The 276,769-nt window shown below is 37.8% G+C and overlaps 10 protein-coding genes across 21 annotated transcripts; 4 read left to right on the top strand and 6 right to left on the bottom strand.

Annotated features, from left to right (window-relative positions):
* Window positions 1–75,429: 75,429 nt before the first annotated feature.
* slc17a6b (solute carrier family 17 member 6b) lies at window positions 75,430–89,014 on the bottom strand. Its single transcript, XM_039656964.2, has 12 exons — window positions 88,403–89,014; window positions 86,719–86,974; window positions 85,903–86,021; window positions 83,720–83,834; window positions 83,179–83,266; window positions 82,802–82,888; window positions 82,282–82,424; window positions 80,359–80,508; window positions 79,664–79,796; window positions 79,132–79,242; window positions 78,241–78,368; window positions 75,430–77,977 (listed from the first exon to the last, which is right to left on the bottom strand). The coding sequence occupies exons 1-12, from the start codon at window positions 88,486–88,488 to the stop codon at window positions 77,636–77,638; spliced, it is 1,758 nt and encodes a 585-aa protein (XP_039512898.2). The 5' UTR covers window positions 88,489–89,014; the 3' UTR covers window positions 75,430–77,635.
* Window positions 89,015–89,744: 730 nt separating this feature from the next.
* ano5b (anoctamin 5b) lies at window positions 89,745–125,846 on the bottom strand. 3 transcript variants are annotated; one of them, XM_039656978.2, is made up of 20 exons: window positions 125,529–125,846; window positions 117,456–117,500; window positions 113,437–113,498; window positions 108,420–108,521; window positions 106,799–106,867; window positions 104,723–105,127; window positions 103,208–103,323; window positions 102,901–103,035; window positions 102,157–102,262; window positions 102,018–102,078; window positions 101,348–101,499; window positions 97,553–97,627; window positions 97,229–97,457; window positions 96,428–96,606; window positions 96,229–96,326; window positions 95,910–96,040; window positions 95,243–95,448; window positions 94,844–95,046; window positions 94,647–94,752; window positions 89,745–91,911 (listed from the first exon to the last, which is right to left on the bottom strand). In XM_039656978.2, the coding sequence occupies exons 1-20, from the start codon at window positions 125,602–125,604 to the stop codon at window positions 91,681–91,683; spliced, it is 2,787 nt and encodes a 928-aa protein (XP_039512912.2). In that variant the 5' UTR covers window positions 125,605–125,846; the 3' UTR covers window positions 89,745–91,680. The 3 variants fall into 3 exon arrangements, with proteins under 3 accessions (XP_039512912.2, XP_039512920.2, XP_039512926.2); XM_039656986.2 differs by lacking the exon at window positions 117,456–117,500 and having other exon boundaries at window positions 125,529–125,845; XM_039656992.2 differs by lacking the exons at window positions 113,437–113,498; window positions 117,456–117,500; window positions 125,529–125,846 and adding an exon at window positions 108,743–108,891.
* A 907-nt stretch (window positions 125,847–126,753) lies between these two features.
* Window positions 126,754–129,553, top strand: tssc4 (tumor suppressing subtransferable candidate 4). 4 transcript variants are annotated; one of them, XM_039657013.2, is made up of 4 exons: window positions 126,754–126,861; window positions 127,174–127,274; window positions 127,571–127,589; window positions 127,821–129,553. In XM_039657013.2, the coding sequence occupies exon 4, from the start codon at window positions 127,900–127,902 to the stop codon at window positions 128,779–128,781; it is 882 nt and encodes a 293-aa protein (XP_039512947.1). In that variant the 5' UTR covers window positions 126,754–126,861; window positions 127,174–127,274; window positions 127,571–127,589; window positions 127,821–127,899; the 3' UTR covers window positions 128,782–129,553. The 4 variants fall into 4 exon arrangements, with proteins under 4 accessions (XP_039512947.1, XP_039512955.1, XP_039512930.1 ...); XM_039657021.2 differs by having other exon boundaries at window positions 127,571–127,634; XM_039656996.2 differs by having other exon boundaries at window positions 127,174–127,291.
* Window positions 129,554–130,731: 1,178 nt separating this feature from the next.
* ano9b (anoctamin 9b) lies at window positions 130,732–140,902 on the top strand. The gene is made up of 24 exons (XM_039657046.2): window positions 130,732–130,971; window positions 132,751–132,807; window positions 133,192–133,323; window positions 133,410–133,555; window positions 133,668–133,717; window positions 134,598–134,656; window positions 134,747–134,832; window positions 134,918–135,052; window positions 135,188–135,281; window positions 135,920–135,980; window positions 136,067–136,149; window positions 137,041–137,145; window positions 137,278–137,442; window positions 137,538–137,574; window positions 137,669–137,780; window positions 137,860–137,917; window positions 138,040–138,137; window positions 138,269–138,465; window positions 138,644–138,796; window positions 138,915–139,062; window positions 139,214–139,330; window positions 139,467–139,560; window positions 139,673–139,785; window positions 139,913–140,902. Exons 1-24 carry the CDS (start codon window positions 130,951–130,953, stop codon window positions 139,953–139,955), a joined length of 2,364 nt encoding a protein of 787 aa, XP_039512980.2. The 5' UTR covers window positions 130,732–130,950; the 3' UTR covers window positions 139,956–140,902.
* Window positions 140,903–142,372: 1,470 nt separating this feature from the next.
* Window positions 142,373–164,872, bottom strand: pkp3b (plakophilin 3b). 2 transcript variants are annotated; one of them, XM_039657040.2, is made up of 14 exons: window positions 164,718–164,872; window positions 163,901–164,048; window positions 159,942–160,036; window positions 155,664–156,295; window positions 154,560–154,683; window positions 152,223–152,427; window positions 149,771–149,945; window positions 149,100–149,217; window positions 148,726–148,890; window positions 147,734–147,913; window positions 147,311–147,464; window positions 146,675–146,870; window positions 144,712–144,799; window positions 142,373–143,479 (listed from the first exon to the last, which is right to left on the bottom strand). In XM_039657040.2, exons 1-14 carry the CDS (start codon window positions 164,742–164,744, stop codon window positions 143,438–143,440), a joined length of 2,349 nt encoding a protein of 782 aa, XP_039512974.2. In that variant the 5' UTR covers window positions 164,745–164,872; the 3' UTR covers window positions 142,373–143,437. The 2 variants fall into 2 exon arrangements, with proteins under 2 accessions (XP_039512974.2, XP_039512969.2); XM_039657035.2 differs by lacking the exon at window positions 164,718–164,872 and having other exon boundaries at window positions 163,901–164,347.
* Window positions 164,873–170,380: 5,508 nt separating this feature from the next.
* cd81a (CD81 molecule a) lies at window positions 170,381–200,658 on the bottom strand. Its single transcript, XM_039657048.2, has 8 exons — window positions 200,468–200,658; window positions 194,319–194,433; window positions 171,470–171,567; window positions 171,162–171,236; window positions 170,955–171,074; window positions 170,750–170,839; window positions 170,578–170,661; window positions 170,381–170,461 (listed from the first exon to the last, which is right to left on the bottom strand). The coding sequence occupies exons 1-8, from the start codon at window positions 200,537–200,539 to the stop codon at window positions 170,399–170,401; spliced, it is 717 nt and encodes a 238-aa protein (XP_039512982.2). The 5' UTR covers window positions 200,540–200,658; the 3' UTR covers window positions 170,381–170,398.
* A 2,010-nt stretch (window positions 200,659–202,668) lies between these two features.
* On the top strand, window positions 202,669–243,534 carry kcnc1a (potassium voltage-gated channel, Shaw-related subfamily, member 1a). Of its 4 annotated transcripts, none has more exons than XM_039657051.2 (4): window positions 202,669–204,172; window positions 224,250–225,180; window positions 231,564–231,749; window positions 238,055–243,534. In XM_039657051.2, the coding sequence occupies exons 1-4, from the start codon at window positions 203,603–203,605 to the stop codon at window positions 238,162–238,164; spliced, it is 1,797 nt and encodes a 598-aa protein (XP_039512985.1). In that variant the 5' UTR covers window positions 202,669–203,602; the 3' UTR covers window positions 238,165–243,534. The 4 variants fall into 4 exon arrangements, with proteins under 4 accessions (XP_039512985.1, XP_039512987.1, XP_039512984.1 ...); XM_039657053.2 differs by lacking the exon at window positions 238,055–243,534 and adding an exon at window positions 235,489–237,161 and having other exon boundaries at window positions 202,671–204,172; XM_039657050.2 differs by lacking the exon at window positions 238,055–243,534 and adding an exon at window positions 233,362–234,863 and having other exon boundaries at window positions 202,672–204,172.
* A 7,001-nt stretch (window positions 243,535–250,535) lies between these two features.
* Window positions 250,536–258,925, bottom strand: tph1b (tryptophan hydroxylase 1b). Its single transcript, XM_039657055.2, has 11 exons — window positions 258,780–258,925; window positions 257,115–257,249; window positions 256,598–256,781; window positions 256,371–256,471; window positions 256,173–256,240; window positions 255,878–256,074; window positions 254,063–254,198; window positions 253,383–253,509; window positions 253,184–253,279; window positions 252,598–252,731; window positions 250,536–252,491 (listed from the first exon to the last, which is right to left on the bottom strand). Exons 1-11 carry the CDS (start codon window positions 258,867–258,869, stop codon window positions 252,317–252,319), a joined length of 1,443 nt encoding a protein of 480 aa, XP_039512989.1. The 5' UTR covers window positions 258,870–258,925; the 3' UTR covers window positions 250,536–252,316.
* A 3,176-nt stretch (window positions 258,926–262,101) lies between these two features.
* On the bottom strand, window positions 262,102–267,512 carry mns1 (meiosis-specific nuclear structural 1). 3 transcript variants are annotated; one of them, XM_039657057.2, is made up of 11 exons: window positions 267,395–267,512; window positions 266,312–266,510; window positions 266,016–266,240; window positions 265,553–265,680; window positions 265,359–265,461; window positions 265,047–265,276; window positions 264,698–264,914; window positions 264,503–264,610; window positions 263,818–264,075; window positions 263,564–263,689; window positions 262,102–263,469 (listed from the first exon to the last, which is right to left on the bottom strand). In XM_039657057.2, the coding sequence occupies exons 3-11, from the start codon at window positions 266,232–266,234 to the stop codon at window positions 263,362–263,364; spliced, it is 1,497 nt and encodes a 498-aa protein (XP_039512991.2). In that variant the 5' UTR covers window positions 266,235–266,240; window positions 266,312–266,510; window positions 267,395–267,512; the 3' UTR covers window positions 262,102–263,361. The 3 variants fall into 3 exon arrangements, with proteins under 3 accessions (XP_039512991.2, XP_088985665.1, XP_039512990.2); XM_089129539.1 differs by having other exon boundaries at window positions 266,392–266,510; window positions 267,395–267,511; XM_039657056.2 differs by lacking the exon at window positions 267,395–267,512 and having other exon boundaries at window positions 266,392–266,686.
* A 264-nt stretch (window positions 267,513–267,776) lies between these two features.
* LOC120468472 (intelectin) lies at window positions 267,777–271,703 on the top strand. Its single transcript, XM_039657058.2, has 8 exons — window positions 267,777–268,793; window positions 269,113–269,188; window positions 269,371–269,523; window positions 269,600–269,847; window positions 270,439–270,597; window positions 270,681–270,801; window positions 271,020–271,123; window positions 271,342–271,703. Exons 1-8 carry the CDS (start codon window positions 268,785–268,787, stop codon window positions 271,492–271,494), a joined length of 1,023 nt encoding a protein of 340 aa, XP_039512992.2. The 5' UTR covers window positions 267,777–268,784; the 3' UTR covers window positions 271,495–271,703.
* Window positions 271,704–276,769: the final 5,066 nt, after the last annotated feature.

Raw genomic sequence — 276,769 nt, 5'->3', positions numbered from 1 at the left:
AATGATGATTTTTATCAAACTTGTATATTTGAGTTCAGTAATTTCACTTAAATAACAATGAATAGGTAATTTTCATTGTCATTTAAGTGAAATTACTGAACTTAAATATACAAGTTTGATAAAAATCATCATTAAAGAAGAAAATTTCAAATGGCATTTAGAGGCTTTTGCATCTGAACTCTTCATACACTTCCTCTACTATAGTTTGTTTATCCACGTGTGATTAACATCAGTCTCTGATCATCAGTTTGTTCTCTAACGTCTAACGGGTTAGTTTTAACTTTTATCAGTAGAAAATTCCAATTCTATTCCATTTCGTTCAGATATCCTACACACATTGCATACATCTCCTGGAGTGTATTCCAGAAAGCAAGTTTATCTTACTGTCAAACATAGGCTTACCAAACCTGCAGCAATTAAAAATGAATGAATGATTAAATAACTAAATAAATAAATGAACAAGCAAACAAATAAATATGTGAATAAATGTAAAACAAAACAAACATAAAAGACTATTTATACTTTTATTTCCTTATTTTTGTATACTAAATATAGGTATTTATTTCACTTTTTTCATTTAGGCCTAGGGTATAATCATTTATTTCTACTTTTATTTATTTTCACATTTCACATGTTTATATGTATTCATGTCTATGTTTATTTATTTATACATTTCTTTATACATGTATTGCTCTGTATGCTAATGAGGGGGGCGTGTTTTACCCAGGTTTTACCTCAGACATAGCAATCGAGCTCAGAGTGGCAGTGCTGAAGTAATGATTGACCTCACAAGACGGTGGCGTGGCACCACCTACTGGCTGTTTTCCTTTCATTTTTAAACTTATAATTTCCTCGATTCTATCATATCAATAGTGGATAATTTGACACGCTTCCGTGTCAATGTGTCTGTTATCAGCAGATTCTGTTTATGTGTGCCCCCAGACATTTGAGAAATTCGCTGCTAATGGGTGCAGAATTTAGTTGGGACACTAGGACGTCGGACGTGTCCCTACCAATATCCAGTGACACTGATATATCCCTTGCAATAATTTTGATCAAAACTTAAAATATATTTAAATAGGTAATGTTATTGTTGTCCCTGTCCCCCCAATTTCAAAATCAAACCTACCCCACTTATGGCCATGTCCGGATTTAAGGCCTATGTATGGTAAACCTATACATAAAAGTTACGACATAAACCACAATATAAGACACCACAAGGTGTCACTGTGGCCTTAAAGCTTCAGCATTGCCACTCTGAGCTCGATTACTATGTCTAAGGTAAAACCTGCGTAAACACACACCCCTCAATAGCATGAGTTATAAATGGTAAATAAACGTATGAAAAATAAATGTATAAATAAATAAATGAAAACATAAATAAATGTGGAAAACTACATAGCCTAAATAAGGAAATAAAAGAAATAGTTTCGCATATTTATTTGTTTCTCTTCGTCGATTAAATACAGACAGTGCTTATTGTTTTTGCACGTATAAGCAGATTTTAAATAATGTTTAATTTGACATGTGTGTTGTGGAAGTGCTGATTTTGTGAATTTGCGAGGGCTTTATTTTTAAAGGCCCATACATTCCGAATTAAGTCTGTTTTGAAATGAAACCATTAATTATAGTTAATCCATTAAATAGGACCCAGGTTTTAAAGGTGTTTCTGTTTTAGACCTGAAAGGGCGTGTCAAAGATGTCTGTTTTCCGCCCACTCTGTAGTTAATGGCGGGTAATAGATAAATGTGTGTTCTCCCTGGTTAGAGTGCCGCAGTTACACGACAGGGATCACTGCGCAGAAGCGTGACAGATGGAGGGATTGAGCGTTTCCTGGACAACCAAGGAACGCGTCTGGTGCTTGGATAGACACGCGGGAACCCAGCGGACACCACCAGGCACGTGCCTGCCCAAATTGGTCCCTGGGGTGTGTGGGGCCCAGCATCAGATGGGCCCATCGCTAATTTGAGTTCTTTCTTTGTCCCACAGCATTAGTCTTTATGCTCGATATAGATGCGTGATGTGTCACGCTCTCAACTGAACTATATCTAAATATGAATTATTCAGTTCCATAATTCAGTCATTTCCTCCATTTGTGCTTTGGAGAACAGAAACTGCCTTAAAACAAGGATGAAAACAGAACGAAGAGAGAAAAATTACACATCACACAGACAGTCGCGCAGGTAAGTGATGTCTTAATTTACTCAAAAAGGCACAGATTTAATTATAATATTGCTTCTTTGCAGTCACTGTTCATAAAGTGTCAACAACATCCGGGTCAATGGCCTCAGGCTGAGACTGCAGTAATTACTGTAATGCAGCTGTCAGACTTCACTGCTGTAGAGGACGTGAAGTTAATAGAGTGACTGCTGTAAAATGTTACTAGTGCACTTATTTGGTTCACATCATATTTTGTTGTTTTGTTTACAGTTTGTTCCACATATTTGCCACTTGATTTTTTTGTTTCGCGTGTTATCAAGTAGTAGTAAGCTTCTGCTTTGTATTTTGAGAAAACAATTCATGAACTTTTATAGGATATAAGAATTTTTTGTTTAATTCTCTTTAGGGCAGACTGAAATTACAGTAGACGTAGGGCTATATCAAGCAGTTGTACAGAAGACAAGCCTCACGCGACTTATTCATAAAGTCGTCACTAGGTGGTGCTGCAGTATTCCTGTGGCTTTCAAGATCATTGATAGGCGAATCCATATTGTATGTTTCAGTGGCTTGAATGGTAATAATTATGATATCTGATATATCTATTTTTTTGTGTGTGTGCTAGATAGATCTGCATTAGAAACTACAAGCCAGAAACACGGAAACATATTCTTATCCCTCGACTTTCTCTCTATTTCCCTCTCGCTCTCGCTCTGTATGTGTACAACAGGCTAATAAGATTAGTTGTGAGCGAGGATGATATCAAGTGTAGCTACTGTAATGTAATTATTTCATGATGGAGAACTATCTATCAGTGCGTGATCAGCTTTCACTCATCCACATCATCAGGTCTGTAACAATGTCCAAACGCTGGAGCTGGTCAATGTTTTAATATAACAAACACTCAAGCTAAACAAAACAAATGCTTGCATATTGTAATTATTGATTTGAACAGAATATTCTCTCTGCCTATACTTGCTTTCTTTCTTTCTGTCTTGTCATAGTCGCCTCACGTTTGTGTTCTTGCAGTTTCAATAATTCATTGATTTTCTCCTATTTTACAAAATATTCCATGACAACCACATTCATTCTTTACTACTATAAGCATCTCTGTCACTATGGCAACCTTCTCTCCTCTCTAAAGATTCAGAGAGAAAAGAATGCGATGGAGAGAGCCAAGGCCAGACAGCTGTTCTGTTTGGAAATGGCATACAGCATCTCAAACAATGACAAATGGAAATTATCTATCTATCTATCTATCTATCTATCTATCTATCTATCTATCTATCTATCTATCTATCTATCTATCTATCTATCTATCTATCTGTCTATCTGTCTATCTGTCTGTCTGTCTGTCTGTCTGTCTGTCTGTCTCTGTCCCGCTCTTTATCTATCTGTCTGTCTCTCTTTCTCTCCATATCTCTCTCTCCCTCTCTATCTATCTATCTATCTATCTATCTATCTATCTATCTATCTATCTATCTATCTATCTATCTATCTATCTATCTATCTATCTATCTATGCAGGTTTTTGGAATAGATGTTAGTGGTACGATATAGTCATGCTCGGTGTAGCTGCAGCCATTCCGTGGTGCGTGTTGATGGGACCACATTTAGGAAGAGAGAGAGAGCATATAGAATTTCATTGGTTCAGGTAGAGTTGGTGGGTGGGGCTATAATGCCCCAGTGACGACTGCGTCACAACGTGCGTCAAAATCTCACATTTCAGAATAGTAACCTTGAGGGAGGGTGTAAATGGAGGAACTATTTCTCTCCTGCATGAATTTGATATAACACTACTCAAAGTTTAACACACACAAACCCACGCGCACACACATCCATGCTCAAACTGTCAGTATTGTAGCAGCTGTATACTTCTCTTCCAGTCCATGCATGCAAGTGTGTGAGTTCTACTACAGCTCTCTATCTGACCTTGACTTGTTCATTGAATCTGCTGGGGACGGCGACATCTCTTGGGTGCTGTAGCTGAGGAAACAGGTGTAAGTGTCTCCAGGTTCAGGATGACTCAACACATGGACATACAGAGACATCTCTTCCTTTTTTGAAATATTCAAATACATGATCTTGTTCATTCAAACCTTTTATGTCTTCTTAAAAAGACTTTTTAACATCCAAAAGGATGTTAAAATGATTCACAATCATTTGACTACTTTCAGAAGTGTGTCTGTTCTGTCCTGGGAATCATAAGACCAACAGGATCGCACACAAAGACACAAACATGCACCTGTAAAGACTTATCCTGTCTTGTCAGTCTAAGTCTCAATAGTATCCAGGCCTGTGTGTTGTGTTGGACAGCTACTGATCAGTTAAGCAGCTCTTCTGCTCATCTCTCTTCCAGTCTTTCTGCATCACTCATTCTGTATCTTGTCTGTTGCTCTGCCCACTTGAGTGACAGTTAGCTGCTTCGTCCAGACTGCTGTATACTGAAATAATTGGCTAGAAAGCTCAGTTTGGACCAAAGAAATGATAGACAGACAGTATGGCAGAGTGCTGTGAACATTTGTGCACACAAAATTGGAATGGAAAGATGATTATCCTATGATCAAAACAATAGAAGGTAGAAACGGGAACGGAGGTGTAGAGCAGTATATTAAACGCTAGCCAGAAAAACAGTGTACTGAGGGAGATGTGTGTGCTAATGAGTCACCAGCCGCATCACCTCGGTCACACCATGCTGTGGTGTGTGAGTCACCTATAGGTAAAATGACGAATGGATAAATGCGTATGCGATAAGTGTATGTCAAAAATGACTTCAAGATTTCTCTGTCTGGATTCATTTAGGACAGACAACCCTTTTTTTAAAGGGACCTATATTATGCCCTTTTTGAAAGTTTTGATTTCGTTTTTTTGGGTCTACTGGAATAGGTTTTCATGCTTGAATGAAAAATTAACATTATTTTTCACATTATTTAAATTGTTGCGTCACCTCTCGTCCCTGTCTTTCAGTAACACGCCGTTTATTAGTTATTTATCCTTTATTTTACCAGGATAGTCCCATTTAGATAAAAATCTCTTCTTTCAGGGAGTCCTGGCCAAAATGGCAGCACAAAAAGTCTCTCATATACAATACAAACATAAAACTCAAAATCTTACTGTACATAAAATTTTACCCAGCACTCATGAAATGACAACAAAAGTTACTTTACAAAACATGCGCACGTTTCCTTTACAATTTGGTCGATAAGAGATCTTTAAAAGAGGGGATCTTTTAAAGAACGTTTAAAGAGGGGAGAGTTTTTATCATTATTATAATCTGCAGCTCATTCCATAACCAGGGAGCATATAGGACAGAAGGTAGTTTAAGCTCTGAACATACTCTAGGAACCTTTAAAAGCAGTTTTGCACTAGATCTAGTGCTATAATTACAGATGAGATCATAGACGACCTTGCCTTAGCAATAAATATCAACATGTGTATTTTTCTCCTTTGAAACAAAGAAGTCCAACCCACCAATCTATACAAGGTACACAAAGCATATAAGGCAGCATACACAATCAAATTTTTTTTAGCGACGATGAACCTGCTTTCATATACATCAGATCTTTCGGTCTCTAAAGCCCTTCCTTCCAAAAAAGTGCAATGTGATCTGATTGGTTGGCTGGGGTGTGTGATCGAATGGTCGCTTGGACTGGAAAAATGTTGTCTGGTCTGATGAGTCTCGATTTCTGTTGAGACATTCAGATGGTAGAGTCAGAATTTGGCGTAAACAAAATGAGAACGTGGATCCATCAGGCCTTGTTAGCATTGTGCAGGCTGGTGGTGGTGGTGTAATGGTGTGAGGGATGTTTTCTTGGCACACTTTAGCCCCCTTGGTGTCAATTGGACAATGAGTTCACTGTACTAAAATGGCCCCCACAGTCACCAGACCTCAACCCAATAGAGCATCTTTGGGATGTGGTGGATGGGAGCTTCGTGCCCTGGATGTGCATCCCACAAATCTCCATCAAGTGCAAGATGCTATCCTATTAATATGGGCCAAGATTTCTAAAGAATGCTTTCAGCACCTTGTTGAATCAATGCCAGTTAGAATTAAGGCAGTTCTGAAGACGAAAGAGGGTCAAACAGTGTATGGCTAGTATGGTGTTCCTAATAATCCTTTAGATGAGTGTATGTTCCCAGAAGAAAAATGCATTTTCATGGTTTATTTTAAAGCATCAATGTGGAGCCAGAAATTAATTTGGAAATGATGGGCCAAGTCCAAAACAGTCATGTCCAATTAAACCTATTTAAAATGTTCTTAGATTAAATATTTGTCATGCAGTGCAAGGCAAAACAAACACAGCCCACAACTCTTCACTTACTCCAGGTCTTATTCGTTTACTTTATTGTAATGTCTAAACATAGCTGGATGAATTTTCTTTATTCCATGTGACTGTTAACTAAAAGAGGAGTGTCAAGGACAAGCACTCTCCCGAGAGCTTTCTAAGATATGTGTTCACACATAGAATATATTTTATTTTCACTTTAGGCGTTTTACAGTGTGTGATTTAACACTCTTTCACTGTGAAACCTGCATAAGCACAAACACACGGGGAAATGTGATGTAAAAAATATTTAATGTGTGTGTTTTTATCACAGCAGTTAAAAGACACATTAGTAAGAAAGCAGTTAGTCAGTTCATCAGTGCATTAGACAGCAAGGTGCCACAAAGAAATTAATGATGACATCAAATCCGAAAAACCAGCAGGTATCATAATGTGATCTCTCACTTCCCACAAAACATTTAGTATTAAAGCTTTGAATGTATTACAACAGCATTCTCAAATGAAGAAAAATGTGGTTAAGCACAAAAATAATCTCAGATTATCATTATTTCAACATATTACTCCATAATTAGACACAAGCACATCAGAAGTTTGCACCTTTTTTCCTGTTTCTACACCATTTTTAAGCTGTCTTCTCATCTTCTCTCGTTCTCTCTGTCATCACTCTCTCTAATCTAAGAGCTTTACTTCCTCTCTGTCACCTCTGAGTGACTAATCAAATCTACAGAGGAGGTGTCTACACAACAGGAGTGAAATCAATAATCAGGCCCATGAGGTGCATTGGGGAGTCAGGCCACCGTGTGTGTGTGTGTGTGTGTGTGTGTGTGTGTGTTTTTTTTATTGTATATTTATGCAACAGTGGGGAAAAGCAGAAAAAAACATGATTGGTATAACTATATATACAATGTAATTGTATGTCTATAATCTAATATAACTATTTAATATTTAGATTATATATATATATATATATATATATATATATGTATATAGATTTTTAGCACAACTACAACATTTACAAATCTTCATTTAGGTATTTATTTAATTATTTATTCATTCTTTCATAATGTTCTGCTCTCTCTTGGAGATCATTTTCTGTTTTGTTCTTAATAAAAATCACTCTCTTTTCTGCACATGCATGTTGACAGGAGTCCACGGCGCTTTATGACTCAAGTCTGTGTGTCGACGTCTTAATGGGATCTCAAGCCCTCTTGAGGCCTGTCTCTCTCTCTCTTTCTTTTAATGAGATTTTACAGCCAGCCTGTGTCACCCTGCCATGCTGCAATAGGGGTCTGATGAGGAACAAAGGAGCCCTCATGGCTCTGAGTATGGGGCACACACCTCCCACTTCTCTCTTTCCCTCTGTTTCCTCTCTCTCCGTGTCTCTTTTCCTCTCTCTTTCCCCCCTCACTCTGTTGGTTCCCATCTGGTGAAGGGGTATTGTGAGAGCTGAGTAAATAAAGCCCAGTCTGGCAGCATTGACACACACACACACACACACACACACACACACACCCACCACCACACACAAAGAATGACTTCACTAATTGATTGGTAATTCTTTCCCTCTGTCGTTCAAATTTGTAATTCTGTAATGAGGAAAAGTTATCATGTTTTGAATAGGACTATAGCTATAAAAATGTATATTTGCTTGAGTAGGGAAAATATTTGTTGAGCATTTTGCAGTTTTACAGCACTTCAAAACTGTAAGAATTCCACAAAATACATAAGGTGTTAGTATTGCATTATAGTGTACTGATATACACAATGCCCATTTTCTAAGCGCTGTCTCCACTGTCTTGCACCTCTGTGGGACACATGTCTCATTGTGGACTGGTAGCCAGCTCTGTTTAAAGGTCAGGCTTTTCCCCTGAGTCCCTCAGTCGCTCTTTCTCCTCTCTGTCATTCAGATGATGGTGAGGAGCACCGCTGCGTATAGAGATGCACAACGATTGAAATTTGATATTTAATTGTGCATGTTCATTTCCTCTATTTGTACATTTATATTACTGTACATTTGCGGTCACCTAATACGCACTTAAATTAATCTTTAAAAACATGCAATCTTTAATAAATGTCAAAATGAATATTCTTTTTTAAAACTGTACATTGTTACGATGCCTAAATTTGCTCATTGCATTTAAAACAATTAATTTTAGTGATTTATTTGGGAAAAAAATAGTCTCTTATCAGTTTCAGCCATAATATTAAAATATTTATCATCTTATCATTATTGCCCAGAAAAATCCTATTTTTTATTTCTTGATTATGCACTTTTCTTGATTATGCATAATAGAGTTATTAGAAACAGGATCTTTTATGATCGTTCCATCTTGCTAATGCTACAAGACTCCTCATGCGATGCATTAAAATGATTAAAAAATAGTGATAAAATGTTGATAATTCTGTAACGGGATTCATCAGATGTATCTGTTGAATTATGCAAAGCAGCAGATATTCATGTCCATGATCTGCTGAATTCCTTCAGCAACTGTAATGGCTTCCCTTTCTGTATCAAGACTTCCCCCGCCCACAAGATTTCCTCTTCCTGCACCTGAACATGATGTGAATCTTGATCACAGGAAATGAATATGAGGCAAAAACCCACCCAAGGCTATAGAAAAACACACACACACACACACACGCACACACACACACATACACACACTCCTGTAGTCAGGTGGTTTCTAAAGGGGGAACTGAGGGAGAAAGCCCAGATTCTCCCTCATGTACAGTGGTGGAATGTAACGAAGTACAAATATTTGTTACTTTACTTAAGTACATTTTTTCACATATCTTTACTTTACTTAAGTAGAATAAGTAGCGCATACTTTTTACTTTTACTTCGTTACATTTTGCAGCAATTATTATACTTTCTACTCCACTACATTTCTACAACTTCTGTTACATTTTCATTACATTTTCTGATCAGTTTTTCCCCTGCCAAAACGTAATCTGGCCGTCCGTCCATTGCACCTTTGTCTCACCAGTGACGTTTGGTTGCCATAGAGCCTCCATTTTTGCACTCAAAAATGGAGGCTCTATACCCTTCCAGAGTAGCATTTATGCCTACCACGTAGCATTTATGCCATTATAAATATCTCAATATCTCAGCTTTGGAAGGGTCTAGAGCCTCCATTTTTGCACTCGGGCCTAAGTCCCATGGCCCTCTATCAGAATCCAGAGTTTCAAGAAGATCAGAGCAACTCAAAATTTTGACCTGAAAAAAAAAAGACAGTGGTACCCCTGTCGTTTTTTGTTTTTTTTTTGGTGCGAAAAAATACGTTTCTCCAATGTTTTTGAAACTCTGGATTCTGACAGAGGGCCATGGGACTTAGGCCTGAGTGCAAAAATGGAGGCTCTAGACCCATCCAAAGCTGAGATATTGAGATATTTATAATGGCATAAATGCTATGTGGGATCTCAATATCTCAGCTCTGGAAGGGTCTAGAGCCTCCATTTTTGCACTCAGGTCTAAGTCCCATGGCCCTCTATCAGAATCCAGAGTTTCAAGAAGATCAGAGCAACTCAAAATTTTGACCCGAAAAAAAAAAAACGACAGTGGTATGTACCCCTGTCTTTTTTTTTTTTTTTTTTTTTGTGCGAAAAAATAAGTTTCTCCAATGTTCTTGAAACTCTGGATTCTGACAGAGGGCCATGGGACTTAGGCCTGAGTGCAAAAATGGAGGTTCTAGACCCTTCCAAAGCTAAGATATTGAGATATTGAGATATTTATAATGGCATAAATGCTATGTGGGATCTCAATATCTCAGCTCTGGAAGGGTCTAGAGCCTCCATTTTTGCACTCAGGCCTAAGTCCCATGGCCCTCTGTCAGAATCCAGAGTTTCAAGAAGATCAGAGCAACTCAAAATTTTGACCCGAAAAAAAAAAAACGACAGTGGTACCCTTGTCGTTTTTTTTTTTTTTTTTTTGATGCGAAAAAATAAGTTTCTCCAATCTTCTTGAAACGCTGGATTCTGATAGAGGGCCATAGGATTTAGGCCTGAGTGCAAAAATGGAGGCTCTAGACCCTTCCAAAGCTGAGATATTGAGATCCCACGTAACATTTATGCCATTATAAATATCTCAATATCTCAGCTTTGGAAGGGTCTAGAGCCTCCATTTTTGCACTCAGGTCTAAGTCCCATGGCCCTCTATCAGAATCCAGAGTTTCAAGAAGATTGGAGAAACGTATTTTATTGCACAAAAAAAAACCCAAAAAAACGACAGGGGGTAACACTGTCGTTTTTTTTTTTTGGTCGAAATTTTGAGTTTCTCTGATCTTCTTGAAACTCTGGATTCTGATAGTGGGACTTAGGCCTGAGTGCAAAAATGGAGGCTCTAGACCCTTCCAAAGCTGAGATATTGAGATCCCACGTAGCATTTATGCCATTATAAATATCTCAATATCTCAGCTTTGGAAGGGTCTAGAGCCTTTCGTTTTTTTTCGTTTTTGGGCGAAAAATTAAGTTTCTCCAATCTTCTCAAAACTCAGGATTCTGATAGAGGGCCACCAGACTTTGACCTGAGTGCAAAAATGGAGGCTCTAGACCCTTCCAGAGCTGAGATATCGAAATTCAAAATTTCGACCTGAAAAAAAACCGACAGTGTACCCCTTTCGTTTTTTTTCGTTTTCGGGTGAAAAATTAAGTTTCTCCAATCTTCTCAAAACTCTGTATTCTGATAAAGGGCCACGAGACTTTGACCTGAGTGCAAAAATGGAGGATCTAGACCCTTCCAGAGCTGAGATATCAAAAATCAAAATTTCGACCCGAAAAAAAAAACGACAGTGTTACCCCTTTCGTTTTTTTTCATTTTCGGGCGAAAAATTAAGTTTCTCCAATCTTCTTAAAACTCTGGATTGTGATAGAGGGCTGTAAGACTTTGACCTGAGTGCAAAAATGGAGGCTCTAGACCCTTCCAGAGCTGAGCTATCGAAATTCAAAATTTTGACCCGAAAAAAAAAAAACGACAGTGTTACCCCTTTCGTTTTTTTTTTTCATTTTCGGACGAAAAATTAAGTTTCTCCAATCTTCTCAAAACTCTGGATTCTGATAGAGGGCTGTGAGACTTTGACCTGAGTGCAAAAATGGAGGCTCTAGACCCTTCCATTGCTGAGATATCAAAATTCAAAATTTCGACCCGAAAAAAAAAAACGACAGTGTTACCCCTTTCGTTTTTTTTCGTTTTCGGGCAAAAAATTACGCTTCTCCAATCTTCTCAAAACTCTGGTTTATGATAGAGGGCCACGAGACTTTGACCTGAGTGCAAAAATGGAGGATCTAGACCCTTCCAGAGCTGAGATATCGAAATTCAAAATTTCGACCCGAAAAAAAAAAACGACAGTGTTACCCCTTTCGTTTTTTTTTTTGTTTTCGGGCGAAAAATTAAGTTTCTCCAATCTTCTCAAAACTCTGGATTATGATAGAGGGCTGTGACACTTTGACCTGAGTGCAAAAATTGAGGATCTAGACCCTTCCAGAGCTGAGATATCAAAATTCAAAATTTTGACCCGAAAACAAAAACGACAGTGTTACCCCTTTCGTTTTTTTCATTTTCGGGCGAAAAATTAAGTTTCTCCAATCTTCTCAAAACTCTGGATTGTGATAGAGGGCTGTGAGACTTTGACCTGAGTGCAAAAATGGAGGCTCTAGACCCTTCCATTGCTGAGATATAAAAATTCAAAATTTCGACCCGAAAAAAAAACCGACAGTGTTACCCCTTTCGTTTTTTTTCGTTTTCGGGCGAAAAATTAAGTTTCTCCAATCTTCTCAAAACTCTGGATTGTGATAGAGGGCCACGATACTTTGACCTGAGTGCAAAAATGGAGGATCTAGACCCTTCCAGAGCTGAGATATCAAAATTCAAAATTTCGACCCGAAAAAAAAAACGACAGTGTTACCCCTTTCGTTTTTTTTTTGTTTTCGGGCGAAAAATTAAGTTTCTCCAATCTTCTCAAAACTCTGGATTATGATAGAGGGCTGTGACACTTTGACCTGAGTGCAAAAATTGAGGATCTAGACCCTTCCAGAGCTGAGATATCAAAATTCAAAATTTTGACCCGAAAACAAAAACGACAGTGTTACCCCTTTCGTTTTTTTCATTTTCGGGCGAAAAGTTAAGTTTCTCCAATCTTCTCAAAACTCTGGATTGTGATAGAGGGCTGTGAGACTTTGACCTAAGTGCAAAAATGGAGGCTCTAGACCCTTCCATTGCTGAGATATCAAAATTCAAAATTTCGACCCGAAAAAAAAAACGACAGTGTTACCCCTTTCGTTTTTTTTCGTTTTCGGGCAAAAAATTACGCTTCTCCAATCTTCTCAAAACTCTGGATTATGATAGAGGGCCACGAGACTTTGACCTGAGTGCAAAAATTGAGGATCTAGACCCTTCCAGAGCTGAGATATCAAAATTCAAAATTTTGACCCGAAAAAAAAACGACAGTGTTACCCCTTTCGTTTTTTTTCATTTTCGGGCGAAAAATTAAGTTTCTCCAATCTTCTTAAAACTCTGGATTGTGATAGAGGGCTGTGAGACTTTGACCTGAGTGCAAAAATGGAGGCTCTAGACCCTTCCAGAGCTGAGATATCGAAATTCAAAATTTTGACCCGAAAAAAAAAACGACAGTGTAACTCCTTTCGTTTTTTTTTTCATTTTCGGGCGAAAAATTAAGTTTCTCCAATCTTCTCAAAACTCTGGATTGTGATAGAGGGCCACGAGACTTTGACCTGAGTGCAAAAATGGAGGATCTAGACCCTTCCAGAGCTGAGATATCAAAATTCAAAATTTCGACCTGAAAAAAAAAACGACAGTGTTGCCCCTTTCGTTTTTTTTTTTTGTTTTCGGGCGAAAAATTAAGTTTCTCCAATCTTCTCAAAACTCTGGATTATGATAGAGGGCCACGAGACTTTGACCTGAGTGCAAAAATGGAGGCTCTAGACCCTTCCATTGCTGAGATATTAAAATTTCGACCCGAAAAAAAAAAATGACAGTGTTACCCCTTTCGTTTTTTTTTCGTTTTCGGGCAAAAAATTAAGTTTCTCCAATCTTCTCAAAACTCTGGATTATGATAGAGGGCTGTGACACTTTGACCTGAGTGCAAAATTGAGGATCTAGACCCTTCCAGAGCTGAGATATCAAAATTCAAAATTTTGACCCGAAAACAAAAACGACAGTGTTACCCCTTTCGTTTTTTTCATTTTCGGGCGAAAAATTAAGTTTCTCCAATCTTCTCAAAACTCTGGATTGTGATAGAGGGCTGTGAGACTTTGACCTGAGTGCAAAAATGGAGGTTCTAGACCCTTCCAGAGCTGAGATATCAAAATTCAAAATTTTGACCCGAAAAAAAAACGACAGTGTTACCCCTTTCGTTTTTTTTTTTTTTTCGGGCGAAAAATTAAGTTTCTCCAATCTTCTTAAAACTCTGGATTGTGATAGAGGGCTGTGAGACTTTGACCTGAGTGCAAAAATGGAGGATCTAGACCCTTCCAGAGCTGAGATATCAAAATTCAAAATTTCGACCCGAAAAAAAAAACGAAAGTGTTACCCCTTTCGTTTTTTTTCGTTTTCGGGCAAAAAATTACGCTTCTCCAATCTTCTCAAAACTCTGGATTATGATAGAGGGCCACGAGACTTTGACCTGAGTGCAAAAATTGAGGATCTAGACCCTTCCAGAGCTGAGATATCAAAATTCAAAATTTTGACCCGAAAAAAAAAACGACAGTGTTACCCCTTTCGTTTTTTTTCATTTTCGGGCGAAAAATGAAGTTTCTGCAATCTTCTTAAAACTCTGGATTGTGATAGAGGGCTGTGAGACTTTGACCTGAGTGCAAAAATGGAGGATCTAGACCCTTCCAGAGCTGAGATATCAAAATTCAAAATTTCGACCCGAAAAAAAAAACGAAAGTGTTACCCCTTTTTTTTTTTCGTTTTCGGGCAAAAAATTACGCTTCTCCAATCTTCTCAAAACTCTGGATTATGATAGAGGGCCACGAGACTTTGACCTGAGTGCAAAAATTGAGGATCTAGACCCTTCCAGAGCTGAGATATCAAAATTCAAAATTTTGACCCGAAAAAAAAAACGACAGTGTTACCCCTTTCGTTTTTTTTCATTTTCGGGCGAAAAATGAAGTTTCTCCAATCTTCTTAAAACTCTGGATTGTGATAGAGGGCTGTGAGACTTTGACCTGAGTGCAAAAATGGAGGATCTAGACCCTTCCAGAGCTGAGATATCAAAATTCAAAATTTCGACCCGAAAAAAAAAACGACAGTGTTACCCCTTTCGTTTTTTTTCGTTTTCGGGCAAAAAATTACGCTTCTCCAATCTTCTCAAAACTCTGGATTATGATAGAGGGCCACGAGACTTTGACCTGAGTGCAAAAATTGAGGATCTAGACCCTTCCAGAGCTGAGATATCAAAATTCAAAATTTTGACCCGAAAAAAAAAAACGACAGTGTTACCCCTTTCGTTTTTTTTCATTTTCGGGCGAAAAATTAAGTTTCTCCAATCTTCTTAAAACTCTGGATTGTGATAGAGGGCTGTGAGACTTTGACCTGAGTGCAAAAATGGAGGATCTAGACCCTTCCAGAGCTGAGATATCAAAATTCAATATTTCGACCCGAAAAAAAAAAACGACAGTGTTACCCCTTTCGTTTTTTTTCGTTTTCGGGCAAAAAATTACTCTTCTCCAATCTTCTCAAAACTCTGGATTATGATAGAGGGCCACGAGACTTTGACCTGAGTGCAAAAATTGAGGATCTAGACCCTTCCAGAGCTGAGATATCAAAATTCAAAATTTTGAACCGAAAAAAAAAACGACAGTGTTACCCCTTTCGTTTTTTTTCATTTTCGGGCGAAAAATTAAGTTTCTCCAATCTTCTTAAAACTCTGGATTGTGATAGAGGGCTTGAGACTTTGACCTGAGTGCAAAAATGGAGTCTCTAGACCCTTCCAGAGCTGAGATATCGAAATTAAAAATTTTGACCCGAAAAAAAAAAACGACAGTGTTACCCCTTTCGTTTTTTTTCATTTTCGGGCGAAAAATTAAGTTTCTCCAATCTTCTCAAAACTCTGGATTCTGATAGAGGGCTGTGAGACTTTGACCTGAGTGCAAAAATGGAGGCTCTAGACCCTTCCATTGCTGAGATATCAAAATTCAAAATTTCGACCCGAAAAAAAAAAACGACAGTGTTACCCCTTTCGTTTTTTTTCGTTTTCGGGCAAAAAATTACGCTTCTCCAATCTTCTCAAAACGCTGGATTATGATAGAGGGCCACGAGACTTTGACCTGAGTGCAAAAATTGAGGATCTAGACCCTTCCAGAGCTGAGATATCAAAATTCAAAATTTTGACCCGAAAAAAAAAACGACAGTGTTACCCCTTTCGTTTTTTTTTTCATTTTCGGGCGAAAAATTAAGTTTCTCCAATCTTCTTAAAACTCTGGATTGTGATAGAGGGCTGTGAGACTTTGACCTGAGTGCAAAAATGGAGGCTCTAGACCCTTCCAGAGCTGAGATATCGAAATTCAAAATTTTGACCAGAAAAAAAAAACGACAGTGTTACCCCTTTCGTTTTTTTTCATTTTCGGGCGAAAAATTAAGTTTCTCCAATCTTCTCAAAACTCTGGATTCTGATAGAGGGCTGTGAGACTTTGACCTGAGTGCAAAAATGGAGGCTCTAGACCGTTCCATTGCTGAGATATCAAAATTCAAAATTTCGACCCGAAAAAAAAAACGACAGTGTTACCCCTTTCGTTTTTTTTCGTTTTCGGGCAAAAAATTACGCTTCTCCAATCTTCTCAAAACTCTGGATTATGATAGAGGGCCACGAGACTTTGACCTGAGTGCAAAAATGGAGGATCTAGACCCTTCCAGAGCTGAGATATCAAAATTCAAAATTTCGACCCGAAAAAAAAACGACAGTGTTACCCCTTTCGTTTTTTTTTTTTTCGGGCGAAAAATTAAGTTTCTCCAATCTTCTTAAAATTCTGGATTGTGATAGAGGGCTGTGAGACTTTGACCTGAGTGCAAAAATGGAGGTTCTAGACCCTTCCAGAGCTGAGATATCAAAATTAAAAATTTTGACCCGAAAAAAAAAAACGACAGTGTTACCCCTTTCGTTTTTTTTCATTTTCGGGCAAAAAATTAAGTTTCTCCAATCTTCTCAAAACTCTGGATTCTGATAGAGGGCCACGAGACTTTGACCTGAGTGCAAAAATTGAGGATCTAGACCCTTCCAGAGCTGAGATATCAAAATTCAAAATTTCGACCCGAAAACAAAAACGACAGTGTTACCCCTTTCGTTTTTTTCATTTTCGGGCGAAAAATTAAGTTTCTCCAATCTTCTCAAAACTCTGGATTGTGATAGAGGGCTGTGAGACTTTGACCTGAGTGCAAAAATTGAGGTTCTAGACCCTTCCAGAGCTGAGATATCAAAATTCAAAATTTTGACCCGAAAAAAAAACGACAGTGTTACCCCTTTCGTTTTTTTTTTTTCATTTGCGGGCGAAAAAATAAGATTCTCCAATCTTCTTAAAACTCTGGATTGTGATATAGGACTGTGAGACTTTGACCTGAGTGCAAAAATGGAGGATCTAGACCCTTCCAGAGCTGAGATATCGAAATTAAAAATTTTGACCCGAAAAAAAAAAAACGACAGTGTTACCCCTTTCGTTTTTTTTCATTTTCGGGCGAAAAATGAAGTTTCTCCAATCTTCTCAAAACTCTGGATTCTGATAGAGGGCTGTGAGACTTTGACCTGAGTGCAAAAATGGAGGCTCTAGACCCTTCCATTGCTGAGATATCAAAATTCTAAATTTCGACCCGAAAAAAAAAACGACAGTGTTACCCCTTTCGTTTTTTTTCGTTTTCGGGCAAAAAATTACGCTTCTCCAATCTTCTCAAAACTCTGGATTATGATAGAGGGCCACGAGACTTTGACCTGAGTGCAAAAATTGAGGATCTAGACCCTTCCAGAGCTGAGATATCAAAATTCAAAATTTTGACCCGAAAACAAAAACGACAGTGTTACCCCTTTCGTTTTTTTCATTTTCGGGCGAAAAATTAAGTTTCTCCAATCTTCTCAAAACTCTGGATTGTGATAGAGGGCTGTGAGACTTTGACCTGAGTGCAAAAATGGAGGTTCTAGACCCTTCCAGAGCTGAGATATCAAAATTCAAAATTTTGACCCGAAAAAAAAACGACAGTGTTACCCCTTTCGTTTTTTTTTTCATTTTCGGGCGAAAAATTAAGTTTCTCCAATCTTCTCAAAACTCTGGATTGTGATAGAGGGCTGTGAGACTTTGACCTGAGTGCAAAAATTGAGGATCTAGACCCTTCCAGAGCTGAGATATCAAAATTCAAAATTTTGAACCGAAAAAAAAAACGACAGTGTTACCCCTTTCGTTTTTTTTCATTTTCGGGCGAAAAATTAAGTTTCTCCAATCTTCTTAAAACTCTGGATTGTGATAGAGGGCTTGAGACTTTGACCTGAGTGCAAAAATGGAGTCTCTAGACCCTTCCAGAGCTGAGATATCGAAATTAAAAATTTTGACCCGAAAAAAAAAAAACGACAGTGTTACCCCTTTCGTTTTTTTTCATTTTCGGGCGAAAAATTAAGTTTCTCCAATCTTCTCAAAACTCTGGATTCTGATAGAGGGCTGTGAGACTTTGACCTGAGTGCAAAAATGGAGGCTCTAGACCCTTCCATTGCTGAGATATCAAAATTCAAAATTTCGACCCGAAAAAAAAAAACGACAGTGTTACCCCTTTCGTTTTTTTTCGTTTTCGGGCAAAAAATTACGCTTCTCCAATCTTCTCAAAACGCTGGATTATGATAGAGGGCCACGAGACTTTGACCTGAGTGCAAAAATTGAGGATCTAGACCCTTCCAGAGCTGAGATATCAAAATTCAAAATTTTGACCCGAAAAAAAAAACGACAGTGTTACCCCTTTCGTTTTTTTTTTCATTTTCGGGCGAAAAATTAAGTTTCTCCAATCTTCTTAAAACTCTGGATTGTGATAGAGGGCTGTGAGACTTTGACCTGAGTGCAAAAATGGAGGCTCTAGACCCTTCCAGAGCTGAGATATCGAAATTCAAAATTTTGACCAGAAAAAAAAAAACGACAGTGTTACCCCTTTCGTTTTTTTTCATTTTCGGGCGAAAAATTAAGTTTCTCCAATCTTCTCAAAACTCTGGATTCTGATAGAGGGCTGTGAGACTTTGACCTGAGTGCAAAAATGGAGGCTCTAGACCGTTCCATTGCTGAGATATCAAAATTCAAAATTTCGACCCGAAAAAAAAAACGACAGTGTTACCCCTTTCGTTTTTTTTCGTTTTCGGGCAAAAAATTACGCTTCTCCAATCTTCTCAAAACTCTGGATTATGATAGAGGGCCACGAGACTTTGACCTGAGTGCAAAAATGGAGGATCTAGACCCTTCCAGAGCTGAGATATCAAAATTCAAAATTTCGACCCGAAAAAAAAACGACAGTGTTACCCCTTTCGTTTTTTTTTTTTTTCGGGCGAAAAATTAAGTTTCTCCAATCTTCTTAAAATTCTGGATTGTGATAGAGGGCTGTGAGACTTTGACCTGAGTGCAAAAATGGAGGTTCTAGACCCTTCCAGAGCTGAGATATCAAAATTAAAAATTTTGACCCGAAAAAAAAAAAACGACAGTGTTACCCCTTTCGTTTTTTTTCATTTTCGGGCAAAAAATTAAGTTTCTCCAATCTTCTCAAAACTCTGGATTCTGATAGAGGGCCACGAGACTTTGACCTGAGTGCAAAAATTGAGGATCTAGACCCTTCCAGAGCTGAGATATCAAAATTCAAAATTTCGACCCGAAAACAAAAACGACAGTGTTACCCCTTTCGTTTTTTTCATTTTCGGGCGAAAAATTAAGTTTCTCCAATCTTCTCAAAACTCTGGATTGTGATAGAGGGCTGTGAGACTTTGACCTGAGTGCAAAAATTGAGGTTCTAGACCCTTCCAGAGCTGAGATATCAAAATTCAAAATTTTGACCCGAAAAAAAAACGACAGTGTTACCCCTTTCGTTTTTTTTTTTTCATTTGCGGGCGAAAAAATAAGATTCTCCAATCTTCTTAAAACTCTGGATTGTGATATAGGACTGTGAGACTTTGACCTGAGTGCAAAAATGGAGGATCTAGACCCTTCCAGAGCTGAGATATCGAAATTAAAAATTTTGACCCGAAAAAAAAAAACGACAGTGTTACCCCTTTCGTTTTTTTTCATTTTCGGGCGAAAAATGAAGTTTCTCCAATCTTCTCAAAACTCTGGATTCTGATAGAGGGCTGTGAGACTTTGACCTGAGTGCAAAAATGGAGGCTCTAGACCCTTCCATTGCTGAGATATCAAAATTCTAAATTTCGACCCGAAAAAAAAAACGACAGTGTTACCCCTTTCGTTTTTTTTCGTTTTCGGGCAAAAAAATTACGCTTCTCCAATCTTCTCAAAACTCTGGATTATGATAGAGGGCCACGAGACTTTGACCTGAGTGCAAAAATTGAGGATCTAGACCCTTCCAGAGCTGAGATATCAAAATTCAAAATTTTGACCCGAAAACAAAAACGACAGTGTTACCCCTTTCGTTTTTTTCATTTTCGGGCGAAAAATTAAGTTTCTCCAATCTTCTCAAAACTCTGGATTGTGATAGAGGGCTGTGAGACTTTGACCTGAGTGCAAAAATGGAGGTTCTAGACCCTTCCAGAGCTGAGATATCAAAATTCAAAATTTTGACCCGAAAAAAAAACGACAGTGTTACCCCTTTCGTTTTTTTTTTCATTTTCGGGCGAAAAATTAAGTTTCTCCAATCTTCTCAAAACTCTGGATTATGATAGAGGGCTGTGAGACTTTGACCTGAGTGCAAAAATGGAGGCTCTAGACCCTTCCAGAGCTGAGATATCAAAATTCAAAATTTTGACCCGAAAAAAAAAACGACAGTGTTACCCCTTTCGTTTTTTTTCATTTTCGGGCGAAAAATTAAGTTTCTCCAATCTTCTCAAAACTCTGGATTGTGATAGAGGGCCACGAGACTTTGACCTGAGTGCAAAAATGGAGGATCTAGACCCTTCCAGAGCTGAGATATCAAAATTCAAAATTTTGACCCGAAAACAAAAACGACAGTGTTACCCCTTTCGTTTTTTTCATTTTCAGGCGAAAAATTAAGTTTCTCCAATCTTCTCAAAACTCTGGATTGTGATAGAGGGCTGTGAGACTTTGACCTGAGTGCAAAAATGGAGGTTCTAGACCCTTCCAGAGCTGAGATATCAAAATTCAAAATTTTGACCCGAAAAAAAAACGACAGTGTTACCCCTTTCGTTTTTTTTTTTCATTTTCGGGCGAAAAATTAAGTTTCTCCAATCTTCTTAAAACTCTGGATTGTGATAGAGGGCTGTGAGACTTTGACCTGAGTGCAAAAATGGAGGATCTAGACCCTTCCAGAGCTGAGATATCAAAATTCAAAATTTCGACCCGAAAAAAAAACGACAGTGTTACCCCTTTCGTTTTTTTTCGTTTTCGGGCAAAAAATTACGCTTCTCCAATCTTCTCAAAACTCTGGATTATGATAGAGGGCCACGAGACTTTGACCTGAGTGCAAAAATTGAGGATCTAGACCCTTCCAGAGCTGAGATATCAAAATTCAAAATTTTGACCCGAAAAAAAAAACGACAGTGTTACCCCTTTCGTTTTTTTTCATTTTCGGGCGAAAAATTAAGTTTCTCCAATCTTCTCAAAACTCTGGATTATGATAGAGGGCCACGAGACTTTGACCTGAGTGCAAAAATGGAGGATCTAGACCCTTCCAGAGCTGAGATATCAAAATTCAAAATTTCGACCCGAAAAAAAAACGACAGTGTTACCCCTTTCGTTTTTTTTTTTTTTTTCGGGCGAAAAATTAAGTTTCTCCAATCTTCTTAAAATTCTGGATTGTGATAGAGGGCTGTGAGACTTTGACCTGAGTGCAAAAATGGAGGTTCTAGACCCTTCCAGAGCTGAGATATCAAAATTAAAAATTTTGACCCGAAAAAAAAAAAACGACAGTGTTACCCCTTTCGTTTTTTTTCATTTTCGGGCAAAAAATTAAGTTTCTCCAATCTTCTCAAAACTCTGGATTCTGATAGAGGGCCACGAGACTTTGACCTGAGTGCAAAAATTGAGGATCTAGACCCTTCCAGAGCTGAGATATCAAAATTCAAAATTTCGACCCGAAAACAAAAACGACAGTGTTACCCCTTTCGTTTTTTTCATTTTCGGGCGAAAAATTAAGTTTCTCCAATCTTCTCAAAACTCTGGATTGTGATAGAGGGCTGTGAGACTTTGACCTGAGTGCAAAAATTGAGGTTCTAGACCCTTCCAGAGCTGAGATATCAAAATTCAAAATTTTGACCCGAAAAAAAAACGACAGTGTTACCCCTTTCGTTTTTTTTTTTTCATTTGCGGGCGAAAAAATAAGATTCTCCAATCTTCTTAAAACTCTGGATTGTGATATAGGACTGTGAGACTTTGACCTGAGTGCAAAAATGGAGGATCTAGACCCTTCCAGAGCTGAGATATCGAAATTAAAAATTTTGACCCGAAAAAAAAAACGACAGTGTTACCCCTTTCGTTTTTTTTCATTTTCGGGCGAAAAATGAAGTTTCTCCAATCTTCTCAAAACTCTGGATTCTGATAGAGGGCTGTGAGACTTTGACCTGAGTGCAAAAATGGAGACTCTAGACCCTTCCATTGCTGAGATATCAAAATTCTAAATTTCGACCCGAAAAAAAAAACGACAGTGTTACCCCTTTCGTTTTTTTTCGTTTTCGGGCAAAAAATTACGCTTCTCCAATCTTCTCAAAACTCTGGATTATGATAGAGGGCCACGAGACTTTGACCTGAGTGCAAAAATTGAGGATCTAGACCCTTCCAGAGCTGAGATATCAAAATTCAAAATTTTGACCCGAAAACAAAAACGACAGTGTTACCCCTTTCGTTTTTTTCATTTTCGGGCGAAAAATTAAGTTTCTCCAATCTTCTCAAAACTCTGGATTGTGATAGAGGGCTGTGAGACTTTGACCTGAGTGCAAAAATGGAGGTTCTAGACCCTTCCAGAGCTGAGATATCAAAATTAAAAATTTTGACCCAAAAAAAAAAACGACAGTGTTACCCCTTTCGTTTTTTTTCATTTTCAGGCGAAAAATTAAGTTTCTCCAATCTTCTTAACCCTCTGAGACCTAAGGGTATTTTTACAATAAATTTTCCGTCTGGTGTCATTTACTAAAAAAGCTTGTAAAATATCAACCCTTTGGTGCACAGACAATTGACACACCTCTTTTTTTTCAGGACAAATTGAACTTTCAGCATATTTGTGTTACATTGATGTCACCTGAATGTAAAATAAGTTATGGGACCATAAAGACAAATGAAAAAATAAATCGGAAATGGAATCACTCAATTATTTATTGAAATCACACACAAATAAATAAAAGCTAAGCAATTTTCCTCTGGAAAATAGTTTGTTCATGTCTTTGGAGTCCTGGAGCACAGGAATAAACATTATAACTTGTACAGAACAAAAAAATATTGACATTTTTCCAAAAGAAGTCCAGGCGTTTGGGGCCTCATGAAATTCACTGGTGCCAAGCCTCAAAACAGTTCCTATCAGCAATCACACAGAGGGCCACATCACAGGTTTTGCATTTCTATTTTATTTATTCTTTTATTTATTATGTTCTTTTTATTCTTTTATAATACATTTATACTACTATAATACTTTTTTACAGTAAATAAATAAATGGCACTTCAGCTGGGTCTATCCTGGTAATCTAGTTCCTCATCTGTCAAAAAGCTCTGTTCTCCTGAAAATCCTTCATCCTGCAATGCACCAAAATAGACCAGCGCTTTATTTACGTCCATTTCGCTGTGCTTCTCTGTGAATCGCGCGTCTCCGTGAGTCTCTCTATCTCTCTACACTATATCAGCGCTTGGTTCATGCGTAATGACGCACACCAATGTTTACAACGGATCAGCCTGTAATTGGTCAAAAACCATCACGTGAAAACATCACGTGATATCCAGCATGTCCGCTAGCATCAAGCTAGCGGCAAAAATGACCGAATATTTATGAATTATGGGCTTCAAGATTATCAAAGTTTGACATAAAGCGTTTGGATTTATTGCTGAAAACCTCTGAAAGGAAGCACAAGTTCCAGGCTGGATAGAAAACCTTCTGTAAAGGCTAGAAAGACCCGAAAGACACCCCCGTGATGGCTAGCTCGTTAGCTTTCTGCTGGAAAAAACGGTAAGAAAATCGATAAATCTGTCATCGAGTTATGTAAACATTTATCGGAGGTGACGTGTGGCATCGTCGACGACGCCGTCGGGCTCAGGGGGTTAAAACTCTGGATTGTGATAGAGGGCTGTGAGACTTTGACCTGAGTGCAAAAATGGAGGATCTAGACCCTTCCAGAGCTGAGATATCAAAATTCAAAATTTCGACCCGAAAAAAAAAACGACAGTGTTACCCCTTTCGTTTTTTTTCGTTTTCGGGCAAAAAATTACGCTTCTCCAATCTTCTCAAAACTCTGGATTGTGATAGAGGGCCACGAGACTTTGACCTGAGTGCAAAAATGGAGGATCTAGACCCTTCCAGAGCTGAGATATCAAAATTCAAAATTTTGACCCGAAAACAAAAACGACAGTGTTACCCCTTTCGTTTTTTTTTCATTTTCGGGCGAAAAATTAAGTTTCTCCAATCTTCTCAAAACTCTGGATTGTGATAGAGGGCTGTGAGACTTTGACCTGAGTGCAAAAATGGAGGTTCTAGACCCTTCCAGAGCTGAGATATCAAAATTCAAAATTTTGACCCGAAAAAAAAACGACAGTGTTACCCCTTTCGTTTTTTTTTTCATTTTCGGGCGAAAAATTAAGTTTCTCCAATCTTCTCAAAACTCTGGATTATGATAGAGGGCTGTGAGACTTTGACCTGAGTGCAAAAATGGAGGCTCTAGACCCTTCCAGAGCTGAGATATCAAAATTCAAAATTTTGACCCGAAAAAAAAACGACAGTGTTACCCCTTTCGTTTTTTTTCATTTTCGGGCGAAAAATTAAGTTTCTCCAATCTTCTCAAAACTCTGGATTGTGATAGAGGGCCACGAGACTTTGACCTGAGTGCAAAAATGGAGGATCTAGACCCTTCCAGAGCTGAGATATCAAAATTCAAAATTTTGACCCGAAAACAAAAACGACAGTGTTACCCCTTTCGTTTTTTTCATTTTCAGGCGAAAAATTAAGTTTCTCCAATCTTCTCAAAACTCTGGATTGTGATAGAGGGCTGTGAGACTTTGACCTGAGTGCAAAAATGGAGGTTCTAGACCCTTCCAGAGCTGAGATATCAAAATTCAAAATTTTGACCCGAAAAAAAAACGACAGTGTTACCCCTTTCGTTTTTTTTTTTCATTTTCGGGCGAAAAATTAAGTTTCTCCAATCTTCTTAAAACTCTGGATTGTGATAGAGGGCTGTGAGACTTTGACCTGAGTGCAAAAATGGAGGATCTAGACCCTTCCAGAGCTGAGATATCAAAATTCAAAATTTCGACCCGAAAAAAAAACGACAGTGTTACCCCTTTCGTTTTTTTTCGTTTTCGGGCAAAAAATTACGCTTCTCCAATCTTCTCAAAACTCTGGATTATGATAGAGGGCCACGAGACTTTGACCTGAGTGCAAAAATTGAGGATCTAGACCCTTCCAGAGCTGAGATATCAAAATTCAAAATTTTGACCCGAAAAAAAAAACGACAGTGTTACCCCTTTCGTTTTTTTTTCATTTTCGGGCGAAAAATTAAGTTTCTCCAATCTTCTCAAAACTCTGGATTATGATAGAGGGCCACGAGACTTTGACCTGAGTGCAAAAATGGAGGATCTAGACCCTTCCAGAGCTGAGATATCAAAATTCAAAATTTCGACCCGAAAAAAAAACGACAGTGTTACCCCTTTCGTTTTTTTTTTTTTTTTCGGGCGAAAAATTAAGTTTCTCCAATCTTCTTAAAATTCTGGATTGTGATAGAGGGCTGTGAGACTTTGACCTGAGTGCAAAAATGGAGGTTCTAGACCCTTCCAGAGCTGAGATATCAAAATTAAAAATTTTGACCCGAAAAAAAAAAACGACAGTGTTACCCCTTTCGTTTTTTTTCATTTTCGGGCAAAAAATTAAGTTTCTCCAATCTTCTCAAAACTCTGGATTCTGATAGAGGGCCACGAGACTTTGACCTGAGTGCAAAAATTGAGGATCTAGACCCTTCCAGAGCTGAGATATCAAAATTCAAAATTTCGACCCGAAAACAAAAACGGCAGTGTTACCCCTTTCGTTTTTTTCATTTTCGGGCGAAAAATTAAGTTTCTCCAATCTTCTCAAAACTCTGGATTGTGATAGAGGGCTGTGAGACTTTGACCTGAGTGCAAAAATTGAGGTTCTAGACCCTTCCAGAGCTGAGATATCAAAATTCAAAATTTTGACCCGAAAAAAAAACGACAGTGTTACCCCTTTCGTTTTTTTTTTTTTCATTTGCGGGCGAAAAAATAAGATTCTCCAATCTTCTTAAAACTCTGGATTGTGATATAGGACTGTGAGACTTTGACCTGAGTGCAAAAATGGAGGATCTAGACCCTTCCAGAGCTGAGATATCGAAATTCAAAATTTTGACCCGAAAAAAAAAACGACAGTGTTACCCCTTTCGTTTTTTTTCATTTTCGGGCGAAAAATTAAGTTTCTCCAATCTTCTCAAAACTCTGGATTCTGATAGAGGGCCACGAGACTTTGACCTGAGTGCAAAAATGGAGGATCTAGACCCTTCCAGAGCTGAGATATCAAAATTCAAAATTTTGACCCGAAAACAAAAACGACAGTGTTACCCCTTTCGTTTTTTTCATTTTCAGGCGAAAAATTAAGTTTCTCCAATCTTCTCAAAACTCTGGATTGTGATAGAGGGCTGTGAGACTTTGACCTGAGTGCAAAAATGGAGGTTCTAGACCCTTCCAGAGCTGAGATATCAAAATTCAAAATTTTGACCCGAAAAAAAAACGACAGTGTTACCCCTTTCGTTTTTTTTTTTCATTTTCGGGCGAAAAATTAAGTTTCTCCAATCTTCTTAAAACTCTGGATTGTGATAGAGGGCTGTGAGACTTTGACCTGAGTGCAAAAATGGAGGATCTAGACCCTTCCAGAGCTGAGATATCAAAATTCAAAATTTCGACCCGAAAAAAAAACGACAGTGTTACCCCTTTCGTTTTTTTTCGTTTTCGGGCAAAAAATTACGCTTCTCCAATCTTCTCAAAACTCTGGATTATGATAGAGGGCCACGAGACTTTGACCTGAGTGCAAAAATTGAGGATCTAGACCCTTCCAGAGCTGAGATATCAAAATTCAAAATTTTGACCCGAAAAAAAAAACGACAGTGTTACCCCTTTCGTTTTTTTTTCATTTTCGGGCGAAAAATTAAGTTTCTCCAATCTTCTCAAAACTCTGGATTATGATAGAGGGCCACGAGACTTTGACCTGAGTGCAAAAATGGAGGATCTAGACCCTTCCAGAGCTGAGATATCAAAATTCAAAATTTCGACCCGAAAAAAAAACGACAGTGTTACCCCTTTCGTTTTTTTTTTTTTTTTCGGGCGAAAAATTAAGTTTCTCCAATCTTCTTAAAATTCTGGATTGTGATAGAGGGCTGTGAGACTTTGACCTGAGTGCAAAAATGGAGGTTCTAGACCCTTCCAGAGCTGAGATATCAAAATTAAAAATTTTGACCCGAAAAAAAAAAAACGACAGTGTTACCCCTTTCGTTTTTTTTCATTTTCGGGCAAAAAATTAAGTTTCTCCAATCTTCTCAAAACTCTGGATTCTGATAGAGGGCCACGAGACTTTGACCTGAGTGCAAAAATTGAGGATCTAGACCCTTCCAGAGCTGAGATATCAAAATTCAAAATTTCGACCCGAAAACAAAAACGGCAGTGTTACCCCTTTCGTTTTTTTCATTTTCGGGCGAAAAATTAAGTTTCTCCAATCTTCTCAAAACTCTGGATTGTGATAGAGGGCTGTGAGACTTTGACCTGAGTGCAAAAATTGAGGTTCTAGACCCTTCCAGAGCTGAGATATCAAAATTCAAAATTTTGACCCGAAAAAAAAACGACAGTGTTACCCCTTTCGTTTTTTTTTTTTCATTTGCGGGCGAAAAAATAAGATTCTCCAATCTTCTTAAAACTCTGGATTGTGATATAGGACTGTGAGACTTTGACCTGAGTGCAAAAATGGAGGATCTAGACCCTTCCAGAGCTGAGATATCGAAATTAAAAATTTTGACCCGAAAAAAAAAACGACAGTGTTACCCCTTTCGTTTTTTTTTCATTTTCGGGCGAAAAATGAAGTTTCTCCAATCTTCTCAAAACTCTGGATTCTGATAGAGGGCTGTGAGACTTTGACCTGAGTGCAAAAATGGAGGCTCTAGACCCTTCCATTGCTGAGATATCAAAATTCTAAATTTCGACCCGAAAAAAAAAACGACAGTGTTACCCCTTTCGTTTTTTTTCGTTTTCGGGCAAAAAATTACGCTTCTCCAATCTTCTCAAAACTCTGGATTATGATAGAGGGCCACGAGACTTTGACCTGAGTGCAAAAATTGAGGATCTAGACCCTTCCAGAGCTGAGATATCAAAATTCAAAATTTTGACCCGAAAACAAAAACGACAGTGTTACCCCTTTCGTTTTTTTCATTTTCGGGCGAAAAATTAAGTTTCTCCAATCTTCTCAAAACTCTGGATTGTGATAGAGGGCTGTGAGACTTTGACCTGAGTGCAAAAATGGAGGTTCTAGACCCTTCCAGAGCTGAGATATCAAAATTCAAAATTTTGACCCAAAAAAAAAAACGACAGTGTTACCCCTTTCGTTTTTTTTCATTTTCAGGCGAAAAATTAAGTTTCTCCAATCTTCTTAAAACTCTGGATTGTGATAGAGGGCTGTGAGACTTTGACCTGAGTGCAAAAATGGAGGATCTAGACCCTTCCAGAGCTGAGATATCAAAATTCAAAATTTCGACCCGAAAAAAAAAACGACAGTGTTACCCCTTTCGTTTTTTTTCGTTTTCGGGCAAAAAATTACGCTTCTCCAATCTTCTCAAAACTCTGGATTATGATAGAGGGCCACGAGACTTTGACCTGAGTGCAAAAATGGAGGCTCTAGACCCTTCCAGAGCTGAGATGTCGAAATTCAAAATTTTGACCCGAAAAAAAAACGACAGTGTTACCCCTTTCGTTTTTTTTCATTTTCGGGCGAAAAATTAAGTTTCTCCAATCTTCTCAAAACTCTGGATTGTGATAGAGGGCCACGAGACTTTGACCTGAGTGCAAAAATGGAGGATCTAGACCCTTCCAGAGCTGAGATATCAAAATTCAAAATTTTGACCCGAAAAAAAAAACGACAGTGTTACCCCTTTCGTTTTTTTTTTCATTTTCGGGCGAAAAATTAAGTTTCTCCAATCTTCTTAAAACTCTGGATTGTGATAGAGGGCTGTGAGACTTTGACCTGAGTGCAAAAATGGAGGCTCTAGACCCTTCCAGAGCTGAGATATCGAAATTCAAAATTTTGACCCGAAAAAAAAAAAACGACAGTGTTACCCCTTTCGTTTTATTTCATTTTCGGGCGAAAAATTAAGTTTCTCCAATCTTCTCAAAACTCTGGATTATGATAGAGGGCTGTGAGACTTTGACCTGAGTGAAAAAAAAAAGGGGGGACCTAGACCCTTCCATTGCTGAGATATCAAAATTCAAAATTTCGACCCGAAAAAAAAAAACGACAGTGTTACCCCTTTCGTTTTTTTTCGTTTTCGGGCAAAAAATTACGCTTCTCCAATCTTCTCAAAACTCTGGATTATGATAGAGGGCCACGAGACTTTGACCTGAGTGCAAAAATTGAGGATCTAGACCCTTCCAGAGCTGAGATATCAAAATTCAAAATTTTGACCCGAAAAAAAAAAACGACAGTGTTACCCCTTTCGTTTTTTTTCATTTTCGGGCGAAAAATTAAGTTTCTCCAATCTTCTTAAAACTCTGGATTGTGATAGAGGGCTGTGAGACTTTGACCTGAGTGCAAAAATGGAGGCTCTAGACCCTTCCAGAGCTGAGATATCGAAATTCAAAATTTTGACCCGAAAAAAAAAACGACAGTGTTACCCCTTTCGTTTTTTTTCATTTTCGGGCGAAAAATTAAGTTTCTCCAATCTTCTCAAAACTCTGGATTGTGATAGAGGGCCACGAGACTTTGACCTGAGTGCAAAAATGGAGGATCTAGACCCTTCCAGAGCTGAGATATCAAAATTCAAAATTTTGACCCGAAAAAAAAAACAACAGTGTTACCCCTTTCGTTTTTTTTCATTTTCGGGCGAAAAATTAAGTTTCTCCAATCTTCTTAAAACTCTGGATTGTGATAGAGGGCTGTGAGACTTTGACCTGAGTGCAAAAATGGAGGCTCTAGACCCTTCCAGAGCTGAGATATCGAAATTCAAAATTTTGACCCGAAAAAAAAAAAACGACAGTGTTACCCCTTTCGTTTTTTTTTCATTTTCGGGTGAAAAATTAAGTTTCTCCAATCTTCTCAAAACTCTGGATTATGATAGAGGGCCACGAGACTTTGACCTGAGTGCAAAAATGGAGGCTCTAGACCCTTCCATTGCTGAGATATCAAAATTCAAAATTTCGACCCGAAAAAAAAAACGACAGTGTTACCCCTTTCGTTTTTTTTCGTTTTCGGGCAAAAAATTACGCTTCTCCAATCTTCTCAAAACTCTGGATTATGATAGAGGGCCACGAGACTTTGACCTGAGTGCAAAAATTGAGGATCTAGACCCTTCCAGAGCTGAGATATCAAAATTCAAAATTTTGACCCGAAAAAAAAAACGACAGTGTTACCCCTTTCGTTTTTTTTCATTTTCGGGCGAAAAATTAAGTTTCTCCAATCTTCTTAAAACTCTGGATTGTGATAGAGGGCTGTGAGACTTTGACCTGAGTGCAAAAATGGAGGCTCTAGACCCTTCCATTGCTGAGATATCAAAATTCTAAATTTCGACCCGAAAAAAAAAACGACAGTGTTACCCCTTTCGTTTTTTTTCGTTTTCGGGCAAAAAATTACGCTTCTCCAATCTTCTCAAAACTCTGGATTATGATAGAGGGCCACGAGACTTTGACCTGAGTGCAAAAATTGAGGATCTAGACCCTTCCAGAGCTGAGATATCAAAATTCAAAATTTTGACCCGAAAACAAAAACGACAGTGTTACCCCTTTCGTTTTTTTCATTTTCGGGCGAAAAATTAAGTTTCTCCAATCTTCTCAAAACTCTGGATTGTGATAGAGGGCTGTGAGACTTTGACCTGAGTGCAAAAATGGAGGTTCTAGACCCTTCCAGAGCTGAGATATCAAAATTCAAAATTTTGACCCAAAAAAAAAAACGACAGTGTTACCCCTTTCGTTTTTTTTCATTTTCAGGCGAAAAATTAAGTTTCTCCAATCTTCTTAAAACTCTGGATTGTGATAGAGGGCTGTGAGACTTTGACCTGAGTGCAAAAATGGAGGATCTAGACCCTTCCAGAGCTGAGATATCAAAATTCAAAATTTCGACCCGAAAAAAAAAACGACAGTGTTACCCCTTTCGTTTTTTTTCGTTTTCGGGCAAAAAATTACGCTTCTCCAATCTTCTCAAAACTCTGGATTATGATAGAGGGCCACGAGACTTTGACCTGAGTGCAAAAATGGAGGCTCTAGACCCTTCCAGAGCTGAGATGTCGAAATTCAAAATTTTGACCCGAAAAAAAAACGACAGTGTTACCCCTTTCGTTTTTTTTCATTTTCGGGCGAAAAATTAAGTTTCTCCAATCTTCTCAAAACTCTGGATTGTGATAGAGGGCCACGAGACTTTGACCTGAGTGCAAAAATGGAGGATCTAGACCCTTCCAGAGCTGAGATATCAAAATTCAAAATTTTGACCCGAAAAAAAAAACGACAGTGTTACCCCTTTCGTTTTTTTTTTCATTTTCGGGCGAAAAATTAAGTTTCTCCAATCTTCTTAAAACTCTGGATTGTGATAGAGGGCTGTGAGACTTTGACCTGAGTGCAAAAATGGAGGCTCTAGACCCTTCCAGAGCTGAGATATCGAAATTCAAAATTTTGACCCGAAAAAAAAAAAACGACAGTGTTACCCCTTTCGTTTTATTTCATTTTCGGGCGAAAAATTAAGTTTCTCCAATCTTCTCAAAACTCTGGATTATGATAGAGGGCTGTGAGACTTTGACCTGAGTGAAAAAAAAAAGGGGGGACCTAGACCCTTCCATTGCTGAGATATCAAAATTCAAAATTTCGACCCGAAAAAAAAAAACGACAGTGTTACCCCTTTCGTTTTTTTTCGTTTTCGGGCAAAAAATTACGCTTCTCCAATCTTCTCAAAACTCTGGATTATGATAGAGGGCCACGAGACTTTGACCTGAGTGCAAAAATTGAGGATCTAGACCCTTCCAGAGCTGAGATATCAAAATTCAAAATTTTGACCCGAAAAAAAAAAACGACAGTGTTACCCCTTTCGTTTTTTTTCATTTTCGGGCGAAAAATTAAGTTTCTCCAATCTTCTTAAAACTCTGGATTGTGATAGAGGGCTGTGAGACTTTGACCTGAGTGCAAAAATGGAGGCTCTAGACCCTTCCAGAGCTGAGATATCGAAATTCAAAATTTTGACCCGAAAAAAAAAACGACAGTGTTACCCCTTTCGTTTTTTTTCATTTTCGGGCGAAAAATTAAGTTTCTCCAATCTTCTCAAAACTCTGGATTGTGATAGAGGGCCACGAGACTTTGACCTGAGTGCAAAAATGGAGGATCTAGACCCTTCCAGAGCTGAGATATCAAAATTCAAAATTTTGACCCGAAAAAAAAAACAACAGTGTTACCCCTTTCGTTTTTTTTCATTTTCGGGCGAAAAATTAAGTTTCTCCAATCTTCTTAAAACTCTGGATTGTGATAGAGGGCTGTGAGACTTTGACCTGAGTGCAAAAATGGAGGCTCTAGACCCTTCCAGAGCTGAGATATCGAAATTCAAAATTTTGACCCGAAAAAAAAAAACGACAGTGTTACCCCTTTCGTTTTTTTTTCATTTTCGGGTGAAAAATTAAGTTTCTCCAATCTTCTCAAAACTCTGGATTATGATAGAGGGCCACGAGACTTTGACCTGAGTGCAAAAATGGAGGCTCTAGACCCTTCCATTGCTGAGATATCAAAATTCAAAATTTCGACCCGAAAAAAAAAACGACAGTGTTACCCCTTTCGTTTTTTTTCGTTTTCGGGCAAAAAATTACGCTTCTCCAATCTTCTCAAAACTCTGGATTATGATAGAGGGCCACGAGACTTTGACCTGAGTGCAAAAATTGAGGATCTAGACCCTTCCAGAGCTGAGATATCAAAATTCAAAATTTTGACCCGAAAAAAAAAACGACAGTGTTACCCCTTTCGTTTTTTTTCATTTTCGGGCGAAAAATTAAGTTTCTCCAATCTTCTTAAAACTCTGGATTGTGATAGAGGGCTGTGAGACTTTGACCTGAGTGCAAAAATGGAGGCTCTAGACCCTTCCAGAGCTGAGATATCAAAATTCTAAATTTTGACCCGAAAAAAAAAAAACGACAGTGTTACCCCTTTCGTTTTTTTTTCATTTTCGGGCGAAAAATTAAGTTTCTCCAATCTTCTCAAAACTCTGGATTGTGATAGAGGGCCACGAGACTTTGACCTGAGTGCAAAAATGGAGGATCTAGACCCTTCCAGAGCTGAGATATCAAAATTCAAAATTTTGACCCGAAAACAAAAACGACAGTGTTACTTACCCCTTTCGTTTTTTTTTTCATTTTCGGGCGAAAAATTAAGTTTCTCCAATCTTCTCAAAACTCTGGATTGTGATAGAGGGCTGTGAGACTTTGACCTGAGTGCAAAAATGGAGGTTCTAGACCCTTCCAGAGCTGAGATATCAAAATTCAAAATTTTGACCCGAAAAAAAAACGACAGTGTTACCCCTTTCGTTTTTTTTTTCATTTTCGGGCGAAAAATTAAGTTTCTCCAATCTTCTCAAAACTCTGGATTATGATAGAGGGCTGTGAGACTTTGACCTGAGTGCAAAAATGGAGGCTCTAGACCCTTCCAGAGCTGAGATATCAAAATTCAAAATTTTGACCCGAAAAAAAAAAACGACAGTGTTACCCCTTTCGTTTTTTTTCATTTTCGGGCGAAAAATTAAGTTTCTCCAATCTTCTCAAAACTCTGGATTGTGATAGAGGGCCACGAGACTTTGACCTGAGTGCAAAAATGGAGGATCTAGACCCTTCCAGAGCTGAGATATCAAAATTCAAAATTTTGACCCGAAAACAAAAACGACAGTGTTACCCCTTTCGTTTTTTTCATTTTCAGGCGAAAAATTAAGTTTCTCCAATCTTCTCAAAACTCTGGATTGTGATAGAGGGCTGTGAGACTTTGACCTGAGTGCAAAAATGGAGGTTCTAGACCCTTCCAGAGCTGAGATATCAAAATTCAAAATTTTGACCCGAAAAAAAAACGACAGTGTTACCCCTTTCGTTTTTTTTTTTCATTTTCGGGCGAAAAATTAAGTTTCTCCAATCTTCTTAAAACTCTGGATTGTGATAGAGGGCTGTGAGACTTTGACCTGAGTGCAAAAATGGAGGATCTAGACCCTTCCAGAGCTGAGATATCAAAATTCAAAATTTCGACCCTAAAAAAAAACGACAGTGTTACCCCTTTCGTTTTTTTTCGTTTTCGGGCAAAAAATTACGCTTCTCCAATCTTCTCAAAACTCTGGATTATGATAGATGGCCACGAGACTTTGACCTGAGTGCAAAAATTGAGGATCTAGACCCTTCCAGAGCTGAGATATCAAAATTCAAAATTTTGACCCGAAAAAAAAAACGACAGTGTTACTTACCCCTTTCGTTTTTTTTCATTTTCGGGCGAAAAATTAAGTTTCTCCAATCTTCTTAAAACTCTGGATTGTGATAGAGGGCTGTGAGACTTTGACCTGAGTGCAAAAATGGAGGCTCTAGACCCTTCCAGAGCTGAGATATCGAAATTCAAAATTTTGACCCGAAAAAAAAAACGACAGTGTTACCCCTTTCGTTTTTTTTTCGTTTTCGGGCAAAAAATTACGCTTCTCCAATCTTCTCAAAACTCTGGATTATGATAGAGGGCCACGAGACTTTGACCTGAGTGCAAAAATTGAGGATCTAGACCCTTCCAGAGCTGAGATATCAAAATTCAAAATTTTGACCCGAAAAAAAAAAACGACAGTGTTACCCCTTTCGTTTTTTTTCATTTTCGGGCGAAAAATTAAGTTTCTCCAATCTTCTTAAAACTCTGGATTGTGATAGAGGGCTGTGAGACTTTGACCTGAGTGCAAAAATGGAGGCTCTAGACCCTTCCAGAGCTGAGATATCGAAATTCAAAATTTTGACCCGAAAAAAAAAAAACGACAGTGTTACCCCTTTCGTTTTTTTTCATTTTCGGGCGAAAAATTAAGTTTCTCCAATCTTCTCAAAACTCTGGATTGTGATAGAGGGCCACGAGACTTTGACCTGAGTGCAAAAATGGAGGATCTAGACCCTTCCAGAGCTGAGATATCAAAATTCAAAATTTCGACCCGAAAAAAAAAACGACAGTGTTACCCCTTTCGTTTTTTTTCATTTTCGGGCGAAAAATTAAGTTTCTCCAATCTTCTTAAAACTCTGGATTGTGATAGAGGGCTGTGAGACTTTGACCTGAGTGCAAAAATTGAGGATCTAGACCCTTCCAGAGCTGAGATATCAAAATTCAAAATTTTGACCCGAAAACAAAAACGACAGTGTTACCCCTTTCGTTTTTTTCATTTTCGGGCGAAAAATTAAGTTTCTCCAATCTTCTCAAAACTCTGGATTGTGATAGAGGGCTGTGAGACTTTGACCTGAGTGCAAAAATGGAGGTTCTAGACCCTTCCAGAGCTGAGATATCAAAATTCAAAATTTTGACCCAAAAAAAAAAACGACAGTGTTACCCCTTTCGTTTTTTTTCATTTTCGGGCGAAAAATTAAGTTTCTCCAATCTTCTTAAAACTCTGGATTGTGATAGAGGGCTGTGAGACTTTGACCTGAGTGCAAAAATGTAGGATCTAGACCCTTCCAGAGCTGAGATATCAAAATTCAAAATTTCGACCCAAAAAAAAAAAACGACAGTGTTACCCCTTTCGTTTTTTTTCATTTTCGGGCAAAAAATTACGCTTCTCCAATCTTCTCAAAACTCTGGATTATGATAGAGGGCCACGGGACTTTGACCTGAGTGCAAAAATTGAGGATCTAGACCCTTCCAGAGCTGAGATATCAAAATTCAAAATTTTGACCCGATTTTCGGGCGAAAAATTAAGTTTCTCCAATCTTCTTAAAACTCTGGATTGTGATAGAGGGCTGTGAGACTTTGACCTGAGTGCAAAAATGGAGGCTCTAGACCCTTCCAGAGCTGAGATATCGAAATTCAAAATTTTGACCCGAAAAAAAAAAAACGACAGTGTTACCCCTTTCGTTTTTTTTCATTTTCGGGCGAAAAATTAAGTTTCTCCAATCTTCTTAAAACTCTGGATTGTGATAGAGGGCTGTGAGACTTTGACCTGAGTGCAAAAATTGAGGATCTAGACCCTTCCAGAGCTGAGATATCAAAATTCAAAATTTTGACCCGAAAACAAAAACGACAGTGTTACCCCTTTCGTTTTTTTCATTTTCGGGCGAAAAATTAAGTTTCTCCAATCTTCTCAAAACTCTGGATTGTGATAGAGGGCTGTGAGACTTTGACCTGAGTGCAAAAATGGAGGTTCTAGACCCTTCCAGAGCTGAGATATCAAAATTCAAAATTTTGACCCAAAAAAAAAAACGACAGTGTTACCCCTTTCGTTTTTTTTCATTTTCGGGCGAAAAATTAAGTTTCTCCAATCTTCTTAAAACTCTGGATTGTGATAGAGGGCTGTGAGACTTTGACCTGAGTGCAAAAATGTAGGATCTAGACCCTTCCAGAGCTGAGATATCAAAATTCAAAATTTCGACCCAAAAAAAAAAAACGACAGTGTTACCCCTTTCGTTTTTTTTCATTTTCGGGCAAAAAATTACGCTTCTCCAATCTTCTCAAAACTCTGGATTATGATAGAGGGCCACGGGACTTTGACCTGAGTGCAAAAATTGAGGATCTAGACCCTTCCAGAGCTGAGATATCAAAATTCAAAATTTTGACCCGATTTTCGGGCGAAAAATTAAGTTTCTCCAATCTTCTTAAAACTCTGGATTGTGATAGAGGGCTGTGAGACTTTGACCTGAGTGCAAAAATGGAGGCTCTAGACCCTTCCAGAGCTGAGATATCGAAATTCAAAATTTTGACCCGAAAAAAAAAAAACGACAGTGTTACCCCTTTCGTTTTTTTTCATTTTCGGGCGAAAAATTAAGTTTCTCCAATCTTCTCAAAACTCTGGATTGTGATAGAGGGCCACGAGACTTTGACCTGAGTGCAAAAATGGAGGATCTAGACCCTTCCAGAGCTGAGATATCAAAATTCAAAATTTCGACCCGAAAAAAAAAACGACAGTGTTACCCCTTTCGTTTTTTTTCATTTTCGGGCGAAAAATTAAGTTTCTCCAATCTTCTTAAAACTCTGGATTGTGATAGACGGCTGTGAGACTTTGACCTGAGTGCAAAAATGGAGGCTCTAGACCCTTCCATTGCTGAGATATCAAAATTCAAAATTTCGACCCGAAAAAAAAAAACGACAGTGTTACCCCTTTCGTTTTTTTTCGTTTTCGGGCAAAAAATTACGCTTCTCCAATCTTCTCAAAACTCTGGATTATGATAGAGGGCTGTGAGACTTTGACCTGAGTGCAAAAATGGAGGCTCTAGACCCTTCCTGAGCTGAGATATCGAAATTCAAAATTTTGACCCGAAAAAAAAAAACGACAGTGTTACCCCTTTCGTTTTTTTTCATTTTCGGGCGAAAAATTAAGTTTCTTCAATCTTCTCAAAACTCTGGATTGTGATAGAGGGCCACGAGACTTTGACCTGAGTGCAAAAATGGAGGATCTAGACCCTTCCAGAGCTGAGATATCAAAATTCAAAATTTCGACCCGAAAAAAAAACGACAGTGTTACCCCTTTCGTTTTTTTTTTGTTTTCGGGCGAAAAATTAAGTTTCTCCAATCTTCTCAAAACTCTGGATTATGATAGAGGGCTGTGAGACTTTGACCTGAGTGCAAAAATTGAGGATCTAGACCCTTCCAGAGCTGAGATATCAAAATTCAAAATTTTGACCCGAAAAAAAAAACGACAGTGTTACCCCTTTCGTTTTTTTTCATTTTCGGGCGAAAAATTAAGTTTCTCCAATCTTCTTAAAACTCTGGATTGTGATAGAGGGCTGTGAGACTTTGACCTGAGTGCAAAAATGGAGGCTCTAGACCCTTCCAGAGCTGAGATATCGAAATTCAAAATTTTGACCCGAAAAAAAAAACGACAGTGTTACCCCTTTCGTTTTTTTTCATTTTCGGGCGAAAAATTAAGTTTCTCCAATCTTCTCAAAACTCTGGATTCTGATAGAGGGCCGTGAGACTTTGACCTGAGTGCAAAAATGGAGGCTCTAGACCCTTCCATTGCTGAGATATCAAAATTCAAAATTTCGACCCGAAAAAAAAAACGACAGTGTTACCCCTTTCGTTTTTTTTCATTTTCGGGCGAAAAATTAAGTTTCTCCAATCTTCTTAAAACTCTGGATTGTGATAGAGGGCTGTGAGACTTTAACCTGAGTGCAAAAATGGAGGCTCTAGACCCTTCCAGAGCTGAGATATCGAAATTCAAAATTTTGACCCGAAAAAAAAAAACGACAGTGTTACCCCTTTCGTTTTTTTTCATTTTCGGGTGAAAAATTAAGTTTCTCCAATCTTCTCAAAACTCTGGATTATGATAGAGGGCCACGAGACTTTGACCTGAGTGCAAAAATGGAGGCTCTAGACCCTTCCATTGCTGAGATATCAAAATTCAAAATTTTGACCCGATTTTCGGGCGAAAAATTAAGTTTCTCCAATCTTCTTAAAACTCTGGATTGTGATAGAGGGCTGTGAGACTTTGACCTGAGTGCAAAAATGGAGGCTCTAGACCCTTCCAGAGCTGAGATATCGAAATTCAAAATTTTGACCCGAAAAAAAAAACGACAGTGTTACCCCTTTCGTTTTTTTTCATTTTCGGGCGAAAAATTAAGTTTCTCCAATCTTCTCAAAACTCTGGATTCTGATAGAGGGCCGTGAGACTTTGACCTGAGTGCAAAAATGGAGGCTCTAGACCCTTCCATTGCTGAGATATCGAAATTCAAAATTTTGACCCGAAAAAAAAAACGACAGTGTTACCCCTTTCGTTTTTTTTCATTTTCGGGCGAAAAATTAAGTTTCTCCAATCTTCTCAAAACTCTGGATTCTGATAGAGGGCCGTGAGACTTTGACCTGAGTGCAAAAATGGAGGCTCTAGACCCTTCCATTGCTGAGATATCAAAATTCAAAATTTCGACCCGAAAAAAAAAACGACAGTGTTACCCCTTTCGTTTTTTTTCATTTTCGGGCGAAAAATTAAGTTTCTCCAATCTTCTTAAAACTCTGGATTGTGATAGAGGGCTGTGAGACTTTGACCTGAGTGCAAAAATGGAGGCTCTAGACCCTTCCAGAGCTGAGATATCGAAATTCAAAATTTTGACCCGAAAAAAAAAAAACGACAGTGTTACCCCTTTCGTTTTTTTTCATTTTCGGGTGAAAAATTAAGTTTCTCCAATCTTCTCAAAACTCTGGATTATGATAGAGGGCCACGAGACTTTGACCTGAGTGCAAAAATGGAGGCTCTAGACCCTTCCATTGCTGAGATATCAAAATTCAAAATTTTGACCCGATTTTCGGGCGAAAAATTAAGTTTCTCCAATCTTCTTAAAACTCTGGATTGTGATAGAGGGCTGTGAGACTTTGACCTGAGTGCAAAAATGGAGGCTCTAGACCCTTCCAGAGCTGAGATATCGAAATTCAAAATTTTGACCCGAAAAAAAAAAAACGACAGTGTTACCCCTTTCGTTTTTTTTCATTTTCGGGCGAAAAATTAAGTTTCTCCAATCTTCTCAAAACTCTGGATTGTGATAGAGGGCCACGAGACTTTGACCTGAGTGCAAAAATGGAGGATCTAGACCCTTCCAGAGCTGAGATATCAAAATTCAAAATTTCGACCCGAAAAAAAAAACGACAGTGTTACCCCTTTCGTTTTTTTTCATTTTCGGGCGAAAAATTAAGTTTCTCCAATCTTCTTAAAACTCTGGATTGTGATAGACGGCTGTGAGACTTTGACCTGAGTGCAAAAATGGAGGCTCTAGACCCTTCCATTGCTGAGATATCAAAATTCAAAATTTCGACCCGAAAAAAAAAAACGACAGTGTTACCCCTTTCGTTTTTTTTCGTTTTCGGGCAAAAAATTACGCTTCTCCAATCTTCTCAAAACTCTGGATTATGATAGAGGGCTGTGAGACTTTGACCTGAGTGCAAAAATGGAGGCTCTAGACCCTTCCTGAGCTGAGATATCGAAATTCAAAATTTTGACCCGAAAAAAAAAAAACGACAGTGTTACCCCTTTCGTTTTTTTTCATTTTCGGGCGAAAAATTAAGTTTCTTCAATCTTCTCAAAACTCTGGATTGTGATAGAGGGCCACGAGACTTTGACCTGAGTGCAAAAATGGAGGATCTAGACCCTTCCAGAGCTGAGATATCAAAATTCAAAATTTCGACCCGAAAAAAAAACGACAGTGTTACCCCTTTCGTTTTTTTTTTGTTTTCGGGCGAAAAATTAAGTTTCTCCAATCTTCTCAAAACTCTGGATTATGATAGAGGGCTGTGAGACTTTGACCTGAGTGCAAAAATTGAGGATCTAGACCCTTCCAGAGCTGAGATATCAAAATTCAAAATTTTGACCCGAAAAAAAAAACGACAGTGTTACCCCTTTCGTTTTTTTTCATTTTCGGGCGAAAAATTAAGTTTCTCCAATCTTCTTAAAACTCTGGATTGTGATAGAGGGCTGTGAGACTTTGACCTGAGTGCAAAAATGGAGGCTCTAGACCCTTCCAGAGCTGAGATATCGAAATTCAAAATTTTGACCCGAAAAAAAAAACGACAGTGTTACCCCTTTCGTTTTTTTTCATTTTCGGGCGAAAAATTAAGTTTCTCCAATCTTCTCAAAACTCTGGATTCTGATAGAGGGCCGTGAGACTTTGACCTGAGTGCAAAAATGGAGGCTCTAGACCCTTCCATTGCTGAGATATCAAAATTCAAAATTTCGACCCGAAAAAAAAAACGACAGTGTTACCCCTTTCGTTTTTTTTCATTTTCGGGCGAAAAATTAAGTTTCTCCAATCTTCTTAAAACTCTGGATTGTGATAGAGGGCTGTGAGACTTTGACCTGAGTGCAAAAATGGAGGCTCTAGACCCTTCCAGAGCTGAGATATCGAAATTCAAAATTTTGACCCGAAAAAAAAAAAACGACAGTGTTACCCCTTTCGTTTTTTTTCATTTTCGGGTGAAAAATTAAGTTTCTCCAATCTTCTCAAAACTCTGGATTATGATAGAGGGCCACGAGACTTTGACCTGAGTGCAAAAATGGAGGCTCTAGACCCTTCCATTGCTGAGATATCAAAATTCAAAATTTCGACCCGAAAAAAAAAACGACAGTGTTACCCCTTTCGTTTTTTTTCGTTTTCGGGCAAAAAATTACGCTTCTCCAATCTTCTAAAAACTCTGGATTATGATAGAGGGCCACGAGACTTTGACCTGAGTGCAAAAATTGAGGATCTAGACCCTTCCAGAGCTGAGATATCAAAATTCAAAATTTTGACCCGAAAAAAAAAACGACAGTGTTACCCCTTTCGTTTTTTTTTCATTTTCGGGCGAAAAATTAAGTTTCTCCAATCTTCTTAAAACTCTGGATTGTGATAGAGGGCTGTGAGACTTTGACCTGAGTGCAAAAATGGAGGATCTAGACCCTTCCAGAGCTGAGATATCAAAATTCAAAATTTCGACCCGAAAAAAAAACGACAGTGTTACCCCTTTCGTTTTTTTTCGTTTTCGGGAAAAAAATTACGCTTCTCCAATCTTCTCAAAACTCTGGATTATGATAGAGGGCCACGAGACTTTGACCTGAGTGCAAAAATTGAGGATCTAGACCCTTCCAGAGCTGAAATATCAAAATTCAAAATTTTGACCCGAAAAAAAAAACGACAGTGTTACCCCTTTCGTTTTTTTTCATTTTCGGGCGAAAAATTAAGTTTCTCCAATCTTCTTAAAACTCTGGATTGTGATAGAGGGCTGTGAGACTTTGACCTGAGTGCAAAAATGGAGGCTCTAGACCCTTCCAGAGCTGAGATATCGAAATTCAAAATTTTGACCCGAAAAAAAAAAAACGACAGTGTTACCCCTTTCGTTTTTTTTTCATTTTCGAGCGAAAAATTAAGTTTCTCCAATCTTCTCAAAACTCTGGATTCTGATAGAGGGCTGTGAGACTTTGACCTGAGTGCAAAAATGGAGGCTCTAGACCCTTCCATTGCTGAGATATCAAAATTCAAAATTTCGACCCGAAAAAAAAAACGACAGTGTTACCCCTTTCGTTTTTTTTCGTTTTCGGGCAAAAAATTACGCTTCTCCAATCTTCTCAAAACTCTGGATTATGATAGAGGGCCACGAGACTTTGACCTGAGTGCAAAAATTGAGGATCTAGACCCTTCCAGAGCTGAGATATCAAAATTCAAAATTTTGACCCGAAAAAAAAAACGACAGTGTTACCCCTTTCGTTTTTTTTCATTTTCGGGCGAAAAATTAAGTTTCTCCAATCTTCTTAAAACTCTGGATTGTGATAGAGGGCTGTGAGACTTTGACCTGAGTGCAAAAATGGAGGCTCTAGACCCTTCCAGAGCTGAGATATCGAAATTCAAAATTTTGACCCGAAAAAAAAAATGACAGTGTTACCCCTTTCGTTTTTTTTTCATTTTCGGGCGAAAAATTAAGTTTCTCCAATCTTCTCAAAACTCTGGATTGTGATAGAGGGCCACGAGACTTTGACCTGAGTGCAAAAATGGAGGATCTAGACCCTTCGAGAGCTGAGATATCAAAATTCAAAATTTTGACCCGAAAAAAAAACGACAGTGTTACCCCTTTCGTTTTTTTTTTTCATTTTCGGGCGAAAAATTAAGTTTCTCCAATCTTCTTAAAACTCTGGATTGTGATAGAGGGCTGTGAGACTTTGACCTGAGTGCAAAAATGGACGCTCTAGACCCTTCCAGAGCTGAGATATCGAAATTCAAAATTTTGACCCGAAAAAAAAAAACGACAGTGTTACCCCTTTCGTTTTTTTTTCATTTTCGGGCGAAAAATTAAGTTTCTCCAATCTTCTCAAAACTCTGGATTGTGATAGAGGGCCACGAGACTTTGACCTGAGTGCAAAAATGGAGGATCTAGACCCTTCCAGAGCTGAGATATCAAAATTCAAAATTTCGACCCGAAAAAAAAACGACAGTGTTACCCCTTTCGTTTTTTTTTGTTTTCGGGCGAAAAATTAAGTTTCTCCAATCTTCTCAAAACTCTGGATTATGATAGAGGGCGGTGAGACTTTGACCTGAGTGCAAAAATTGAGGATCTAGACCCTTCCAGAGCTGAGATATCGAAATTCAAAATTTTGACCCGAAAAAAAAAAAACGACAGTGTTACCCCTTTCGTTTTTTTTTCATTTTCGGGTGAAAAATTAAGTTTCTCCAATCTTCTCAAAACTCTGGATTATGATAGAGGGCCACGAGACTTTGACCTGAGTGCAAAAATGGAGGCTCTAGACCCTTCCATTGCTGAGATATCAAAATTCAAAATTTCGACCCGAAAAAAAAAACGACAGTGTTACCCCTTTCGTTTTTTTTCGTTTTCGGGCAAAAAATTACGCTTCTCCAATCTTCTCAAAACTCTGGATTATGATAGAGGGCCACGAGACTTTGACCTGAGTGCAAAAATTGAGGATCTAGACCCTTCCAGAGCTGAGATATCAAAATTCAAAATTTTGACCCGAAAAAAAAAACGACAGTGTTACCCCTTTCGTTTTTTTTCATTTTCGGGCGAAAAATTAAGTTTCTCCAATCTTCTTAAAACTCTGGATTGTGATAGAGGGCTGTGAGACTTTGACCTGAGTGCAAAAATGGAGGATCTAGACCCTTCCAGAGCTGAAATATCAAAATTCAAAATTTCGACCCGAAAAAAAAACGACAGTGTTACCCCTTTCGTTTTTTTTCGTTTTCGGGCAAAAAATTACGCTTCTCCAATCTTCTCAAAACTCTGGATTGTGATAGAGGGCCACGAGACTTTGACCTGAGTGCAAAAATGGAGGATCTAGACCCTTCCAGAGCTGAGATATCAAAATTCAAAATTTTGACCCGATTTTCGGGCGAAAAATTAAGTTTCTCCAATCTTCTTAAAACTCTGGATTGTGATAGAGGGCTGTGAGACTTTGACCTGAGTGCAAAAATGGAGGCTCTAGACCCTTCCAGAGCTGAGATATCGAAATTCAAAATTTTGACCCGAAAAAAAAAAAACGACAGTGTTACCCCTTTCGTTTTTTTTCATTATCGGGCGAAAAATTAAGTTTCTCCAATCTTCTCAAAACTCTGGATTGTGATAGAGGGCCACGAGACTTTGACCTGAGTGCAAAAATGGAGGATCTAGACCCTTCCAGAGCTGAGATATCAAAATTCAAAATTTCGACCCGAAAAAAAAAACGACAGTGTTACCCCTTTCGTTTTTTTTCATTTTCGGGCGAAAAATTAAGTTTCTCCAATCTTCTTAAAACTCTGGATTGTGATAGACGGCTGTGAGACTTTGACCTGAGTGCAAAAATGGAGGCTCTAGACCCTTCCATTGCTGAGATATCAAAATTCAAAATTTCGACCCGAAAAAAAAAAACGACAGTGTTACCCCTTTCGTTTTTTTTCGTTTTCGGGCAAAAAATTACGCTTCTCCAATCTTCTCAAAACTCTGGATTATGATAGAGGGCTGTGAGACTTTGACCTGAGTGCAAAAATGGAGGCTCTAGACCCTTCCTGAGCTGAGATATCGAAATTCAAAATTTTGACCCGAAAAAAAAAAACGACAGTGTTACCCCTTTCGTTTTTTTTCATTTTCGGGCGAAAAATTAAGTTTCTTCAATCTTCTCAAAACTCTGGATTGTGATAGAGGGCCACGAGACTTTGACCTGAGTGCAAAAATGGAGGATCTAGACCCTTCCAGAGCTGAGATATCAAAATTCAAAATTTCGACCCGAAAAAAAAACGACAGTGTTACCCCTTTCGTTTTTTTTTTGTTTTCGGGCGAAAAATTAAGTTTCTCCAATCTTCTCAAAACTCTGGATTATGATAGAGGGCTGTGAGACTTTGACCTGAGTGCAAAAATTGAGGATCTAGACCCTTCCAGAGCTGAGATATCAAAATTCAAAATTTTGACCCGAAAAAAAAAACGACAGTGTTACCCCTTTCGTTTTTTTTCATTTTCGGGCGAAAAATTAAGTTTCTCCAATCTTCTTAAAACTCTGGATTGTGATAGAGGGCTGTGAGACTTTGACCTGAGTGCAAAAATGGAGGCTCTAGACCCTTCCAGAGCTGAGATATCGAAATTCAAAATTTTGACCCGAAAAAAAAAACGACAGTGTTACCCCTTTCGTTTTTTTTCATTTTCGGGCGAAAAATTAAGTTTCTCCAATCTTCTCAAAACTCTGGATTCTGATAGAGGGCCGTGAGACTTTGACCTGAGTGCAAAAATGGAGGCTCTAGACCCTTCCATTGCTGAGATATCAAAATTCAAAATTTCGACCCGAAAAAAAAAACGACAGTGTTACCCCTTTCGTTTTTTTTCATTTTCGGGCGAAAAATTAAGTTTCTCCAATCTTCTTAAAACTCTGGATTGTGATAGAGGGCTGTGAGACTTTAACCTGAGTGCAAAAATGGAGGCTCTAGACCCTTCCAGAGCTGAGATATCGAAATTCAAAATTTTGACCCGAAAAAAAAAAAACGACAGTGTTACCCCTTTCGTTTTTTTTCATTTTCGGGTGAAAAATTAAGTTTCTCCAATCTTCTCAAAACTCTGGATTATGATAGAGGGCCACGAGACTTTGACCTGAGTGCAAAAATGGAGGCTCTAGACCCTTCCATTGCTGAGATATCAAAATTCAAAATTTTGACCCGATTTTCGGGCGAAAAATTAAGTTTCTCCAATCTTCTTAAAACTCTGGATTGTGATAGAGGGCTGTGAGACTTTGACCTGAGTGCAAAAATGGAGGCTCTAGACCCTTCCAGAGCTGAGATATCGAAATTCAAAATTTTGACCCGAAAAAAAAAACGACAGTGTTACCCCTTTCGTTTTTTTTCATTTTCGGGCGAAAAATTAAGTTTCTCCAATCTTCTCAAAACTCTGGATTCTGATAGAGGGCCGTGAGACTTTGACCTGAGTGCAAAAATGGAGGCTCTAGACCCTTCCATTGCTGAGATATCAAAATTCAAAATTTCGACCCGAAAAAAAAAACGACAGTGTTACCCCTTTCGTTTTTTTTCATTTTCGGGCGAAAAATTAAGTTTCTCCAATCTTCTTAAAACTCTGGATTGTGATAGAGGGCTGTGAGACTTTGACCTGAGTGCAAAAATGGAGGCTCTAGACCCTTCCAGAGCTGAGATATCGAAATTCAAAATTTTGACCCGAAAAAAAAAAAACGACAGTGTTACCCCTTTCGTTTTTTTTCATTTTCGGGTGAAAAATTAAGTTTCTCCAATCTTCTCAAAACTCTGGATTATGATAGAGGGCCACGAGACTTTGACCTGAGTGCAAAAATGGAGGCTCTAGACCCTTCCATTGCTGAGATATCAAAATTCAAAATTTTGACCCGATTTTCGGGCGAAAAATTAAGTTTCTCCAATCTTCTTAAAACTCTGGATTGTGATAGAGGGCTGTGAGACTTTGACCTGAGTGCAAAAATGGAGGCTCTAGACCCTTCCAGAGCTGAGATATCGAAATTCAAAATTTTGACCCGAAAAAAAAAAAACGACAGTGTTACCCCTTTCGTTTTTTTTCATTTTCGGGCGAAAAATTAAGTTTCTCCAATCTTCTCAAAACTCTGGATTGTGATAGAGGGCCACGAGACTTTGACCTGAGTGCAAAAATGGAGGATCTAGACCCTTCCAGAGCTGAGATATCAAAATTCAAAATTTCGACCCGAAAAAAAAAACGACAGTGTTACCCCTTTCGTTTTTTTTCATTTTCGGGCGAAAAATTAAGTTTCTCCAATCTTCTTAAAACTCTGGATTGTGATAGACGGCTGTGAGACTTTGACCTGAGTGCAAAAATGGAGGCTCTAGACCCTTCCATTGCTGAGATATCAAAATTCAAAATTTCGACCCGAAAAAAAAAAAACGACAGTGTTACCCCTTTCGTTTTTTTTCGTTTTCGGGCAAAAAATTACGCTTCTCCAATCTTCTCAAAACTCTGGATTATGATAGAGGGCTGTGAGACTTTGACCTGAGTGCAAAAATGGAGGCTCTAGACCCTTCCTGAGCTGAGATATCGAAATTCAAAATTTTGACCCGAAAAAAAAAAAACGACAGTGTTACCCCTTTCGTTTTTTTTCATTTTCGGGCGAAAAATTAAGTTTCTTCAATCTTCTCAAAACTCTGGATTGTGATAGAGGGCCACGAGACTTTGACCTGAGTGCAAAAATGGAGGATCTAGACCCTTCCAGAGCTGAGATATCAAAATTCAAAATTTCGACCCGAAAAAAAAACGACAGTGTTACCCCTTTCGTTTTTTTTTTGTTTTCGGGCGAAAAATTAAGTTTCTCCAATCTTCTCAAAACTCTGGATTATGATAGAGGGCTGTGAGACTTTGACCTGAGTGCAAAAATTGAGGATCTAGACCCTTCCAGAGCTGAGATATCAAAATTCAAAATTTTGACCCGAAAAAAAAAACGACAGTGTTACCCCTTTCGTTTTTTTTCATTTTCGGGCGAAAAATTAAGTTTCTCCAATCTTCTTAAAACTCTGGATTGTGATAGAGGGCTGTGAGACTTTGACCTGAGTGCAAAAATGGAGGCTCTAGACCCTTCCAGAGCTGAGATATCGAAATTCAAAATTTTGACCCGAAAAAAAAAACGACAGTGTTACCCCTTTCGTTTTTTTTCATTTTCGGGCGAAAAATTAAGTTTCTCCAATCTTCTCAAAACTCTGGATTCTGATAGAGGGCCGTGAGACTTTGACCTGAGTGCAAAAATGGAGGCTCTAGACCCTTCCATTGCTGAGATATCAAAATTCAAAATTTCGACCCGAAAAAAAAAACGACAGTGTTACCCCTTTCGTTTTTTTTCATTTTCGGGCGAAAAATTAAGTTTCTCCAATCTTCTTAAAACTCTGGATTGTGATAGAGGGCTGTGAGACTTTGACCTGAGTGCAAAAATGGAGGCTCTAGACCCTTCCAGAGCTGAGATATCGAAATTCAAAATTTTGACCCGAAAAAAAAAAAACGACAGTGTTACCCCTTTCGTTTTTTTTCATTTTCGGGTGAAAAATTAAGTTTCTCCAATCTTCTCAAAACTCTGGATTATGATAGAGGGCCACGAGACTTTGACCTGAGTGCAAAAATGGAGGCTCTAGACCCTTCCATTGCTGAGATATCAAAATTCAAAATTTCGACCCGAAAAAAAAAACGACAGTGTTACCCCTTTCGTTTTTTTTCGTTTTCGGGCAAAAAATTACGCTTCTCCAATCTTCTAAAAACTCTGGATTATGATAGAGGGCCACGAGACTTTGACCTGAGTGCAAAAATTGAGGATCTAGACCCTTCCAGAGCTGAGATATCAAAATTCAAAATTTTGACCCGAAAAAAAAAACGACAGTGTTACCCCTTTCGTTTTTTTTTCATTTTCGGGCGAAAAATTAAGTTTCTCCAATCTTCTTAAAACTCTGGATTGTGATAGAGGGCTGTGAGACTTTGACCTGAGTGCAAAAATGGAGGATCTAGACCCTTCCAGAGCTGAGATATCAAAATTCAAAATTTCGACCCGAAAAAAAAACGACAGTGTTACCCCTTTCGTTTTTTTTCGTTTTCGGGAAAAAAATTACGCTTCTCCAATCTTCTCAAAACTCTGGATTATGATAGAGGGCCACGAGACTTTGACCTGAGTGCAAAAATTGAGGATCTAGACCCTTCCAGAGCTGAAATATCAAAATTCAAAATTTTGACCCGAAAAAAAAAACGACAGTGTTACCCCTTTCGTTTTTTTTCATTTTCGGGCGAAAAATTAAGTTTCTCCAATCTTCTTAAAACTCTGGATTGTGATAGAGGGCTGTGAGACTTTGACCTGAGTGCAAAAATGGAGGCTCTAGACCCTTCCAGAGCTGAGATATCGAAATTCAAAATTTTGACCCGAAAAAAAAAAAACGACAGTGTTACCCCTTTCGTTTTTTTTTCATTTTCGAGCGAAAAATTAAGTTTCTCCAATCTTCTCAAAACTCTGGATTCTGATAGAGGGCTGTGAGACTTTGACCTGAGTGCAAAAATGGAGGCTCTAGACCCTTCCATTGCTGAGATATCAAAATTCAAAATTTCGACCCGAAAAAAAAAACGACAGTGTTACCCCTTTCGTTTTTTTTCGTTTTCGGGCAAAAAATTACGCTTCTCCAATCTTCTCAAAACTCTGGATTATGATAGAGGGCCACGAGACTTTGACCTGAGTGCAAAAATTGAGGATCTAGACCCTTCCAGAGCTGAGATATCAAAATTCAAAATTTTGACCCGAAAAAAAAAACGACAGTGTTACCCCTTTCGTTTTTTTTCATTTTCGGGCGAAAAATTAAGTTTCTCCAATCTTCTTAAAACTCTGGATTGTGATAGAGGGCTGTGAGACTTTGACCTGAGTGCAAAAATGGAGGCTCTAGACCCTTCCAGAGCTGAGATATCGAAATTCAAAATTTTGACCCGAAAAAAAAAATGACAGTGTTACCCCTTTCGTTTTTTTTTCATTTTCGGGCGAAAAATTAAGTTTCTCCAATCTTCTCAAAACTCTGGATTGTGATAGAGGGCCACGAGACTTTGACCTGAGTGCAAAAATGGAGGATCTAGACCCTTCGAGAGCTGAGATATCAAAATTCAAAATTTTGACCCGAAAAAAAAACGACAGTGTTACCCCTTTCGTTTTTTTTTTTCATTTTCGGGCGAAAAATTAAGTTTCTCCAATCTTCTTAAAACTCTGGATTGTGATAGAGGGCTGTGAGACTTTGACCTGAGTGCAAAAATGGACGCTCTAGACCCTTCCAGAGCTGAGATATCGAAATTCAAAATTTTGACCCGAAAAAAAAAAACGACAGTGTTACCCCTTTCGTTTTTTTTCATTTTCGGGCGAAAAATTAAGTTTCTCCAATCTTCTCAAAACTCTGGATTGTGATAGAGGGCCACGAGACTTTGACCTGAGTGCAAAAATGGAGGATCTAGACCCTTCCAGAGCTGAGATATCAAAATTCAAAATTTCGACCCGAAAAAAAAACGACAGTGTTACCCCTTTCGTTTTTTTTTGTTTTCGGGCGAAAAATTAAGTTTCTCCAATCTTCTCAAAACTCTGGATTATGATAGAGGGCGGTGAGACTTTGACCTGAGTGCAAAAATTGAGGATCTAGACCCTTCCAGAGCTGAGATATCGAAATTCAAAATTTTGACCCGAAAAAAAAAAAAAACGACAGTGTTACCCCTTTCGTTTTTTTTTCATTTTCGGGTGAAAAATTAAGTTTCTCCAATCTTCTCAAAACTCTGGATTATGATAGAGGGCCACGAGACTTTGACCTGAGTGCAAAAATGGAGGCTCTAGACCCTTCCATTGCTGAGATATCAAAATTCAAAATTTCGACCCGAAAAAAAAAACGACAGTGTTACCCCTTTCGTTTTTTTTCGTTTTCGGGCAAAAAATTACGCTTCTCCAATCTTCTCAAAACTCTGGATTATGATAGAGGGCCACGAGACTTTGACCTGAGTGCAAAAATTGAGGATCTAGACCCTTCCAGAGCTGAGATATCAAAATTCAAAATTTTGACCCGAAAAAAAAAACGACAGTGTTACCCCTTTCGTTTTTTTTCATTTTCGGGCGAAAAATTAAGTTTCTCCAATCTTCTTAAAACTCTGGATTGTGATAGAGGGCTGTGAGACTTTGACCTGAGTGCAAAAATGGAGGATCTAGACCCTTCCAGAGCTGAAATATCAAAATTCAAAATTTCGACCCGAAAAAAAAACGACAGTGTTACCCCTTTCGTTTTTTTTCGTTTTCGGGCAAAAAATTACGCTTCTCCAATCTTCTCAAAACTCTGGATTATGATAGAGGGCCACGAGACTTTGACCTGAGTGCAAAAATTGAGGATCTAGACCCTTCCAGAGCTGAGATATCAAAATTCAAAATTTTGACCCGAAAAAAAAAAACGACAGTGTTACCCCTTTCGTTTTTTTTCATTTTCGGGCGAAAAATTAAGTTTCTCCAATCTTCTTAAAACTCTGGATTGTGATAGAGGGCTGTGAGACTTTGACCTGAGTGCAAAAATGGAGGCTCTAGACCCTTCCAGAGCTGAGATATCGAAATTCAAAATTTTGACCCGAAAAAAAAAAAACGACAGTGTTACCCCTTTCGTTTTTTTTCATTTTCGGGCGAAAAATTAAGTTTCTCCAATCTTCTCAAAACTCTGGATTATGATAGAGGGCTGTGAGACTTTGACCTGAGTGCAAAAATTGAGGATCTAGACCCTTCCAGAGCTGAGATATCAAAATTCAAAATTTTGACCCGAAATAAAAAAACGACAGTGTTACCCCTTTCGTTTTTTTTTCATTTTCGGGCGAAAAATTAAGTTTCTCCAATCTTCTTAAAACTCTGGATTGTGATAGAGGGCTGTGAGACTTTGACCTGAGTGCAAAAATGGAGGCTCTAGACCCTTCCAGAGCTGAGATATCGAAATTCAAAATTTTGACCCGAAAAAAAAAAACGACAGTGTTACCCCTTTCGTTTTTTTTTCATTTTCGGGTGAAAAATTAAGTTTCTCCAATCTTCTCAAAACTCTGGATTATGATAGAGGGCCACGAGACTTTGACCTGAGTGCAAAAATGGAGGCTCTAGACCCTTCCATTGCTGAGATATCAAAATTCAAAATTTCGACCCGAAAAAAAAAACGACAGTGTTACCCCTTTCGTTTTTTTTCGTTTTCGGGCAAAAAATTACGCTTCTCCAATCTTCTCAAAACTCTGGATTATGATAGAGGGCCACGAGACTTTGACCTGAGTGCAAAAATTGAGGATCTAGACCCTTCCAGAGCTGAGATATCAAAATTCAAAATTTTGACCCGAAAAAAAAAACGACAGTGTTACCCCTTTCGTTTTTTTTCATTTTCGGGCGAAAAATTAAGTTTCTCCAATCTTCTTAAAACTCTGGATTGTGATAGAGGGCTGTGAGACTTTGACCTGAGTGCAAAAATGGAGGCTCTAGACCCTTCCAGAGCTGAGATATCAAAATTCTAAATTTTGACCCGAAAAAAAAAAACGACAGTGTTACCCCTTTCGTTTTTTTTTCATTTTCGGGCGAAAAATTAAGTTTCTCCAATCTTCTCAAAACTCTGGATTGTGATAGAGGGCCACGAGACTTTGACCTGAGTGCAAAAATGGAGGATCTAGACCCTTCCAGAGCTGAGATATCAAAATTCAAAATTTTGACCCGAAAACAAAAACGACAGTGTTACTTACCCCTTTCGTTTTTTTTTCATTTTCGGGCGAAAAATTAAGTTTCTCCAATCTTCTCAAAACTCTGGATTGTGATAGAGGGCTGTGAGACTTTGACCTGAGTGCAAAAATGGAGGTTCTAGACCCTTCCAGAGCTGAGATATCAAAATTCAAAATTTTGACCCGAAAAAAAAACGACAGTGTTACCCCTTTCGTTTTTTTTTTCATTTTCGGGCGAAAAATTAAGTTTCTCCAATCTTCTCAAAACTCTGGATTATGATAGAGGGCTGTGAGACTTTGACCTGAGTGCAAAAATGGAGGCTCTAGACCCTTCCAGAGCTGAGATATCAAAATTCAAAATTTTGACCCGAAAAAAAAAAACGACAGTGTTACCCCTTTCGTTTTTTTTCATTTTCGGGCGAAAAATTAAGTTTCTCCAATCTTCTCAAAACTCTGGATTGTGATAGAGGGCCACGAGACTTTGACCTGAGTGCAAAAATGGAGGATCTAGACCCTTCCAGAGCTGAGATATCAAAATTCAAAATTTTGACCCGAAAACAAAAACGACAGTGTTACCCCTTTCGTTTTTTTCATTTTCAGGCGAAAAATTAAGTTTCTCCAATCTTCTCAAAACTCTGGATTGTGATAGAGGGCTGTGAGACTTTGACCTGAGTGCAAAAATGGAGGTTCTAGACCCTTCCAGAGCTGAGATATCAAAATTCAAAATTTTGACCCGAAAAAAAAACGACAGTGTTACCCCTTTCGTTTTTTTTTTTCATTTTCGGGCGAAAAATTAAGTTTCTCCAATCTTCTTAAAACTCTGGATTGTGATAGAGGGCTGTGAGACTTTGACCTGAGTGCAAAAATGGAGGATCTAGACCCTTCCAGAGCTGAGATATCAAAATTCAAAATTTCGACCCTAAAAAAAAACGACAGTGTTACCCCTTTCGTTTTTTTTCGTTTTCGGGCAAAAAATTACGCTTCTCCAATCTTCTCAAAACTCTGGATTATGATAGAGGGCCACGAGACTTTGACCTGAGTGCAAAAATTGAGGATCTAGACCCTTCCAGAGCTGAGATATCAAAATTCAAAATTTTGACCCGAAAAAAAAAACGACAGTGTTACTTACCCCTTTCGTTTTTTTTCATTTTCGGGCGAAAAATTAAGTTTCTCCAATCTTCTTAAAACTCTGGATTGTGATAGAGGGCTGTGAGACTTTGACCTGAGTGCAAAAATGGAGGCTCTAGACCCTTCCAGAGCTGAGATATCGAAATTCAAAATTTTGACCCGAAAAAAAAAACGACAGTGTTACCCCTTTCGTTTTTTTTCGTTTTCGGGCAAAAAATTACGCTTCTCCAATCTTCTCAAAACTCTGGATTATGATAGAGGGCCACGAGACTTTGACCTGAGTGCAAAAATTGAGGATCTAGACCCTTCCAGAGCTGAGATATCAAAATTCAAAATTTTGACCCGAAAAAAAAAACGACAGTGTTACCCCTTTCGTTTTTTTTCATTTTCGGGCGAAAAATTAAGTTTCTCCAATCTTCTTAAAACTCTGGATTGTGATAGAGGGCTGTGAGACTTTGACCTGAGTGCAAAAATGGAGGCTCTAGACCCTTCCAGAGCTGAGATATCGAAATTCAAAATTTTGACCCGAAAAAAAAAAACGACAGTGTTACCCCTTTCGTTTTTTTTCATTTTCGGGCGAAAAATTAAGTTTCTCCAATCTTCTCAAAACTCTGGATTGTGATAGAGGGCCACGAGACTTTGACCTGAGTGCAAAAATGGAGGATCTAGACCCTTCCAGAGCTGAGATATCAAAATTCAAAATTTCGACCCGAAAAAAAAAACGACAGTGTTACCCCTTTCGTTTTTTTTCATTTTCGGGCGAAAAATTAAGTTTCTCCAATCTTCTTAAAACTCTGGATTGTGATAGAGGGCTGTGAGACTTTGACCTGAGTGCAAAAATTGAGGATCTAGACCCTTCCAGAGCTGAGATATCAAAATTCAAAATTTTGACCCGAAAACAAAAACGACAGTGTTACCCCTTTCGTTTTTTTCATTTTCGGGCGAAAAATTAAGTTTCTCCAATCTTCTCAAAACTCTGGATTGTGATAGAGGGCTGTGAGACTTTGACCTGAGTGCAAAAATGGAGGCTCTAGACCCTTCCAGAGCTGAGATATCGAAATTCAAAATTTTGACCCGAAAAAAAAAAAACGACAGTGTTACCCCTTTCGTTTTTTTTCATTTTCGGGCGAAAAATTAAGTTTCTCCAATCTTCTCAAAACTCTGGATTGTGATAGAGGGCCACGAGACTTTGACCTGAGTGCAAAAATGGAGGATCTAGACCCTTCCAGAGCTGAGATATCAAAATTCAAAATTTCGACCCGAAAAAAAAAACGACAGTGTTACCCCTTTCGTTTTTTTTCATTTTCGGGCGAAAAATTAAGTTTCTCCAATCTTCTTAAAACTCTGGATTGTGATAGAGGGCTGTGAGACTTTGACCTGAGTGCAAAAATTGAGGATCTAGACCCTTCCAGAGCTGAGATATCAAAATTCAAAATTTTGACCCGAAAACAAAAACGACAGTGTTACCCCTTTCGTTTTTTTCATTTTCGGGCGAAAAATTAAGTTTCTCCAATCTTCTCAAAACTCTGGATTGTGATAGAGGGCTGTGAGACTTTGACCTGAGTGCAAAAATGGAGGTTCTAGACCCTTCCAGAGCTGAGATATCAAAATTCAAAATTTTGACCCAAAAAAAAAACGACAGTGTTACCCCTTTCGTTTTTTTTCATTTTCGGGCGAAAAATTAAGTTTCTCCAATCTTCTTAAAACTCTGGATTGTGATAGAGGGCTGTGAGACTTTGACCTGAGTGCAAAAATGGAGGATCTAGACCCTTCCAGAGCTGAGATATCAAAATTCAAAATTTCGACCCAAAAAAAAAAAACGACAGTGTTACCCCTTTCGTTTTTTTTTCATTTTCGGGCAAAAAATTACGCTTCTCCAATCTTCTCAAAACTCTGGATTATGATAGAGGGCCACGGGACTTTGACCTGAGTGCAAAAATTGAGGATCTAGACCCTTCCAGAGCTGAGATATCAAAATTCAAAATTTTGACCCGATTTTCGGGCGAAAAATTAAGTTTCTCCAATCTTCTTAAAACTCTGGATTGTGATAGAGGGCTGTGAGACTTTGACCTGAGTGCAAAAATGGAGGCTCTAGACCCTTCCAGAGCTGAGATATCGAAATTCAAAATTTTGACCCGAAAAAAAAAAAACGACAGTGTTACCCCTTTCGTTTTTTTTCATTTTCGGGCGAAAAATTAAGTTTCTCCAATCTTCTCAAAACTCTGGATTGTGATAGAGGGCCACGAGACTTTGACCTGAGTGCAAAAATGGAGGATCTAGACCCTTCCAGAGCTGAGATATCAAAATTCAAAATTTCGACCCGAAAAAAAAAAACGACAGTGTTACCCCTTTCGTTTTTTTTCATTTTCGGGCGAAAAATTAAGTTTCTCCAATCTTCTTAAAACTCTGGACTGTGATAGACGGCTGTGAGACTTTGACCTGAGTGCAAAAATGGAGGCTCTAGACCCTTCCATTGCTGAGATATCAAAATTCAAAATTTCGACCCGAAAAAAAAAAAACGACAGTGTTACCCCTTTCGTTTTTTTTCGTTTTCGGGCAAAAAATTACGCTTCTCCAATCTTCTCAAAACTCTGGATTATGATAGAGGGCTGTGAGACTTTGACCTGAGTGCAAAAATGGAGGCTCTAGACCCTTCCTGAGCTGAGATATCGAAATTCAAAATTTTGACCCGAAAAAAAAAAAACGACAGTGTTACCCCTTTCGTTTTTTTTCATTTTCGGGCGAAAAATTAAGTTTCTTCAATCTTCTCAAAACTCTGGATTGTGATAGAGGGCCACGAGACTTTGACCTGAGTGCAAAAATGGAGGATCTAGACCCTTCCAGAGCTGAGATATCAAAATTCAAAATTTCGACCCGAAAAAAAAACGACAGTGTTACCCCTTTCGTTTTTTTTTTGTTTTCGGGCGAAAAATTAAGTTTCTCCAATCTTCTCAAAACTCTGGATTATGATAGAGGGCTGTGAGACTTTGACCTGAGTGCAAAAATTGAGGATCTAGACCCTTCCAGAGCTGAGATATCAAAATTCAAAATTTTGACCCGAAAAAAAAAACGACAGTGTTACCCCTTTCGTTTTTTTTCATTTTCGGGCGAAAAATTAAGTTTCTCCAATCTTCTTAAAACTCTGGATTGTGATAGAGGGCTGTGAGACTTTGACCTGAGTGCAAAAATGGAGGCTCTAGACCCTTCCAGAGCTGAGATATCGAAATTCAAAATTTTGACCCGAAAAAAAAAACGACAGTGTTACCCCTTTCGTTTTTTTTCATTTTCGGGCGAAAAATTAAGTTTCTCCAATCTTCTCAAAACTCTGGATTCTGATAGAGGGCCGTGAGACTTTGACCTGAGTGCAAAAATGGAGGCTCTAGACCCTTCCATTGCTGAGATATCAAAATTCAAAATTTCGACCCGAAAAAAAAAACGACAGTGTTACCCCTTTCGTTTTTTTTCATTTTCGGGCGAAAAATTAAGTTTCTCCAATCTTCTTAAAACTCTGGATTGTGATAGAGGGCTGTGAGACTTTGACCTGAGTGCAAAAATGGAGGCTCTAGACCCTTCCAGAGCTGAGATATCGAAATTCAAAATTTTGACCCGAAAAAAAAAAAACGACAGTGTTACCCCTTTCGTTTTTTTTCATTTTCGGGTGAAAAATTAAGTTTCTCCAATCTTCTCAAAACTCTGGATTATGATAGAGGGCCACGAGACTTTGACCTGAGTGCAAAAATGGAGGCTCTAGACCCTTCCATTGCTGAGATATCAAAATTCAAAATTTTGACCCGATTTTCGGGCGAAAAATTAAGTTTCTCCAATCTTCTTAAAACTCTGGATTGTGATAGAGGGCTGTGAGACTTTGACCTGAGTGCAAAAATGGAGGCTCTAGACCCTTCCAGAGCTGAGATATCGAAATTCAAAATTTTGACCCGAAAAAAAAAACGACAGTGTTACCCCTTTCGTTTTTTTTCATTTTCGGGCGAAAAATTAAGTTTCTCCAATCTTCTCAAAACTCTGGATTCTGATAGAGGGCCGTGAGACTTTGACCTGAGTGCAAAAATGGAGGCTCTAGACCCTTCCATTGCTGAGATATCAAAATTCAAAATTTCGACCCGAAAAAAAAAACGACAGTGTTACCCCTTTCGTTTTTTTTCATTTTCGGGCGAAAAATTAAGTTTCTCCAATCTTCTTAAAACTCTGGATTGTGATAGAGGGCTGTGAGACTTTGACCTGAGTGCAAAAATGGAGGCTCTAGACCCTTCCAGAGCTGAGATATCGAAATTCAAAATTTTGACCCGAAAAAAAAAAAACGACAGTGTTACCCCTTTCGTTTTTTTTCATTTTCGGGTGAAAAATTAAGTTTCTCCAATCTTCTCAAAACTCTGGATTATGATAGAGGGCCACGAGACTTTGACCTGAGTGCAAAAATGGAGGCTCTAGACCCTTCCATTGCTGAGATATCAAAATTCAAAATTTTGACCCGATTTTCGGGCGAAAAATTAAGTTTCTCCAATCTTCTTAAAACTCTGGATTGTGATAGAGGGCTGTGAGACTTTGACCTGAGTGCAAAAATGGAGGCTCTAGACCCTTCCAGAGCTGAGATATCGAAATTCAAAATTTTGACCCGAAAAAAAAAAACGACAGTGTTACCCCTTTCGTTTTTTTTCATTTTCGGGCGAAAAATTAAGTTTCTCCAATCTTCTCAAAACTCTGGATTGTGATAGAGGGCCACGAGACTTTGACCTGAGTGCAAAAATGGAGGATCTAGACCCTTCCAGAGCTGAGATATCAAAATTCAAAATTTCGACCCGAAAAAAAAAACGACAGTGTTACCCCTTTCGTTTTTTTTCATTTTCGGGCGAAAAATTAAGTTTCTCCAATCTTCTTAAAACTCTGGATTGTGATAGACGGCTGTGAGACTTTGACCTGAGTGCAAAAATGGAGGCTCTAGACCCTTCCATTGCTGAGATATCAAAATTCAAAATTTCGACCCGAAAAAAAAAAAACGACAGTGTTACCCCTTTCGTTTTTTTTCGTTTTCGGGCAAAAAATTACGCTTCTCCAATCTTCTCAAAACTCTGGATTATGATAGAGGGCTGTGAGACTTTGACCTGAGTGCAAAAATGGAGGCTCTAGACCCTTCCTGAGCTGAGATATCGAAATTCAAAATTTTGACCCGAAAAAAAAAAAACGACAGTGTTACCCCTTTCGTTTTTTTTCATTTTCGGGCGAAAAATTAAGTTTCTTCAATCTTCTCAAAACTCTGGATTGTGATAGAGGGCCACGAGACTTTGACCTGAGTGCAAAAATGGAGGATCTAGACCCTTCCAGAGCTGAGATATCAAAATTCAAAATTTCGACCCGAAAAAAAAACGACAGTGTTACCCCTTTCGTTTTTTTTTTGTTTTCGGGCGAAAAATTAAGTTTCTCCAATCTTCTCAAAACTCTGGATTATGATAGAGGGCTGTGAGACTTTGACCTGAGTGCAAAAATTGAGGATCTAGACCCTTCCAGAGCTGAGATATCAAAATTCAAAATTTTGACCCGAAAAAAAAAACGACAGTGTTACCCCTTTCGTTTTTTTTCATTTTCGGGCGAAAAATTAAGTTTCTCCAATCTTCTTAAAACTCTGGATTGTGATAGAGGGCTGTGAGACTTTGACCTGAGTGCAAAAATGGAGGCTCTAGACCCTTCCAGAGCTGAGATATCGAAATTCAAAATTTTGACCCGAAAAAAAAAACGACAGTGTTACCCCTTTCGTTTTTTTCATTTTCGGGCGAAAAATTAAGTTTCTCCAATCTTCTCAAAACTCTGGATTCTGATAGAGGGCCGTGAGACTTTGACCTGAGTGCAAAAATGGAGGCTCTAGACCCTTCCATTGCTGAGATATCAAAATTCAAAATTTCGACCCGAAAAAAAAAACGACAGTGTTACCCCTTTCGTTTTTTTTCATTTTCGGGCGAAAAATTAAGTTTCTCCAATCTTCTTAAAACTCTGGATTGTGATAGAGGGCTGTGAGACTTTGACCTGAGTGCAAAAATGGAGGCTCTAGACCCTTCCAGAGCTGAGATATCGAAATTCAAAATTTTGACCCGAAAAAAAAAAAACGACAGTGTTACCCCTTTCGTTTTTTTTTCATTTTCGGGTGAAAAATTAAGTTTCTCCAATCTTCTCAAAACTCTGGATTATGATAGAGGGCCACGAGACTTTGACCTGAGTGCAAAAATTGAGGCTCTAGACCCTTCCATTGCTGAGATATCAAAATTCAAAATTTCGACCCGAAAAAAAAAACGACAGTGTTACCCCTTTCGTTTTTTTTCGTTTTCGGGCAAAAAATTACGCTTCTCCAATCTTCTAAAAACTCTGGATTATGATAGAGGGCCACGAGACTTTGACCTGAGTGCAAAAATTGAGGATCTAGACCCTTCCAGAGCTGAGATATCAAAATTCAAAATTTTGACCCGAAAAAAAAACCGACAGTGTTACCCCTTTCGTTTTTTTTTCATTTTCGGGCGAAAAATTAAGTTTCTCCAATCTTCTTAAAACTCTGGATTGTGATAGAGGGCTGTGAGACTTTGACCTGAGTGCAAAAATGGAGGATCTAGACCCTTCCAGAGCTGAGATATCAAAATTCAAAATTTCGACCCGAAAAAAAAACGACAGTGTTACCCCTTTCGTTTTTTTTCGTTTTCGGGAAAAAAATTACGCTTCTCCAATCTTCTCAAAACTCTGGATTATGATAGAGGGCCACGAGACTTTGACCTGAGTGCAAAAATTGAGGATCTAGACCCTTCCAGAGCTGAAATATCAAAATTCAAAATTTTGACCCGAAAAAAAAAACGACAGTGTTACCCCTTTCGTTTTTTTTCATTTTCGGGCGAAAAATTAAGTTTCTCCAATCTTCTTAAAACTCTGGATTGTGATAGAGGGCTGTGAGACTTTGACCTGAGTGCAAAAATGGAGGCTCTAGACCCTTCCAGAGCTGAGATATCGAAATTCAAAATTTTGACCCGAAAAAAAAAAAAACGACAGTGTTACCCCTTTCGTTTTTTTTTCATTTTCGAGCGAAAAATTAAGTTTCTCCAATCTTCTCAAAACTCTGGATTCTGATAGAGGGCTGTGAGACTTTGACCTGAGTGCAAAAATGGAGGCTCTAGACCCTTCCATTGCTGAGATATCAAAATTCAAAATTTCGACCCGAAAAAAAAAACGACAGTGTTACCCCTTTCGTTTTTTTTCGTTTTCGGGCAAAAAATTACGCTTCTCCAATCTTCTCAAAACTCTGGATTATGATAGAGGGCCACGAGACTTTGACCTGAGTGCAAAAATTGAGGATCTAGACCCTTCCAGAGCTGAGATATCAAAATTCAAAATTTTGACCCGAAAAAAAAAACGACAGTGTTACCCCTTTCGTTTTTTTTCATTTTCGGGCGAAAAATTAAGTTTCTCCAATCTTCTTAAAACTCTGGATTGTGATAGAGGGCTGTGAGACTTTGACCTGAGTGCAAAAATGGAGGCTCTAGACCCTTCCAGAGCTGAGATATCGAAATTCAAAATTTTGACCCGAAAAAAAAAATGACAGTGTTACCCCTTTCGTTTTTTTTTCATTTTCGGGCGAAAAATTAAGTTTCTCCAATCTTCTCAAAACTCTGGATTGTGATAGAGGGCCACGAGACTTTGACCTGAGTGCAAAAATGGAGGATCTAGACCCTTCGAGAGCTGAGATATCAAAATTCAAAATTTTGACCCGAAAAAAAAACGACAGTGTTACCCCTTTCGTTTTTTTTTTTCATTTTCGGGCGAAAAATTAAGTTTCTCCAATCTTCTTAAAACTCTGGATTGTGATAGAGGGCTGTGAGACTTTGACCTGAGTGCAAAAATGGACGCTCTAGACCCTTCCAGAGCTGAGATATCGAAATTCAAAATTTTGACCCGAAAAAAAAAAACGACAGTGTTACCCCTTTCGTTTTTTTTCATTTTCGGGCGAAAAATTAAGTTTCTCCAATCTTCTCAAAACTCTGGATTGTGATAGAGGGCCACGAGACTTTGACCTGAGTGCAAAAATGGAGGATCTAGACCCTTCCAGAGCTGAGATATCAAAATTCAAAATTTCGACCCGAAAAAAAAACGACAGTGTTACCCCTTTCGTTTTTTTTTGTTTTCGGGCGAAAAATTAAGTTTCTCCAATCTTCTCAAAACTCTGGATTATGATAGAGGGCGGTGAGACTTTGACCTGAGTGCAAAAATTGAGGATCTAGACCCTTCCAGAGCTGAGATATCGAAATTCAAAATTTTGACCCGAAAAAAAAAAACGACAGTGTTACCCCTTTCGTTTTTTTTTCATTTTCGGGTGAAAAATTAAGTTTCTCCAATCTTCTCAAAACTCTGGATTATGATAGAGGGCCACGAGACTTTGACCTGAGTGCAAAAATGGAGGCTCTAGACCCTTCCATTGCTGAGATATCAAAATTCAAAATTTCGACCCGAAAAAAAAAACGACAGTGTTACCCCTTTCGTTTTTTTTCGTTTTCGGGCAAAAAATTACGCTTCTCCAATCTTCTCAAAACTCTGGATTATGATAGAGGGCCACGAGACTTTGACCTGAGTGCAAAAATTGAGGATCTAGACCCTTCCAGAGCTGAGATATCAAAATTCAAAATTTTGACCCGAAAAAAAAAACGACAGTGTTACCCCTTTCGTTTTTTTTCATTTTCGGGCGAAAAATTAAGTTTCTCCAATCTTCTTAAAACTCTGGATTGTGATAGAGGGCTGTGAGACTTTGACCTGAGTGCAAAAATGGAGGATCTAGACCCTTCCAGAGCTGAAATATCAAAATTCAAAATTTCGACCCGAAAAAAAAACGACAGTGTTACCCCTTTCGTTTTTTTTCGTTTTCGGGCAAAAAATTACGCTTCTCCAATCTTCTCAAAACTCTGGATTATGATAGAGGGCCACGAGACTTTGACCTGAGTGCAAAAATTGAGGATCTAGACCCTTCCAGAGCTGAGATATCAAAATTCAAAATTTTGACCCGAAAAAAAAAAACGACAGTGTTACCCCTTTCGTTTTTTTTCATTTTCGGGCGAAAAATTAAGTTTCTCCAATCTTCTTAAAACTCTGGATTGTGATAGAGGGCTGTGAGACTTTGACCTGAGTGCAAAAATGGAGGCTCTAGACCCTTCCAGAGCTGAGATATCGAAATTCAAAATTTTGACCCGAAAAAAAAAAAAACGACAGTGTTACCCCTTTCGTTTTTTTTCATTTTCGGGCGAAAAATTAAGTTTCTCCAATCTTCTCAAAACTCTGGATTATGATAGAGGGCTGTGAGACTTTGACCTGAGTGCAAAAATTGAGGATCTAGACCCTTCCAGAGCTGAGATATCAAAATTCAAAATTTTGACCCGAAATAAAAAAACGACAGTGTTACCCCTTTCGTTTTTTTTCATTTTCGGGCGAAAAATTAAGTTTCTCCAATCTTCTTAAAACTCTGGATTGTGATAGAGGGCTGTGAGACTTTGACCTGAGTGCAAAAATGGAGGCTCTAGACCCTTCCAGAGCTGAGATATCGAAATTCAAAATTTTGACCCGAAAAAAAAAAACGACAGTGTTACCCCTTTCGTTTTTTTTCATTTTCGGGTGAAAAATTAAGTTTCTCCAATCTTCTCAAAACTCTGGATTATGATAGAGGGCCACGAGACTTTGACCTGAGTGCAAAAATGGAGGCTCTAGACCCTTCCATTGCTGAGATATCAAAATTCAAAATTTCGACCCGAAAAAAAAAACGACAGTGTTACCCCTTTCGTTTTTTTTTCGTTTTCGGGCAAAAAATTACGCTTCTCCAATCTTCTCAAAACTCTGGATTGTGATAGAGGGCCACGAGACTTTGACCTGAGTGCAAAAATGGAGGCTCTAGACCCTTCCAGAGCTGAGATATCGAAATTCAAAATTTTGACCCGAAAAAAAAAAACGACAGTGTTACCCCTTTCGTTTTTTTTTCATTTTCGGGCGAAAAATGAAGTTTCTCCAATCTTCTCAAAACTCTGGATTCTGATAGAGGGCTGTGAGACTTTGACCTGAGTGCAAAAATGGAGGCTCTAGACCCTTCCATTGCTGAGATATCAAAATTCAAAATTTCGACCCGAAAAAAAAAACGACAGTGTTACCCCTTTCGTTTTTTTTCGTTTTCGGGCAAAAAATTACGCTTCTCCAATCTTCTCAAAACTCTGGATTATGATAGAGGGCCACGAGACTTTGACCTGAGTGCAAAAATGGAGGCTCTAGACCCTTCCAGAGCTGAGATATCGAAATTCAAAATTTTGACCCGAAAAAAAAAAACGACAGTGTTACCCCTTTCGTTTTTTTTTCATTTTCGGGCGAAAAATGAAGTTTCTCCAATCTTCTCAAAACTCTGGATTCTGATAGAGGGCTGTGAGACTTTGACCTGAGTGCAAAAATGGAGGCTCTAGACCCTTCCATTGCTGAGATATCAAAATTCAAAATTTCGACCCGAAAAAAAAAACGACAGTGTTACCCCTTTCGTTTTTTTTCGTTTTCGGGCAAAAAATTACGCTTCTCCAATCTTCTCAAAACTCTGGATTATGATAGAGGGCCACGAGACTTTGACCTGAGTGCAAAAATTGAGGATCTAGACCCTTCCAGAGCTGAGATATCAAAATTCAAAATTTTGACCCGAAAAAAAAACGACAGTGTTACCCCTTTCGTTTTTTTTCATTTTCGGGCGAAAAATTAAGTTTCTCCAATCTTCTTAAAACTCTGGATTGTGATAGAGGGCTGTGAGACTTTGACCTGAGTGCAAAAATGGAGGCTCTAGACCCTTCCAGAGCTGAGATATCGAAATTCAAAATTTTGACCCGAAAAAAAAAAACGACAGTGTTACCCCTTTCGTTTTTTTTCATTTTCGGGCGAAAAGTTAAGTTTCTCCAATCTTCTCAAAACTCTGGATTGTGATAGAGGGCCACGAGACTTTGACCTGAGTGCAAAAATGGAGGATCTAGACCCTTCCAGAGCTGAGATATCAAAATTCAAAATTTTGACCCGAAAAAAAAAACGACAGTGTTACCCCTTTCGTTTTTTTTTCATTTTCGGGCGAAAAATTAAGTTTCTCCAATCTTCTTAAAACTCTGGATTGTGATAGAGGGCTGTGAGACTTTGACCTGAGTGCAAAAATGGAGGCTCTAGACCCTTCCAGAGCTGAGATATCGAAATTCAAAATTTTGACCCGAAAAAAAAAAACGACAGTGTTACCCCTTTCGTTTTTTTTCATTTTCGGGCGAAAAATTAAGTTTCTCCAATCTTCTCAAAACTCTGGATTGTGATAGAGGGCCACGAGACTTTGACCTGAGTGCAAAAATGGAGGATCTAGACCCTTCCAGAGCTGAGATATCAAAATTCAAAATTTCGACCCGAAAAAAAAACGACAGTGTTACCCCTTTCGTTTTTTTCATTTTCGGGCGAAAAATTAAGTTTCTCCAATCTTCTCAAAACTCTGGATTATGATAGAGGGCTGTGAGACTTTGGCCTGAGTGCAAAAATTGAGGATCTAGACCCTTCCAGAGCTGAGATATCAAAATTCAAAATTTTGACCCGAAAAAAAAAACGACAGTGTTACCCCTTTCGTTTTTTTTCATTTTCGGGCGAAAAATTAAGTTTCTCCAATCTTCTTAAAACTCTGGATTGTGATAGAGGGCTGTGAGACTTTGACCTGAGTGCAAAAATGGAGGCTCTAGACCCTTCCAGAGCTGAGATATCGAAATTCAAAATTTTGACCCGAAAAAAAAAACGACAGTGTTACCCCTTTCGTTTTTTTTTCATTTTCGGGTGAAAAATTAAGTTTCTCCAATCTTCTCAAAACTCTGGATTATGATAGAGGGCCACGAGACTTTGACCTGAGTGCAAAAATGGAGGCTCTAGACCCTTCCATTGCTGAGATATCAAAATTCAAAATTTCGACCCGAAAAAAAAAACGACAGTGTTACCCCTTTCGTTTTTTTTCGTTTTCGGGCAAAAAATTACGCTTCTCCAATCTTCTCAAAACTCTGGATTATGATAGAGGGCCACGAGACTTTGACCTGAGTGCAAAAATTGAGGATCTAGACCCTTCCAGAGCTGAGATATCAAAATTCAAAATTTTGACCCGAAAAAAAAAACGACAGTGGTACCCCTTTCGTTTTTTTTTCATTTTCGGGCGAAAAATTAAGTTTCTCCAATCTTGTTAAAACTCTGGATTGTGATAGAGGGCTGTGAGACTTTGACCTGAGTGCAAAAATGGAGGATCTAGACCCTTCCAGAGCTGAGATATCAAAATTCAAAATTTCGACCCGAAAAAAAAACGACAGTGTTACCCCTTTCGTTTTTTTTCGTTTTCGGGCAAAAAATTACGCTTCTCCAATCTTCTCAAAACTCTGGATTATGATAGAGGGCTGTGAGACTTTGACCTGAGTGCAAAAATTGAGGATCTAGACCCTTCCAGAGCTGAGATATCAAAATTCAAAATTTTGACCCGAAAACAAAAACGACAGTGTTACCCCTTTCGTTTTTTTCATTTTCGGGCGAAAAATTAAGTTTCTCCAATCTTCTCAAAACTCTGGATTGTGATAGAGGGCTGTGAGACTTTCACCTGAGTGCAAAAATGGAGGTTCTAGACCCTTCCAGAGCTGAGATATCAAAATTCAAAATTTTGACCCAAAAAAAAAAACGACAGTGTTACCCCTTTCGTTTTTTTTCATTTTCGGGCGAAAAATTAAGTTTCTCCAATCTTCTCAAAACTCTGGATTATGATAGAGGGCCACGAGACTTTGACCTGAGTGCAAAAATGGAGGCTCTAGACCCTTCCATTGCTGAGATATCAAAATTCAAAATTTCGACCCGAAAAAAAAAACGACAGTGTTACCCCTTTCGTTTTTTTTCGTTTTCGGGCAAAAAATTACGCTTCTCCAATCTTCTCAAAACTCTGGATTATGATAGAGGGCCACGAGACTTTGACCTGAGTGCAAAAATTGAGGATCTAGACCCTTCCAGAGCTGAGATATCAAAATTCAAAATTTTGACCCGAAAAAAAAAACGACAGTGTTACCCCTTTCGTTTTTTTTCATTTTCGGGCGAAAAATTAAGTTTCTCCAATCTTCTTAAAACTCTGGATTGTGATAGAGGGCTGTGAGACTTTGACCTGAGTGCAAAAATGGAGGATCTAGACCCTTCCAGAGCTGAGATATCAAAATTCAAAATTTCGACCCGAAAAAAAAAACGACAGTGTTACCCCTTTCGTTTTTTTTCGTTTTCGGGCAAAAAATTACGCTTCTCCAATCTTCTCAAAACTCTGGATTATGATAGAGGGCCACGAGACTTTGACCTGAGTTCAAAAATTGAGGATCTAGACCCTTCCAGAGCTGAGATATCAAAATTCAAAATTTTGACCCGAAAAAAAAAACGACAGTGTTACCCCTTTCGTTTTTTTTCATTTTCGGGCGAAAAATTAAGTTTCTCCAATCTTCTTAAAACTCTGGATTGTGATAGAGGGCTGTGAGACTTTGACCTGAGTGCAAAAATGGAGGCTCTAGACCCTTCCAGAGCTGAGATATCGAAATTCAAAATTTTGACCCGAAAAAAAAAAAAACGACAGTGTTACCCCTTTCGTTTTTTTTTCATTTTCGGGCGAAAAATTAAGTTTCTCCAATCTTCTCAAAACTCTGGATTGTGATAGAGGGCCACGAGACTTTGACCTGAGTGCAAAAATGGAGGATCTAGACCCTTCCAGAGCTGAGATATCAAAATTCAAAATTTCGACCCGAAAAAAAAAACGACAGTGTTACCCCTTTCGTTTTTTTTCATTTTCGGGCGAAAAATTAAGTTTCTCCAATCTTCTTAAAACTCTGGATTGTGATAGAGGGCTGTGAGACTTTGACCTGAGTGCAAAAATTGAGGATCTAGACCCTTCCAGAGCTGAGATATCAAAATTCAAAATTTTGACCCGAAAACAAAAACGACAGTGTTACCCCTTTCGTTTTTTTCATTTTCGGGCGAAAAATTAAGTTTCTCCAATCTTCTCAAAACTCTGGATTGTGATAGAGGGCTGTGAGACTTTGACCTGAGTGCAAAAATGGAGGTTCTAGACCCTTCCAGAGCTGAGATATCAAAATTCAAAATTTTGACCCAAAAAAAAAAACGACAGTGTTACCCCTTTCGTTTTTTTTTCATTTTCGGGCGAAAAATTAAGTTTCTCCAATCTTCTCAAAACTCTGGATTATGATAGAGGGCCACGAGACTTTGACCTGAGTGCAAAAATGGAGGCTCTAGACCCTTCCCTTGCTGAGATATCAAAATTCAAAATTTCGACCCGAAAAAAAAACGACAGTGTTACCCCTTTCGTTTTTTTTCGTTTTCGGGCAAAAAATTACGCTTCTCCAATCTTCTAAAAACTCTGGATTATGATAGAGGGCCACGAGACTTTGACCTGAGTGCAAAAATTGAGGATCTAGACCCTTCCAGAGCTGAGATATCAAAATTCAAAATTTTGACCCGAAAAAAAAAACGACAGTGTTACCCCTTTCGTTTTTTTTCATTTTCGGGCGAAAAATTAAGTTTCTCCAATCTTCTTAAAACTCTGGATTGTGATAGAGGGCTGTGAGACTTTGACCTGAGTGCAAAAATGGAGGCTCTAGACCCTTCCCTTGCTGAGATATCAAAATTCAAAATTTCGACCCGAAAAAAAAACGACAGTGTTACCCCTTTCGTTTTTTTTCGTTTTCGGGCAAAAAATTACGCTTCTCCAATCTTCTCAAAACTCTGGATTATGATAGAGGGCAACGAGACTTTGACCTGAGTGCAAAAATTGAGGATCTAGACCCTTCCAGAGCTGAGATATCAAAATTCAAAATTTTGACCCGAAAAAAAAAACGACAGTGTTACCCCTTTCGTTTTTTTTTTCATTTTCGGGCGAAAAATTAAGTTTCTCCAATCTTCTTAAAACTCTGGATTGTGATAGAGGGCTGTGAGACTTTGACCTGAGTGCAAAAATGGAGGCTCTAGACCCTTCCAGAGCTGAGATATCGAAATTAAAAATTTTGACCCGAAAAAAAAAAAACGACAGTGTTACCCCTTTCGTTTTTTTTCATTTTCGGGCGAAAAATTAAGTTTCTCCAATCTTCTCAAAACTCTGGATTGTGATAGAGGGCCACGAGACTTTGACCTGAGTGCAAAAATGGAGGATCTAGACCCTTCCAGAGCTGAGATATCAAAATTCAAAATTTCGACCCGAAAAAAAAAACGACAGTGTTACCCCTTTCGTTTTTTTTCATTTTCGGGCGAAAAATTAAGTTTCTCCAATCTTCTTAAAACTCTGGATTGTGATAGAGGGCTGTGAGACTTTGACCTGAGTGCAAAAATTGAGGATCTAGACCCTTCCAGAGCTGAGATATCAAAATTCAAAATTTTGACCCGAAAACAAAAACGACAGTGTTACCCCTTTCGTTTTTTTCATTTTCGGGCGAAAAATTAAGTTTCTCCAATCTTCTCAAAACTCTGGATTGTGATAGAGGGCTGTGAGACTTTGACCTGAGTGCAAAAATGGAGGTTCTAGACCCTTCCAGAGCTGAGATATCAAAATTCAAAATTTTGACCCGAAAACAAAAACGACAGTGTTACCCCTTTCGTTTTTTTTCGTTTTCGGGCAAAAAATTACGCTTCTCCAATCTTCTCAAAACTCTGGATTATGATAGAGGGCCACGGGACTTTGACCTGAGTGCAAAAATTGAGGATCTAGACCCTTCCAGAGCTGAGATATCAAAATTAAAAATTTTGACCCGAAAAAAAAAACGACAGTGTTACCCCTTTCGTTTTTTTTCATTTTCGGGCGAAAAATTAAGTTTCTCCAATCTTCTTAAAACTCTGGATTGTGATAGAGGGCTGTGAGACTTTGACCTGAGTGCAAAAATGGAGGCTCTAGACCCTTCCAGAGCTGAGATATCGAAATTCAAAATTTTGACCCGAAAAAAAAAAACGACAGTGTTACCCCTTTTGTTTTTTTTCATTTTTGGGCGAAAAATTAAGTTTCTCCAATCTTCTCAAAACTCTGGATTCTGATAGAGGGCTGTGAGACTTTGACCTGAGTGCAAAAATGGAGGCTCTAGACCCTTCCATTGCTGAGATATCAAAATTCAAAATTTCGACCCGAAAAAAAAAACGACAGTGTTACCCCTTTCGTTTTTTTCCGTTTTCGGGCAAAAAATTACGCTTCTCCAATCTTCTCAAAACTCTGGATTATGATAGAGGGCCACGAGACTTTGACCTGAGTGCAAAAATTGAGGATCTAGACCCTTCCAGAGCTGAGATATCAAAATGTAAAATTTTGACCCGAAAAAAAAACGACAGTGTTACCCCTTTCGTTTTTTTTCATTTTCGGGCGAAAAATTAAGTTTCTCCAATCTTCTCAAAACTCTGGATTGTGATAGAGGGCCACGAGACTTTGACCTGAGTGCAAAAATGGAGGATCTAGACCCTTCCAGAGCTGAGATATCAAAATTCAAAATTTTGACCCGAAAAAAAAACGACAGTGTTACCCCTTTCGTTTTTTTTCATTTTCGGGCGAAAAATTAAGTTTCTCCAATCTTCTTAAAACTCTGGATTGTGATAGAGGGCTTTGAGACTTTGACCTGAGTGCAAAAATGGAGGCTCTAGACCCTTCCATTGCTGAGATATCAAAATTCAAAATTTCGACCCGAAAAAAAAACCGACAGTGTTACCCCTTTCGTTTTTTTCGTTTTCGGGCAAAAAATTACGCTTCTCCAATCTTCTCAAAACTCTGGATTATGATAGAGGGCCACGAGACTTTGACCTGAGTGCAAAAATTGAGGATCTAGACCCTTCCAGAGCTGAGATATCAAAATTCAAAATTTTGACCCGAAAAAAAAAAACGACAGTGTTACCCCTTTCGTTTTTTTTTTTCATTTTCGGGCGAAAAATTAAGTTTCTCCAATCTTCTTAAAACTCTGGATTGTGATAGAGGGCTGTGAGACTTTGACCTGAGTGCAAAAATGGAGGCTCTAGACCCTTCCAGAGCTGAGATATCAAAATTCAAAATTTTGACCCGAAAAAAAAAAACGACAGTGTTACCCCTTTCGTTTTTTTTTCATTTTCGGGCGAAAAATTAAGTTTCTCCAATCTTCTCAAAACTCTGGATTGTGATAGAGGGCCACGAGACTTTGACCTGAGTGCAAAAATTGAGGATCTAGACCCTTCCAGAGCTGAGATATCAAAATTCAAAATTTTGACCCGAAAACAAAAACGACAGTGTTACCCCTTTCGTTTTTTTCATTTTCGGGCGAAAAATTAAGTTTCTCCAATCTTCTCAAAACTCTGGATTGTGATAGAGGGCTGTGAGACTTTGACCTGAGTGCAAAAATGGAGGTTCTAGACCCTTCCAGAGCTGAGATATCAAAATTCAAAATTTTGACCCGAAAAAAAAACGACAGTGTTACCCCTTTCGTTTTTTTTTTTCATTTTCGGGCGAAAAATTAAGTTTCTCCAATCTTTTTAAAACTCTGGATTGTGATAGAGGGCTGTGAGACTTTGACCTGAGTGCAAAAATGGAGGATCTAGACCCTTCCAGAGCTGAGATATCAAAATTCAAAATTTCGACCCGAAAAAAAAACGACAGTGTTACCCCTTTCGTTTTTTTTTCGTTTTCGGGCAAAAAATTACGCTTCTCCAATCTTCTCAAAACTCTGGATTATGATAGAGGGCCACGAGACTTTGACCTGAGTGCAAAAATTGAGGATCTAGACCCTTCCAGAGCTGAGATATCAAAATTCAAAATTTTGACCCGAAAAAAAAAAACGACAGTGTTACCCCTTTCGTTTTTTTTTTTCATTTTCGGGCGAAAAATTAAGTTTCTCCAATCTTCTTAAAACTCTGGATTGTGATAGAGGGCTGTGAGACTTTGACCTGAGTGCAAAAATGGAGGCTCTAGACCCTTCCAGAGCTGAGATATCGAAATTCAAAATTTTGACCCGAAAAAAAAAACGACAGTGTTACCCCTTTCGTTTTTTTTCATTTTCGGGCGAAAAATTAAGTTTCTCCAATCTTCTCAAAACTCTGGATTGTGATAGAGGGCCACGAGACTTTGACCTGAGTGCAAAAATGGAGGATCTAGACCCTTCCAGAGCTGAGATATCAAAATTCAAAATTTCGACCCGAAAAAAAAAACGACAGTGTTACCCCTTTCGTTTTTTTTTCATTTTCGGGCGAAAAATTAAGTTTCTCCAATCTTCTTAAAACTCTGGATTGTGATAGAGGGCTGTGAGACTTTGACCTGAGTGCAAAAATGGAGGATCTAGACCCTTCCAGAGCTGAGATATCAAAATTCAAAATTTCGACCCGAAAAAAAAAACGACAGTGTTACCCCTTTCGTTTTTTTTTCGTTTTCGGGCAAAAAATTACGCTTCTCCAATCTTCTCAAAACTCTGGATTATGATAGAGGGCCACGGGACTTTGACCTGAGTGCAAAAATTGAGGATCTAGACCCTTCCAGAGCTGAGATATCAAAATTCAAAATTTTGACCCGAAAAAAAAAACGACAGTGTTACCCCTTTCGTTTTTTTTCATTTTCGGGCGAAAAATTAAGTTTCTCCAATCTTCTCAAAACTCTGGATTCCGATAGAGGGCCGTGAGACTTTGACCTGAGTGCAAAAACTGAGGATCTAGACCCTTCCAGAGCTGAGATATCGAAAGTCAAAATTTCGACCCGAAAAAAAAAACGACAGTGTTACCCCTTTCGTTATTTTTCGTTTTCGGGCGAAAAAATAAGTTTCTCCAATCTTCTTGAAACTCTGGATTCTGATAGAGGGCCATGGGACTTAGGCCTGAGTGCAAAAATGGAGGCTCTTGACCCTTCCAAAGCTGAGATATTGAGATATTTATAATGGCATAAATGTTACGTGGGATCTCAATATATCAGCTTTGGAAGGGTCTAGAGCCTCCATTTTTGCACTCAGGTCTAAGTCCCATGGCCCTCTATCAGAATCCAGAGTTTCAAGAAGATTGGAGAAACGTATTTTTTCGCACAAAAATAACCCCAAAAAACGACAGGGGTAACACTGTCGTTTTTTTTTTTGGTCGAAATTTTGAGTTTCTCTGATCTTCTTGAAACTCTGGATTCTGATAGAGGGCCATGGGACTTAGGCCTGAGTGCAAAAATGGAGGCTCTAGATATATCAACCCGGTTACACTAAATGCATCTCGCACGCAGTGCGTTCATAGTGCAATTTATTCGCGAAAATTTGTTTTTACATGCATAGGAAACGCACTGTGTGTAATATACATTTGGTTAGGATTATGGCAAGCCAAGAGGTTCAGAATTACACCATAAACGAATCGTGTTTACTGACATAGTTATTAACATATAGTAAGGATAAGCATGATGTGTATATTGCCTAATTGCAAGCTTGTTTCAGAAATGGTGCCATTTTTTTTCCATCATTATTCAACATCATTATAGGAGTATTAGGTTGAATGAGTTAGAATTATTTTTTTTTATTAATCATTAGAAAATAGACATTAAGAAAATAAATTATGCAAGTATTTTTACTTTTAATACTTAAAGTACATTTAAAATCAGGTACTTTTTACTTAAGTATGGTTGTCATTGTGTTACTTCTACTTTTACTAAAGTAAATATTTATCTGGTTATTTGTACTTTTTTACTTAAGTACTGAGATTCAGTACTTCCTCCACCACTGCTCATGTATATGTTGAGTTGAAAGGTTACACTTGTCTATATGGTTTGAGATAGTGGTACACATCACCACATATCACTTGCCACTTAAACAACAACTACATAAAAATTCCTTTCCATTTGCTTATATGCTTCTCTGCTGGGATAGATGAGATTTTAATGACTGTGGAATAATTGATGAGGATCCCGAGAGCTGGACTAGTGGGGGAAGGGACTTATTCGGTTTTAATATGAGAGCTCATTCATTTACTGTTTTTCCCCTTCACACATGAGATGGATTACATAGACATCTACCCTCACCTCTCCCTCCTTCTCCCAGTGGAAAACGAAACACTGTATGCGCCAACCAGTCGCCTGCCCCATGTCCATGAGGGGATCAGGGGATATTTATGGGTTGAGGCGAGTCTTCTGGGTCCTCATACAGGCACCTGTCATCAAAGAGTGATTCCAGTCTCACTACACCACCCCTCCACGTCCCAAGAGACCACTGTAACACCTGCCCCCCAATTGTGGATGCACGCCCACCCCCACCCACCAACAAAAACACACACACACACACAAGCAAAAACCCACATGGGTTCATGTTTACTTCTAAACTAAATAAGTATTTACGCATGCAAATATTAGGTTATTATCCCAGTATAGTCTGTGCACGTTCTTGTATTTATTCTAAGTGTGACGTTAGAACAGAGAAGCTTGAATGAACACTAAGTGAGGAGGGCGTGGACTGTGATCTGTGCTGGACATCCATGACGGTTACGGCTGAGAGAACCAGAGTAAACACATGTAATAGGGTCATGTCTCATTGTGGTTGTCTAATTAGCAAAAGCAATAGCTCGACATGAAACCTGCTTACAAAATGAGTTGTCAAAAGGGAGACTACTTTATTCTTGTTTATGGTTTTTCATTCATATTTTAAATTTTTTTATTATGATTCATTAAACCACTTTAAAGTATTAATTTTATAGAAGTATTCAAATGAATGAACAGTGTATTGTAAAAGTTACTAAATATTGCTATTGCGCTATTATTAAAGTCTTCACCGTTGCGTGCTTTAAATCAATATTTCAGTGAAAATTTGTTTTGGGGCATTTGTGCAAAAACTCACTCTGAGCAATTACACATCCACACTCAATTGACAAGCTTTCAATTACGTTCACCAGCGCGTGAATGTGTTTCTTCAGTCAATCTGATATTGTAAATCAGCTGCTAAAAGAAAGGTTATCCAATTAGTAACTGATTTACACAATGTATGTGAAAGGGCAAAGCTGGACAGACTGTGAGGGTTTCCTTGCCTTTCACTGCTGTAGTGAACCTTGTAAGTCTACAAATAAGCTTTTTCCTTTGCTGCATACTTAATAACTACAGTAAATAATTATCTCCCCATTGCAAACCATTGACTATATAGATAGATAGATAGATAGATAGATAGATAGATAGATAGATAGATAGATAGATAGATAGATAGATAGATAGATAGATAGATAGATAGATAGATAGATAGATAGATAGATAGATAGATAGATAGATAGATAGATAGATAGATAGAATATCCTACACCATGATGACAAAAATACTGCTAAGGTCACAACATCTAAAGCAAGTGTGAAGGACATTGTCTGGCAGACGAGTGTCTCATTTGCACCTCTCTTACTGTGTGGTGTCCTGCAGGGATGCGGATGTGTCTGAATCAGATGACTGAGGCTGAAAGTACTGGCATAGGCTCAAACAGACTTAAACTGACCATATCTGTGCTCTGAAGCCTAATCTTAGACCATATACTTTTGTTAAAGTTCAAATGTTTGAACTTGGCACTGGATGCTCCAAATGATGAAATTCTAGACTTAATGAATTAACAACAAAAGCTTTTTTATCTGTTTGCTAATGATACACAACATTGTATTTCGGAGGGCAGTAGGTTTTGTGAACACATCCTCTAAGTGCAGCCCCTCCTTCCAGCCTCCATTAGGAGGTTTGTGTGCTCAAAAGGTTTTGCTGATCTCGAGGGGCCCTTACATTGATTTTACTAGAGCAGGGAAAGGACACAGATGCTATATGGGCGACGGATAACCAATGTTGGGGCTTAAAAACTCAGATATGATTTACCAATTTGCAGACACACAACAGGTGGACAAAGTAGGCTACATTGTGCTTGACGATTGTGCATTTTCTTTGGGCTCCAAAGCTTATTGGAATGTAAAACAACACAGGCGAGTACAATTTTGTTATAATTTTATATAAAAAAGGCTATATAGAGCATTTCAATTTCACATCAACAAACCTCTCCATTTACAGTAACACAGCAAAAGGAAGCCATATATCCACACTTTACTCATAGGCAGGAAACAAGAATAAGGTACCTCAAAATCATCAGGCAAATTACTGTCATTTTTGAAGATATTTGAATACCTTTACACACAATCCTTGTGTCACTGAATATTGCAACAGGAGTGGGAAAATGCAAGGAGGAAGAGGAAAGAAGGGGAGCAAGGGAGCGCTTCTCTAGCCACAGACAAAACACAGACCAGAAACAATGGGGAAGGACAAAAAGAGAGGATTAACGTAAAAGATACCCGACAACAACATACTCTCAAAAAGCAACCACTGGCAACCATACAGGACGACTACAGAGGTGCGGTCACCTGCGGAGCTGAGGACCCCGGTGAGACCTTCGTCCGGCCGGGAAGCAGCTGCAGGTGACACTTAAGAATCATTCTCTTCTGGTGAGTGGGTCCAGCACACAGACTCTCAATGAGAGTTGCACTGGACTCTTACTAAATCTAAATATATTTTCATATGTATATTTATATATACTTTAACAGCAAGTAATTGTTTAATCTTTTCTTCTTTTTTTTTTAATTGTCATCACAAAACATTTAAACCAAAATGATTACAGATAAATGTGCTAACTTGTTACATATTTTTGGGTGACGTGACCGCTAAGTAACTGTTACCATGGCTTTATTGCTTTGTCCATTGAATATGGTCATTACCTGCTGCTAGGACTGTGTCAGCCCTTGGACAGACGTGTTTTCCCAATGGACACTTTTCCCCCATCCCAGCTAAAACCCCACACTACAGGTTACCTTTGGTTAATTGTGCAAAGAAATTGACACGGCAGTAACAGTTTTGTAAAGTAAAAGAACGTAGTAATAGTCAAATGAAAAACAACATTTACAAAAACTATTTTAACCCATGCATAACTAACATTCACAGATGTCAAAATGGCATGGAGTTAAAAGAATGGAATGGAATTTAAAGAGTCTTGGAGTTTTGACACCCTGTGCTTTTGCTATTTTGTAGCTTTTGCGATAATGTTCCCAGACATTTCCAATGATTTAAACCCAAGTTTCATCTATTACACCAGACACCAAATAGAACAACACCATCCAATTGAAACAACCTGCTGAGCTTGAGAAACATTGTTTTTGTTGCTTTTACGTCATCTGAACAACTGTGCTTTTTTTCTCTGCAGTGTCAAAGACCAAAGTGCTCTTTAATCTCTCAGAAATATGAATTATACGATGGACAAGTAACACATAATAAGATATAAACACTCACTTAGTGTGCTGTTAAATAACATTGTCCAGCTCCCTTAGTGCAATCAGAAAAAGACAGTGTAAACCTGTTGCTTGGTTGGAATTCTCCATAGCGGTTTTTCTCCATGGATGAGATTCATTATCCGAGCCTTAGTTCTGGAAGCCAGTTGCCTGACAAACTCTAAAGGCTTTTCTATGTTGTAAAGGCTCAGAATAATGGGGTGGAAAAACTTGTGATGCACGATTGCACTTGAAATGAAGTTACTCTACTTTTTAATACATAGAACATTTACAGTCAGCCAATTTTGATATGGAATTCCCTCTTTGTATAATTGACACATTTAAATGTAGGATTTCATCACTTCAATTTGTGCAAACATATCAATTCTTAGGGTTTTGTACATTTTAATCGATAATCTTTTTTTTTTAGGGCTTACAGACCCTATAAAATCTATCATATATTTTTATACTGTAGAGTGGCTCAAAAAGTATCTGGATGTTTAAGTCATAGTTAAAATGTATAAATGTCATTACATTAGCTCATTTTTTTTTAAAGCTAAACATCTTACAAAAACAAGTTTGTCAGATTGGATGATATAATTATATATCATATACATTATTCATATATAACTACATATATATTTTTATGAAGAGACTTCAAATGGACACTTCATACAGCCACTAAAGAAAAGCTGATTTGTTACAGATTGCACTTGGTTTGATATCTTGTTATTTAATGCGATGGAATTTACACGTTTTCAACTGTGACTTGTGAAGTTTTTTTGAATACTTTGTTTGCGCCACTGTAGGTATTTCTGTCTGTCTGTGTGTGTGTGTGTGTGTGTGTGTGTGTGCGTGTCTGTGTGTGTGTGTTTGCAAGGTCTAGGAGTAATCCCCACCCTGCCTGTATCCGTAACCCTCTTCTTCCACACCATCCTGTACAAACACCTCTCGTTTATCCCATCCTTCTGCCCATCCTCCGTTCAACTGCGTGGTGGCCCCGTAGGTCTTGGCTGGACCTCCCATGGCACTGTAGCTCTGGTTGATGTCCCCTGTTTCCTCAGCCAGCTCATCTTCATCAATGAAACCACACTTCTCGTCACTGGTCTGCTCCGGATCTGCCCACGGCTGCTTCTCCCCCGAGGCGAAGATGCCATAGAAGATAACGCCGCCATAATGCACCATGGAAGCGATAAGGAACACATACTGCCACTCTTCTCGGGTCTGAAAGGATAAAGGAGTTGTCAAGTATTCATTGACATAAAGAAACCCATCCTGGGAGCTGCAAGAATAACGCATGAAATAAACATGCAGTACAATCTGAGCACTTTTGACAATAAATATGGAGAAAGCTATAACAAAATATGATAGATGACAAAAACTCAACCTTCTATAGCAACATTAGTCATTCAAGGCTTCCAGTCCAAACACATAGTACTAAACACCTATTTTCAGAGGAAAGTCCTGACAATTCAAAGTGGTCTTACCTTGTGTTTGGTCATGGCACCCACTATAAGAGGACACACCATTCCTGACAGAGTTCCCACTCCATTAGAGATTCCCATGAGGATACTGGCATAGCGAGGAGCGATGTCTAAATGATTGACATTGAAACCTGATGGAAAATAAAGGTTTAAATTTTATTAACATCTTACAAAAAGTGAAATAACTAAATAATTATATTTTTTCCACTGTGTTAATACCAACAAACCAGGGATATTATCATTAAAACTAAAACTATTAAAAAATATTTTCATTATATTAAAATAAACATTAACTGAAATCAAATTAAATAAAAACATTCACTTTATTTCAGCTAGTACTAAAATAACTCAAATTAAATAAAGCTACAGTATATAGACATTGAAAAAATATGAACAAAAACTATAATAGGTTAGAATAGTGATACTAAAATAACACTGCAACAAACAACATTACAGAAAGATGTTTTCAAACACTCCGTTTCAGTTCTATACTGTTCTGTATCACGAGTGCACATTTTTTCCAGTATGACTAACATGATGTTGGAGATACAGACTAAAAATAGAAAGACACGCCATCTTGTAGAGCGGAGGCCCTCCCTCATTGAGTGCTCTGTCTGGATGTGCTGCCTGTGCTCTCAGGGGACAGTGTGTATGAATTATTTAAAAAGTCCAGCAAAACCACTTATTCCTTCCAAGCTGCAGTGGAGGAAGAGTGTGTTTGAGTGTAAAAAGGAGAACAATGGTATTTTGTTACAAACGAGGCATTATTTGCAGTCTTCCCTGGCTGCATATGGTTGCTTTTTATTGCTGCTTTTTCTTGTCATTGTTGTGTATAAACGGCAGGTTGGCATGGGAATGTATTAAATCAGACATATTGTTTCCCCAAGGACTTGCCTGATATTGCAAATCCACTGAAGCCGACAGCCAACACAAGGAATGAAATGGCCATCCCTTTACTGTGCGAGTAACCAACAACCAATAAGAGAGTGGCCTCCATCCCAAAGCCTGTGAAAGATAAAAACATGTGGATAAACAATTCACTAAGCTAAAATAGACAAATAAAATGACAATAAAAATATATTTAGAGGAAATGCCGAAAGGGTAAAAGTGTGAAATATTTAGGTCATCCTAGCAAACAAATTTAGGTTCTGGGAACATTAGTTTTTGGTTCCCAGAACGTTCCTAGAACTTTCCCTTAAGGTTTAGGGAATGTTCCCGGAACATTCTCCTTCTGTTATAAAAATGAAACCTAAAAATAACCTACATGGAACGTTCCTAAAACCTTGTTTGGTTCCCAAAAAAATAACCTCATGGGACCATTCAGGAACGTTAGGGGAACGTTCTGTGTTTGCTGGGATTTAACATTTCAAATGGTTTTCTAGAGCTATATATAGCTGTGTGTGTATCTGCAATAGGCTCCACTCACCTCCGCAGTTCATGATCTTCCGAACTGTTGTAGTTGACAGGATGTTTTTGGCGCGAAGGTAATCAGCTAACTGTCCTCCAATGGGTACTACAATGGTCATCACCAGATGGGGCAAGGCGGACAGCATGCCAACCTGAATAAAACAGTCCTTATTACCAATTGACCAAAAATGTGGTTCCACCACAGAAAAGAGAGAAAAGTCCGAAGTTCAATCTACAATAAGACTAGATTTTCGCAACTAGTTAATTACATGTTACACAATTACACATACTGGATAAAAAACAATAAATAAATTGACATGCAACATTACTGTAATATGAAAGGCATCACTATGAATTAGTATGTTAATTAAACAAATAGATGCAAAGACATGATTTCAGGTTTAACTGTAGCAGGTGAGGAAACGGGAGCAAAATGAGATGCAAGCACAGACTTAAATCACCAATAAATGATTAATGAATAATTCATCATGAACTACTCACAATGAATAATTTATCAACCTATTCCAGACCTTAGGGAATGACAAAGGTCACCCATTTACGGATATACAATAGAATTATAGTCGAAAATCATGCAACTTAGATACCAAGACTAGCCATTTTGATCCGATTGCTCATTTTTTAATCAATCATGAATTTTGTATAAATCAAATACCAATTTAAATACATGCAATATAAAAGGTAAACTGAAATTACCTTGCTAATCTCAAAGCCAAACACCTCCTCAAAGTATGCAGGCTGGCTGATGAGCAGCAAGTAGAAGGTCCAACTCCTGCAGAAGTTGGCCACAATGATTGCATAGACAGGCATGGACGTGAAAAATTTCTTCCAAGGTGTCTTGAATTTCTGTCGGAGAAATTAGTATTGCAGTTTATAGCCATATTGATAATGATTTTTTCTGTCGTGTCTTGAACATTTTAGATTTTTTGTCAGTACTGATGTTCTCTAGGATTGAATGGCATTTACACCAAAGAAATCAAAGTATTAGCTGACTGACATTTTATAGCATCAAAACAACTAATGTGCAAGACTTCTCTAATACTATATGTCTTTGGTATGTTACAGAATTTAATTAAATATCCTCATATGGTGACACTGATTATATCGGGCCTCTACCTCAAAATCTGTAAGACCACAATAGATTAATAAAATAAGTTTATACTTTAAAGGCAACATGTTTTGGTAGTCACACATTTATCTCTTCATGTTTTTCAACACATCCAGACTTATATGCTATTTAAAATATTACCTTTTATGTAAAAAGGTTTTATGTAAAAGGTCTGCAAAGTTTTAAAGATCAAAGTGCAAAATCCATAAAATGATTGTCTCAATCAAAAGTTGATTCTGAACTGCTGAAATGAGTCGTCAGCAATTCCAGGGTATTATAATCATAACACATTTGCCTCTTTATTGATGCGAACAATGTCTACTTAGTACTTTGGCCCACCCTCAAATAATGCAGTTGTAGCAGAGAATTTCGACATGTCGAGAAGACACTGCACGTTTTTTTTTTTTTTTTTGCTCAGTAAATCCACTTTGCATGCTCTTCCAAAGGATTAGGACTTAAAACCAATGCCATTGTTACTGTTTATATATGCAAGTGCTGAGAAAGTCTCTGGAGCTAAAAATCAAATATGGTCATGGATGAACATGTGTAAGCAGTAGACCAATCACAACAGACTGGGCCATCTGACCAATCAGAGCAGAAGGTCTCGGAAAGGAGGGGTTAAGAGAGTGAATCCTTTATCAAGAAATTTAAAATACTAAAATACTGTGAAAAAAGTGCAATGAATATGATGAGAAAATTAAAGTGTTTTTTTGACCATGGATGTATGTAAACCTATTGTAGGAGACCTTCAAAATAAAATTAGGAATCTTTAAAAAAAAACATATTACTGGAAATTGAAATAGTTGTATGGTTTCATTGACCCTCTATCAAATTGCAAATAACTCAAAACAAGTTTTAAACTACAGCAATGTCATAATAATTTTGTTCACAGTAACTGTAAACAGGGGTTTCTCTCTCCATCAAAGCTCCCAATCTTAAACAAGGTCAAAATCTTAAAAGAAAACATATCCTCTTCTTTTGCCAATTATTAACCTTATGTGAAAATAAATAGACAATAGCAAATTATGCTGTTAAGGCCTAGCATACGGAGTCAGAAATTTCGTATGCGTTTTTTTCGTATTCGTGATTCGGTGGCTCTGAATTGTCAAAACACCATTCAAAAACCATTCAAACTGCTTGCTACTGATATGAAAAAACACAGAAAATCAAACCTGATCCGATTTTTTTTTAAGACGGACGAAAGTTTGCAAGTGTGATTTAAACGTGTGGTCGTATTTATGTTTTTAACGTGTGAAAATTGCGGATGCGAATTTTGGACTCAGTGTGCAAGGGCCATTAATCTCTACAATCTTTCAAAGCACAACCATATGAATTTGATTTTTTTCAAGCAACAACTGAGTATTATAATTACAGATAATTATAAGAGTGATGCTTATAGGTTTGAATGAGGGGAGATGTTATTCCATTAGTCAAACCATCTCTTTTTAGGACTTGAGTCCTTTAGTCCATATCCAGAAGTTTGGAGTATGATTATGTATGGGGTCACTCACTTCTGCAGGTCCTAGCAGCTTAGCGCTCTCTCCGATACTCTCCTCAATGAAGCAGCGTTCTTCAGCAGTGATGGTGGGATGTACAGCTGGGCTCTCATATGACACCAAGATCCAGAACAAATACCAGAACATCCCAAAACACCCTAAAGAGAAACAAAGAGTTCTTAGATGTTGATCTTAAAGCAAAGCATCATAAAATTATGTCAGATAAGAAACAGACAGGAAGATCAGCTGACTGAAAACTCCTCATTTAACTGAATGAATTACAGTTCATTGCTTTCCAGACAGAGTGTGCTAATTCTTGGCACAGGAACAGGCAGATTCAGTGTCAGAGCAGAGGATAGACACATGGCAGCATCAGAGGAAAAATCAATACTCAGTATCAGTGCTACACAGTTGATCCATACTACACACTTACTAAAATACACTCATCAAGACCGTTAAGCACTCTTATACAATTATGCCATATACACTATAACCATGGCTCATACAGTGGTGCACACACACAAACCACTCTTACCATATACGTAGAAAACAGATGACCAGCCAGTGTACTGCACCAGGATCCCAGCTAGAGGCATGGCAATGACAGCTCCAGCATAGGAACCTACAGAACGGGAGAGGATGAGGGCCACGTGAGAGCTCAAATGGAACCAAAAACAGCTTCAACTCTGGCAGCTTCAAATCAAAATCGCTGAATACAAGCATTAAAACAACACAGGAAAATACAGTCCATGCATAAATAATGTTTCCTAGAATTCTTGAGGACAAACAACAAATGTATCTTTAAATTTTAATATGCACACAATAATGAGGCAACTAAACAAAATATAATGGCACATGATTTTTTTTTACGAACAACCAATTTACTTGAAAGAGAATAAAGATGTAAATTACCACAGAAAGAGGTTGTGGCTAGACGGCTTCTTTCCAGTGGAGGAGCCCATTTACTCCAGATCCCATGACAGGCTGGGTAGGTCACACCCTAGATAACAATAATACTACAAATCAGGTTTACAAAGACATGTGCTTATAGACAGATTTTCAGATTATTCATTTTGGTTTTAAATTATAAAACATGTGACATTACAATGTGATGTATGATGGCATATATATATATATATATATATATATATATATATATATATATATATATATACTTTGTTGTCATAGGCACATGCGCCTCTACAGATCAATACAGGCAGCTGTACTAAAGACAAAGCCTGGGTTACTATTCTCTCGGAATATCCTCAGGCCATAATAACTAATTGTTACAGGACCATGGGCTTAGGAAGAATTCCCACAAATGGCTTTTTGAGAAAATATCCACCAAAGGCAGGAGTCCAAATTTTAGATATGAATACATAGAGAAGGTATGATATTAGATCGTTATTAGCAAACAAGTAATCAGAATGACATGAGAGAAAATCGTACTTACCTCTACAAGCCCTTGTAATATCCTGACGAATATGACGCAACCATAGTGAGCACGTGCAGCTGTGGGGATGAACATATTCAGTGTGGACGTGAGGAAAATGGCTGCGCCGAATACCCTGAATAACAGATGGAAACAAGGTTTCATTATAGACCACTGGATTATAGAATGCAAAAAATGCATTTGATATGTAACATTTTGGTTTCTTTAAGATCTACTTTAACCCCCCAAAAATGGACGTATATTATAGCCTACATTCAAATCTTTCTGTGTAGAAGAAAATAATAATAGCCTAATAATAATAAAACGGGGATATTGGTCGCACAGGCTGAAGTCCCTACTGCCAGAGAAGAAATACGGGTTTCCATTTATTTCCAATTTTCCTGGCGTCCTGCAGAGCTCAAGACCCTTTCTCTCACCTCTCCCACCGGCACTCGCTAATCGGATTGAGGGAGTTCTCCGGCACGAGATTCGCTGATTCTATTAGACCTCAATCACGTCAACCAATAGCCGAAATATGAACTGAGAACTGATGTATAATTTCTGCGACCTCAATTATGTCAAAGATTTGACGTAGCTGAGTTAATAGAACTACAATTGCACAGCATTTCAATCGGCTATGTCGATCCTTGACATTGTTGGCAAACCACCAAAACAGATGTTTTAGCGAGAACCAATTGTGTCCAATGTTCCAAATATTTCCAGCTACCGACATGGCAGTTTTATTTTTGATAAATTTGTTGTGTGATATATGAGGCACTGCCAAACCCTCTGGCAGCATGTCCGGGGCTGGTTGCCATGCCCCCCTCATTGAACAGATTAGACACGGTTCCCCCCGGGACCTCATTAACAGGTGGAGAATGCCCCATAGACAGAGTCTAATCCTACAACTCACACGACGGGTCAGCCTTCAGTCTGCCACTCACGCAACACCGAAACACGAGCACACACGTCAACCATAGCAATGAACTCTCTCTGCCTGTCTGAAGCCTTGATTTATTCGTTTGTTTATTTGATTTCATTTCCCCTTGAAAACGTGAATAAAAAAAATGGTATTGATAAGGTTTATATAATAATAATACAATTAGATGTAGAACAGCGATGTAGGCTATTATGCCTTCTTTAATATTAACCATGGCCTTCTTCAAATGGAAACGTTGAGACGTTTTCCAAAATATCTAATAAAAATTTCGTTAGAGATCTTTCTCCTTTCTTCGTTTTCTGTAACAAAATTGAATCACTGGACTATAATAATGCATACAGTTAAGTGTGTTGCATAGAGTATAACTAAATTAATTTCACACAAAATGCATGTCCTCCTTAAGTATTTACACAATCAACCAATCAATAAAACAAATTGGAGGCTGAGTCGCACTTGTGCTACATCAGCTCCTCCCATCATCCTCTATTTCTTCCGATGACAGTATATCCAGTATGCGCTATGAATAACCAAGGTATCTTAAATAATACAGTCATCACGAGTAGGCTTATTAGCTATAGCTAATGAATAAAACGAAGAACGCACCACGGGAGTAGGCATAAAACCAATCTTTGTAGCTCGATTTTGCTAATGCGAATTCGGCTATTGCTTATTTCAAATATTTATTTCAATTATGTTTTATATAGTCTTATATTACTGAAGCCTATAAATATAATTATTTATACTATTACATTCAACAATGTTTAATAAATTTCAAATACATTTGTGATTGCTACATTTAACGAAATTCGTTGTTTGGCATTATTTTCGCACTGCTTTCGTCTTGGGTTGACAAACACCTGGAGATGCGACACTGGCTGCATTTGAACTTGCCAGCTCCTGTTATGTGCAGAAGCTCTGTGCACGATCTGCTGGTTTGGAAAACGTGGGCAACACCATCTTTGAGTAGGCTAACAGGCGTAACATGCAACATTAGGGACAAACATCTGTGATCCGTTTAAAAATTATAGAATTTATCAATAAAATAAAGTATTATTCTAGAATATTTATTGTTAGTAAATGTTTTAACAATTAATTAGAATGTACTTTCGTTACCATTAGGCTTTTTCCTAGCCTACTGCAATGTGGAAAATAGGCCTATATCAACCAAATGCGACTTAAAAGCATTACTGAAATAATTCTACTATAAATAATAATCTGAATGAATTAACAAATACACATCCAGTCTATGTTTCAAAAGCTTTACCTGTTTGCCGCCAGTCTAGAACAAATGTATCCTCCGGGAATTTGTGTCACAATATATCCCCAGAAAAACGAGCCATGGATCATTCCAACTGTTTCCGGGTCCCAGTTGAACTTTGCCTTCTATGGAAGAGAAATACCAGAAAATAACAGATTACAAATCCTGTCTGTAAAAGGCGAGACAACTAAAAACATAAAAAAAAATCTACAGCAAATTTATACACGTTTTCACACACCTCTAATAACATGGTAAATAGCCTAGCCTAAAAGATATCATTCGTTATGGGAAAAGATGCACTTTTATTTTTTTTTTAAATATAGCACAAAATGTGTAGGCCTATTGATTATTGTGCACAATAAATGAAATGACAAGAGCGAAAGATTAGTTTCCAGCTGAAGAGTTAATCAATTTGAGGCTGATATAACCAAGGTCATTTTTCTTTTTTTCTTTTTTTTTTTTTTTTTGCATGAGTGGCCTAGTTGTTTTCAATATTTTCCAAGCTAGTAGTGGGACATTCACTAACAAACTCTTTCCAACAAACCATTGTGCTTTCGAATTATTCCCTTTATTATTTTTTTTGGTATTTTCATAAATTGATTTCAGACACCCTCACCCTCTCTCTCTCTCTCTCTCTCTCTCTCTCTCTCTCTCTCTCTCTCTCTCTCTCTCTCTCTCTCTCTCTCTCTCTCTCTCTCTCTCTCTCTCTCTCTCTCTCTGTGTGTGTGTGTGTGTGTGTGTGTGAGAGCTTGTGGGCTGTGAGTGGGGGTAACACGAAGCTGACGTGAACATATAAAATCCAAGCGTGCCACGCGCACAAACCTCTTTGATGACGATCTTTCCGTTCAGGTGAAGGGTGCTGTTGTTCACCATGCTCACTATTGCCACGCCTAAGTTGCACCGAATACCGAAGGAGATGCAGAACCCGAGGCCGCTCATGACGGCGATGATGTAGCGGCGCGGAAGTCCAAAGCACGTGCAGTCGCACAAAGGTGGCTTTTTCTCACTTGTCTGGGAAGGCCGTCCATCCTCGGTCAATTCAATGTTGTCGCCAGGTTTTTGCCTCTTTTCTAGCACTCTGCATATGTCAAAAGAGAGTTGTCAGACTCCTTGAAATGATCCCGAATCAACCAATAGGAATTGCATCACTTTTTATTATTGAAGCAACCAAATTGAAGCAGCAAAAAAGAAAAATATATATCCTATATATATATATATATATATATATATATATATATATATATATATATATATATATATATATATATATATATCCTTTTGGCATTAAGTTAATTGAAATATATATATATTTTCAAGTAGGCCTGCACGGACAGATTTAGACAATAGTTATTGAAATGGCCTGCAGGAATAGTTTGCTTATTTCTTTTTTTTCACAGATATTTTTTTGTAAACATCACAGGCTTCGTGCTGCTGTAAAGCGCACTGTATACCGCATTGCAGTATTCCCTTCACCTTCACCTTATTTACATTCACACGGGCTTAGGTCCACTCATATTCACTATAGCAGGATATTCGTTTTCATTACACCAAATAGCCATGGGTATCCAAAAAGAGTTATTTACTTACAGGTATTTACTATTTCATTATTATTAATGAAAACATAGTAGGCTATGTGCAGATATATTCAATAAATGTGCAAACACGTCAATATATTTGTTTAAAAACTTTCGATTCATTCATATGATTTAATTAGCAGACGTGACGGATGCAATTTATTGTGTAATATTTTGAACGTGGAAACTGCATAAAATGCACACAAACTGCATTATGAATGTCAATTCATTTATTTTAATTTCAATAGACACATAAAAGTCAATGTCCCTGTGTTTTGGAAAATACCCTTTTTCCCAGACTACAAAATATATATAAGTAAACGAAAAAAAAAACTGAAATATTATGAGACACATGTATGAAATGTAGTGGAAATGTATTTTCAGTTGCGAATGAACAATTCGTTCCTGGTTGAGGTGCTCGATCTTTTTTCTCCTTTCATAAATTACACACACAAAAAAGGTTTTTTTTAAAGGCACGTACGCGCACAAAAATGACTCAATTTCAAGGAGCAACGATAAATGATTATCAACCGATTTTCTCATTATCATTTCAATCGTGTTTTTTGCAAGTAGCCTATATGTCAAAGATCTCTTAAAAAAGAGAAGAGACACTCAAGGGGATTGAACGATTACTATGCATAAAAGAAATGCATTTTAATCGCAGGGTTACAATGACAACCTTTCAATTTAGAAAAACTTGCATGCTTCCATCACCTCCTCCCAAGATTATGCAGAATTACATAATTTTCTGCACGTCTCCGTGAGCCGTGACGCCAAACCCGACCGGGGAAACTCGTTATTGAACAGACCAAACTAGCCACAAATTCGCGCATTTTTTGTTCCGTTATAGAGTTCATATGAATTCATAGCACACATCTTGGCCTATTTATTTAAAATGACTGAATCATGTGGAAAATGTTAAAATATCTTACTTGTACACGCGCCCCAGTGTCTTCCCCGCTAGTTGCTTCAGCCCCTCTTTGCTGGGCACAAAACCAGGTTCCCTCGGAGTCTCCATGTCCAAATGTGATAATCCCTCGTTTTTTCCCCGGTAATGTTAAAGTACCATGTCACTGTGTGAGATGACAGAGCATACCGGACCGATACCCAGCGGATCAATGATTCAGTAAGACAGATGAGGAAAATTCACGAGCGAAGGAAAAAAAAAAAAAAAAAATCCGCCTACACAAGAGAGATATCAGAAGTGCCCTGGCTCTGTCTACTCATAATTTTATACTCATAAACTGCCCTGCGCGCGATAAGGGCACGCGATGCCATCTCAGATTGCAGTCAATAAATTATTCTTAGCTTCAAACTGAGTTGGAAATAAAATCGTGTAACAGCAAATAAAAAACGAGGTATGATCAAATAAGAACTGGTCCAGTTCCTTTTCTCGCACTGTCACTTTTTTAGGTGCAAAGTGACAGTTAAGGGAGGTGAAAGCGTTCAGCACCAAGGTCAGCGACAGTCTCGCGATCAGAGCGGCGCGAGCTCCCGCCGCCACTCCTTTGCCAACTAGCAGTGTGTGCTGCGCGCAAGGCGGATCAATCCCTCAGTGTGCCAGCAGCGGTTCATTGCTTTGGGAGGGGTTGGAGAGGGCGGACAATGTTCACATTCCATTCACATTTTCTCTGATTTTGTCCTCAGATGATCTGATTGTGTTCCACGTAGGGGAAAATGATAGTTTTTCGATGCGTAGGCTACATGAAAGGCACGTGACGTGACATTCGAAGTTTCTGCATTTGTGCTTTAATGCCTATTGCTTGTTTTCCATCAAAGGCCGTGCAAGCCTCCTGGGGGCGGTGCTATGGAAACCGAATGAGGGGTGTTTCCCCCCTCCAAGTGTGTGTGCTGGTGTGAAGGAAAAGCGTATTAATAATTCATACATATCTAGCAGTCGCCCTACCTCTCTCTGTTTCTCTGTCATCCACAGCTAAAATAAAAAAAATGCAACTGAATGTGCGCGTGTGTCAAATTCGAGGCCAATACAGACCATTTTGAAATTTAAGTCTGTTTTTAATGGCCGGGAATAATGCGGGATATGCTGGTGGGGCATTTTCACAAGTTATTAGTAATTTATTATTTTGATATCTTGATAAATCACGGAGCTCTTCGTGGGAAAGTAACTGCGCTGTTGCGACGCTGTGCGCGTCCTTGAAAGAGGCACACAACAGGTTGACGATGGCGCGCTTAGTGAAGCGCAGACGCCATCTTGTGTTCATTTCCATAATGCAGACAGTGTAGAGGACGCAAAAGAAGTGCTAACACGTCACGTGTGATATACTTCATTGACTTTATTTTGGCACATTCTCGTCATTTGACTGCAAACAATGATTTCTTTTAAAACCTTGATTCATTAATATTCACAATTCTTCTTTTTTTCACACGGCTTTCATACAACTCATTCTGTAAACATTTGTAGGCCAAATAAAAAATACACATACATCATTGTCAAAGAAAATAATTAAGGCAAAGGCATGGGTGACGTTCTCATCTAAACACAAAGAAATCCTAACTAAGCGCATTTTTTTTTTTTTGTTGTTGACATTTTTCAAATGTCCCTGTAACATTTTTTAAATATTGTCATTGGGCACATAGATTGTTTTGTTTTGAATAAAACATTTTTTTTTACAAGTATAGCAACACACAATACAATAATAATTCTGTAAACAGTAATTGTATTATCCATAAAAGATCTATGAAAGACAGCATAGATCACTCGACGAGCTAAAAAAAAATATATAGAGAGAATTTAAACACATTTGTGTGAAATTAACATGTATGGCTCACAAAATGTTCTGTACAAGGAAGTCGTGTGTAGTTAAATTGATAAGACACTTTCACACACCTGGGACATAATATTAACATGCTTGCTTGTTTTCAAGTCTCTGTAGAGGATGGTTGGCACTGAGTGAATAGTGTTCATCAACAGTGCTACAGAATGTAGTAACCCAAACATCTGGAATCTAGATGGGGCAGCTGAAAAATGTTCTCTGACAGCCTGTTTCCCTGAATTAATTCACCCTATCACTGCTGTAATATCAAATATCAGTTATCAGGGTGATTATCAAAGTAACTAATGCATGGAGAACTGATGGCAAAAATCTAAACTGATCCTGTTTAGTGCTATTGTGCAGAACTCAATTACAGTGAAATAATATAATGAAAAAAAGACTAGTGTTCTGCTTGTCATGATTAAAGATAACAGCTACTGTTCATTATCCTCAGATATACGATATGTGCAAACATAGACAGAATGAGGTTATGCATAATGGCTTGAATTTCTGATTTCTGAAGCATCAGAAAATACATATCAAGTCATTATAGAGCTTAAAACACAATCCTTCCAACCAGATAATAAATCAGTTATATGATTATTCTAAAGCAATAAATACATCCTCGAAGAAAGCTAACAATAATAATCATAAGAAAAATATCTTTTAATATTACATTGAACAGAATGTGTGGGTAGCATTTTTTTCTACAAGGTACTGTATTAATTAAAAGAATATCAACAATAAAAATATAAATATTCTGAGAAACATGATAATGCAAGTACTACAGACATGATGATGCTATTATGTGTTATAAAAGGGGAAAGAAAACTGCAGCTGGACAAAAACAAATATTAACTGTTAAATTTTTTAAAAATCTTAAAAAAATTAAAAAAAACCTGACAGATCAGAAAAAGAAGCAAAAAACAAACAAAAAACGACTACAAGTACCTCTTTCACAGTCATACGCACAGGGAAAAAGATCACATCTTCAAAAGAAAAAGGTTATGGCAACAAGCTGGACAGACGTAAAAGCTTTATTGCCTTCGAAAAACATTTTCTTAAGTCTTCTAATGAGCATATCTGAACTTGCTCTCGAGGCAACATGAGCACCGGGCTCTGCGTTCAAGAGGGTTTGCGGTTAAAATCACTGTGATGTGTCTCCAAGCCTTTCTCCATTGAAAGAGTTTAGTTATACAAGTGCACTCCAGACATGTAAAAAAAACAAAACTGTATTGTTCTCCGCAAGCAGGAAAAAAACTGCAGGTTTGTATCATTGTTAGGCGGGTCGTTCTTTGTAAAAGTTCTGGCAGTTGTCTGGATACGGGCAGGCAGTTTTTTTTGCAATAAATATTTGAAGGGGGTCCCGAAGATTTGATTCCTCCATGCTTTGCATTGTACAGTACATTTGATTAGTCCTGAGGGCTCATGGATATTCAAATACATTCAGAGAGCACCTGGTGTTTATTAGGACTAGAGGGCAGCAGTGAGGCCGTTTCTGTGGACAAGCAGAAACTCTGACTCAGCTGCATTTTGAGTTTCTCCACTTCATAGTTGTGGAGGTATTCCTGAACCAGAAAGCGCTCCCGCTTTATACGCGCTTTCACGTCTGACGGCACATCTGGAATCAGCCACGCCACAAAGAATTTCACCACAAATACAATGTGCTGAGAAACGAGGGGAAACAGAGGAACAGTCATCATACTGTACAACCAAGTTTAGACAGCTAAGGCCTGGTTTCACAGACAGGGTTTTGGCCTTAGTTCAATCAGGACAATTAAGTGGCTTTTATAAACGTGCCTTAGGAAAAAAAACATTACTGGTGTTGCATCTTGAGATGGCAGTGGCACTAACATTTTTAGTCTTAAGCCTTATCTGTGAAACCAGGGTACACTTGTGTGTCAAATGGTAAGTAAATGCTTAGCAAATATTAATGTTCATACAGTACGTCTTTTCATCACTGTATTGAGCTCAGTTCATTTTCTTAATAAAAATTCAAAAAAATGTTCATGTTAAAGCAAGACCAGAGTACTGCTGTACTAATTCTTATGGCCAAAAATCATCACACACAGTTCTAATCCTCCATTTTCAATTTCTGCACTATTTTTCTTCTTCTTTAAGTTTCAACCAATCACGTTTTGAAACTAATAGACAGACTTATTATTTATTATATACCAGGGTTATTATTATTATTATCTAAAATTAAAGCTATTAAAAACATTTCTGTTCATTAAAATGAAACTAAAGTAAAATATAAATGTTAGTTGTAAATCTCAAACTCAATGAAAATTTGAAATTTCAGTTTATTTCCAAAGCAACATAAGTTGACCCACTAAAATTATGAACTGGTAATAAATAAAAACATCTCGGTTCCCCGAGGAGGGAACGGAGAAGTGCGTCAAAAGTGATTCTGACGAATGGGGATCGCGTGCGAGAGCCTATCTACTTCAAATGAAACTAAACAAGCCAATGCACATTGGCATGCGCTAATTGCACCAGCACAAGCATATAATAAACAGCAGGTGCGTTTGCATCCTTGTATTTCCGCTGAGGAGCCAGACCTGTGACTCGGCCGTACAGCGGAAGCTCAGCAACTGAGGCGACAGGACTCAAGTCTCGGGGAACGAGGGTTACCATACGCAACAGGACGTTCCCCTTCGTCAGATCACTACAACATGAGTCAGAAGTGATTCTGACGAATGGGGATATCTACCAAAACGCCACGGCTGCTGGCCCTTCCAACGCTCTGCTTGAGCCTCCTGGCCTGACCGAGTGCTGGGAAGGCCAGTCACTGCTGTTCCGCAAGACTCACTCAGTGTGACTTATTGGGAAATGCTGGGAAAGCTTGAAAGATCACCAGCAGAGACAGCAGAGCGAGCTCTGTCAAGGGAAAGAGGAGTTGATCGTGGAGGAATACACATATGGGTCACCACAGGGACCACTACATAGACACCTAGCCTAACACAGGTTCCCCAAGAATACGAGTGTAGGCCTGGCATCAGTCGCTCTGCAACACTGCCAGAGGGGTGATCTCACAGGGTTAGCCATTTCTGGGGAACACTACTGGAGCAAAAAGACGCATGTATCCGGCCCATGGGGGCGGGAGTGGCATTGCAAGCTGACACTAAGAACGGGTCCCTAACACTACTGGCAATAGGTGCTGTCAGCGAGGTGCCTTGAGCCAGGGCCCAGGAGGAAGCAACACTTATAGTTGAGTCTGCTCGCAACCCAAAAGGGCAAGGCACACCTTGGGCTTCGTAAGCCAAGCAGATGGCATCCAGTATCCGTGGGCCATCCTCGCTTGGAGACAGCCTTTTCCTTCTGCAGGCCTCCGTAACAGACGAAGAGCTGATCTGAGGTCCTGAAGCTTTGCGTTCTGTCCACATATAACTGAAAGTGGCCTCCGAAGTAGGCACTTATAGGTTCACTTCCTGTTCCCTAAAGGGAGTGTTAGGAACTTTTGGCACATATCCAAGCCAGCGTCTCAGGATGCGAGAGTTAGATGGCCCAAATTCATGGCATGATTTGTCGATGATTGGCACGATTAGGACCTTTAACTCAGCTTGATCCAAAAATAAGTCTAATTTGCTGATTTGGTGTTTAAGAAACATTTATTATTTTTATTATTAATGTTAATAACGGTTGTGCTGCTTTTTTCTTCTGGAAACCATGATTAAAAAAAAATCAAAAAAAAAAAAAAAGGACATTACGTAGAGCTCACAAGATAACTGCTGATACCTCTCACCCTGCACACAACCTCTTCCAGTTACTGCCCTCTGGGAGGCGTTATAGGACGATCGCTGCTAAGACAACTCGTTTTAAAAACAGCTTCTTTCCGAAAGCAATCAACATTCTGAACTCTGAACGCTGAGGACTGGATTAAGCGTGACCCGTTACCCCTTTATGCCTGTGTATGTTTTGTGTTTTGTCTGTATGTATATGTATGGTATTGTATTATATATGTTTAATGTTCATTGTTAATGTATTTTCTGGAACCTGCACCCAAGAAATGAGCTGTACTGAAAACAAATTCCACCAGCCTGGCTGTGTGGTCATTAAAGTAAATCAATCAATGATTATTTGATGAATATAAAGTTCAAAACAACAGCATTTATTTGAAATTGATCAAAACTGACAGGAAAAAAACTTTTACATTGTTAATTAAATGAATACAAATCTTACTGACTGAAACTTTTGAGCTGTAGTGTAAGCTACTGAACTTAACGATTGCTAACTTTCTCTTACTTGCTTTCCCAATTCTCTACTTCACTTTCCTTTTATTGGCTCTATAAACCCAATAAAAAAATAAAAGTTATTATAAATTCTCCTGCATATTCCACCATATTAACTCTAGGTTTCCTAAAATGAAATGAACAGTACTTTGAATCATGCTGTTGCTTACTTCCATGATGATGATGAAGGCTAGCTTAGCAGCCAAGATGTGCCAGAACTGCATTGTGTGTGTGTATTGCTTTTCATGGCCGGGTGGGTATCTATAGTCCCGATACCTGGAAACAATTTTTTTCATTATGCTGTTAATTTAGTATACAGAAGTGTAGATCTAATTCAAACTATAGTTCCCACTAGGCAGTCACAAACCTGCATGTCGTGATGGTAGAGCTGTTAAACCAGGATGGGTTTTCTCCAGGTTCGGGTAGGTTATCTTCAGGGATCTGAGAGATGTTGTAAAAGGAGAGGCTGTTGGTGATGTAACCTCTCATAGAGGCCTCGCTGCCTTGGTGGTAGGCGTACAGATAGACCAGACGAGGAATCATATCTGAGGTGAATGCCATGATGAAGGCCTCAAGTGCAAATGAGAGGAGAAAATAAACCACAATAGATTTTAAGTATGGAGGAAATAATGCTTAATTTCACTAAAATCAGTAAACTATATTTAGAATGAGCACGTTAAGCAAGCCAAATCCAATTTTACACAAGACTGTAAAATTATGGGATAAGTCAATTAAATATAAAGCAGAAAAAACAGTTTGCATTTACATTTGTGACTACGGACAAGATGGCCACCACATTAAGGATCTCTTCCCATGCTCCTATGTTGCGTGCCTTTGCTGCCACTGGCCTTCTGAACTGTGTGGTAAACTTCCAAGCATCGACTCGCACCTCCAGGATGTTGTTGAACAGAGCAAGAAGAGGGGCCAGTGGAAAAGAGGCTACGAAAAGTGTTATGAAGCCAAACTGGATCACTGTTTAAAACACACAGGAAACATCTGGTTTAATTGATGAAGGAATGAAAATGCTCACAGAAACCCCTTAGCAGATTTGAAGATACAGATCCTTACTTTAAACTTCTTTTATTGGAACTTAAAGATAACAAATATCTTTTTTATGTATACATGTATTATAATGATAAAGAAAAGTGTATATATATATATATATATATATATATATATATATATATATATATATATATATATATTAAAAAATATATTATATATAGTCTACATTTAATACATAATACTGTTCACACATTTGGGGTCAGTAAGATTTTTTTAATCCTTTCAAAATAAGTATCTTATGCTCACCAAGGCTGCATTTATTTGATTAGAAATACAGTAAATAAGCAAAATATGAAATATTGTAGTAATTCTTTTACACTGATTCTAATTCACTTTATTTTGGTATATCAACACAAAATAACTCGTACCCATCTCCAGATACTCATAGAAGAGTCCAAACTGGCTGAAGTTCTGCAGATCGTGGTCCTGCTCCCATCTACTGTATGTACTTTCTGGATGGCTCCGCCCTTTCCTGCTGCCCCACCAGTTTCTGAGAAGTCTGAGACACAGACACAAAGGGTCCATTATGTGTTTTCTTGGACTTGAAAATTGCCTAGAGGACAACTACATCCTGACCTTCTAAAAATATATATACGACATAAATATGCAAGTATAAAACAGTAAGTATAAATAAGTAAAAAAACAAAAACAAAGTCAGTGTTAGAGGTCAAAGTTAATAAAGCTTACGGAAGCAGAGCCTCCTGGACGTTCCCAACCATTTGTTTTCCAGCCATGACGATGAGCAGCTGTGTGGTCAGCTCAATCAAACAGCCCCCGGGGGCACACTAAATATTAAAATGCATAATTCATGTTAGAACTACTTATTTTGAGATTCACCAGAAGAACATTAGGTTCTTTGGAGAACTGATACTTCAGACTGTCTCACCTTTTCATTTCTCAGACTGGTCCACTTTCCAAACATATAACTGTAGTTTCCCGGATAACCCACAAACTTCCCTTTAAAAAAGGCCACGTAGAAACAGGAAGAGTAGTAGTTCACAAACTGGAACATAAACATCTTCATGGTCAGCTTGTTCTCATACTCCAGATGGGTCTTGGGAATCTCTGAGAGTTAAAAATAGAGGAAGTTCATTATTTTTTCATACAGCTCATCTGTACAGATGAGCAAATATGTGAAGGATAAATGTACAGTCAAATGGCCATTATCAGAAAATAAACGCACACTGTATTGTTATTTTGTAATAATCACAAGCAGGGTTCCATTACAGATTTGCACAAAAATTTAGCAATAATTTTCTAAATGTTGATAAAAAAATTGTGAAATTGCATTTCCATTAACCATTGTTATATGTAAAATAAAATGTAAATTTTTTTCTTTTGCGGTATGTCATTCCGAAAATCAATGTTTACATATCTCAAATACACCGCACAAGCCAATATTTTTAGTCGAGGATACGTGGGCATGTTATCCAAGCATTATTGGCAAGGAAAGCCCCTTATAAGTTGTTTCTGGGTGTTTCTCCCTCATATCTTCTTCAAGGTCTTGATAAATTGTGGCATTTCTTTGTTGTTTAGAATCAAGTATTCTCATTATTCTTTTGTATTTTATGGGTTTAATAAAGAAGTGTCTCGTCTTCTGTCCAAACATACTGTGTCATCTACATAACTCCACATAACTATAAAATCAAATCTTCATGCGCATGTGACCCATGCGGTTTTCGCTCACCCATATCAGTGATCCAGATGGCCACTTGCTCATAGAGGAAGTTGAGGATGAGGATAATGACAAAGTTGATGCATGAAGCGGTGACAGAGGTGGCAAGTTGAGGAGTGATGAGAGAACCCACAAGCTGGATCTTACTGGTGGGGTTGTCCTTCATGACACTGGCGAATGCTGCATAAACCGCTAATCTGTAAGCGATCACCCCCATTATACAGGCCACTATCAGAAACGTCTGACAAAACAAAGAGATGAAGGGACTTTTAAACAGATTGAACTTTCTTTAAATTAGCAAGCTAGAACAGTGTAGGAAATTGGTAGAAAACTCACCCAGAAAAGAACAGTTGCTCCAGACAGGCAGAATCGAGCACACTTGCTGGGGAAAGAAAGATAAGGCTCCATTTCCTGTTAAAATAAAGAGAGTGTCAGCAAGCCAATAAGTACTACAAGTGTTTAGTACTACAGAAAGTTAACCTGGTGTACCTCAGGGGTCTGTTCTTGCACCTACTCTTTTTTCCTCTCCATTTACTTCCCTTGGGGTCCATCTTAAGGAAACACTTAATTCTTTCCACTGTTACGCTGATATGCAAATCTGCCTTTGACCATGGAAAAACAGCATGTTCTTAAAAGTTTATCAGCGGGTCTGGATGACGTAAAATCATGGCTCTCAACAAAAAAAAAATTTCCTAAACTCAGATTAATCAGAAGTTATTGTCTTTGGCTCACCTAAAACTAGAATCCAAAACATATATTTGATCTCAAGTGCGAAATCTTGGTATGGAAATCGACAACGGTTTGAAATTTGACAAGCAAATTGCCTCTGTAGTGGGCTCTAGTTTCTTTTATCTTCCCTCTCTCTCTCTAAAATTAAAACTTTTCTTTCTAAAGCCTCTTTAGAGGTTGTTATCCATGCCTTTATTACATCTCAGCAGGATTACTGTCTATATTCTCTCTATATTATAGTTTTACAAAGACTCAAATTTCCCATCTACAAGTTGTTCAAAATGAAGCTGCTAGATTCCTGAAGGGATGTAAAAAATTTGATCGTCACACCCCTTCTGAGATCTCTACATTGGTTACCTGTTCAGTATACAAGTGAATATAAAATTCTATCACTAATCTTTAAATAATCTTGCACAATCTTATTTGATGGACTTTCTTCACCCGTACACTCCTAAGCAAGGACTTAGATCGGGAAACAAACTCCTCCTTCACATTTCCAGAACCCGCCTTTGAAGCCTAGAGGCCTAGAACCTTTGAAGTTGCTGGCCCCACTCTGTGGAATAATCTCCCGACCCAAATTAAACCGGCTTGCACTTTATCTGAGTTTAAAGCTGCCCTCAAAACTTTATTTTGGGGTTTTAACGTGTAATTTATCCTTTTTTATGTTTCTAAGTGATTATTGATTGTTCTTTATTGTGTATCTCTTTTGTAATTATTGTACAGCTCTTTGGTTGGCCGGCAGTAAATGTGCTTTAGAAATAAGCGGAACTTGTTTAAATGCAACTGCAGTCATGGTACAACATGTAAAAGTATTTTGTGTAAATAAAAATGACAGTTAAACAACATTTAAAAAATATATGAGATGATAAATAAATTAATTTCAATCGAATTTTAGAATTCTCAAAGTTAACAGGGAATCCAAAATAACCCCATTTACATAATTAATAAACGTTTATAGGTTGGTGTTACAGGGAATCTCGGGATTAGCTCAGATACAGGGAATATAATTTTAACAACTAATCATGAAACATGATCGGGAATCACCTACAAATTATAAAATTACCCGTGAGGGAATAAGTTGCCAATGGTCTATATGAAGGATTGAATGCAACGAGCAATTGTACTATCAATAATCAATCACAAGTATTATAATTAAATATTAATAAGTCAATTGTCTTATTAGATCAATTTTCAGGATAATCTTTAAGGGGATTCATTTATGATCGAATCATCTGCTTGTCCAGCAAGCCTGATCACTCGATCTCCATCAAACCTCACAAAATTATCCTCTTTTACAGACTTTCAAGAGAAGCTGTTCCTCTGCCCATGAGGATTAACTTTCCTATTCTATAACAATACCTTTTTAAGTATCAATAAATTTGTAAAGCACGTAGCTTTGATCGCAACATTAAAGGGACTTTGAAATGTGCACAAGACAGTCAATCAAATTAATATTATGTATTTAATAAAGGAATACACTATGTATAAATGGAATAAATGTATATACACAAACAGACAACACAACACTGAACGTGAAAAAAACAGGAAGCGAGAGAGAGATCCCGAAAGGGAGTGGCAAATTACAAACAGTGAACCCTTGAGAGACAACACGGAAAACGCGATCTTAATGCTCTGAAAGCTCGATAAACAAAACGAAAGCCGAGTCGTACCGCGCAGTGGAAAGGCAAATCGAGCCGAATCGTGCCGCGCCGAATCGTACCGAGCCGTACCAGCAGTGGAAAAGCGCCATTAATGTCTCCTGTAGGACCCAGCCAGTGGATAGGCTTCATTTGTGTGTGTGTGTGTGTGTGTTTGTGTGACGCTAGCTCTTCACTGGTTTTATGGGTGTTTTTGATTTAACTCACGTTCGCTATGAAAGGGTCAATGAACGCCATTAGAAACAGACTTTCTGGCACTCGCTGGTGAGTTACTAGACGCGAGTCAAATGTTAAAAGCTTTTCCCCAAACTTAGAATGGTTCTGTCATGTGAGCCTGTTCAGATACCCTACAGTGTATAACAGGACTCTTCTACAGCAGACTTCAGTTTCAACCCTAATTAAACACACTAGTCTGTGATTTAAAAGCTATCCTGAACACAGTGGTTGGCTTGTTTTGGGTGTTTGTTAAATTCAGGAAAAACACTGGCCCTCCAGGACTGGATTTGAAGAGCCCAAAGCAAAAGTATATTCAACGTTTTTTTTTAGTACATTTACACTAACATTCAAAGGTTTGGTGTCTGGAAATTTCTTTCTGTTTTTTATATTAATTTCTCCAGGATTCTTTGATTAATAGGTGATTAATAAGTTCAAAAGAACAGCATTTATTTTTATTTTTTGCAATGTAATGTAATGTAATGCAATGTGAAAGTTTACTGTCATGGTTGATGACTTCAAACAATTATTTTCATAAAAAAATCTTACTGAGCACAAACTTTTGAATGGTAGTATTAGTGGCAAATCATCACCAAGACAACATGTAGAGTTTTGAATGGTTGAGAAAGAAAAACTCTGACATAAATTAGAATGTAAATGGAGTATTTGTGACATGGAACAATAACTAAAATGGCTGATTTCGCAGCAGAAGAATTGCCTTTGCCATGTTTATGATAATGTGTTAAATGATGTGTCAAAAACCAGTTTGGGCAGAAGACAAATGCAAATATTGACTAGGATCATGTAAATTATTTAAAACATATAAGGCAGATTCTGTCACAAATCAACATTGTGACAAAGACTATTAAGATAGTGTTATCAGCATGCATTTGAAACCTGACAAAGCAACATGCTTGAAAAAAAACTGTTAACAGAAGCTCTTTGAAGTGTTCAGTTTTCATTCTTCACCCTGCTTAGGATTTTTTGTGTCTCCTGTTATATTCTCACGTTCACTAGAGCGCCACAACACATACGCGAGAACTGAGAAGATGGTAAGGATTGGTCTCGATGCAGTGCTTTAATTGGTTCTAAAGTGTGCATTTCCTGGATGTCTGAATCGTGAGAAACCAACGAGAAAACGTAAAAGTGCCTTACCAATGCCCCAACAGCTTACCTTTCACAATTTCCCATCAAATGATTGTGAGGGTCATCTTCTCAGTTCTCGCACAAGCGATGTGGCGCACCCGCACAGAATAAGTAGTTGAATAAAGTTGTTATTTTTATTTTATTTCTTGTGCACAAAGTATTCTTCTCGCTTGATAAACGTAAGGTTGAGCCACTTACTGGCAGAATGGAATTGCCTAGAAGCTTATGAAGGAGTGAGCCAGCTCTCAGATTTCATAAAAAATATCTTAATTTGTGTTCCAAAGATGAAAGAAAGTCGTACGGGGTTGGAACAACATGAGGGTGAGTAATTACTGATTTTTGAGTGAACTAAACCTTTAAATCACACTGTAGTGTTTGCAGGTACCTGAGTGAAGCGGTTGAGTCTGCGGCCAGTGCACTTCAACTCATACTCTGGCCTGATCTGTAGCTGCTGCTGCTCCTCTTCAAAGTCCACAAGGTCCCACTCATATTCCAGACGGGCCTGCCGCCGTTTCCAGAACTCTAGGAACAGGGTCACTGCAAATCACCGAGAGAAAGAAAGAGACAAATAGAGCAGAAGAAAGAGAAAATACATTTTAGGAGTATATCCTCAAACTTACTATCAAAAACCAGCTTCACACATAGTGTTACACAGTGTTTCCCTCCTTATTAAAATAATTGTACTTCGAGTTAATCTAACAAAAGTTTCGAAACTAAATAAACATTTTTAAAATGGGTGCAGGAATATACACACAGTGCTGATTAATAAAATCACTGCATAAGCAGAGCTCATTTTGAGCCCTGTGTGAAATTAATTCAGTGTTCAGCAATGGATAATCAGCATGCATCACTACCCTAAAGTGATTACAGACATATTATCAAAAAGCATACACAAATTATGCTCCTTCATTGTAGATTTATTTAGTGAACAAATGATGTGACAATTTAAACACTTTGAAATGCTTCATGCACAGTTACTCCTAATCTCTCATTAGATATTGAGATATCCTGATGACCTCTAGATGGAGCTATTTAAACAATATAAGTGCGCTCACCCCAAATGCCCATGAACATGGCGAAGAACACAGTACCCTCATTATCAAATAGATGGGATTGCTGAGAAAAAAGGATCACATATGAGGAAAATCTGTCTATGATGAAGGGACAGTGCATCTAAAACTTTTTTTTTCTCACCCAGGAGGACAGACATGTTGAGTTGAGTTTCCAGTAGCTACACTTTTTATCACAGAGAGGACACATGACAATCATCCCTCCAATTTCTGGGTCACAGATCTCCTTGCTAAAAAGACGGAGAGGAGATGGAGAGATGGGGAGACATATCACTGTAAGGCAGAAGTGAACAACTTCTTTCAATTCTGGAAGTGAACAATCCAAAATCTCTGTGACAACACTTTCTACTACCGCTATTCCTGACGTAATGCAATTACCACAACATGGAAAATTGGACACAAATAAACCAGGCTTAACGACAAATATCACATTCAATGAGCATGTTCCATAAACATCTGTAGCTCTAAAAACAAGAAAAACACATGTACAGGCCTCTAGAGTCCTCTGTTCTCACATCATTTGTATGGCAAGTCCATTTCATATGCCATTTGATAAAACATTCTTTAGACAATGAGAAACATTTGAAAGAAAATATATACAGTAGCTGCTATAGAAGTTATGGTCTACAAAAGGATACAGATATATTGTTTCTCAGTCAATAAAACAACATTTAGAGTGCAACTGCAAAAACACACTGACTGTACACAATTTAGAAACAAAACAAGCTCCTAAAGGATAAGTTTTAACAGTTATCAGCCACTATTAGTTACAAATAGCAATGTAACCACACAGTATGGGACTCAGGAGGCTCAGGTAAAGATGTGTGTTTATATGACCAACATACTGTATACTGCCAGTGCCACTAACCTTGTGATGTTGTCATCGTAGCTGAGCACGCCATAAACAAAACAGATCACGCCCATGACTGCAGCAAAAAACAGCATTTCTGTGTAAAAGCCCAGCCAGGCAAAGTAGATACCAATCTTCTCACCATAGTACTTCCTATGACAAAATACAAACAGGAAATGTAATGCTGGTTTGATACGCTGCTCTAGAAAAGTGAGGCGTTTTGCCTCACTAAGTTGGACACTTGCAACCAGCAGTCTAATGATAAAGCATCTAACTGGCTGTCCAGATTTGGTTATTTCAGATGTCATGTCTGCAGTGTCCTCACTTGATCAGATTGAGTGGCTGCTCCTTGTAGAAGCAGAAGAATCGAGCCCAGTGGCTATACAGGTAATACCTTTCACTCTCACACTGCATGTCTGGTGCTTTCTTCCAATACCGACACTGAGGAACAAACAGCAGATAGATGTCAACCAAAAGATATACACAAACGTTTAAAGGGTCCATGAGCTGCATTTTTTTTTTGTAAATGTTCTCTGAGGTCCACTTATGTTATCAAGATTTTTACATTAAAAAAAAAAATCCTAATTTAGAAGTAATAAGTTATTTACTCTCTTGTTTTTGACCCTCTCTTTAAAACAAGTAAGGGGAGGTTGCAGACCTAGAGCCGGCATATATACATCCCTGGCAGTTTTAAGCCCCTGTTGTTCCTGATACGTACAGTAGGGGGCGTAATTTTGTATTGCAAATGAAAGGATACAAGACATTGACAGTTTGAAGATGAAAAAAAACAAGAGGGACATTTACATTTATTCATTTAGCTGACGCTTTTACGCTTTTAAAAGCGACTTACAATTGCTATGTATGTCAGAGGTCACATGCCTCTGGAGCAACTAGGTAAAAAAAATAAAAATAAAAGAAAGATCGCTTGTTGGGCTTGCACGTTAGAATTTGAGGTAGTGGGGGAAGTGATGTATGCTGTAAAGCAGTCGAATTTTGTAGTTTTTTTTTTTTTTTTTTGGGATCCTATCCGAAACCCGAAGTTACATAGTGCCAGTAAAAGCGATACAGACACCGTCAGGCTATGGCAGAACTGAAATATATTATAAAGTTTGAAAAAGTCACACAGTGCTGCTTTAAACAATATATATTTTTTGTGTATTGAATGTTCAGCTGCTCTTTTTAAGTTGACTCATTTTCAGATCATCATTCATGCTCATTAAACACTATCTGTCACAGACACGAAGAAGCATCTTTAATTTCCCCAATCTGATTGCTCAATAAAAAGCCTGTCGTCATGTTTTCAGGCCGTTTCAAGATTGATTTTAATGTGACAAAGCAGTGAGTGATATCTAAGTGGCTTTACCTGGAGGTGTCGCTGTTACTTTAGAAAAACAAGTGAATTGTACACTTTTTAATGTCACATTTTTTTACATTTGCGTTGTTTTATTTTAGTAATATGGATTATTTTTTCATCCTGTTTGTGGAAGCACTGTCTCCCTTGCATCCTCGGAGGCAATGCTCCTGCAATGCTTCAAGTAATCGATTACGTCGACATGTCGTTCCAACCCTACCGAAAAGACTGTGTCAAACTGTGTCTTATTTGTTTCAAAATGAATCCGTACTAAAATCCGTACCGTGTCTTTCTGATACTTTGTTAAAATTGAAGTTCATACTACTACCCTATTTTCATTATTATGGAATATGTATTCAATATCCACTGGAATCCACAAACAACTTCTGCTAGATAACATTAAAATGAATGGAGCTCTAGATTGAGCTATACTAAATTAGAAACAAGTCACAGTACAAAAATGCAAAAGTGCATAAATCTCACACTCACATCATGAAGAGGATAAGCTGAGGTGTAGGTGCCGTTGTTCAGCAGTCGTTTGATTCCAGTCTTATCTTTCTCTTTACGGTCTTCCTTGTAGTACGGGCAGCGGGTCAGGATGTAGTACACAATCCTGTTGCGTGTGGAGGGAGGAAAAAATGTATCCTTATCATCAATGAGGAAGAAGTCAACCTTGCTCTTGTCAAAAGGTGCAGTGAAGTAGTCCGGCTCTGGCCTCATGATGCCATCTGGAAGCCGAAAGGGGTGAGTGAGCCACTCCAGAGGAACTTCTCGAGCTTTGGGAATATCGCTCGCTTTAAAGGGCACCTTGATCTTTAGCACATCCGCATAGGTGGCCAACACTTCCCATGGAGCGTGGATCTTCAGATAATATGTCTTACGATCATCTGACTCCTGCAGGGGGAGATTTTTTTGAGAGGGGAATATATTGAGAGGGGTTATATTGGAAAATGCATAACAAGATATCTGTATGCATAACAAAACAGCATTTGTACAAAAATTCACCAAAATTCAGTGCATCTCCTTAAAAAATATAATAATAATAAAATAAAAAAATAAAGAAAATGTAGCAAAACTTTAACATGGCACTATTTTACATGCAAATATATTTTAGTACGCAAAATATAAATTGCATTGTACACGCATAATGGATGTGAATAAAACTCGAAATATTCAATCAATAAAAAACAAATATTCCATAACAGAATGGAACAATGCGTGAACTGCGTTTTACGGAGAAATTTTCATCTCGCAGATAAGAAAATATTTAGAGCAAACGAAAGTCAATTTTACATTCGCATGTGCAAGTTTCACTTTCTTGTTACTCTCAAGCCAGCCAATCAGAATTTAGCATCATTATCTCTGATTGGCTGGAATTATGGAATTTTGTAACGCAGGGTTGTGTTGAGCAAGCAGGCCGTCTGCGCTTAGAGAGCGCTCAGGGCTGGTATGAGAGGAGCAAGAAAGTGAAACTTTGCACTTGCGAAAGAGAACGTCTGTGTACATATTTTAATGTACACATCGCTCGCTCTCGCAACGCGCGCTTTTATGTGCACACTTCACTAGTTATCTGCTGCAAGGAGGTCAAAATTATGTTAACAGAGGTAAGAACATTGTTTGAGATAAAGCTTGTGAGTGTAGGCTACTTGCTGACTAGCGGAGGTGGCAGAGTGATCTGAAACGTTTAACATGAACGTCACATCTGCAGACAGTGCGGGAAAAGTCCGACCCGACAGAAAATAGGAAAAATAGGATACAGGCTTATAGGTGCACCCACTGTGAGCGGACAAGGTGTCAGTATGCTCATCAGGAGATGTTTTAGTCATAAATGGTAAAATGAAAAGGGCATTGTTACCTTTATTTTGGGGAAAAAGCTGCATATGGCCTCTTTAAACACAAAAAATCTACAGACTGCAGGTATAAGTTTTATAACTCTATATTTAGGCTATATTTCACTTAAATCCTGGACTAGAGTCCTGCTTGTACATTTGAATGAATTATTTGCTTATGTTTATTTGCTTTAGTCTTTTATAATGGCTATTATTGTTCATTTAAATATTTTTGTACAATACATATTTTATATAAATAATATGCCGTAATTGGTATTGAGAAAGGATCGTGATATGGACTTCAATTAAAAGTTACATTATTACGCCATTAGAAAGACTTTATGAGTGAGCCAGAACAAGGAAGTTATTTTAGAGCTGTCATGGGAAGAACAATGATGAACATATCGCTTTCTTCGGCGGTCATTTTTGGAAATAATCGATCTCTCTCTCATAATACCATAACTGTTAATACCTCAAATTTTAATGAAGCGACTCAACATTCCTTTGTTACTAGTTCTAAAGTGACATTTTAGAATTAGTAACGGAGGCTCAACAGTCAACTTGAGATTTGAATCCGTGGCGGAAGGAAGTGGGTTTTTAAAGACACTCCGCTGTTGTTTCTAATTTGTTTACTCCGTCTCGGTTACTCGTGTGATATTGCTTTTTTCAATAAAAAAATAAAAGAACCATAATAGAAGCGCAACCAAGTGGGGGCATCTGAGACTCAGAACCTCACCGATTTATCTTCAGTCTCCAGCTCAAGACCAGACTTCTCCAGGTTGGCTTCAAACTCTCTTCTTCTCTCCTGGAATAAGTGCCACACAAAAACATGAGTTTCTTTCAACTTTAACATTGTACTGTATCATTCATGGTCTCTTCATCTTTTTTTATCATTAGTTTTAAGGAATCTATTGATTCAGCTTTGTATATGAGGCTATTTTAAATGTGATATTTAAAGTCCTGAGTGTTGTAAACAAGCTTTAGACTACGTCTTTAGAGAAAACTCGTATTTCCCAAAAGCACCGGTGACCTATGGCTACAACATCTTATCTTGAAACACCACCTTAAATGGCTGACTCAAGGGATATGACATTCATTAAGCAGAGAGCCTGACCACATCAACCTCTGCATACAGGAGAAAACAGAGGATCAAACTGGATCACCAGCAAACCCTTCAGTGTTCTCAGCGATTTAACTAAATGATGGGTCAGGCTAAAGAGAAGTGGTTGACCCCCTGCTCTCATTTTATGCAATCACTGTTTGTCCTTCAGTTTATTGTGCAACAGCTTCTATCTGACTCTGACTCACTGTTTCTCCCTGTGCCTTATGACCCAACAGACATCTCACCCCATCTCACCACCACTGCACGCCTACAGTCTCCATCACACTATTTTTGTTCACAGTGAACAATATTAAGCTTCAGCTTTTGTTTGATTGCTTAACAAGCCCAAGTACAGAACATTTTGGAGAGAACACGCACTAATTAGAATTCCTGCATCAATAGTAATTACAGATGAATACCAGAATTTTATGCATGACAGAGATCAGGACTGTGGAAAACAAACAATTAATGAGGGGAGCAGAAAATCTGTGCACGAGATTGTGTCAGTGTCAAAGTGTGCATGAAAATAAAATTATTTTTGTTCTCTTTGTATTTTTATTTATGTTGATTTCCTATGGTTTTGAAAATTAATTTTAAAAAGTATTTTTTTTTTCGAACACCTCGAATCTGTGTGTAACAGCACTATTTTCAATAATGTTCTTCAATATATATGTGTGTGTGTGTGTGTGTGTGTATATATATATATATATATAGATATATACATACTTTTTTTTTCAAATTTAACAAATTAATAATTTATTAATATAAGTTTTATAAATATAAGTTTTGGCTTTAAAAACTATCATATAGGAAGTATTATTCAAATCATTTAAATGCATCTTTGAATGAATTAACAGATGGGACTAATAAGTGACTTGCTCTGTCCGAAATCTAAATAAATTTTTTTAAATAAATCAATTACATTATATTGAGTTTATTTCTACAAAATTTAAAAACTAAAAGTGATTTCTGGCTGTTTCTGTTATAATGCGCTACCCCACACATGATTATAACTTATTTTTACGATCAGCGCAATACATGATGGTATGTAGGGCTTGGGTAAGTGACCATCGGTTGTACACTACTTTTCAAAATGCATCCTGGGATACATTGAGTGGACTATATAGGGTATAATAATCATCATGGCGAGCTCACTATATAGTGAGTAGTGGGAGATTTCGGACACAGCAACTGTCTTGTCTAAAGTGTTTTCTTAATAATATTACTATGAAAGTCCTGTATATTAGTGTCATACCGCTTTTTTGTCTCCATCCTTGTCGTCAACGTAGGACAGGACGAAGTCAATGCGCCGTACACCATCCTTAAAGAACACAGAGCTCCTGTTCTCATCAAACATCTAAAAAAGAAAAATTCAGATGATTCATATCAACAGCATTTCCCACTTATACATAACACATCTACATGACCATATAGCCTTTCAGAGCTACCTCCTGTCTGTCAGTGTGACAATAAACAAGTGTGTTATGATGCACGTGATGTCTATTAACTGTGCTTATTTTTTTAGTTGACAAAACCCCAGCAGACCCATTACATCAGTGCAGGTGATGCTCAACATACCGCATAAATCACTTTAGGGTAGTGAAAGCAGAAATGTACTGCTGAGTAAAACATCATCCCACTAACACAGCAGAAATAGTATCATGACAGCATGAGAGGCTCCAGGAAGAGAGCTGCAGCAAGATGTGCTGAGAAAACCACAGGTGCAGTATGAAGAGAGCGGTTACTTCTGCAGACATGTAGAGTGTAAGATCAACACACACACACACCCACACACCAGTGATGCGCGGGTTGATCCGAAATGAGCGGGTGCCTGCGGTCACCCGCGGTTACCCGCAGTTACGGGTCATCCAAAAATGTTTTTAATGATATTCGGGTCGCGGTCGGTCGGGTCGTTTGAAAAAAGATGCCAATTAAACATTTGTATTAGTACTAGACACAATTTTTGATGAAATATACAGCCCTACACATTATTGGCTGAATAACTGGCACGAAGATAACACACAAGCTCAGTCTAAACTGTTCTCGGTTCTATATTAGTGATTCGAGAACCGCTGTCCCTGTGCGTTCGGTATACGCAGTATCTATGCGCAGTATCAGCTGCTCGTGCTCATCACTTCTCTCAACAGTGGCACCAACATGTCTCGGTTCAGTGCACTGTTGGAGTTACTGGAGTAAATAGAATTCAGGATATTGATTTATTTCGATTCGGAGGCGACTGTCAGGCATGTCTGAAAGTAAGTAACTAACTTGTGGATCAGCACTGACGCAAGATGCGAACTGTTTCGAACGATTCAGTTCGATTTAGTGTAGGTTCGACCGGTTCACTAAAAAGAACCGTTCAAAAGAACGATTCGTTCACGAACCGGCCATGTCTATTGTCTATGATCACTACAGTCTGCAGAGATGGAGGCGGCAAGAGAAAAGGTGAAGACTGGGGAGTGGAAGCTCCGCAAATACACAAATAGAAAGAGTAAAAGTGTGGGAGACATTTGCTGAAATAATGAAATATGATGACCAAAGTGCTGGCTTTGCCTTTGTTATGTGTAGGCCAGGCCTACGTCTTCTTGCGATGCTGTGTTGTTACACGTCTATGGCCCAATAACGCTCCGATGAGCATTTACTACTTTTAAAAAATGCGGTCAGGAAGCGGGTCGGGTACAATATTTTTTTTACTTTTTTTTGCGGCCCGAGTTGCGGGCGGGTAGTTGAAAACGTCGGTCGGTTGCGGTTTGTTTATACATTGACCCGCGCATCACTGCCACACACACACCCTGGCTTAGCTATCTAAATGGTGATGTTCCATAGACCTGTATTGTTTATCATGTATAGCTACACACTTGTATTTTGTACCATTTTTCAGATGAGATTTGTCACCAAAACCTTTTTTTTTTTAGGTTTAAGTCACTTCTGGTTACACTTTTTTTTTTCACAAATACAAATTGTAAGACAATTATGTAAAATATGAATTTAAAAGAACACATCAAGTGAGAAATTTGTAGTCCATCTTCTCTTATAAAAGTGGGATGAAGCCATGATACAGTGATTTGTATCATGAATTCCTTTGGTATTTTTTTGCTATTGATGATTATAGAATAATAATCACTTTATTGATGTCCTAGAATTTATCTTATATACCAAAACATTTCAAACAATGCCAAGGTTAAGGTTAAGTCAATAAAACTATGCTAATATTATGGTACCTTGTTGTAAATGTTAGTATCAAAAATGCAAAAGACAAACAAACAAACACCCCAGCCATCCCAGACACAAAAACAAAATACCAAAACCACTGATATTAATAAAATTATGCAAATGGAGTATTATAAAACCTCACAATTCATCAAACATCATACTTGTACAAACATGCCTTTGAGGTATGTCTGCAAGACCTATTTTACTATTGAGAAATATACTCTATCTTCTACATCACACAAATTCCACAAGCACAGAGGAGGAAATACCAGCTGTCCCTACAAATATGCTGCTCCAGACAGTAAAACAAACCAAAACAGATCCGTCACAAAAATGGTTGCCTTCTTTCACGTCCGTTTAAAAAAGGCCAGTTAGTGACCGAACAAGGGAAAGTCATTACACTAATAAAGTCAAGGCAATGTGCCATGTGTGAAGGCATTTTATTGTGGACCACTAATTAAATGTGAGAGAGCTGACAGGAGCACTTATATAGGTACTTTGTTAATCAGCATTACTGGTCAGATGGGACCTTTGTACGCTGCTCCTATAGGAAAAGACATGGAGGGTTATTTATCACTATTGATGTCAAAATGACAATCAAATGCCTCCAAGCAATCTATAAAGCAACAACAAATCAACAAAATCATTTAAACTCTCAAGGACATCAATGGAGTTTCACATTATTTAATATCTGCACTCACTCAAATTACTCTATACTAATCTGAATAATTTAAGCACTAGCCTTTGGGTGTTCATATCGAGGCCAAGTAGATGAGAAAGAACTAGTAAAAGTGTTAAAACAGAGTGACAAATCATTGCTTGTGTTCAAGACAGATACTGAAGATCTATCCTTCCTCCTCTTATGACTCCCCTCTCTCTCTTTATCAAAAAATAAATAAAAAATTTAAAAAAGTGAAACAATCAAAATAAAATATGTTATTTTTTTAATTAACTATCATCAATGAAAAATAATAATATAAGCTAGGGATGGGCAACGATTAATCGCATCCAAAATAAAAGTTTGTGTTTACGTAATATATGTGTGTGTGGTGTGTATAATTATTTTGTACACACACATGCATGTATATATTTAAGAAATATTTGCATGTATATACTTTATACATGTTTATCCATAATTAATATTATGTATAAATATAAATATTTGATATATTAAGAACACATTTTTCTTAAATATATACATGCATGTGTTAGTATTTATAAATATAAAATAATTATACACACCACACACACACATATCATGTAAACACAAACTTTTATTTTGGATGCGATTAATCGTTGCCCATCCCTAAGCTATTAATATACAGTACACTGAATACAATTTATACACATTCAAACATTACACATTCTGCATATTTCAGATATAATAGGCTACTTGGGATTTTATATTTGTTGTGAAATGTGAATAACAATGCACTATTCAAGAAATGTAATGTTCAACCCTAAAATGGTTTCATTTAAAAAAATGTAATTAAAAAAAGCTCTAATGAAGTAAGCATTGATTGTAAAAAAGATGGATGACACCCATTCACTCTCTCTTCTATTGGTGAAAAGTAAAACCACCAAAGTCCTAATATGGTGCTGACATCCTGTGCAGATTTGGGACCTGCTTCTGCGCAGTAGTGCACATAGTGAAACTGTTAGTACAGCTTACTGCAGAACAACTCATTATGTCAGTGTGAAATAAACAGTTATGGACAATTAGAAATTCAAGTTGAAGAAGAAGTTTTTTAACAGTAGCGCAAATAGTTACTTTCCCTGGTAACGAGTTACTTTTATTATAGAGTTATTCAGTTACTAACTCAGTTACTTTTTGGAACAAGTAGTGAGTAACTATGACTAATTACTTTAAAGTAACATTCCCAACACTGGTGCTAGCAAATGTAAACAGCAAGCTGCACACTCTCTCACACAGAGACCTCTGATAAGAGAAGGTCACTCCTCCTCACTGCAGAGAACTGGGGGAAATACTGTATGCCCTGGCCTGGGGACTCTCCTGTGATGAATTGGTTTATACTGTTCTGGGACTGAGATCACAATCATGCTCATTGTAATACTTTATTATTCTCTAAAAAGCAAAGCAACAGCTTCAGTTTATAAATGCCCCCTCACTAAACTGGTAACACAAGGGTGAGTAATTCAGCATCCAGATTTAATGAAATATCGAGACAAAAAATGTACCATTGCACATGACTTGCCAAAACACTCCTTTATTGCTGACTGCACTAAGATGAGGAAAGTATCATTAGCAAATTGCACCAACAAATGCATAATCTATCGATGCTTGCTTCTTACATAGCTTCATATAAATATACCAAAATCAATGCTTAAGACTGAGGAAAGGGATTACTTTTATATTTTTAATGCAGTGGAACAATATACTAAAAGGTTCAATGTACATCTCAGAAACAACCAGAATCTCCTTCTGAAGAGCTGCCAACTCTCACGCATTGGCCGTGAGACACACTCATTTGATTGATTTCAATGTCAAGTGTCAACCCGGTTGGTCAAAAACCTGAAATATGATTTTATCTATAGACCTACCTGTTGAGCCACTCGTGATCGACTAGTTATGCCGCAAATTAGTTAAAATCTCCTAGAATCTTGAACGAGACAGAGACTGTGCTCCAAACCACGTAGCAGCACACGCACGGCAGTGAGGGAAGGTGAGCGAGAGATCTTGTGTGTGCAGAGAGCATCCTAATCTAAAAACAGGACAAACCCACCTTGGCATATTGCGTTTGGTGGACATTACAAATGTGTATTAATGGGAGAACTCCCCAAAACCTGTCTTCAAGAGCTATACTTAGACATTTACAAGTTCAAATTGGCCTAACATAAATGTTTAAAACAGAGATGTTTAGGGCAGTTGGGAGACCAGTTGGGAGATGTTTAGGGCAGTACCACAACCTCAACATGTGACCTATTTACTACATTACCAAATAGCACAGTAGTAATCTGTTGCTTCTTCAAACAGGGTAGAGCTGAACCATAAACTATGACAAGATATCTGACTGAGATGAAAATATCTGATATCTTACCTCTCGGTGACCAGGCAGCTGGTTCCCTCGGTCAGAGATGGAGTTAATGCTGCCATTATTACCTGCAAATGACACAGGTGAAATTAGATTAATATAACTGGATTACATTAATATCTAACTGGAAACATCTTATGCCAACCAAGATGCGTACTGCTGTTCTAAACTTTGCATCTTTTAGTGGTAGATAAAGTACAAAGTTTTCCCTTTAAGGGTACTGCTCAATGACAAGCTGTTGTACTGTTAAAATGTCAAAATTTAGCATGTTTTAAAGATTGCATTGCTACATTAAAATAGGGCTTGTTCAGCACAGTAGATCGCAGACCAAAGGTGGGCAGCATTAAAGGTGCAGTAAGCGATTTCTGAAAAACGCTGCAGAAAGTGGATCGGACCAGAGACTATTTACAGTGCCCTCCACAATTATTGGCACCCCTGTTTAAGATGTGGTCGAGGACTTTTAAAAATTCTCCCTTTTTTTTAAACAACATAGAATCCAAATGCAAAAAAAGAGAAAAATCCAACCTTTTATTTAAGTACATTACTTTGGTGGTAAAATTTTTTTTTTAAAAATTTAAAAAAATAAAAACTTCAAATCATGTGTCCCACAATTATTGGCACCCCTGATGTTAATACTTTGTACAACCCCCTTTTGCCAACAAGACAGCACTTAATCTCCTCCTATAACATTTCACAAGATTGAAGAACACAGAGAGAGGGATCTTTGACCATTCTTCTTTGCAAAATCTTTCTAGATCATCCAGTATCCTGGGCCCTCTCTTGTGCACTCTCCTCTTTAGCTCACCCCACAGGTTTTCGATTGGATTGAGGTCTGGGGACTGAGATGGCCATGGGAGGACCTTGAGTTTGTGACTGAACCATTTTTGTGTAGATTTTGCTACACGTTTTGGATCATTATCCTGCTGAAAGACCCAATGACGACCCATCTTCAGCTTTCTGGCAGAGGCCATCAGGTTTTTATTTAAAATGTCCTGGTTTTTCAAAGCGTTCATAATGCCATGCACCCTAACAAGGTTCCCAGGGCCTTTGGAAGAGAAACAGGCCCACAGCATCACAGATCCTCCACCATACTTCACGGTGGGCATGAGGTACTTTTCGGCATACACATCTTTTGTTTTACACCAGATCTACTTAGAGTGTTTGTTGCCAAAAAGCTCAATCTTAGTCTCATCCGACCAAAGCACACGATCCCAGATGAAGTCCCAGTGCCGCTTGGCAAACTCCAGACGTTTACGTTTGTCAGTGTTAGTGAGAAAAGGCTTTTTCCTAGCATGCCTCCCAAACATCTTGTTGGCATGTAGAGAGCGTCTGATGGTTGTTTTGGAGATTTTGTGACCCAAAGATGCCACTATTTGATGCAATTCTGTGACAGTGAGCTTAGGACTTTTTTTTTTACTTTTCTTAGCATCCTCCTCACAGTGCGTTGTGGCAAGATAAACTTGGGACCTCTTTCAGCCTTGTTTGTCACTGTTCCAGTTGTTTTAAACTTCTTAATGATTCCTCTAACTTTAGATATGGGCAATATAAGGTGAGTGGCTATTTTCTTGTAGCCATTGCCTGACTTATAAAGGTCATCACACATCTGCCTTACTTGAATGGTGTGTTCTCTTGTCTTTGCCATGTTGACAAATGGGTAAGAGAATTAGGCCTCTGTGTCATGTCATATTTATACCCCAGGGAAATAGGAAGTCATGAATTACTAATTAAAAGTTCCTATATATCCTGACCAACATTAGCAACTACAGAAAATATATTTTTTTTAAAAATCAATTACATTTTTCAGCGGAATTGTTAGGGGTGCCAATAATTGTGGGACACAGGATTTGAAGTTTTTATTTTTCTAAATTTTTACATTTTTTTTACCACCAAAGTAATGTACTTAAATAAAAGGTTGGATTTTTCTCTTTTTTTGCATTTGGGTTCTATGTTGTTTTAAAAAAAGGGAGAATTTTTAAAAGTCCTCAACCACATCTTAAACAGGGGTGCCAATAATTGTGGAGGGCACTGTATATAGAGACATGCCACTGCCTCAATCCTTAATACAAATGTATAGGGAAAACCCGTAACACCAAAGATGGCGGTTGTATGCAAATGCCCGCCCCTCCCGCTAGACAGCCAATCGTCTGCTTTTAATGGTCAAGCCGGGAAACATTTAAATACATAACTGTTTGAAAAGGTGGCAGATTAGATATGCAGTGTATGTGTGCGTTGTGTAAATATCAGACATCCCAAGTCTCCCAGAAGTTCCGGGTGTCTCCCGCAGATTGATAGAGACTCGCTGATGCCCGCAAATTAGTTCAAATCTCCGAAATAGCTGCCCGGAGGCGTTGCCAAGATGGCGGCGAGTGGCACGACTTGCCTGAAAGGACTTTGATCGGACTGAGCAGTGAGCGCCATAATAAACTTGTAGCCAATCAGCAGTAGGGGGCGTGTCCACGCATGATGAGTGAGGAGAGAGAGTAAGATTTGAAAACTGTTGAAAGAGAGATGCCTGAGACACATTACAAAAGAAAAAAGGTCAAAGGAATATCACTGGGAAAAAAAGGTTAGAGCTTTAGGAAGTTAATATTAGAACAGCGTTTCAGTGCGGCAGAGACTTAAGCAGGAAGGCCTGAAAACAGATGTCGAGGTTGTGGACCAGCTCCAGACAAACAATTACACTTATAACTGTGTTACTCGCATATGGAGCAGAAAACACAACCTCAGCATCTGTCAGATCTTCCTGTTTAAGTTTCTCCAGCACTGGAGCGCTTTTCTAATACAAACCCTTGTACTGCATGCTCATATTGTGTTCTTCCTTGTCAGTCGTCTGTTCGTCATTTTTGCTATATTTTTTGCAAAGCTTTATTTTGCTTAGCTTCTGCTATGATAAAGAGACATGTTTGGAGGCGGAGCAAAGAAGGGAATTGTTTGTTTGTTTGTTTGTTTGGGTTGATTTCAAATATCAACAGTGTTCAATAATGCTTCTCAGAAATCGCTTACTGCACCTTTAATGTAAACTACAGACGTATTTAAATGACAATCATTCCACTATGTTTTAAAAGACCCTGCATTTTCAGAATATTTCATTTAATTTTACTTTGCAGAAGAGCAGTTCCAACTTAAACAAATTTGGTGTTGTGCAGCGTATTAGATTTTATAGCTACTAAAGTGAATGTCACATAGCACATACATTTAACAAAAAAGTTTTACAGTCCTATGTGTTATTTGTCTTCACAGCCCTTTTGCTCTCTCTCCCCCACATACTTTGGCATAAATTCCATTGGTTAGTCAGCAAGGACTTAAATGCTGAGCAGCCAACTTTGTGGCATAGAAGCACTTGCTGTGGGGAACAGTCAGGCATAGTGTTCTCTTTTTGTAACAGGATAAACAAAACACATAACTCCTGGCTAGTTCATGAGATCACTAAATCAATCACTAAATCAATGAGCACTAAATCACCACTCAATCAAATTACAGATAGTTAACACTGAAAATTAGTGCAAGTAAATATAGCTTGCACCATGGACAGATTACAGTCTCAGACTGGTTGTTCTGTTAATTTGATTCTGCCTTATTAAATTTTGGATTTTCAGTTTTGCTGCCTATCACAACACTGCTATCAATATGTACAACAAAAACACAAAATATCATCAAAACACATCTCTCACACATTCAACTCTCTGAACATGCAATTCTGACAAAAAAAAGAAAGCTTATGAACACACACTCATATCCAGCCTTAAAGCAGCGGCATGAACCTTAACAAGTTGACAAGGCTAACGGAATGAAAGAGCAGACAATGATGTCAACATTTTTTAAACATATTTAGAATTTGGAGGAAAGTTAACATCTACAAATATGTGGTACCATGGACAAGCACACTTGTCACAATATGATTTATGAGATGCTGATGAAGCGTAATAAAATGATAATGCAGGAAACTAATATGAAGCAATAAATTATCAGAGGATGAGCAGAGCGGGGGACGGACAAACAAGCGGCACACGTAGCTCTGCCCATACCTGCCTGAAAGGTCCTCCGGTAGCCCGTCAGAACGGCACAGCCATCTTAACCCAAGAGACGGTTAGGGGTGTAAAGATGTAAATCCACACAAAGCAACTCTTTCTACGTATATGCATTTCATTTCTTTTAGGAGGAAATTAATACATGTGTGGGCTAACATTTAAAACCATTACTAAAATCACACACACAAAAAAAACTGCATTTGTAAATAGGTATAAAGATCGCAATTGTCTGTGATTCGTATGGATTAGGCCCCATGGTTCAGCACGCATATCCACGGAGTAACTGCTAAGTTTAACCATCATTTGGACAGGGTTTGTCTTGCCAATTTACACACATTCAACTGTTTTTAATCGCAAAAGAAGAGGCAAAAATCGGGACTTACACTGTTATCTGTGCGCACAGCCGCAAACAACCAAAGGGCGTGCACACACACGTTTCAGACAGTGTTTGAACACCGAATTGATTCCTCTTTCATGTTTACTTGCACTAAATAGCCATCTCTGCAAGTATTCTCTTGGGTTTGTCATAAGTGAACAGTTCAGAAAGAAACCAGATGTGTGACAGTATATATTCAGTCCAAGCATTCGGTCTTACAGTCACAGCAGACTAATATTCCTGCTGTTGTCTGTCATTAATGTCAGTGTTTCCCCTACCATTGTTTTAGGGGGCCCCCCTAAAACAAGAAATGATTGAACTTCCTCTCCAGGCTTTCGATCCACTTTGAAAGTCACTTCGTGATCATTTAACCGCTTCATTTGAGAAATATCATCATGGCATAAACACACAGAAACTCAAAAAGTCATCACGGCAACCCGTCAAAATAAAAGTTCGGCTTAACTTGACAGAAATATATTACTGTTGTACAGTAGAATTCCATATGTAATAATACATAAACAGTAATCCAAATAAATTATGATTTTTTTTAAACAAAACTGAATTTAAGGAATAATCCATGTTTTAATTTTAACAGTAAAGCTCATTGTCCAGCATATTATTTGACAAAAAGTTTATGATAAATGATAAAATGTGTGTTTTATGGCTTCATTTTATTAACAGCAAAAACACAGAATTAGTGTGATGTTTTTTCATATATATTTTTTAAAAAGTAAATAATACATGATTTCAATTAATTAGATATGCTTTTTGATTGAAATAAAAACATCATCTACCATGTTCAATAGAAAAGAAGACAGTGAGGAGAGCAGTCAGGAGGAAAGTGATGACGACAACTTAAAATGTGAGTACCAAGCAGCCTCTCCAGGTGCTGCATTGAGAACCAGACCAAAATAGTTACGTGCACCCCGGTATAAATGTCTGGTCTCTGTCATTTCCATTCTATGAGCAGGCCAATATTTGCTCTGAGCAGAGCCAACAGGTGTAGTCTCACAGGCTTCCTCTGGTCGTGTTATTATGAGTGATGATTAGGCCTATTGGGAAAAAAGAGCTTTGATAATGGCACCTTTGTGTAATACTTTGAAGCGGAGAGGGAAAAAGCAGCAGTAGTGTTGATAAAACCTGTCTGAATACAAACCTGTGGCCCCCACAGTAATTTCCTAGTAAACAAATCAACAGTTTAACTGAATCTGTGTGAGAGATGGGCTCAGCTCGTTCAGCAGATGTGCTGAAAATATATTGACAATTCCGATTCAGCCTCACATGTCACAAGACTAGCTGTAGTAGGAATATAAAGTGAACTGAATGCATCGGCTGAATGAATCAAGCTTACACCATTGCACTGTTAATTAATGCCAAAACACATAACTCCCAATAGGAAATGTGTGTCAGGAAACGCCATAGATTCAGGTCAGAGAACATCCATCACATTAACAGCAACTAAACCACAATTGTGTGTCCACTGCAAAGTCTTTGAAAAGGCTGCGCAATAACACAGGAACTGAATAAATCGAAGCAAATAATGACTATACTGTGAGGTCAGGAGAAGGACTGTTTATAGATATACAGATAATATTCATAATTAAAATTAGATATGCAAACAACTTTGAGTGACGTACACAAAACAAAGGCATAAATCTTCATAGCTCATTATCTTGCTTTAAAAAAAAGAATTTAAATGTTTCTTATCACTCTGTTGATGCTCAAGGGCCATGATCATACATATATACTAAAAATAGAGTGATCCCTTTTAGAGTTTATTTATGACTTTAATGGGTCAACTACTTGTTCATATAGTATGGCTATCAAAGAGAAAACCAAATCAAACTGCCTGTTGCTACAGCAAAAACTCTCACTTTCTTTGGCCTGGTTATAAACAAGCGCCACCTCACTTGTTGGCTGTTGTCTGCCAGTGGTGTGACAATTAAACTTAAATTTAATTTAGTTGTGCTCTTTTAAAACAACACAAAAATCAAGTAATATTATTTATGCTATTTGAATAATAAAACAGTTTAGTAGAATAACTCTGTAACTAAATTACTATCTTAAAGGAGAACTCCGGCGAACAATGAACCTTTGGTCTAATAAGACATCGGTACCTAGTCGACCGTTCTCTGAGATTTGTTTTCATGATAATCGATTGTAATGAGTTTTATCTTTAAAAAACTGTTTAGCGTATAATGCTAGTAATGGGGGCATTGACTAAGTAAAAAGAAATCGCTAGTTTATACCACTAACAAGGTTCAAAATAGTTCCACACTAACACAGTAACATAATGAGGGTCCATACATGCAAAACGAAGCATTGAGAACTTTGTAAGTGTATAGACCTTTTAATAAGAAGATACCTTATAAAGACAGTTCACTACACAGCAGGAGCCATCTTAGAAAATAGTCTCGATAAGTCGATCCCCGAACGCCGTGAACTTCATACAGTTCAGCTCACTCAGCACGACGTTCGTGGTTTGACTTATCGAGACTATTTTCTAAGATGGCGCAAAGTCAACTGTCTTTATAACGTATCTTCTTCTTATTAAACGGTCTGTACACTTACAAAGTTCTCAATGCTTCGTTTTGCATGTATGGAGCCTCATTATGTTACTGCGTTAGTGTGGGGCTATTTTGAGCCTTGCTAGTGGTATAAACTAGCGATTTCTTTTTACTTAGTCAATGCCCCCATTACTAGCATTATACGCTAAACAGTTTTTAGAGATAAAACTCTTTACATTCGGTTATCATGAAAACAAATCTCAGAGAACGATTAACTAGGTACCGATGTTTTATTAGACCAAAGGTTCATTGTTCGCCGGAGTTCTCCTTTAATATCTTAATGCACACACACAAACACAGCCAGCATGGTGTGGCAGGGAGAGCGCGGAAATCTATTCAGAGTCTACACCGGGTGTCTATGTCGCAATGTCTAAAGAGGATACCATGAGGTCTGCCCTGATAAGAGATTCGTTTTTCTGTGTGACAGTCCAGCGTGACAATGCACTGATAAACTCTGAAGAGACGGCAGGACCATTCACACTTTCAAACACTATTATACAATACAATCCCTTGGAGACAAAAAAAGAGAGTAAACAAAAGTTTTCCAGAGGACAGAAATAACAACACTTTGCATTGACTAAATTGCTTTCTGATGATAAGAGTTCAGATGGTAAACTTCAATAATCCTTTAATAAATGCCATTTCTATGATCCAATTGGATTATTAACAATTGTAATGTATTGTAATATACAATTGTAATGCTGTAAAAATGATGAGTAGGGCTGCACGATTAATCGCAATATACATGAAATCACACTTAAATGAGTAGACTTATCGCGATTTTTTATGCGCAGGTTTTCATTGATGTATGGCTGTGTAAACGCTGCTTCATCTGAGTTTGAGTCACTTTAACGTGCATTTGAAAAAGCAACACACATTGTTAAAGTCCCTGTGAACCGGAAGTTGCAAACGATTTTTCTCCAGTGCTGTGACGTATTTCCAAGTGAAACGGAATATTGAACAGAGAGCAGGGTTTTACTCTAGCGCTCCTCCTCTCCATCTCTCGCTCATAGCAAACTAACGGTTTGAGGGGAGTGGTTAAGCGTTTCCCCACCCAAACTGTGAAACCTACGTCATCAGAAAAAGAAACCGTTCCAGACCGGAAGTAACTTTTCAGATTTTGATTAAAGATTACTAAGGTAAAACATTTTTTTAATATATATTCACTTGCACGGATTAATTGTTCACCACAAGACTAGTAATATGCGCTAACAAAGTAAATAGGTTCAATTTTGATTTCACGGGGACTTTAAACATCTTTCCAAACATGAGAACCATTTATGAACCTATTATCCAACAATCGACAACATAACATAATCGCAGCCTTTGGACAATTTGAGATTAATTTTGCAGCCCTAATTATGAGTTTAACATTCCACTGGGTTACAGAGTCCGAAGGCCCAATTTAGGATTGAGACTTGAATACCTAAAAGCGGAACTTTGGGATATCTTGATCATTAAATTTGGACTTAAATTCTGAAAATATGTTTAATGAATTTTGCTATAGAGCAGTGTTTCCCAAATTTTTGATAAGAAAAGAATCCCATGGCACACCTCTAAGCACTAAGATAACGAAATTGCACAAACATTATATTAAACATTATATTAGGCCATTATATTAAAAGCAGTATTCACATGTCAAACTTTATCTTCAGTCAGGCATGAACCCAAATAAGGTCACATGGGTAGCTATGATGTTGTTGGTGACGATGGCAAAACAACAAATGAGGACCTCAAATGCAAAAGCCTCTAAGTCCGTCTAACGTTTTTCTTTAATATTAACATTTTTAGCAGGCTGCTATGTATAGGTTTCTACCAAAGTACCGACATTTTTGAATGGACTGAGGCTAGGATTTAGTGAGTTTGAAGTGAAAGTATTTAATGAACGTATACTACAGTATGTGCGGTGCGGAGAGCATTCACTGATTCACTAATTTTTGACATAGGTGGCTTTTAGAAGCTTTCGCATCAGAGTAAAAAATTAATAATATATTGTCGCTGTCCAACGGATGCTTCACATTTTTGGTTGATATTGTGGCTTTATATATAGTCAGACTAGTGCATGTGACATTATTAACATTTTATCTTTTAGCAGCGAATGACAGAGATAGGATATGTGTTTTGTCTGTCACTGGAACGCATATGAGGCATTAGGTGCACTGCATGCATTAAGTTAAGTTTTCATCAACTTACAGGTTATAAAGTTTATTGCAGTTATTTGGGTGCTTAGTGCTCCTTGTTGTGGAACATTTGGACAAAATCTCATTATATAAAAGATGAAGGACTATGCACAGGTCCTTCATTACTTAAAACAGTACAGCTATATTAATTGACTTTATGCACAGCTGCACTACTTCAGCCAGCTCCTTGTTTCCTGTCTGCCATTATTGGACAAACTGATTAATCCAGGCGTGTCTGACCTTGAGTCACAACAACAATCAGGCACACCTAAATTAATCAAGTTTTTCCAATAATGGCAGACAGGAAACAAGGAGCTGGATGAAGTTCAGGAAGTAGTGCAGCTGTGCATACAGCCAATTGGCTACAACTAGATGGCAAATACAATACTAAGACTCTTTTCAAATACAAAAAAAGCCTTTATAGACAATAGTGTTTCTTGAGTAAAGAAAACATACTTATTCAAACATCAGTTCTTTATTTACCTTTGCATTGCAGACACAGTAAGGTCATCAGGAATAAGGTGGATAGGAACCGGAGCTTCTAACAGCAGCTGCGACAGAGATGGCGTTTCCAATTGTCGATAAGCTCTTTTCTTTAGAAGGCAGGATTTATTCCACCATATTGCGTGTTGCACTTTCTCCAATTCATAATACTAGTGAACCATCTTTCTGTACATAAAATCTTTGGTAAGACTTAAAACAAAACAAAAATGACGCGATATAAATATATGTTGTTTCCACCTGAGAGCGTTGAAATATTCTTATTTGTAGCATTTATTTTGGCATTTGGTTGGGAAACACTGATCTAGAGATTCTGTTCCAAGGAGCTCAGAACAGACGAGATACTGACGTTTCCGTAAACATCTGTATAACCAACATATGTTGTGGGCCATGACATAAGCAAGGCTGCTGTGATTAAACCGAGTAAAACAAATTGCAATACAAAAAAAAAACAGAGAAAGTGATGCAAACAAAATTAGAATAATAAAAAATAGTCTATTTGGAACACTTGGAATTAATTAACCTGGTCCAACTACATGTTTACAAAAAAGTAATTGGATTTAAATATTTTAGCATATCTAAGAAGTATCATTTATATAAAAGACTATTTTAAACGTATTAAACCGATGCCCAGTCATGATGAAACTACATCGCTATTACAGTAATTGCAATGATGATGATAAGAAGCAATAGGCTATATTACCAGGCTTCAATTACTGCAGCAACAGGAAGTTTTATAGCTAAAATAAAAAACGGTGTGATATCAAAATTATGTTATGCAGATTTAATGAGTTGGCCATTAGCTGTGGGTTCTGACCCTGGGTTGATTCTGTTTTAGAGCTGCTTAAAGGATTAGTTCACCATCACCTCAAAATGAAAATTTTGACAACAATGGGGCGGTACTTCCTTCCGCCTACGTCCAGCGTGACCTTTCCAACATGATTATATAATATTTTTATATGTTAATGAAATACAGTGCAAGTAAGATATATATAGCCTAGACACAAAATTCAGAGTCACTGAAAATCCCTCTGTTTTTCAATCACACGTTGCAGACTTAACAATGTGAGCCATAGCACTGACACAGTCCTGGTCGAGAAGCATAATCATATTACTATCCAGTGAATCACCTATGATCAGTACATGGATTAAATAGTTACCATGAAATCCAAAGAAGGAGGGGACAGAGTGATTAGGCTGGGTTCCCCTGAAATGTACATTTCCCTTTTATTCTACATTTTCTCATCCCTCTCAAACACTCCCTCTTACAAAACATACACGCATTACACAGAGTAATAAATAATATTAATAATAATAATTCGACACTTGGGCAAACAAACCCACACACCAATGTGAACACAAGCCGTGGACATAAACATAGCCTACACCTACACACCTCACACTTAATAAGTCTCTAAGCCTTAATGCATTAGCAGCTTCTACTCTACCTGTGCAATAAAAAGCCTCGGGATTCATTTCAGCTCTGCTCAATGATTCATTTTACATTATTAAAAAACAAGCCGAGTAATATCAAATGTGGGATCAAACTACACTGCTGCATGACACATCTGTCACATCCCAAAGCTAAAACATCAGCGCAGTATATTCTGTTGCGATAATAGATATTTAGTTGTCAGAGGGGGAACACCATATACCTATGTGTCAATATGGTGAAGCCTATTCATTGGGTATCATCCTATAATGATTTTTTTGGTTACCAAATCAAGTAACTACTTCACAATCCAACAGCCTACTCCATGAATACAAAGACTCCACTTCTCTCTTTACCACATTCTTAGTGGAGGAGAGTTTTCTATTCTAAAAATGTCCTGTGTGCAGGGGAAGTGAATGAACTCATGAGTCACAATGACAACAGACATTAACTGATTCAACATAAGGACTGTTTGATTCCCAAGTTATTGGACTGAGGCCAAGCCATGTGGCAAGACGGAGTAACGTGAAAGCTAAAAGAGCTGGTTCAAACTGCTTTTAAAACTAGGTACCATTCATACAATGATGCGAAGAAATGAACACGTAGCCAAATATGCTCACACCAGGGCTGTTTTTGTGGATTTAAACCATGTGAAAAACACGCTTTTGTGATACATGATACAGCACGGTGCTATGTAATATCAGTCTTTGGGTGTAGACCGCAACTTTTCCATACCTTTGCCATTTCAGGAACTTAAGCCTATTTTAATTTCAGTTCAACGCCGCTTATTTGAATAGATGTTACTGTTCATACGTTCTTATTTTGTTAAAGGGACCTGACCTGATGAACATGTTGCATCGCCTTTTTTCCATTTTCTTTGTCTTTGAAGTTATCCTGTGTAAGCTAATTTAATGCAGGTCACATTAATTTATCTTTTCATTACGATGACAACTCCCAGACTGACCTTCTCATTGTGATTTTGAACACTGCATATAAGGTTGTAGCAGTTCTTACCTTCAATCTGAGAATCCAGAGTGTTGGACATTTCTATTAAAGTAGCTTCTTTCGTCTTCCCCGTTATTCTCTTCATGTTAAGTTCGTGCGTTTCTTTTCTTCCACGGGACAATGAAAAAAAAAATCCGTCAGTTCAGTCTGCCGTTCTGTCGAAGGAGATTTCCGCTTCCAAGATTTAATATGTAAGTAGGGAGAATGTAGTGGCTAAGCTGTGAATCCCTCGTTCGCTTTCTTCTCCATAACATCAATAACTAACGTTATGTTACGTTACACCAAGCAGCGGCGAGCTGAGGACGGGAGATGTGAGGATGATGATGTCTTAAAGGGGAGTGGCTTTCCGTCGGCATACTGACATAAAGAACTGAAAACGTATTATTTACTGGCTCTCTATAATGTCACGTTTTTTATTACTGTCTTCTTTATTACATGATGTATTCAGATATTTCTACACCTTTTTTAATTGAATACAAGATTAATCTGTATCTCTATTTAGCATTTATGCCCTGCACTGTTTACGGGTATGCGTCGTATATGCATTTCTATATATCCATTACCTCAATTAATTTTTAATGAAAGTACACTGGATCAGATTGCTTCAATTTTACAGCATTTGCGCCCTCTGCTGGTTATTGGACAGACATTGAATGTCCCAATCCTCCGTAGTGCCCCCGGTAGTGCCCTGTGAAGTGGACTTCAAAGGTTTTCAGTCATTCAAAGGTATTTGAGTTAAAAAAAAAAAAAAAAAAAAAAAAAAGTCGTACCGTAAATAAAAAATGACGGCTACTTGGAGCAGTTCACGTCCGATTCGGATACTTTTCCATCTCCAAAATAAATCTGCAGTGGTCTGGTCGCGTGGTTCAGCGGTCACATGGCACAATTCGTAGCTCTGCTTTTTACAAATCAGAATAGTTACGGTAAATACGACAATGGCATTGTAGGACAAACGCCTCTAAAATCATGGGCCAAATGGAGTAGCCATTTTTGTAAATCTGATTAGTGTGAAATTAACCACATAAAACATTACAACATTAATGTATCACTAAATTAAGTGGTTTCAAGTATGACTAATTATTATTAAGTTAATTTGAAAATATATTATTTAGACTCATATTTGAACGTAACACTATGAACTGACACTTTTTTTTTAATGAAATGAAATGATATTATATTCATACACCTCTTGCTATGCATGTACTAGGGAGCTGTGAACACCATGTGAGAAGTAGAACCCGGCTGTGTTTTTTTTTTCTTTTTCTTTTTTTCGTTCTAACAGATAAACTACATTACCCACAAAGCACCTCTTCGTAGATTATGGGCACTCACTGCAGCTAAGGTATGCTACCGCTTAAATATGAGGACAACTAGATACGTGTCAAATAACTAAGGAACTTTCAAATTATGGTTGTTATATTTCAACTAGCATGTTACCGTAAATGTAGTAGGTTCTGAGGGCATTTTGAGATATTTTGATCACGTTTATCATCACAGCTAGGCGGAATAACGTTAGCTGCGTTAGCTGGTTTAACGTGTCATCATTAGATAATGCTAACTAGCATTGTTTTAAATGCATGTAGTTTTTGTATATTTCTTCTTCTTGATTTAATAAGTAGACATATACTGATGCTGAGTCTGTGTTTAATTCAAGCTCACACAGTAAGAAGAGGACAACCTAAACGCTATGGCCATAACTTGGATCAATACTCTGGAATCAATGATTTTAGCTAAACTGACCAGCTCTCAGTACCTGTGAGTCTTCAATCGCAGTAAGATACCTCCATACACCTAAGCATTGTTCCAGCTATATTTTTTTTCTTCTTTTTTTTTCATACTTTCTTCAGATTAGTAATAGTGGGATTATATAACAAGCGCATAAAGAACAGCAGCATCACGAGATCTGCAAAATAAATAAATAAATATGGATTTTTATATGAATAATGTATTGAAATGCATTTCCTTAAGTAAGATCTCTGTATAATGCTGTTACGTAATTGTATGTTTACTGAGTGAAGATCTCACTGCTTGTTTCTCATTCTGGTTCCTAGGTGTCTCAAGAGCCTTTTGGTGAGCGAGTCATTCCTCGTCTTTGCTTTTCTCTCTATAGTTCATGTCAGTTGGTTTGTTATGAGTTTGTCAAAAAATAAAGTTCAAGATCACGATTCTATGAAGTTTATTAGCAGCACTTGTGTTTTGTGCAGTCAATGCCATTCCAATTACAATATGCTACACTTTGAATAAACTGTCTGTGTTTGTGCATTACTAATACAAGTATTTCTTAATTTCTTCCTTCTTTAGATCTTTTACACAGCATCTCAGCGTAAATATCCAGCTTCTAATCGTATCTCTTGACCCAACCTTGGAGAAGTATAGCACAATGAGTGACCTCAAAGAAAAGGATGCTCCCAACAGTCTGTCTAATAGAGATATGATTGAACTCCCAGATGACCTCTCCCTGAGCGACTCTGACTCTGATGAACCCACAGAGCATTTCGGCAGAAAGGTTGAGGACTTGTCATCATCCTCAGAGGATGAAGGTGAGACTCAGCAGCATGTCAAGTCTGTTCCTCAAGAAAATCCCACCTTCAGACTGACAGGTGGGAGCTCTGGTTTCTGTGATCGGAGCAAGGACATCTTTGCACAGTTGGATAGTGCAGCAAAGCTCACATCTAAGGATCTTGGTGAAGACAACATTCTTGATGGCATGTTTGCCCGTCCTGCTCCACCGTCACCTCCACAGGCAGCTCAAGGGAAGTGTGGTGTTGGCCAAGAGGCAACCAAAAAACAACCTCCAGGTAAAAAACTCCCAGACTACTTAGCAAACCCTGAGCGCTGGACCCGCTACAGTCTTGAAGATATTGCTGAAACCAGTGATAGAAAGAATAGTCAGGTCGCTCATGAGTACATTCAGGAACTTCAAGACAGCCGGAGGTCTCCAAAAGCCACGCTGGAGGCTTTCACTCCAACTTTCAACCAGGATCACAGCAGCAGCAGTGATAATAAGATTGTGTTCACTAAACCCAAAAGCAAAGATCAAAGTGGGAGCAAACTTCACCATGCTAAGAAGGAAACAGTTGGCCTTGAACACTTGGATGATCATCCCATTCCATGGGGCAATAAAGAGAAAAAAAGGAAGTGGGGGTCTGAGAAAGAGGAAGAAGACAAAATGGTGTCCAGTCCTGTCTTCAACAGTGGCAAGAAAGTAAATCGCAAACACTTCCGTAAAACACTGGAAGAGGACGAAGGTGGCGCAGAGTGAGCACTTTGAACATACATATTTAAAACTGCTGTTTAAATGTCTATGTACCTCAAACTTAATGTTGTTTTGTATAAAGTGATTTGACCATCCAATTATCATGGTTTAGGCTGTATTATCCATGAAAAGCTCTTGCGGTCATACTGTACAAGGAATTTCTCAAAGGATAGCAAAAAAATAACCCACATCTATAGATTTATAACCTGTATGCAGTGGTATCAGTGGTTTAGTGTGTATTCAATTATTCTGTGGTCATTTTTATGACCACTTTTATGAATAAATTTGACTATGTTGTGTACTTTGAGATCACATTAAATAAGTGTGCTTTGTCTCAATGTTGGTCGAAGTGTTTGCTCAATGTTTTGCATGGTCATGCAAATGAGGAGATTAATTCCACTTCTGGTACTGCAGCACAAGGCTAGACGAAAAATGGACTTTGAGGACCCACTGTACACCATTCTTGGACTCGGGACAGTTTTCCCCCTCATCTGTAGAGCATGTGTGTTTTAGGAAATTATTACATTTCAAAGTTTTAAGAATGATATTCAGGTATTTTCAGAGAAACCAAATGTTTGGTGGTTTCACCAACTTTGACAACTTTCTCCTTTTTTAATGACCTTTATGGTCCTGGTAAACCTGGACAAATCAAGGAATTGCAAAAGTATAATTTGCGGATCTAGAAAAGTCATTGAAATGTATATAGTCTGAATAATTCTTAGTAGTTATACTTGGTTATAAAGTATTTAATTGGATTAAAATACTTTTTCTGAATGCAGTAACTGTTTTGTATAGTTATTTTGCATTTTCATGCAAACAATTTTGCCGGCCCAACGACAGAATCGAAAGGCGTGTGCAAAGGTATAATGTCTGTTGTCTCTTGCTTCTGTGAAGTTCACTTAATTTATTAGAATTTAATTTAAATTTTACTTAGCTCTTTCCTTAATCTGGCTCCAATTTCAAATTATTATTCAATTTAGACTGATTCTAATAAGGAAAAAAAAATATAAATATTGGTTTATATTTAAATCTTATCCTGGGTATCCCATTCTTTCAATTATTCATTAATTAGGGACCCGATGTCACATGGAGTCACACACCGGCCTGGTTGTGTGGAACTTTACGAACACAAACTCACCAGTCTGATCTTAGTCAGATGGTGCTGGGTTAGCTATTTCCTTTAGGTGGTTGCATACTGCTTACTGGTTCAAAAAGTGTAGTTTATTTATCACTTCTGTTGATAGAAATCAAAAGGTGTCAGATGACGAGCCTAATGTTACATTTATTCATGAGCCTTTAGTTTGACCTACCCCAGACTCCATAATATACTCATAATGATTTCAGAAGAATACAGAATAAATCAAATATAACATTTTTAATCATCAGGTAAAAATGGATCATTAACCAATTAGAAGCCAATTCAGAAATAATGAATAATATCAATTGCTTAAATAATGAATCTAAGAGTAAGAAATGTAGTCTAGCCTATACATGACAATGGAGAGACACACAGCAGTGTGTGTGGAGGTTTCCTGGTGGTGACAGAATCCGCAAAAAAAAATTCTGACAGCTTCCCTTAAATCCCCAGACTAGAACAAAAGAGTTAAAGCTGTTTTAACTGAAAGGAACTTGCACTGACATATGCCACACTGTTTTGTCTCAAGATGCAACATTGATGTTTTTACTTAAGGCAAGTTTATAAAAGCAACTTAATTGTACCCATTTTTTTCTTTAATGAAATAATATGAACTGCCTAACTCTCCTAACCCATTTTATGACTTTAATGACACATTCAGATCCGAAATGACTGTTGCCACTGCAGTAACGTCTGAGTTTCGATCTCAAGTTATCAGGCCTATTTATCTCTGTGTGTAGTAGAGCATGGTTTTGAGATAATACATCTTCGGCCCCGCCCTTCAACAGAAAGCGATGACGTCTATGGTCTCACCTGTAAAGGCAGAAGTTACGATCATACCGTCGAGCTCGCGGATGTCTTATATGAGATGGGAAATGCGGAAGTTTAGGTTGCACTGCTTTCTTTCGGTCTCTAGAGTTTCTATTTGAGTTTCTCTCATTTGTTAAAGCTGGTCTTCGGCTATGTGAGGATAAGAGAAGAGACACTGACATCGGTCTGCCTGAACTGCGCTGAGCTGCTTTGAAAACTTTGATTTGAGAATGTTCTTCAGTGATCGAGAGGTATAGGCTTCTCTCTCTCTCTCTCTGTGTGTGTGTGCAGGTGCTGGTGCATTAGGCCAATGCCTATGTGATTGATCTTGAGGAGTATATTAATTTAACTGGTCGATATGAGATAGCTCATGTGAAGAGAAAATACTATTTTGTTTTCTGAGTATTTTAGTTACAGATGTTTAGTTATACAGTTATGCTGTTTTGTAATAATAAATGTGCAGTTTATACCCTTTTAAATATAAAATATTTTGTTGGATACTGTAGTCTCTGTGTTGCACTCATCCTGTTGTACATCCGAGGCTTCCATCACTAACAACAATACTGTAAGAACAATATACAGTAGGCCTATCCAACATAGCCTAGAGAGTAATAGTATATCCCATTACACTATTTAAAATAGGGAGATGCATCCTATTTTATTTCTCCTTAGTGAATGTCTTAACTCGACTTGACTCCTGGGATTTATAAATAACTGTCTTATTTTGATTATTGTGTCTAGTTGTTTCAGACAGGTTAAACTGCATTATTTAGGAGGGATTAATGTACTCGGAAAAGAACGTTTCCGAAGAACACTCACCTGACCTGACCATCTTGTTGTCGAGATCTTTCATGTGTATATTTCAGAAGAAAGACACTGTGTAAAACTGTACATCAACATTTACATGTTTACGCTCACAACAGACAACTCAGTAATCTGCTTATGACCCCCTTAATCTTGCATAATACAAAAAGTTGAGTTGGGAATGATTAGATTTTTCTTTTAGATTTATTATTGATTAATCTGTTTTGGTCTAGTAAAGTGATCAGGTATGTGTTCATATTACGTAAATGTATATACAAAAACTGAATGAATAATGGTCATGTTGTGGTTAAACAGGTTATTTGTCATGTGCTGCTTCTTAATACGTCATTGACTAGAGCAAAAACATATTTTAATTAGTGTGACTTCAGTTAATGATTTAGTAAGGCAGCGGTGAGGAATAATAATCCACGATCTTAGTGATTCCTCAGTCTTTTTGACACCCACAAACACGCACTCTTAGCAAACAGTTGTAGTTCTATAAAATGGTACACAAAGGCATGTCTCGACCTGCCATCATACCAGCGGGAGTAGCTGCTGTCAAAGTGAAAATCAGACATAGGAAAAAAAAGGGAAAGAAAGCTTTTATGCTACAAGAAATATACAAATTCAGATTTTTTTCCTATCCTAGAATATCTATACATTTCCCACCCAACTGGCTTTAATTTGTACAAAACGCACGGTTTCATATGGCCACAAGTTTTCTGATAGACAGTAAACGAGCTCCATTGAAAAGTCTTTTATTTATTTATTTATTTTTTATCTTTAAAAAGTATAATTACAAATTATAATAGGAGTATAACAATATGAGTGAAAAACTTTTAAAAGATATTTGGATCCTGCTGTATTTGATCCATTTGCTTTATATAAAGCTGGTTAGTCATTAAGTATTACTGTCGTAGCTTGCATGGAGACAGGTTAGAAATTTGCGTTTCAATTGAGATAAGGTTTGGCATCATAAATAAATGTCAGTTTTCATATTGCACATTTTCCTCTGTCTGGGTGATGTATTGTAAGAACATAGATAAGTATTATGCTGTCCTCAGTACATGAATGACAGTGGCAGTAGATGGAGTCTACAGTGGCACAGATGGAGTTTACATATACTGTGAAATTAAAAATACTGTTTTTTTTTTTTCAGAAGTTGTGCATTGGTCAGTAGCTAAACCTTTTTTTTTATAGTTCTCTGTTATTTCTATGTATTGCAGGATGCAATGGCTATGTTTGAGCTGGACAGTCCAAATGAGACTTTACTCACACCACAGGTAAGAAAAGAGACTGCAGACATGTGTTTTTGTGCTGACCAATAGGATTTAAATAGTACCACAGTCACCACAGTCACATTTCTACTCGAGCACATGTTCAGTTATGATGACTTCACATGCAAAGCACATGATGATACACCTCACCAAACTATGGTTAGTGTCACATTCACATCACTTAAGTTCTTGCCCTGCATGACCTAAACTTTTGGGGAAAAAAACAGATGACAGTCACAGGCCCAAACACTCAACTAAAACAATCCTACAAAACCTAAAGTCAGCAGAAATACAGTCTGATCATTCATTGATTTTAAGAGAAAAGTGGTATATCTGCTCTGCAAGCATGTTTCTTTCTGTCTTGGTTATTTCTGCATTTGTTTCATTCAGCATAGCTCATATGCCCCTCGATTATATGACTATGTCCTGGTGGCAGATAAAGTGGAGGACATGGAGGACCAAACCTTCAAGAAGCAAGATGCCTTTATTGGCGAACTGAAACGGAAGAACATTAAAGTGACTGTATGTTGTCACCGTCACACACATAATATTGTGTCTTTCAGTTCAATTTGACTGTCTTACTCAAGGATCTCAAAACTTTTGAACAGAGAATTGAAAATGCTGGAAAGGTGTTCTTCGGTATCTGTGCACCTGAGGAGATGTTTGCAAAGTACAAGTACTTGCTAAAGGTGTCTGATTCGTGTAACTGGAGCGCAGAGCAAAAGTGTGAATCGTCTGTGTCATACTGCACCAGGTGAGGGTCACAGAAAGCACCTCTACACTGCTTAAAATTGAATTTGAAATCTGCCACATTAGACGTTCTTTTCATAGCTTTTGTAATGGGTTTCTATTCCTTTGTTTAATAGAATCCGGATTGTCCACTTCGTCTTGCATCATACATATATAGGACCAGGAGGTACACTCTTTTTTTTCTTCCAGTCTCTTTCTGTTTCAATTTCACTTCATCTTTTTCCCATTGTTATCTTGACCTATTCTAAACCTTAAAAACTAAAAACTTACCCTGTTCAAAAGTTTGATTTTTTTGATGTTTTGAAGGATGTCTCTTCTGCTCTCCAAGGCTGAATTGATTCAATAAGAAATGCTTTAAAATCAGTACCTTTGTGGAATATTATAATTCAAAAAGACTGTTTTCTATTTGAATATATTTTAAAAATGTAATTTATTCCTGTAATGGCAAAGCTGAATTTCCAGCATCATTACTCTAGTATTTGGTGTCAAGTGATCCTTAAGAAATCATTCTAATGCTGATCTGGTGCTCAAGAAACATTTATTCTTATGATCAGTGCTGAACAGTTGTGCTGATTAATATTTTTGTGGAAACTGGTACATTGTTTTCAGGTTTCTTTGATAAGTTGAATACATGTTAAAAGAACAGCATTTATTTGAAATATATTTTTTTGTAGTTTTACAAATGTCTTTACTGTCACTTTTGACCAATTTAGTGCATCCTATCTGAACAAAAATATTAATTTTCTTTTTTGTTTTTCTTTTTTTAAATCTTTTTATCTTTTTAAACTTTTACTGGTAGTGTAACTTGAGTTTGTTATCTCTAAGCCTGTAAGCCTGTAAGCCTTTCAAACACTTTGTCTACAAAAAAAAGCTTGTTGTTTAAGTTGTTTAAATCTATCTGTTTAAGTTTTCCTATGCATGTTTTAAAAGGGTTTAATAGTAAATAACACAGACACCCATTCATTTTCAATCTTTAAAAAAAAAAAAAAAAAAACTGAGCCTCTGTAATAATATCAATGTCTCTATTCACTATTTTACTCTGTAAGAGAGCCTTGAAGATCTGCTGTCTGAAGGTGCTTTTGAGTCCATCTTCTGTCTGCATGAGGTAAAAGCCCTTATTTGTTTGAGTATTCATACATTTAATTTTTTCATTGTAAAAGCCAGGTCATGTTAAACTTTTGACTCCTCTCTTCAGAAAAATGAGCAGAAAACACTAAAGAAGAAGTGGGCAAGCTGGCTTTCAGTATTGAAGGTTTTTAAACAGCCTGTCACTGATGTCAAGTAAGTGTTAGTGGTTTTATATTGTTCTCTGTTCCTTGAAAAAAAAAAATATTTTTAACACTATGTTCACATATGTTATTTTTAGGGACTATTTTGGGGAGAAAGTGGCACTGTATTACCTGTGGCTGGGCTGGTACACACGGATGCTTGTCCCTGCAGCTATTATCGGTATTATTGTGTTCTTGTACGGCCTTGCTTTCTTCAATACCAGTCCACTTATGTGAGTATATTTACAGCAAACAAATGCTGAGTGTTGAGGTGTAGAAACAGATTACAGATCGTATGCAAACAGAATAATCAGATTTTAATTGACTCCCAATTATCTCTAAGTCGTGGTGTCTGGGTGTTCTTACAGTCATGAAGTCTGTGACTCCAACACCATCATGTGCCCAAGATGTGACAAAAGATGCAGCGTGTGGAACCTGTCTGACACATGTACATATGCCAAGGTCAGTGAATAAACATGTCACTCTTTGATTATAATTGAGAATTTCTTGACAACACTGTTTCATTGTTGTAAATGATACACTACTGTTCAAAAGTTTGGGGTTGATAAGATTTTTTTGAAGTCTTTAATGATTTTGTGAAATATTATTACAATTATAATATAACATTTAAAATATGTTTTAAAATTTAATCTATTCCTGTGATGGTTAAGCTGAATTTTCTGCATAATTTTCTCATGATCATTCTAATGATGATTTGGTTCTCATGAACATTTCTTATTGTTATCAATGTTAAAAACAGAGGTGCTGCTTAATAGTTTTGTGGAAACCGCAATGCTTTTTTTTTCAGGCTTTTTTTGATGAATAGAATGTTGAAAAAAAGAACAGCATTTATTTCAACATTATAAATGTCTTTTCTTTTACTTTTGATTAATGTAATATATCCTTTTTGAATGAAAGAAGTGAAAAAAGGATTTATAAAAACATATTTGAATTATTTTTGGATATATTTGGGGGGGAAACGTGATTAGTAATGTACAGTATATTCAAAATAAATGAGGGCTGAATGCCACACTATTTTCTGCCTTTGCTTCTCTGTTTCTTCTGGACTAGTTGTGTTAACAGTAAATGCTTACAAACAGGTGAGCCAACTTTTTGACAATGAAGGGACGGTGGCTTTTGCAATGTTCATGGCGATTTGGGGTGAGTTTTGGCCCTTTAGCTAATGCAAAGTACATATTTCTATGTCATTTGACAAATGTTTAGGTTCTGTTATGTTGTTTGACTAGCAACCCTGTTCTTGGAGGTGTGGAAGAGACATCGATCTCTGTACGTGTCAAAGTGGAAAGTGTTTGACTGGTGCGAGGAGGAGGTAGACTCATTACCTTTTTCTGATAATTACTTTTGGCTTATTTAAAGGAGAACTCCGGCGAACAATGAACCTTTGGTCTAATAAAACATCGGTACCTAGTTAATCGTTCTCTGAGTTTTGTTTTCATGATAATCGAATGTAAAGAGTTTTATCTCTAAAAATTGTTTAGCGTATAATGCTAGTAATGGGGGCATTGACTTAAGTAAAAAGAAATCGCTAGTTTATACCACTAACAAGGCTCAAAATAGCCCCACACTCACACAGTAACATAATGAGGCTCCATACATGCAAAACGAAGCATTGAGAACTTTGTAAGTGTACACACCGTTTAATAAGAAGATACTTTATGAAGAAGATCACTTCACGTATACAGACAGCAACCATCTTAAAAAATAGTCTCGATAAGTCGATCCCCGAACGCCGTTCATACAGTTCAGAAGTTCGTTGAACTTCATAGAGTTCAGATCACGATGTTCGTGGTTTGACTTATCGAGACTATTTTCTAAGATGGCTGCTGTCTGTATACGTGAAGTGAACTGTCTTCATAAAGTATCTTCTTATTAAACAGTCTGTACACTTACAAAGTTCTCAGTGCTTCGTTTTGCATATATGGAGCCTCATTATGTTACTGCGTTAGTGTGGGGCTATTTTGAGCCTTGTTAGTGGTATAAACTAGCGATTTCTTTTTACTTACTCAATGCCCTCATTACTAGCATTATACGCTAAACAGTTTTTAGAGATAAAACTCTTTACATTCGACTATCATGAAAACAAATCCCAGAGAACGGTTGACTATGTACCGATGTTTTATTAGACCAAAGGTTCATTGTTCGCCGGAGTTCTCCTTTAATGTGCATCTGCTGATGGAACCGAATGACTATTTCTCCACAGGAAGAACTGATCTTGGAGATTGTAAATGATCCTCAGTGTAAACCCAAAGAGTTCAGACATTCCTACCTGCGCAGCATTGTGGTGCTTCTGTTGGTCACGTTAGTGGTGAGAAACGCATTCATTTGAATTATTATGTGTGTGATACATTAGCATTATTATTTCCTCAAAACTTGTTTATTGGTTAAAAGGATATACACTTATAAACATATAATACAACTATATCTTCATTGTTTTCAGCTGGTGGTGATCATTGGTCTGACCCATGCCCTGGTGATCTTCCGTGTTTTAACGACAATATTGTTGTCTGATAGCAACTGGCACTTTCTGCGTGACCATGCTACCACAATAGCCATGTTGTCCGGAGCAGTGCTACACTACATTACTATTCAGGTTATGACTCGGGTGAGAACTGACAGATAAACTGTCTAATGGACATAAAGCATCTGCTTGTTAAAAAAAAAACATAGCATCTCTCTAATTAATATAATTCTTTTCAGGTCAACAAAATTGTGGCATTCAAACTGTGTGAGTTTGGTGGGTAATGTGAATTATAATAATTGTTTGCATGAAATCCGTTATGTCGGTAAAGGGGCCAAGTACTTAAAATGTCTCTTTTGTTTATTTGTAGAGAAGACCCGCTCCTTTGCAGCCACAGAGAAGCACTTCACAGTGAAGATGTTCACATTTCAATTCTTTACCCTCTTCTCATCACTATTTTATGTGGCGTTCTTTCTGGGAAGGTAATAGTGTGTGTCTGTGTGCTTATCTAGTTATTTACTCTAACGGTCTATTCAAAGTGTCTCTTTATGCTGTGCTTAGGATCAATGGCCATCCAGGAAACTATGTTCGAATTGCAGGGAAATGGAGGCTAGAAGAGGTACGATTGACGCAGGAATAATTGTAAATTACATTAGAAATGCATATTTACATGTATGCATTTGGCAGACTGAATCAAATATAATTGTAAACAAAAGAAAGAATTTTTTCTCTCTGATTTAGTGTCATCCAAGCGGCTGCCTTACGGATCTCTTCATCCAGATGGCTGTAATTCTGGTGCTCAAACAAACAATCAACAACATATTTGAGTTCACAGTGCCGTAAGTGTTTTCAGAAATATACACTAAAACCCAATTAAATCTTTCGCTGATAGCTCTTTTCATTATTATTAATTATTATTATTATTATTTTTCTCTCACTTTCTATCTCTGGCAATGTCGTTTCTCTGCAGCTGGTTGAAGCTGTGTTTCAAGCGTACAAAAGCTAAGCCGATGCGCAGAAAGTGCGGTAACTGTTACCGGAAGGCATGTAAAGCGGAGGATAGTAACACCTTCCCATGTGACCTCTGCAACCTTCGTAATTGGCTGGAAAACTACGACCTGAATGATGTTAATGCTTTCAGCTTGTTTAATGAGTTTTTGGAAATGGGTTGGTATCTCTTCAGCACAAACTATTTTTACAGAATTTCTGACTTGTATAACATCTATTTTTTGATTGTAATATCAGATTTGAATTGTAAAGATGTATTTTAGTGCAAATGCGACTGAAATGTTGCTAGGTTAAAATACTGTACACTAACACATGCTGTTCTTCCCTGTGTCATTAGTTCTTCAGTTCAGTTTCACCACCATCTTTGTGGCTGCGTTTCCTCTGGCTCCATTATTGGCACTCATCAATAACATATTTGAGATCAGGCTGGATGCTATCAAGATGGTCAGCCTTGAGCGCCGTCTAGTGCCCAAAAAGACAAATGACATTGGTGAATAGCTTCTGTACTATTGGCTTTTCTGTGCGTGTATTTTTGTTGTGGTGATGTGTGAGTTTAGCTATATCATCATGGAGTAAACCATGATGTGTTTTGTGTTCCCCTATGGCAGGTGTGTGGACTGGAATATTAGAAGCTGTTGGTGTGATGGCTGTCATTGCTAATGGACTAGTGATTGGGATTACCTCTGACTTCATACCTCGTCTGGTGTATCGATACCATTATGGACCTTGTGCTGTCGGCAATAGTACAAACCTGGAGTGAGTGTCTGAGCAACAAACCATCAGACAAAATAAGCTGTTTTTGTCCACCAACAATATTGGAAAAAATCCAAAAAGTTTGTTTATTTGTTTTAAAGCGTTTATGATAGTAGATTACTTCTGTAATGAGTGCATTTATTTTGTCTGATAGCTGTATGACAGGGTATATCAACAACACTCTAGCAACAGCGTTCATGTCCAATGAGAGAGTGAAAAATGACTTCAAGGAATTGATCACAGACAACGGGTATAATGTTACGCAGTGCAGGTAACAACTTTATAGGTTTTTACTTCTACTAATATTAATATGGATGAATTTGATTGGTTAGTCCATACGGGCTAACAAGGAAATGTTTCATGTGATACAGCGTCATTGCATTGACTGTGTATTATGTTTACTACAGTTACAAAGACTACCGCAGTGATGAAGACCAGAGTCTCACCTCTCAGTTTTGGCTCATTCTGGCTCTCCGCTTTGCCTTTGTTATTCTGTTCGAGGTACAAATGTTAGAGCTAGCCTATTTAACTTATTTTTCTATTTTATTTGGTTTAACAAACACTAATATTTTGTTAAATATTGTCTGATATTTTTGTTCTTCTCTACGCTCAGCATGTGGTGGTGATGTGCAAATTTATTGCTGCCTGGTTTATACCTGACAATCCCCTCAGAGTCAAGAATGAAAGGCTAGACGACAAACTGAAAAGACTGAAAAAGGAACTTAAGTAAGTATTTTTTTAGATGTCTTTACATGTAACTTCTCACTGCTTTGCTCATGTTGTAGATGTATATAGTATAATTTCAAGCCTCACTGTGATGCTTATTTACAGTTGTTGACTCTGATTTTAACAGGGAAGCAAATGCGACATATGAAAGTAGATCTACTGAGGTGTGAACAATGAAGGTTCAAACCATGTTCTTTCATATGAGAGATTTGAAAACCTTCTGACTTCTGTGTGCAAACAAGACTTGACACAAGGAAGATTTCTGTATTTGACTGATCATTATTTCACTTGCATCAGTTCAGTACATGGGACAGATCTCTTCACTTTACTACTTCCAGAGCCTTCAGAAGCTCTCGATGCAGTTTACAGTTTCCCGTCAAGATGACTCGTTTGGTTTGCTTCAGATGGATACACTATACATGTTTTTGGTTGCGTCATAAATTAATTATATTTCTGAGCAATCGAAAAAAGGGAATTTTTTAAAGGAAACAAATGTGAAAACGTCAAATCAGACAGTTGATGCCTATTATTTTATTTAGCGTGTGTGTGCTTTTAAGAAAAAAAATCCAACAAGCCTAAAATAATCCATTCATTTTGTTGCCAAAAACATTTTATGGCAATTCCTTAGATTTTAACTGAATATATTAATGTGTTTACTGTTTAATGTTTACCAAGTTTCATGACGACTTTTATTTAAATATGAATACCTGAATGTGACAAACTAAAAATATACGGAATTGTGCCATTGTGTGTGTGATCATCTTTACAATTCTGTTCATAGCAATTCTAAACTGTCTATTTCGGTACATATAAATATATTTTGATATTGTATTTTTGATATTGTCATAGGCCCGGTTTCACAGACAGGGTTTAGATTAAGCCAGGATTAGGCATTTAAGTAGCTTTTATAAACTTGCCTTAGAAAAAAAACATTACTGATGTGCATCTTGAGACAAAACAATGGCAGTGACATATTTGAATGTCAGTGCAAGTTTATTTCAGTTAAAACAGCTGAAACATGCATTTTACTCTAGGACTAGGTTAAAATCTTGTCTGTGAAACTGTGTTCCAGGAATGAAAAGCTGAAATAAATATTGAAGGTGAAGTTGAAATTAAACTGTTTCCCCTTTTGTCCTCCACAAGATGTCAGTAGAAATGCATGTGTACACAAAGAATGAATACTTGCATTCCACAAAGTTATTTTTGGAAAATACGTTTTGTCTTATTCTGTCAACTGCTTAAGATTTCTATTGTGTTGTTATTGGTGGGTTATTAATAAGCTAATATTTATATTTTAATAATAAGATATTTATAGTACATTGATATTAATAATAATAATAATAATGTGGTTGTGTTATTTAGTTGGATTTGGATATAACCCTATTTATCAAACCAATCTTTTAATAATAGTCCTTGAACCCTAAATATCTATACCAAAATGTATTTAAAATACATTTAATACATTATCAAAATAAATTATTAAATCAATTTATACAATAACATTTTTTTTCTGACATCGCACTTTATTGTACTTCTTTATTACACAATGCACATTTTGTAATATGTTTTACTCACTATTAGTAAGGATAGTATGATCTCTGTATAATATCAGTCTTTAAATCCAAGATATTTTAAGTAGTGTATTTAAAAGTATATTTGCAATAGTTCCACTTTATCACAATCTTTAGTTGGACCGCACTATTTCTGGATAACTAAAGTGCATTAAGTACAGAATTAGTTATTTCAATTTAACAGACTTAAGTATATCAATTTAGTATACCGAAAAAAATAAAAAATAAAAAAATAAATAAATTATTTCAAATACACTGTGGTATATTTATTTTTCACAATAAGGAAGATTATCTGTTTTCAGATGAGGCAGCTGTGAATCTTGTGTTCGAGAGCATGCATTTTATTTTTAATTTTTTAAAGAAATGATAGTCTTGCTGGCTGTGTCTTGCCTGATAGAAATGCTTCCTCTAAGTGTTGCTGGGCCACATATGGGGAACTGAGTAATATCATGTGTGCATATTTCTGTGGCTGCGTTGGACTTTTCTTTCAGCCAAACATACTTGGCTCACACCACGCAAACCAGATATGCATAAAATGTGGATTGCCTTTATAATTTGCTAACATTAAAGGTCTTAATCTTCCTTTTTAATTATCTTTTTTTTCTCTTGTGGATAAACTGTCTTGGATTTTACTTCTATTTTTGAAAAAAAATATTTTTTTTGTCTTTAGTATTTAGAGAGTAAACAGTCAGAACCATTTCTCTGGGCAGAAGATGTTTTAAAAACAAACATTGCACTCTACTCATATCCCTCTCTTCATCCAGTTAGGCCAAAGCTCTTTTTCAGCATTTTACAATTCCGTCTTTATAATGAAGAGAGAGCGTTTTTTGGTCAGTGGTTGCTCAGCATGTTCCCATGCACTCAACTAAAGGCCACAACAGTTGTACACTGACCCATAATGCATTCTAATCTATCAGTCATTGGCCTCAAGAAACCTACCCCTGAAAAAGAAAGGAAAATAGTTGAACATGTATTTCACAAGACTTTTTGTGTCAGTTCTTTTTCTGGAGAGTGTATACTGTTCAACATTCATGACCCTCTTTATTAATAATAACCATCAGAACCATTTTGATTGTGCGTTGGGAGATGAAGTACATTAAATCACACAAAACTAAAAGCCAATCTGTTCAGGAGTTAAATTTGGGTGATAATATTAATAATTTATATTGACATCAAACTTGAAAAAAAAGAAAAGAAAAAAAGATGTCAAGATATGTAATACCTAGAGTTTAGTGAAATAGAGTTTCCTATTTAATATTTACAAGTGGCACACAAATTCTTTTGTTATACAATACATTTTTAAAGTTGCATTTCTATCTGTTTCCAATGGCAATGGGTGTGTATTTGTGCTTTCAGAGTAAGGCTTTAATAAGATACTTTGCTTCAAAGGTTTATTTCATGTGTAATGTCATTTGTAAGCTCATTTGCACTCAAAATCCAAGGCTATTATAGCTGTAACAGGTTACCGCAAAAGCCTGCAGCAATGTTACATGAAAAGCAAAAATTGCCAATATTTATTGCAAAGCCAGCAAATCTGTTTCTTTAGTTGTAAACTAACTACAGCATTTTAGTTCACAGTCCACTTCAGTCTCCCTTGCTCAGTCTGTGAACTATGAATTTATATATATATATATATATATATATATATATATATATATATATAAATTCAACTTCAAATCTATGTAAAAAAAAAAACAAGTCTGATGAAGATGAATTAGTCTTTGACTTTGACGTGTTGCCACAGAATGTAATTAATGTCTTCTCTCAAACAGGCTTGAGGTTTATGACACACACACTCACACACACACACAAGCATCTCAGCCTGTCTGTTAGACTAAGTGATCCGCAAACCTTCCTCAACATCGCTGGCATGTTGTAATACTTTAAGGGTGCTGTTAACTAAAATGTATACTCTAGTCACTAGTAAAAACTTTAGAATTCACTCTCTCCGCGACAGGTCACAATGTGTGTGTGTTTGAGATTAACAGGCTGGTTGCATTTACTTTGGTGGTGACGTAAAATCCCATAGATGTTAAATGCCATCTTGTCCACTGAGTTTAGCATTGAGTCATGGACGCAGATTACAGCGCCGCATCATTGAAATCTCGTCTTGTGAACCCTTTCTGTAAAATTGAAAATAGAAAAAGAGAAATTAATTCTTAATTAGTCTAAAATAGTCTAATTGTAAAAGGTTATTGTCATATAAAGAAATACTGTATATTGGTAAATTATATCTAGATGATGGAAAGGAACGAAAGTTGCCCCAAACTTTGATCAAAAAGTAAGGACAGCATTTCACTGTCACATTCCACATGGGCCACTGATTTGACCAACGCCATTTTGAACACCACAGACAACAGACTTTAAAACTAGTCTGGGCCTCAGTAAGTCCATGGACCGCCCACAGTCCATTTACTGACCATTTGATTCACAGTGACCATAAAAATGGCAAGAGCTGGTGAAATATGGCCTCTTTAAAAACAAAGTACAGGCCTCTAACAATGAGCGCTTCTGAAGAAGAATACATCACTGGATTGTACACTTCGTGAGGTACTTGGCATTCAAAAGTTTAGTTTGAGCCACTGCTCTATCTATGAGGAGAACTGTATCTCACTTTGTTTTCTGCATAAGCCCACATGTTTAAACAAAATCTGTACTTGTATTCTGATCACAATGACACAAATTTGAGTCATTGTTTTCTGTACATTAATTCACAGACTTATTATTGTTATATTCATTTTAGATTTGGACATCATACTGTACTTCAACAAAACGGCTTTAGGTGAGTTCAAAATCAATTTAACTGCATCTTGTGTTCAGCTCAAGTGTTAAACAGTTGCTTTTGTCAGCGGTTTTTGGTAGTTTGCTTTGCTTGCCATGCTTCCTGAGTAAATTCATTTCGTTGTAAATATTCAGCAATGTAATTTAAGAAAAAACAGAAAAGACAATATATTTTCTTTAGTTAAAGTCAAGTCTGGTAATCAGTAACGGGTTGTGGGTAAATATTATTTCAGTTCAGTTATATAACTGAACAACACAGCTGATATCACATAGGAGAGCACAGTAATGGGCAATTAGACAACTTTACAGTATCCTTAAGGAGCTATTCACGCACTGTAACCACCCATATTTATTGACTTGACATAATAAAATAACTGACCATTGGCCAAGCAGGCCGATACTCAGTAAGCAAATGCACACAATACCCATCAGTGCAAAGTCTGTATAAAAGTAAGGTATCCATTTTCATATCAGATTACAGAGAACAGGCCTTTTGTCGCACGCTTATTACAGGCAACTCTGAACAGTAACACATTCATTTGTGCTTTTAGCTGGGTTTTATACTGAGACTCACCTGTTTGTAGTCTCTGTGAAGTTTGCTGTACTGAAACATGTTGGACAGAACCGTAGAGGCGGCCCTAGCTGCTTTCAGCTTCCCAGGACTGAGACAGAATAAGAAGGGAGAAACATGAGAAGCAATGCTAGGACATTGTACTCTTAATTAAACAGCTAAATAATGAAACAGCATGTAGGCTATATTACAACAGTAGTGCTGTGAGAGCTGGTAGGTGAGGTCCAATACAAACAGGTCATTCAGAGTGGCTGAAAAAACAACGCATTCTCATCCTTTAAGGTCATATAGAACGCTATATGCAAAAACGGCGCTATACTAAGCACATGGCACCCGTTATCGTTAATATAACACGCGCTGTGAGGGCTAAGTTTAGGTGTGGGGTAGGGTGCGTGTCATATTCACGCTAAAGGATTTATGACGTCTTGGGTTCGCGTGTTATATTAACGATAAAGGGTGCCATGTGCTTAGTATAGCGCCGTTTTTGCATATAGCGTTCTATGTGACGCTAAAGAATGAGAACGGGCTGAAAAAAATGATTTCTTATCATATCAGTTGGGTTACATCTGAAATTTAAAGAAATCATGCTTTCTTACCTAAGCTCTAAAGTAATAGGACTGTAAGCACCATAAACATTCTAGCAATCTAAAATAGTTTTAGCTAAATAACAGGTCTGGATCTCCATCTTTTTACCACATTACGACAACAAAAGCACTTGAACGCACGCAACACACTGGTAAATACCAGTTCACAAGTGGAAAATAGCACGTACTTTCCATAGCACGTGGACGCAGCATTAAAGCCAGCTCCTTGTTTCCTGTCTGCCATTTTTGGCCAAACTTGATTAATTCAGGTGTGTCTGATTATTGTTGCCGTGACTACTGAGGTCAGCACACCTGGATTAATCAATTTGTCCAGGACAGGAAACAAGGAGCTGGCTTAAGTTCAGGATGTAGTGCAGCTGTACATAAAGCCAATTCTGACACATTCTGAATATGTGATTAGTGATTACAAAGTTTATCGTTGCTAACCTTAAGCTTAATCCTAAAATTTAATAAAATTGTTTCAACCCCATCGCAGTAAATTTACATATCACAAACAGTGTAGCTTGTATTATATGGTCTATTTTAGCTGGAATTTTTTTTTTTTTTTTTAGTATTTTCCCTACAAACTAAAGCATTTTATATTAGTGACAAGCTCTTCAAAAAAGGTACACTATCTATTAAAAGTACTATTAAAAGGGGTTGGTAAGATTTTAGTTTTTTTTTTTGTTTATGAAATGAGTCTCTTATGCTCACCAAGACTGCATTTCACACGTACATGAAATCGGATGTATGCGTATTTGGGTGCTTTCCGAGAGAGGGCTCAGAGCTCGAAATTTGGCCTGAACCTAGAGTACTCCCCCTTTTACTGAGATAGAAACCAGCCAAGAGTGAGGTGATGGGGTGGTGGAGGGATGTTGTGAAACCGTCATGGGACAGAGGTGAGGGAAGGCTATTTTTATACAGGCTTCCTCTTGTGCTGACTCCTAACTTTGTTACAAAAAACTTTATGTATTGAAGAAAAAAAATGTATTACAAATTAAAATACATTGTTTTTATTCTAATATACTTTAAAATGTAATTTATTCCTGTCATGACATTTGCAGCATCATTACTCCTTCAGTGTCACATGATCTGTCAGAAATCTAATATGTCGATTTGCTGCTCAAGACACATCTATTATTATTATCATCAATGTTTCTTTTGTGGAAACTGTAAAACATTTTCTTCAGGATTCTTTGATAAATAGAAAGATGAATATTTTGTGTCATTATAGATGTATTTATTGTCACATTTGATCAATTTAACGCATCCTTCCTGAATAAACCTTTCACTTTTTTAGTTCAGAATAAAAGAGAAATTATAATGGTTTTGTTTTCAAGTGAAACATCGAAATATTAAAGAATGAAGTAAAGCCGTTTCACCTATTGTCATGAGATGTCTTAATGCTGACCAGCTTGGGTAGTCCATCAAAGTAAGTGATATCTCTTGCAGCTAGAGAGCTTCCTGTAACCAGATTGTTGAGAACCCCACAGATGTTGACCACCACGTCACTGGAAGGTTCTTTCTGATGACCATCACTTGGGAGTTTGTTCACCAGAATATTCACCACTTTGGTAGCTAGGGATAGGAAGCAAAAACAAATTTAGCTGGAATTACACAAACAAAAAGTGAAAGAGTGATTGATGTATGTGTAGTTTGATGTAGGAGGCGCCCTGTGGCCCAGCGGGGGTGAATTATAGTGAAGCAGAGAGCTGAGGTCAGGGTGGGGAAGAATGGGCGGCAGTTCAGCGAATATTGGGAATGATACAAGTATGAGTCTGATGGGAACTGAGAAGAATGTGTGGGACTAAAAATGTCTAAGTAATCGGTCTAAGGTGGGGGTGAACAATGGGCAGTGAGAAGGGAAGTTTAGTAGTTTTCCGAGTGTGTTTAACGTTATGTTGGTTGATCGAGACATTTTCTTTGCCAGAATGTTGAAATCTTGGCAGGGATTTTTTTTCTTACATATTGAAACATAATTAAAGACAGAGAGCTGGGACAGAAAGTCATTCTCTAACCCATATCAGCTTTGTTTTTGCAGTGTCGGGAGAGGTTCCTCAGCAGACCCGTGAGAGAACGGAGCTCAGCGTCTGTGGGGCTTCGCAACAGGTCAAGAATCACCGGCAACATCCGCTCCTGCTCCAGCGCCACACGACTCAACACAGAGGCCCACTAAGAGAGAACAAAGGAAAATGGTGAGTGAAGGAAAACAAGAGAGAATGATAACAATTAGTTAGACGTCCAGACACAAAGAAAGGGGGATGGAGAGAAATTAGAGCAATGGAAAAACAAAGATAAAGGTACATACAGATGGAATAAGTAGGAGAGTTGAAGAACACACTGACCTTTACAATTAACACTAAGAGCGATAACAAGTGACAGACGCAGCTACAAAAGAGATTATGATATGGAATATGATCACATCAGGTCTGGTATCTCACCCTGCTGTCGCCCGCCGTGATGTTCTGCAGGGCTCCCGCTGCTGCCTCGCGCGTGGCTGTGCTCGACTCGCAGCTCTGCAGGATGCGGTTGTACAGGCCGACTATCTGAGGGTGCCACAGCCACTCTGCTCCTTTAGGGACTCTTGCCACTTCAGTGAAGGTGGACAGCTCTTGATTCCTCTAAAGAGACACATTATAAATTCATTAAAGACAGACAGCAGGGAGTCTACTAGATGAACTATAGTATCTCTTTAAGCACAATGCTGAGAAAACAGAACCACACTAATGCTCAACAGTTTGGGGTCAGTGTGTTTTTTTTTTCTTTTTAAAAGAAATGAATACTTTTATTCAGTAAGGATGCATTAAATTGATCAAAGAGTGACAGTAAATACTTTTACATTGATGCAAAATAAATTTATCTGAACTTTCTAATCCTGAAAAAAAAAAAAGGATTATGGTTTCCACAATAATGCAGCACAGCCATTCAAAAGTTTTGGGTCAACGCGATTTTTTTTTCTTTTTGGAAAGAGAAAAAATAATATTTTTATTCATCAAGTAAATGATTAAATTAAACAAATGTGACAGTAAAGACATTTATAAATAATGTTTAAAAGATTTCTATTTCAAATAAATGCTGTTCTTTTGAACTTTCTATTGATCAAAGAATCTTGAAATGATTCACCCAATCAGCATATTAGAATGATTTCTGTCGGATCATGTGACACTGAAGACATGAATACATTTAAAATTAGAAAAGGTTGCTTTGAATTAAATTTATATTTTTTACAGTATTTCTGATCATATAAATGAAGCCTTGATGAGCATAAGAGACTTCTTCTGACCACAAACTTTGAAAAATAGCATTTATTATTATCACTATACTGTATTATTTTATTTAGAAATAATCATATATGAATAATATAAAATAGATCATTTGTGAGGAGAATAATATTGCTTATACATATAAAAGCCAGAGTGGAAGATTGACTGACATCTTTTGCTTTCTGGCTCTGCGGTGTGAAGCAGCCGATGGGGTCATTGTGCCGCACGTCCTGTGCTCGAGTGGGTCCTTCCAAACGCATCTGAACTGAAGCAGGGATCTCAGAGTACAGCTGGTATGACAGGTTGCGCAGGACACATACACAGTTTTCTACACCCTAGAGACACATAGGTACAGAATTAGGATTTCAAATGGTTTTGGAAATAATGTTGTAGATTACAGCTACTGATGTTATTGAGTTAATAACAATAGTTCCCTAATTGCCACCTGAAAAGGGTTTTCACTTTGTAAATAACGGCAAACTCGCAGGCTCAAGGCTAGAATATTAGCAAGCACAAAATATGAATGTTGATTCTCAGGCCTGACCTTGTCCTCTCCTTTCCCCTCCTGTATGGAGTTTTTGATGTATCCGACCAGAGAGTCTACCAGCCCCCGAGATTCCCGCATCTGCTGCCTGGTTCTTTCATTCACTGAGCTCAGGTTCCTTTCAATACATATAAATGGGTTATGTTAACATGCCAAGATGTTTGTTTGTTTTTTCCATGCATTTGTTTTTTTTTTTAATATTTAAATCAGGTTTAGAAAATCTTTCCAGCTGGCAAGCTGATACTTTGTGTACTCTTTGTCTGATGTCTTTTACAAACTATGCAGTAGCAACCAGCCATAAACATTCATATTTGTGATTGTCACCCAGTGAAAGCATATGAGTGGTAGTGTGTACAGCATGTCAGGGCACCAGTGTCAGAAATTAACTCTTTTTTATTTTTATTTAAGTAAAAGTAACAAGAAATAATGCAAATAGTACCTGACATTACAGGTCTAGCCTTATAATATGATATTATGAAAAATACAATATATAATGTTATTTTTTATGATAAAAAAGAGGCATTCATTATGGATACATTTTACAACCCCTTGACATTTTTGCCCTATGCTCTGGGTTAATTTTTGACCATGCTATGCATTGGTAAGCATGCAGGTATTAGAACATGACTGCTTTTAAATGCAGGCATGTACAGTTTATGTGATGGCTGTACCTGAGGCAGCCTGTGGTGTTGTAGAATATATCAGACTCAGACGCGCTCTGTTGAATGACACCAGCATCTCCTCCTCCGGATAGAGGCACAAGCACTCTCTCCGTCAGCTCAGACAAACTCTCTCTGGCCAGTCTCTCCTTCAGACTGTCTTTAGAAGACAGGTTCCACAAAATACCTACAGAAGAGAGACTCATAATTTAGTACTCTTTAGCTTTTTACTTACAAATATAACATACATTTGCATCCTGAAGGTGTATAACAACTAATACATTATATTTAAGTTATATCACATTTTTTATCTCATCTTTCATTACAGTATACTTTGCATGAACTCACATATGTGTCGCATCCCAAAAATTGATTTAAATAAAAATATTCCACCTAAGCCATTTATGTGGATTTTTATCATTCAGACTACATAAAACTAAATGGCATATTTTGTTCAGCCCTACAAAACAAGAAGCTTGTTTAATAGGAGAAGACATTTCTTTAAAGGGATAATATCATCCATATACTTTTTGTTGATATTATGAATTAAATGATCTAATGAGTCATGTTTATTAAGTTCATTACGAAAAAAATGAATTAACTGACATGTAGGGATGAACATATTAACACTTGACTGCCTATTTTAACAAAAAAAAAATCATAATTGACACTACTACACATAGTATAAGAAATAGTTTGGTCGAAATAGTAATACAATTAGTTTAGTGTTTAATTCTCACTATTAACTAGTTGCGTATTAGCATGCATATTTGTCACAGAGCTACCCTCAGTTCTTTGTGACCCCTTGTTAGCCCTTCCACAAAACACATGAACACATACTTGGTTTTTAAAAGATTCTTTATTTACCTTAGTGTACCAGCGACATGAGAGATGGATTATCCACACAAATATATTCACAACTATACTGTTGTGTCTCAGACTGGCCATCTGAGCACTAACCTTGAGGACATTTAAAGTTTGTTACAGACTGTTGATTGTCACCTGGAGCAGCATACATGGAGGTGGCCATCTTGATTTGGGCAAAAGACTGGAATAGGCTTTTCTCATGTTTTTTATACCTGCACTGTGTTGCATCATGGGAAGTGGGAGATACCAAGTATGGTGGGAATGGAGGGGGAATTGGTTGATGTTAATGAAGAAAATGGAGTTACTTGATCACATAATATTTTTACTTGATATTTATTAGCTGTTCATGATCTTAATTACTTCCCCATGTGATTATTGCTGAGAAATGGTTGTACCCAGGTGTATAAATTCTCACAGAATGAAGTGATCAGGAGGGTAAAGACTGGTGGTAGTGATTTTTGCTGTATCAACTGAGTACTGTGATTGAAGTATTAGACCTGATGCAAGGCTAGTGTTTTTGGTATATTGACTTTGTTCACTGTGAAGCTGCTTTGATACAAATTTGTATTGTGAAAAGTGCTATATAAATAAAAGTGACTTGACTTGACTTGTTGTTGTTGTTTTTTTGTTTTTTTTTTGTAATTTTTTTCCTGCTGTGGCACCTGTGAGCAGCTTGCACTTTACTGGTTTGGGAGAACATAAATAAATATGAAAACGGCATTTAACGTCCTCCATGTGTTATTCTGAAGAACTCTGGATGTCCTTGTGACAAGATTACTAAAATATTTACTGTTTTTAGCACTTATCAAGCACATATTAATGCCTCATTCTGCATGACCATATTCTACATCCCTCAATCCATTCCTACCCAATACCTAAACTTAACAACTACCTTTCTAACTATTAATAAGCAATAATTAGGAGTTTATTGGGGCAAAAGTCGTAGTTAATAGTTAGTTCATTTTGAGAATTTGACCATTATCTAAAGTGTGACCTAAAATTAATTTTGAAAAACAAAACAGTTTGAGTCTAAATTCTCATATGTATAAAACTGCCCATTAGGAGATGTTTAGTAGTACACAGATCACTAAGCTTGTGAGGTTTTAAACACATCACAGATAAGAGTACACATCATAAAATGTCACTAAGAGATCTGGCAACCCTGAGTCCTGCAGGAAAGAATGTCAAGGATTGTTTACTAAGTGAGTGTGAGTGTGGGAGGGGGTGGGGGTGATAGCAGAGCTCACAAAGCACAAAGGCCTCTGGGAGTCTACTTCCCACTGCCTCTGAGACTTGGAGTGATTCCAGATAACAGCCACAACTTTTCTTTTCTACTCTCTCTCTCTCTGTTTCTTTGAATATGCTCACTGCTTAACTTACCTCTCTGCCTGCACTGACAAATCTGCTCCAAGTTGTCATCTAAAAATGACCAGACCTTACTAATGTACTCAATCAGTACTGAATGATAAGCTACTAAATACACCGGACTTCTAGCTAAAAAATGTGTGCCACTGTTTATTTCCAAAGTGAAGTTCATAGTCCAAAATGTGAAGAAAACTAACAAAAAAAAAACAAAAAAACTCACTCAAACATGTACCTGTAATATTTTTGCGTAGTTCATCATCTGGTTCTCTTAAAGCTCCAACTAGTTTGCTAATGCCACCAGCTTCGATAAGGGCTGTCTTGTTGTCCATATTCTCATAGATGAGGTTGCGTGTAGCACCCGTCGCATAGCGCTGCACCTCCTGGTTCTCACTGCTGAACAGCTGTACTAATGCTGAAATGCCCTTCAAACTGCGCACCTGTGCGAGAATAAAAACATCTAGTTTATTTCAGCGAGAAATAAAAATCATTTTTTAACCAGTTCATTAATTATATTGATTCCTAAATGATCCCTCGGGTCTCTGAATCCCAATTTCTGTACTTCACACTTAGCAGACAAATATAGTTAATCTATTCAACAACACTTTTTCAGCCCAACATGGCAACCTGCTCGGACATCTGTCTATGTTTTGCCATGATGTGCTCTCGGGCGGAATGTTCTGCTCCCTGAGGTTCAGGATAAAGATTAAGGACAGGGTGAAGGTATTCTCTCCATCTGGCTTGAGTATAAAATATAGCAATAGTGAAGAAAAAACAGCTTATCCTAGAGAGCTTGACCCTGCTCAATCAGCTATACAAAAACATATTTTGCTGACATCTAAGTTTTGACTTTTTTAGCCAAACTTTACATAATTTACTTTTTTTAAATTAAAATTCAAAGTTTATTTATAAAGCATGTGTTTAAAAAGCAAGTGTTTAACACGTATATCCTATATCAATGATACAAACAATCAACACCACAAAAATACAAGCAATAAAACAACTCTCACATAGTTTGAAAATGTCATCAAATGTCAAACTGTAGTAATAGGTTTTAAGACTAGATTTTAAAACAGCAAGTGTTTGATGCTCTTTCGCCCCTGCTCTTCAGCTTTCCCCATGGGACAACTAAAAGCAAATGGTCAGCAGACCTAAGAGCTCTTGACGGAGCATATTGCTTGATCAGTTCAGACAGATACTTAGGTGCAAGACCATTAAGAGATTTGAAAACAAACATCAAAATCTTAAAATTAATTCTAAAATGGACAGACAACCAGTGAAGAGAGGAGAGAAGAACAGCGTAATGTGTTCCCGCTTTCGTGTACCCGTCAACAGGCAAGCTGCTGCATTCTATTTTTTTTAAAGCTGTCTCTTTAAAAAAAAAAAAAAAAAAAAAAAAACATGGTTTATTTTTATAGACTTTAAAATGGATTTTGTCATTTTGTATGGAATCTTTTTTTTATATATATAATTGTGAGATATTGACTTTTTCCTCATTATTGCAAGTTATATTCTTGGAATTGCAAGAAATAAAGAAATGTGAGATATAAACTTGCAATTGCTAGTTTATATTTAGTAGGGCTGTCAAACAATTAATCACATCCAAAATAAAAGTTTCTGTTTACATAATATATGTGGGTGCACTGTGTATAATTATTTTATATATACTGTATATATACACTCATGCTTGTATATTTAAGATATATTTTCATGTATATGCTGTATATAGATTTATATAGAATTTATATTATATATAAATATAAATATTTTATGAATAAATAATATTTTTTCATATATTATGTAAACACAAACTTTTATTTTGGATGCGATTAATCGCGATTAATTGTTTGACAGCCCTAATATTTAGAAATTCTGATTTTATTTCTCACAATCAGAATTTTTTTCTCAGAATTGTGAGTAGGCCTAATAATCTTGGAATAGTGACAAATAAAGTACATTTTTTAAATAAAATAATAAGTCGCAATTACATTTTTATTTTCTATTCTGTGTTGGAAAAAAGTTTCAGTAATTTTGTCTACTCGACCACTCAAAAGACAAATCATCCAACTACTTGGGGCGAAGTTTGCACCTGCGCTATTTTTTAAAAGACGTTTTATTGTACTTATGTATCAGTCTTTTGTCACTGATCATGTCTGTTCCTTCAGGGTCTCGCGGCATGAACTTTGCACTTTTTTGAGACTGATTATAGTTCAAAAAACACGTCACTAGACCCCGGCATTCTGTTCCTGTCGCATGCACTTCATCCGGCTGTTTTTGAAAGGAAGAACACATCCTGCGTGTACACCCTCTAATCTTGTCCAAACAGAGCTCTGTTGCTGCCCTGGACTAAAGGTTGTTATGTGCAACACACGCAAATTGTGCCCTGGTTGGAGTCCAAGGTACCAGAAAATTCGACACTGTTTAAAACACAAAATTTTAAATGCAATCCCACTTTGTTGTTGACTGAAGTCAAAATTATCCTGAGTTCTTCCATCGTATGTGTTATTTCCATTGTGTCCATTGTTTCACATGTTTATTGCTGAACTAATATAATGTTTGTGTTTGTTTTTACCATGGTCTTGGCTTCATTGCTGTGGTAACACTGATGCTGTATGTAGGCTGCTCCCAACATCTGCATTGCAACGTCAGTGGAAGAGAGGTAACTGACAGCTGTGGCCATGTCCAGGTTATGGATTCTGCTCATTCACACAAATAAAATGGAAAGATATATAAAAAAATATATTATACTTGAAACAAGTCCTACATTAATATAGGGCAGTGAAACGATTAATCGCGATTAATCGCATCCAAAATTAAAGTTATATATATATATATATATATATATATATATATATATGTGTGTACTGTGTATAATTATTTTGTATATATAAATAGACACATATGTACTTGTATATATTTCAGATAAATGTGTTATTTATATAAAAAAAAATTATATTTAATATAAATTAGGCTATATATAAACATACTGTATATCCAGTATATACATGCAAATATTTCTTATACATGCATGCGTGTGTACTGTGTATAATTATTTTGTATATATAAATACACACACATACATGTATATATTTCAGAAATATTTGCATGTATTATATATATTATGAAAACACAAACTTTTATTTAGTATGCGATTAATCGCGATTAATCGTTTCACAGCCCTACATTAATATGTTTAAACAAAAACATAATATTTAATATATAAGTTTAATACACTAATATTCAAAAGTTTGGGTAAGTAAGAGGAAGAAACACTCTTATTCAGCAAGGATCTTTACACTGTTACAAAAGATTTAAATTTTAAATAAATACTGTTCTTGAAATACAAAAAAAATGTATCACAGTTACCACAAAAATATTAACTGTTTCCGTGGTCTGTTTTTATACAAATACATAAAAACTTTTTTTTTAAAAATCATAACGGTCCCAAACTTTTGAACGGCAGTGAATGTGTTTAAGATGTACTATTTGATGTTGTATCAAGTGTTAAACAAAAGTTATGATATGAACTGCATTGTATGATGCTTCTGTGTTGTATAACTATTAACCTTGAGTCCTTAATGGACAAATATATCAAGAATTATGTAGACCCAGCATGAGAATATAGCTAAATGGAGATTTACAGCTTTTTTGTAGTGGAAAGATAATTTCATATTACCCGCCAAGAGCATCCGCGGTTTCAAATCCATCATAAACGTCCACACCGCGACCGACGCTCTTCATACTATGCACAGAACCTGCTCTCTTCATGGTGCTCTGATATTGCCCAGCACCCATCAGACTGGCGCCCCCAGTGGACATCTGTTGCCACTGCATTGAGCTGCCGCTCAGCCTTTGCTGCTGTTGCTGCTGCACTTGACGATTATTTATGCGGTTGATGGTCCGGTGGGAAGGGCCTTTAAATGAATATTGATTAGCCAACTCTGCCTCCCTCCATCCTGTGTTGAAACCGTCCCGTGCCAGGGTCCCACTGAGGGTGCGTTGCCTGTGCACCGTATTGGGTGAGGGGCTGTGGCCATAGGACGGCACCCAATTCGCCACAGGAGATGGTTGCCGTTGCAACGTAAGCCCGGCCATTGCTGCCATCTCCTGCTCATTCCGATTCAGTGTCCTCATTTCTGATGTTTGCATCTGGTTGTAAGAGCCACTCAGATGTGAATCATCGTGGTACATGTACGGGCGGCCCACTACGGCGGGAATGGGCACACCATGGCTGATTCTTTTCTGAGTGCCCATTTCTACCACAGAGCGAGAGGAAAATTCCCCAGCGTGCTGAGACAGTCGGGGCGTCTGTGTAAAAGCAAGTCATATGAATATCAAAATTATACAAAAGCAACATTTTGTGTCTGATATGAGTGATTAAGTACATGCTAACTCTTCTTGCAGGCTCACTGCTATCTCACAGAAGGAGTAACGTAACAGCCTTCGGTCTACCATTTGGCACATGAGGTCTTTGGTTAGGAATGTTTCAGATGCACTTTGGGCTCCCTAGCTCAATTCCGTAGCTTGCTAGAATTGCACTTCACTTTCTAAACACAGCTCCCACAGGAGAACGCAAAATACCGCATCATTGTGTGTGCAGGGTGCAGCCACACAGAGTGTCATTGTCAAGGGATTGTGGACTTGGTAAATTAATCCAAAAAACATTCATCAGTTCGGATGTGATTTTAAGAGTGCTATCTGTGAAACATTTGGTAAAATGAAAAAAACTTGCCAATTGAAATTAACAATGTGATTTCTTAAAGGCTTTAACTCAGTTCTTTTCAAATTGGACCTTGACATGAAATGGAAGTATTACCACTGGGTCTTGATTTGAAATGTTGCATGCAATCCATTGCTAAAACAAACTTTAAAGGGTTAGTTCACCCAAAAATGAAAATTCTGTCAGTATTTACTCACCCTCATGTTGTTCCAAACCTGTTTATTTGTACTGCTGAACACAAAGGAAGATATTTGGAAGGATGTTTTAATCAAACAGATCTCATTCCCCATTGACTACCAGTATGTACTTTTTCCTACTATGTGTCACGGTGCGGGTTCAGGCAGAAGAACAGGCGGAGATCAGAATCTCGATAAGAGACATTTAATTCCAGAAACAGGCAGGAAGACGGGATATACAACGCAACATTCAACATTGACCGACAAGGACAGAATGAAACAGAGGAAACTAAATACACAGAGGAATCAGGGTTAATGAGGTGAAGACAGGTGATACAGATGAACAGGACGCTGAACGGGAGGCTGATGAGGGAGTGAGTTCAGGTGTGCAGACGAGAGGATCATGGGAAGTGTAGTGCTGGAGACGCAGACAGGATGGTGCAGACGAAGGACTGTGACAGAACTCCCCCCTCCCGGGAGGCGTGACCTCACGCCGCATAACAGAGGAAGGAGGGGGGACGAACTGGGGGCTGGGCGGGGCGTGGCCAGGGCGGAGCAGGCTGAGGGCGTGGCCAGGGCGGAGCAGGCTGAGGGCGTGGCCAGGGCGGAGCAGGCTGAGGGCGAGACCAGGGCGGAGCAGGCTGAGGGCGAGACCAGGGCGGAGCAGGCTGAGGGTGAGACCAGGGCGGAGCAGGCTGAGGGCGAGACCAGGGCGGAGCATGATGAGGGCGAGACCAGGGCGGAGCATGATGAGGGCGAGACCAGGGCGGAGCAGCTGGAGGGAGGACCCCTGGTGGAGCCGATGGTAGTGGGGCTGGCAACACCAGGGGGCCGACTGACAGAGGCGGAGCGGATGGGAGAGGAGACCAGGGTGTAGCTGAGGGACAGACGACAATGGGTGCTGAGGAGGGACCGAGGGAACATGGTGACACCGCAGGCTCAGGTGACGGAAGTGACGACAGGGGCACAGAGGGACACGGTGAGGTCAGAGGGAGTGAGGGCTGACGGGTGACTGGAGGGAGTGAGGAGTCCGACAGAACCGGGGGGGTGACCTGACGGGGCGGAGCCAGAGGAAGGAAGTCCCAAGGTGAAGGGAGGATGCCGAGGGAGCGAAGGGAGTCCGGAGGGTCGAGGGAGCCTGGCCGAGCTGGTGGACTGAGGGGCCATGGAGGAGCTGAGGGAGGTAGGAGCCACGGGGGAGCTGATGGGACAGAGGGCCGAGGAAGTGTCTCAGAGGAGGAGGTGTGAAGCGAAGACCGGGGATCCAAGGACCAGGCTGGGTCAGGGGAGCTGAAGGGCAGGAGAGCAGAGGGAGGACAGATGAGAGGAGGCGGGAGAGGGAGGCTGGGTGGGATCCTGGTCTCGGGCTCTGGCTCTGGCTGGACGGTCTCGGGCTCTGGCTCTGGCTGGACGGTCTCGGGCTCTGGCTCTGGCTGGACGGTCTCGGGCTCTGGCTCTGGCTGGACGGTCTCGGGCTCTGGCTCTGGCTGGACGGTCTCGGGCTCTGGCTCTGGCTGGACGGTCTCGGGCTCTGGCTCTGGCTGGACGGTCTCGGGCTCTGGCTCTGGCTGGACGGTCTCGGGCTCTGGCTCTGGCTGGACGGTCTCGGGCTCTGGCTCTGGCTCTGGCTGGACGGTCTCGGGCTCTGGCTCTGGCTGGACGGTCTCGGGCTCTGGCTCTGGCTGGACGGTCTCGGGCTCTGGCTCTGGCTGGACGGTCTCGGGCTCTGGCTCTGGCTGGACGGTCTCGGGCTCTGGCTCTGGCTGGACGGTCTCGGGCTCTGGCTCTGGCTGGACGGTCTCGGGCTCTGGCTCTGGCTGGACGGTCTCGGGCTCTGGCTCTGGCTGGACGGTCTCGGGCGCTGGCTGGACGGTCTCGGGCGCTGGCTGGACGGTCTCTGGCGCTGGCTGGACGGTCTCTGGCGCTGGCTGGACGGTCTCTGGCGCTGGCTGGACGGTCTCTGGCGCTGGCTGGACGGTCTCTGGCGCTGGCTGGACGGTCTCTGGCGCTGGCTGGACGGTCTCTGGCGCTGGCTGGACGGTCTCTGGCGCTGGCTGGACGGTCTCTGGGGCGGGCTGGACGGTCTCTGGAGCGGGCTGGACGGGGCTGGACGGAACCAGCGAAGAAGATAGCTCGGGCTCTGAGAGGCTAGACGGAACTAGCGGAGAGGGGATGATGGCAGGTGTGGTGATGATGGTGGGTGTGTGTGGTTGAGTGGTGCTGTCATCTTCAGCCTCACCAACGGTGAAGGCTGACCCACTCAACCACAACACATAGTCCAGGTATTCGGCGAAGGTTCCTGGAAACGCTGCTGCTGGGGCTTGCTGGTACAGACGATCGTCCAAACCCAACCAAAAGACTGACTTTAGGACGTCATCTGACCAACTTACCCCAGCAGAGAGCTCCAGGAACCTGCTGACATACTCCTCAGATGAGCGTCCGTCCTGAAATAGGTTGAGGGTGGTGAGAGCTGGGGTGAGGAGAAGTCCCATGCTGTCAAGGTTTTGGGTCGGTCAATCTGTCACGGTGCGGGTTCAGGCAGAAGAACAGGCGGAGATCAGAATCTCGATAAGAGACATTTAATTCCAGAAACAGGCAGGAAGACGGGATATACAACGCAACATTCAACATTGACCGACAAGGACAGAATGAAACAGAGGAAACTAAATACACAGAGGAATCAGGGTTAATGAGGTGAAGACAGGTGATACAGATGAACAGGACGCTGAACGGGAGGCTGATGAGGGAGTGAGTTCAGGTGTGCAGACGAGAGGATCATGGGAAGTGTAGTGCTGGAGACGCAGACAGGATGGTGCAGACGAAGGACTGTGACACTATGGTAGTCAATGGGGAATGAGAAATGTTTGATTAAAACATTCTTCCAAAAATATCTTCCTTTGTGTACAGCAGAACAAATAAACACATAGAGGTTTGGAACAACGTGAGGGTGAGTAAATACTGACAGAATTTTCATTTTTGGGTGAACTAACCCTTTAATATTATTGTTTCAAATGAGTGAGGATGCAATTGACAATGCTGTGAATGTGGTCACACTTACCGCCATTGTTCTGTTGCCATTGTAGATAAGAGACTTGGAACTGAATGCAGGGCTTTTGGATTGGTATCTCACAGTGGATGAGTGGCCATTAAATTCTAGAAAAGAGGACCATTAAGTAAAATGTTCAAACAATGTATGTTCCACAGAAAATGTTTTTTTTGGGGGGGGGGGGATTTCTTCCAAAGCATTACATTGGTCAAAAGTGACACAAGACCCAATGGTGTCACCTGATCTTTGTTTGCCATTCAGCTCTCTGACTTTGTGCTTCAGCAAATTTTAAGAGATCAGATCAGATTTCTATCAGTGCTTGGATTCTCAACCCAGTCTGTTGCAAACAGTGCTGATTAGTTGTTCACATCTAATAGATGTGAAAATGCATTAGGTTTAAGTCTCCAAAACATGCTGAGAGGAAATTATTTCATGGGTGAGAGGGGAAGTCTGCTATAGCAATCACACCGTAAAAGAATGAAACAGAGGGAAAAGAGGATGACGTCATAGGGTGGTCCTTTGTCTTATTTTTTGGAGGTACTTCAGTGCTCTAATCTCATTATTTTATGTTCTATATTGTCTTGTTCTCTTTCTTTCCTCTGTACACAGACTTTTGTACACAAACAAAAAAAGAACTTGAGCGGTTGATCCCTGTACGAAATAACCTCATGATAAAGCAGTTAGACAGTAAGAAACAGATCCATTCCAGTACCACTGGATATAAGGACAAGCAACAAACCCATCAGACTGGGTTCAGAGGAGTGGAATAGCTTCAGTTTGTGTGCTGACTGGAAGATGAGGTCAACCATATATTGCTCCTCCCAGAGGAAAGATGAATTTCAGCCGAAGCTCCATGTCAGAGGATGTTGCTCAATAGATGAAAAGATCAGATTGACTTTGGCACATCTTTACAATGTTTTGTGAAGAATAAAAAATACTGAACTTATTAGACTAAAGAGTGTTAACCATGCATCTTAATATCTTTATTCAATTCTGCAATCTTATAAGACTATTATAAGTGCTTCGTTAAGAAGAGCTATTATATTTTGACAATAATAATGCAGAAAATGCTGTGATCTGCATTTCCACATTCATTTAAAAGGTTTAAAGATTGTTAATTAGCCTCATTATCTCCTCAAACTCTCTTATCGTAAAACATTTTCACATTGAAATGTCTCGCTAATTCCTGTTTCCACTGAACTTTCTAATCTGTCCGTGGGAAGTCTGACAGGAAACACAAACGTCCAAATTAAAGTCTTGGCAAGAATGTGCAAAGGTTCAAGACCTGACGAAAGCTGTCTTTATCTTGATTAACTGCGACTAAACTCTTTTTAAAAGTCAGCATTTCCTTGAACTGGCACTATTTCAGACCTTTGAAGCCCACTGTATTGAGATGGTTCCCGGGTAGCCAGTAAATATAGAAGTTTATTAAATGATAAATTCCTTCATATTGGGTGGAAGGGAGTGTTTAAGGAAGATTACTTCTAAAATTGAAACATCTGTTTTGTTTTAGAGATCCTTGGCATGACATGTATGTCTTTGCTCATCTCCTTCTGTTTTTCAGTATAAAGAGTACATTCCACAACCTTAATTAATTCTTTAATGTTACCGATATGCAGGCTGTATTGATAAATACTTCAACGATGGTGTTGATTTTAAATACATACATTATTAGACTACAGAATTAGTTTTATTACTTTACAAAATGTAAAAAATTAAAATAAAGTTAAAAATAAAATAAATAACAAAAAAGCAAATCCGCCCCGTGACCACAATGTTTACGAGGGATGTTATGTGGCTAGAACATCTTAAAATGTCCCATAATAAGCCCAAGTGCAATAACAACACAACACATAGGCCAACTAAACTTGAACTTGTTGCTGCTGGAATTGATAAAGTGTGAGATTCTTATTGCACATGCTCAATAAATCACTAGAATGAGTCTGAGGATGATTAAAAGCCATGCAATCCCTATGTTGCCTGACATCTTGGTTATACAATCTGAGAAACAGAGCATCAATCTTGATGATAATTTATTAGCAAGCACTATTTAGGATAATTGCAAAGCAGCATGTTGTCTGTAGCATGCCAGTGAATGCACCTTAAAAACAAGACAACTGTTTTTTTTACTCTATTCTTCTCTATTCTTCACATCCTCCCATTCAAGTCTCCTGCTAAAATAGCACTGCCCTATACTGATATAACACTCTGAATCAAATGGCAGGAAACTCTTCTGCAAAGGACGTGGAAGTGTGACCAAGTGCTCGACAGTCGAAAGACCAGGTCAAACTGAGCTCACGTGTAAGCTGACTACAAAAGAAATCTTACAAATGTAAAAGATAGAAATTACAATATATAATCCAATGATTTGTTCTGTTGTAGGTCATTCTGTACTTGGGAAAAATCACTGAAGAACGGCAGCTTGGTCATTTCGTCTCCTTTTCAAAAGGTCATGTCCGAGCTCATTTTTTAACATAAGCCAGATAGGAGCTCTCAGTCACTCGCTGCGATTAGGCTCAACAATAGGGTCAAAGTTGAAATGCTTAACATTCCTCTTGCTAACAGACATCCCAAAGGCAAGAGTTTCTGCCAGATTTAAATGTTACTTAGCCACGTATTTTCTAGTCATATTAATCAGTCATCACAATTTAGTGAAATATTAAGTAAGAAATGGACTTTGCTATAATCTGCATGCTGTATACTTCATCTTTAAGAATGATATACTATACTATAACTCATTCCTTAAGTAGGCCTATGTATTCCTGTTAATTTTTGATTTTTAATATAATGTTTGACCTAAGTACTTCTGTCAAGCATCAGTTCAATTATATTTCAGCCACCTTCTTGACAAGAGAAAGTTTCTCTACAGAGCAGTGGGGGGTGGGGTTTTGAGAGTGGGGGGGAGACTGAGGTTTGCCCTAATTTCTACCTGCCTTTCTAAGCCAGAGAAGAAAATGATACCTTTCTCACGGGTTACACTCCTCCTCCACAAACATCCACATACACACTGCTCACAACGGCTTACATCTCTAAATCACAAGTGCTGAGTGATCCATTTTACACATTTGCATTTGAATGACTCTATATATCATGTCAAGGTTTCATTGTAGAACAATGGGCCGATTTTCCATTCACACAAGCTTATGCAACGTTTACAATTTTAACTCCATTCTGAGGGCAAATTGACCATCTAGTTTTCAGGAAAACATCAGGATATCAGTTGTTCCAAAGTATTTGTGTCCTGTTTTTAGGGGGTTCCCAGCAGCCAATCTCAGCCAAATGCAAAACAAAATGAATGAAAATGATCTCTCACAAAAGTTATTTGTTTTGTCTCTTATTATCCAAGATATAAAGCAAAACAACAGGCATGCTGGAGAGCCGGTGTGCACACCTGCAACATGCAATGGCTGTGACTAACACATTAAGATCTACAGATATTTGCATTCTGATGCAAATCAGATCCTATCCTTCTCTCTCAGAGTCTGTGCAGAGCTATTGTGTTCAAGTTCAGCTATAGCCTAGGAATGCTGTAAAGTTTTACTCATATTCTGGTTTTTTTCTTAAACTACACAATTTAGGCTAATAGAATTAGTCATGTTATCCATGTTATATACATAACTACTGGTATGGTGAGCCTTGGTGTTTCTGATATATAACAAATTAGTTAGCCTATAATTTTAAGGACAAAAAAGAGGAAGAAACACTTCAAACACCAACATTTTATTCAGGTCATATACTATAGCCTATTATATTTTATAATTATATTTTATTCATGTCTTTAGAATCATCCTAAATCCACTTTGTATTAAAAACTTCTACGGTGTTACTACCTAGAGTAGCCTACGTAAGCCTATGTTTAAAATTGTAGTGTAGCTACTAAATGTTTAAAATGATTTGAAAATTCTATCCGAGTTGTGAAGAGCACAGTAGCAACCCATAAGGGATCATCATCAGCAGGTTTTTTTATTCACCTGTAGAGGCGTTGAGTCTGGATGAGGATGAGGATCTCTCCGCCATGCGCTGCTGGACCTGCTGCTGGACGCGTCTGGCTTTCGATAAGTGATCCTTCCTGGGATGGTCATCGGTCGGGATCGCATATGTAGTGACCGAGGTGCTGGGCTGTAAGGCGGAGAAGAACAGGCCCTCAGTGGCCAGAACTGCACTCATGATGAAGTCCGAAAACTCGCTCGGAAAAAGGACACAATCCAAATAGTTTTTATTTGCGCGTTGAAAAAGATTTTTTTTTTTTCAAAATTTGAATTTCGTGAGAAACTAAGCTATAATGTATTTTCCCCCACCGCGAATGTTCTTCGAATCTAAAATAATTTCAATATGAAATAAAAGTAGTTTGCCCGGAGCGCAGGTTAAATGAACAGCGCTCCGTACACTTGATTTCCAGCTCTACGTAGGCAGCAGCTGCGCGCTACTGTCGTCAATAGAGACAGGGACAGAGTAGCCGGACGGGGGCGGGGCGACGGCGTCCTCGTTCAACATGCTCTCAGCACTGAGATATGCGTTTTATCACACAGTTTAGAGTTACAACGGTAATATGAGATCCACCGTGTAGAATCCGTCCTCACCTAAAAGTAGTTTTACCAAGCTTTTGACATTTCTCTGAGTACTTGAATGTGCTAAACATTCAGAAACATGGTATTATCTTCGTGTTAATTATACGTTTAGGTAGCATACTGAGTAATAATACACATAGGACGAGGGTTTGGTTTAGGGTTAGAAGAATCTAAAACTAATACTATATATAAATAAACATGACAAAAAATGATTACATACCTCCAATGCAGAAGACTCTGGTTTCATTGTTTGATAAGTTCCCCCTTATTTGTCTTTTGTTGGTTTTGAACACAGCCTCACAATATCCTTTTATGAGCAACTCTTGCTCATCTCTCTCTCTTCTCTTGTTAACTATTCTGTTTAAAGAGGAGTATCTTAAAATGTGTGTTACCCACCCAGATACTGACCTTGCATCATTCCTCCTCCCAGGAACTTTTATCCTTAAAAAAAAATTGGAGAAAAAATGCAGGGTTCCAAAAAAAAATCCCAATTTAAAGGGATGGTTCGCCCCAAAATGATAATTTTGTTATCAGCAACTAACCCCCAAGTTGTTCCATACATGAGTTTCTTTCTTCAAGAACACAAAAAAGGATATTTTAAATAATGTTGGTAATCAAACAGTTGACAGTAGCCATGGACTTTCATAATTTTTTTACTACTGGTCAATGGCTACTGTCAAATGTTTGATTACCAACATTCTTTAAAATGTTTATTTTATGATTTATTTAGCCTAACTCACACAGGTTTGGAACAACTTGAGGTTAAGCATTTTCCATTTTTGGGTGAGATATCCCTCGAGGAGGGGATGTGAAAACTGTTAGTCAACACTGAGAGAGATTTCAGGTTGTTGTTGTTTTTTTTTTCAGTTCAGTTGGTCTAAATTCTCTGTATATACACGATTAGAATCATCAGTGACTCATACAGTAAAGAATGCATTATTTTGTCTGATTGCTTTATCCACTTACTGAAATGGCCATTGCCTTTTGTTATAAACAAAGGAAAGCCCCATGGTTCAGTAAGACACACCCAATGCAGCAGTCCAGGGTGGTCACTATATCCCAACACTGAAACTGAGAGACTGCTACTAAAAGAACAACTTTGTCGTCTATGTCTGGAAGTAATTGACAAAATAAATAAATAAATAAATAATTAAATAAATAAAAGTATACTTGACTGACAATGTATGAGCCAATGCACAAAGCATTTTACTGCAAGCTTAAGTAATAGTAACCTCATCACATTACAGAATCTTGCATACTAAAACACTACTAAAACTTTATAGTAGCTAATTATTTGCATAACTATACTAAAATGTAGTTTATTCCTCCAAATAAAGGATTACGTGTTCCCTTTTGTCACTATAGGCCTATCAAAACAATAATGTCACTTTTGAGCCTAGCTCGAATATGCTATTCAGCACACTGTTAACAATCACTGGTCAAAACAGTTGAACTAGTTGAAGTTGAACAGTTGAAGTTGATTTTTGAACTTTAGAACACTATCTCAAAATGATGGGATCAATCACACCATGGCATATAAGAGAGAGAGGGAGAGGGACAGGAATATTGGCTGAACAAAAATGTAGGGGTGTAGCCAATGGACTACAACATTCACTGTTTTGATAGTGACACGAAAAAGCTGGACACTTTTTTTAGATAAAGTTTCATGATTTAAAAATAAATAAATATATTTAACTATATAAATATATATAATTTAATAAATAATTCTATATATATAAATAGATTTCTATATCATTTTCACAAGTTGAAATTTAGGGGTTAGGTTTTGGGACAGCCCCTCCTTATTGAAAGTAGCCCATAAATAATGATAAGATATAATGGAATATATATATATATATATATATATATATATATATATATATATATATATATGAGATTTGGAGATTTGGAGCCAGATAACAGGAGATTTGGAGCCAGATAACAGTGGTCAAAAATTACTTTAGAAAGATTTTTATCTTTTTAAATAAAGAATTTTATTTGATTTTCGTCAACCTTTTCTGTGAAACCGAATGTCTGAAGTATCTTGTTTCCCTTAATCAAACTATTACATATGACTCCTCTCTTGAGTGACAAAAATACACTGAAATGGTCAAGTTGATGCACATTAACTTCTCAAAAGTGTATATATAAGAATATTTGAATTAGTTTCAGGTGAAAAAGGTGAGAACGACACATCACGAATGACACAAACGACACATCACTTCATTTGTGCCTAGGAGCATTCAACTACTTAACGAATCATCTATGGGCACATAGATTTATTTTGAATGTGCATTATTGAATATATATCTATTTATTGATTCCATTAAGCAGCGGAATATTTTAGAGGTTTTTTTAGAGGGTATTACTGAATATATATATTTATTTATTAATTTCTTAAGTTGTCAAATTGATATATTCCATGTCACTTTTGCCTTTATTCTTTTTTTTATTTATGTTTATTCTATGTTTTTGTGGTTATGTTTATTGTGGTTCCCATGAGTGTAAAACAAATTCCCCCTTGAGGGCAATAAAGGTTTCATTCATTCATTCAAAAAGGTGTGTTCATTTTTACAGCTTCTGAAGCTACCACGAGTTAATATGCTACAGTCAAATATGCAGTATTTGCAATATTTCGACCATTGAAAATGGGTGGAAATAGTGCAGCAAAGGGATCCCCATATGGGACTGAACTACACTGGGCCTTAAAAATGAGGATTACAAAAGAAAAATGTTATGAAAAATGTGAATCTAGAAGGATATCAAGATGTATTCTTCTTGAGTTACAGGCACGCAAACTTTGTAGAAACAATATTTATGGCACTCAGACAGGTACTACATGCAATTGGTTTGATAGACAAAAGTGTCCCACCTTTAGTTTTTGACCACTGAAAATAAATTTACCAATTTATTCATGGAGCCACATTAAAATCCCCTGGAAAGGAACCATATTGGGCCTTAAAAAATAAGATAAGAAAAGTTCATTATGTCTATCTAAAATTATCTTTAATACTGCTTGAATTACATGAAAACAGTACTTTTGACCATTCTTGAATTGTCACCGTTGGCATACAATGCAACAGATATCGCTCAACATATTTTAAGGATCAATTTCTTTGTAAAAAGAAAATCATGACGATTTCTTTTTTTATCTTGACCACCCTTTAGTCTATCTCTCAGTAAATATTAATACATAACATTTAATATTTTGGCTTTCTTCTTCATTTATGTACTTCTTTCACCAGATTTTTTTTAAACAAAATGAAAATATTCATCTAGTGACCTCTAATTGATTTGACCTAGAATGACCCAAATGTAATTTCCATGCTTTGAAAAAGATTGTGACAAGTACCAATAGTACTTTTAGATCTCTTATTTACAACCGACAAGGAAAACAAAATGAAGACATGTTATTTGTAAAATACATTTAATTCCTGAATATTTGGGCAACAAAACCAGACCAAAATCTACAATTGGGTAGAGATTTGAGCGACAGCTGTCAATTTGGGTATCAAATAAGTGAGATCCTTACAACACAAGGTTACATTTGATAGTGTTCAAACACCTTGATGTATTTTAACTACGGCAGGTATTTTCATAAACAACTGTTTCACCTTCATATATGTAATAGTCATGCTCGACCTGTCAGGACCCCCTAAAATTCCTACATGCTTCAACAGAAATAATTGCTGAGGTTCTCTCTATTTTTCTGACAAGTACCAGGAAAAAGATATCACAATTAAAGGCATACATTGTCTTTACATAGTCATTAGTATACTATATAGCTGTACAAGACACTTTTTAAGCATATCAGCATAGGCAATATGTGTTAACAGGACAAGGTTGCATAATGTATGAAGTAGCCTAAATCACAAATCTGATGGCATTCATACATCACATCAGGTAGGGGGGGGGGGGGGGGCGCTTCGTATTAGTGCGGTCTAGAAGAATAAGTGCACGATAGACATGTACACGGGCATAGTAAGAGTGTAATCACCAGTAAAAGTGAAACATCTTTGCGCCACCTAGTGAAAATGGCATGGTATTACAGCAACTACATCTGAGATAGAGGTGGCAGTGAAGAGAGCTTGTCCATTCTATAACCATTCAAACCTGTCCATCTCAATTCACTGTCAACATATAGCATACATGTACATTCACACAAACTCACTGGATTTTTCAGTTGAGTGACATTACAGGCACCCACAAGGGAATCGGGCCTAATTTGGAGCCAATTTGTCCCTAGGTAAAGTCCTGATGCTATTATCTGGATGGTACAAGATTTTAGTGATTAAGGGATAGGGGGTTTCATTTATTGATTAAGGCTGTTAGGTATGTACGATCCTCTCCATGGCTGAGATTACTGTAAACTCGACTGAGGCAGTAATCCTTAATGGGTCCAACTCCTTGTATGGGACAACACATTGCACTATAGAACATACTGTAAAAAGATAGTAGATTTTAGTGGGCATCAGGAGCTCTGTGTTTACAGCGTTCTACAGCAAAACGCTGATCTAGGATCAGCTCTTTCGTTCATGTGATTCCACGTGCAAGAAACACAATGATCAGAGATCAGCGCCCTTTCTGCCATTACAGGTTCAATAAAATTCACAGGTTAAGCTCAACAGACAGCATTTGTGGCAAGTTGTTGCCACATAAACTGGCTGCGGCGAGACACTTAAAATGGAAGTGAATGGGGCACATTTCTGGAGAAATCTGAAGCTTGTGTACTTTTATAAAAGCATTAATTTTTCTGTTTAAGTTTTAAAGTAGTTGTTTTTTGTGGTCATTTTGAGGTTTTAGATTTAATTTCTCATGGCAACTAAGTTGTAAAAATTGGATACAACTTTACACAGAAAAAAAATGATGTCAGAATGCATGTTATTTGCGTATTGAGGCAATACGATTGAATATACTACCTAAAATTTTTGCGATTCGGCCACATTCAACCCGTGTCAGTGCTGTAGCCCAGACTGTAGCTGTTTTTGAAGAAAATGAGGTACAGTTAATTTGGAAAAGTGCTGTCTACTAATATTAATTTCTACTGAATCCAGGAAATACATTTAAGCTTTGTTTGCACCAACTGAGCTCTACTGAATAGCATAGTGTAAGAAGCAAACGTAGTGCTCGTCGACTCTGTAATGTTAAGACGAAAATATACTTTCCCTGTCTGCTGGCACGTGTTGCCCGATTATTGTGTCTGCGCGAGTGATTTGAGACAAAGGTCAACCTGATAGAGTGTCACTTTCTCGCTCAACTGTGCGCTAGAAGGAGCAGAACGCGGAAAATTAAGTATATCTGGGTCTTTAAACATGTTTCAATCTTTGCATTCTTACCTCAAATAAGTATTCTGAGTTTCTCTCCCACCTAGCTAACACTGTTTATTTAGTGGTTTCTCAGGAGGAAACGTGTACATACAAGCAGCAGTCTCAAAGAAGAAGATGGACAGGAGTGTTCAATACGAGATTCATGCTTATTCAGCCATACAGGGCTGCAAATATATACAGTTTATACATGTACATACGAAAAGAATGATAGTAATCCATAGCAATAGCAAAACTTAACAGTTAACACACAAAATAAAACTACAAGCAAATAAATGTATCCATCCTTTATGGGATAATGTACTGTGTGTGTGTGTGTGTGTTTATAAGTCTACTGCTTAAGCTACAGATCGTAACTAGTCATCGCCAACTACAGCGTAAACAATAGCAGACTAGTTGTTGTTGGTTCCACTGTTGGTGGTTCAAAAATTGTTCTGAGACTTTAGGAACAGGACAGAGTGACTATATTATAAAACGATGGTAGATACAAAACAAAATAGGAGATGGTAGATATAAAACAAAATTATTATTTTTTTTTTGGCTGATGTTTTTAAAGGACATATCTTGCCCCTGTGTTTCAGTAAACAGGGCTGTTCCTGATACCGCAGCAGAGCACCATGCTGAAGATCATCTCGAAGATCTAGAAAGGAAAAGGGGCACAATAAAAGGTAAAATGTGAAGCAAGCAACATCAAATGATAGTAGAAGGTAACTTGACACACAGGCCCCTATAGAAACACACTCAAGAATCCCTCACCATGATTACAGCAACAACCAGGGCAGCGATGCCAATCAGGTAGATCTTCTTTGAGAATAGCTCTTTGATCTTGGTGTGACAGTTCTGAAAAACCGAGAAAACATTTTTATTATTATTATTATGATTTGGATGAAAATTCTCAAGGGTTTACGGGGGGGGGGGGGGCACTTACCACAGCCGTCAGTTTCATTTCTGCAGTACAGGTTTCTGTCTTCAAAGTTTCAGCAAAACTTAAAATTGATCCTTTGCCACAGCAGTTAAGCTGAAAGCCAGAGATGACACTGATTAGAGATGCGTCTTTACAACATTATCTAGTTTGAGTGAGTCTGTGTTGGCTTGATTATTGTTGTGCTCCTCAGTACACAAGGAATACTTACAGTCTCGTGAAAGACCTTCAAGACAGCAACGACAGCCTTGTGTTGGTCATTTGGAACGAGTGAAGGTGAATTGCCTTTGTCATACACAGAGTCATAGAAAGTGATTACCTCTTTGGAGATCTGAAAGGAAGAAGAAAAAGATTATTACAAAAAATTACAAAAATAAGTAACCGGATGTATATGTTTCAGCTTGACATGAAACCCAACCTTGTCTTTGTGCATGAATCCCCAGATTCCAGCCGCAACCTCACAGGCAAACAGAATTACCAGGCAGGCAAAGAACTGTTGGAGAGAAACAAAAAAGGATGTGTACTGCATATGGGCAAGAGTCTGTTCAAGATCCCAAACTTACTATTCAGTTGAAGGGCTGAAGTTCAGTAAATACTTAGAATAATTTGATAAATGCAAAAAAGTTAAGGGTTTAACAGTCATTCTATTAATATATACTTCCGGTTATTGTTGAGCATCATGTGATTTGAGGAATTTGCTGAGTGGTCACATGATTATTTACTCACTGTTCCGAGAAGACACTGGGATTCCTGTATGGCTCCATAGCAACCAAGAAATCCAACAAACATCATCACAGCACCAACAGCAATCAGGATGTAGATACCTACAAAACGAAAAGCATGTGTGTTTTCGTAAAGGATTATCTACGATCCTTAAACAAACAAACAAACAAACAAAATTTAGATCACAGAGGGAGCCATGAAGCTCAGTTGTTTAGATGCTTTATCTGGACAGCCAAACTAGATTTGAAAAGTCATCCAATCAAAATAGTCGAGGATGCATTACTTCCTCGTGACCAGCAGGAGGCACTGTGTGTTCACTTTGATAGGGTGGTAAATTTACTTGAAGGAGAAGGAAAACTGCAGGACATTTGGAAGTCATACTACTGTAAGAGGCCCAAATTAACTTTTTGTTTCCATTCCCTCATTCACATAAAAAAAGGAGAAAAAAAAAGCCTTCAGTTAATAGCAAATCAGGGTTCTTATGTAACATGACGTGCACTGCAAGAAGGCAAGAAAAAAAATAATAATAAAAAGAGCTTTGGAGTTAAAGATTCAACAGTTTTGAAAGAAAGAAAGAAAGAAAGAACTCTTTTTTTCCAGTGTTTACGGTTAGTAACACAGGCTCAGTGATAACTGCTGTAACCATAGCAACCCCAGTAAGCCTTGGGGCACAGCAGCAGTGTTTGCATGGATGTTCAAATGGCAGAGAATAGAGGGGCAGAGAAAGAGAGAAAAATAACCTCTCTCTCTTAAGAAACAATCAGCCACACACAAACTGAAATAGTTGTGACTCAGCATGCAGAATACATCAGGGTTCAAATGACAAATACAACTTTAACAGATTAAGCAGAAATAGCTCATTAAAGTCTGCATGAAATCAAAAGTAACTTGGATCCACAGGAAAGAAATGACCTTGCAATCTGGTCAAAATCCGAAATTATGTCAGATCTTGTCATCGTGTCAATCACTTCATGCCAGGACATTCAGCACACTATTTCTTTCTCTCTGTACACTGTAAAAAGTGATCAGCTGACATAACTTGGAATGAAAAAAAGTGCTAAAATCCATTGCCTTAAAATTAAGTAAATAAACCATTTAAAATTAAAAGTTAAGTTATGTGAACTTATGTGGGCAGTTGTGGCCTAATGGTTAGAGTCGAGCCTGTAACTTGAAGGTCTTTTTCAAATTCAGTAGATTCTGTGCTACCAGTCCCCCCTCTCATCCTCCAGCCATACAGACACGCCCAGGGCACTTCTAGCTCTAATGCAGCTAAATGAATCTCCAGAGCATAATTAAATTAAGTTTTTAAAATGTCTAAATCTCCTGCATTTAGCAAATGTGCTCATTCCCCTGCAAGAGAATAAAAAAAAAAAAATCAAATCAATGCATTTTTGGGTGGTCCGGGAGGGGACTGACTGAGTCCTGGTTCCATTTACTTAATTGCAGTGGGTACGGAGCTAAAGGAATCGCCACCAGGCCATTTTTCAGCGTGACAGGTCTGAGTGGAGCGATACGATGTGACTAGCCTACTGAAAAGCTGCACAATACACTCCAACTCTCCCTCTGTCACACTTTCACTTTCTCTTTAAACAACCCTCTTTCAATTTTGATTCTGATGTCTTTGGATGTCCATCTCCAATTACCAAGTCCACAACTACTGCACTACTGACTAGCTGTAAAGAGCGTAATTACTTTACGAGAATTTCTTGTATAGTCCAAATAACTGATGTGATAGATAAGAATTTAAGGATAGTTCTATGCATTTGCTTAGCTGCAGGTGCTTCCTGTAGGGAATGTCTTACGACACAATACAATGAAGAGACCCCAAATAATCCTGGATTGAGGCTCTGACTCTGCTGTCTGCATCTCTGTCTGAGTATATGCGAGTCTCTGTAAGAGCGTCTGAATTTATGTGTGAGCGCAAAGAAAGTTGCCAAATGCAGCAGCAATTTTCGTTTATTCTAAGAGCAGACGCCTGGCTCTCGGCCAGTGAGAGACAGTGAAGTGAAGGACAGAAAAAAAAGAGAATGAGAGAGAGAGAGCACGAGGAAATGAGCACGCAAAAAAAAAAAGGGTGAGAGAGAGAGAGCACGAGGAAATGAGCACGCAAAAAAAAAAAGGGTAAGGAAGACGGTGGACAAAATAATTCTGATAAGAATGAGACAAAGGTAGTAGGAGTGGACAGGGTTAAAAGTGCAGTTAAAATACAGTAATTTCAACAGGAATCCACAGAATTTCTCTTGAGAGTGGAACATTTCCTAACACTGATTTGCGACAGTTTGTCAAGCGGATTCACCACATTAACCAGATGCTTGGTTTGTAATTGAATTCATACAACGCTAAGATAAAATGCACCTTTTTTTGCCAGCAAAATTTTGCAGAAATTCACACAATCGGGAATATAGTGTGAGCACAACATTTCTCAATGCAGATTCTGCAAGGGATTCAAGTTGGTAGGACAGATTTGCCATATTGAACAGATCTCTCCCTGGTTTGAAAGTGATTTTTGTGTGAGCTGTACTTCATACATCAGCTCACTATTGACAAGACGCAATTTACTTTTTTGGTCCACAAAATTTCGCTAATGTGACTGCACCTTAAGGGAGAAAAAGGAATAGGAAAGTCAGTGCACACGCTGCAAACGTTAAGCACAAACATATGATGCCAGAGTTCAGAGTTGAACCACAATGAAAGTAATGGGGAGTGGAAAAGCTGCAGAGAAAGAGAGAGAGGGGGGTGCCATGTTCTCAGACAACAGGCGGAGCTGTAGTGGAGGAGGGGTGCTGGGATGTGTGAGCAGATTTTTCCTTTCGTTTTTTTCCTCTAGAGACTGTTTTCTGTAACTTGTGTCCTTTAAACGCACAACATTTTTTGAAAGTTCACATATGCACATTTGATTTGGTTTCTTGTGCCTGCATAATAAAGCAACATGGTAACCTGTGTTGTATTACAAATGTATTCAATGTTTAATTTGGGTTCCAATAATATAGAATATAAACTGAGAAAGTTATGTACATTGTGTTTTACATTTTAAGGTTATGATGATGATGTTATGCATGAGAGTTCTGCCAATCGTATTCTCTTTGTAAGTTAAATGAATCAGATTACTGAGACACTTTGTCTTTAATGGCTCTGTGAGCCACTGGCTCAGTCGTTGAATATTTAGGCTGATTGGATAATCATCAAGATATGTGAATGAGACTGTTATGCTGATGAGATTAGGACTGGAGAAATGGACTCCTGTACTTCATTTACATGACACCACTATGTAATCCCACCCCCTTGAAATGTATATAAACTACAATGTAAGATTCCCTCAGACTAGACATGATGACTGCAGGTACTGTGTTCTCAATAAAGAATCCTACAACCAAGTCTCCTCTTTAGTTTCCTAGACTTCAGAAGAAAATGTTCACATGTACAACATAACTGTTACCTATTAGTAGCTGTTTCTACCTCACCTAAGCCTTACTTTATTTATTTATTTATTTATTTATTTTTGGTTTAGCCTAATATATTCAGGTTGATTTAGTGATGTTAAATAACATTTTTGACTTGGGAATAAAAACTAAACAATAATTTAGATGTTGCCACATTAAGCACAGACACCAGCCTCTTTCTCTATTTTTGATCCTTTGCATTAATCTTGAATGGGCTATATGCACGCATAAGTTCCGCATTTGACGTAAGGATGCTCGTCCATTTCCGGTTGTGTAGATTAAAGCGGAGGAAAACCGGAGAAAACGGGATTATGGCAGAGTCTTCAATATTTACTGTCCTCCCGTCTTTGAAACGAAACGTACATACGTTTAGATGTAATTTTATATATAGTTATGTTTATTTAATATAATTTTAAAAAGAAGCATAAACACAACGAGGGGTGTCTGTTTTATCTGTTTTTGTGACTAACGTTTCTTTAGTATAACCATGGAGTATAAAATTCAATATAAATTCTCGATATTGCATTGGACTCTATGATCGGCGGAAGTTATCGAGCATCCCTAATGCTTCACCAGAAATAACGCCGTGCATAGAGCCCATTGTGCAATTTATCATCTAGCCTACATTTCAACAAAAGTACATTTCACTTTTTTTTGTGTCAGAAAAAAACAATTATTTAATATTACTGAATCAACTTAAATACATCAAGTGATGTATCAAAATGATTGTGATCTTAAAGGTAAAAGACTGCTACAGTGAAAAACTGTTAATTGGTTAACAGTTTCCTATATACGGCAAATTACTTTGATAGATCTAAATGGTACATTTAATGTAATTTTACTGTAAAATACTGTTAAATGTGCATTCCCTCGATTCCCTGCTTCACATAGGTTTTATGTTACATTTAATGTTGTTAAATTAATGTTTATTGCATTTTTTTAATTTTAATTTTTATCATAATAGTTACTATGATGGTGTTTAACCCCCTGGGGACCAAGGTGTATTACAGTATTTGGGGTCCTTGAGATGTTCTGACATGCCCTGACATTGGTACTTTTTCAGTTGCTTATAAACATATTAATGGCACAGGTGAAATTACAAGTACACTATATTTAGCACAAACAGGGCTACCATAATATGTGAGCAACCTGTATGTACATGTTTGTTTTTTTGAGAGAATATTGTTTGTGCGTGGTTATTGAAAAAATTTAAAATGAAAGTTTCTGAAATAAGGCCACAAAAAAACATGAGAAATATGCATCCACAAGACTTTTGACTAATGAGTGTTTTGGCCTAGAGTTTTTTCTTCACAATGATCTGAAAATCATCCTCCTAATCGTTCAAATAAAACTGTGAATTGGGTCATATTGTGAAAAACATTTTTTGTTTGCCAAGGTAATATGCGAATGAGCATGAACAGGCCAGCCCTTATCATGTATAATTAGGTGATTCTCACCTGAGAGAGACAAGGATAATAATATATGATATATATATATATATATCAAATAAAATCAAAATATAAATGAAAGTCAAAAACCCATTTTTAGTCATACCTGGAAACAATTATGGTAAAATAGGTTATATGGGCAATGGGCTTTATGCACATCTTCACTACTTCCTGAACTTAAGCCAGCTCCTTGTTTCCTGTCTGCCATTTTTGGCAAAATTGATTTATCAATTTGGCCAATAATGGCAGACAGGAAACAAGGAGCTGGCTTAAGTTCAGGAAGTAGTGCAGCTGGGCATAAAGCCCATTGTATAGAATTGGTTCAAAGTTACTTTGGAAACATCTTGAAAAGAAAATTATTTTTCCATATAAAGTAAAAGTAGGCCATTTAAATTTTATAATACATATTTCAAAGTTAAGGATTCATTATTTTGATATGTGTATTGCATTAGCTTGCATTGGATAACAGTTCATTAGTTTATTTTTGACAAAACATACTATATATTTAACATATGAGCAGAAACTGTCTAACTAAAGCTTATTTGATGTCTATTTTATAGTAAAAACTTTATAATCTATTGTGAATGTAACAGCAGGCTATGCATCTGTGTGTTCGTTCATTCACACACCCGATTAAGATTTAAACAGTCTTTTTGGTTTTACAGATCAGTACAAATCTAGTCTATATAGTCTTACTAATAATGTAGGAGCAAAAGTGAATGAACACAGCGTGTGACTGTCTGTTGCTTTTTTATATAAATTACTTAGTTTTAGAGAAGAGAATTTCAGCTTCACAAAAAGAAATCTTTCGTGTCTATGTGACAAGTATTTAATGAGTTACAGTTCAGGTTATGTTCAGTTAAGGTAAGTTTGGCGGTAAAGTTCTAGCAACCACAGCTGTCGTTTTTTTTACCGTAAAAAATTATGGGTTTTTTTTAAAACGTAAAAATCAAAAAAATGTTAAAATGCCGGATCAAGTGTAAAAGGTCCTTGAGGAAAAAACTGCATGTAAGCACTTTTTAAGGTGTAGAATGTGGCTAGTGTTATTCTGGAAGTACCCATTGTTGATTATCTAAGAATAATGACTTCCTTTTCCTGTTTTCCCCAGTCTCAAACATCACCATTCACTCAAAGATGTGATATCAAGACCTTTGTGTTCCCAATCTCATCTCTGACTGATTTCAAGATGCACACGCTCACTCTTCATCTTGGTTCCTAAAAGCTTATTTTAAAGGGAAAATTAAGCAGTGAATCAAGTTTACATGATTTACAAGATGGATTTCCAATATAATCAACAATTATATAAGAAACATTACAAATGTAAACATTTAGAAGAAAAAAAAGAAAAACTTTATATCTTTCGCCGCCAGGGCACCGCCATTGTGCAGGTGACGTCACGGGGTTGGTTGGCTCAAGTTTAACAGGCCCTGGCCACTGAAAATCGCGACATCAAACTGTGTTTACACCAGTGTTTTGACCGCGAACGACTAATGTTATGTACAGTTATTAGACAAAAAGACGACGTCTCACGTTATATGTTGACAAACGGCACATACAAACATTGTTCGCGATGTCTGCCGTTATATTCCCGTTTCGTCAACAACATGTAAGTTAGCATGTATTTGTTAAAGGGGAAATGAAACGTCCTTGTTTTCGCACTGGTAAGTTAGTGTTAGTAGCTACAGCCTACATACTAGGAAAAAGCGTCTCCGCTCTGACATCCTTCAGGGAAAGCATCGCCGCTTCCACACGCCTAACTCCCGGCACAGCATGGTAAACGTGCGCGCCGGTGATGAAGAATTGACCACGCAATACATGCTCAAGATCAACCTCTTGACAACAGATGGACTCTGACACGGAGGGCATCGCAGTAACATTACAACAGCCACACTGACACATGGTAAGTTAGCGTTGCAAACCCGCTCTTCGCCCCAAACCACCACCGGCTGTTCTACACAGCAACGTAACTTACATGTTGTTGACGAGACGGGAATATCTGATGGCAGACATCGCGAACAATGTTTCTATGTGCAGTTTGTCAACATATAACATTAAACGTCATCTTTTTGTCTAATATCTGTACCTAACATTAGTCGTTTGCGGTCAAAACACTGGTGTAAACACAGTTTGATGTCGCGATTTTCAATGCCCAGAGCCTGTTAAACTTGAGCCAACCAACCCCGTGACGTCAACTGAACAATGGCGGCGCCCTGGCGGCGAAAGATACAAAGTTTTTTCTTTTTTTCTTCTAAATGTTTAGATTTGTAATGTTTCTTACATAATTGTTGATTATATTGGAAATCCATCTTGTAAATCATGTAAACTTGATTCACTGCTTCATTTCCCCGTTAAGACACTGATTTTCTATCTTTGATAGTATGGGATCAACGAACTATGAAAGAAAGTACAGTGATAGAGAAAAGAGAGAGTCGGAAAAATCTGGGATAGGACTCTTCTTTCACAAACGAAAAAACAAACCTTGTTTTAGCAAGCCAGGAATTAACAGCCCAAACATTGCTCTTTAAGATGTGCCACTCAAATTTGAAGAAACTAGAGAAATCGCAGACAGAAAACAATGAAAAACACAAAAGGCCATGTCACAATAGTTCAAGGTCACTTCCTCAGAAGGAAGTGTAATGTTTGGTCAGCTAAGAAACACAGTTTGACCTTTAAAATACAGCAAATTAAGCCATTCTTACAGAAAAGCAAAACAATACTCATTTGAAATACATTTTTGGCCAGTAAGCCAGAAAAGAACTGGAGATAAGTATACAAATGCATGTCTCCAGCCGTCTGTTAAGCAAGAGCTTAGCGGAACAAATTGCATTAGTTTTGCATTCCAAGGAAGCATATACAACACTTGACTGCTTTTGAAGAAGAAGAAAACAAACTAACATTAATGTATTATGTTTTTCCATTTATGCAAATGTGATAGTGATTTTCATGCTATAATATTTGTACACTGTAAAAAAAAAAAAACAACTTACATTATTAACACTAAAATGAAATGAGCTAATATTACATTACAATTACTAGAAGTAGCAGGATTGCTTAAGATGCATCTCAGTAAGGTCTGAAGATTGTTTATTTTTCTCATCAACTCTTCACAAAGTGCTTCAACCTGGCAACCAGAAATTAATTTGTACAATTGAATAGGCTTTCAGTAGAGCATAAATCCACATCAGTTCTGTGGTCCAAATGACTCAAGATTATGAGCTGCAAAGCTAATGCTGAGTACTGATGGATTGTGAGAGTGATTGCAATCATAGTAACAGGAAGCCATTTGTGGTAACTAAATATAAATGAATTCTAGTTATTGACTGAAAAAAAAAACATTTTAGCTAAGTGTCTCATTAGGCCTGCTAACACTGGTGTGCTATAGGTTAATGCAAAAGGGTGGAGACTTTACAAGTAAGAACATTCAACTAATAATGTTAAAGGTGCAATGTGTAAAAAAGTTGAGTATCTATTAACAGAAATGCAATATGACATCCATAACTATGTTTTCAGTGGTGTATAAAGAACTTACTTAATTAACCGTAATGTTTTTATTACCTTAGAATGAGACATTAATAGCTCCATAACCGCGGGAATCCCCTTCTATGAAGGTCGCCATGTTGTGACGTCATATTCCTACCGTAGCCGAACGCGAACAAACAGCGCTACAGAACGCGTTTCATCACTACCTTGAAAGAGAAGTAGCGGAAAGCTGGAAGCTAGCCTTACACTCCGTGAGTAGTGACTTTTCCCTTGTGAGTAGGGTTGGGTATCGTTTGAATTTGAACGATTCTGATTCCGATTCCGATTCCTTGTTTCGATTCTGGTTCCTAACGATTCTCGATTCCGATTCTTTTAAGAGGCAGGGTCAAAAAAGTTTAGCTAACCTTGCTAACCAACGGTCTTTCGGAAGGAAATAATCCTTTCTGAAGGAAATACTCCTTCTGTCACAAATACTCCTTTTGTCACAAATTTTGCATTATGCCGAGATTTCGTTATTTTTAGAAAAGTGAAGCCACACTTTGGACCGCCGACGTAAGCTACTCATGTTCGACTCGCGCGGTTATGCCAACACTTCCGGTAGACGCTTCTTAGTTGGTGTTGTTCAGCGGTTTCTTCTTCCGCTCGGCGGACTGTGAATATCGAAACTAGGAATCGAAATTTTAACTTTTGAACGATTCCGGGAAAAACTAAAAGTTAGTCCCGGTTCCAATCGATACTCGATTCTCGATACCCAACCCTACTTGTGAGTGGTGTAAAATATGTAGTTGGGATTGTTTCATGTAACTTAGTTCTCCCTCGCTGTGTTATGGGTTTGTTATGTTGGGGATAGATGTGCTGTTACGTTCGTGAGACAGCTGATGATTAGTATTCATGTCATTGACCGTAAAACAGTACATTACAGGAATCACTAACCCGTCGATAGAGACTTTTAGATCACTAAAGTCGATCACGAAGAGTTTTCAAAATCAGAGAAAAAAGCCTATTGTGTGTAGTAAATAGTATCTATGGGATGCGGAGATGACATGATTGTAACAGCGCGCGCACTTCCGACCTTTGGACTCATGCGATGCGGACGCGTCCCAGCTCAGCCACAGTAACAGCTCATATTAGCCAGCTAAACTATTACTACCCTGTTAGAAAAAATATATAGCTGCTCCCTCGCTGTATTATGGGTTTGCTACAGTATGTGGGGAGAAATGTGCTGCTGGTTACGTTTGTGAGACAATCAGCTGATTAATATTATTATATTAAATTATATATTAAAACCCTTGATCCTCACCTGACTATGGCTTTGTAAACAGTATTCATGATGTGGTTTATAATGGACTGTGGTACAGAAACAGTGACAATGTTACACGCTCTTGGCTTACTCTGGCTATTCTCTGCTGTCTCAGCCGACGAGATGTTTGTCCCGTTTTAGCAACCGTAGCTTCTTCGAAAGGGAGGGGTGAGCAGTGGGCTGAGCCCTTAGTGCAAACCTGGTGCAAACTCGCAACCGAACCACTAGATGTCGCTAAAAATCACACATTGCTCCTTTAAGTAAACTTTCAGTATCATGTTGGTCAACAAGGTTTCTTTGTGTAATTCCTGCAGTGGTACTTGACTTTTTCTTTCAGACTGACAGCTCTCATAGGGATCTCCATGGGAAGTTTTTATTAGATTTCCATTGAGTTCATAGTTTGTGTGTCTGATATTGGTCAAAAAATACATTGTCTTTAGCCACAATCAGCTTGTGGTTGGGTGGGGTTGGCCACTGTAAAGGAGGAACAAATAAGACATTCATTCATTCATTCATTCATTTTGTTTTCTTTACTAAAAGGAATATGTGGGGATTTCTCTGGTGAATTAATCAAAAAACATCCTTTCTGGAAAAAATGACCCAATAAACAAAAAAATAATTGACATGAGATTCTGTTATATACAATTACAAACCTTTCTGTGGGTTTACCCTACAGATTAGATAAGTGGTTAGTGGTATAAAGTTCAGCAAAGTTCAGTGATGACTGCTATGAGACTTTTAACCTGACATTTAGTAAAGTAAAAAAAAGAAAAGAAAAAAAGAGAAGAGCCATAAATAACGCCTCTGAACATACTGCTACAAGTCACCAATGATGCATTCAAACTGATCTTGCATTTACACACTTGTCAAATTTACATTTACATTTATTCATTTAGCTGACGCTTCTCCAAAGTGACTTACAATTGCTATATATGTAGGGTTGGGTTGGGTTTTATCCGATACCAGTACCTACTCGGTATTTTTTAAAACGGTTCCGGTGCCTTAACGGTTCTTGAAACGGTACTTAAGAAAACGAAACCGCACACACTTTGTCAAAAAAAATAAAAAATAATACTCCTTTATTTACAGGGCCAAACTGGACACAATATTAACTTACAATATAAATACAAGTAACATATGGTAATAATAAATAAACCAATATAAAATAAAAGTTCATATTTACATAATATCAAATAAAACAATATTATATTAAACAATGTAATTATACTGGAGATTAATAGAGATTACTACCAGGGTAATCTAATATCGACATGGCTACAGGTTTCCATGTTCTGTCTGCTTTAACTAGTCATGTAGGCTAAATTATCTTGCCATTTACTAGTTAAGCTCTTAGCCAGTTTGATATTTCGTTCCCACTGAGTCTTATACGCAGTTTTGAGTATATGAAAGAGAACGTCTCTGTGTAACCCATGTTCTCTGAATAGGGAACGAGACGCTGCGTTCGCTGGCAAATATCTCGCGCTGCCGACAAGCTTCCTTTTTCGGCAGAGAACTCTGAGGAGCAGATGATGCGCGCGCTAATATAATATGACGACGTGAGCGTCAACGCGGCGCGAATGGTGATTCTTCTATATCCATAGACAATCGTTATTCTGACGAGTAATTTTACACGTGAAATGCAGCCAACCATTTCACATGTACATTTCACGTGCTTAATCTCCTCTCTATCCAACGCTATCTCACGACCAATTCGTACGAATTCGACGCATGATTAAAAAGTGGCTAATTCGTACTAATTCGTACGACCTCACTCGTACTAATTCGTACGATTTGTCTAAACCCACGTGATGGTTAGGTTTAGGGGCGGGGTAAGGGGTAGGTCATTCGTACGAATTCATACGAATTGGCCAATTTGTAAAATATGTACGATTTAGCAAAATCGTATTAATTCGTACGAGTGAGGTCGTATGAATTGTTACGAATTAGCCACTTTTTAATCATTCGTCGAATTCGTACGACTTGGTCGTTGAGATCGGGTTGTCTCTATCAGCAGACGTTCCGGGAGTCTCCCGCATAATTTAGAAGTAAGCTATTTTCTCTACAGTTTTTGACCCACTCTTTTAAACACTCAGTTTTGATAGGTGTGCTGCATTCAAGACTTGGAAGTAAATGCCCACTGCTATGATTGGGTAACAGATTTGCATATTGACATCATTTTCAAAGTCCCTGCCATTACATGTGTAGAATTGTTTCGAAAAATTTCATTGTTGAATTAAGGAATATATTGATTTTTTTTTTTTGTTAAATTTTAGTCTAAATTATGGTGCTCTTGTTCAATTGCGCTTCATCTGTTTGACGCGTATGCGCGTGGCGGCCCTCATTCAGTGAAGTCTATGGAGGTTAGAGGGGACACATCCACTCCTGAATATATTGAAAATCTCGATTCATTGATTTTTTTAATATCTGAAACATTTACAGTAAACGTTTACAGTAAAACAGTAATATAATGAGATATTATTATAATTGAAAATGATTTACTTTATTTTCTCTATTACTTAAATTACTTAATTGTTTTAATATATTTTACAATGTAATCTATTCTAATATGATGTTTTGTTGCTTAAGCAACATTTTTTTTATTTTCAAATGTTGAAAATGCTGTTTAAATGCTATTTGTTGTGGAAACTATAGCATTTTCAGGATTCTATGATGAATAGAAAGTTAAAAACAAAATGTATCTTACTGACCCCAATCTTTTGAATGATAGTGTACTTCACTTACAGTATGTACTGCTTGAGTGATCAAAAACAGGTCTGGGACAGCAGAAAAATTCTTATTGCTAAACTTTATGATTAATTGGCAATTTTGTGAACAAGAGCTAAGACAGCAAGAAGATGCACTGGCACTTAAGTCATATTTGTTCAAGTCGTGAATCCAGACTTATTGAAACTGTGTTGTTTCAGTACAGCAGCAGCCACTCATCTAATTTTGTTGCTATGGATACATCCCTCCCCTGCCAATATGGAATAATTGAGTCACCCAGACCAGCTCCATTCCCCTAACACTCAGCAGCAGGCATTTTCATGGAATGGCTGAGCTGACCACACACCACCATGAGGTTACACAATGGCTGATGGGAATTCCTCAAGTAAAGATAAGTGAAGGAAAAGCACCTCAAATCTGTGTACAACAAAAAAGATGACGAATCTTGGATATTTTTAGTCATTTGAGTTTGTGTTCAGCTACAGTATATCACATCCTGATGCCACTTCTAGAACATAATGTATTAGTAAATATCACAACAATGATTTATGGAATTTAATAATTTACTTGCTATTTAATATTTATGAGTGCTTCTTTAATCGCATTCTATTTTGTAGCCATGAGACGAAGTGATGACTTTTAAAGAGACTATTAAGCAACCACAATCCTTCTATTCAGAACAAAAAGCTTCCTCACCTGGAGCCGTCCAATGCTCTTTCTCTGATGGACTTGAGCTCTTGTTGTGTTCTCTCACATTACACTCCATAAAGAGAAAGGCAGGGTGTATAGAGATTCTGGCTGCAGGCCATTTCCTCGCATTAAGATGTTGAGAGCTGTAATGTTTCATCTGCAGCTCCTTACATGGCACTTTCCAAAAGATCACAGTATACTCATTCTGTTTCAGCTTGGGATCCAAAACGCATTCTGTCATTCATCACTTGTATTGCGTCATTCCCTTAAATCTCTAATTCTGCCAAATGCATATTTGCTGGTTCTCTGGCTTTGCATTCAGATCTGCTAACTGACAGAAATAAGCTGCTCTGTTTTTTTTTTTCCCCTGACGGGATTCTTTATTAGGTTACCATGTGCTTGGATGCCACAAATCTGAGTTTCACCTCTCGCCTTTATGACCATCCCCTACCCGCTAACCACTGCCACTCCCATCGTGCCTGAGCCATGTGTGATCGTCCAGTCAAGCCCTCAGCTGTTCCCAGAAATCAGGCAGGCCACCCGCTGACATTTTATAATAGTGGTTGTATACCACTGAAGCGCGGGACCTTGATGGTCAAAAGGTTCAGGCCTTTTTCGTTTTTTGCCTAGGGGTGAAATGGAGTTTGAAATACCTGCGCAGTAATATACTGTCAGCAACCAACGGTTGTTCAAAGGCGTTTACCAGTCAAAGTGAACTTTTTCAGAAAGTTTGGTCTGGCATGAACTGATGAACTGATCGACTGGGCCTTAAACGTTTTTTTTTTTTTTTGGGGGGGGGGGGGGGAGATAATATAATAATAATATTTCTAATTCTGTCCCATTTTTGAACTAGACTTGCACACAAACTGATTTGTAATAATTTGCCAAAATGAGCAAAAAGAGAGCCAATACTGTACCAGGCACAGCAAACTCACTGTTCACGATGCTTAAAATATTGGAGGAAAATAAAATTATTGAATTGGGGGTTTATATGAATGTATCTCTAAAGGGAACTGACTGTCTTCAGAAAAGCATTTTTTTTCCTCTTACCTCCGTATTAAAGTAGTGTTTATAAGCGTAGTGCTGCTTTGTTTACAGTGGTAAGGAACCAAGGAAATATTATGTCTTTGCTGTTTCATAAGTGTGCAACCTAGTGACAGAAAGTGAATTTGCATTTTCATTCAGCTTGTCTGCTGTGTTTGTTTCACGCAGGTACTGTATGTAATTTCACAAAGCTAACGTCAAATCATTCTGTTTTTGCTTGCAGTCTTTAAATTTTATCTAATTAAAAAAAAAAAAAAAAACAATGACTCATGCTACATAGTGTAGTTTGGATCCTTTTAAAATGGCAACATATATGGGGGTGGGGAGGGGGTTGTTTTTTGGGGGGGATTTATATGAATTAGCAATACAATTTACACAAAGCTGCTGATGCTTAACATAACTGACACAAAAATGGTGTAAAACAAATTTGCTTCAGGCAATCCAGCCAGCGGTGTTATTGTACTACTGTTTAAGCTATATTCACATTTACACGCAAGACATACACACAAATAACAAACACAGTTAGTCCCATCTGTAACCAGCCCTAAATATTCAGGAAATACTTAACGTGACTTGCTGGGAATTTCACATTTTTCAAACCCTAAGCAGGACCACACATATTAAACTCCTCCCTTTAGCACATAGAGTTGCAATAGTATCTCCAATTAAGCATAACAGATACAGTATTCTGCATTCCAGAAGAAAGAAAGTGTATGTTGATTGTGTGTTTGTGCGTTTGGGGGTAGGGGATATGGAAAGTTGCACAGAGAAGGAGAACACACAGTACAAACCCTATGAGGCTCTTTAAACTGATTTTCCTGTTTCCATTAGCTATATGCTCATTAACAAACATGTTGGAAATACTAGGTTTCACTTTTGGATGAATGTGAGCCATGACGTGTTTTCTGTAATGCAGGCAAACTGATCAAGCTGAAAAACTCTGGCAAATAGCCTCAAGACCAACAGACAGAAGAGAGGAAATGGGATAGAGAACAGTGTTTTCACTAAAAGAGAGTTTTTCCACAGCCTGAGAAAGCAGACACCTGCACTCAAACATGTTGTTTCCATGCATCACAAGATTAAATACACAGCCGAGTTAAAAATTAAATGACAAAGATATGTTTTTAAAGAGGTATCAACAAAATATTAGAATGAGTAAACACCACTTTCTATGCTCTTTAGTCCCCAGTATCAATAGTATCAATTTAGTTGGTTTGCTTCAGTTGCAGAGCTCAACAATTAGATTTGTTTTGTGCGTGCGTGCGTGTGTGTGTGTGTGTGTGTGTGTGTGTGTGTGTGTGTGTGTGTGTGTATATATATATATAAACTCAGAGGAAGTAAGAAACTTGTCCTGGTTAACCCATACAGCAATGGCTCTTCAGGTTGATGATAAAATATCGAGGGAGATTGATAAAATGCTTTTTGGTTTTGTTTGGAAAAATAGGATTCATTATATAATAAAATCTGAACTCGTATGAAAATGGTCGTCTCAATTTCCCGAACTTTTCAAAATTGAACAATACTTTCAAAATCAAGTGGATTAGACAACTTGTTGGGTTATTCCCCTACATATTTTAAGTAGTCTGGGTGGGATACATTTCTTCCTTGTTTTCAATTTTGATATTAACAAAATATCTGTGAAACTTTCTTAATTTCATTTCATCGTCAAGCTCGTCAAGAGTTTAATTTACAAACACAACTTTTCACCACACAAATACTTTATCTTGAACAACAAGGACATTCTTTTCAAATAGAAAACTATCTTCTTTGAAAATTGGTTTCGAAATAATATTGTTTTGGTAGACTAATTATATAATTTAGATGGCCTTTTTTCTTATAAAGAATTCATGTTCAAATATAATATTCCTTTACCATCAATGGAATTTGCAACTGTTTGAGCAATTTCTCCTAAAACTTTTATGTTATTTAAACAACAACAACAAAAAAACTAGATTACCAGTAATTTTCACCCCTCTCACCAAATCAATCTCTTGTAGGTAAAATACGTTTCTCCTGTCATTGTAATTATAACAGGTCAATGAGAGCCCTTTTCCAGAAAGATGTTGTTTCAAGACCAAATGTAATTGCGTACTGGAGTCAGTTTGTGAATGATGTTGACTGTAAAAAAGTCGGTAACACTTTACAATAAGGTTCATTAGTTAACATTAATGTATTTACTAACATGCACTAACCATGAGCAATACATTTGTTACTGCATTTGTTCATCTTTGTGCATGTTAGTTCATGAAAATACAGCTGTTCATTGTTTGTTCATGTTCGTTCATGGGTGCATTAACTAATGTTAACAAGATTTTAATCAAGTATTAGTAAATGTTGAAAATAACATTAACAAAGATTAACAAATGCTGTATAAGTGCTATTCATTATTAGTTCATATTAACTAATGTAGTTAACTAATGTTAACTAACGAACCTTATTGTAAAGTGTTACCAAAAAGTCTTCTACCCAATCGCTTTCTCTTAACAAACCAGGTTAAAGAAGTATCTTTTAAACTCCTTCAAAAGATATACCCTTCAAAACACTATTTATCCAGATATTGGATATATAGATATTGGATATCTATAAAAAAAGATATTGATGAAAGTTGTAGTTTTTGCAAAAAGATGCCAGAGACAGCATTTATTTTGGCACTGCCCTTGTGTCTTTTTTTTTTCTGGCAAAATTGAAAAAAGTGGAAATTATTTATTTCATTGTTGGAAATATTGATGATAATTTTACATTACTGTGGAAAGATGTTTTACTAAGTATTGTAAACTCAAAATATAAAAAACCCGGCACTTTTTTATTAATTGTTTTATTTTGATGGTAAAATTTCATATTCATAAATGCAAATTTTCAGGGAAAAAGCCATGTTTTGTTGCATTCAAAAATGAAATGAAGCTTTATATTGAGTCAATATTGCTCTGGCTTTCTGTGCATTACGTTTAGGCATGTGCGCTCGTCAAATTTCAAAAGAGCCAAAGGCACGTCGCCAAGCATCTCATATACACAGTTTGAAAGTGGCCGAAATCACAATAATAAGCATCTTGCTGGTGTTGTCGATGAAAATTACTTATATTGGATAGCATCTTCAATGTCAGAGCATCCAACAACTGGACCCAGTTGTTAATCTCAGTGCCTAAACAGGCACAAGGTCTTGCTGAATAAACAAAAGGTTTTTAACAGTCACCACTTGTCACCTGAAACAGCACAGTTGTGCATCTGTTAGAGTCCTTGACAGTAACCTCTGACCTCACAAATATCCATGTGAACCAACCAATCAGTTCAACATGCATTACTGTTTTTAAATACCTCCGTTTTCACAGCCCACACTACAATGCAAAAACCCTGTTTTCAAATCTATCCACTGTGGCGATTGATGACCTGAGAGTGGTACTTCCTTCGCTTCAGTTACCTCTTCAACTCACTGTAAGCGCAGAAAATGTCACAATAAGAAGTCTGTGTTTAATGAGCTAGCTCTACTAGTGAACCGTACGACAATCTAGAATGTTATGCTCAATGAATAACCTCATGTAGCTACAATTATCTAAAATGCTATGCTGAATGAATAGAATGTTGTCTATCTTGGTATCTTCCCTTATCATGTGAGAAAGCACTGACTACGATGTTTGTCCACACATACAAAGGATCGTCTAAGCTCAAACTCGTGATTTTTAACTGACAGTCATAAGCCTTATGATGTGTATCCTATCAACCACGCTGATGACAGCTTGATTTACACTATAAAAAGAGAAACCTGGATAAGATTCATTGCTCTTCCTTGCTACCTCCAGTTCGATACGCAAACAGTTATCGAATGCAAGAAGCCTGAAGCCTAGCTAGTATTACTCTGTTAGAATTAACGTTAGTACTTAACTTTTAACTTGTAACAAGTGTTCTTTTCATTTTTGATTCTTTTAATACATTTTATAAAACATTTATTATTATCAATCTTGCCTGGACCTTGGATTTTTGAGTACTTTTTGCCTTCTTCACTCCGGATCAGGAAGAATCTACAAGAGGGTGAGAATTCTTAGAATAATTAGGGCTGTCGCGGTTATGGAATTTCCCTTGCGGTAATATTGAGTGGCTCAATAGCGCGATATGCGGTATTACCGCCATTTATTTATTTAATTTATATGTTTTTGTTGCTATATAAATAAAGTTTACGATGTGGACAAAAACGAGGACATTTTCAGTAACCATTGTAACCGAAACTAAACAGCGTCTACAGTATATGCGCATTGAAAGCCTTTCACTCAGCGTGCATATTGTTATGACAACGGACTTTGAGCGAGTCATTGAACCGTTCATTTAACGAACACGTTTTAAAAAGCTGATTCATTAAAGAGATGTAAAGAAACAATATGTTAATTATTTTTAACATTGATGTTCAACTTTTCAAGGCTCAGCTGAGCAGCAATGCGTCGCATGGGCAACGCTGAAGCTGATGCTTCACTTATTAGAGACTCATTGATTCAATGCGTGACTCACTGATTTTATTTCGGCTTCCTTGTGCTGTGGGATGCTGACCTACGGAGGCGTATTGCATTCACTTAAAGAAAAAAAATCTACTCTGTTTTTCTGAATTAACGAGTTAATTTTTCATCAGAAAAAAAAATTGCTCTGTTTTTCTGAATTAATTTTTCATGAGAAAATTTTTTTTTGCTCTGTTTTTCTGAATTAACGAGTTAATTTTTCATGAGATAAAGTTTTTTGCTCTGTTTTTTTGAATTAATGAGTTAATTTTTCATGAGAAAAAACGTTTTTGCTCTGTTTTTCTGAATTAATGAGTTAATTTTTTTTTTATGAGAAAAAAAGTTTTTGCTCTGTTTTTCTGAATTAATGAGTTAATTTTTCACGAGAAAAAAAATTTGCTCTGTTTTTCTGAATTAATGAGTTAGTTTTTCTTGAGAAAAAAAGTTTTTGCTCTGTTTTTCTGAATTAATGAGTTAATTTTTCATGAGAAATTTATTTTTGCTGTTTTTCTGAATTAACTCATTAATTCAGAAAAACAGAGCAAAAAAAATCCATTAAAAATTAACTCATTAATTCAGAAAAACAGAGCAAAAATTTTTTTCTCATGAAAAATTAACTTGTTAATTCAGAAAAACAGAGCAAAAAAAATTTTTCTCATGAAAAATTAACTCATTAATTCAGAAAAACAGAGCAAAAAAAAAATTCTCATGAAAAATTAACTCGTTAATTCAGAAAAACAGAGCAAAATTTTTTTTCTCATGAAAAATTAACTCATTAATTCAGAAAAACAGAGCAAAATTTTTTTTCTCATGAAAAATTAACTCGTTAATTCAGAAAAACAGAGTAGATTTTTTTTTCTTCAAGTGAATGCAATACGCCTCCGTAGAAATCTATTATATTTATAATTTATTATCTGTATAATAGAATACGAATTTGTAGAGATTGATCACCTAACTCTTAAAGGCACGACTTACCGTGGGATTATCCCTAGGATCTAAATAGGATCTAGGATAATTTGGAACGGTATTAATCGTGACAACCTTTACACCACTCAGGAAAGCCTTTTTAAAAAGCTCAGTTTTTGCCGGACAAAAAAATGCCGCCTCAGTGTGGACGGAAGGCCAAAACAGAGAGAAAAAGATGTGTTTTCAAACAAAACCATATCAGTGTGGACAGTACAGATGGTTGCATTTTGTCCCAGTGATTGATGACAAGTAAATTAAAGACAAATTTTCACATTGGTGCATTTCGGCATGTTTCGTAACTTTGTGAGTATGAGCAAGACTTCCAAAAACTCCACAGGAAGTTATGAGGTCAAGCAGTTTGACACACAGATCATTAACGGAAGGTCCTTGTGGCAATTGCAGTATGTCAGGCAGGAAATCCAAAAGTTCACCTATCATCCATCATCCTCAGATATGGTTTATCATTTGAAAGCAAGCAGCAACCTTCCGGTCTCTCTCATGAATCCAACACGGAAGACACTTAAACTGCAATCCATCATTTCATACAATTATCAAATAATATGGGTTGTTGTGCAGTTAATTGTCTTAACAGACCTTTCAAGAAGTCTGGGCTCCATTTTTTATTTATTATTTATAATTTTATTTAAAACTTTACTACACTCCAGAAACCGACAGACCCCACCCCCCTTAGTTACTGTTGCTACCTCTGTCAAACTTCATCTGGGCTCTGGTTTGGTATCGACATGGCTTATGCTGTGGCAGGTCTTCCTGCTGAAATGTTATCAAACTTTTAACATTTCACTTTTAAAGCAGCAAATAAAGTGTCCAATAGAAGTAGGCAAAAAGGGCTGCAATAAGTGTTCGAAGACTAACGTTATATTCAAGACATACAGGTGAAACGCAAGAAACAACAAGGCATCCAAATAGAGGCAAAAGCATAACGTTACCGGTCACAGTAAAAAAATGAACCACCGCATATCCTACTAATCGAGACATAAGGGATATCAGGGAGCAACACTGTTCATCTAAAGCTGGGTAGGTCTCTATTCACTTCTATAATCGTTATTACAAAGCAAACGGACTACACGAGTATAACGTTGTATTTATTAGCAGTGTGTGCTAGCGTATCAACAACTGGTATGAGAACCGAAATCAAAACCTAAAACATTATAAAACGGTCTAACTAGTATAACTTCACAGTAAGGTTAGAAGCAAAAAAGATGTGCTTGTTGATGTTTGAGGGGTTTAGCTGACTGAGGACGTCCACACAATCCAAAGACGACACTTGTCAGGATTTGACTTCGGTTTTGGGAAGGGAAAAAAAAAACAGACACCCCCCTCCAACCTCTCTGTGAAACGCGTATCTGTGTTACAAATGCCCCAGGCACAACGTTTAACCATATTTTTGATAAAACTACGACGGTAATAGCCTGCCGAGACCAAAAATATGAGATGCCTGTGTTGAAAGTCAATGGAGCGCTGTGAAAAAGTGTCGGACCTCTGTGGGACCTCATTCTTGGCTGCGCTGTGATTGATCAATCTACATTCTAGGGCGTGGCTTAGCCAAAGGCAAATTGTTGTTTCTCCGTAAGGAAAATCAACGCAATGGATTATGTTGATTTTGTACTCATTTCAGTCAGGAGCATCAACTGTAAGTAATGATGTGACTCTTTCTACAATCTGTGCATGTTTCATGAAGTTACAAGCGAAAACACCATATTAAAGCTACATTTGTCTTTACAGTATTTAGGGCCTGTGGAGTTTTATGCGTCATAACTCCGTGAGGAATAACTCCTGATCGAAGCAATGGTTTATGCTGATTTTAGACTCAGTTTAAGTGTGAGAATCTGCTGTAAGTAATGATGTTATGATTGGAGCATGTATTATGAAGTTACAAGCAAAAACGGGACATAAATGCCACATCCATATATTATTTACATATGGGTCTTGCGGGGCTTCACGTACAAAAACTCACTCAAGTTTAGTCAAAGCCCAACACAAGTATGCTTTTTGTATTCTATGTGAGCTCTTTCAATTGACATATGATACATAACTATCTGAGCTGTATGATGTTTTTGACATATTACAGAACAAAAAATAATTTCATAAATTATAAAAACTTTTTTTAAACGTATCAGCAAATAACTCAGCACTCTTTAGGGGCTAAACAAATTGGCTACATTCATTGTAAAATTCAGGCTCTAAGCTTATTTTGTGTTGATCAAGGCAGTAGTTTTGAAAAATGAATTGAGTTGATCAAAAGTAATTAGCTACTTGCCTCACATACATACAGACACTTGATTCTGATGACTCTTGAAATTCAAATGGAGGGCAGGAAGTGAAAAGCAGAATGGATGAGATGGACAAAAGTCCACACTGAGCTAGTTTAGAAAGTAACAGAAAATCACAACATATAGTATATGTTGGATATGATCCTTAAAGAGGAGCAATTTTTCTGCTGAATTGAAGAATGTGAAGCTGCCATCACGCCATGTTGAGTTTTAGTCGGGCTTGTTTATATCATGCTGCCTTTCTGCTAGTGAGTTTAGGGAAGTATTTAGAATTTCCGTCGTGATTGTGAAAAAATGTTGCCATTGTAGGTCATTATTGCTGAACCGAGAATTCTCCCTAAATGATGATGTGAGTTCCTATGGCAATTCTGCTATTAGTCGACTAATGGCTTAAACGAACGACTACTAGTCGACTAGAAAAATCTTTAGTAGGGTGCAGCCCTAATTAAATCTGATTATGTTGCACAAAACTGAATGAAGAATAACAAATTGATATTTAATATATTTTATGTAGATCATTTATTATTAGATAGAAAATGTATGCAGACTAATACATTTATTTTGATGTTCCTTGTGTGGTTATTTTTATTTTATTGGCTTGTATTTTTAAAATTCAGATTCAGTAAAATGACTGAATTTAATTAAAAAGTCTAATAATAATAATAATAATACAATTATACAAAACAAAATTAAAATGTGAAATCAATTAAACATTTTTTAAAGTCATTTATGGTTTCGACCCAGAATTTTCATTTCGGTGCATCCCTACTAATTAGAAATGATTATATATATATATATATATATATATATATATATATATATATATATATGTGTGTGTGTGTGTGTGTGTGTGTGTGTCCCACTCAAGACTTTGTCGAAGACTTTGTGTGATAAGATTTATGGATGGATGAGAGACTGAGGAATGAGAGATGGAAAAATAACAGACTAAATGAATAAAGAGGAAAATAAAGAGAGAAAGTGATGTACTTACTGATGTAGAAAGTGCTGGGTGGTTCTGTTCCCTCAAACTTCAGGTCGAGAAGACTGCTTGTTTTAGCATCATGACGAAGCCAGAGTGAAACCCCCAAGATTACACAACCAGCCAGCTAAGGAAGAGGAACACATTTGGTCAGTTATTAAATGGACAAAAGAAACCAGCAAGACTCTTTGTGAACTTTATACATTACTTTTTTGTAATCTTTAAGCATTTACATATTTAGATAGTACTTTCTTTTTTCATCTCAACATTTAAAGTGGTGTGTGGTGGATGCATTTTATCAGTCTCCTTGGATTTATCTCTTGTAGTCTGTCTATTTTCCATTCAACAAAGAGAAAGAGAGACACATTCTCTGAGGCAGGGGGAGGGAGGGATCTTGTTACAGACCCCATCTAGAGGCCCACAGTGCCGAGGGTTAAGAATATCAAAACATCACTGTACACCACAGCCGTATGATTCAACCCACTTTCTTTTTACACGGCTCACAGTGATGAGCATTCAGTTGAGTGAGACCCATAAACACATGGCATATTCACAAGAGAAACTCTTGTGGTTAGGGGGAGGGAGAGATTGAAAATGGGGGGAAAGTAAAGAGGGCGTAGGCAGTCGAGAAGACCATTTAAAGTAGCGCTACAATGTGTGGTATTGTATGCGCAAGCGGATAAGAAGCGGGAAAGTTAAGGCGGGGGAGGGGCGACTGCAGCAGTGGTTTATTTGGCTTTGTTTATACGACTTTATTTACAGCGAAATCACTGTCAAATCCGACATGAGCTGGTCCCTGTGAGAGCAGCTGGATCTCGTCAGGAATGCGTAGGCTCTGTGGAAGAATGCAGAGTGGAGATAAAGAGCACTGGAGACCGCCAAGAACACGGTGGGTGCCGTTAGAAGCAAGGTGATCCGTCTACACCGCACAGGGGAGAGTAACGCCGCCTTCACACTGGCAGTTGAAATCAGCTCCGATGCGGCTGCGAAACGACCGGAAGTCATTCATTTCCTATGGAGATTCGCAGACCGCATGCGAATGGATCCGAAACGGGTCCGACCGAGTGCGGTGCGAAGAAAATCGTGTCCGTTGGTCATCCGGATGCGTTCAAAAATTTGAACTCTTGCGAAAAGCTACGGACGGTTCCTATCCGACAATTCCAGCGGAAGTTGACCGTTGCTATGGTACTGATAAACAAACCTGAATTATTAACTTTTAATAAAATAAATATTGATTTTATAACGATAATTTGTGATGTCATTTTTTATTTTCATGACTTTCTAACGTTTATAAGGGCAGTTAATACAATTAAATTGAAGGTAGACATTGAACTATTGACCACTATATCACATTTTTTAGCCGACCTGACATGTCAACGTCCTGAGCAACTTTCCTCACGCAGCATAACCCTAATCAGAGAGATCATACAGAACTGACAGAATCAAACTTTAATCTCTCCGCCATTTTTGTTCTACCCGCGTCCGACGCTTTTCACTGTGTAGTACGACGTCCGTTGGGAACGTATTGCGTATTACGGAGCTGATTTCAACTGCCAGTGTGAAGGCAGCGTAACGGGAATGTGAGACAGAGCAAAGACCATTAGCAAGAATGCTGGGATGGGCAGAACGCGCTTCTCTGGCTGTGAAAACAATAGACGTGTACTTCCTTCCTTTCCAATCAAGAATCCAACACTCGCACCAGCTCTACATATCCGAACAGCTGCATTGCCACAGTTATTTGCTTCAGGTCAAAGCAAAAAGCATTTGTTGGTGAGGTTCTTACACACACCATACCTCCCTATAAAGGATCACAAGGAAAACACTGGGCACTTTCTCTTCTGTCTTAATGTTTTTTTGTTTTGTTTTTTTCCCAGCATTACTGGTCTTTCCCACCTGTTGATGTAAAAAAGACATCACAGCATCTCCTCTACAAAATAAATTGATCATTTTTAACCATTGTTGGTATTGTGAACTGAAACTAAAACGATCCGTTTTTTTTTCGTTATTTGAAATAAAAATAAAATAAATGGTAGATTAAAAATTTACATTTTAAAAAATTGAAATGTTGCCTTGGGAACAAACTGAAATAACTTGAAATTGAAGTACTAAAATTACTAAAAGTAAAATAAATTAAAGCTAAATAGAAATAGGGGAAAAAAGCATGACGAGATTACAAAAATTAAAACGCGAACAGAAAATATAAAATTAAAATCCAATTCAAAATGTAATTTGTTCAAACATATGTTTATCTAATACAAATGGTTTTCCTGGAAATTATTTGCCTAAATTTGCAGTCTAGCATGCTGAATAATAAACAAATTCTGAATAAGGAACTCTCTCTGCGGCTAAACACAGAGAAGAAAAATCTTTTCCAGACAGGGTAAAAGTGAGAGAAAGAGTTCTTTCCATTTCTCTTTCTGTCTTTCTCAGTCTCTCTCCAAAGGCCAGCTAGGCCCATTCCAGAGCTCAGGCAGCCCCGCTGCTTGGCAACTGAGTAAACAGAGGCCAGCCAAAGGGAGAGGTTCCTAAGTGATGTTCATGGAGAAGCTCTGTCACTTCAAGCAACCCACTCTTGGTGGATTCCACATTACATTCACTCATAATGAGTTGGGGAATATCTGAGTAAACAGAGATTCCCTAAACACAGGAGTTTCCAGTAGACCAGAGGTGTCAGGGGGAGTTATAACCAGAAAAAGCCATTATTCTTGTGGGGCGATATGGGGGCATCCCCCCTTTTCAGTTTCCATTCTTTAACTGAATTTATGTACAAAAAGGCAGGAAATGCCATTCATTTTAGAGCCAAACACAAGGATTAATTTAATAATAATCTATTCATACAGGATATTTGGCGCTATTACAGGCAATAATATTGCAATCCATGCAACAATGCTTTTAAATAAAAGCAGAATATGCTCATAACAAACTTTTACTGATTGAATTACAACCTTTTTTTTGTCATTTTATTGTGAATGTTAAAACATCAAATGGCCTGTTTACACATAATAACATGGACAGTGACTACTAAGTCATTGCAGAATTGTGAGTCATAAAATGTTTGGTGAATAGGCCTAAATGCTACAGGTTTAATCTGTTGCTAAAGAGCAAAAAATATTTAGCAGAGTGCAAATAGCCAATAAGTTGTCATGAACTGAAAATTGTGATTGTCCTACCTATTATGACATTTATCTAAGTGAAACGGCTTCTCAAATGAGAAAAAAAGTCAATTTCATTTTGTCCACCAGGAATTGGTTGGATTGTTATTTGCTTAGTCCTAAAACCGTTTCAACTACTTTAAGTGTTCTACTACATTTATGCTGAGCAAACATCAATAATTTGAGAAATACCTTCCTGATATGGAAGTGTGACCCTGAGGGAAATGAAGGACAATCCTTGTGAACTTAGTGACATGGCCTACTTACGCTGAACAGTTTCTCTGGCAACCGAAGAAGCCAGACTGAGGGCCTGGGTTTGACGCTATGGACAGTCTGGTGGTTTGTGGGGTTCTGTTCTTGTTGTTCCAAGGCTGGATATGATCACGACATTGTAGTTATATGTAGTACTCATTAACATAGAATGTGGATACAGTTTGACTTTGAAATGAAAACGATAACTGTGAAATAAAAGAGGAAATGAAAACAAAATTTTACATTTTAATTTGAATTGTTGAATTGTGTCACGATATTGCATGGGCATTAATAGAAAAACTTTGTAAAAACTGTATTTGCAGTTTATTTTTCACATTTGTCTGCAGATTGTAGTGAAAATTAAATGTCAAATCACCAATTTCATTGTATTTTTCAATTTGACACGGATGATGCATCTGGTTTTAGTTTTCATTTTTCTCATTTAATTGATTTATTAAAAATTGGGAGAAAATGTCTTCCATACATAAATAAAGCCATTTAACTCAGCACAAGAAGTCAGCCATGAACTAATTTTCACCTTTATAATTTGGTTGTCAAGGGAACACAAAAAAGAGTATATTTACACTGTTGTGTAAATATACTCTTTGAGTATATTTAACACTTTGAAAAGTGGTTTTAACTCGATCTAGTGTGGACCAATATAGACACTTTTAAAGTGTTGAATTTAACACTGTAGTTGTTGAATTAGCACTGCTGATTGTGCTGTGTATACAAAAACTGTTTGCACCATCATGTGGCTTAATATTTCCTGTAATGAAGAAAATGTGCATCTGCCCTCCCATGCACACTTCTTCCTCTCACTCACAAACCGCTATCAACCTGTGTAAGGGTTTTAGAAATAGAGCCTCCCCTCAAACCTCTCTCGTCTGCTGCCTGCAGTCCGGTGCGGGTTCTATTTTTGACTCATGATGACCCAGTGTGAGGTGGTTGTAGAATGCTTGGCATGTCAAAGCATGAGGCAGAGAAGAAGATGGCCCAGACATTCTGTCAACCCCCCCGCCACCATTCTGCATTAACCACAACTTACTGTCAAACTATTCCTATATGGGTTTGGCAATGGACTCTTAGATCTAACACCTTCTATAGGTATTTTACCAACACCGTCATATGGGTCAGTTCTCAAAGCAACATTTTTCCAAGTAAGAAGCCATTATGCTATTTTGAAATATTCATTCACACATGAGTGGTCTCACCTGTCCCACCTGTTGGGCCTTTAAAGAAATGAGCGTGGGTGTTAAACCCATTAGCCAGCGAGAAAATACTTTCCGTTTTATGGTTGATGTTGGTTTCTTGTTTCCTCTCAATGGCTAGAATGGCAACCCATTCATGCCAAGAGCAATAACCTTAAAGATAACTATAACGATAACAAAATTTGCATCCACATCAACGGACAAAAACGTTTTCTTTATCCCAAGTGTGCATAGCAGTTTGGTTTCTGGTGCTTTGAATGTTCTGGATTCTGATTGGCTCTCAATGTTTTCATCGTTAATCAGCTAGGAGAAAAAATCGTTCTGAAATCGATTTAAAGAAGCACCTTTCCTCTGAGTTGTTATCGTTATAGAATATAGAATTGAACTAGAACAATTATTACAAGCAACTTTATAGTTATAGTTATTGTCCTCGGTGTAAATGGGCCTAAACACGACAACTGTACTGAATTCCTGTTGTATTGTTCATGAAGCCACTTTCTGGGAAGAAAAGAAAAAACATTTAGTTTTAGCACGTAAACCAGTGGTGGCCTTCTTTCCTACGTAATTAGTAATGCAGTTACGCAATGTTCTTATTTTTTTTGGTTTAGAAATAGGCTAACCAACCAAGAGTATAAATGTAAAATGTAAATTGAGACCGGATTAATCAACCAGCCATTTTGAGAGGAAAATGTGAATGCTTAACTAACAACTTAGAAAGAGCTGTAGATGAGACATACGATGTCTGTAGGCCTACACATGCGTGATGATTTCCATTTAGACTGTTTGGTAACAGTAAGTTCCTAAAATGAAATGACTCGATTAAAAAATAATAATAATAATTAAAAAAAAAACACTTAGAAATTAATGAAGACACAGGCAATGTCTAATGAGTCTACATCAGCACAACGAGCAACAACTTTCAACACGATCTGGCTATGGTGGAATATTTTAGTAACGTTACACTATTCACTTTTCCAGAGTCTTCTCAAAACTACAGCTTGTGGGAGGGACCAGACAACGCCAAATTATTAGCACTGCGCTATTAATTCCTAACTATGAATTGGAAAATATTAATTAATAGCGTGGTTTTGTGAAATTAAAAACAAGTTTGACATGCCCAATAAACATAAGACTAGTCTTTGTTTGTGGGGAGTTTTAATAGACGACAGCTGTGATGAAGTCTTGTTGATGGACTCCTCCGCCCCATGTCCGTTATTTCGCTCTGAGGTCGAAAAAGAGCCCCTATTATAGCTTTTTAAAGAGAACTGACTTTAGCTTAGTCTTAACTTTAGCGATTCTACAATCCTGTGTCTTCTACATAAAACATCTGTATTTAAACAAATTAATGTTCAGCGAATTCTTTAGTCACTGACACCCTACCAGAAGTCACTCAAAATTAGCGGCGCAAGGATGCGAATTAAATTCCTGTTCATTAGCTACGGAAAACATGAAGGATAGGCTACTAATGATAATAATACTAAAACAAAACAATGGCGGTTTCTCAGGCCAGTCACAGGAACACCGCACAGAATGAATGACCACTTACCCAGAAGATGAAATTTAAGAAGAAGAGAATGTATTTAATACATTTCGAGCAGCCATCAACGCCAACGCCCATGGTGTCGGTTTTTCTAAAGGGTGTTTTTTAAGCCGGTTAACGAAGAAGTGTCTCGATGAAGCCTCCGTTACGCAGTGCTCGCGCAGACTGAACCCCAATCACAGTGGCTGCGTGTTGCTGCTGCTTGGACTCAGACGACGTTAAAAGGGCAACACCCAGTTTCCTCCCCCTTAGAGAGTCCCCCTAAACAAGGCCAAATAACACCATAGAGACCGTGCAAAAATACTAAATAAATAAATAAATAAATAAATATACTGTGTAGCCTAGACATTTGTCAAAATGTATAAGCTCTGGATAATTTCTAAACATTTCGATTCTTTGTTTTGTTTTGATTTCTTATTAATAGGCTACAGCTCAGAAGCAGTGTTCCTTTGTCCTCTGATCCGTTTATGTCACACCGATTTTAAAATCGATTTGGGATGTTAAAAAACCGATGCCCTTTGTTGAATACAAATGGCAGGCCAATCAGATTACAGGATTTACGTTTTATTTAGACGTTCTCTGGTTGCACTCATCCAAAAATGTGTGGATGTCTCCACCTTGTGGCGGAAAATGAAACAGAGCTTCAGAGATCTGGATGCACTTATTGTCACAACCACAGAAACTTTATGATAACTTTTTTTGTTGAGGAGAAAGACAAAGCTTGTAAATCTCATATACCAATTATTATAAACATAATTAAATAAATCATTCAAAAAACATTTAGATCCATACATTGTATGCCCTATATGCACTTAATAATAGTTAGGCCATAGTCCATATTCTGCCGTTAGATGTCACTATTATTTCGAAATAATAGCATCTGTTCATAGTGACCAAGCTGGTAAATCAATATTATTCCATTAGTAGCCTAGTAGTTACTTGTTTTACAAAGCATTTCTGCTACTGAATTAATCAAACCAACATACATTAAACAGCATACAGCATGGGTCAGTAGTATGTTGCTGTGTGATCGTACTGGAAATATTGTGTGTCCTAGTCAAACTACTATTTGAGTACACTGACTTTGCACTTCTTCGGGGCACATGGCTGGGGATCTTGGCTTAGTGGGAACTGTGAGAGATCTGAGGGTCAAAGATGCATCCACTTCTGGTCTTCCATCCACCCTAACCAGATAAACACAGGCCATGTACATTTTATTTCCCACCTGAGGGGGGAACTGAGGCTCAAAGATGCGTCCACTTCTGGTCTTCCTGGCGTCCACCTTGAGATCAATAGAATATAATTACAATATAATATAATACTTTCTTAGGTAAGTACACTGTAAGTAGCCACAGGTAAGTGCACGTACCAAAATAAAGTGCAACATTCAATTTAGTATAGGCCTAAGTAACTTTTTTAAGGGCATTTTCATACAACCAAAAATAAAATCAACTTCAAATATGCAATCTGCAAATAAATAATAAAAAAAATACTTAATTTAGAAGTATTTTTTTATTATTTATTTGCAGATTGCAGACTGTATTTGAAGTTAATTTTATTTTGGTTGTGGGCACTGCTTCTGCTCGTGGGCATCTGGACAAATTATTATTGCTAATTTATTACAATTAAATTATTATTGCTAATTTATTACAATTGTAATAAATTAGCAATAATAATTTGTCAGTCACATTATTACAGACAGTATATTTGGATGCATTTTTTTTCAGAGCTGATTTTATTTTATTCTTATTCATAAAAACACACTTCATATTAGATGTGCACTCAATAACAGTGAATTCAGGTATCTGACAGCTATGTATACCATGTCTTCAGAAGCACTATAGCCTACTTAACCAATAAATTATTAATCTTAGAATAGTCAAACATTAGGCCTATAACTAATAAAATTGTCTTTACCACCAAATTTAAATATCTGAGGGGTGTCATCATTTTTGCCCCAAACCCTTTTTGATTTCTGACCCTTGATCACACTTAATATTAGGCTATTTATTTTGCGGACTTTCGTGTGAGCTGCAGTGTGTAGGCTACACAGTTAGCCACACATCTCATGAAACCTGCAGAAACAGGATGATGAGGGAGCGCTTTTGCAAGCGTCGTCTTCTCAATTATACTGTATGTCGTTCTGGATCGAGCTTTCCACCGTCCAAAAAACATCCTAATATCTGATCTTGTGCACGCGTCGACTCAGCCACTCAGCAATTGCGCATGCGCGTCGGTCGGTGGGCTCTAGAGAAGGCTCATGTTGTCTCTCCGCAGGAATGACGAGTCTCGCTCCACTCTAATCGAAAGGCACGCGCGGAAAAGGAGACCGAACATAGCCTACCATACGGTGAAAATAAAGAGGATACGACCCATCACTTCCGAACAAACACCGGAGGATTTCGCCAAACTGGACATTGTGGAGAAAAAAGAGGATTTTTAAAGGACCACCCCTCTTCCACTTCAAACCTGACGTCTCCTGTGCAAGTATAGCTTCACATCCAGTGGCAAAACATTTTCTAGATGTGATGTCTGTCGTGATTGCCAACAAACGGCTTCTGGTCGTGGACATCTGGACATGCTTTGAAGAAAACGACTGATGTCAGATCGAAAAAACGCTTAAAATGTGACCGTTTCTGTCTAGCCTCGATCCCTCCACTCTGTCGGATTTGAGGAGTCTACGGGGATTCAGGGCAGTGTATGTGTTTCGTTTTGGAAAGAGGAGGGAAAGCGTGCGCCCTGGAGCTGTCCGTTCAGAACCGCGCACACACACACACACACACACACACACGCATTACTCTGCCACCAGCGGTGCACCACAAGCCATGAGCCTCGCACCTCATCTGGACCGGATGGTGTGGAGCGCTGAATTATGACATCCTCTGCATGAATTTGGTTTGTTTAATCTTTATTTTCTAATTTTCTCCTGGCATCTGGAGACAATCTCTTATTCACCTGACAAGAACATTAAACGCTCATGTACCGATTTCCTGCAGATGAGTTGCCTTTGCGCACCTGTTTTTCTGCGCTTATTCATCCCAGTCTCCTTTTTCAGTCGCCTATCAATTGCGCACATGTATCCTCCGGGTCTTTCAGCGTTTTAATTCCCGGCCCGGGCTCGAGATATGCCTAAAGGACGAGATGGGCCAGGGCGACGAGAAAGACCGTGTTGTGATTAACGTGGGAGGGATTCGACACCAGACATACCGCAGCACCCTGCGCACTCTCCCCGGCACTCGTTTAGCGTGGCTCGCCGAGCCTGATGCCCACAGTCACTTTGACTATGACGCCCAGATCGACGAGTTTTTCTTTGACCGCCACCCCGGAGTTTTTGCACACATTCTCAATTATTATAGGACTGGAAAGTTGCATTGCCCTGCTGATGTCTGTGGTCCTCTTTATGAGGAAGAGTTGGCCTTCTGGGGTATCGATGAGACAGATGTGGAGCCTTGCTGCTGGATGACGTACCGGCAGCACCGGGAGGCCGAAGAAGCGCTGGACAGTTTCGGTGGAGGGCCACCTGAAATGGGGAACGATGATATGGACACAGAAGTTTTGGGTGATCCAGGGGATGGAGACGATGAACTTGAGATGACTAAACGCCTTTCCCTCGGCGACTCGCCGGATGCCAAAGGTTCAGGATTTTGGCAACGTTGGCAGCGTCGTGTTTGGGCGCTCTTTGAAGATCCCTATTCTTCGAAATATGCAAGGGTGAGTTATGAGCACAAGTGGCAGCTCTGTCTTTAGCCACGTGTTCACTATTCGTAACACATCCAAGCACATGTTGCATTGGATTACAATTGCGTGTCTATATTAAAGTGTTCTTGACTTGATGTTATGAGTTAGGCATAATTATATATATATATATATATATATATATATATATATATATATATATATATATATATATGTGTGTGTGTGTGTGTGTGTGTGTGTGTGTGTGTGTGTGTGTGTGTGTGTATGTGTGTGTGTGTGTGTGTATGTGTGTGTGTGTGTGTGTGTGTGTGTGTGTGTGTGCGTGTGTGTGTGTATATATTAAAAATAGCCCACAGTTCATTAAAAATGCACTGAACAACTGTCTGGAGACTGTAATAAAAGGTGAAGAACAGAATGATATTTTTGAATAAATAGGTTAATGCAATCTTTTGTTATTTCTTGAAACCAGACAAGACTTATACGTGTGACTATTTTTTCCCGAGGTCAAATTAAGTGACCTAAAGTAAATATACTCCATGACTCAAAAAGAATCTTTAATCATAAATTATATATAATATATATATATATATATATATATATATATATATATAATTTATGATTAAAGATTATATATATATATAATCTTGAAAAATATATTATTATATTATGTATTCAAGGTGCAAAGAAAGTATAGTCGCTATACATACAGTATACAGCACTTGTCAAGCATTCAGAATGTTTATAGGAGATGTTATAGGCTAAATTGGATTATTGTAAGACTATATTTAAAAAAAAATCCATTTATGAAACATGTTTTAAAAGATAATAACCTGGCACATGTTTTTAAAAGGATTTTTCCTTGTTATAATTAACATGATATGAACCACGAAAAGCTTTTTTATGTCACTTCTGCTAGGCTGAAAGCTGATCACAATGCTCAGTAGCTATTGAAACAAACATGAGGCAACTGGTTGTCTGTACCCTATATCTGACAGTGTTTTCGATTGAATTATATTCCTTGGTTTTCCTTTAGCGTTATTTGTGATTGGCCTATGTAATGGAAGCGACTAAATTCAGTCACCCTGGGGAAAACATGTGCAGTCATTCCAGGCGTCTTGCATGTAGCAATTGATCGACAGCTCTTCTGACTGCAACACTGCTGTGCCACGCGCCGTGAGATGCCTTCCCCACCGCGGGCGTGCTCGTGCACAAATTAATCACTCTGGAAGGACATTAAAGAGAATACATCACGAAGCAAAGGCTTGTCTTTATTTATGTGCCCATGCTGCTTTGAGATAAGACACACAAGGCCGATAACATCATTCCGATCAGGAGGTCTAAGTGACAGAACTTGAGATGCTAGATGATTTAGTGTTACGTGTTGAGCTTTAGTTTGGTCCTGTCAGACTTTTATAGTGGGCATTAGCTGTTGTAATGTGTACTGTATTTTCTGTAGGCTGTAGCTCAAACAGCAGGGCTCCAGTAAAGCCAAGGTCATGGTTTCAATTGCAGGGAACGCAAAAACTGATCAAATATATACACTTTCAATGCAAAGTTGATTTTTTAGGCCAAATGTGGTCAGTCAGTAGACTTTTATGCATTCTGTACATGGCAATTAATGGCCAGTCTGGTTTGGACAATTATCGGATTGGCCTGTTTGTTTTATGCCTGATGTTTAGCAGGAGTAAAATGGACCAGGACTACTGCCAAGATCTGGGTATTGCAACCTATTGGCTACACAGAACACTGATAAATGAGTCAAGGAATGTCGATGTACAGTTAGGAGTAGATTTATACCAGGAATCAGTCAATCAGTTGAAATTATTCTGTGATTAGACACGATTAAACTTTTCATAGCCAGTGGCAAGGGTGCTTGAAGTGTGCTATTACTTACAAGGGAGTATTCTTTTGCAACAAGAAATGTATGACCATACAGTACCGCTTGTTTGTTAATTATTTTGCATTTTAATTGTAAACAATAATTTACAAAATGCTTGTTTATTTGGTGCTTTTTAAAGATTACAGGTTTCCATCATCACAATATCAAAATATGCAGCAAATGTGTGTTTTGTTATAGTTAATTTGGATGATAAAAACACTCAACAAAATATTTGTAATAATGTGGCACATAATAATATTGTTCTGAATAAGAATATTAATGAATATCATTAATGTTGTTTCCTGTTATTATTTCTATATTCATTTTTTATGATTACTGTTTGTGAAGTGCTCTGAATCAGATCTGAGCATGTCAGCCTTACAGCATACAATCAGTGAATCAGCTGTTCAGCACATCTGAATTAATAAAAAATGAGTCATACATCTGAATGAACTGCAGGCTTTACCCAACACACAATGGACAATGCCTCAGACATTCTTTATGTTTATTGTTCCTGCACATGTGTGGGAGCATGATATTGAGAGTAAACGAGTGAAAGAGAGACAGAGTTGTTGTTATCCCGTTGTCATCTGGCAGATGTTTGCGCTGGTTCCCAAAGGCACCTGATATTTTTATGTCCTTGGCAGGCAAGATGCTGCATTTCACAGTGTATGTCTTGGGAATAAGTTGTCATGGCAACGGTTTCAGAGCCCTGATGAAACCGATGAAAGCTGGTCTTCCTCGTGAGATTTCAGGAAAACGCGGCAAACTTCTCTGGAGGATTTTTGATGATGATTTGTCTATGTACATTTTTGCCCCATGTGTCTGTGTTGTATTTCATGGGAATCCATCATTTAGTGTGTAGTTTTGTTTATCCAGTGACGAAATATTAGCTAATATATAAATAAAACACTGGAGGCTAATTTGGAGGCTAATAATGATTAACAAATAAACACAAACCTTTCCCAGACCACAACTTATACCACGTATTATTCATACACCAGATGAATTATACAAATAACAAAGGCAGTTTGCTTAAAATACAGCCCATATTCAGAGATCTTCCCAGTTGTGTTGGATATTCCCATTATGTCCCATTCTCCCAGGAGACTATGTAGGCCATTACATGCTCCACTGGACCTTACCTTGTACAACAACAGGAAAAGTGTTGGTAATTAATGCACTGGTCGATATGTGAATGCACCTGCTGGCTGATTCCTGGATGAGGGAATTGGCATGTCTCCCAGACTTCCTTCTTCCTTCCAGGCTCTCCCAATTGAATCCCCACCTAAGTGGGACAGAGAATGGATGCTGCTAGGGATTTACAGTATCTAGTTATCTTGTCACACTTGTTTTGTGAGAAACAAAGCAATTCTCACTTTCTGCCACATCTGCCTGTGGTTAGCAACAACTTTTTTAACAAAGATAAAAATAAGGGAGCATGAGCTTTTTTTAACATGAGCAATAATTAAATATTTATTTAGCAGATACATTTTTCCAAAGTAACTTCCAAGGTAAAATAAGCAATTCATTATTAACAGTGATGCATTTTAAATCGTGTTTTGATGAGGAAAAAGCTGATTAAGTACATTGTAGGTCTTTAAAAAAAGATTCAGGCCATCAGGGTTGTGAAAATACAGATCCAGTTAAAAGCTTATATTGGGACGTGAAAGTATCAGTGACACTTACAAATGTTTAGGATAAACAGTAATATTTTATTTCTGATTGTACGGAATAATATATATTAGGGATGCAACAATACAGTTATCCAGTTCAATACATACCTCGGTTTTTTAACCACGGTTTTCGGTTCGCTTCCGTTCTGATGGAGGAGGAGCCACCCAGACAGTTCCTGGCAGTAAAAGGTGCCGTCCACTTGAGCTCCTCGTGCACTTCCTTTAAGAAAGGCACTGGGGTGGGTTGTTGAAAGTGTTGTGTGTAACGCGTTACAGTAGAGTTGGGGTACTCCTAGTACAACAGGAATGTGCAGCTGTCTACCACCAGCCATGAAAACCGCTGTCGAGCGCTCTCACCGCACACCTTACCGGCTGTGAAAACAGCCTTTTTTTGTTTTTGCTCAGTTTTTAAAACAAAAAAGAGAAGACCACTCGTGCTGCTGTGCTGTCACGACCCGCACCAAAGTGGAGAGATCCATAAGAGGCTTGCAGATTCAGGCCCCGTTTACACGAAGGGAAAACGCAGATATTTCCCTGTGGATTGGCCTCTCGTTTACACGAAAACCCTGTTTTTAATCACAGAAAACGATTAAACTCCAGCCAAAGTGGAGATTTCTGAAAACGCCGGTTCTGTGTTGTTGTGTGAACTGGGAGAAACAGCGTTTTAGGTTCTCTCTTGTTGATTCTGAGGATTCTGATTGGCTTGCACGGCTTTATCCTTATCCCCTACACTGCCACCAATAGGTTTGGCATAGTTATGATGGCGCTCGACGGCGTATTTATGCGGGTGTGTGAACGATGTTATTTTTGAAAACGGAGAGGGGGAAAATATTCGTTTCGCTAAATACCCGGCTTTGTGTAAACGTGGCCTCACTCTGTGCTTAGCTCCGAAGCAAAAAGCAGAAGTGCAATTGGAGCATCTGCTTGTTATATACACGCGCTAACGAGGCTGCGCAGCTGATGCAAATGATTGCAGTTTCAGTTTCACTCAAAGTAGATTGGCCTCTCTAGCGAGATTCCTATTGGTCAGTCATGACCTACATTGTAGTGACTGACATAGGGAACAAGAATCCGATACTGTGTCTTGCATATGGGAAATAAAGTCGCAATAAAACAGAAATAGTGACATGTTTGCTTCTGTATGTGGCGTACATCCACGTGTAACAGATTATTGGAAAAGAAATGGAGCGAGGACTTGGTTCTATCCATTGGTTGATTATTGGACTTTATGACGTGGGTGTTACTCAAAGAGAACTAGAAATGGAAGTTTGCAGTCAATTCTGGAGGGGAACTGGTTTTCGGACTAAAGTAGACTAAATGATTGGGGAAGTCCTGTGTATGTCACTAGAGAGAAGTCTGTCTGTTTTTTCTTTGTTGCTATGTACAGACAATCTTACATTTAAAGAAGCATTAAGACAACTCCAAGTGTCTTTTTCAGTCCTCTGTTTTGTCCTGGCCTTGAGTTTGTTGTCACTGTAAGATCACATGATCTCCCATCTCCGAATCTTTTTTCTTTACCTGCAGAGAGGGAGGATTCACACATTATCACCTTTACCTCAACACCCTGACTCCCTCCAGCCCTGACCCGCTCACCCACTGTTCAGATACTGTCATAAACACTGAGCAGAAAGCACTTTCCTCTCCAAACTAAATCACAACAATACTGTCTGTCCTACCCGCCCCTTGGCAAATCTCGAAACAGCCTAATTACAAACAAAACAAGTTGTTAGATGCTTTTCTTTTTCTAATAGTGTCATTTGAATGTACAGTGACAGGCTTTAATGGGTATCAGTTCTTAAAGGAGAAATGTTTAAAAGGATACTGTATGTGTATGAATATTTATATTTATATAAATAACTTCTAAATGATGCTAATTAAATTGATCTTGTTTGCCATAGTGATATTAGAAGGGGGGTTAAGAATCATTTGGAAGAGTAAACCGAACTGACAGCTGACCAGATAAAATCTGTTTTCATGACTTTCAATAATTATAATATTTATCAAAGAGACAGGGCTATTATGTTCTTGCATGGGCCACAAATGAAAATTTAAGAGGGCCAAACACTTTCATGAGTCATTTTTTCTTTTCTTTTTTAACAAAAATATCAAAAATTAAAAAAAACTGCACATATGTGTTTGAGAATAATCCACAAGTAAACATTTTCATTTTAAAAGATTAAACTCATGAAATCAAGTGACAATGGTTTTTTTTTCTTTACGTAATTAATAATGTGCACAATCATGCACTGTACTGTTTGGACACACATTACAAGTCAGGTGTACCATCTGTTATAATAAACTGGGTGTTTTTGTTCAGGCCAGGTTACACACTCCAGCTGTGTGTGCTTTGCTGTGTGTTTGCAGACTGTGGGTACCAGGGCTCCAGAAGATTGGAGAGTGATCAGGTATAACAGGTCACTCTCTGAGTGTTATTTGTTGTTATTTTATGCTAAACCATTAAGCATGGCTGTGATTTAAATGGAAAGAGTCTTTGACTGGTGCCTGATCCAGCTTTTAAATTGAACATGCAAGCTAAAATTAAATTATCTCTGCTATCTTTCAGGACAAAAAAACTCCTTAAAATGCAATGCTGGGATCTCCTCTGATCGAAATGTTTACTGACATTGTCAGTTCTGCCCACCTTATTTTTAACATAAGAATGGCCGTGACCATTTTTAACTTGAATGTGCAAGGCTTTTGGGGTCAGCCACTTCCAGTTATTTTAGCTGTACAAAACATGATGTTGCAAACTGATATTTGTTATCAGGTTATTTTAGAGTAAATACACTGTATGCGCATTTAGTTTTACAGAACTTAGCTTACAGGAAGTAGCTTTCCTCGGCTTTGAAAAATAAGGTGGGTAAGTGCTGGAATATTTCGAGATAGAGTAAGAAATTGGGAACGTAGAGCATTTTGGCACATACACGTAAGTGATTTATGTAATATGTATTTTTTTTATGTAATATAAGACAGCATTAAAAATTGAAACAGGACTGAAAGAGGTTTCCCAATCCCTGAATTCATGTTTTTTTAATAGAAAACTTTTCTATCTGCCTTGTGGCCACAGGCACATTTATTTCTTTTTTCCTTTGAATTTATTCCCATCTCTGTCTCTCTTAGTGAATCATTTGTTTACATGCTCATTTTCATTATTATGGAACAGTTCAAGTTTTTCTCTTATTAAAAGACATCTGACATTAGCACCAGCAGCCATGGAATTATTAGGGGTCAAGGCTAGTGATAAGAAAGACCTACTTTTGTGAGATGTCTAACCCTTCTCTCATCCGAAACCTTGGAGTGAGACTTGCACAGATTCTAGCTGTATAAATGCAGAACAGAAGTCAACCCCAGAGGAAGCCTACAGTGATTAACGTTAATTAGACTGCAGTAGCAGAGCAGAGCCCAGACCCCCTTAATTACCGGAGAGAGTGAGGAAGCTTGACACAGCATGCATGTTCAACCTCCGGCTCTTTCCACTGAAAATGATCTGCTGAGAAAGGGAGAGTAAGGTACTCCTTATCTGTAGCCAAAATGCACATTACACACACATACACACACATAGCAGAGCATTTACTGTAATATGTAAATCCTGCTGTCCCATTCCCCCTAATTTTTAGGGCACCCTTTATTTCTGACTACTATACCCCGCCCCATCGCTCCCAGTTCTGTCTATGAGCAGTAAGTAGAGCAGGACACCCTTTTAAAAAGCTGCAGGGCAGTGACTCTAGAGACCCAGCAACTGTGAATAGCCTTGATACCATGAGCCATGAGAATTTGGTGATAGATGCTCAAACTGGGGCACCCAAATGCAAAGAGTCCTGGTTTTATGGTGGATTTTGCTCAAGGCAGGTGGAAATGCATGGAAAAGGGTTAGTTCGCCCCAAAATAAATTTTGTCATTAATTACTCACCCTCATGTCGTTCCAAACCCTTAAGACCTTCATTCATCTTGAGAACACAAATTAAGATATGTTTGATGAAATCGGATTGCTCAAGGAGGTCTCCTATGATTTCATTAACATTCTAAAGGCCCCAAAAGGTAGGAAAGACATTGTTAAAATAGTCCATGCGACTACAGTGGTTCAAACTTAATTTTATGAAGTGACGAGAATACTTTTTGTGCACCAAAAAAAACAAAATATCGACTTTATTCAATCATGTCTTCTCTATATCAGTCTCCTCCGCGTGTTCACGAAAGCACCATATGATCTACAAGCAGAGGTAGACTCACTCGAGGTCACATGCGTCGTGGTACTCCCATGAACGTGCACTGTTTTTTTCAGTTATAAAAAGATGTCAAATTGTCAAACTGAGCTGTCATCAAATATTTGATGAACTTAAGTGATTTACTGTATGTAATATGTATTATTTTATAAGGCAGCATGAAAAAATGAAACAGGACTGAAAGAGGTTTCCCAATCCCTGAATTCCACTGAGTCCAACAGAAGTTCTACAGGTTTGGAATGACGAATTTTATCCCCTTTAAAGTATCTTGTAGAAATATTTTTTTACTGACAAAAGGTTCTCTCAAACAAGCAAATGTGTTTATTAAGGTAACTTGAACTTTGCCTAAAATCTGCACTTTAAATATTACATTTTCAAATAAGAAAAAAGTTCATTTTTCATACCTTTAAAGTATATTGTAGAAACATTTTTTTACTGACAAAAGGTTCTCTCAAACAAGCAAATGTGTTTATTGAGGTAACTTGAACTTTGCCTAAAATCTGCACTTTAAATATTACATTTTCAAATAAGAAAAAAGTTCATTTTTAAACAGTTTGTCTATAGCAGTGTTCATTTAGAATTTAGCCATTTAATTCATGGTAGATTTAAAATCCTGTTTTATCCTGAAGGGAGATCCCAGAATAGAACAACATATTAATCGGTGCTTAAAACAAAGCACACAGTGAGAGCTTGGGGTATAAAGTAGTCTACTGCAGGAGGGGCTGGAGAAGCAGTTTCACTGCAAGAGACGTGGCAGCTTCTCTGTGAAAACAGGAAGAGCTGACATACTTTTCTTTTTTAAAATGCACTCTATTAGTCAGACCACTGTTTGTTGTTTAGAGAGAGTTTCTACCTTTGTTTCTGTGAGTACAGTAAACAATGAGTTAACATGATTCTTAACCCAACCTGTCCAGCAGGGGTAATACCTCTGTTTAAATAATCAATAAATATCACAGGAAAACATTTGTGCTGACAATGCCGTTCAACAGTGCATGAATTTGTCATTCAGAATCTACCACCTGTCTGCCTCACAGAAATTAATGCTTTAATGGCTATTGAGGGGTGGCTATTATATCAGAAAGACATTTGTGTAAACAAGACAAAATAACTGATACCTTTCGCTTTAATGGACTTTATGCTTCCTTTGCAGATTAGTCAGACCACTGTCGACCACAGTGTTGTGTGCTTTATTGAGGCAGAGCCAGCTGTCTGTTTTCCACAGTCAATAAGTAAGGTTATATTTTCAACCAAAATAGTCCAGCAACAGCGTTTTATCTGAATACAGAGAAGAGATAATGTAAAGCTGATGAAGTCATGCTGTGTTGAATTCAGGGTAATCTATAGACGGCATGGAGGATCGCTCTACATTTCTGCCAGGTAGTTTTTCTAGTAGTCTCACAAAATCGTCTAGGGAGAAAATTAGACAAGGTAATATGCAACTCATTCAAATGAACTTGCTTGGTACTCCAAGGAGCATAGCCCAAAATTAGTCTTTTAGTGTTTTCATGTAGTATTAGTGTATGATTCTCCTAGAAAGAAAATGTCTTTACCTGCACAGACTTTTTCACATTCACAACATTGAACTCCATGAAGACCTTCTTTCCATTCTTCTTAAGTGTCTGATCATTATTTGAAAAATTGCTCCAAACAATTCAGTGCGTAAATTGGTGTCCTCATTGATTCAAACTGAATCATAAACCAATTTAGTTTCGACCTGTCCACGTAAAGAACTGATTCTAAAGTGATTCTTTCAAGAATCCAGCATCACTCTGATAGTAAACAGATGACAGAAAAGTAGGAGACATGTGCAAATAAATATTCAAATAAAATCCTGGGCCCCGAGGACATACGAGGATATGGTCAAAATTGTCAGTTGACACCTTGGGATGAGAATGCGTTGAAATCTATTATTATTATAAATAAATAAATGAGTGCAAGGGTGGCGCATTAACAGGCTAGCGAGTTACTAGTGTGTTTTGGTAACAACAACGGAAGCTAGCGGTGTAAGGTTAATCTGAGATGTTGGGTAAGATGTAGTGGTTAACAACTATAAATGATGGTTAGAAACAGAAAGAAATATGAAGCTAAAAGGTTGACTTGAGACGGAGCATACAGCCTTGGAGCAAACAAACACACAGGACGGTAGGCAGCGAGGCAGACTGGAGCATACGATCACCGATTGTCCAAGTCATCAGGCAAAAGAAAGGCTTTGAAAGGCTTGGCTGTGCAAAGAAGTGACGTCACCCAACAATGGCATTTCTCTTTTTATTAAGATATTGATATAGACCCATTTTCAGTTGGTAAACATGGTGACGTTTTTTTGTGGGTGGAGCTTAGGTGGAGGCAGAAAGATCCCTCTGGCCTGCTAACGCTAGTTAGCAAGGATTGTTAGCTTGTTTTTTAACAATGACTGGAAAAAATACGATTTTATCTTAATGTGTAAGGTCACTCAGTGTCCAGGTCCAGGCCAAAAGTTATTTTTAACGGACGGAACCAGATTGGCCGACCTGTAGCCGCCTACATGCTCACTCAATGCATGGATGATCTGACAGGATTAACGTACGTTACCTCGGTTGAGTGGCCTGACTTCTACACCTACCTTATAGAGAAACCGATTGTAAATAGAAACTGAGGGCGTATAAATCTTTAGATGCCTATATGGTCCTGTCCAACTTGTGTGTACGATCTGCAGTTCTGCCGAGCCAGCGCCGAGACCACGACAATGTAAAGAGTGACATTACAGGGCGATTTTAATGATGTGATTGTGAATATTTTCTAGAAATAAAAGTTCCAGATACAGCATATTCATTTTTCATCAATTCTTGCGCCAAACAACACAACAAGATGACATTTAATAATAGTAACAAGTATTTAAGCTCCTTGTTATGTAGCCGAATCTGTGCTGTTTTGTATTGGCCGCCTCCAGTTTTTACTTTGTTTTGCCTCCAGCTAGCGCCGTGACGTAACTCACTGTGACGTCGGCGCAAAAAGGGTCTATAGGAACAGTTAATTGTCAAGTTGTTGCTTCATTCATGCTTCCCCCATTGTAAGCCTGTGCATTCTCTAAACTGCAACTGCTGCAATGTTCTCGCAGTTGACTGCCACTTTCTTTGTTCTGACAACATCATGTTAATAACAAACATTTAGAAAATCTTTTATTTATTTATTTGTGAATCGGTTCGAATCGGTAGTAGATTTAATCGCGACTCATGTGTGAATCGATTCCACCCCTACTGTTTGCTGTGGTGGACCAGTGTTTTCTGCACTGAGTTGATGGCAGGTGGGCTATTTAGAAATTGATGTGTGCTCAGTTGTGTTAATATGAGTTGCTCCATTAATAATCATTGGACTATGCTGTTGTCATTTAAGATCTAATGGTGATAACATGAACAAACACATACATGATGAATGAAGCTATTTAACTGGTTAATTGACTGACCGACTTCATGAATCTGTTTACAGATGTTAATTTTGGATTGTGTATACTGAAGTACACAGCCTTTATTACTTCCACACCAGTAAAACTCTGTCAGTAAGCTTCGAGGTAAAATGTATTTTCTGCCACTAGTGACACTGAGCAGAATTGCAAAAAAATTAAATTAAAAAAATTAAATTAACATGTTTCAAACCCTTCCACTGTTTTTTTCTTCTTTCTTTTATGCAAATGCACAAAGCATGCCAATGTGAGAGATTTGAGAAGCCCCTTTAAATTTTTTACATACAGTCACAAATAACATGCAGCCAGTTAATCAGGAATTACAATAAATCATGTCAAAATCATGTTTTTTCGCAGACTGAGACAAATTATATTGTGATAAGTAGCATCCTGCTTCTGTTTGCTTGCTTTTAAAACGACAAAACACATTTGCACTTAGTAGCAATGGATTTTACTCTTGGATCAATATCCAGAGCTTTTAAAAAGACAGGGTGTGCGCCTCTGTGTACTGCATACAATGAGCAAGAACATGCATCTTCTTTACACATTTACAAATCAAACTCTGTAAAGACGCAATGCTGCATCTTTAGGTGTACCAAAGCAAGCATCTGATTCACTTAACGCCCTAGTATCAGAGGCAGCATAAATGATAATTTCACCCCATTCAAATAAGTCCTACCCCAAATTCATGCTATTGGTTGAGTCAGTGTTCTGTCACACCCACCAGACCACTCAAACTAATGGATTTAAATACTGATTGATGTAGAAATTTCACCTTTAACCATGTACATATCATACAGTAGTGCTTTTTAAAAAATGTTAAGTGTCTTGTGAGCCGCTCTGCTGCTAGCCATGAACACAGAAAACCCAACACATACAGAATACACAGTATTGGGTCAGTTAGCTTACACTACGGGAAAGATTCTTTTCGAGATATTGAAGCCAAAAACGTATCCTTAATTTTTGTATTCATTGTCAACGCAGTGCAGCAGCTAGCAGACCTAGAGCAGGCTGTCTAGCATGCTCATAGGCTGCCCCGCTGGAACTGCAGCAGCCTGCCAATGTGCCCAACGTCACGTCACGTCCAATGAAGGGTGCTCGCGCCTTCACAGCATCATAGCCCACCAGTATGTGCGTTGCTTAGCATATATAAGCAGGGCTTGGACGCTTTTTCTCTGGTTTTCATTGACTGAAGCGAAAGTCGCTCATGGCATGAGCAGGGCAGGCTACACAATTCTCATTCTTCTAGAGAAAACCGAGGTTACGTTAGGTAACCGATACGTTCTCTTACAAAGACATTCTCTTGTATTGCGTAAGTTAGCCTACGCTACAACAAGATAACTGGAAAAATAGGCCAGCATAGCGGGCCGACATAACGGCCCATTATAGTGCGGCTCAACCAGAAGATCTTAGTCACGTGATAGTAGCCTGCACGCAGAAATGCGGGCAGATCATACACACTATTAGACTAACAAAAGTTTAGCCTGCAAGGCGGGAACTTCCAGGTTATAAAACCTCACAAATGTAGACGGAGAGGCCCAGCCTGCCGCAGTACAAATGTCATGAATAGAAATTCCGCTGGACCATGCCCACGATGAGGCTTTGCCTCTAGTTGAATGAGCCCTGATGCCCAAAGGGCACTGCAGATCTTTTGACGCATAAACAGCAGACGCAAATGTCCACCATCAATCTGTACAGACTCTATTTCGAGGTGGCGAGACCCTTGGTGCGCCCCCCCAAACGAAACAAAAAGCTGCTCTGAGCGCCTGAAAGGGGCGCAATGTAAACCTTCAGCGCTCTGACAGGGCAGAGGAGGTTAGTGTCGCTTTCGCTATCGGATGCTGGCAGAGCCGATAGTGAAATGACCTGATAGAACAGCTGCCTTTAGTGGCATCACCCTCTGCCTCCTCCTCGTCCGACGCAATGACAGCGAGGGCCGTAGCTGGTGGTTGCGGAGAAGGCGAAGGTGAAGCTCGAGGGAGGGCCACAGGACCCCGGAGGCCTTTGGGAGTGGCACTTTTTCTTGCGAAGGGCGGAGTGACAGCCCTTTCTAGGTCTGCTAGCTGCTGCACTGCGCTGACAATGAATACAAAAAATAAGGAAAATGTTTTGGGCTTCAATATCTCGAAATGGTGAATCTTTCCCGTAGCATAAGCTATCCTACGCAATACGAGAGAACCTCTCGACAGAGAACCCAACAAACCAGATGAAAGAGTGTCAGTAGCAAATAAGGTTGAGATGGGAAGCCAACGTAGAGGCTGTGTTTACATTTTGAGAGCGAAGTGTTGGTTTGGGTGTTGCCTGTGACTAAAAGAGTGTAGAAGAGGCTGAGCTATATTGGCAGCATTTAAGGCTGTATAAAATGTACAGTTGAGGTTTGTGATTGAGTATGTTTAAATTAACTGCTGTTAGTTCTTGTATCTACCTCCGGCTTCTTGTCTACAGTTAGTTCATTATGAGGTCAAGTAATTGGTTATTAAATTAGTGGAAAATCTAACACGTGCAATGGACCATGTTAAAAAGGTCAGCCTTTCTTAAATATTTAAATGAATTGCTAAATATTTGAAGAGATGAATTGCTACCTCTTGCTCCTTCAGGAATGGCCAGCGCCATCTTCCCCATTAATCTCCCATCAGTGGAGAGGGCCACTTATTTCTGCTCTGAGTAGAGGAACTTCATTGTACATTAATGGTATATAACAGTGTAATGTACACTCCCTCCTTCTATCTGTGCATGCCATCTTCACTGACCAGGCAAGCTGGGCAATCTGAGGCTTGAGTGTAATATACTGTATTTATGAATTACTTCAAGCTAAATGAATTTTGCTGGGTGGATTCAGTGTTAAGATTGCTAAACACATACACGAGGAAGTTTGTGTTAATGTGGCCCACAGACTTTTATGACTTGCCTGTGAGTGTTTTTTTATTTTATGTTAAAATATTTAGCATACATAATTTAGAGAAATGTGATTTGAAGCTTGAAAAGGCTGTCCTTGCTAATGCAATATTAACTGATAGACATGTGATTTAAGAAAGAGTTTGAGACTGAATTTGGCATAAATACAAAAGTGGAGATAAAGATTTAAATGATGCATAAAAATGCATTTTCCTAGAAGAAACCTATAGTTTTGTCTAAAGCTTAAAGGTGCTCTAAGCGTTATTGCACGTTTTTCAGGCCTAAATATTTTTTGTCACATATAGCAAACATCTCCTCACTATCCGCTAGCTGCCTGTCCCCAAAACACACTGTAAAAAAACACGGTCTATGCAGACAACCCAGGCTCGACAAATGGCAACAAAAACAAACTGCGGCAGCCCGCTCCACGAAACATAGCAAACTGTTCCAGCCAATAATTGACAAGAAGGCCTTGGGGGGTGGGGTTTGAAAATACTTTCAACATAAACAAGAAGTCACGTCACCCGACATTGCTTAGAGCACCTTTAATGAGCTTCAGGAATTAATGGGGGCTTCAGAATGCCCCAACATTAAAAAAGTATGTTTGATGAATTGATAATAAGTGCATGCTGAAAGCCAACTGGTAGGATTTAAAGTGCGACATCCAGGCATGTAGGCTATCTATCTCTGTGCATTACATTCATACTACACACAGTACCTACTAGTATGCGATTTCTGATGAAAGGAGAAAGGACTAAAAAAGTCCCAGTGATGTTGGTGTCCTGTAAACCCTCTTGGAACACTGTTCATTTACTCAGAATATGTATTGTATATTTTAATAATAAAATAGCCAGAAAAGATGGAACGGCAAATGGAAACAGTCACATATGTAAACAGTCACGTATGTAGAAAGAAACCAGCTTTGCCACCAGCTCCTTTATAATTAATAGACGGCCATAAACAGACAGGAATTAATCCGGAATCTGTCTTTTCTATCAAGCCCCTGTGGGGCATTATTGTCCAAAAAGGAAAGCACAGCAGCCGCAAAACTCACAGCCATAAACGAAAAACCCAATAGCCTGGCCCCTCCCCACAGACGCAAAACACATGAATATACGAATACAGTCGTAGTCCCAAATGTGGGTGCACTGTGTTAGGCAGTGTTTGGTTACATAAGAGAACGTGACAAGCTTTCATCTTCAGAAGAGAGGTATAACCAGAGAATGAGAGTAAGAGGTGATGGGAGAAGGGGGAGGATTTTGTGCTATTTCTGAGACACTTGAATGAGCCTCTTTCCTTCTCTTTCACTGTCTCTTCCTCTTGCACCCTCATCATTTTGCCATGCAGTGCTGCAGAAAAACTTTTGATCTTTTGCACTTTTCATCTAATCTTTTATGCACATCTTCTTTGTCTGCAAAATCTGAATGTAATTGTATTACTCCAATGTATGTTTATTTAAGTGCTTTTAACTTACATATTTATTAGCAATAAATTAACAGCTTGGTTCATGTGGGCTGAATGTTTTTTTTTACTGAAGAAAACAACAACTTTGCCATTTGCCTGAATGAAGTAATACTGGGACATTTTTAATGTTGTTCATTGATAGTATGTGTTTTTTGTAAATTTGTGTTTAAAGGGTTTTAATTCTACAATATATGGTATAAAAACGTCTGAGTGTTGCCCTCTTCAGGTTGAACGGGGGCTACTGCAGATGCATTTTCCTATTGGAAGTTGTGGTACTCTGTGAAATCAGAGAGTACCAGCTAACCACGCCCTTGCCTTCAGAAAGATGGGTCTCAGATGCATGCCCCCCCTCCACTGGGCTCTGCCCATTTTTACAGCATTTTTCAAATATTGCCAGTGGGTGGAGTCAGGCTCTGACCATGAGTTTAGTTACCTTTTAAGAAGTTCACATTTTATATGTAAAAAAAAAAAATGCAGTCAGAGGGCCAGATGTACTAATGCTTTTGCGCCCACTTCAGGCGTATTCGTTTCGCAAAGTGCGCATAAAACCATGACGAAGTATGTACAAATGGGATGCACCGGAATGAAAGACTGAGACTGCCTGTTGTGGGAACTAAAAATGGCAAAATGCTCTTTTCGTGTCGTGCATGCATTCATGGGATGGTCAAGGGGAAATTTGGAGTCTCACATACAGTAGAGATGGGAGGGGAAACGTCTTAAAAACTGCGCCTTATTATGTATTGCGTTGTGTACAGAAAAAGCCGGTGAAAGCGTGCCTCTATTTTACGCTGAAAATTCTCTGTCTCTTAAAAGCAGGTGTAATTTAAGAAGCATTTCCTGGCATATGCCTCCTGGTGAAATGGCAGCAGTAATCCGAGTAAGACGAGCTGAAAAGACTTTTGCCACAAGAATCACACTTTTTCAGTTGAGTGAAAACAAAATCATTAAACGTTACAGATTAAGCAGCTACGCAATATTACAGTTACCGGAAGAAATCTAAGAGGAAATCAAATCTCTGACTCAGCATTCACATTCCATTCCAGTAGTTGTTAAACTCCTCGCTATAAATTACAATTATTGGCATTCACATGCCAATAACAGGATCATTTCAAACAGTCATAGCATCAGCAGTGATTGGAGGCCCATTTAAAACACAATGAATGGATCCCCACCCACTATAGCTTACGGTAGCTAACTGCAGGTTGGATACACAACACGCACACCGCAGTTTTACATCAAGCACTTTCTGCGTCTTGGCCATGGCGCTATTAACACTGCGTTCGCAAATGTACGTACATCTGGCCCTGAGTGTTCAACGTACTGTAGTGTTCAGCATTTTAATAAGACACAATCTGTTCATTGTGTGATTTTTTTTTTTTTTTTTTGAGTTAGAGCAACTGACCGGGAGGGGAGAGTTTCAAATAACTAGTCTTTATTCTTTTGATGACAGTCAGTGGAGTAACATGATTCTCAACCTAAACAGTCCAACAGGGGTAATTCATCTGTTTGAATAAGGAGAAAATAATCAATGTCACGGGTAAACAATTGTGCTGACAAAGGCAAGGCAAGGCAAGTTTATTTATATAGGACATTTCATTCACAATGGTAATTCAAAGTGCTTTAGATAGAGGAAATTAAAATAATCAAAATAAATAAGAAAAATTAAATCAGTTTAAAATAATAAATAAAATACAGTACAAACAGTCGGACGAACAGTGGCACAGTGCTCATTCAGTAAATGCACAGCTAAACAGATGTGTTTTGAGTCTGGATTTGAATGTGACTACTGTAGGAGCACATCTGATCTCCTGAAAGCTGGTTCCAGCTGTGACTGCCATAATAGCTAAAAGCAGACTCTCCATGCTTTGAGTGAACCCTTGGTATTTCTAGCTGATGTAAGCCTAATGATCTGAGTGATGGGTTTATATTCAGTGAGCATATCTGCGATATATTGAGGTCCTAGCCCATTGAACGATTTATACCAGCAAGGGGTGGAGATGGGTAGGATTAGGGGTGGGGTTAGGGATCAGGGGGCGGAGATGGGTAGGTTTAGGTATATGTAAGGTTCGGATTTCATGTTCTGCAGTGATGTCCATCTCCATTTTCTGGTCCTGCTCAGAATACTGGCAGCAGCATTCTTCTGTATGAGCTGCAACTGTCTCATGGAAGGCTTTTTAGGAAGGCCAGTGAGGAGTCCGTTACAATAATCCACCTTGCTGGTGATAAAAGCATGCACAAGTTTGTCTAAGTCTTGAATGGAAACAAAGCATCTAATTCTTAAAATATTTTTCAGATGATAGTATGCTGATTTAGTTATTGCTTAGTTTGACATGACTACTGAAACTAAGGTCTGACTAGAGACACACCAAGATTTCTGTTGTTTCTGTTTGACCCCTGGAGTGAAGTTATGCATTCACCTTGAGAACTTCATCTTTGTTTCCAAGTTTTCCAACTTTAGTTTTGTCTTTGTTTAGCTGATGAACGTTTTGGTACATCCAACTGTTTACTTCATCAATGCAGGGAGTCAATGGGGCTGTAGTGTACAGGTTGAATAGGAGTGGTGCAAGAATTGAGCCTTGACAAAGCCATTCAGCATGGACATGAACTGGTCATTGGGATTCAGCCACCTGCAGCCCTACAGAAATTGATTTGGTAATGTTTTAATGGGCATTGTGTTGATGAATTATAACTTTAAATGACAAATTCAGAAATTGTGATTTGATTATGTGAAGGTTTTATTTTTCTTATTTTTCTTATCTTTGATAAATAGAACGACATTTATTTAAGATAGATATTTGTCCATGGCAAATAAAAAGAATAATTTCTTCAAATAAAATGATATATAAAATATATATTGATTATTAAAATTCACTTAATTTCATGGAAACTACAGCCAGATGTGTGAAATTACCAATGACATTATGGACTAATTTATAATGCAAGCAAATTCAAATAAATTTTTTTAGAAAACATGTCCAACATAAGATTGAGCTTTGTTACTTGGCTAAGGTAAATCATGGGTCAAAGGTCATTATTAGGGCTATAGTTTTGCCTCTTATTTTTGTCTGCTGCTGTGCACTGGACTATTACACCTGTCACTGAGATCCTTCTGCTGAGCTGTGGTATTGCTGCATTGTGTTTCACCTCTGAGATTGGACGTGTTGCTCAAGCATGTGGTCTTGGTGTAAGACTTTATGCGTGGGACTTGCTGTAGGAGGTTTGCACAAGGCCATGTTATGCGGACTATTCTTCTCACCTGTAAAAAAAAATGAAAGGACACGCTAACAGGCGGAGAACTCATTGTGCTTCAAATATACTATATAATTGATATGCGGTGAAAATGAAACATTTTTTGAGAAGGCAGCTTGAGGATATATTCTTTCAGGTAATTTTTAACAGTAAAAATCAAATTTGCATGGTCAAAATTTCCTTTAATGACTGAGAAATTTATTTGGGCATAAAAAAACAAATGCAATTTTTATAATAGCATTTTGTAAGCTCAGTTCACCATCATTTCAGGGAAGGGTATTGGAGTAACAGTCCATCTTTTTTTAGCTGAGGTACTATTAGGGCAAAAAGATTAAATAAAACAAAGAAACAATGACATGGCATATTGCTGTATAATATATTGAGTGAACAACCGAGCGGGTGTGAGAGAAAATTAAAGGGATTCAGTTCCCATGAGCTGCAGACGGAGTTTGTTTCTTTATTGTTCCTTCATTGTGCTCATCACAACACTTCTAAAGCATCTTTGAAAGCCCCTATCTCCTGAAATCACGGCTAGCTTAGTTGAATCATCACTGGTTTTACATTGTTTCCAACTTGTATATGAAAATCACAGTGGCACAGCGTTGGAATGTGTTTTCTGGCTAACATTTCTATCAATAAACACACAGACTGGGCTGGGGACTAAATATTATTTAATGCCATGAACTCTTGGTGAGATTGGCATGATAATGGATGTGGCAATGTTAATGTATTTGGTCTTGGTGGAATAGATCAGCTACACTGCTGCTGCTGTGAAGAAAGTACAAAGACTTGCTACTGCCAATTCACATTCACAGACATTGCTGCTGTGAGCATGTAAGACATACAGTACGTGAAATAACCCCCGTATACAGATCAGGTGGAGCTGGAGGGTTTCTGAAAGCGCACTGCAGACTGTTAACATTAAACAATGGAAAGTATTTGAATATTGAGCAGCAAGCTCATTGGCCGCTGATGCCATAGTAAACAATCAGCTGCACTATGTTGATAATGATGTGATCGCTTTGGTAGTGTCATCAGACACATTTGACTAATATGTCTAAATCAGCTCTAGGCTAAAAAAAATAAAAACAGCTATTCAAATCACTTAGATAATCACTGACAGTGGTCACAACCAGTGAAGGTATTGTGTACATACCTGCCTCATTAGAAAGTTATTTTTTGATGCAAACAAAATAATTTTTAAATCAACATTGTGTTTTTCCCTTCTCATTTTTTATCCGTTGTTTCTCTCTCTCTCTTTCTTCCGCAGTGGGTGGCATTTGCCTCGCTTTTCTTCATACTGGTGTCCATAACCACATTCTGCCTGGAGACACACGAGGCCTTCAACCCCATCGTTAATCGCACATTTTTTAACGCTCTCGACAACACCACCAAGTTTCACCTGGAGACAGAGACAGTGGTCTACCTAACTTACATCGAGGGAGTGTGTGTGGTGTGGTTCACCTTTGAGTTCCTCATGCGTGTCACCTTCTGTCCGGACAAAATGAAATTCATCAAAAACACCCTAAACATCATAGACTTTGTGGCCATCCTGCCATTTTACCTGGAGGTAGGCCTGAGTGGGCTTTCTGGTTCAGAAGCAAAGGACGTTCTAGGTTTCCTCAGAGTGGTGCGATTCGTTCGGATCCTCCGAATCTTCAAGCTGACGCGACACTTCGTGGGCCTGCGCGTACTGGGACACACTCTCCGCGCCAGCACTAATGAGTTCCTCCTGCTTATCATCTTTCTTGCTCTTGGAGTGCTGATCTTCGCCACCATGATCTACTACGCCGAGCGAATCGGTGCCAATCCCAATGACCCGCGTGCCAGCGATCACACCCACTTCAAAAACATCCCAATTGGCTTCTGGTGGGCAGTTGTGACTATGACCACGTTGGGCTATGGAGACATGTATCCTCAGACTTGGTCAGGCATGTTGGTGGGTGCATTGTGTGCTCTGGCAGGTGTGCTAACCATCGCCATGCCTGTGCCTGTCATTGTCAATAACTTTGGGATGTACTACTCTCTAGCCATGGCTAAGCAGAAGCTACCAAAGAAAAAGAACAAGCATATTCCCCGTGCCCCCCAGCTGGGCTCACCTAACTACTGTAAGTCCACCATGAACTCACCCCACCACAGTCCACAAAGTGACCATTGTGCTCCCGCTGCCCAGGAGGAGATTTTAGAAATGAGCAGAGCAGGTAGGACACTTGTTTTTTAGTAATATCCATCTGAACTAATAACATAGAAGACGTTTAAGATTGAACTCACCTTTTGTTCCCTTTCACATCACTATGTTTCTAGAACTGCCTCTCATTTGGGAATTGTTCAAATACAGATCAACCATCTGGAGACATTATAAAATCTCATCGCACTGCATTCTATTCAGCCTCTTTACAAAGGCGCGCATAGAAACAAACACAAGTCTTCGCCATGGTTGCATAACGACCAATACCCCATGCAACATTTTGCATATCTATATGTTTTTCCATTAGACTCCTGTGAGGGTCAATTATATCCACCTAGACAAACAGGAGCACACTCATTCAACAGCTTGCTTTTATTTTTGTCCATCAGCTTGCCCTAATTACTATTTAATTGTCATCACGTACTGTAGTATTTTTTGTTTGCTTTTGTGACATTAAGCATTTTTGATTGTATGGCTTTCGTTAGCTGCAGTTGAATGGTTATTTTAAAAATTAAAATGAAATGTGAAAATTCCACAGAAGATTATACAGTAGGGCCGCAACAAATAATCTATAGTAAAAATATAATTATGAATTTCATTATCGATTAGTTTGGTTTGTGTCACACATTTGAAAGGTGGCAGAGTGAAAAGTGCTTGCCATAAGCTGTGCAAAGCAGGAGAGAACTTTATTAAATGGTTCAAAGCTGATCATAAGCAGTGTTACATGGGTTGCCCTGTCAGGTGTTTGTGCTGTTTAATCCACCTGAGAGGTGTTTTCACCCGCGCATAACCTTTTAGCATTTGAGTGCTATTTTCTTATCTGTACTAAATCTATATTCATATTTCGTCAAAAGCGTGTCCAGGCAGTGAGTCTCACAGTTTTTTTGTTTTTTTTTTAAATAATGTAATGTTTATACAGTATTTTAAAACTTTTTTTTATCAATTAAATGTATTGTCTAGCTTTTAGAGGAGGACAGGGTGTAGAGTAACATGTTTTTTGTTCAGCAGAAAATAAACCATAGCATTATAATCAAACGCATTCTTATCCTTTAACGTCATATAGAACGCTATATGACAAAACGGCGCTATACGCACATGGCACCCGTTATCGTTAATATAACACGCGCTGTGAGGGCTACGTTTAGGTGTGGGGTAGGGTGTTCAGTGTTTATCAGTGGTGGATGCTTACAAAGTAGAAATGTTTTGTTAATGTTCACCACTGATAGATACTGATTATAATGCTCTGAGGACATTTTTCAAGTATCTGTACTTTATCATACTATTTTCATTTTGGGAAACTTTTATTTTCACTTCTCTGCATTTAAAGCTTAATATTGAATAATACTTATTCATAATTACCCCACTACATAAAAACATCTCATTCCTTTTGAACTGAAGAAATTGCCCCCCCTCGAGACGCAAAAGTGATGTCCGATTTGTGAACGAGTTCATTCTTTCCAATGAACGTTACATTGGTTCACAAATAATCGAATTGGACTGATGCATTTGCAGCTGTTCTTGAGTCAATGTCTCACTGATTCAACGATCCAGGCAAAATGAGCCAAGAACAAGGATATCGTCGGAGCTTGAATGTGTGTGCTGATTGCACAAAAAGTAAGTTACTTATGAATTTTAGTATTGATAATTGTCAATGAAATTATGAAATTATGTCTTCAGTAAAAGGGCAAAGCAGTAAAGGGGCAAATTAAATGTCCATACATCTTCCCCACTATTTGCATAGCATTCCTCTTGAAATGTTTCAATGTTTGAAATGTTATCTTATTAGTGCTGACCTGTCTGGCTAGAATAAATTTCATCTATCAGTACTTTTTACTTGCATTCATCAAAAAATTTAATTCAAAAGTAAACCAAAAATGAGTACTTTTTCTGGAACAATATTTTAATGGTATCTGTACTTTTACTCAAGTACTTGATTTCTGTACTTCGTCCACAACTGGTATCCATGTTACCTAATGTTGGTTTGAGTTCAATTTTGTGGTAAAATTGTAAATAGGCTTAGTAAATAAGAACTAAATTCGAAGTTGCCTATCTGCCATCCAGTCCACTCAGCATTCTTACCATGAGTGAGTGGTGGCGAGTGCCTTCATTTGACCCACTCATGACATTTGACAAATCTAACGGCATAATTTCATCCTTGCTTTACATGGAATAATCCGTGAGGTTTCAAGCTTTTTGATGCCAAGGACCCCCAAATATTATATATATATATATATATATATATATATATATATATATATATATATATATATAATATATATATATAATATATATATATATATATATATATATATATATATATATATATATATATATATATAATATATATATATAATATATATATATATATATATATATATATATATATATATATATATATATATATAAGATATATACATGATCCCTTTCTGAGGGACTCAAAAAAGAGAGAACTCCTGTTTGAAAACCCCTGGATTGGTCCAGTGTCAGTGAATGGCCAAACAGTGCTTTCTAGCTTTAGCATAGCTAAGGTGGATCGTTGGCCTCAGGAAAAACCCCTTTGTTGTGAGAGTTTGTGACAAACACTTAACTTTGAGAACTCACTCAATGAATAATGATACTATTAAGAGCTCACGGATGTCAGACTGACGTTCAGATATTTATACAAGGAGAATCCTTCCTCCAGTCTTTGCATACATAATCATTATGCCCTGTTAGTTTAAGACAAATCTTTGTTATGAAGTGAAAGGATGGGTTTTCACACAGTCTCTTTATTATTTCATTCTCTGTATTTTTGCACTGCACTAGAGCCTGTTGCTATGGCAACAGTGTCCAAGCAACCACACAATAGGAATCGCACTCTGCAATGAGCTGCAGTCATTCACTCGCCTCGCACGACTCCTGTGCCTTTCACACGGTACTGCAAAAACACACTCAGTAAGATGGTCTGAGGATGAAGGTAGTAAATCAATGCGTGACCTACTGTTAATTGATTTTGGAAATAAAAGGTCTCTGGTAGTGTTTTTTTACTGATTCGTCTGCATCATTTGTAATGTTTAGATTTAAGAGTGAGACATACATATTGAAACCAATTCAATTTGGGTCTTCATGCCAACTGGCTTGAAAATATTAAACATTACCCACATAAAAAGAATTTATAGATGTTCTTCCTTTCCTTCATGCTCTCTCTCTCTCTCTCTCTCTCTCTCTCTCTCTCTCTCTCTCCCTCTCTCTCTCTCAGATTTTCTAAATCTCTCTTGTAAATGAGTTTACAGATGGCACAAAGGCCTTGATTATTAGCTCCATCCATTTGACTTTGGGCAGAGAACCGTAAGAATCACCAGCACATAGAGTGAAAGCATCTGTTGAATTGGCCACGGTTGCAGAGAAACACAGAAAACACTCTCAGCTCTGTAACACACACACAGATGAGTCAACACTGTCCTTTATAGACAGTGCCTATATCCATCCCTGTCGTATAGTTATTTCTAAATGAGGTCTCCTGAGAAATATGAGTTGTGTAATTATCATTATGCTTTTGGCCCTGTTTTTATTCAAAATGGTCCACTCACACTTAACATCCAGCCTAATGGTATTTTAAGAGCTGCTGTAAATTGTGTCATTCATAGATCTGAAATAATATACTGCAAATATTGTCATATGTAATATATAGTTTGGATTCGGTATATTTCACCACCCCTGTGTATTTCAAGGAATAGTTGCTATTAATTGGATTCGGTCACAGCCGCAGGAAAGAAAATGCTGTGTGCTTGTCACTACATGCATCTTTCAAGACTGAATTTGGTTTAGTTGTTCCCAGTAATCCATAAACAACTGAACTCTGTGTACAGAACAACATGCACCTTTTTTATGTGTGTGTGTGGCCAATGATCCGAACTGATGCTTAAACTTTATGTCCGTTATTCATATGATACAGATTTATGAATGGATAAAAATGAGGAGAGTGCAGAGAGCAGAAAGATTGATGAAGAAAAAGAAGGATTTGATCATGCTTAGCAGCGAGGAAGTAGGGCAGGTGCGGCAGAGCCCCAGCAGATCTGTCCTTCACTCGGGCTCTACCTCAGATATATAAATATAATAATGACCGTTCTCATTCACACAGAATTATTTACAACTGAATTTTGGACACTAACCAGTTGAACAAAATGTCTCAAAACCCTTTTAGATTTAAGTTACTTTTAATGGTACATTTGGTACTGTTATATTCTCATATTAAATACATTTTTAACTAGTTACAAATTATTCATGTGTTGTGACTTCACAAAAGTGACTGTGATAGGTAGCAAAGCCAGGCATAGCAGCACCAAACATCATACAGATTACAGTTTATGTAGAAACAGAAAATATCAACTTTTAAAAACAAAATTGCTTAAACACTAAAAGTGGAAGTTGAGGCCTGCTCAGTGAAATCATTCACTCCTGTACCTAATCTTCAGACCAAGTCAGCTCAAATTACCCCCTTGAATTTCTGTTTATAGTGCAAATATTGTTGAATATATATTTACATGTTTGTATGTATATACATTTATGTGTATATATATATTTTCATAAATGTATATTTTATACAGACATGCACACAACATGCAAAACATAAGACATCTCTCGCAAAAGTTGACTAATTTTTAAGTGGCCATCAATGAGAAACATTTTGCCTGCAGTGTGAAAGTGAAAGAGAAACAGAAACAACAGTAGAGAGACTGAGAGGAAGGCTTGTTCATCAGACTATTCATAAAGATGAGTCATCTCGTCATTCCTCCTTGTTTTCAGAAGCTTCTCCATCACAGAGGCTTGCATCACTTCACAACTTTTCCTGTGTGTGAACCATGAATAAACACACACACACAAAAAAAATACCAATACACATCTGCTGCTTTGAAATTTTTTAGAATTTTCTATTATCTTCAACAAGTTTTGAAGAATATTCTGACCGCTCTTTTCAATGTAATTTCATTGAAATTAATTTATTGGGGCTATATCATAAAGTATCATGAAAATGGCTCAAATAACTTGTGCTCTATAAGTCATATATATATATATATATATATATTTTTTTTTTTCATATATGTCATATATTTGTTTGAGGAACCGACTCCTTGGTGTAACCATCAGAGTTTATATGAGAAATGATGATGTCCAATTGTTGACCAAATCATTCTTTTGAATCTTTCCAGTTGATTCAGCTTCAGTTTGTTCAACACAAAAACTTTTGTATGGCTTTGGAAGACAGTGAGTACATTACGACAGAATTTTCATTTTATATGGGTTAAATTAATGATCTTAAGTAGACCTACTTAAGATCATTAATTTAACCCATACACTCTTAAAAATGCTGGGTTGATTTAGCCCAATTCTGGGTCAAATATGGACAAACACCAACATTGGATTAAAAATGTAATTTAAAAATGTAACCCAACGGCTGGTTTGTCCATATTTGACCCAAAATTGGCTTAAAACAACCCAGCGTTTTTTAGAGTGTATAAAATGAAAATTCTGTATACCTGTATCAATAATATGTTGAGTCACCATGGTAATATACACCATAGTGAGTATATCAATGGGCCATAATGAAATGTAGCTAATCTAATATTCCAACATTTAAATAACTGTCAAGTTGAAGCCTGCCGTACTTGCTGATAGATGCTCTTTTGTTGACAGTAATATATTAGCAAGCGCCTGCTACAATCAATGTTAGCCATACAATGGAAAATCCAGGTGGAAGAAATGGTAGTTCACAGTGCTCTTTCCTCTGAGGAGCTTTGGCAGTGCTCTGCTTTCTCACAGGTCTGATCGATGAGGCGTAAATCGCCTGAGCAGAAGCTCATGGCTGCCAGAGAGCTCACAGGTGAAAAGGCAGGTTGCCATGAGCTGTTTCTATATATTACACCGTGGCTAGGGGCTATAATTCAATGCATCTCCCTCACTTTTTTTTTTTTTTTGGAGCAAAACCAGAGCTGCACACTGCTGTTTGGTCAAATGTAGTGCTGAAAACAAGTGAGGTGTAGGTTTTTGCAGTACTAGTTTTTAGAAGATTTTGTTATTTTAACTAATTCACAGCTAAATTTATTCCCAAAATAATAATATATGAGCAGACATTTTTATCAAATACAAAACAATACGATTTAGAACTGCATCTATTCTAAGCTATATGTATTTTATCAGTTCATGAAACACTGTAATCAGGAGAACAGGTTAACATTGCTTTTGTTGTTGAATGAGTATGCTTTATAAACCCTTATTTAAACCTCTGCAAGCATTCATATAACATATTTACATCCATGTCACAAGCAGGGCTTCTCATTACCCTCTCCCGTCCTCACTTGTATCAGACTAGATCGCCATTGCTACATGTTCTTCTTACATGTGCTTCTGTGTTTGAAGATCCCAAAGTGAACGGTGATGCAGCTAAAGCAGCACTGGCCAATGAGGATTGTCCCCACATAGACCAAACCCTTTCACCTGAGGACGGCCAGATCTTTAACCCAAGTGAGCCACTGGGAGAAACTCCTCGTTTTCTGCTGAACGTCGGCAGACGATCTACAAACACGGGTACCCGAGTGAGGAAGGGTATGTAACCTCTGCGTGAGGCTATTGTCTGACACACACACCACACACACAAATCATACCAGGTGCATTACACAGTAAATAAAGACAGTCCAAGCACACAGACAAGCAGAGCGCGCCCACGACAGACAGTTTATAATGATGCAAAGCTGCTATTTTTGTCACAAATTAAACAAAAGACCAAATTTATACTTAAAGCTGCTGTAGGTAACTTTTATGTATTAACTCATTATGTCCTGACAGTAGACTATGAGACAGATAATCTGTGCAAAAAATCAAGCTCCTCTGGCTCCTCCCAGTGGTTCTATTGCCATTAACAGAAATACACCGCTCCTGGTCAGAAACAACCAATCAGAGCCAGGAGGAGTGTCTTAGCAGTGTCAATCACGCTCATGCGCTGATCACACCCCTCTCTTGCACAGTGCATACCGTCTTTCAAACTCAAGATTGTCAGTGTACTGCAGTTGTGCTTGTTCAAATTTTCAGGCTAAGGTTTTCAGGTCAACGTTTTCTCAAAACCTCCTACTGCAGCTTTAAATTTCCTCAGCCATCTCAGATTTTAGTCAGAACAAGAAATTACATACATCAGCTCACAAACCCCATCTTTTGTTTAAAGGGGACCTACTATGCAATATTCACTGTTTTTGTATTGGCAGTGTGTAGACAACCAGTGATAAAAATCCACGCACTCCTTTTATTTTTTATCACCATAAATCAAGCAGAGTCTCAGAACAAGCTGACGTCACATTGCACAGGCCACCCCCACGATTGTCGACAGACTCTGCCGTATTAGCTCCCCGTCCTCCTAAGTGTTGCACACTGTCTGCCTTTGACAATACAAAACACAGGTTTTGTAAAAAAGTTGTTGCTCAAGGATGGATCAGTACCAACTGTTCATAATCCAGTTTATAGTCCCCGGAGTGATACTGGTCACGGCAGTAATGAAAGGGAGAGCGCACACTTTATTAAAATTCATCAAACCCCAGAAAAAGGGATACTGTCTGTATATACACCGCTACTGACAGTTTCTTACATTGTTAGTGTGTGAGATTGTCCTGTTTTGTTGTTGCATGAGCTCTTGAAGCTCCGCCCTCTTCTACCAGCTCATTTGCATTTAAAGGAACACACACAAAAGTGGCAATTTGAACAAGCTATAAAAAATTATCTTTGGGGGCTGTTGAGCTAAAACACATAAACTTGTAAAAAAGGGCATAATAGGTCCCCTTTAAAGTTTCACTTTCATTATTATTATTATTTTTTTTTCAAAAACCACTATCAACATTTTTCAAATGTAAATAAAATGAGACAGGGAGTTCCCTGCAAGTCCCTTCCCCGCAAGTTCAGATCCTTCCACAATCTTCTTTTTAACATAATGTAAATACGTTTTTTTTTTTCAACATCACGCTGCATTACGTCAAACTCATATTAACTCACATATAGCTGCCTTCTGGGGCCAACCTTAATATTCCCTTTTTTCTGTTTTTCTTTGTTGTTTGTTTGTTTTTTTACTTGTTTCTTCCACCACTGTACATGCCTGTGGTCTGTCTCTATGTTTGTACCTCCTTCCATCTCTCCTTCTCTCCCGTCTTCCTTATGCTACCCGATTGGCTCATAGCCGGAATGTTCTCAGGGAGGTCAGGGGCGGAGCCGGCCGGCCCGACGCATGGCACACAGGGTTACCCACTCCTGCAGCTAGGCTGGGCGCACAGCCCAGAAGACGGCCATGCCAGGGTCACCACCTGATACCCATCCATGTTTCCCTGTCTAACACAATAGCGTTCAAATCGCTCACAGCAGCCTTAGATAAATAAAAGGCCCCTACATGCTATGTAGCTTCACAGGTTGTTAATTAACATCACCAGATGTAGTGATATTAAGACCAACACGTTTTCATATAATCTGACACCACTGTTTAGTTTCAACGCATTCTCACCCCAAGGCGTCACCTTTGACCATGCTTCAATATTTGACGTTTTAGGCGCCCTTTAGCGTCACTTACATGACGCGATCCTACGGCGTCATCTAACTGACGCTAAAGGAAAGCGTCTGTTAGAGGACGCGGTTAGGTTTAGGTGTGGGGTGGGGGTAGGGTACACGCGATCCTAGGGCGTCATCTAACTGACGCTAAAGGGCGCCTAAAGCGTCAGATATTGAAGCATGTCCAAATGCTTCCCAAGGCGTCAGTTAGGTGACGCCTTGGGAGTGAGAATGGGCTGTTAGTTTTTACATAGACTTCAGATTGCATACAGAGTTAACTTTCCACAGCAATTACACCACTTACAACGACAACATAAACCTGCGATTTCTGATCACATTCAAAAGATTTTCTGCTACCACCCACCAATTTGTCACGTGACAATTTTCTAACCAGTTACGTTGTCTGTCTGTGTCTTATGACATGTTGCTCTGTGTGAGCATGCTCTGTTTGACTCCAGATCTTACCTACTGCCAAAAGCACCACAAGATCATGACCAAGCAAAACTACACACACTGTTTCCAACAAATATGTTTCTTTGTCTTTGTGTTTTATATATGTTGTGTAAGTTTCTGAGTGTTTTTAGTGTGTGTGTGTGTGTGTGTGTGTGTGTGTGTGTGTGTGTGTGTGTGCGTGTGTGTATGTGCGTGTGCATGTAGTGCTTTTTCGGAGTGCCGTTTTTTTTCTGTAGCATTACGTTGTGCATGTGTTGGGACAGTCCTACGGTCCTTGCCGCAATCTATCCTGATGCCTGTATGGTATTGGATGAGAAGTGAAGACTTGGTTTTGCACAAAGGCAAATCAAATGATGAGATGATGTATACACCACTGACATGTGTGACACCCTCTTTCATTTTGATTCAAAACTCGCAATAATCCATTAGTGGAGAAATGTGATAAGCAACAAAAAAAAAAGCTTTATTTTTAATAAAAAAGCTTCTGATTTCAAATTTTGTACATTTTATTACGAAATTAAAACAATCACATAAACTGATAATTTCTTTTATTCTTACTAGTTGTAGCACAAAAAATAAGCGAAAATGAATGAACATCAGAGAGGGTTTGATACGGCACAATTTATCAGCATAATCTCTCAAGTGAACGCCCATTAAAATGTTTTAAGATATCAACAAAACAACTCATGTCACTAGATGATAGATGGTCCGTATCTTGCTAGAAAAAAATATTTTAAATCATAAATATATTCAATATATTCAATGTTTTATAAATGCATTATGTTTTTATGTTACTAATATCTTAATTGATTAATTTATGTTTGAATAAATGTCTAATTCAGGAAAAAACACGTTTAAAAAGAAACAGGTTTTTATGACAGCCACCATTTATATAATTGTAATTATAGCATTTGAAAGCAAAGACTTTCCTTTTTCATAATGCATATACTCAAAATGACTCAAAATTATATCATTTAAACTAAGGAAAAGTGCCTGAAACTGAGGGACTGACCCTGACAAATCAATTCTCAGTTGCCTTAATTTCAAATTTATGAGTTAATTTGAATTTCTAAATCAACAAATCTGCAAATTGCTCAATTCTACTTGAAACGTTTGCCTTGCAAACCACAGCCTTCTTTGCTCACTCTAATGCCAGACTAACCAACCGATCTTTGTGCATGCCCTCACCCAGAGATTGCATGCAATCTTAAACCCTTTAAACCTGACCCAAAGCAGCAAACTGACAGATGTCAAGATGAAACCTTTGAATCTCAGCAACTGGCATGTGCACATTTCTCTCCACTAAACCAAGGTTATCAAAAGTCCAGAAGCCTGGGCACCATAACCAGCAAGGCCCGAACACTGGCCGAGGTAGTATCGATGTCCACCCGGTCCTGCAGCCCACCTGTTCTCTTACGGAGGTCCCATTCTCCAATCCCCTCCATTCTCTAAGAAATGGAGCAGTGATATAGTTAGAGTTGTCTCCCTGGGTCTTCTTCCTGCTCTGCTGCTTTCTCTTCTGTGTTTGCCTTGGTCTGGATTGTCTTGTTCTCTGGTCCTTGTCTTCTGGAGCTGTCTCCTCCTCTCCTCTTCTGTCCACTTTGCTTGTTTCTTGTCTTTACATATACAGAATCTTGACTCACACAAAGCCATTAGAGAACGAAAACTTCCAAAACATCTCAGGGAAATTTTAGGGACGAGTGTTTATTAGACATAAAAGAACTGGGATGAGGAAGGTAAATCTTTTTTTTTTTTTTTTAGATTTCCTCTCCTGTCCGAGTATATTCTTGCATAAAACCCTTTCTGACATCTGGAAGACGAAACAATCTATCCTCTATCGGTTTTTTTTTTAGTTTCCCCATTTAATTTTTACTGTACTTCCCCTTTGCTCTGGAGTCTTGCTCCCTTCTTTCTTTATCACCTCTTTAATGAGACCCCAGGTAGGAGGTATTATAACTCCCTTTTTCTTTCCTCCGCTGTCAATGACAAATGTCTCTACTTCCTTTGCAATTCTTTCATTCTCCCTGTGCATTTCTGTCCATTTCTCTTTCTCCAAACTTTTTAGCCCTGGATTGCAAAAGCAACCCAAATGAATGTTTTTACCACACAGAAAAAAAGGAAGTCTTATTTTCTCAGCCCATTTCTTCATTCTGTAAGCTGAATGAAAACAAGGCCCAATGGCTGGATGACCCTGAGCAATCCCATCCTCCCCTGTATTTTCTACTGCAGATCCATGCAAAGAGGACACTGCCCTAGTTAAGTATATGCAGTCAGAGGTGCTTAAAGTGACCTGAGAAGGCAGGAGCATCTCAAACCTTCTCCAGCCTTGCTGGACTCCACAATGGCCCAAGGGATTTCAGACTGGAATCCAAAGGAGGGACGTATATGTAGAGGGGGAAAAGAGCACAATAGAGGATGTTGCCAGTCGACGCAGTGGCAAACATTTTTGATTGAGATTCCGACAGTGTGAGTGGTCTCATGGACCAGGACTTTTATAAGGAAGACCTTAAGGACCATCAACTGCAGAGTGACACGAATGGTTGGCTTTAAAGCCAGCAAAATTAGTATATAATCCTAATACTAATGATAGTACCTGCAGTGGCAGATGTAGTGGACTCTTACCTGTTCATTTTAGCATGAGCTGCATGGTGTTACATTAAAAAAAAGAGGAAAATAATCTATATCTGTTATGAATTTCTGTATAAAACAAATATTTTCTTTCAAGAGTTCTTGACTTTTGCAGAATTGACATGTAGCCATGGATGATGAGATTTTCAGAAACCATGTTCTTTGTTTCAGCAACAGATTTCTTTCATGTTATTCTGTCTTTGTTGCTAACCACATGACTCAGCTCTGGTCACATTGACCTCACATTCTGAATGAGACGCAGTGGTTACTGCCATGAGATGGATTGTAAATTCCACTATTCAACATTGTTTCTGTCTGGCATGCTTGTGATTCTGGATCTTATAGAGAAAACAAAAACTGAGCAAAATGAGTTATTTTTCTGTTTCATGTCATAATTATCAGTGAATAGATCCTGTGGAAAACTGTTGTGCGCAGCTGTTTATTTCACATATCAAGTGCAGACTTTTGACAGTGTTATTTTTGGAGAAAAAACATCAAAAATAAGAAAAATGGCATCCTGTCGAGATGTTTTACATTTTCTCTCATTACTTTTAGGTACTAAAACACAAAGAAAAGCAAAAAAGACAGATGTATATTTACACTATAAGAGAATTGTATGCAATTGAGAACTTTGGGGGAAAACAAATGCATGCACTGTTATGCAACAATAACTGCATAGAAACACAGAAAAACAATCATAGCATGAAATAAATTTTGTATGAAACTTGTTAGAGTGCTTGGGGTTTTTCTTTCATTGATTGCTGTGGAATGTATCTTTCATTGGATGATGTATATTTCATTGGATCAATACTCTCTTTGACCTGAAGTTGACAGGCACAAAGAGCTAGATTGGAAGGTCTTTGATGCCAGTGAAAAGGGTGTCTCCAGGTGGAGCAGCATGGCAGACTGCACTGATGAGCATGCTGATGAATTAAACCATTAACATTTGAAGGAAACAATGAAACACCTGCATGTTGTGAACAAGTTGAAGTTTTTGAACAAATGGTGTCAACATACACTCTGCTCAATGAAGTATGATGCTAAAGCCTGCCTTACGCCTGCTGAACGTGCCTGCTAGCAGACCGCATTTACGTCACCCTCTTCATCCCTTGTTCCTACTTCTCCTGACCCTTTCCATATCTCCTCTGCGCTGGCTCGCAAGTCATCCTGCACCCTCTTCACCCGTCTTTGTTTTCTAGGTGTCTGGGTAATAACTCGTCTGTTGTCTCTCTTCTTTTCCATGTCTGTAGAGGCTTCCCGGCAGGGCCGGCACAAACCGCCTGCAGAATCTGTGTGTGTCATGAATCGTGGTGTTCCAACCACTGTGTGCATGGCCCAGAACACCTCTCCCACTTCCTGATAGCTCTCTATAAGTCTGTTTGTTGTTTACGAATAGGTAGACGAGCCGTTTTGACACATTTAAATGTATTTCAGAGGGACATGTTTGTTGGAGGCTGATAGTATTGTCAACTTGTAGTGGTGTAAAATGTGTATTTGAGTGCATGGGTGTTCAATTTGTGTTTGTACTGTAAATATGCTTTTTGTGTTGCCCACGCTTGCAACTGAATATTTAGACTGGTATCTAGTAATCTTTACAGGGTTATAAGTCAAACCTATCCATTAACTTCTTTTTTTTTTTTTTTTTTTTGGTGTGTGTGAATCACAACAAATACTCACAAAGCTGCATTTAAATTAGAATGGGCTCAAACTAATGATGTTGTTTTTCTATTGTGTTATAAGTCATCAGTTGCCTTTCTTTGCTGTTTGCACTTCGGAACTCAACAATACGAATATTTGTTGCTGGCCCCATCACGGATAAAGGTTATTTTTAGTAACATTATTAAATGTGTTAGAAAAACATATTTGAACATTATATTCGGTTTATACTCGTTACTTTAAAGGGATATCTCACGCCAAAATTAAATCTCTGTCATCATTTACTCACTGTCATGTTGTTCTAAAGCTGCATGTCTTTTAAAAGAAATTTTAAAGAATGCTGGTAACCAAACCGTTTTTTCCCCTTTGACTTACATTTTTTGCTCATATAATGGAAGTCAATGGGAATCAAATGAGTTGACAATATTCTTCAAAATATCTCATTTTATGTTCTATAGAAAAAAGTAATGGAATACAGGTTTGGAATGACAGAAAAGTAAATTATGATAGAATTTTCATTTTTGAGTTCATTAGCAGCTTTTTTTTTCTTTTTCTTTTTTGAATTTGCAACTATGTTCAGTGCATTCAGTACAAGGTTTGGAAGACAAAAAATCTGGCCCGACTAGAATCTGACAACTGAACCTAAACTATTTCACTCTAGCCTTGTTCCTTACTCTTGATTCATGTGTTCGCTGAGGTTATAAATGTAGTTAGTGGACCATTTGTATCTTGAGTCGGTAATTTTGCAGTATATGCATTTATAATGTTCTTAATCCCTTTCTAACACTTTCTTTTCCCAATCCCAGCAAGGACATCAGTACACTCCAGTGAAAGTGAGAGGTTATTTAAACAAAGTGAGATTCTGTCTTGTCAAACAGAAAGTGAACTGCACTGGTTGAATCATGCAGCAGAAACTATTCAGTTGATGTGTCAAAATGTGCAAGACATTTTAACCAACCATTCACTATATCTATATCCAGTTTGAAGTGAACTCACTGCCAATTAGTTTTCTATGGAGTTTTTACAATCTACAGGTAGGTAAACTATTGACAAGTAGCAATACTTCCTCAGAACCTTTGCAGCAAATGCTATGATCTATAATGATATCAAGATAGACACTACAATTTTTTTTATTTAAAACAATCTCAAATTTTCATAAATAAATATCATCTGTCTTTTTATAATTTTTTTGTACATTATAGCACAAATCTACTTTTTAAATTGAGTGGTTCTCTCTACACTGAAAAGAAGCTCACACACAGATTAATATATTTATATTTTAAGAACAATGGTTGACCCTAAATCTGTCACCAAGCATTTTTATGTTTGTAAATATTACACTAATTCCAGTAATATATTATATGTTATAATATGTAGCTAAACTTTGCAAGGTAATACTTAGGAAAATTTTCCTCCCACCCGGTAGATACTGTACAATCTGCATTTGTTAGGTGGATAAAGAGTTGTTATTAATGAATGCAAATATTATGAAACTAAAAACAATATCTGCATGATACTTACACAATGAGCTAAATATAACCGAATTCTGTTTAGTTGATGCATCAAAGGCTTTTTTACGCTTCAAACAGATTATCGTTTTTGTTGTTTATAGCGGAGTTATCTGCTTGTCAGAAAGGCTGCATTATGATAACCTACTATTTAGTAAACCAACTAAATACTTTCAGGGGAACCTCTAATGATTTCAGTTCAATTCAATTTTATTAAGATCCCTTTTGGGCAATTTGGATGCAGCATAGTAGACATAAAATACACACCACAATATAAAATATAACAAATAAGAACTGTACATATAAATCTAAAACACTAATGTTTACTATTCAGAATATTTAAACGTATGATTGCACAGGGGACAAAATAATGATTATTTGTATTGATTGCTCTTCATCTTTGGTAGTCTGTAGCAAGAGCCAGAGGGCAGAATAGAGAACTCTGGGTGCAAAAAATGGTCACTATCTAAGAGCACAGATTGAGCACAGTTAATGACATTTCTGTTAAAGTGCCCCTATTATGGTTTTTCGAATATTCTCTTTCATACAGTGTGTAATATAGCTGTTTGTGAATGTAAACATTCTGCAAAGTTGTAAAATCGAAAGTGCACGATAAATAAAGTTATTGTCTCCCAAAAGAAAGATTCGACTCTGCCATTATGAGTCATTTTTCATACGAATCCTACTGCTTTACGATTCTACGTCACTAGAAGATACATTTCCATAATGCCCGCCTATGTTGTACGCTGTCCGTCCGTGAAACGTCATTTCACTGACGGTTGTAAAAAGTTCAACACGGAGTGCTTGCTCTTGCTCTCTACCCAGTTTATTTGGACCAGCTTGCTCCTCAGAATCACAACCTGTAAGTATGAATAATTATTGATGTATATATTTTCTACCGGGTGTTCAAAATACTTAGTTCCCTTTTGTTGTCACTTCGAGTTACATCGAATGACGACGAAATGGGGTTCGCTTCGAAGAATCTCATCTTCGAAAGAAATAAAACGAGCCAATGGCAAGTAAATGCCATGGGTCTGCGGAATTTGCATGGCGTAACTTTTATACCATGTGGGTATAAAAGGAAGGATGGCGGAACGTGCAGATATGTTTTCGCTTCGGAGCCAAGAAGTTCACTCTTCACTCCTGCAGCCTATTCTCTGACTATCTTCGAGAATCTTTAAGACAAGCATTCCTGCCTGCTGAGTGCGGTATTCTGATAGATTCAGCTGATGGACATGAGCGCTGTTTTGACGTGTTTGGGCTTTGATCATGCTCAAACAGCGTTCGTGGATGCGCCACATTCTCCCAGCAGGAACATGACCATTGCAATGTAGCGATCGAGACTCGATGAGCTCAATAGAGCGAGAGTCCCCTCATCCAAACCCCTATCTATTTTCTCCAAGCGAAAGAATACTTTGACTGGTGGCCAGGGTGACCTAAGAGTCAGGTCTGGAACTAAACTGACGAAATATCCTCGGTCCACACCCCGTCTTTCACACTGCAACCCGTGCGGTTCTGAATGAGTTTTCTGACCAGAACCGCGGCAGGCCCGGCATCTCATTCGGTTCCCCAGCTGAGGAAATCATGTATATTGCTGCATCACAATGTGAGCTGGAGTCCTCTGGAGATGCGGGCTCGTCTGTGCTGCTGTCCTAGGGTGTGCTAGCATGACGAGTCTGATCCAGAGTTGACAGCTATGCTTTTCCTGGCCGCTGCGAGTATCGGGCTTGTGTGGAACCATCCACCATGTCCCAAGCACTTAAGGCTGATTATTTTTTTTGGGGAGGGACCCAAATTCCTTCTACCCGGACGTGCATGAAGAGGTCATGAAATCGTGGGAGTTTCCTCAGCAGCCTCTTCCGCCTTCTCTGCCCTCCCAGAGGCCTTGGCCAAGGGTACATTGGGGTTGCCCCCGTTGAGTGTTCTATGGCAACATATCTGTGTCCCCACAGTGCCTCCACCTGGTGTGGCGACCCTAAGCACCCCACCAATGCTTGTAGGTTTTTTTTCTTCTCCGGTGGGAAAGACCTATAGAGCAGCGAGGCAGGCTGCAACCTCACTGCATGTTATTGCCATCCTTCAGGGTGCTCAATGACATGCACGAGGGAAGGGCTGATTGAGGGCTCAAAACGCTGCCAAACGCGCCCTCCTGCGACTTCCGTATCCTCCCACTCGGCCCTAGCAGCACTGAGGAAGGCGCCCCTGCCCATTCCAGAGGGAATGGATGGCAGTGTGCACAGCTTATGAGCCTTGCCACTCTTGTCCCTCTCTGTCACCAGACTCCTGACAGAGCAGGCCCCAGTGGAACACTGGTCTTCTGTCAGGATGCCGCATATGGCCCTACATCGGGACACTCCACCTCCCACGTCTGGGCCGGTCATTCTGCCTCGCTGCCGCATCGTGGATACATCTGTGGTTCACATGACACCGCTGGTTCAGTTTTGGAGCTTCCAGTCTGTCCCATTGTCTCACGAGAATCATCAGGCTCAGCTTTGCAATTCAGTTCCCGCTCCGAGGAATCGGCTATACCATGGTGGTGAGTGGCAATGCCCCTGTCATGTGTACAGAGGTTGTCAACCTACTGGCGAAGGGTAGGATGGAGACTACCCCTCAAGCTGAAATAAAGTACGGCTTTTTCAGCCCCAACCTCATTGTACCCAAGAAAACCGGTGGGTTCGACCAATCCTGAACCTGTCTTGAACTGCTCCCTCCTAAAAAGGCTTCCGTTCAAGATGCTCACAGCCAAACGCATTTTCGAATGTGTGATGCCACAGGATTGGTTTGCATCGATTGACCTGAAGGACACCTAATTCCATGTCTCCTGTCGTCCTCGACACAGAGCGTTCCCGTGTCCGTTCTTCCTGTCTACGCGGCTTCCTGACTATGCGGCTTGCCCTGTCTCCTCGCACCTTCACAAAGATTGTCAAGGCACCCTTTCGCAAACTTTGCCCCGTGCAGAGGATCTCTTTTCTCTGTATGTAAATTGACTCGGTCACTGCTGACTTGCCTTAGACAGTTCGAGGGAAATAGTACGGTTCCACTGAAGTTATTTCAAAGGCTCCTGAAGCATATGGCATCCACATCCGCACTCGGATTGATATATAAGAAAATTAAACAGTTTTTTTTCTTTACTTTTGATGCATGTAAACCTGTTGTAGGAGACCTCTAAAAAAAAAATTAAAATAGCATAATAGGGGCACTCTAAATAAAACTGACAGACTTCTTTATTTGTTCCCTATAATCTTCCCACAGTTAGTAACAATCCTGTGTTAGGGCATTCTTATGTTTCACATTAAAATTCAATTCCCAAACCAGCAACTAATGGAGAAGGACAGTACTGAGTAAAACGGTTCAATCAGTGTCTTGTCTTAGATACATTTAGCTACAAAAAAGGATCATTATACCATTTCAAAAAGTCATCAACAACTGGACCATGACAAATGTTATTATTTTCCAAGAGACTCACAATGACTGTGTCATCTGCAGACTTTAAGAAATACCTGTTGTTGTACTTATTTGTACAATGATTTGTATATAAGATATATAATAAAGGAGACAAATCACAACTTTGTGGAGAACTCGTAGATGTTGTCAAGGAAGCTGTAGTGAAGATGTTGTGAAGAAATCCGAGTGTGTTAGTAAATGGCAGTTAAGATAAACTGCCATTTACTAACACACTCGGATTTCTTTCAACCAACCAACTAAATCAAGATCAAGAAGTTTGTTATTAACTTATCTGCTAAAATATGATGCTGTATGATATTAAAAGCAGATGATAAATCAATAAATAAAAGCTTAAAATGTGTGTTGCTACCTGACAAATTATGCAATACCCTGTTTAGTAGGCCAAGTGCATGTGTGGCCTTGTGTGTATGAGTACAGGGGTGGGTTTTCTGTTTGAGTGTATGTACCCCCATCTTTGCTCTGCGGCTGAGCTTTGATCTTTTCAGACACTGTAGCAACCTAGTTACCTAATAGGGACTGTAACCATAGCAACACAAGTATGTGATCAGCTTTCAAGGGCAGCATTTCTCCCATGCCTCCCTGCTATGAAAGTAAAATAATGACAAATGTTTTTAAACAAAAAAGCTTGTTGATTTGAAAAAAATTAACCCTGCTTGCATTTTTATGGCCTTAAATTTCTGGCGCATTTACATTTTGAGTGTAAACAAAAAATGTCAATTGATGTGCATTGTCCCTTTTTAATAAATAATAATAATAATAATAAAAATTCAACATGGTTGTATATTATTAATTCAATAATCCATATTCACCTTTCAGATTTCACTTCAAAAATATTCTTTCAATTTAAAAATACAACCTATAATATTCGACAGGCAATTTTCGATCCATTTTATTTCACTTTACAAACACAAATTCAGTGGGTCTAATTCTAATTCTTATTTTCTTTCTTATATTGGCAAAAGAAACACATCCTATATTTCTTAACATTTCTACCCCTCCCCCAGTATAATATCAGTAGATTGCCGATTGATAATTTCCATAGCTGTTAATTGATCTCGCCAGCATGGGGTGCAAGCGGCTGTTGACGAAAATAACTAAAGAGCAACGGGTGAGAGAGTCATTCATAAAAACGGATTTACAGAAATGGAGAAAGCCTAAACTATTGTGATAAAGATCACATGTGTTGAATTTTCTGTCGAATTTGAACCACTGAATTTGTAAAGCGAAAATAAAATTAACTGAAAATTGCCTGTCAAATGTTATAGGTTGTATTTTTAAAAGGAATATTTTTGGAAGTGAAATCTGTAAGGTGAATATGGATTATTATTATTATGTGTGAAATATTTTAGACTGATCTCATGAAATGGCAATTTGTATTTCCATTTTTGGTGTGCTATCAAAAACGCATAATCGCTCTTCAGTGTCTATGCATACGTTATGACCATTGACTAAACGTTAAATTACTGTATATATAAATATATGACCTACCCCAACCTCATCCCTAAACCAACCCGTCCCTGGGGTTAATAGCATTTATGAGTCTTCCCCTATACCATCCTAGGATAAAAAACATTACTCCCCAGATGTAGATCTACATTTTGCTTCGTTTCGCTCTGACATTTAATGGCGTGTACATACACACAGAATCACTCAAAATGCGTATAGATAACACGCCACTTGACCTGAATGTGGTGTGTATGTTTACGCAAAAGTCATGATGTCATGTTGCGAATTACAACCATGTTGAATTTCAACCCATAAAAATCCAAGCAGGGTTAATGCAATTTTTTCAAGTAGTGCAATTAAACTAGCTTTTTGTTTCGACAACATTTGTCATTATTTTAATTCCATACCCTGCTGCATGGTTACAATTGTCCGTGCAATTTGGGTCCACAATTCATCAGACATGTTTAAACATCAGAAAACAAAGTTCTTCATATAATTATCACTGGTGCTAATTGGGATTTTCACGGCGATAATTACCTCACCAGTAATTACATAGGCCTGTCTGTGTTTATGTGTGTGCATGAAATCAAAACCCTGGTTATTCACCTTCTGCTTCAGTACTTATCATAAAATACCATAGCCTACCTCACACACACAAGAGGCTGAACACCTGTAAAGTTCTGTAGGATGGCCCAAGTCAAGGTAAAGAGACAAACAGTTACACTTCTGAATGCAGAGCATGATTAGTAGTGCAACAATGGGTTTTAACCAGCCTTAAGTTATGTTCCTAACAGTGTCCACTATCCACCAAGTGCCACATCATCAAAAGACAAAATGTAAGACAAGGAATTTTGCTAAAAGGGTTGGGTTTATTCTGTAGATCAGGGGGTACAAACTCAGTTCTGGAGGGCCACTGTCCTGCAGAGCTTATAACTTGCCTCAACACACCAGCCTGGAAGTTTCTAGTAAGATCTTAACTGTGTTTGAAATCTCCCTCTATTAAATCATTCACTATTGCTTATAGATTACTCTGCTAATATAGTCCACTTGAGTGAATGAAAACGAGTGAGTGAATTTTACACTGAGTGTGCCGAAGGGCTGCCGCTTTTGCATAGTTTGTGCTTGCTTTTTAATAATGGTTTAAAACTTAGCAAACTGGCAGCTCCAGTAATGAAAAGATTCATCTTGAATTCATTTGTCATCAAAATTATGTATAAATCTTAACCAAACAGTTGAATAATCAATTAAAAAAGAAATTTATACCTATGATATTATGATGTAGCCGCATTGGACCAGAGGTTGGGAAAATGGATAGATGGATGATTCAGCTGCAGTCGCCATCTTCTGGTCAGATGCAGGAATTCATCCAGAACACGACTTTCACAAAGTGCATTATGGGTATTCTCTAGCCGTTGAGTGTACGTTGGTTGTACACTCGTTATTGCGATCGATTGAGTGCATTCGATTACGTCCACTCCACTATGGTTTGAATCACTTCAGGATCACTTAAAAGTCCTTCTCAAACTGAAAGCTGCTTGTAGGCTAGTCAAGTCCTCAGCATTAAATGCTAGAATGAGACGGTCGCAAGTGTCAAGTCAAGTATATTTATACAGCACTTTTCACAATATAGATTGCATCAAAGCAGCTTCACAGCATCAATCAAAAAATAATAATAATGTTCGTTTCTTAGTGGAAAAACATCCACGTTTGGTAGAGCTGATCAATCGTATTAATGATTGGTTAATTAATTCGAATATCCCCAACTGGGCAAGCATGTCACACTTCTACCCCCATATTATGAACAGTAGACTTTTTCCTGCAGGATATCTGAATTTACCTCTGGACAGGATGCCATTCTTATACATTTTACTTCTCTGTTATTTTGCAATAACCTAGTGACTATTTTCTTGTAAGATTCACCCCTCCTGTTTCCCCACATTTGAAGGAGTAGTTCACTTTTCAAAAAAACTTTTGCTGATAATTTACTCAACCCCATGTCATCCAAGATGTCCATGTCATTGTTTCTTCAGTCGAAAAGAAATTACAGTTTTTGATGAAAACATTACAGCATTTTCCTCCATATAATGGACTTCACTGGGAACCAAACACCTCAAGGTCCAAAAGACACTTTCAGTACAAACTGCAAACTGTTCAAAGGGCTTTAAATGATTCCAGACAATGAATAAGGGTCTTATCAAGCGAAACGATTGCTCATTTAAAAAAAAAAAAAAAATTAACAAAGTTTAAGTTTTATAAGCTCAAATGGTCGCCTTGCTCTGTTCTGTGATGCACGTTCGTCACTCTCCTGTTCGAACTCAAAAATGAACTAATCTTTTTCCGATTAGTTCAAAATGAACTAATCTTTTTCCGTCAATTCGTTTGTTTCGTTCATTGAATGAAACAAAAATGACTCGGAAAAAGATTTGTTTATTTTGATGAACGAGTTTGAACAGGAGAGTCAAAAACATGCGTCACAGAACAGAGCAAGGCGAGCATTTGAGCTTATAAAACTTAAACTTTGTTATTTATTTATTAAATGAATGATCGTTTCACTTGATAAGACCCTTATTCATCGTCTAGAATCATTTAAAGCCCTTTGAACAGTTTGCACTGAAACTGTCTTTTGGACCTTGAACTGTTTGGTTCCCATTGAAGTCCATTATGGAGAAAAATCCTGGAATGTTTTCATCAAAAACCGTAATTTCTTTTCGACTGAAGAAAGAATGACATGGACATTTTGGATGACATGGGAGTGAGTAAATTATCGCAAAACTCCATGGCCTTTCTCTCTAATATTGGAATCCTGCCAATTGATGGTCAGCCCTTTCTCGGTTGCAAGATGTAACATTTTCCAAGGACAATCAATTCTTTCCCCGAGGCAAGATCCCTCCAAGTGACATCTTTTTTTCACTCCTCTTTCCTCCCCTGACTTTACAAAAGCTGCTCAGTGGGACACAAGACTTTCTCAGATGCATCTGACCTTTGCATAATTAATTAGCACAGCTTCATGACACTTCTTCTACAATTGTGTTCTATAGGATGAATAAAACATTCCATCACGTTATCCTGTTTGTTTGTGTCTGACTGGTTGCATGTTATTTAAAGTATATGGGTAATTTTCCTTACCACGCATCTTCTTTGATTAATGTGCAGTTTTATTAATATGGTAACTTTAAGTTCATGTAATTCACAGATATTGCATTAAAGTAGCATACGTGGTCTCCCATCAACTAACAACAAGTATTTTTTTCTCTTGCACTATAATACATTACAGGTAAGAGAAACCAGCTTTTCAATGATGCAATGCTGCGTATTGGAATACGGCAGGGTTTCACTGGCAGGTTGAATTTCATTTGGACCTGAAATCAGGAAAGCCCTGGAGGGTCTTTTTCCTTTCCTTGGAACTGTCGTATTTCACAGAGGGAATCCGAGTATGAGAGCGACACAGAGACTCCAATATAGGACATATAACGAGTTTTAAAATAATTGCTTTTTATATAATTTACTTCAATGATTCCAGGGCAATGACAGTTACATATTTCATGACGGGTCTTTGGACATACCCTCCTCAGCTGCTCACTGGAGGTGAGTAATGAGCTAAACTAACTATAAACTGTAACTGTGCTGATGATGTGGCTGAAGGCCACTGAGCATGTGCAGTAAGTCTGCTCAGGGCCTTCTGCTGCTCATGCATTTACTTCATCTTCCTGTGCTGTCACAGGACAGCCTGTCATCGAGCAGCCAGACCTGAAAGTTTAATGAACACCAATTAAGACTTCACAATCGCTCAAGTGGTTTGGACTACTGCAGTGAAGATAGATGATAGATGAGATGAGAAAAGGAATGGAGAGGAAAACAGAAAAAGAAGCCAATTATAAAAGATTATATATTATGAAACGTTCAACTATTTATAAGTTATGGACACATGTATTTTAATTAGTGAAATATAATGATCTTCTCCTGGAGTTAATATTATTTAGAATATTATGATAAGATTAACCTTATATTAATATGAATGTTATAATATTTAATAAATTCATTAACGTTGCAGCTCATGTGCTACACCAATATGCCTTATAATATTATCTCCTTTTTTATTAGTGTCATCCTGTGAGCTTTACTTCAATACTGAGTTCAGAGCAGCTCTGACTGGATACTGACTGCTTGCCCACATGAAACATTGACACACATGCATTTCATCTAGAGCTCTTTGCTGTCTGCCCTTTCATATCTTTTCTGGTGGGAACCCTGTAAAGCAGCCAAGCCCCCTTTAACTCTCTCTCTATCTCTTCTATGAAAGCAGCACTGGTGTGCATAGGCCTCTATGGTATACAGATCTTATACTTCCCCACTGGAATAAGCTTGAAATGCACACTCAATTTGAGCACAGACATAATAAGCAGATAGGAAAACCTGTGGTCTAACAATCAGTGAAAATATGTAGCCTATTGCTCCAACTGACAGAGACTCAGTCAAGCATCATAGAGGAGTTGGATCCAACAACAAATACGTATAACTGCAATGCATGTATTAACATAGGCTACCCAGTCTGTGGGCAACACACAATTTACATATACAACACAATCTAAATAACCCTATAGATCTTATTGTCTTCTAAGCAATTTGACATGTTTTATTGTCATAGTGCACCATGACATTTTTATGATATTGCATAAGGATTCAAAGATGTAAACTGAAGACCATTGATTTTTAACAGAAATCTCCAGCAGGGGACTTTGCTTGTTCTGTTGTTGGAAGCGAAGTGATGTTATTTTAGTGCTCCTCCACTAAACACAAACCAAGCATCTCCTTCGTTTATCACAATACAATAGGGCTATGTAATGTGCATGAAATCAAATCTTGAAATGGTGGGTACTTCAGCTGTAATCTAATTATACATTACGTCTTCATATTTGCAATAACAAGTGAGCTTGGAAATGCAGTAAGCTTGTGCTTCTCTCGTTTTAGACCAAGCTGATCAGACAGTAGGCTAACCACTTGTCTGTCTCAGAGTCAGACAACTTTATATTTTTGACCAATTAATATGAAACACCCAGAGAATCTTGCTCAATAAGTGGCTGCCTCCAAAAACACATCCTCTCTATAAACTGGCAAAAGTATTGGAGTACCCCTCCAAATCATTGAATTCCAATCACAGGTGTTGCAATCACTTTCATGGCCACAGTTGTAATCAAGAACCTATGTAGACATGCTTCTACAAACATTTGTGAAAGAATGGTTCGCTCTCGGGAGCTCAGTGAATTCAAGCTTACCGATTGCAATAAGTCCAGAAATTTCCATGGTCAACCGATCGAAGTGGGGGTCGCGTACCGGACGAGAAGTGAAGCGCCACGTCACGTCTGCTGCGCGTTGGCCCAGCAACAACAGGACCTTGTTCAAAATCCTGCTGCGCCAGGAATTGTATTAAATAAAAATATATTAAATTTACATTATTTGTTTGACAAAAACAATGACACCTTGACTGAATGTTTCCCGGATAATTAGCATCAGTTTTTCATGAGTTTCTGTAACTTAGCCAACAGTTTTACAGCCTGTTCATTGACATCACCTGCTCAAAACAAGTAGTTTAGGCCTAATCATATTTTCATTATCACACGATGACTGACATACCGGTATTTTTTCACATCTTAAACACCTCTCTCTCCAAATAGGCTTAATAATTTTATTAGCAAATAAATGAAAGTTTATTGCATAGTTGATGTTATAGATCACTTTTAAAATCATGTCATATTTTATAATTATATCCTGGCCATGGATGCATTAATCATTTTGCATCTGTCTTTCAAAGATGTCAGGTAAAAAGCAATTATGCATCCTCTCATTCGCCCTGAGAAAAGCCCCCTAAAAAGGCCAGTTAGGGGATACTTTACTGATCTTTTTTGGCAAAAAATAAATTAAAAAATAAAATAAAATCGTAGCATACAGTTAATGTGACTGATGCTTAATCTATATATGCAAATGTAAATATATATATATATATATATATATAATAGAAAGCCAAATACAGTTTCTGTGACTGATTCTGAATATATAAAGCAAAGGGAAAAATAGAATGGAAATGCAAATACATTGTTGGATGATTATAAACATGGTACTTTGCCTGTTTATGCCTGCAGTGCAGTACAGAAAATATGACAACAATTAAGATCTAAATGTAACTGGCCCTTTAAACACTACATGCAAAATAAATCAAACCAAAATGAATGTGAAGATGGTGACTGGAATTGTGTGTGTGTGTGTGTGTGTAAGTGTGCAAACATTGCTATGTGATTTGCTACTTAAAATTTCAGGGAACATTGATTGTGTTCCGTTAGTAACCACTGTAATAGAACAATATTGCCCTCTGCTGGTAAATGTGATTTTTTGAGGGGTTATTTTTTAACTTTGCGTCTGTAGAAACTAATATAACAATCTTTGATGAAAAAAAAAATTCATGGAGATAATGATTAAAGGCCGGCCAACAAACATTTCAAAAGGTTTGTAAGCCACTTTGTATTATTAATTCCACCTGAATCATTTGTGTGATTCAGATTAAGTTTGCTAATAAATTATTTAATTTGTGCATTAATCTATTTATTACATTTTTATTTCTACTTGTTCACTATAAGTATTAACTTTCTTAATTAGAATTTAGTAAAACACAAATGCACACGGACAAGCAGCAAATAAGCTAAACAGTCTTCAAAACACAACATACACACCACAGCTTTAACTTCACACCAGGATAATTAGAAAAAGGTGAAACATTTTGGTTATAAGGCATAATTTTATATCAAATGCCAATAAATAAATTATTCAGCTCATGGTAAGAAAGGGGTACATTTTCTTAAAGATACTAGTCGAGAGTACACATCAAATTACGAATTTAGAGCAATCTAAATTTTAGATAAGAGTTTGATCATTTTACGACTAACACAAATGTCTCAATCTCAAGTCTCAAGATGCAATGTTTGTAGGAGTGTTTTCCAAACCTGAGCTTTGTCTCTGAAGATAGACTCCAGACAAGGATTAACCATTTCTATTTTTCCTGTGTATTTACAGAAACTGAAGTCATAGTGGAGAGAAAGTTAGACTTCATGAATATAGTGGTCATGAATTAAAGTGGTGGCTGTAGTTTTAGCAGTGGTGGTGTTTGAATAGCAGTGAAGGACTCTGAGCTTGTTGGTGTAATTAAAGAGCACTTAAAGACTCTCCTGAAAGCAGTGCTTGGATATTCAAGTGCTTTGTGGTATTTGGCAGATTATCAGTAGCAGAGGAAAGGTGCTCACAGAGACATTAAGAGTGATTCACCTCTGCAGTCAGAGAAGGCAGATAATGAGATAATACTATGGCAGTGCTGAAAGTTGAGTAACGTGCTCTGATATTAGATATAGCTAGAATAAAAGCCTATTAATATGAGTGAGAGTGATATTGGTTTCAGACACCAGGGTGTGCGCTGAGACGACAGAGAGCGTCTCCGACAATGTCCAGCTCGTGTCTGAGCTCTTCGACCACATCGTTGATGCTGGGCATGTCCTTCAGCACACATACGCTCTGTGTGTACGGGTTATAACGTAGGGAGAATGGACGCTGGATTGTCTTTGCAAACTCACTGTGAAGGATAAAATGTATAGTTAAAACAAAATAATAATGAGGTAGAAATATAACAGGTCACATATACAAAAAAAATAAATAAATAAATAAAAAAATAGATTTACCGCATTCTAAATTTAGCTTCCTCAAAGCTCTCTGAAACAAAGTAAACATCTTGAAAGGTGGTGATGAGACACTCCTGCTTACAGGTGACCTTGGGCTCAAAGGGAAGGATTTTAGCAGCGCCTGAGAGAGAGTGCTTTAAAATAAAACATGTGTTTCAGATGTCACAGTAATGTTACAGTTTATAATATTACAAAATATTTCTATTTCAAATAAATGCTGTTCTTTTGATCTTTCCATTCATCAACAAAATCCTGATTTCTGTTTTGTGCGATAATAAAAATAATGTTTCTTAAAAATCAGCATATTAGAATGATTTCTGAAGGATCATGATATACTGAAAACTGGAGTAATGATGATGAAAAATAAAAAAAGTACAAAAATATTAAAACAGAAAACAGTTATTTGAAATTGTAATAATACTTCATTTTTACAGTATTTTTGAAACAGTAGCCTTGGTGAGCAGAAGAGACTTTTAAAAGCATTAAAATTTGATTCATATTTATTGTTCAAATTAAACAGATTAAACATAAAAAGATAATTGTTCTAATCTTTAATTCTAAAACCGACAATGCGCATCTAGTGTACCTTAAGTTCGCTGATGGACGAGAGAAGTCCAGCACCGTATGCTCTGAGTGAACCCTCCTGCTTGCACAGGCCAAACTCTACCGTGAAGAAATAGCACTGCAATGGCACACACACCAACATAACAACAATCAAAACTACTGCAAACAATATTAAGGCTTTATATGCACACCAGGACAGCAAAATGTACTGAAATATATACAGTTGCTAATTTCTGCACAGCATCATCAGACGCCCCGAGAGAAGCCAGTCCTAATTCCTGAGAGAACTGTGCAAAACTTGGTTCCGCCAACAGAGGAACATGACCCAGCAGCTCATGACATGTGTCCCTGAAAGACATAGACATGAAGATCTCTTTAATTTATTCATTTATTTGTATGTGCCTATTTCACATGACGCATACAAACGTGAAGTGAAGCTATTAAAAGCTATTAAATGTGGTTGAGTTATTGTTTCATCACTGAAATAACATTGAAACAATGAAAAATGGTTGTAAAAGGGTTAACAAAATCAATGATGAAATTTGAACAAGATCCATATGAAAAGTTAGACACTAAAACAATGCTGCAATATATTGACATTGATTTGATATTCAAAATTTAAAAACAAAATTCAACAGGGATTTCATATGATTCATGGCATTGACACGAAACGGAGCCCAAAGTACAAAATATAAGAAAATATACATATAAACATTAGTTTGATTTATTGAATAAAAGGTGCTGTGTTTGTTTCCATTCCTGCACGTGTAACTTGTTCATGCATCAAGTTTGACAGACAATGTGTTGCTTTAACAATGGGTGCTGCTTCATAAAAGCTTATTTCAAAAGATTGTGCCGATAAATTGACCTGAAGAGATAAAGGGACTTGCTCTGTACTCACGGTTCAGGAGTGTAGAGAGGATCTGAGCTGTGACGCACATATTGTGTACAGTGAAACACTCTGAAGGCCAGACCAGCCAGAAAGTCTCTCGGTGACAAGTACCCAGCAACAGGACGAATGGTGAAGCCAGTTCGCTCTGAAACACACATACACAGACAGTATACATACACATCTGCTGCCCCCTGCTGGTAACTAATATTTCTCTTCAGTTCCTCTTTTATCTATTGAAAGGTTAAAATGTATCTCAAAGGGGTGGTAAAACACTTTTTTTCAAAGGCTTGATTGTGTTTGTGGGGTGCACTGTAACATGTGTTCATGCTTCGTTTTTTTTAAAAAAAAGTCATTATTTTTCATATATTTTACCTTTATTCTACACTGCTCTGCCCCCTCTTGTAAAAACAGGTTCTATGAAACCAGTCCCTCAAAAATACGTAATGGGCTCAGATTGGTATGCTGGCCCAGTGTGGTGTGATTTGCTCAGATCTCTCTATATGGCTCTGTATTCACCTGGTGCATGTTTTTTCTTTACCGGTAGTTTGTGTATTATAAACAATGGCGTCAATAAAACCATTCCAATTGGACCCCGAATCGAACCCAGAGAATGTTAGTGAAGATGATCGAGCAGAACCTGTTCGAGAACGGCTTTTAAACGACGTTTCAGAATAGTTTGTTTTTTGTTGTTCTCATACTTTTTAGATACGCTGTTATGACTGACTATATGGCACCAATAACTGTCGCCAGAACTAACTATTAATTATCAAAACGTCTAATAACTATTAGGGATGGGCAACGATTAATCGAGATTAATCGCATCCAAAATAAAAGATTGTGTTTACATAATATATGTGTGTGTGTAGTGTGTATAATTAATTTGAATATATAAATACCCACACATGCATGTATATATTTAAGAAAAATGTGTTATTAATATATCAAATATTTATATTTATATATAATATTAATTGTGAATATATATATATATATACATGCACATATTTCTTAAATATATACATGCATGTGTGGGTATTTATATATACAAATTAATTATATACACTACACACACATATATTATGTAAACACAATCTTTTATTTTGGATGCGATTAATTGCGATTAATCGGTGCCCATCCCTAATAATTAGTCACTAAACATTGGCTTTACCACAGTAGCCAAATCAAACACAGAACCATGTTTAGCATGCCAGTAGATATACAGAAAAGCTCTAACGTTAATCAAAGAATAATTTACACTAATTCCAAGTTCGCTGTTGACTTGAGATTTTATGAAAAAAGCTTGTAACATTAGGTTATAGTCAGATAACGTTAAGTATGAATGAGCATTTAACAAACTGGTTTGCAGAGCCAAACAGCGTTGTCATTTGTTTACTTCCTTGCTACAACGTACAATTAACAATACAAACTATTACTGTTAAGAAAAAATCATTTCGACAGCATTGTGGCAAAAACACTCCAGCCTACTATACCACAAACACTCTTCTGCAAAGCAATTTAAAATGGACTCGCCCACTTTATTTAGTATTCTCGGAAGGGGTTTATGTAAATAATGGGGTTAGTGACGTCAGCAACCCTGGAGGAATGTCGTGTGGTCCTTATCGGCCGTGTAATTCTTAGAAATTGATTTCTTTAAAAGCAAATATCCCCCTTTGTTTTAAACTTTGAGCGTTGTAACTTCGCAGATGTTGTTTATGTTTAAACAGCAACATTACACACTAGCTAAAGTTAGAAAAGTGAAATCGTCGTGTTTTACCACCCCTTTAAAAAACTGTGTGTGTACAGATCATGTGTGGTCCTTCTCACCTCTCAGGAAGTGGGACACGTCCTCCAGCTGTGGTATGTTGTCCTCTCTGTAGCCGCAGTACTGGGTGAGCAGAGGCAGGTTGTGGAGGTACTCTTTACAGGCATGTGTAGGGTACAGCTTATTGAGCTCCCGAAACACTACACCCCACGTCTTCACCTCTTCCTCTGTGAACTCCACGCGTGGTATGGGATCTCCACTGCAGAGGGAGAGAGAAATATGTCAATATTAAGGATATATAAATATTTATAAAGTTATATAGTAATCCAGTTATTGTTAAAACCTTATTAGACGTACTGTTTGTAACTCATGGCAAGATCAGCAAAATATTTCCTTCTCTTACGATAAACGTTGTCTTTAAATCCCTGAAATCATATAAGAGCAAAAATGGTTTTCATACACAGTCACAACTCAAATACTGAAGACATGATCAGTATGACATAAGCACTACTAATTATAATTAACCATTGAATTTCTGAAGCAGACAATACCAACCGGATGATCCGCATCCAAATCTGAACCGTACATTAGAACACGACAGGCACTCTTATCCAGATCTGAGATCTTCTTAGGGAACCAAGGCACTTCAGCAAGATCTGAATTCAAGAATTTCAAGATGAAGAAAATTCATTTTCACAATGTTGCAATCTTTTTTTATTTTTATTTTTTACAACTCTCTGTGCACTAGTACTTCTGTCTAATGAAGGAGTAAAACACAGTACCATTTACAGGCGTCCAGAACTTGTCAGGTGAGTCCATGGCTATAATGCTTGTTTGTTTGCGTAGCAGCTGAACAATGTCTTTCAGAGTTTCTCGATCACTGTCACAATCCACTAGTACTTCCAACTCCGAGTTACGCCGTCGGGACTTGCGGGACTCAATATGCAAAAGATTTACCTGGTTGTCCTGTTTATAACAAATGAAAATAAATAATTTAGCCCAATTATATTTATCAAATTTACTGTTTGAATAATAATGAGAATTCATATATTTGGAGATCTACTAGATTTATAATGTGTGATAACTGCAGTGACAAGGTACTTATACATATATCACCAGCATTTCTTCATTCATGGTTTGACAATTATTGTAAATAAAACAGTTTGTAGCTGGAATTGCTAAACAAATTAGTTATTTAACCACTTACCTTTTAAAAAGTGCCAGCTATGTATAACATGGTTCTACTAAAGCTAAGAAATACCAAAAAATTCATATAGAGAGTATAGAAAACATTTATACCTGAAATAATTTTAAAGCCTTCACAAGCCCTCCAACTTCATTCTTCAGAGAGAAGACAATCGCGGCATGTTCCCTCTTGGAGGAAAGTGTCTTGTCTTTGCTCTCGTCTTTCTTATGAAAAGTAGTTTTGTTCAGCTTAGTGAGAGAGAGAGAGAGAGAGAGAGAGAGAGAGAGAGAGAGAGAGAGAGAGAGAGAGAGAGAGAGATATTATATTCAGTACTCAGTTGTTTCTTCACATTACCATGACAATCTCTCTACTATAGTCCATAGAACGTGTAATATCCTGCGCGAGTGAACGTATGTTTGCTTGACCTGCGTTTCAAATAGGAAATCGTTATTCAAAGGCAAATAACATGTAAATAACATTATTGTCAACAGGTTGGGTAGGAGTAGGATCCATAGTGCAAATAAATACTAACATGACCAGCACTAAGTGGTGGACAGCGACTTTAAATTTAACAGCCAATGATATCAACAAATCTTCTTTTTTTCCTGTTATATTAACAAAATCCTACAATACATAGGCCTAGTTCAGAAGTTCATGCGAATTAAGGCTATTTTTCAAATATATATATATATTTAAATTATTCAAATGTAGCTACATTAAAGATGTGTTAACCACAAAATATGTTTAATATTGTATTATGAATGAAAGTTATATGCAAATAGTTTAATTAACAATTAATGATTGCATATATTGTAACTCGTCAAGTTCTAGTAAAGCAATACAAAGTCGGCGCCAGAGCAGATCTACTGGAGGGGCATTGGGTCATCAGCGGGGGGGCACTGCCGTTTAAGAAATATTTTGACGCAAAAAAAAAAAAAAAAAAAAAAAACGAAACACCTTTTATTATTATAATTATTATTTATAATTATTATTTGCGAATTTCCCCACCACTTTTTGCCAGGGTCGATGTTGTCCCAGCACTTTTATACATCTCGATCTCGCGGCACGGATGTACCAATACAAATAAATAAAACATATCCGGTTACCTAGCAGAGCATTCATTTGTTAAATAAGAGGCGATATAGCACGCTGAAATGTGTTGGTTTTTAAATCAAGTGATCAAAGTGCTCGGTGACTCGATCTGTGGTGCTGAAGTGTTCTCTTGTGGCTCGCGCTGCCACAATAAACATCTTCACACGGACGCGCGCTTGATCTGTTGCGGCGAAATCTCTATTCGTACCGGTGAAATCCAAAGTAAAATGCACTCAAACATGTCCCTGCTTGACAACCACTGATAAACATAATCGGTTTTAATGATGGGGAAAAAAAATAATTATGCGAGTGTGGGTTAGAACCCAAAATCTCTTGCACTCCAGTCTAAGGTTTTACCACTGGACCACTACAGCACTTACATTGAAAAGTCGGATTGGATATATCTATTTCTTCATGTGAAAATTCTTGGCACCAACACATATTAGATCCACTTAGACAAAAAATTAAACACAATGTACTATTTAAATAGATTGCTAAACATTTGGTATTGTATAGCCTACATCTGATTTATGATTTAGAAACTTTGGTAGGAGGGGCATCAATGAGCGCTAGGGGGGGCACGGCCCTCGAATGCCCCACCATAGCGCCGACCCTGAGGCTATACATCCGTATTCAAACATGTTTATGCATTTTGAGTAGGCCTACACGAAAGAAGTTGCTCTTACCTCATTGTTGAGTTGCTTCTCTTCGTTACTCTTATTGATGGAGTCAAAAGACCGTCCTCGACGCGGTCCGTCAAGCTTGTTGGCGAGCATGGATAGTTACTCTTGGTTTTATAGTAGAATATGGAGAGGTGCGCGGATCAGACAGAATGCTGCTGTCAGTCTGGTAATGATGTTTTCTCTTTGCATTTATAAAGAGATCCGTCGGATGAGGGGGAGGAGCGCGACCCCGACCAGCCCGACCAGAAGATTTTAGATTTTGAAAATAGCTAGGTTCAAGTGATTTGAACGTTATCATTATGAAACAATTAAAAATGGATAGCCTATAATAATAATAATAATGTTATTGATATAATCGCAAAATGGGAGAACGGTGTTCACATTTTCTTTGTTTACCCCGGTGAATTGGTATGTTTTGTCCAGTAGCCTACTTTTGTCAGTCACATACTTTAACGTTACCTGTCTGAATGTAACCAAGTTTGCTTTTATTGTGTTGAATTTTTTTCCCCCAACATCTACTTCAATAATGATGTTAGAAATGTATTAATGTAGCCTAATGTAAGGTTGATTTGAACTAAATGTTCAAAATTCCTTTTGATTCAAAACCTTAAATCTAATGTGATATCTAATTGCTAAATAGCCCCAGTGTGAAGAGTCAGATCATAATAGACATGTAGGCTATTCACAATGTTAATTAATTTATTATTTTGATATTTAATACTGAATCACAACAGTATCATATAATGTAAATAGAATATGCCACATTAAACACCAGCCTTTTAGTAGAAGGAAAGAGTTGACAAACGTGAGAACAAAAAGGTATGGAAATAATAATAATTAATAAAAATAGAAAATCGAGTATCATAATGATCTCTGCTTATATGTTTCAGCACTATTGCCAAATGAACAGCTCTGACAATGCATTAAAAGATTCACCTTGGCATTTAAACACACCCAAGGTTTCGTTTGGTGCATATAGTTGATTTATTTACTCTTTCCAAGGTTGGGCTAGGATCAGTGAACTTTTTATTCACGCCTCTGTGGAAAGATTAGTGATGAAAGTGATGTGGATAATGGTCTAATAAGACACGGCAACAGGTCTAGATTAACTGGTGACGACTGATTCGGAATGTGCTTGTCACTGGATCCTGTTGTCTCCCAACCAAGCTAAAGGCACCATCCACACCATAGTTCCAGTCCGGGGGTGATTTTTTCCAATGGGAGAACCATGGAAAATAATAAAAGCACGTCAATGAGCGTGGCTAGGCTTAATAATGATATGGTAGTTATGAGCAATGGCTGTTTACAAGCTCACACCAGCATTAATTAGCTCAAAACGCAATATAATTAGGTACTGCTGTACGTCCATTTCCAAACAACATGACTAATCTTTTATTCAGACATTCTCACGCTACTTCTGTGCTTTATTGGTCCATTGTCTGTGTCTCCCACTGCTTGGTCATTGATCTGAAAGACCTCCATACCCCTATTCAGGGGGACAGACCGTCTTTTGTATGGCAGTCCATAAGTACACATCTCATTAGGCTTCATGAAGTGAGAGATTCACCATCTATTGAAACACAGCCAGTTTATACCATTTCCAACAGCTTGGTGAGATTTTTTTAGTTTTTTGCACTATTTAGTGCAAATATAAAATATCTTTAGCTCTGCCAAAAAAAAAAAAAAAAAAAAAACAATTTCCCATATCATAAAAATGTTGAAAACCAAAAATGTCTGTGAATCAAAACGCTTTGAACTTTATGACTCAAAGAAAATCTAATCCCATGAGGCACAAGAAATGCTTGAACTTTTTTTGTGGTAATAACCATCAGGGGGTACAGAGAAATCGGGAAAAAAAAGATGCATTCACCTTATCATGATAAGCATGTATAACTTATATTTATAGTATGTGTGAGATTTCCACTCATTTCCTTTTTTCCATATATAGTAATGATGTTTGTGCAGTACCAGTGACGTACAGTGTGATTGAGCCAAGTCAAATCATGCTCAGACTAATCCAATGCAGTCCTGGAGTCTGGTCTACAGTAAAGCTTCACTGTATGCACACAGCTTCTGCAATCAGAGTCAATTCAATCTACAGTCAGTCTCAGCAACAGGAAGTTCCCTTCAATCTATGTTGTGAGAAAAGGCCATGATAGAATAAGCAATGATACATAAGAGTTCATTGGTCTGCAAAACAACCTGAAGTTCCTTCAAGGCATTAGTGCTTCCTGTCTTTCCATGCGAGCAGGACAAGGTATGTGATGCAGAACAATGTCGGGAAAGATTAACTCTTGTCATGATCACTGAGCTTCAGTTGAAAGATGACAATCGTAAGAAATATTTGGGCAGTCTATAAAATCCATAACAGTATAGGTGGGCCAAACAAGATTTGCTCCAGTGCTGGGAAAAAGAATTAGGCAGCCCTCATTAGTGGTTTAACTTTGCTGCAAGGCACCTGAGTCAAGTTTTGGCATGGTCTACAAATTTTATGAGACTGTAGATTTTCATGCTGACCTTTTATATCTTTTACTTAAAGGTAAAGGTCTCCTTTCATTGATATACAAAGGAAGGAAGAAATGAATGTGTATCTAATTCTAATTCCTAATGTCAGAGGCAGGCATGAACATGTGCGTCAGCATGCTGCATGTGCATCTGGCATGCTCAACCTGTGATCTCTTCATCATCCTGTATGGATGATGGAGAGTGCAAAACAGGGCTATGTGACAGAATAGTTTCCATCATAATCATAATCTTTTCAAGGAAGCTTCCAGTTTCAACATCGACACCACTCTTTCCATATACATATTGAATGACTCACTCTCTCTCTCTCCATTTATATATATATATATATATATATATATATATATATTGTGTGTGTGTATATACCCACACACACACAATATGTATATATATATATATATTGTGTGTGTGTGTATATATATATATATATATATATATATATGAATACTTGTATTCATTGAGGATACATTAAATTTGGTCAAAAGTTACAGTAAAGACATTACAAAAGATCTCTATTGAAAATAAATGCTTTCATACTTTTAATGCCATTTAAAACATTTTATTCATCAAAGAATCCTGAATGGTTTCTATATGGTATAATAGTTTCTACAAAAATATTAAGCAGCACAACTGTTTTCAACATTGATAATTATGTTTCTTAAAGAACCAAATCAGCTTATTTGAATGATTTCTGAAGGAACATAACACTGAAGACTGGAGTAGTCCTAATTAACAGTTAAAATGTAATAATAATAATAATTCACTAAATTATTAAATAAATGCAGGTTTGTTAAACATAAGAGACTTTCAAAAACATGTAAAAACTTTATTGACCCCACTCTTTTGAACAGCAGTGTAATATGACAATAGCCAACCTTGTTTATGCTTATTTACTGTAAAACCTTAACTGAAATTGTAACAATATCAACAACACAGCTTTTCTAAGAAACTTTCCACAAATCATACTGTGTTATTGTCTCACCAGTGTAAGAATATATAGACATTAAACCCTGAAGATGTATGAAATTAGCTGAAAGTCACATAAAAATGTTTACTTACTGTTCATTAATATTAAATATGTCATTTTTTTTAACCTCTCAACTACTCTTGAGGTAATTTCTAGAATATTATTTAGAGAATGGGATGTGTTATGTGGAGGGGCTTTTATTATCAGTGTTGTATGTAAAAAGAGTATGTGGTGATCTAATAAAACTAAATTTGCCAGGCTTAGAATTGAAAATGAATACTTTCTAATCATGACAATGATGCTGCTTTAAACTATTCGGGATCAATTTATTGACATTTTCAATTAATTTAATTTTATGATAAGTTTGAAATGTTTCTTCATGTTTGTTACAGTGACAATTTTTAGAGGGAATTTCATAAGAGTAGTGCAGGTATATGGACAACAGTAAATACTTTGATGGAAGAATTTTACAGCCATGTCAGCAGCCAGACCAAGGTAATGGACTAACTGGGCAGAATGACTGACAGCTGTTGAGACATAAACACACACTTGACTGTACATGAGCAGTCACATCTGATTACATTCTTGCTCGTATGATATACTGCCAGACAACCATGAACTATATCCAGTTCTTTCTTAGGAAACAGTGAAATCACTCTGCTTTTCTTTTTAACAATTGAGAAAGACTAACCAAGTTTACAAACAACATAAACATGGTTTGTATCACACATTAAACATTTTTTTCAAGTGAATTTCACCTTCAAAGGATCAGATAAGAGGGAAAAATGTATTACCCAGTATGAGCATTATATTACTTACAAAGAATGTGATAAATTCTTAGGCTATTTAGATTTTCACATCTGTTTAATTAATAGAATCCTTTGAGGCCAATGTTTCTTCATAAACCAAAAATCAGAGTTTGGAATTAGAGTAACACAATATAATTTTAATACACTGTAACATAAAAGACAAAGATCAATTTGAAATTTGTTCCAATCTTTAGTGAAAGTGGCAGATGCACTGTTAAGTATACCAGCACTAACAGATTGAGAAAAAAGAAGAAAAATTGGAATTATGACTGGAATTACCCAACTGCTAGTTATCTCCCCAACCCTCATCTGAGAAAATATCAGCCTGTCGTTGTTTGAAATTCTTTTTGAAATCCTCATCAAAGTGCTCCAGATCATCTTCTTTGAAAATACCCTAATAAATAAGAAAAACAGTTGTGTGGTGACAAATGCATCCTCTAAATATCGAATCTGAGCATCCGTGTCCTATGGTGTGGTGGTGTTCTCACCTTTGGTAGGTATCCCAGCAGTTTTGTCGCATGCTGTTTTAGGAGCCTCTGTCTCTCCTCTTCGATGATCTTCCGACGCTGAGACTCTCTCTCCTGCTCCATTGCTCTCTCCTCTTCCTCCCTCTCCTGTTGAATATTTAGATTCATTCATTCCACATTATCAGCATTTATGGCTATAGTCTGACTCGGAAGGATCTAATGAGTGAGCTGCACATTTGCATGTTTTGAGATTGATTTGCAGGTTTGGGTCTTACTTGTTCAGCCAGATACTGCTGTCTCCTGTCTTCCAGCAGCTTCTCCACAGCCCGTTTGTGTTCCAACTGTTTCATACGACGCTTCTGGGCATTCATCTGCTCAATTCGGTCATCCTCTGCAAACTTGGCCATCATCCTCTGTCTGAAGGCCTCCTCTTCCTCTTTCTCGGCTTGTATACGCAACTGCTTGAAAGCCATCATCTCCCGACGCGTCTGCTGTAGCTCCAGCCGCTGCCGGATCCTCTTCTCCATCTCTTCCTGTGAGTGACAAGATGGTAAACGTTTACATGGTGCTAGTGAATCTCACAAAAAAAGCATCAATGAATAATAGAAAAAATTATTATTAATATAAAATATAAAACAGAATTTGGAATGAAACATGAAACTAACCCTAAATCACACCCTAATCTGAACCCTATAGTAAGTGCATGTAGTTAATTAGTGTTTCTCAGTACTTAAACGTAGAATTACACTGTAACACGGACAACTTCAAATAGTGTAACCCGGTATCTTGATTATTGATTGAGGAAATCTTGAAGGCCCTATAATAGGCTTAATTTCATGGGGTTATTTGAAATATGAATTGGACATTTCATTGACAGGAATCATGAGATTGACCTTTGTCATCTTTGTAAAATGTTTAAAGTGCATCCAGTAAAGTGTGATGTAGTAAGACAGTTCTCACAATTTCTTGTTGTCTTGCAGCCTCAGCTTGCTCTTCCAAGTAGAGTTCCTCACGGACGCGCTCAATCTCCTCACGTTGTCTTTTCTCAATCTCGATCTGCTCAGAGAGCTAAATCAGAAGGAAAAAAGGAACACATTAACATCTGAATCTTGATTACTCGCCTGTACTTAATGACCCAGATGAGCTTTTATGTACCATTTTGTGCAGGATTTCTTTCTCCTGCTCTCGCTCTCTAACTTTGGCCATCCTGTCCTCCTCTTTCCTTTGCTGGTACTGGGCAAACTCCATGATGCGCCTGTTCTCGGCTTCCACTTTTTCTCGCTCCATACGTCTCCACTCTGCTTGCTGCTTTTTAAAATCTTCAATGTATCTCTGAGTGGTCGTGACCTTCTCGAGTCGTAACTGAAGCTCCCTGTAAATTAAGCTTGCCAGTTTCAAACCATCCTAGACCCATCTGATCAACTCATCTAAAATAGATGTTGTGATATTGTCTGTTTGCTCCAGTAGCAGCAAATAATAAACTTAAGAAAAAGGAAACACTCACATCTGGTTCTCCTCATTGATCTTTCGCACAATTTCGTCCACCATGAGTTTTTCTTTAAGAAACTCTTCATAGGCTTCCTGCCTCTTGCGCTTCTTCTCCTCAAGCTGCTGCTCAAGCTCTTGCTGGTAGCGTACCACCTCTTCATACTTCTTCTGCTCCAGTTTCTCCTTTTCCATCTCGGCACGCTCATGCTCACCCTTCATCTTACGGGCAACATCAGCCTCTTGTCGCTGGTAATATGTAAAACCACAATAAGCAAAACCACAAAATAGATGGACAAATGTAAGACACTACTTTGGAGTTCACACTCACCATTGTCTCATATCTCATGGCCTCCTTTTCTGCCATCTGTGCTGCCCGTTCTCTGTTCAGGTAAGCAGATTTGAGCTTCAACTCTAGCTCTCGAAGCTCAACACTGCCAATAAAACGCAAAGTTTAATGATGGTAAAGCTAAAAAAAAACCATAATACAGCGCTACTGAGTGCCATTCAACTCTGGTCTGTTACCTGTTTTCTTTAATGTGCTGCCTCATCTTCTCATCTCGCAGTTTCTCATTATTAATTCTCGCCAGTTCCTTGGCCATCCTCTCTTCCTGTTCAATCTGCCTCTCTCTGAACTGTCTGTCCTCTTCTGCCTAAAAACATACATTAACACAGTCAAGTGTTAGATTTTGATTTTATATATTTAATTGTAATATTAAATAGGCTATATCGTTAAATGTGTTGATTCAGAATAGATTGTGATGATCCATGCATGTTTTAAAATGCATGATTAATGTTTCATGCATGTTCTTAAATGTGCAATGTATGTTTTTTGTTGTTTTTTTCCTCAAGAAGGAAGACTGCATTGCCATAGGGCACAGCTAATGGGGATCCAAACAAATACATACAGCAGACATCTGTGCGTAGCTTTTTTTTTTTTTTTTTTTTTTTTTTGAGCATACAGCTGGCGTATTTTCGAAAAACCAACCTTGAGAAGTGATTCCTCGATTTGTCTGCCATACTCTTCATCTTGCATCTTGCGCAGGAAGCGCTTTCTCTCGACTCTTTCTTCGGACTGAAGACTGGCTTGCATCTGCCGGTCTTTGGCGATGCTTTTGGTCTGATCTTCACGCATTTCCTCCTGTTTGCGGTGATCCAGGATCATCTTCTGATGGTGGTTGTGAGAGATGTTGCGACGCTGGCTCATGAAAGACTGCAAAAACACGGTCACTTAGCTATAAGTTCTACAACACAACCTCGCTAATGACAAAAATCGTGTCTTACATGTTATCTTTATTAGCGCGTCGTCTATTCAAACAGGCGGTTCGTGGCTTTTTAACTAATAAAATCTACGTCATATTTACCATTCCTTAGGTGTGCTCGACAGCTCCGTAGATTTTGCTTTTGTTTCTCTCCAAACAAAGTAGGAAACACCATGCTCATTTGTTTGAGTCGTTGTCCTAGAAACGCCGGTCTTTCAGACCTGGGAATAAAGACGAATTTTATTGGCCAGCACAACTCTTGTAGAGCCAATAAAGCGCAACAGGTTCCGGAAGTAAACATTCCTGCAGATGATGGAGCATTGTGGAAAAGAGGGAGAAATGCGGAATATGTTTATGACATATTCATATGTATATGAATATGTTGTCCTGCATCCTCAATAAATAAGCTACAGTTAGTGCAAAATTCAGCTGCTATAGTTCTTATTAGGTCAAGAAAATATGATCATATAACACAGATTTTATCATCTCTACACTGGTTATTAAGTTATCAATTACAAAGTACTCTTACTACTACTGACCTATAAAGCTCTAAATGGTCTTGCACCTGTGTATTTAATGGGCCTTTTATCGTTATCTGTAAAACTGCTTTGAAACAATATGTATTGTGATAAGTGCAATACAAATACATTTGAATTTAATTGAATCATTCTGTGATACTTTTGCATCTTCTTTTACAAAGCTTGATTCTAGTCACTATCTTCTGCTATAATGAACGAGGGCAGGCATTTTTAAACAATTATCCTTTTGTTGTCTATAAAAGAAAGGAGGGAATATGGCATTAGAACAACAGCAGAGTGAGTTAAATGATGACTTAATTTTCATTTTAGGGTGAATTATCCCTTTGTAGTTACCATGAAATCATAATTGACAATTTCTTTACAGAAAAATTGCTGTATTTTACATTTAACAAGATTTATTTGTACACAACGTTATTATTTTTTTCACATCATTGTAGCAAAGTTCAGGGAAGAAGGAGGCAGGAACTGGAGAACAATCGTAAAACTTTACAAAAGTAAAACTTTACTTGAATAAAATAAACAAAATACCTGCCTGAAAATAATATATATATATATATATAGGCTACCTGCCATCAGAATACATACAAAAGCAGGCCAGTTCCTCTCTCGATAATCCACGTCGTCGCTCCCCCTTTATGCTTCCACTCCTCCGTGAGAGATGCGAGACCTGTGCTAACAGGTATTGCTCATTAGCAATCGCACCAACGGCCTCGTGCCATCCTCTCACGTCCCTTGTCCGTCCTGTTCGCCACAATCCTGTTTCCTTGTGACCTTTAGTTCCTTCTCGTAATTTTAAGTTATCAAAATAACTTCCCTGTTGACATATTTTTCTGTGCGAGGTCAGGCCAAAGCAGTGGCAAACTATAGACAAAATAACATCCTGCCCTACATTTTTTCTTGTTCGAGAAGCTGTTTCTCTCCCATATAAGTCACAATAGGATGTGTTCCAGAAATGTATAGTAGTGACATCAGTGGCCAGCATTCAGAATTATGACAATCAGTTACAGTTTATGTTGCACACAGTTTCTTGTAGATTAGCTTGTTCATCTTGTGAATAATGTTCTATTATATAGCTAGTAAACATACAGTATTCTACAATTTTTGTGGAATGTGCTTTACTGAGCGGTTAAAAGGGTACGAATAGCTGCATATTACTGTTCACTACAGTGCACATAAAACCGCATCTAAGATTAAATATTTTCATTAAAAAACAGCTTTATTGGGCATACTGTATTTTACCGTTCACGACTTGTAGCTCTCCGCCATTTTGAGAAGGTCAAAGGTTATCTCGGCAACTCCTGCATCAAAATATTCTACTGAGCAGCCCAGTGGAAAATACCACATGAAGGGGTGTTCATGTGCATTTTCCACGTCGGCTTTTGGTATTCATCATACTTACCATAACACGTGAGCGAACCAAAAGTCAATTGCGCTGGGTGCAAGATATGGCCCTTAATGTCACGCGGTCGGTCTGCACACTAGACCATTGTAAACATGTTTGAAACCGCAGAAGGTATTTTACAACCCAGTTTTAAATGAAGCAACAGCAACATCAAAGGACAATGATGAATGGCAATAAATCTTATCTGAATTAATAACCTGTTATCCTGTCATTGAACCTGGATATTTTGCAATCACAGCATGTGCTCCTAATAAAATTCAGATGGAACACTGACCTGCCTCCATCCTGTAGTAACTACCACACTGAAAATCACTTCTTAAGCCTCTGTGGAAAAAAAAACTTTTCAATTTTCAATTATTCAAGTTAATGTTCAGCAACATCTACAGGTTGTCCCTTGATAAAAATGGGTTTATTGGATTCGTGAGATGACAATATCTCTTCCTTGTTGTATTTGCCAGGAAGTCTTTGTCATCCTTTGATAAGAAAAAGATATAAATTAACATTTGTTTTTTAGACACCAAGTAGGCTACACAAAACCTATACCTTACTGGCTCATGGAAATGGTAAGTTAATGTGCTGTCTTTTTCAGGTAATACAAATAAACGACAGTACGGTATTGATTTGATAATTTATTGAATGTAATGAATTGATTGAAGTGTGAAATTGATTAAAGTGATTGATTAATGAATTGAAATTGATTAAATTGATTGATTAACTAATTGATTAAAGTGCTGAATGTGTGAAATCGATTTGTCAACTACAGTTTGCTTTTAGTAAACATTTACACAAAAACATGGAACCAAATACCAATTTCAGGTGTGCATATTTTCAGAGTGTGGTTTCAATTTGAACTATGAAGAACCTTTCTCCTTTTGTTTGCAGACTGTCTTTATAAAAATGTTTTTGGGGATCCTTCTCAGTCTCTCACTGAGTTTATGGTTCTGTGATGCTAAATCAAGTAAGTGTAATTATATATATATATATATATATATATATATATATATATATATATATATACTGTATGCGTGTGTGTGTGTGTATTTTATCACAATATTTATCACTATGTGACATTTTCTGACTCACTTTTTAACTTGCATTACAGCAAAACCAGTGTTTACTCTTTTTATGATCTTTCTACAGTGGGAGCTATGTATGTCATACAAGAAACAGAAGCACCATGTATTAATATCAGTGATACCAATAGCAACCACGAGCTTGAAAAACTTCTCGACAGAATTAAATACGTTGCTCGAAGCTGCAAAGAAATTCTTGACAAATATCAAGTTTATGAGGGTATGGTCTTTTTATTATTATTTTTTATGTTTTATCTTAAGGCAGTTTAGCTGACTCAATGCTTCTGTTCACTCAGATGGCCTGTACTATCTGATCTCATCAAGAGGGGTCCTTTACCAGACGTTCTGTGATATGACCACTGCGGGCGGAGGCTGGACGCTTGTGGCCAGTGTTCATGAAAACAACATGTATGGAAAGTGTACTGTTGGTGACCGCTGGTCTAGTGAGCAGGGCAGCAACGCAAACCGGCCTGATGGTGAAGGGACTTGGGCGAACAGAGTCACATTTGGAACTGCAGAGGCTGCTACAAGTGATGATTATAAGGTACTTTATTATTACATTTTACAACCCTGGTTTAAGAGAAGCAATATAAAGGACACAAAGTCCCTGGACTGACAATCAAAATATGTTTAACTAGAATCTAAAACAGAATCTGACACAGTCTGTGTCCTTCCTGTCACTAAAAAAAGACAAGCAATATTGAGAGATATTATCAATTTGACTGCACTCACACTATCGAATGAGAGCAAAACTTAAACTGAAGATGAGCTTGATGATTATATTGTATTTTGTAACTGCTTTATATCTGTGGGTGGTGATTTCCTAGCTGAATGACAAACTTGTGTTGATCTGATTAAATCAACATTGAATTGAGCTGGATAATGATACTATCTTCCATAGAGCTGTTTTATGGCTGAATCATAAGCCAACAATTTGTTTCATAACTGATGAATATAAATTGAGCTGAATAATTACTTTACTTTTGAGCTGCTTTATTGCTGAAACCAAAGTCGTTTCATTAATTCAGTTTCGCAACAGTATCATTATTTTTCTTTTTATTACTGTGAATCTGATTTGAAACAATCTACATTTTATATACAGCACTATATAAATAAATATGACTTGATTTGACAGAATCCTGGATACTTTGACATTGCGGCACAGGATGTGTCTGTGTGGCATGTTCCTAATAATATGGCGTTTGAACACTGGACCACTGCCTCCATCCTGAGATACCACACTGAAAATCGCTTCTTAACTCTACATGGAGGAAACCTTTTCCATTTATTTAAGGTCAGACAGACTTTAATGCCAGTTTTGAGTTTTAAACATTCCCAGAAATATAGGTGGGCAAACTTTTATCTTAATTTTCGTAGAAATTTCCTGTGAGGTTTGGAATCGGGACATGCAACATTGATAATGGACCTGCTATTCCAATAGTGTATGATACTGGAAGTAAGGATTCTACCAAACAACTGTACGGACCTAATTTAAGAGGTACAAAAATACTTCTTGAGCTAATATTTTTTCTGATATTTTAAAGAAGGTATCAAGTGGCTGTCATAAAATCTGTGTATTATTCAGTTATGGTGTATTATTTTTTGCAAAGCATCATCAATGTTGAGATCTAATCAGTTTAATGAATGAAAGCCATGTCATGTGTGCATGGACCTTTCATGGCAGATCATCAATTATATATTCTGTGCTTTTTTCAGGAATATTTGATGCTGGATTCATCACATTCAGAGTCTTCAATACTGAAAAGGCAGCCATGGCTCTTTGTTCGGGGGTTAAACCAACCGGCTGCAATACTGAACATGTGAGTTAAACAAATAATGGATTATTTACAACAGTGTTTTTGAACAGCATTTGATCACCACGGGCAGTTATTCATGCTTCATTGTATAAATGAAGAGAAAATCCATTAATAGTATGGTAATACAATTTCAACAGAATTTTTTTTTTTTTACTGCACCAATGTTCTATGAAGAAATGCATGTATGTTGTTTTGTTATTAATTCACTCATATTTTTGCAGTTCTGTATTGGTGGAGGTGGACACTTCCCTGAGGCGGTCCCTATGCAGTGTGGAGACTTTACTAGTTTTGACTTCAGTGGCTATGGTACTCTTAGAGAATGGAGTGCTTCCAGAGAGATAACTGAAGCAGCTGTACTTCTTTTCTATCGCTAACACTCTAAAACTAAAATGACCTGCTTCTTTTTCTTCTCTCTTGAGATATCACATTTATTAACATCTGATTGTTATATGGACAATTCTTTTTTTTAAAGATATATACTTTATATGGGTCTGTGATCTAAGAAAGTTACATTTGTTCTGTTGGAATTTTAGGTAAACATGTTTATGTGTTGGTTACTAATAAAAAAAAAAATTGTCGTTGACGAGCAGATTCTGCTAGTTTGTAAAAAGCATACCCAGTACTGTATACTTTAACTGTATACTGTTTCTTTTTACAAATGTTCAAAAATGGAGAAAAAAAATAATAATCTAATGGATTTCCACATACTGAAACATTTACAAAACATTCACATTTGTTCATATACTAAACACGCATAGCAATTACTGTAAGATCTATTGAAACATTCATCATTTCATCTCATGTCACACTCAATTCTTTTTCAAAATTCTTTATTTAGAGATTATTTTGGACAATAATAGAAGGGTAAAAATGGCAGGGACTGTTAACAAAAAAATCTAACCACAACAACAAAACCTCAACAGAGAAAATAAAATATATTAAAATATATACACACACACACACACACACACACACACACACACACACACACACACACACACACACACACACACACACACACACACACACACACAACATTAGGTTGAAGCTTTAAGTCTCTCAGCAGTGATCACTAAATCAGAGAAACTAATGTGAGAATTGGTATTTGAAACAATACAAATTAAATTTAGGAAAATATTGTAAAAAAAATTGAAGTGAACTAAGCAGATGATACCTGTCTATTTAGTCTGTTTATGTTTTCGAAATAAACTTAGAAGTGAAAGTAAACAAGCTGAGTGTTCACGAATGCCATCAGAATGACAAGTTAGTCAAAAGGTGGATCTACAGCCATCATATCTACAACAAGATGAAGAGGAAGAACATTCTGGAATGGGCAAAGGAGCTGAACCTTTCTGGGTTCAGTATGCCGGGAAAGCCTGGTATTGTGTGTGTGGAGGGTCTGCAGTCTGCTTGCGATGAGTTCTGGGCGAGGTATGAATTGAAATCTAAACCAAATCAGTAGGGTCTACACTTATTCTTTTGTGAACACGCATTTTGAGTGCAAACTCTAAATATCAAAGACGGGTTTAATACCTAATTTAAAATAGATTTGTTTGTGTGGCGGTGTGTGTGTAATTTTGACTATACTTGTGAGGATCTCATTCATTATGTTAGGGGCCTGTGTGTGTTTAGATGACTGTTAAACATTTCTTGAACTTAGACATATATTTTAGTGTTTCGGTTTGCAAATATAAGTTTGAAAACCCCTGATATAGGCAAATTCATATACAGTAGATTAACTTTTAATTTTAATTGTTTTATGTTCTCTGCAACTAATAATTGACCGTACTTTATGGTTGATGCAAACCATCTTAAATTTTTTTTTTTAATTATTATATTATATTGGAAAAAAATGTTGAAGAAGATTATAAAGAAAGAAGTCCGTTTTGAAAGAAGTCCCTTATGTTCACCAAGGCTGCATTTATTTGATTAAAAACAGTAATATTTGTGAATGAAATATTAAAATTTAAAATAACTTTTATATTTGAATATCTTTTAAAATATAATCTATATTACTGTGAGGTTAAAGCTAATTTTTATTATTGGTGCTTTTTTTAAAAATGTATTTTTAGGGTGAAAGTTTTAACATGGAAAAGAATTATGATTCGACACAGAGAGGATGTCCCTTTGGAAAACGGCTCGATGGAGGAAAGAACTGACTCCCTTCGCAAGTTCACTGGATTTCATGAAGCCATTTTTGACCCTCACGGGACCAGAGGAAACCACATGGACCTTGGACAGCTTTATCAGTTCCTCAATGACAAAGGATGTGCTGATATCTTTCAAATGTTCTTTGGGATTGAGGGAAGATAATAGTTTGTCTGTCTGTTTGTCTGTATTAGTGCCTACCCACTTTTTCAGCGGTGTTGATTCTGGAAGTATTTTTTCCATTATTTTTTCCTTTTGGGACTTTTAAAAAGTTTCTGTTTAATTATTATGAGCAATGAACCAAACCAACCAGCTATGAGGTGAATTGTAACGTCGCAAATTGCTTTAATTTTAATCAAAAAAGGTATTTGAAAATTGGACAAAATGCAAAGGTACAATAATGTACTTAACTGCTATTGAGAAGAAAAGAACTACAATCCCACGAAGCATTATGAACAAATATTTAAGTATATTTTGTGCATATAGCGAGGCTGACTTGATTACATCCTTCATAGTGCTTCATGGCAGTGAGCTAAAAAGCTCTTTTGGCGTGTTTTGCTTGTTGCGGCTCTCTGATTGGTGGAATTTTGTGAACAGAAATCACCCTGACATTATGGGTAATGTAGTTTTTCCACCACAAAATCCACTGTTAAACACGATTATTTTAGAAATAATATTTTAGAAACTGGTTGCAATATTGCAGGATGATGGCTTCAACAGAAGCAATAACTTTCTATTAACAATGTTGTTGCTCACAGTAGAGCTGTTTTTATAAGTTTTGCCAAAATTCGTAAAAGTTTAAGTTTACGCCAAAAATTAATTTCCCAAAGGATATTTCTTACTTCCATATCCTGACTGTTGCCCTTGATTGCAAGGACTCTGGAGATCACTCAAATGAACAATTGATAAAGTTTGGCTTGCTGAATATTAGATCCCTTTCTACTAAAGCACTTGTTAATTGTTAATAATAGGATCACACATGTGCTCAGTTGGACAGCTAATGTGCCCTGGACCCGAGTACTGCCAAATTTACTGCTCCACCCATTTATGCATCTCTCTGCACCTCCTGCTAACTTACACTAGCAGGCGTAGACACCCATTCATGTAGACATGTTAATTACCATATGTAGATAGTCACAGACCCTGACCCATCAACATTGTGCATACCGGAACTAGTTTTATGTGTATCGGACGCCCTTTTGACACAGCAGTTTTGACTCTCCGGACCTTTATCACTCCTTCCTCATCTACCTAAACATGCCCTTTTGATTCTTCCTCTTAATCAAAAGATTCCTCAAGGAAATTAATTATTAAGAAACAAGCAACCATTGTGTTCTGAAGGCATATTGTTATACTGTATTATACATCGAGTATTTGTTGTAAAGAGGTTGTGTAAAGACGGTACTGTATCTGAAGGTTGGAGAAAATCAATTTATGTCCTTTAGAGACATCCCTTTTATTGTATGTGTAATAAATTCAGACTCAGATTATGTAAAAAAATAAACTTTATTTGAAATTACAGCAAAATATTATACACACCCAAATAAGTTAGCAAATGAAAAAAAATGGTCGAAAGACTGATAAAAAAAGTTAACAAAACTGACTTTGTTCGAATTTAATTCATTCTTCATTTTTACAATGGCAATTTTACATAAAGGCAACAGAGTTAAAAATAATTTATTTTTACATTATGACTGTCTGCGATCTCCTGGAGGGTTATAAAATTGAATACCACTTCTTCTAATGGTAATTTCCTATTGAGGTAAGTTGTACCATATGCAAGTTGAAACATTTTGTTTAGGATTGTACGTCTTCCATTTGAATTTGTTATTCATAGAATTTCACGTTTATCAATATTTCATATATATATACATATTCCTATAAAGGTATCTGCCACAATCAGATAACCCAGCTTTATTTCCTCCACAAAGTCAGATTTGGCGTTTGGACCTTGTCTGCAAGCGAATCACAAGCTGATACTTTGGGCTTCAAACATTAAATGGAGGGCCTTTTAGTGTAACTCTACTTTGAGAAGTCAGTCACTTACCTGGTAATATTTACCTGATGAAACTGGTAAAACTAGAGGCTTAATGTCTCTAGAACTGAAGCATAATAAGAATGGTTAATGTTTCCAAATGATCATGTTTCCCTGATAAAACGACTCGTTTTTAATGTGGCACAAAGGTGTATGTGTAGCACCCTCTTCCCTCTCAATTATGACGTACTCAGGTTCGAATTTTGTAGTCTCTCGACTAAACTATAAGGGAACTCACTTAACACCCTTTAGCACAACTCCCTATTTCCTCAGTTTAGCTATAATCAGGCATTTTATGAGAATAACTTAATCCCAAAAGAAATATTCAATTTAACTTCCAAACAAACCAATCAGTAAGAGACTTGATGAAATCACTTCAAGTAAACGATTAAAATGTTTATTAACAAAAATATGAAATTAAATAAAAAAAATTGAAAAATTGAAACAAAAAGGAGGATAAATAAACAGTAGGCCTAAATTACAATGTACTGTCTATTTTAAAATTGTCGGTTGGGATCCTAAAATTATACACAATTTCTCAGATTAATATACTTTTAGAATTGAATATCAATCACAAATGAATATGAATTACAGTTGAGTATGACTCTTTTTACCCAATAATAAATCAAATGTCTCTCAATATGATTTTACACTTTTTAAATGCCCATATATTTACAAATAGGCTAAATGAAACTTCCCTTTAACAGAAAATGAATAATAATAATTCAAACACCCCTCAGGAAAATAAACGGCAGTTATAATTTGACAAATAATCACATTAACTTTAGTGGGCCCACACACACACACACACACACACACAATCACGCTCACCCCTCGTTGCAGGCCTGTAACCGTTGCTCGAGTGCGTTGTGGCCGCAAACAAAAGGATAATTGGCCGCTTCACTCCAAAGAGCCAAATAAATATTAAAGGTGCTACCTCAACTCCGTAGTGGAAAGTCCTCCCTCGTTAGGAAACTTTAATCACTCAGTTCTCACTGATATGCGCGTCCTGGCGATCCTCGCAATCCCCCGTTGCCAGGGGAACCCTGAACCTCTCGGTGATTCAGGGCGCTACCTGGATCGTGCAGCTTCTCCTTATCACGGCTATTCATGCTGGTATTTAAAGTCCACTTTAGTATTTAGCTACTTAGTCAATATTTCATGTGTAGTAAGCACTAACTCGCCCGGAACTCACACAAGTGTACGGCTAAACAGAAAATCAACTCAGCGTTCAGTTTACAGCCGGCAAACCTTACGAAACAAAATCAATGCTGCTAAATCAATACTTTTCTGATAGTTTCAATACTTTTCGTTGCTCAAAGAAATAAAATCAATCAATCCTATTCGGATTAATCGTGATTCTCTCACACATACATCGGCGCGCTTCGACACACACCTTCCTCCTTCGCCTCGACTCGACTCTCTCTCCTTTTCCCTCCCCCTTCCCAAGAACTTCTTCTTCTTCT

Source organism: Pimephales promelas, chromosome 1 (assembly GCF_988280905.1).
Source record: "Pimephales promelas chromosome 1, fPimPro1.hap1.1, whole genome shotgun sequence".
NCBI lineage: Eukaryota > Metazoa > Chordata > Actinopteri > Cypriniformes > Leuciscidae > Pimephales > Pimephales promelas.
This window is presented reverse-complemented; position numbering and strand designations above follow the sequence as displayed.

Coding starts and splice junctions, on each gene's coding strand:
- cd81a (XM_039657048.2), bottom strand. CDS start 200,539: ATGGGCGTTGGCGTTGATGGCTGCTCGAAATGTATTAAATACATTCTC. Junction 170,840..170,954: donor TGAAGGTCTTTCACGAGACT/GTAAGTATTCCT, acceptor TCTGGCTTTCAG/CTTAACTGCTGTGGCAAAGG. Junction 170,462..170,577: donor TGGTTGTTGCTGTAATCATG/GTGAGGGATTCT, acceptor TTTCCTTTCTAG/ATCTTCGAGATGATCTTCAG.
- pkp3b (XM_039657035.2), bottom strand. CDS start 164,096: ATGAGTGCAGTTCTGGCCACTGAGGGCCTGTTCTTCTCCGCCTTACAG. Junction 160,037..163,900: donor CAGACTCAACGCCTCTACAG/GTGAATAAAAAA, acceptor CCTCTTTTCTAG/AATTTAATGGCCACTCATCC. Junction 152,428..154,559: donor GCAATGAAGCCAAGACCATG/GTAAAAACAAAC, acceptor ATTCTCGCACAG/GTGCGCAGTTTGAAGGGCAT.
- mns1 (XM_089129539.1), bottom strand. Junction 264,076..264,502: donor CTGCAAGACAACAAGAAATT/GTGAGAACTGTC, acceptor TGTCACTCACAG/GAAGAGATGGAGAAGAGGAT. Junction 263,690..263,817: donor AGCAGTATCTGGCTGAACAA/GTAAGACCCAAA, acceptor AATATTCAACAG/GAGAGGGAGGAAGAGGAGAG.
- ano9b (XM_039657046.2), top strand. CDS start 130,951: ATGTTCTTCAGTGATCGAGAG. Junction 134,657..134,746: donor CCATCTTCTGTCTGCATGAG/GTAAAAGCCCTT, acceptor TCCTCTCTTCAG/AAAAATGAGCAGAAAACACT. Junction 137,146..137,277: donor TTCTGTTGGTCACGTTAGTG/GTGAGAAACGCA, acceptor CATTGTTTTCAG/CTGGTGGTGATCATTGGTCT.
- slc17a6b (XM_039656964.2), bottom strand. CDS start 88,488: ATGGAGACTCCGAGGGAACCTGGTTTTGTGCCCAGCAAAGAGGGGCTG. Junction 79,797..80,358: donor TTGGCTTTGAGATTAGCAAG/GTAATTTCAGTT, acceptor TGTTTTATTCAG/GTTGGCATGCTGTCCGCCTT. Junction 77,978..78,240: donor GTGCCATGACCAAACACAAG/GTAAGACCACTT, acceptor TTATCCTTTCAG/ACCCGAGAAGAGTGGCAGTA.
- LOC120468472 (XM_039657058.2), top strand. Junction 269,848..270,438: donor CTACAAGTGATGATTATAAG/GTACTTTATTAT, acceptor TTGATTTGACAG/AATCCTGGATACTTTGACAT. Junction 270,802..271,019: donor GTACGGACCTAATTTAAGAG/GTACAAAAATAC, acceptor TGCTTTTTTCAG/GAATATTTGATGCTGGATTC.
- kcnc1a (XM_039657053.2), top strand. CDS start 203,603: ATGGGCCAGGGCGACGAGAAAGACCGTGTTGTGATTAACGTGGGAGGG. Junction 225,181..231,563: donor TTTAGAAATGAGCAGAGCAG/GTAGGACACTTG, acceptor CTGTGTTTGAAG/ATCCCAAAGTGAACGGTGAT. Junction 231,750..235,488: donor GGGTACCCGAGTGAGGAAGG/GTATGTAACCTC, acceptor CACTAAACCAAG/GTTATCAAAAGTCCAGAAGC.
- tph1b (XM_039657055.2), bottom strand. CDS start 258,869: ATGCTCGCCAACAAGCTTGACGGACCGCGTCGAGGACGGTCTTTTGAC. Junction 256,075..256,172: donor CTTGCCATGAGTTACAAACA/GTACGTCTAATA, acceptor CTCCCTCTGCAG/TGGAGATCCCATACCACGCG. Junction 253,510..254,062: donor CCTCTCTACACTCCTGAACC/GTGAGTACAGAG, acceptor TATGTCTTTCAG/GGACACATGTCATGAGCTGC.
- ano5b (XM_039656978.2), bottom strand. CDS start 125,604: ATGAAGAGAATAACGGGGAAGACGAAAGAAGCTACTTTAATAGAAATG. Junction 96,327..96,427: donor CCAGTCTGAGAAATGAAAAG/GTGAGACAGTCT, acceptor TTTAATATTTAG/TGTGCCCCCGGGGGCTGTTT. Junction 91,912..94,646: donor CCTTCATCATCATCATGGAA/GTAAGCAACAGC, acceptor CTCGTTTCTCAG/CACATTGTATTTGTGGTGAA.
- tssc4 (XM_039657013.2), top strand. CDS start 127,900: ATGAGTGACCTCAAAGAAAAGGATGCTCCCAACAGTCTGTCTAATAGA.